The following is a 288,358-nucleotide window of genomic DNA, read 5'->3' on the forward strand; positions in this document are numbered from 1 at the left end:
GTCGTATCCAAGTCTTTAGTTAAAGCTATTTAGTTAAACCTATACATTTCTAAAAAAACAGAATTTATTCTTTAGGGTTGTTTTAGATTCATAGCAAAATGGAGCAGAAGGTACACAGAGTTCCCATATACCCTCTGCCCAGACACATACACGACCTTCCCTACTATCGACATCCTACACCACATGGGTATATTTGTTACAATCAATGAACCTCCGCTGACACATCGTTATCATCTGAAGTCCATAGTCATTGGGGTTCACTCTTAATGTTGTACATTCTATGGATTTTGATAAATGTATAATGACATATAACCACCAATATAGTATCATGCAGAGTAATTTCATTGCCCTAAAAATTGACTGTGCTCTGCCTATTGATCCCTCCCTGCCTCCTAACCTCTGGCAACCACTGATCTTTTTACTGTCCCCATTGTTCTGCCTTTCCAGAATGCCATACGACCGGCATCATACAGTGTGTAGGCGTTTCGAATTGGCTTCTTTCACTTAGTTTGTGCTTTTAAAGCTCTTCCGTGTGTTTCCATGGCTTGACACCTCATTTCATTTTTAGCACCAAGTAATATTTCATTGTCTGGATGAACCACAGTTTATTTATCCCTTCACCTCTGGAAAAACATCTTGGCTGCTTCCAAGTTTTGAAAGTTATGAAAAAAGCTGTTATAAACATCTATATGCAGGTTTTTTGTGGACATCTGTTTTCAACTTCTTTGGGTAAATACCAAGGAGTACAGCTGCTGGGTTGTGTGTTAAGAGCATGTTGAGTTCTATAAGAAACCCTCAGCTATCTTCCAAAGTACCTCTACCATCTTGCATTCCCACCAGCAGCGAGCGAGGGTTCCTGTTGCCCTACGCCCTCGCCAGGACTTGGTGTTGTCAGTGTTCCACATTTTGGCCATTGTAACAGGTGTGTGTTGGTATCCCGTTGTTCTAACTTGCAATTCTCTGATGTCTCATGAGGCTGAACATCTTGTCATATGCCTATTTGTCACCGGTGTATATTCTGTGAAGTGTCTGTTCAGATCTTTTGCCCATGTTTAAATCAAGTTGTACTTTTCTTTTTACAACAATCGTTTAAACATTTATTTTCTTTCATTGCCCAACTTTGAACCCGTGTATGCTACTTTCTTCATATAAACCTTCGCTATAGGCTTTTTCTCCCTTGTAGCCTCCTATGCTGCACATGCGCCCAGTTCTCCGCAGCCTTACAATAATTGTTAACCTTGTTCTCTGCTCCTTTTCCCCAGTATGAGATAATGGGAACCAGGGAGAGAGGCTACATACGGAGGCTACTCCATGTGTTTGTTTTACTGGCATATGGACACCACGTGACACAGTGAATGGAGCCCACGTGTCCAAAACAGCACACAATCTCAAAAGTGTCCAGCCTCCTGGGCGCCTGTTTTTTTGGGAGGTTTTTTGAGCACTGCTTCAATCTCATTACTAGATATGGGTCTATTCAGGTTGTTAATTTCTTCCTGTTTCAGTCTTGGAAGTTTATAGGTTTCTAGGAATGCACCCATTTCTTCTAGGTTGCTTAATGTATTGACATATAACTATTAATAATAATTCCTGATGATTGTTTCTATTTCCTTGGTGTTAGTCATGATCTCTCCCCTTTCATTCGTAATTTTATTAATTTGGGTCCTCTCTGTTTTCTTTTGGATTAGTTTGGCCAGTGGTTTATTGATCTTATTGATTCTTTCAAAAAACCAGCTTCTAGTTTCTTCGATGCATTCTACTGTGTTTCTCGTTTCTAACTCATTGATCTCTGCTCTAATCTTGATTGTTTCCCTTCTTGTGTGTGGGGTTGGCTTAATGTGTTGTTGATTTTCCAGTTCTTTAAGGTATAAAGAGAGCTGGTGTATTTGGGATTTTTCAATTTTTTTGAGTGAGGCTTGGATGGCTGTGTATTTCCCCCTTAGGACTACCTTTGCCATATCCCATAGGTTTTGGACCAATGTGTCCTCATTCTCATTGGTTTCCATGAATTATATAAGTTCTTCTTTGATTTCCTGGTTGATCCAAACATTCTTGAGCAGGATAGTCTTTGGCTTCCAAGTGTTTGAATTCCTTCCAAACATTTTCTTGTGGTTGAGGTCCCAGTTTCAAAGCATTGTGGTCTGAGAATATGCAGGGAATAATCTCAATCTTTTGGTATCAGTTGAGCCCTGATTTGTGACCCAGGGTGTGGTCTATCCTGGAGAAAGTTCCATGTGTGCTTGAGAAGAATGAGTATTCTGTTGTTTTAGGGTGGAATGTTCTATATATATCTATGAGGTCCATCTGGTCCAATGTGTCATTCAAAGCTCTTGTTTCTTTATTGATTTTCTGCTTGGATTATCTATCTATTACTGAGAGAGGTATGTTAAGATCCACTACAATTAATATATTCATATAGGTGTGACTCTTTATTTTGATTAACAGTTGGTTTATGTAGTTGGTTGCTCCCATATTGGGGGCATAAATATTTACAACTGTTAGATCTTCTTGGTGGATAGACCCTTTAAGAATGATGTAGTGTCGGGGCGCCTGGGTGGCTCAGTGGGTTAAAGCCTCTGCCTTCGGCTCAGGTCATGATCCCAGGGTTCTGGGATCGAGCCCCGCATCAGGCTCTCTGCTCTGCGGACAGCCTGCTTCCTCCTCTCTCTCTCTGCCTGCCTCTCTGCCTACTTGTGATCTCTGTCTGTCAAATAATAATAATAATAAAAAAAGAATGATGTAGTGTCCTTCTGTATCTCTGACTGTAGTCTTTAGCTTAAAATCTAATTTAACTGGGGCACCTGGGTGGCTCAGTGGGTTAAGCCTCTGCCTTCGGCTCAGGTCATGATCTCAGGGTCCTGGGATCAAGCCCTGCATCAGGCTTTCTGCTTGGCGGGGAGTCTGCTTCCCCCTCTCTCTCTGCTTGCCTCTCTGCCTACTTGTGATCTCTCTCTGTCTGTCAAATAAATAAATAAATAAATAAAATCTTTAAAAAAATCTAATTAATCTGATATGAGAATCACTACCCCAGCTTTCAATGGCCAAAATTAACAAGACAGGAAACAACAAGTGTCGGAGAGGATGTAGAGAAAGGAACCCTCTTACACTGTTGATGGGAATGTAAGTTGGTGCAACCACTTTGGAAAACAGTGTGGAGATTCCTTAAGAAATTCAAAATAGAGCTACAAATAGAGCTGCCCTGCAATTGCACTACTGGGTATTTACCCCAAAGATACAGATGTAGTGAAAAGAAGGGCCATCTGTACCCCAATGTTTATAGCAGCAATGGCCACAATCACCAAACTTTGGAAAAAGCCAAGGTGCCCTTCAACAGAACAAATGGATAAAGAAGATATGGTCCATATATACAATGGAATATTACCAGCCATCAGAAAGGATGAATACCCAATATTTGTGTCAACATGGATGGGACTGGAGGAGATTTTGCTCAGTGAAATAAGTCAAGCAGAGAGAGTCAATTATTATATGGTTTCACTTACTTGTGGAGCACAAGGAATAACATGGAGGACATTAGAAGAAGGAAAGGAAAAGTGAATTGGGGGAAATCGGAGGGGGAGACAAAGCATGAGAGATTGTGGACTCTGAGAAACAAACCAAGGGTTTTGGAGGGGATTGGGGTGGGGGGTTAGGTGAGTCTGGTGGTGGGTATTAAGGAGGGCACGTATTGCATGGAACACTGGGTGTGGTGTATAAACAATGAATCTTGGAACACTGAAAAATAAAAAAAAAATTTTTTTTAAAGGTTTCCAGCCTCCCCTTGAAGGTTTCTTCAACTTCAACTTCAATCAAGTTTCTGCCCTAACCCTCACATACCTTGATGCAAGCCCCTATAAACTGTCCCCAGGTTCAACAAAGACAAGGCAGATTTGGGGCTGATCCCTTCCTTCTCAGTGGGCTACCCTTCTGATAATAAAGCTTTCTCTGCTTCAAACCCGGTGACTCAGAGATTGGCTTACAGCAAATCAAACACACTCATTTTATTTCAGAGTTTGGTAACAATTTGGTGAGCCAGCCAAGAGGCTTTGTGCTAGGGGCCGGCCATGAGGTGACTTGGGGGATTCCCTGAAGCTGCCTGACATCATATTGAGTCTCCAGGTGTTCTCCTGGCCAGCTCCCCCAGCAAGTCAGCTGCATTTAGCATTCTACAACTGAAGGGTAAGTTTCTGGGGTGCATAACCAGTGACTGTTCCTCTCACTTGATTTTGGTCCTTTTGGGGAATTTTCCTGCTAGGGCATCTGTAAGAGGGGCCCTCACAGTTTGCGAGATCAAAAAAGTTGTTCAATTACCTGTGTTCAATTATGTTTCCTCCTATAATGCCTTGATCATTGTCTTTGGGTGTTGTGCATTTGTCCTGCTTGTAACAAGTGAAAGGCTGATTTGGTTCCGGACACTTTGGGCTGCAGATTCCAAAACCAGTTTTAGTTATGAAGTTATGAAACAGAAAAAGATTACCTTCTTTTTCAACACTGCTTGGCCATAGTGTTTATTAGACTCTGCAGGAAAATGATGAATTAATGGATCCATAAATTATAATAGTATCTTGCAATTACATTTATTTTGTAAAAGGGAGATATTTGGAAATTGGACCTTTAATATCTTCTCCACGAATACTAATAACACAAAGGCTAGATTTTGTTTGTATCTTGTTTGTGTATTTATGTCCATATGTATTATAAATATGAGATATTTTCTCCACCTTGAATAGTATTGTTTTGTTTTTTTTTTAAAGATTTTATTTATTTATTTGACAGAGAGAGATCACAAGTAGACAGAGAGGCAGGCAGAGAGAGAGAGAGGGAAGCAGGCTCGCCGCTGAGCAGAGAGCCCGACGTGGGACTCGATCCCAGGACCCTGAGATCATGACCCGAGCCGAATGCAGCGGCTCAACCCACTGAGCCACCCAGGCGCCCCCACCTTGAATAGTATTGTTAAAATTAATTGGTAAAGGAGCTCTATTTAACTGGTTTAAAGGCAAGTACTTATAAAAATTGGGCATTCTAAAACTCTGTTAATAACTAACCCAAATCCTTTTTAATTTCACATGGTCTGAAAAAATATTTGATATTAAAGCAAATTCAAGGTTGTTGGTTTAATTAAACAGACATATATTTAGAGTTATCAGCATCACACATAAAACTTTTATTCTTACCAAAGGTCAAATGAGCGCATGCTATCTTGTTACAGAATTTGTCAACAAAAAAGATAACTTAAAAGTAATGTTATTCTTGGTTATCGAAATACTCATAGTTTGGGGACTTTGAAATGGTAAATATTTGTGGTGTGTAAAAAAGCATGATATGTAACTACGATCTTAATTACATTAAAATGCTTACTTTTGTAGATACACACATGGGACCTAGAAGTCAAACTGTAAACTGCTTGTGATTATGGATGACTTTGTTCTTTGCTTCTTGTGTTTTTCAATTTCCTTTTATGCACGTTAACTTTTAAAAAATAAATTTTTTAAAACCTAAAAAAAAAAAAAAAGTAATGTTAACTGTTCAGCGTAATGAGCGCATGCTATCTTGTTACAGAATTTGTCAACAAAAAAGATAACTTAAAAGTAATGTTAACTGTTCAGCGTCATAAGATTTTCATAACTGATCTCAACGTAATTGTTGAGGATAAATAGATGAACTTTAAAGTTTTGCTAAGTTAAGTGGTGAGTGAAGTTAAATCCATTAACGGGATATCTGGGTGGCTCAGTCAGTCAAGTGTATGCCTTTGGCTCAGGTCAAGACACCAATGTCCTGGGATCATGTCAGTTTCCCCACTCAATGGGGAGTTTGCTTCTCCCTCTGCCCTTCTCCCTGCTCATGCTTTCTTTTTTGCTCTGAAAGCTCTCTCTCACTCTCTCTCTCTCAAATAAATAAAATCCTTTTTAAAAAGTTAAATCCATTAAATGTCTATCTAGATCATTTCCAAATAGATAAAGCCCTGAAACATAATTAAACATAATTACTTATGTTTATAAGTATATAAATATATATATAATATATATAAATATATATATAATATATATAAATATATATATATTATATATGCTTATCTGCTTTTGGCTTCCTATTGCAAAGAAACTAAAGACACTTGGGTCTGTTAGTAAACACGTTTCATGCTTTTAGAAAGTTGTACTAAAAAGAATACATGTTTCTAGAAATTATGAAATATATTCACAAATTTGTCAGTCTAGAGAATTCTGGTATAATAGACACTTCGTAGTTGGTAACGACTTAGTTTTCACTGGAGATTGAGATTTCCAAGTGTTATAAATTCTAATAAATGTAGGTAAGACTGCTGGAAATGATAAGGAAATCAGCTATGTGTGTAGGGAAAGTAGGATACGTATTTTTGGTAAGAAAGCTTGGAGGAATGGAGAGGTATTTTCGTTTAGGAAAAAGAAAATAATTTTGTCCTAAAATGAGGCTGGTTATTTAAAGAAGGTAAGCTTAGGACAGTATCTAAATGTAAAAAGAAGGTTATGGAAGGCTTATGAGAAGGAAATCTTTGGAAAAGAATTTTATGCATGGGCAGGATGCATTTATTAGAATTTATGAGTTTTACTATCAAATTAGAATTGATGAGTTAAATTAGAATTATTAGAATTTATGAGTTTTAATATCCAAACACACTGATATAAAATTGAAGTTTCGTCTTCTGTCAAAATGACAGTTTTCTCAGATTACTGGTCCACTCTTCCTAAGTGTGTGAGTGCTGACAGCGCTGACTCCGTCTTTGGCCTCCATCCTGTTCGCGCTCCCGCCATGGCTGCCCCGGAGGGTTATGTGTTCCAGGCCCCATGGAGGTGAACGCATGCCTGACTGCAATGCCAGAAAGCTTGTTCTGACTTTCCCTGAAGTGCTGCACGTCAGGTAACTAGTCGAGATGCCCTGGCGCACAGAAGGCAGCACTTTCGAGAACTACCCTGTGACGTCACCACCATGCCCCTGGCTCTACAAAAGCTGCAGATAAGGTCAGGCTGGGCGGAGAAGAGGGGTGGAGAGTGGATGCCTACAGCCTGGACCGCCGGCTCCTGTCAGTAAGCGAGCTTGTGTAAGACTGTATCGGCGGTATGGAGTGACTTGCTTCATTTTTTGGTCTTTTTTTTTTTTTAAGATTTTATTTATTTGGCAGACAGAGTTCTCAAGTAGGCAGAGAGGCAGGCAGAGAGAGAGAGGGGGGGAAGCAGGCTCCCCGCCGAGCAGAGAGCCCGATAATGGGGCTCGATCCCAGGATCCTGGGATTTTGACCTGGTCCAAAGGCAGAGGCTTTAACCCATTGAGCCACCCAGTCACCCCCCCCCCCCCAGTGTTATTATCCCTATTTTATGGATGTGGAAACTGAGCCCTGTTTAATAATCCAGGTGCCTCTCATTTTTTGGTCACCTTCTCATCTGGAGGATACATTACTGACCCTCCCTCACCTTCTCGCAATAAGAATTGTAAACAAAGCTTTCCCTTTACCTTTAAAGGTATCTGCCTAGGAAAACAAAGTTTCTATGTTTTGTCTTTATCAGGTCTTTGATTACTTAAGAAAGTTCAATCTTATCAATATTAAAGGAGGTAGTTTTGCTGACAGCTATATAACCATCTGTATTTGCCTTCAGAATTTCTGGTTACCACCTTGACTAAATAGATAATTAAGTATTAAGTTGCATAATGACCTGTGATCCTATTTAGGCATGGGCTTTGTAATTTTTTTTAAGATTTTATTTATGCCCCGATGCGGGGCTCGATCCCAGGACCCTGAGATCATGACCTGAGCTGAAGGCAGAGGCTTTAAGCCACTGAGCCATCCAGGTGCCCCTGTAATTTTTTTTTTAAAGATTTTATTTATTTGACTGAGAGTTTGAGAGTACAAGAGTGGGGAGAGGCAGGCAGAGGAGAGGGAGAGGGAGGGTCCCCACTGAGCAGGGAACCTGACACAGGGCTTGATCCAGGACTCTGGGATCCTGACCTGAGCTGAAAGCGGCTGCTTAACTGACTGAGCCACCCAGGAGTGGCTCTTTATTAGGCTTCTTTAGTTGATATGTCAAATTACGTGGGAAGCATTGTCAGACAAGTGATGATAAACCTTAGATTATGAGTGAATGCTATAATTGTTCCAGAAATTATATACAGTTCCTAAGCTTTTGGTATGTCCTAGTAGAATGTCATCACTTGTAATCCTAATTATTAATATGTTGTGTGTCACAGAAATAACCAAATTCCCTTGTCATCTGCATTATAACGAGCTCTCATCAGATCTTTAATCATGGCCATTTTTGAGTCCTTTGTCATTTATAGTCATTGCCTTATTCTGATGCCCTTGCAAATGTGTTTCAGCTTCAAGGAGATTCATGGAAAGGACTTTTTAAAAAGAATTTATTTTATTTAAATTCAATTAATTAACATATAGTGTATTAATTAGTTTCAGAGGTGGAAAGGACTTTTGACAAATACAGCTTCCCTACATCTATAAGATCGTAAAACGAAACCAAGAATTTCTGGAACTAATAGGAAAACTGTATTCAAACAGAGCAAGAATTAGTAACATGGAACTAGGTAAATAGAGGAAGATGATTATAGTTTTTGTGACTCTTGTTTAAAACATCGCCGATTCTCTAAAGTTTGATCTTCCAGATTTAAGGAAACTGTCTCTCTCAAGATATCTATGACTTACAGAAATTTAGTAAATCTTTCTTTGTAAACAAACGCAAACATTCTTTTCTCCTTACCTGAACCCTCCAGAATTTGGAAACTCTTAGTGAGTATTCTGTGTTTCATGACAATTATAGTTGTTTACACAAATTCATAATTCATAATTCATATTATCAAGGCTGGAAGGTCATATTTGAGAGACACACGCATAGACTCAGATATGACCAGACAGCTTTTTAAAAATTTTTTTTATTTTTAAAGATTTTATTTATTTATTTGACAGAGAGAGATCACAAGTAGGCAGAGAGGCAGGCAGAGAGAGAGAGAGGGAAGCAGACTCCCTGCTGAGCAGAGAGCCCGATGCGGGACTCGATCCCAGGACCCTGAGATCATGACCTGAGCCGAAGGCAGCAGCTTAACCCACTGAGCCACCCAGGTGCCCATGACCAGACAGCTTTAAGGAACTAAGGTTGACTTGATGGAGTCAGTAGAGCCCCTTGGAAATGTCAGCCTGGTATCTTGCTGACAGAGTTCCGAGCAGCCTTACCAGACGAGCCAAGAATTCCAGGCAGGTGTAGGAACCTCAGAATATTTTGAGAATTTTGGGAAGAGAGGAATTCACCCGAAATGACAGGTATTACAGGCAAATCTGGTGGTAAGTATTTGGCTCAGCTTCTGGCCTCAAGAGGCTATTAAAAGTTTAATCTGAAATTCCTTCTGAAAGGTTCCAGCAAAGCAAGTTTTTAAAAACTTATATGGTCAACCACTATTCTTGGTGCACGCCTGTAAATAACCAGGCCAAGTTTGTAAAAAACTGGACCTATTTTGCAAACGAATTTGTCCTAATTTGGCCATGTTTGGCAGAAATAAGGGTGATTTTAGAGAGAAAAAACATATTTCAGGAACATACCTTTATGGATGTTGGATTCTATTTTTATTAATTGTCTTCAAATGTTCCTTTGCCTTTAAACCTGGGCTGGTCCTGAAGCCTTCTGGTTTCCTCAAATATCCAGCTATGACTCTCTAAACTAGGTTTCCCATTTGCTCCCATTCTCTTGACTTGGAATCACTGAGAACTAAAACTACCCTTCTCCTCGAACCCCTGCAAACTGAAGCTGGCTGACTTGAAGTAGACTTCAGAGAAATTGCTACAGTAGCTCATGGATAGTCCATCTTCATTGCTGTTGCTCTGTGGACCACTTGGAAAGATCCCCAGGGACATTTAAACTACTATCCAGGAAATAATCCATCAGATTGCTGATGCTCCCACTCCATCTGGGGATGCTCTGAACCTGATACCTAGAAATCTTCTCATTCGCAGCACTTGGGACTCAGACACTAGATTTATAATTTGCTGCAACCATTGACCTGTGTTTTACTTTTGTTTCCGTAGAAATGCTTCTTATTAATTACCTTATTATTACCTTACTTAATTACCTTCTTATTTATTACCTCATTGCTTGCACAACATAGGCCTAACTTTGAGAGCCCGTTACAGGATCGTTTCCTGAAATGAGACAACTATTTAACTGAATTGTCCTATTCTTAAGACTAAGACTGGTTCATGAGGTTTAGAGCAGGATTTTTAGCTAAGGTTCAGCATAGGGCAGTTAAACTCCAGCTAAGAGGGAATAATGATGATCTATGATGTCTTTCTAGGGGAAAAAAATGAGTCAAAAGGGGAGAATGTTAGTTTTTGACCACAGCACAAGGACTTTTGATTAAAATTTATTTCCTGGATGCCTGGGTGGCTCAGTCACTTGGGTGTCTGACTTTGGGTAAGGTCATGATACCAGGGTCCGGGGATTGGGTTCCATATCGGGCTCCCTGCTCAGTGCGGAATCTGCTTCTCCCTCTGCCTGCTGTCTCTCCTTCTCTGACAAATAAATAAAATCTTTTTTAAAAAAAGAATTCTTATACATGCCTCCCAATTATAATAAATTAAGTCACAAGGCTCCTTGATGCTGAAAACAAATTAATCATATTAAATGCTGGATTTTTTTTTCAGGATTCCCTAAGGGATTAAGTCAATGTTACAGGAACTACTAATATTTGGATATATGTAATAATGTGGTTTCTGAATATTTGGGTCATGCAAAATGTACAAATTAAGCCAAGTGTCAGAGAATATTTCCCACAAGGGACAAAGCTGTTTCCTTCCTCAAATCCAACGTTTGCCCTTCTTCGGCAGGAAGTAGCTGCGATCGGTTGTCACCCTCTTCCCTGTGATCAAATTATAAATGGGAGTGGGGATTTGAACCCAGACATATGCTTCTTCATTCATGTAAACTGTCACTAGGCAGGATTTCCCCCCATTATAACCTTACACACTGGTCATAGGCACATTCCTTCACAGCCTTGCAAGAATTATTAAACTTATAATTTGGTTTTTTCCCCCCCTAATACCAGCTGCAGGAACCAAAGAGGGAGGTCACTTGATAATGTGTGTTTTGCAGATACAAGGTCAACACATAATGTACTAGGACTCCTGGATGAAACCCAGTGTCCAAAACCATGCACCGTCTCAAAGGATTCCAGTCTTCCCTTGAAAGATTTCAAGGGCCAACCAGTTTCTGCCCTAACTCCCAGATACCTTCCTAGCTCCTATAAACTGTCCCTAAGTTCAACAAAGACAAGGCAGATTAAATTGAGGGTTGATCCCCAGTGTTCTCATTGGGTTACTCTTTTTTCCCCCCTAAGATTTATTTATTTTAGAGAGAGAGCACATGAGCAGGGGAGGGGCAGAGGAAGAGGGAGAAAAGCAGACTCTCCACTGAGCAGGGAGCCAGACCCAACCTGAGCCAAAACCAGGAGTCAGATGCTCAACCAACTGAGCCACCCTGGCGCCCCTGGGCTACTCTTCTGATTGTAAAGCTTTCTCTGTTTCCAACCTGATGACTCAGATATTGGCTTACTATGCATTAGACACATGAATTTGATTCTAGGGCTTGGTAACAACTTTACTGAGATGTAATTGATATATAACATTGTGTAAGTTTAAAGTATACATGTATGATTTGATAATGTTATGCATTGCAAAATGAGGTTGTTCTTATTGGGTTTTAGAACTTATTTGCAGATTGCAGATAACAATCCTTTATCAGATAAGTCTTTTGAAAATATTTTCTCCTAGTCTGTGGCTTGTCCACATTCTCTGGACATCCAGTAAGTTTTAAATGTCATATATTTTTTTAATTTTAAATTTAGAATATCCTTTTGTCTCTTTAAAAAGATTTTTTTAAATTTATTGGAGAGAGTGAGCAAGCATGAACAGGGGAGAGAGGCAGAGGGAGAGGGAGAAGCAGACTCCCCACTGAGTAGGGAGCCTGATGCGGGGCTCGAGCCCAGGACCCTGAGATCATGACACGAGCTGAAGGCAGATGCTTAACCCACTGAGCCACCCAGATGCCTCTTGGTTGTCTCTTACAACTTGTAGATATTGTTAAAATTTTTCATTCATTCATTTGTCAACCTTTTCTTCTGTTTAACAAATTAAACTATGTTAAACTAATTGTCTGCTAACTCTCTCACCTGGATCATCTGTGAGTCTACTTTTTGTTTCTTTCCCTACTTGATTTTGATTATGATCACATTTTCCTTCAGTGTGTCCGTTGGTTCTTTATTGAGTGCTGAGTCTGCAGGAGGGAAAGTGTGGGAAACTCCAGACCCCAGCATTCTAGAATAATGAAAATAATTATACTTCAAAGCACTTTCCCATGTATCTTTTGACTTTCCTCATTCTATCAGCCACCAACCAGGATAACTAATTGCAGGCTATAAGAAGTTGTCATCTCTGCCAAGAGATTTTATGAAGGCCCTGGCCAGAGACTTGGAGATGTGAGTCTCCCTCCAACGTCTGTGAGAGTGGTGTCTCCCACTACATTCTCAGGACACCCTCTGCTCCTTGGTGTAGGTGTGGTCAGTTATGTCTTCACAGTAAGCCCCTTCTTCCTGGACCGTGGCCACCTGCTAGGGGTTTTTTTTCTAGCCAACCTTATGGCTGCGTGTAGTTGTGACAAAGTCCTCATCAACTGAATATGAATAGAAGTGGGGGGCAGTTGGGTGGCTCACTCTGTTGGGCATCTGGGTCTTAGTTTTGGCTCTGGTCATGGTCTCAGGGTCGTGGGATCTGACTCTGTGATCAGCACAGAATCTGCTTGTCCTTCTCCTTTCCCTACTTGCATGTGTGCTCTCTCTTTCTCCATCCCTCTCTTCATCTCACTCCTAAATAAATAAATAAATAAATCTTAAAAAAAAAAAAAGGATGTGTGTAATTTCCACCCCACTGTCTTAAAAGAGGGTTAATTGCCCTGATTTCCTCTTTCCCTTCCCTTGACTAAAACAGAGGTGGGCTTCAGAGCCCAGAGCGTGTCGGTGAGGATGGTGCCCAAGAGTAGTGCTTCTCACATTCCAGTGAGCCTCAGAATTTCCCGGGGGCTTGGTCAGACTGCTGAGTTCCACCCCCAGAATTTTGAAATCTGGGCCCAAGAGCTTCCATTTAGAACAAGTTCCCAGACTGTGGTCATGCTGTTGGTCTATAGGGACCACACTCTGAAAACTGCTGTCCTGGGATAAAGCAGAGCAACAAGATGGAAAGAACCTGGGTACTTAGTGTCTGGATGAAGCAGGGCTGCCCCAGCAATGAGCACATCTTGCTTTTGGACTATTATGTAAGAGATCAATAAACCTCCTTTTTTTCTTAAACCACTGTATACAGTTCAAGCAACTTTGCCTTCACCCCATCAAGGACACAGGAAACTGCCAGGTAGGGAATGGTGATCTCTAGGCAAGTTTTTGATCAATGACAGCCCTAACATTCAATCTTCCTCTTTGACCTGCAGGTCCGGCTCTCTCTGAAGGAACCACCCCTTCCCCATAGGCCTGACTGTGTGGATGGCAGGCCACAGGGCCCTGAGCCCAGGGCAAAGCCGTCTGGACCAGAGGTGGAGACCTAACCTGAGAGGGGCCCACCTAGGCTGCACGTGTGGGCTGGATCAAGCAAACAAGCTCTGGAGGCCGGGTTTGTACACCCCACCCCGACCTCCCTGCCTTCTCTTCACCAACCTGTTTGTATTAAGACTTTCTTTCTTCAGTTCCCACACTCTGCCCGGAGTGGGTAAGCCTGTAGGTCGTAAGTATAAAGCAGGCTGTGTGACTTGATTGTAACGCAGCAATTTGATTCCAGGAACCAAGGTCATGTTTAATGTAGGAGTGTAATTGGCTCCCGTTATTTTTAAAAGAATTGGTGGGTTTATTGCGACTGGGAAGCACCCCCGCCCGGTACTTGTCCTCTCAAGAGAGAGGAACAGAAATGCACACATGTACACACACACCCATGGGGCAAGAGCATGATTCCGTGTCTCCCTGCAGGGCTGTGGCGGGAGAGTTCACATGGGCCAGGGCTGCTCCTGCTGCTCCAGGGGAAACCAGGCTGGGTGATGTTCTTCCTCCTCTGTCTGGATTAGAAGGACTCATCCTTGGCTGTTGGATAGCACCATTCCTCTTCTCCACTGTCTGTGTACATGTACCTACCTGAGGGGAGGTATCAGGTACTGGGTCTCAGGAGACCAGGAAGTGGCTTTAAAGCTCAATTTTGTTTTATCTGCACCTCGTGTTCCTGTGTTCTTGGCAAAAACACTGCTCATTTAAAGGAACAAAATCCCTTGGTGTTGTTTCCAACCACCCCCCCCTTCCAGAACTAGAAAATTTTACCTCAGTCAGGCCTATTACCGTGGATCTGCTCTCAGCTGGGCATTAATTTCCTTTCCCCTGGACATCTTTGAGCTCTTCTGTTCCACGAGGCTGCCCTAGGCTGCTTGGGCTCATGGCATCCCTCTCTCTTCTGCCTCCCTAAGCCAAAGAGTGTTTGCAGCTCACTTCCTAACTTGTCCCTTATTATACTGAAGTGTTTGAACCCAGGTATCTGCATCCTCACTTCCTGTGGATGATGGGAACCTTTATTGGCCGCATGTCATCTGGCCTCTACTGGGGCCCCAGGAAGTGCTTTTTTTGGCTGGTTGACTGACATCCATCTGATGCCTCATTAGGAGAGGGATTTAAACTTCAGCAAGGGGAAGTGTCTCCTCCCTAGGTAAAGGGACTAAATAATGTATAGGAAGCACAAATGGAGGAAACTTGGGTCATCTCTGAGTGGGCAGGCATGACTGGATCTCTTGGCCCCGACTTATCCACAAGAGTTTTCTTCTCTTGTGGGTTCTCACCTATTCCTGTCACCACTATCCCACTGGCCCAAATATGGGTGAATAACTCCTGTACACTGACAAAAACCGTAACTGAATCACATGCATCTAGATCATGTGGCTAATGGGCTGCAGCTCACCTGTCTTCAGTTCATGTTCTATCACAGTCTTCCTCGATCCAGCTCCCTGTCTCCCTCCAGATGGTGGTCCATGGCCTCAGGGGTAATGGGTACAAGGCACTTGTTCTTTTTTTTTTAAGATTTTATTTATTTATTTGACAGAGAGAGACAAAGAATACAAGCAGGGGGGGTGGCAGACAAAGGGAAAGAGAAGCAGGCTCCCCATTGAACAGAGAGCATGATGTGGGGCTCAGTCTCAGGGCCCTGAGCCAAAGGCAACTGCTTAACTGACTGAGCCACCCAGGCACCCCTGCTATGTTATGTTATGTTATGTTATTTATTTATTTTACAGAGAGATAAATCTCAAGTAGGCAGAGAGGAGGCAGGTAGGGGCGGGGGGGTGTGGGGAAGCAGGCTCCCTACTGAGCAGAGAGCCCAATGCAGGGCTCAATACCAGGACCCTGAGATCATGACCTGAGCCAAAGGCAGAGGCTTAACCCACTGAGCCAACCCAGGTGCCCCATGTTATTTTTTTTATAATATTCTGGATGCTTGAATTATGTATATTTAAAAAAAAGCCTTAAAAAGATAATGCAAATACACTTCATTACCCTAACCAGCTAATGCTTTCACTTAGTAACACTGCCCCCAAGCACATTAATAGCGTTTAATAACAAATAACTTATGCATTCTTACCTTAAAATGTTGATTTTTGGCTTGAGTAAAGAACAATGGAGCACATTACGGTGTTGTTCAAAAGTAACAGCCGGGAGAGACATCCCATGTTCATGGACTGGAAGGCTTAACACAGGGAAGATGTCAAGTGTCTTCCCATTGTTCTGTGGGTTTCATGCAGTTCCTATCAAAATCCCATCTAGGTTTTATGTAGATATAGATGAGATTATTTTAAAACGTATATAGAAAGTCCTTTAAATAGCTCAAAGAATCTTGAGAAAGAAGCATAAGGTGGGAGAAATCACTGTACCTGATATTAAGGGCTACTACATAGCTATAGTAATCAGATAGTGCTGTATTAGTAGAAGGATGGAGATCAGATCAATGGACCAGAATTAAGAAACCAGAAGTGTTTTTACATAAATTCACTCAACAGACTTTTCATGAAGGTGAGAAAACAATCCAACAGTTATGGTAGACTTTCCCATAAGTGCCACTGGGGCGATTTAGTATCCATAGGCCAAAAAATCAACCTTGAACTAAGTGTGACATGTTTTGCAAAAATTAACTCATATGGATCATGGACTTAAATATAAGCAGGAAAACTATAAAACTATTAGAAGAAAACAGAAGAAAATCCTGGGGACCTAGGGCTAGGCAAAGAGTTCTTAAACTTGACCCCATCTAGGAGGCTCGATACAAATGTAAGTGTGGGGACGGAGAGGCAGAACAGTTGGCTTGTTCTAGGCTTGGAGATTTTCTTGTTCTTCAGGGCAGTAAAGAAGCAGTGAAGCATTGGTTGCTTTCTATTTCGCACCGAGAATTGCATGATCATATTCCTTTACTGTCTTCCATCCCCACAACTCCAGGCTCTGTAGAGGTCCTGATCCCCAAGGGGGACACATTCACCAGGAAAGCTAGTAAGGGGCCCATTGAACCCTATGGCTGCTGTCTGGGCACTTTAGTATCCGGAAAGCAAGAGAAGGGTGATCAGCTTGTCAAGGGCAATTGCCTTATCAGCAGGAGGAGGTAGGTCTGCTTTTATATAACGGGGGCTGGAAGGAACATGAGTGTAACTCAGATGACCCACTTAGGTACCCCTTGGTACTTCTTACCCATCTGTGTCTTTGGATGGACAAAATAAGCAACTCCAACCTGAAAAAGATATGGTTACCATGGACTCGGACATCTCCAGGAATGAGGATTTTGGTCATGCCATTGGGTCAGCCATCGAGACAATAGAAGAGTAGGAGGAGGACAAGGGGATTTAGAATGGGTAGTGAAGGAAGGGGATGATGAGTATCAGTTGCAGCCCTGAGACCAACTGCAGCAGAGGCTGTAATCTGTCCGACTAACCTCCCTCTTCTACATTTGCCTTTGGACGATCGATGTGATTTCATGGTAACCACCCAAACTCGTTGTGCTTGCCTTGATCATTCCTCCAATGTTTTCAGTGCCTGAATTGTTGCACTGGTCAACACCTTCCAACTGCATACCATTGCTGTCACCACCAGGGGAAGTTTATCAGCAGGAAAGCCACCTTGAGCCAAGAGCTCTCTGTACACCATCTCCCCACCAGCTGGCTCTTGGTCAACCCCATCCCAAACCTCCATCTTAGAGTTTGCTCTCACAGTACACTTTCGCTGCCAACTACCCCAGGTTGCGGATCCTCTACAAAGTGGACATGGAGAAATAGGGTAAGAATTGCAAAACCTTTTCTGGGATACAGGATGGGACAGAGAAAGCCTTCCGATCATGATGCAGAGCTGACAAAATCTCTGGCAGACCAATGGGGAAGTTCTAGAACAAAGGTTGCAGGTTGGAGGAGTCCCTGGAGGGGGAGGGGCACAGACGGAGGGAAGCTCTCATACCCCCACCTCGCTCAGTCGTTGCACAGGGCTTCCCAGAGAAGAGGGCTTGAAGGTTGAGGTACAGCCCGAAGGATGAACAGCTGGAGGCTGTTGTGAACTGTGTTCCTTGAAGCTGCGCAGAGAATCCTTTTATGAAGGGGGATCCGAATGGGCACCAACCTCGTGCCTGTCACTGGCCATGTTTTTCCCATGGCAGAGAGAGGGCACAGGGTGCACTTCAAGCCCCTGCTTCTGCCATGTCTGCGAACAGCTGACTGGCTAGAGCAAACCACGTGGTCTAGCTCTGTTCACCTTAAGGTCGTGGCAGCAGGGCTATGCTACAGGGGAGTGAAGAATTAGGACCAATAATTAGATCCATACAGGATCAAGCCTGAAGACCGTAGAGCTCTGGCCATGCCCATTACTATTATTACTACCGGTCCAGGAAACCAGATACCACAGACAACCCTCAGGAAGGGCAATCACTTGACTGAAAACCGAAAGTCAGATTTGGTACCTGGAAGTCAAAATTGCAGCTTCCAGATGGGAAAGGCCAGAGCCCAGAGCCGCTCCCACAGCGCCTACCCAAAGCCCCTGCAGGGCAGCTCCCAGGCCAGCGGATCAATAGCAATTTGGGGTGCTGGGGGCGCCATCTAAGTGACTGAACGTGATGAGAACCGGCTGCTTCCCCGTCCTTGGGGAAGCACACGCACCATCCACTTAGTGCTGGAGCCTGGCCATTCTCTGGGCACTCCCATTCCTCTCCTGTCCCTCCTCCTCCTCCAGCCGGGGCTGCTCCTGCCTCTCCCACCAGCTCCTCCTGTTCTGAGCGCTCCTGGGAGGATGGAGGCTGCGGGGCCACCCCCGGCCAGGAAGTGCTTGCTGGAGGCCCTGGAGAAGCTTTTCCCTCGCTTCTGCTTCCTCTGCTCCCTGGTGACCTACGCACTGCTGGGTGCTGCCCTCTTCTCGGCCATCGAGGGTGGCCAGAAGCTGGGGCCAAATGACCCAGACTTTGAGGAGTTCTTGGTGGAGCTCTGTGGCATCCTGAAATGCAACAGAACAGGTAGGTGGTTCCTCTGGGCGGGGCGAGCCCTGTCTCTATGCGGGGAGGCAGCCCCCAGAGAGCAGAGGGCTGGGAGGGAGGGTCTGGGAGCCCTCAGCTTGTATCCTCCCCACCTCTGTGCGGGACCTTGGGCAAATGACTCGTCTCTGAGCCTCAGTTTTCTCCTCCATAAAACAGGGAAAACAAGAGCCTATTAGTGTTGCTATGAAGAATGTAGGGAAAGCACTGAGCACCCAGTACGTGCTCGGGAAGGACCCGCTCCCTTCCCTTTGCCTCAGTTCCCAGCCCCACCCAGACGGGGAGATTCCAAGGAGGATGGATTGCTGGAGATTTGATGCGGTTGGTTGGGGGCCATGGGTGACCAGATTTGGGGCTGGGGGTTCCTAGGCGGCTCCTCCGAATTGTGCCTGCCCAGCCCCAGGACTCAGTCTACAGGAACTAGGATTCAAGGGACAATCAAACTGGGCTTGGCCCCCCAGGAGGAGCCGCCTGGCCCTCTTCTCTCCCACTTTCTGTTCCCAGTGGCCTTTTCTACCGTTGGACTCAGGGGGAGGGAATTGGTAGCTTGGGTGCCCTGTTTCAATCCCGGTTGCTCCCCCAACTTGCTGTGTGATCTCAAGCAGAGCTGTTGCCGTCTCTGGGTCTCAGTGTGCTGGACGGTGGGGGTCCACAGTCTCGGGCCTGCCAATCATAGGGACCCTGTGGGAAGAGATTAAGAACATGAAGCCTCCTGAAAGGCACAAGGCACTTTTCTGTCCTTACCGCGTTTCGTTTGCCTTTAGTCACTTAGTCCTGCTCTGCCTTGTTCCCCAAAGTTTGCAAATATGTATTTCACAGACTAAAATAAAAATATAGAGAGTCCACAAGTAAAAGACAAAGGAAAAATAGCCTCTACAAGTGAGGGGAAGGATGCTTGCGGTGTGATGGGTAAGTCATCAGCTGGGCTGCTCACGGCTCCCCCCATGGACCTGACCTTGCTTCTCCAGCAGGCTTTCAGGAGGCAGAGTCTCTCCTCCACGGAGGGTCCTGCTCCTTCTCTCTGCATCTGTACCAGACAGACACATGCTGCTCAGTTGACCCAGGACATGTCCTCTGCCACCGCCACGGCCCCCGCCCCCACCAGGACACTGAGCCATTCCCAGCTCTGAGGGCAACAAGTTCAGAGCTTCCCAAACCTGATCATGCATCAGAATCATCCAGGGAGCTTGTCTGATATACACATTTCCAGGTTCTTCTCCAAACCCACTTAATCAGGATTTCCAGAGCTGGGCTGGGAATCTTACAAAGTTTCCCCGGTGATTCTGATGGACAGAATACCATGAGAACACAGCACTAGGCCAACCCCATTTTGTTTTTGTTTTTTAAATAATCTCGGTGCCCAATGTGGGGCTCGAACTCATGGCCCTGAGATGAAGAGAGTTGCGTGCTCTTCTGACTGAGCCAGCCAGACGCCCCTCCCACCCCGTTTTGTACTGATTTTTGTTGGAGATTTAAATGCCCAGTAAGTGCAGACCCAGTGCGGAACACGTTCCTGTGTTATCGCACTTGGTCCTCACGCAGCCCCAGGGGCCTGTATGAACTGACCCTTTTCACAGATTTGGAAACTGAGGGTCTGGGAGTTAAGCAGCTGGCCAAGGTCACAAACTACGAAGTGGAGCCAAGGATTCCACCCCGGCCGTTGAACTCCAGAGCCCACTTGTCACCACACATGCTCCCTCCCTGATGGGGAAGCAGGCTCGGAAAGAAGCATCCCGTCCACGGCTGTGGGAGCTACCCAGGGTCAGGGCCGGCTCTAGAATGTCCGGAGCCCCCAACTTGGTGCCCTTTCACATGAGTAGTGAGCTCCTGCCGCATGCCAGGGTCTCAGGATGGCTCTGAGGTCCCCAAGCCCACTGGCCACCCAGGCCAACAGAGCTATTTGGGAACCTCCCTGAGGAACCAGGGCCCCAGTCATGCTCGGCTGACCCAGGGTCAGATGTTGTGAAAGCCACAGCTTCCCAGAAATCCTCAGGCGCCTCGGTGCCCACAGATCCCAGTATGAGTACCAAATGCCATCAGGCTTAATGACCTCCGGGAGTAGGGATGGTTTGTATCCATATAAGAGCTTGCATTTCATAAGACCCACTTTGTTTTCAATTCTCCAAACCTTGTGAAAGAGACTGAGCAGAAGTAGAATGCCCCTTTGCAATGCGAAAGACATGGAGGCTCAGAAATTTCTGGAAGCCCCCTTCGGCCACACAGCAATCCTGTGGCTGAGATTGTGCCAGACCCCTGTGGGCCTCTCTCTGGGGGCTCCTCTCAGGGGACAAGGCCTTGTCATCTCCGCAGGAACCAAGTGCAGAGACAGCAAAAGCAGAACCGGGTTTTGGCATTAAGGGGCCACAAGGCAGAGCGGTCCTGTTCCCTGGGGAAGACCCCTGCACGTGGCGGGACCTGTCTTGAGCAAAACCCTCTCCCTCACTCTGATCCTCTCTTTCCCCAGTGGAGGAAGGCAGGAAACGGGACCTCGGGGTGCTGCTGCAGAAGGTGAAGCCCCACTGGTTTAACGGGTTTGCAGACTGGTCCTTCCTGAGCTCGCTCTTTTTCTGCTGCACAGTGATCAGCACTGTGGGTAAGTCCCAGGGCAAGGGCAGGCCTCAGGGGGAGATGCGGGGGAGCAAGAGAGAGCAGGGGGAGGCTGGGGCGCCTTGGCGGGGAGGTAGAATATTCAGTTCACTCGGTCAAGAAATGGTGCTGGAGGGCCGGCCCTGTCCTGGGTCCATCCACTTGGCCGAGGGGCCACTTGAATCTGCAGGACTGTGCTCCCTCCTAAAGTGGGGGCTCCTGCTGGGGGGAATTTGGAAGGACTGCCCTCCCTTCTGGTGGGTGCAGCCCCTTGCCCCTGGGGAGGCCCCAGGGGGCAAGGTGTGGGTTGCCTTCCAGCCCCCTTCTGCCCCTTGGCTGAATGTTCTTGTATGGGGCGCCTGGGTGGCTCAGTGGGTTAAAGCCTCTGCCTTCGGCTCAGGTCATGATCCCAGGGTCCTGGGATCGAGCCCCACATCGGGCTCTCTGCTCTGTGGGGAGCCTGCTTCCTCCTCTCTCTCTCTGCCTGCCCCTCTGCCTACTTGTGATCTCTGTCTGTCAAATAAATAAATAAAATCTTTAAAAAAAAAAAAAAAAAACACTTCCTGCCAGCGGCACCTGCGGGCCCAGGCTCCCGGGCGACCGGAGGTGGTCAGCCTGCGATGCATTCGGGGTATCGTGGGGCGCAGCGTGAGGGCAGGTGCCCCAGGCTCGGGGGTGGTCCAAGAGGCGAGACTTTAATGGTAAGAACATTTTAAAGGCTCCCAGGAGGAGATGACGGCCAGGCTGAGTCAGGGAGAGCAGGAGGCGCCGGTGTGGGGGAAGGTGGGCCCGAAGAGGCCACTCCAGGCCCGGTGTGGACAGAGGCCCAGTGACAGAAGGAATGGCAGGCATTGTAAGGAGGTTAATTAGGGGTGACGAGAGGTGGGAGGGAGAGGAGGGCCCTGTCCACGGGAAGGCCCTGCAAACTGGGCTAAGGAGTTTGGGTTGATCCTGAGGGCAGTGGGGAATGTCCTTTAAACAGGGGAAGAACAGGGTAGCGCAGCGTTCCAGAGAGATCGCCCCAGCTGTAGCCTGGGGTGGGGGTGGGGGTGGGGGTGGGGGACAAGAGAGGGTAAGACTGGGAGCAGGGAGAGCCGTAGGGGGGCTTCTGTGGCACCCGTGTGAGCGAGGAGGGCGTCCTCATCCAGGACAGTGGTCATGAGGACAGAGAAGAGGGGTGGCTTGGAGGAAGTCTTTGCGGGAAAGTCTGCAGTGGTCGGTTACCTGGGGGATGAGGAAAACATCCCAGTCTCTAGCTCTGCTGGGTGGGACGGACAGGCTGCGGGGAGGGTGGTGAAGACCCTGGGGCCAGGGATGGAGGCAACGATTCGGGGCCAGTCAAGGTCAAGTCTCCAGGGGAGCTTCCAAGGGGAGACATGCAGCCCTGCTGGAAATGTGGGTCTGAGGCTCAGGGGTCTGGGCAAGGTTGGGGACCCGGGTTTCAGAGTCACCAGCATATAGACAACAACTGACTCCCAGGGAACAGAGGGGAGCACCAAAGGAGGGGCGTGGTGTGGGGAGGGGAGCTGGTGCCCCAGAGCAGGACTGGGAGCACCGACAGTGAGGTGAGGGAGGAGGGAGGGCTGCGGTGGTGATGGGGACCAACAGTTACCCTCGGGGTACTAAGCTGCCTCCTTTAAAGCTCAGAGAGGTCTTGTGAATCAGATGGGGGAGCCTGAGCCCAGAGTGGTGCTGTTAGGGCCCAAGAACACACAGTGAGTAGAGCTGGTGCCCACGAATAGGTCTTGAGACTCCAAGTCCAGTGCTCTTTCCCCAGACTAGCCTGCCAGTCTCGCAGGTCGGTGGGGGTGCTGCCCAGCCCTGCCCAGGGAGCCCCAGGAAGAGCCTTCCTGTGCCTGGGGGCGCAGGGGCAGCTCCGATTCCCAGAGACCTTGTGTCTGGCTGGAGTTGATGCCAGGGCCTGGAAGGAAAGGTGCTTGGAGAGAAGGAGCCCGCCTCACCCCATTCCCTGCACCTCCTTTACGTGCGTCTTCAGCCCCAAAGCAAAGATTCCTTATGTGCAAGTCATTGACCCAGGGCAGTCCTTCCAGAGCCCAGGGTAGAGGGGAGGCTGTGGGGCAGCGCTGCCCCCTACAGTGACGTGTGCTCATTTAAAGGGGGCCCCAGGGGTGCCTGGATGGCTCAGTCATTAAGCATCTGCCTTTGGCTCAGGTCATGATTCCAGGGACCTGGGATCGAGCGCCGCACATTGGGCTCCCTGCTCAGCGGGAAGCCTGCTTCTCCCTCTCCCACTCCCCCTGCTTGTGTTCCCTCTCTCGCTGTGTCTCTCTCTGTCAAATAAATAAATAAATAAAATCTTTTAAAAAGAGGCGGACCCCAGATCCTCTTCTCAGGGGCCACACGAAGTGTGGTCTTCTGGGGGACAGAGCAGAGGACAGATGGGGAGGGGCATGGCAGGAGCAGTGGCCTCCTGAGTGAGGAACCGGGGGCTGCCCTTACACTTGGGTGCTGTGTCCCTGGGCCCCCCTCTGAGGATGCTTAAGGGCCCCTGGCTTCCCTCGTGGCGCTGCAGCAGGCTGGGCCAGGTCGGAGGGGCCGCACCTGGGCTGGCAGGAGTCTCCCCAACTGGGGATGGGGTCCCAGGAGGGCAGGCGGTGAGGCTGTCCTCAGCCAAGGCTCAGGAGCTCCCGGGTCAGCATCCGCACTGGGAGTGTGGCCCACAGCTCCACCCTGGCCCCTCTAGGCCAATGACAAGGCCCTGCGCCACCCCACCCCCCCAGCTTCATTCAAGAGAGTCCCAGGCCCTGAGAGGGATGGGCCTACAAGGGTCACAGAGCCCGGGCCTGGCTGCAGGCTCGCCCTGCAGCTCCTTCCCACGTGGGGAGTGGAGCACCCTGGACAGCCGTGGACCCTGGAGACTGGCCATCTGGGGTCTTCTGTGTGACCGTCAGGGAGCAATGTGGCCCTTCTGAGCCTTGTTCCCTCGTCGGCAACACCTCCCAGGCCTGCCTTGCAGGTCACGGTGAGGATAAATGTAGGTGACCCCAGGATCCGCTCAGCTGCTGCTCACGGAAAATCCAACCCAACGGGCTTCGACCGCAAGGAGAACGCGATCCCACCGGAATAAGAAGTCCGTGGGGGCAGCTGCGGGGCCGGTCCACGTGCGGCTCGGCCGTGGCCTTGAGCCTCGGGTCCTCTCCCATCCTGCTTAACGGCTTAGCAGGTCACCAGAGTCCACTCCGGTCGGGCGACACTGCATCTCCGACCGAGAAGGCGCTGGCCATCACCACCAGCAAAGAAACCCCCTTCCTAGAGACCCCCCACAGCTGAGTCAGTCCTGGCAAGGGGATCAGATGACCAGAAGGACCTAGACCAATTGGATCTGTCTCTAAATCGGGGGGGGGGGGGGCGGAGCAGCGGTACCCCAGGAAAGATGAAGGAATAGTTGCTGGAGTGAACACCCTGTGTCTGCGGAGACAACTTCACGGATGGACGCGAGTCTGTGCTCAAGCGCGCCCCCAAGGTGGCTCCTTTCAGAGCCGGGCTCTTCTCCTTCCTGGCGGCTGCAGGCAGGGAGGGACCCGCAGAAAGAACACGGCTAACTACCGCCCTACCAGGCAATTACCAGGCCTGGGTGTGGTGTGCCCAGCCTTTATATGCACGATCTTATCTAAGCCTCATGACTCGACCGGCCTACGGGGCAGGCGCTGTGCCATTTAGCGGCGAGCTGAGGCTCTGGAGAGGGAGCCCACAGCCCGCAAGGCAAGGGCGGGGAGCAGCTGGCCTTTCCAGAGAGACCCACAGCTCAGTGGAGCAGCAGTCGCGGGGAGCAGCAGCCTCAAGGAAGATGGTGGAGATGAGCAAAGGGGTTCAGTTTGTTCTCCTTTCCCTGCAGAACTTCAGGGGATTAACCCAATGCAGGCTTTCTGGGCAGGGCACCGTGGACATCTCGAGCTAGATGATTCTTTGTGGTGGGGCTGTCCTAGGCATTGTAGGAAGACTAGCAGCATCCGTGGTCGCTACCCACCTGAGGCCCCTACCTCTTCTCCTGCTGTCTCCACATTGTCAAATGTCCCCTTGGAGGCAAAATTTTCCCCGATGAGAACTGATCGAATGCATTGGTCCCTGGACCCGTTAGCATGCATGCGCGTCACGTGGGAACCTGTTAGAAATGAGAATGAATTCTCAGGCCCCATCCTAGACCTGCTGAGCTGAGCTGGAAACTGTAGGTGTGGGGCCCGGAAGTCTGTATTTAATAAGTTCTCCAGGTGATGGTGATGCACGTCAATGTTTGCAAAGCACTGATGCGATTGGACGGTTCTCAGCCCTGGCTGCCCATTGCCATCACCTGGCTCTCTCTTATGAGGTCCCAAGCCTGGACCCCATGGCAATCAAGTCAGAGTCTCTAGGGACAAACCCAGGCCTCAGTATTTTTCAGAGCCCTCCAGGTGATTCTAATGGGAGCCCAGGCTGTGAACCACTGATCTAATGGAAATGCATTATCTTGGTTTAAGTCCCAAGAAAGCGATGCTACTATCAAATCAATTAGGACATCATGCCGTCCGGTAATTACAAATGGAAGAGGATGTCGGGGAGGTTCTCCGCTGCCTGTGATCAATAACAGTGTTTGAAGTGCTTCCTGCCCTCTATCTCTGGGCCACCCTTAATGCACCTGGCCTTGATGGGGAAAAAGGGACACCTGGCAGGTGTGAGGTTGGTCAGTCCCCAGTCATTTCCGACTGGGTTAGTCCCCTTGGATTAGAAAATAAAGTGTGTGGGGGCTTTTAGGGGGCTCATTCCATTAAGCTTCGGACTCCTGACCTCAGAGTCAGGAGTTCAAGCCCCACATTGGACTCCATGCTGGGCGTGGAGCCTACTTTAAAAAAAAGAAAGTAAGGAAAGTGCATAGGTTATTATATGCTCACAGCCTAAGTGGAGTGGGCTGACCGTACTGGAATATATGAATACATTATAGGAAATGATGGGATTTTCCGTTATGCATCTCAGCATTCAGTAATGGGTACAGTTAATACAATTTCCTTCACAGGGGCTGCATACTCTCTGAGATTTGCTTCCTTGAAGCATTTTCTGAAAAATGGTGTATCTCCCAGACTCAAGGTGTTCTACCTCGAGGCGGCCACCTCTAGTTTAAACCCGCTAAATTCACCCTTGCCGAGGAGAACACTGTGGGGGCAGGTGGACAGGGAAGGCTTCAGCTGAGGGGTGCACGCCCTTGTCGGCTTTGAGCTGTGCCGCCGCAGACAGGTCCCCTGACTCCCTGTTCCTTGTCCACTAAATGCGGTAACAATGATGGTTGTCAGCATTAGGGATTTTGCCATGCAGAGAATTTCCACTCTAAAAGGCACTTTATTCTAGCAATGGAATGTTCTTTTGTTTAAAATAGATCTGATGCTGGGACCCTATCCTAGAAGCCGAGAGGTTTCTACTGTGGAGTGTCTCCTGACTCTCCTGGGGGTGCACAAGAACCCGAGGGGCTTATCCACCATCTAGAAAACAGGGCGGCCCCCCTTTCTGGGCCCTCAGACCCACCCATGGTGGCTGCATGGGGCGCATGAAAAGCTTTGGCCCAAGAAGCTTCGTTGACACCCGGGGCCTGGGCTCTACCAGGACTCCATGGCCAGGTCTGAGCTCCTTCCCCTCCACGAGAGGCTCCAGGTGCCCTCGTTCCTCATCTCCCCTGCTCCAGAGAATCTTTCCATACCCTTCCTCACGGCTGGAGTGACCGGCTGCCCAGTTTGCCTGGGACTGCCACAGTTTTAGCACAGAGGGTCGGGTGTTCTGGGAAACCCCTCAGTCCTAGGCAAACTGGGCAGATGGTCACCCCCGCCATGGCTCACTCTGTTCCTCTTCTCCGCCTTCCCCTTTAAGACCCAGCCCCGCCTTCATTGCCTCAGTGCTTCTGGGCTTTTACTGAAGCCTGGACAGGGCTCGGAGACCACTTGTGCAACCTCTTCTCCTAGAGGCGAGGGTGGGAGCTGCCGGAGACCCTCAGGGAAAAGGGAAGGGAAGCAGAGGCATTTGGAACCCTTGGCATTGTCTCAGCAAGTCCTGCCCTCTGGAACAAACCTGGGTTTCTGATGGGAGGGTTAGCCAATGCGGCCCCCGTTCCTGTCCCCTGGTGTTGGGTCCTCACCACATCCTACGGAGGGTGGAGAGCTAAGCTCAAGGCCTTGCTTCCTTCTCATCCATGAGCCTTAAAGGGGAGGAACTCTGCCTGTTTCCCACTGTACCCCCAAGCCCACCCACAAGTGCCAGGCATGAAATAGGTGCTCAATAAAGGCGAGTCCAGGAGGGGCGCCTTGTCCTAATCGCTCACGGGACAGTGTGCTCTTTTATGTCCTGTGGTTGATCTCCACCTGCCACATGCTCACCAGTGTGGCTACGTGATTCACATCTGCCTCTCTCCCTACACCAGAAGCTCGGCGAGGTGGGATTCCGTATCTGCTTTGCTCACCACGGTGTCCCCAGCGCAAGCAGTAAGCACTAAATGTGCACATACGCTATGAAGGCACATTCAGATGGAACTGCCCCTGCCACCAAATGCCACCAAATTGCCTCGTGGAATCAGCCAAGGGGGGTGTGGAGTGCTCTGGGGTGGATGCCAACCGATGAGACCGTTTGAGGTCCGCAGCGCTCTCCCGGGCCCCTGGTGTTGGGGGGACCCGAATGCTTGCCTGCTGCTGGAAGGAAGAGCCTGAGGCCAGAGCCGGGGCCCTGGAGGAGGCTGGAGTTTAGCCTGCCAGCGAAGCAAGTGCTTTCGAGTCAATTTGCATAACTGGCCTAGGTTTTTCTGTATTAATCATCCTTTATGACATCAAAAATTAAATGCAGGCATTTAATACAAAAGCATTTCCCTCACTTTGTTGAAGTCACTGAGCTCGCTCCCTCCAGAAGCTCCGGCTGCCTGGGCTATGGGGTTTGAGGTCTCTCTGTTCTGGCCCCGCTGTAGATGTGGGGGTCGGGGCTGGGGTGATGGGAGGGGGGCCCCCTGCAGATGGGGGGGCGGCGCCTGAAGAGCGCGGAAGCCTCAGCCCACCCCTCCCTTTGCTTGGTTGACTGGTTTGTGAGAACGGCAAGCTTCCACCCCCTTGGGTGCTTCAGTGCTGGTGCGACAAGTCTGAGGGCTTGACGGCCAACTCTACTCTTCGTCCCTGAACGCTCTTGGCTGGGTTGCTCCATTTCTCCAAGCCTCCGTTTCCCCACCTGTGAATGGTGAAAACAACGTCGGCCTCTGAAGGTGGGGCGCTGCCAGCCCACAGTCAGCGCGACCGGCAGGACTGATCAGCCTGAGCGTGGGGACGCCGGCATCTCTCAGCTTCGCCCGATGGGTCAGGCCCTGATCTCACGTCATCCTTCCAGGGGGTCCATATACAAAGCGGGGGTTGCCTCCCTGTGTTACGGGCAAGAAACTTGACCATGTGAGCCCAAGTCAAGTAAGGTTCTAATAAATGGCAGAGCTGGGATTCGAACGCAGGTTCTTAAGAGTCTCGATGCTGACCCTTACCACTTCACTAGCGTTTGTGAACATGTTGGTCTAATCTACTACACCTCAGTGGCTCCGAGAGCAGCAACTTGTATCTCAAACCTTCCATCCTCCCACTGTCCCTCATGCTATGTACACTGCTGTACACTGTTGGCGTATACTAAAGGCCCATTATGGAGGAACAAACAAAGGAGGGGTCCAGACATCCCGGGGAGGACAAGGGTAGCTTCTTAAAAACAGGTGCTTTTGTGGAGGATGAAGGAGGAGATGGGTCTGATGGCAGAGCCGTCCCCCGCCTCCCCCCTGCATGCGTCCTGCCATGCCGATGTTTAGAAAAGGCTGCGGCAAGATAAAAAGCGATCAGCTCCTCCTAGACATGCTTGTCCCCTGCCAAGGACGTCTTGGGTCCAAGATCTGGACATGCCCTGCTCCTTCTCCTAAAGAGAAGCTGAGTGTCACCTGTCACTGCCCCCAGCAAAGCCAGCCCAAGGCCAGATGGCCAACGAATGCATTAAGATGAGTATTTTCACACACATTGTGTAAACCATCGTACCAAGGGAGAGAAATGGCAGAAGGTCTCTTGAAAGCTTTTTCAGGGGACGGGGAAGAACAGACAACCATTCCTGGGCTCTGTGCTCTCTTTCAGGTTACGGCCACATCTACCCTGTCACCAGGCTCGGCAAATACCTGTGCATGCTCTACGCACTCTTTGGCATCCCCCTGATGTTCCTAGTCCTCACGGACATGGGTGACATCTTGGCCACCCTCCTGTCTACATCTTACAATCGGTTCCAAAAACTCCCATTCTTCCCGCCTCCCCTTCGCCAGTGGTGCTCCCGCCTGCTCTGCAGAAGGCCGGCCACCAAGCCCGTGGCCGAAGCTGTCCCCAGGATCGTCATAGACGGCCAAGAGCTTCCGGGTCCCAAACCCGGCCCGTGTCCCTCCACCCCAAGCAGCAACACAGATCTGTTCGAGAGACTTCTTGCACGAGAGACACGGAACACGCTGCCCCTGCCCCCGCGGGCCGTGGAGAGGAGTAACTCGTGTCCCGAGCTGGTGTCTGGGCGACTTTCCTACTCGGTCATCAGCAACCTGGACCAGGTGGGACGGCAGGTGGAGAAGCTGGACGTGCCCCTCCCGGTCATCGCCCTCCTCGTGTTCGCCTACATTTCCTGTGCAGCCGCCATCCTCCCCATCTGGGAGAAGCAGCTGGACTTCGAGAACGCCTTCTATTTCTGCTTCGTCACACTGACCACCATTGGGTTCGGGGACACCGTTTTAGAACACCCCCATTTCTTCTTGTTCTTCTCCATCTACATCATCATTGGGATGGAGATCGTGTGCATCGCTTTCAAGTTGGTGCAGAACAGGCTGGTTCACATCTACAAAAATTTCATGCTGTTCTTTGCAAAAGGGGTATTTTACCAGACTGTAAAAAAGTGAATCTCCGCCATCTCTGGTGTGACAGACGCCAGCAGAGCTAGCCTCTTCACATTGTCTGTTGGGGGCCAGGGCAGTTAGAACTGGTGTCCCTGCAGCCTGTCCCCTGAGACCCTGGGGCTTAGAGACAAATCCTGCACGAGGGCTGATTGTGGTCCTGACGCCCAGCAGAAGCGTGGCCGATGCCCTTCATATCAAAACGTTAAGCAAAAACTATCACCGTCCTGCAAAGCCCAGTGAATGGGAGCCCCGTCTTCATTTTTCAAAGGCCCCACCTGATGTGGATGAAAATACCTTACGAATGTCATAGCTTCTCTTGAGTCACCAGAAAAAAACTACCTTTGCTCTTGCAGTTCACACTTTCAGCTCAGTTAAAATCTGCCCGAGCTCCTCCCTGTTCACCCTCGATGAAACGGCGAGTCTGACCGTCCTCTTCTCTTGAACGGCTTCCTGGATGTGCGCAAGGTCAGCCCAGTCCCAGCAAGATACACTGAGGCCAGGGTGGGATGGTCGCCTGCGTCCCCATGGGCCTGGGATACTCTGACTGCCAGATTCTGTATAGACCAGCGTTCTCACTCAGGCGGAGGGCTGGTGCTTCCTGAGTGAGGAGGTGCGCGCAGATGTGGATGCCTCCGGGGATGATTGGTGCAGGAGGGGCTGGCTCTCAGCAGGGATACGCCCCTGAGCTGTTCCTGATTGAGTTGGCACGTGAATGAGCTGGGCTGTGTAGCAGATGCTGTGGGTGCCCCAATCTTACGCCCTGGGACTCGCCCGAGGAGTGTTCCTAGTCCCTAACGCATGGGCATATGCGGGGCAGGCTAGAAGTGTCAGGGACGAGCCCTCCTGGGTGTACCCAGGGGCCAACAACTGACAGGAGCAGGTGGATGGATGGTGCCCAACAGCCTGCCCCTCCCATGGGCTGACTCTGGGTCGGACCCAACACCGTCTCCCCAAGTTCCCCAGTGGAATGGAGCCTCCGTTGCTCATCTGTACCCCCTGTCTTGGCCTCCTTCATCTTGGTTTCATTTTTCCATTCCTCTTGAGGTCACTGCCAGTGACCCACTGGCACACGCATCCTCGTCCCAGAGTGACTCCTGGGAAGCCCTGCGGGGGAAAGGCTGTAACAAGTCAGTGGGCAGACAGGCTTGGGGCAGGACAAGTCTTCCTAGTTCCTTGACTGGCTCCGTGTCCTAAGACATGAGAGATGTCTTATTTGAGAGAATCAGTGTTTCTGGAAAAATTCTTTGAGAGGATCTTGGAAATCCAGTGATTCACAGAATAAGTCCATGGGTAAGTGGTGAAACTCGCTCCGGGGTATAGCACGAAAATCACAAAAACCAGTAAGTGCTGGGAGGTGCCAGTTAGAAAGAAAGGAAGCACCTACCTTTTGAACATTTTCTGGTCTGCCTTGGCTTCAGGTCAGTGCCAAGGGCCAGCTCTCAGACTGGCCTCGGGTCTTCCTTTCTGGATCTTTCCTCCTCCTTCCCACAACTATGAGGTTCCTGCCCTTTCCGCCCTTTAAGACCTGTCCCAGGAAAGGGAACTGACAAAGGGTAAGCAAGAACCACTGAGAGACAGAAAGCCCCGAAGATGGGATTTCAGGCAGCAGCTCACCAGGATTAGGATTTTTATGGGGTTTCTTAGCCTCCCTGAAACCACAGAGGTCCGGGGGCAGCAGAGCCCCCTTGAACTCAGGGGTCAATCCAGACGGGCCTCTCAGATGGGAGCACATGATCGGACCGGAGGGCTCTTCAAGGTTCACTCAGTTCTACAAACATTTATGGAGTGATTGCTGCTTTCCACTCGCAAGGAGGATTCCAAAGATGACGCCCTCAGAAGCATGGAGGTAATTACAGGTGGTTTCGAATCTCGGCCCCTCCCTTCTGGAGGCAAAGGCACGTCCTGTTCTAATGCAAACCTGCGGTCTGTCAGGGACACATTTTTACGTAGATTAAACGTCTCGATCATTTGCTTAGTGGACTTGCTAGTGGGTGGCCTTCGGCAGTTCTGGGGAAACGGCCCCGCATGCCTTCCTGCTCCTCATTTCTTGCCACACGTACCCCACATTCCAGCCACCCTGGGCTGGTCGTTTCTGCATCCCTGTGCGGGACCGTGAATTCATTCCCCCGAGGCTTCGCTGGGCGCTTCTCAGTCTTGTCTGGACACTGATACCCAAGGGGTTTCAAAGAACTCACAGGTCTCCCTCCCGTCTCTAAGAGAGTCTGTCATTGGTCTGGGGGCACCTGCTGGACATTGGGGTATGGGGGCGATCTGAGTGTGTGGTCAGAGTTGAGAACCATGGCACGAGCTGTCCTCTTGGCCTGAATGCTTTTATCTCATCCAGGATAGATGAAGACTCATCTTCGAGGTTTGGGGCAGGTGGCAGCTCGTCAGGGTAGTGACCCCTGACTTCTGGGAGTGGTCACTGTGGTCTGCCCCGTGGCCCCCTCTGCACTCACTCCTTAGTTCCAGTACTGTAGCTGGGCCCTCTCCAAACTCGGGTTGGCCCCGCTCAACGATTTTGTCTTTTCCCATCGTCATTGTTCTTTAGTTTTTATTATTTTATTTTATTTATCTTATTTTATCTTATCTCTTTACTTGGCTCTACAGTCAGCCTGGAGCTCTATGAGGGGCTCCATCTCCTGACTCTGAGATCAAGACTTGAGCTGAGATCGAGTCAGACACTTAACTGACTGAGCCCTCCGCATGCCCCCACCATCACTGTCCTTGCTTCCCTGTAATCCTCCTCCCTGCTCAGCAGTGTCTGCCGCATACACAGAGGGGGACGGAGGGCGGGGCCAGGTACGCACACGCCGCGGAGGTCAGCCACCACTTACTGCACTCCTGCCATATCCGGGTCTTTGAGCGGAGTCCTCATGCCCGCGGTCTCATCTAACGCTCCCTGTAGCGCTGAGAGAATGGTGCCCAATTTACAGGTGAGGAAGCCGAGGCCAAGTAGCTAGCTCAGGGACGTGGCAAAGCTGACTCTAAGTGCATCAGATAGCTGCATCCCCTGGGAACTTGTTGGAAATGCAGATTCTCAGGCTCCATCCAAGACCTACTAGATCAAAATGCTGGACAGTGAGCTCAGTGATGTTTTAAGAAGCCCTCCAGAGGATTCTGATATTTGGTTTAGAATGTTGGATTCTCATGCTTGAAAACCACTGCTCTAACTGCTATTCATAGCCTCCCTGAGACTGACCAGTTGGCGGTCGGGGCGGGGGTGGGGTGGGGTGGAACGGTCACCTGGGGGAAGGCATGAGGTCTCCTGGATGGGGAAAGGACCCTGCAGAGGTAGACCCTCCAGTGGGGAGGGCCTCCTGCAGACTGGAATGGACCCTGTCCCCAGAAGAGCTAACACTCTGTCCTCTCCAAACTCTTGGTGATCAGGGGAACCCGTGATCAAGTCCCCAGCAGCACTGGGCTCTCTAGGAAGGGCTGCAGGGTCTCAGCTTGGCTAGAGTCAGCCTGGGGATTTAGGGGACTGGGAAGTGGCCCAGAGGCTCCTGGACTGGGACAGAAGGGAGCATTTCGGTGATCACCTACTGCATCCCCCACCTGGGGCAGAAACTCCTGGTGCCCACGCACAGCTTGTCTCTGACCTCCCGTCACCTGGACCAAAGCCTTTGGGAGGCGCTGCCCTGTGGAGGTTGCCCTGTCCAGCTGTGCGACAGCCCATGTACCAGCACATGGTACTGTTAGATTCTACCCACCCCCTCTTTTTTTTTTTTAACAGAAGAAGAAACTGAACTTCTTTTTTTAAAAAAATATTTTATTTATCTATTTGACAGAGATCACCAGTAGGCAGAGAGACAGGCAGAGAGGGGGAAGCAGGCTCCCCGCTAAGCAGAGAGCCCGATCATGACCTGAGCGGAAGGCAGAGGCTTTAACCCACGGAGCCACCCAGGTGCCCCCAAGAAACTGAAGTTCTGTTCTAGGACATTAAGCAGTTCTCTCAAGATGACTCTTAAGACATGGGATGAAGGACGAAGGAGCCGCCCTGGGAGGCCCAGTTCCCGCAGAGCCTGAGGACTGGGAAAGCGAGTGGTGCCCAGGGAAGGGTAACAGGTCCTGGCCCGTGCTGCCAGGTGGGGTGAGGACCCGGAGCTTCATAGGGTGGGGAAACTGGAGGAACCGGCTCCCACCAGGACACTAGGACCCTGTTCGGCGGCTGGACCACGCTCCCCAGAGAGGCCAGCAGGTGACGCCACCAGACCGCTTGGGCCCGTGCTCCGAGGCCAGCAGGTGGCGTGTCCGCCATGGCCTCCCTGCAAGTGGCTGCCTCAGACTTCTGTCCTCGCCAAGGTCCCCAAAGAGGAGGCTCCTCGCCTTCCCCCCCCCGCGGACATGGGGGAAGCAGCACGTTTGTGAGCCCTTGTCCTCGGAGCAGCGGTCTATGGGGCGCTTTGGACTCCTGTCCTGGCATGACCCCCAGAGAGGGGGCACCAAGGACCCGGGTCCCTGTACCCTGCTCCGCAAACCACACGTCCTGCCAAACTCATGTCAGGGCCGGAAATGCTGGCACTTGAGTCCTGGCCATAGTCCTGTCAATAATACCCCCTTCACCCTGCATCCTTCTTCCCGGATCCACCAGACCCTCTCCCGAGGGCAGGGTCTCCCAGCAGCCGGCGGGAAACCTGCCAGAAAGATGCCTGGAAGCTTCTGCGATGTCCAGCCGCCCTGGCCCACCCGAAGTCCACTGGGTTGGGGCTCTGTGAGTGGTGCCCAGGGATAGCTGTGCTGTTGATTGGGGTGTATTTTCTGTTTCTAACCACACTGAGATTATTCTGCCCAGCGTGGGGTTGGGAAGTACTGCCCTAAGGGACAGGGGCCAGGGCCAAGCCTGCCTGACAGCAAGAGGCTTGGGAGGGCCTCGGGATGGGCCACTGGGTGCAGAGGGTCTGGGAGTCAGGAGACCTGACCGAGTGCTTGTTCTGGCTGCTACTCTGCTCTGCTGAGTGACCCCAACAACTGGACGCCTGCTTTTGGGCCTCTTGGAGGGGATGATTGGTCAGGAGAGCCCCTGCGGTCCTGCTTCCAGGGTGTGAGTGTCGGGCCAGGTGACCAAAAAAGCAGGTGTCGCTTTGATGGGTGGAAGTGGGAGGGACCAGGTGTCCTAGGGCCCTGGCTGGGGGTTGCTGGGTGCATTGCTCTGGCCTGGGCCTCAGCTTCTGAGGGTACTGCCAGATGGGAAGAAAGGAAGGAACCCAACATTTAATGAGCAGCTACTATGTGCCAGGCTCTCCAACCATGTTACAAATCTAAACCTTTTCAGCTCTGTGTGGTTCATCACGGTGGTATGCCACAGGCCTTAGTGCGAGGCTGCCTAGGAGTAGGTTCGTGGCAAACATATGTTGTGTGGATAAATCCCTGTGGGTCGTCTACAGAGAAGATATAAGATGGGGTTTGGATCAGAGCCTTTGCCCCTGAATGCTTGTGCCGAACCACTGGGGTAGTCCCAGTTCAGAACTACTGGAAACTTCTGCTACTGCCCCTTCCCCAGTTTGGGTGGGCAACACCAAGCCCCAGAAGGCAGTGCTTGAAACTAAGGGTCAGAGACTTCCACAGACTCCGATCAAGGTCAGTGTGTGAAGGACAGAGGTGACCTGCCTGGAAGCTAAGGAAACAGGAGCTCAGGGACCTTCCATGGCTCAGAGCAGCTCTGACAATGTGGTCGCATAGGGGCGTGTTTTTGTATTTGTCAGCATTGTAATTTGTTATTTGTTCTCGTTCTGAGCAAATATTCATGTTCTCACCTGGTTTGGGTTGGGTGATTTTGGATTCTTTTCAGGAGGACCCTTAAGTGGAATAAACATCCATAACATCTCATTCCCTCTCACCCCAGCCGAGAAGGAAACGATGTCCAAAGGAACAGTCTCTTAAGCCAGGCTCCTGCTGGCTTTTCCAATGTCCTCTCCAGTCAGAGGTCCAGCCACATTTCCGGGGGACATCACGTCTCTTCCTGTTGCCTCAGACTGGGCACACAGTAAAGTGACCTTAAAATAACCTACCAAGATCCGTGCTCTGGTTTCTGCCAGGTGGTAGGCCTGCTTGCTACCCAGAGACTCAGAAAGAAGGTGACAAATGGAAAGGGTGAAGAGGAAGGCAATCATAGCCAGTCCGGGATTGGAGAGCCAGTCCAGAATCTTCCTCCAGAGCACCCCTCGGTGTCACACTGACCAGGAAGGAATAGTGTGGCCCAGTGGCTAGACCTTTGCCTGCGGTGACAGGCTGCTTGGCCAGCCTTGAATCTAGGTTGCTTTACCCATTGAATTGACCTAAAAATAATACCTACATTAAAGGGTTGTGAGGCTAAACAAGATCATCCATGGGAAGTATGGTAGCCCAGCTTTGCAAGCTCTTAAAAAAAATTCTATTTCCGTTACTACGACAAGGAGGCAGAAAATGGCACAGTTGCTTTCCCTCCAGCACGCCCCCCTGCCTGCACGGTGGGAAGGGTGTGTTCAGCCTCCGTTTGCAGGACACTCTCAGATGAGAGTCTGCAGTGGTTCTGGGGAGGTCTGGATCTTGGGAGCTCAGGCAGGATGTGCATCCCCATCCAGGTGGGGTGCATCTCGTAGCTAACACCCCAGCATGCAAGGGGTGGGAGACATCCTTTCCCAGCTCCCCTGTTCGCACGCCGTGGTCTCCGTGCTCAGCTGTGCCCTTCGTCCCCAGCCTGTACTTGTCACTTTCTCTGAGTTTCCATTGCACACCGCCCTCGACTCTCTCTCATGGCCTTGGCTCCAGAGCTCACACCTGAGACCTTTCATTTCTCCTGGGCTCCACTCCCTCCCTTGTGGTCTCTAGCGGCTGCAAAAACCATCTCCGGTCCTTCACCCCGGAGCTCGGGGTTCACGTCTGCTTCCCCTGCAGCTTCGCTCCGGGATGGAGCCCAAGCCTGCCCTCGGGCCGCGCTCTTCCCTAACCAGGGACAGGCAGCCCCCGCCTTTCGGGTGCTGGAGACAGAAGCCGGGGAGGCTGCCCTGACTGGGTCTTCCTCTCTTCCACGGTGACTCGAGAGGCGTGTGTGCATCCCCCATTTTGCGTGCACCTCCCTGATGCAGCCGGTCGCAGGCAAGGCCCTTCACGAGTGTGTGACTCTGGGTGCCTGTTCATTCGCCTACACGGGACCGCTCTGCGCCAGGCGCTAGAGGCGTAGACTCTCCCACCGACAGGTGCACAGCGGGTGAAGACAGTCTAATGGGCCCAGGCCATTCCCCTCCTCCCGACAGAGAACCCATAAGACAGCTGGGTGAGAGAGGGGCCGGGCTGAGCTGGATGGGTGAGGGGCGTCCTCGGGCTCCTCACCCAGCTCCCAGGAAGAGCCAGCACAGGGCGGGGCTGGCAGGGGGCTCCTCGGGGATCTGGAGGCCCAGGCGTGCCCTTGCTGTTCCCATGGTGACGGACGCGTGTCTGTTGGGCAGAGAACTTCAGAGTGGCTCGGAAGCTGGACCACAAAGGGCACCGCCATCGCCGACACAAATTATGGCTGCTTTTCATCTCTTTGGCCCTTTTATGCTCTGCTTTTGTTCTTGCCATTTAGATCAGAGAATCAAACCCTTTCAAAGGCTACAAATTCAAAAACATAGGCAATTAGGGGGCCTCTCTGCTGTGGCAACACACGCCCCTCCCCTCATAGTCTCTTTAAAAAGCGATCCGCGTGCAGTGACACAGAGATGACCAAGCGGAGGCGGTCAGCATCTCCCGGAGTCACTATCCAGCCAGTGCTGACTGAGCGCCTACTATGTGCCAGGATCCAGGTCGGCCCCGGAGAGTCCGTGTGGTACAAGACCAACCCGATTGCTGCTCTGTGCCTCAGCTTCCCCAGTGTAAAACAAGGGGCTGCCTGGGTCCAGGGGTTTTCATGCAGAAAGAAGGAGATCCCGGCCACCGCTTGTGACCGAGTAGCTCTGCTGTGCTCTGTTTTATGTGCTCTACTCCCCAATAGCATTTTGTTGGAAGAAAGAAGTTCATAACTTAAAAAAAAAAAAAAAAGTGGGGGCAGGGGCCGGTGGGCCAGGAATGAAAACCGCTAACCAAGAATTCCCTAAGGCTGTTTCCAGATGGAATGTTCTGTGTTGCTGACTGCTTAGGAGAAGGCGGCTTCCCCAGGCGGGTCGGACACACAGAGACGGACAGAGAAGCGAGGTTGCATTCAGGATGTTCCTCTGCCTGGATGACCGACATCCTGCCTTCGTTTTACACACAGTCGGGAACATCACTGAGTGTTGGAAAGAGAGCAGACCTGGGACTTCGGACACCAGTCCTTGTCAGACTTGGGATGCCAGCCTGGCCTCAAGGCCCTGTCCTCACCCCTTCCTCATGGGACTTCACGCAGGCCAGCAGCCTTGAGGAACACGCCCTCCTCGGAGCTCCCCCTGCCAACCCTGGCCTCGATGCCCCTGCCCCGTGGTACTTCGGGGTCTGCCGTCTCTGCCTGGCTGGACAGCGCAGCTTCAGAACACGATGTGTGTTGAAGAACTCGCTAGATGAGATGCCGGGATCCCACTGGTGCTGCTGCTGCTTTGGGCCCTGCCTCTCACCCTGTGCCCTTCCTCGTTTTCTCCTGAAATGCGGGAGAGCCCAGTGGGCAGCGTGCGGAGCAGGCCCTCTGCCGCCCCCTCTCCCTCCCCAACAGGCGGCTGAAGGACACCAGCCCTCATTACAAAGGCGACCCGAGTTTTTCCCAAAAGCCATTTACACTCTCTGGACAGGAAGTGGGAAATAGGTTGGGGACAGAGTGTTTTACTGACCGTCTCTTGTCTGGAGGAGCTGCAGGAAATCTCTATTAATGCAGCAAAACCAAACAAGCTCTTTTAGGGCCATGCGCCACCTGGGCCCATCGGGGGTTCAAGCGGATATTTTTGCCTCAAGCCTGAGTCCCCTTGCATTTATTTCTTTAGCCTGTGTGGTACCCTAAATGCATGCAACAAACAGAGAGATTCTGGATTAGAGAACAGCTCCTATTCAAAATACCCTGAACTTGGCGAAGTTAGCCCACTACATGGGGACTGTTGAAGTTTTGTCCTCTTGCCTTATTATCCTGGGGTCCACCAGAGATCAGAGGATTCCGGGGAGCGGAGACCATGCCCTGCTTTGCACTGTACAGCCCCAGGCGCACGGGGGCCCTGCAGCAGAGTCAGCCCCTTGGCCACCAGCCGCGAAGGATTAGTGACCTCTTGGCTTCAACACCTTGGGGGACCCCTTCTTCTGGGAATATGTGGGGTTTAGGGTCACCAACACTCCAGGCCTGCCACCCCACCCCTCCCTCATCCTCTGGGGAGATGGGAGCTGCGGGGAGCAGAGGGAAGATGCCCAAGCAGCTGGTCGGTGGGCAGTCTGCTTCACCGTCTCTTGCGGCTGTGTGATGAGTCCGGAAGTGGGAACAGCTGGCCACACATTTGGAGGAAATGGCACGTTCAGGTGTGTATCTCAACACAGAGAGTTTTACCCTTTGTCAAGGTCCTTTCCTTGAGCCTTTCCTTTCTGTAACTCCCTGACTGCGGGGGGGCGGGGGGAGGGGCGATTGTCATTCTCCTTGAGAACCCGGGGGGGGGGGGGGGGGGGGGGGGGGGGGGCTCTGCAGATGATGGGCTCCGGGCAGGGCTCTGGACGAGGGGGAGGGCTGCTGCCCTTCTGGGGGCCTGGGCATCCTTCTCCCCGGCCTTCGGGTGGCTCAGTTCAAATCCTGCAAAGCCACCTGGGGACAGATAGCCAAGGAGTGGGGCGAGAGGGTCAGGGAATGAAACTCTCCAGGAGCAGCGAGCAAGCGTAGAGGAATTCTTGGCTATTTTTGATGAAGGCAGACCAGGGTGATCGGACATGCAGGGTGAGGGGTATGGAGGGCGGTCAGATGTGGAAGGTGATCAGATATCGATATCAAGGACGGGGGTGGTTCTTGCTAAACTGATTTAGAAGATTCTCGCTCCAGCTGAGCTAGGCTGGCTGAAGACAGGCCCGAGAGCCAGGCCTGGTTGGAAAGAAGGCTCCCGGGAGCGCGTCTAAGGTTTGGTTGGGGAGAGCCTTGCCCCAGACATTGAAGCGGATGGGCCGCTCTGAGGGCCGCCATTTTTGACAACCTCATCCCCACATCTTTCGTTTCTGCAAAGGTTTTCTTCCTTGGGTCCCTCCTAAAGAATCTTTGAGCACAACACTGGCAACTGCTCCATTGGAGCAGAGCTCAACGGAAGGCAGAAAATAAAAACACAGATTTCTCCTGGAGAAAACAAGAAGACTTTGGATTTTTTTTTAAAAAGATTATTATTTATTTATTTGACAGAGAGAGCGAGATCACAAGTAGGCAGAGAAGCAGGCAGAGAGAGAGAGAGAAAGAGAGAGAGAGGGGAAAGCAGGCTCTCTGGCGAGCAGAGAGCCCGATGCGGGGCTTGATCCCAGGACCCTGAGATCATGACCTGAGCCAAAGGCAGAGGCCTTAACCCACTGAGCCACCCAGGTGCCCCAAGACTTTGGATTTTTAAAAGGAACAAAAGTGATTTTCTAGGGAGGCAGAGGTGTTTGGGGCCAGGAACTGAGACTGTGAGGCCGAGGGCTGGCCCAGTTTGGAACTGGAGGCTGGAGGGGTGTGGTGGGCTCTAGAGTTCTTCCAGAACCTTCACACTCTGCTGACCGACCAAGGCGCTGTGACGTGGACAGCTGGCCGGGACACGCCCCATGTGGGAACCTCCCCTACCGCTGTGAGGCTTCCAGCACTTTCTGGACATTGTGCCACTTGAGGCAGAGTGAGGGAATGATCACTTGCTTTTAGGGGAGGAGACTTAGAGGCTCAGGGCATGAGGGGAGGTGACCAGAGTCTTAGAGGGGACGAATGAAAGAGAGGATGGCAGCCAGTGTCTCTGTAAACCCTCCCAACATCTGCGCTCTGCAAAGATCAGCTATGGAAGGTTGAAATGGACTTTACTCATGTTGTGAAATTTCCTGCTCCTGGACTCCATATGCCACCTCATATGCTCGCTCCTAGGGGTTTTCCGGAAGGCGATAATTGCACAGATATGGAAAACTGTGATCCTAGGGACTGTTCCCTGGGGCATCACTTATCACTGACCGACAGTGCCAATGTCCATCAAAAGAAAGCAATTAGGTGAAGCCTCGTGCATTTATACACTAGACTCCCTCAAACCACTAAAAGTGAAACTTTTTGCGATCAGTTTTTTGCAGTCAATATGGTACTTTTGTAGGAAGGCGAAAGCACCATAAAAATCTTTCAAAAAATTATCGGAATGGTTTGTCGCAAAAGGACATCATTCCCAAAATTAGAGTCACTGGGCAATAATGGTACACAGTTCAGTGTGCAAAGCCTTGTGCAAAGCCTAGGCTCTGTGGGGAGACCTGACCTTTAGTGACAGCCAGCCTTGCCCTCCGGGGGTTTGCAGAGGGAGATGCGGCAGGCTCTGACAGATGGCTGCTTGTGTCTGGCCATCAAGCTGCCGAGGAGAGGCAGCAAAGCCTGCTGGGGAAGGCTTGGGTTCAAGTTCTCTGGCGATGGGAGAGCCAGGTGCCAACAAAGGGCACGCGGCATCCTACATCCTGGGATGCAGGGGTGCAGGCAGCGATGAGAAGTCAGCAGCAGTGAGGCTACTTTGAGAAAGGCCTCTTATTTCTCCTCCCTCCTTCTTTTCTTTTCATTTGCACGAAGACCTTAAAAAATCCTTTAAAATTAGCAGTATGTGTTCATGCAGCTATTTTGAAAAGCATTTGGCATTGCCTGGGAAGGGCGAAGCTGTGCCTGTCCCACAATCTAGCAGTTTCTTCCACGTGCAGACCCTGGGGACACACATGCTGACGTGCACCAGGGGGAGGGACACGCATCTCCTCCACAGCCTGGCTGATGAAAGCCCCAGATCGGGGAGGCCCCAGCGCCTGCTCACAGAATGAACATGGAAAATGCGATACAGTCATACCAGGGACTACTAGATAGCAATGAACATGAACGAACAGTAGTTATACAAGGTACAGCTGAATCTCACCAGCGACATTGTACAAAAGGAACCAGAAGGAGAACAAAGAAGGTGTCATCAATTAAGTCTGGAGAGTGCTTATTTTTAGGGGAGGGGAGGTGATTGTATTGGAGGGGAGGCACCTGCGGGCTCTGGGACTTCTACATCTTGACCTGGATGGGGGTCACATGGGGCTCACCGAACGACTCCTCTTTGAACGACAAATACATGTGCTATGCCTTCTTCTGTGCATACAGCTCATGATAAAAAATATGAGAAAGAAGCCACAGAAGCTTGTGATAAATAACACTTAAAAATATAGACAGGCATACAATTAGAAGTAGAAAATAAAGATCTTTAGCCTCCTACACACCGCCCCCCTCCCAATCTCACTCCCTGGAACTGAGGACTATGGGCGCCCCCGGGGGGTGACCAACACCCACCCAGAACCCCGCTGAGTGCATTTTACGCCAGCACAGGCACGTAGAGCCTCTGTAATAAATGTGCTTGCTTCCCTAAATTGGATTGTAACAGGCATGCTGTTCGGTGAGCTCTGATTGCACAGGGGAATAACATCTCTTGGATGTTTTTCTATGGCAAACACTGCACTACCTAATTTTCGTAAGTGGTCACTGGTTGTAAGAGGGACCACCCCTTATTTCATAGACCCCAATAGTGCCCATGCTCAGGAGGCTTCCAGATTCTTCCTACTGACCAAAGGTTCTGAAGTCATGCGAGAGACTTGACATGCAAACGTCTTAACTAATTTTCCAAAAGCTTTTTTTTTTTTGGTAATATTTTATTTATTTGAGCGAGAGAGAGAGAGCACGAGTTGGAGGAGGATCATGAGCCGAAGGCAGATGCTCAATGGACAGAATCACCGAGGTGCCCCTCCAAAAGCTTTCTTATCCTTAAGTCTTTTCTCCCATTTGGTGGGGGGGGTTGATGAATGTCGGGGCTGGTAGGAGACATCCTCTCCATACTGCCATTTAAATTCATTTAAAAATGAATTTAAAGGGATTCATTTTCTGCTCCCCTCAGAGGAAATTAAGGTTGCAAAATCTGGAACAAAACAAGACCAAGACCCAGAAAGTCTCTCTGGTAGCAGTGGGTCAGGCTGCCTGTGCAGAAACGGTGAACCAGAACCTTCCCCAAAGGCTCCTGGAAAAGAGAAAGCTCTCTGCATGCGTGTGTGTGTGTGTTTGTGTTTGTGTACGTGCGTGTTTCCCTGCGGCACCCAGCACTGGTTTTGTGGGGAGACAACATCTTCTACGACAAGACCACAGTCAATATAAACACAATTGGATGTAATGACTGGGTCTGTCTCCCCCCACAGAGATGGTGACAGTGATTTCTCAGATGCCTTTTAGTTACAGACAAGTTTCCGAACAAAATAATTAGGTTTGGGTCTTTGCAGCCTGCCCTATTGGACTATTGATTAGCCACGAAAATCTCCTGCGCTGCGGATGTCTGGGCGTGCGGTCGGCATAGCAAGTGAACAAAGACAGCTCTGAGCAGGGGGGTGTGGGGAATTGGGGGTGGTTGGCAGGGGTGAGCCTTCCCAGAGCTGCATCCCATCTGCGGTTCCTCCGAGAGTCCTCTCCTACTGAGAACCACCTGTGGGCCCCCACCTGCTGGTACCCCCCCGTGTCAGAGCCCTCCTGCCCCCAAAACATAAGGGTCCAGGAAGCAGAGTTCCAGTCCCCACTGCCTGGCCTCGCTCCCGTGTGACATCGGGCCAGGCTGTGTCCGTCTCTGGGTGCTTCCCTGTGTGGAAAGGGCAGCCTCCAAGGCCCCTTCCAGCCCTGATGTCCCAGCACGGCCGGGAGAAATAGAAAGCCAGCCACGAACTTGGGCCATGCAAGTAATTTCAAACTTTCTAGCAGCCACGTTAAAAGAAGAAGCAACAGGTGAAATTAGTTTGAATAATATAACTTATTTAACCCGGCGTACCTAAAATCGTATTGTTTGGGCATGTAAACAACACCAAAGTCATTAGCAAAACACTTTACATTTTTTGTACTGAATCATCGTATGCAATTCAGTGTGTACTGAAATAGTATATAAATGCTCACAACTCATCTCGAGTCTGGCTGGATTTCAAGGCCACATGGGGTAAGTGACTCCTGGATTGGACGGTGCAGGTCTACCTGGTGCATGGCAGACGGGGAAACGGAGGCCCCACCGCCTGGGGCAGAATTGGCTGTGGCCCCAGGGCTCCTCACCGTGTGTCCTGTGGTCCTACTCTGCCGGTAGCTCCATGCAAGCTTCCTCGGGGAGACAAAGGAGGGCGAGAACACTTCCTTTGCTGTCAAGGAGTGAAAGGTCCAACTGGAAAAGGAAAAAAAAAAAAAAAAGAGAATGAGCCCAGATGATCCTGTCGGGGGGGGGCACACTGCACTCTGGCAATGCTTTATAAAGTGGGGGTTTGGGGGGCAGAAACCCAGCAAGGGTGGCCGCAGTTTCCCCAGGCTTGATGTGCAGAGAGGACTCCAGCTGGGCTCTGGGGGGCTGAGGAAAATGTGAATAACATCTGTGACGGGGGCTTAGAGGGCCTGTCTGATGAGCAGAGGGTGGGAGCTGGGTGTGGGTAGGGTGGGGGAATTGTAGATGACCCTAAAAGCTAAGCAGAAGGGTTTAGATGTGAGTATCAGGGAGTCATGTAAGGCTCTTGAGCTGGGGCAGGGGTCCTTGGAAGCTGTGGTTCATGGAGATCCATGGAGAATTGGATCTGATTGAAGGCAGCACCTGCTGCCAGGGAGGCCAGTCAGGAAGCTGCTGGAGCAGGAGTTGGTGACGGGGATTGGGGGTTAAGAGTAAAGAGGGGCCATTCCATGGAATTGGAGGAAGCCTCTACCGCAGCCACGCTTTGATGGCGAAAATGCGCCCCGGGGGGTTAACATCTGGGCATTTCCCTTCTTGCTGGTCTCCCTTGCCCAAAGGCAGGAAGGTCCTCCGAGGTGGTGGGATCTTCCAAGCAAAGATTCCAAGTCAAGAAGGAACAGAGGGTTGGGGGATCAAGGGGCCGGGATGGCTGCAGGGGAGGGGGCATGAATGATTCAGTTACCTGAGACTTTAACAAGCAGAGACAGCCATCCCTCACGGCATCAGAAATGGAATGGGCTTTTTGATGAGTTGTGGAATGGTGGGAAGAAAGTTTTTCACGCCAAACCAGGTAGGAGGAGAGGAGGCTTGGGTAAGTAAAAGGGGGTGCACACTGCAGGTGGAGGGAGTCACCTTTGCAAAGGCAGGGGCTGGACGGGCCAGCACATCACCCGGTGGGAGGGGAGACACCTGTTAGGGCTCGGGCAGGTTCAGTTAGTTCCCCGAAGCTGACGCTCCCTGCTTAGGTGGTGAGGCACCGTGAGCCAACCACAGCATTTACCGGATGCCGTTTTCTGTGCCACTGGGAGTTGGGGGAAGGGAAGACGTGCTTGGTGGGCAAGACACCAGAGGCCATGGAGGAGGATGCCACAGTCAGACAGTAATCACAGCTGCCATAAAATTGTGATTATAATAAGTGCCAGGAATAACAGGTTTAGGGCCCTATCAAAATAGCCCAGGGACCTAGGCATAAGGGTCGGTGAGGACTTCCCTGAGAAGAAATACTTTTCCATCTACTTACTTTTTTCTTTCTTTCAGAAGTTTAGTATCAAGCAAAAGGAGACTTTGCTTAACGCTACAGAACATCTCCAGGCTTGAGCTACAAGAGAATACCAGGCTATTCCCACTTGAAATTGGCTTTCCTTTTTATGCTTGTTGTTGGGAAGCTGAAGAAAAATTAGCATATGGCTGAAAGATAAAATAACTACATTTCTATGGAAACCTTTAAAATGAAAGGTGAGGCTTAGGTTAAAAGTCCATCCATTCCATACAAATGGCTATCAGACACATGAAAAAATGCTCATCATCACTAGCCATCAGGGAGATTCAAATTAAAACCACATTGAGATACCACCTGACACCAGTTAGAATGGCCAAAATTAGCAAGACAGGAAACAACGTGTGTTGGAGAGGATGTGGAGAAAGGGGAACCCTCTTACACTGTTGGTGGGAATGCAAGTTAGTGCAGCCACTTTGGAGAACAGTGTGGAGATTCCTGAAGAAATTAAAAATAGAGCTTCCCTATGACCCTGCAATTGCACTGCTGGGTATTTACCCTAAAGATACAGATGTAGTGAAAAGAAGGGCCATCTGTACCCCAATGTTTATTGCAGCAATGGCCACGGTCGCCAAACTGTGGAAAGAACCAAGATGCCCTCAACGGACGAATGGATAAGGAAGATGTGGTCCATATACACGATGGAGTATTATGCCTCCATCAGAAAGGATGAATACCCAACTTTTGTAGCAACATGGACGGGACTGGAAGAGATTATGCTGAGCGAAATAAGTCAAGCAGAGAGAGTCAAGTATCATATGGTCTCACTTATTTGTGGAGCATAACAAAGAACATGGAGGACATGGGGAGATGGAGAAGAGAAGGGAGTTGAGGGAAACTGGAAGGGGAGTGAACCATGAGAGACTATGGACTCTGAAAAACAACCTGAAGGTTTTGAAGGGGTGGGGGGGTGGGAGGTTGGGGAACCAGGTGGAGGGTAACAGGGAGGGCATGTATTGCATGGAGCACTGGGTGTGGTGCAAAAACAATGAGTACTGTTACACTGAAAATAAATAAATAAATTTAAAAAAATAAAGGGGGATAGGGAAAAAAAAAAAAAAAAGTCCATCCATTCACTTTTAAATGTCTTGACCTGAAACCTAAAGGCTAAGGGGGAATTCAGTAGATAAATGGGAAGAGGGGAGAACCTTCTAGGCAGCCGAAATGGTCTGAGGGAAGCTCTGGGGTGAGAAGGAACACAGGGTTCACAGACAGATGGGAGACTAGGAATGAGAAAGAGGAAGAGGAAGAGCCTCTCAGGCAGAAGGAGCAGACAGTGCAAAGGCCCTGAGGCAGAGAACCCGCCTTGAGAGAAGCCCTTTGTGGCTAGAAAGGGAAGGCAGCATGGCCCAGGCTGGTGAGGGCCTTTCAGGCTGCAATGCTGGGACACTCAGGACAATCTGAAGCCATGTGAGAGCCCAAGTAATCATCAGGAAATCCGATTTTCCATCAGAGACAAGGGCGACATGGCAAATGGTTGAGTCTGGACAGGGTCCCACTGAGCTTCGCTGAAGACATTGACATTATCCCAAGTGGAAGGCCACTGAAGGGTTTCAGATCAGGGAGTGGCATGACCACACTGGTGTTTCCGAGCTCTCTCCCGCTGGTGGTGAGGAGGGCGGACTGTGGGAGGCCTGGGTGGCCGTTGGAGTAGCCACTGGGGTGACTGCAATGGTCCGAGTGAGGGGGGAATATGACGGCATAAGGCTGATGAGACACTCTCTTCACAGCTGGCTGGCTCCTTGCAGACTTCAATTACAGTGAATGTCCTCAGACAGGTTGGCGATTCTATCAAAGCAGCCAAACCTGGAGACCTGCGTTTTTACAGATAATGCCGCATGAAGCCAGCTAATCCAGTGATTGAATTATTAAGTTAGAGCATCTATGACTTAATTTTATCGGCAGTCAGCAAGGCATCCTTCAAGTAAATTGACATCGGCTTTGCCCTTCCCTCCTAAACCACAACAGATTTGGTTCAATTTTAAACAGAAAATGTTCTTTTGCAGTACGCAGAAGACCTCAGAAACGAATGGAAATGAGATGCATTTGTTCCCAGTCATAGCCTCATTATTTATATGTAGGCTCAGCGACTGATAGAACTGGCTTCAAAGAAAAAACCCCCCAACCAACCAACCTAACAAACAACGCTTTAACTGAATCTGTCCTTTAACAGGACAGATCCTGGCTGAGACCTTCCTTGAGCACTGGAAAAGAATGAAATCGGCTGTGGTTCAGGATAAATAAATATCCAGCCAACGTGGTTGTTGGTATCACTTTGATCTTACATGCCTGCTGGTTCTTTTGGTCTAGGGGCTCCATTAAATCCCTCAGTTAGGATCGTGGACTTGTCTTTTTTCTTCCTGGCTGGCTTTGCTCCATCTGTTTTGAAGCTCTGTTACGGCGTACATTCGCATTATGACGACGATGTCTTCCTGCCGCACGATCACTTTTATCACGACGAGCGCCTTCTTTGTATCACCGTTTAACATTTGGTTTGGGAATCCTCGCGATCCGACATTAACATGGTTACTCTCGGCTTATGCGCCTGCGGTTTCCATGGTATGTTTTTCCCACCCGTTGACTTTCAGCCCGTCTGTGTCTTTATATTTGATGAGTGTCTCTTACGGGCCGCGTAGAGTTCAGACTATTTTTTTTTTAATCCATTGTGACAATTTCTGTCTTTTAATTGCAGTGTCCATCACCACTGAATGTGATTTGGGGTATAGCTGGATTTCCTCTATCATTTTATTGATTCCTCTTTGTTTGGCTCATCTGTTCCTCCTTCCCACCTTTTAAAATTATTTGAATACTTCATAGAATTCCATTTAATTTTAACTTTCCTGTTTAGCTAGTCTCCTTTGTCTTATTTATTTATTTTTTTTTTACAGTGGTGGCCCTACAGATTGCAATATACATCCTTGAGTTTTTACAGTCCATTTACAGGTACTAATCTACTGCTGTACGTAAAACAGAGACGTCTGCACAATGCATAGCCTCATAACCACCCTCCGCCTTTTTGTTCTCGTTGTTATAAGTAATACATGCACATGTCACGTAGCCATCAAAAGGGTGTTTAACTTCTGTTTGACAGTGTTATATTTTTATTTATTTAAAAAAAAAAGATTTTATTTATTTATTTGACAGAGAGAGACACAGCGAGAGAGGGAACACAAGCAGGGGGAATGGGAGAGGGAGAAGCAGACTTCACCTCTAAGCAGGGAGCTGGAGGCAGGGCTTGATCCTAGGACCCTGGGATCAGGACCCAAGCCGAAGGCAGCCGCTTAAAAACTGAGCCACCCAGGTGCCCGGACAGTGTTATATTTTTAAAGAGTTAAAGGTTTGTAAAGGGAAAAGGTTAGAGAGAGAGAGAGAAACAGAAAACATCTGAGTTTTCCGCAGCTAGCCAGATATTTTATTACCTTTTCCGAAGCTCTTCATTCTTTCCTGAGGATCTGGGTTTCCATCGGCTGTCACTTCCCCTCAATTGGGCTAGAGACACAGCACAGCCCTGCCCGTCCCTGGGAGACGCGGTCCATGTGTGGCCCACGTGCTCAATACCGCCACCTCTGCACGGAAAGCCTCTGTCTCTTCCAGGCAACCCCGGCTGACAGCCCCTTGGAAAGGAACCTCGTGGGCAGAGAACTGATCGTCTGTCTCAGTTCTGTGCACACTATGGTCGTGGGTCCTTGCAAGGCCCATTTCTTGGTTTATGTCTACACCTTTCCCGTTTCCCACCTCATCCCAGATCCCCACGCCTGGGCCCCTCCCCGCAAAAGGCACTCACTCCTGCGTGCTCAGTACACAGCCTTGGACGGGAAGCCCCAACATAGGCAGGGGTGCTCTGTGCGCTTTTTATTTATTTTTTTAAAAGATTTTTTATTTACTTATTTGACAGAGAGAGATCACAAGTAGGCAGAGAGGCAAGCAGAGAGAGTGAGAGGGAAGCAGGTTCCCTGCTGAGCAGAGAGCCCTATGCGGGACTCGATCCCAGGACCCTGAGATCATGACCTGAGCCGAAGGCAGCGGCTTAAACCACTGAGCCACCCAGGCGCCCCAGCTCTGTACGCTTTTAATGAACCAACATGCAATCATGCCCTAGAACTTGCTCTTCTCCGCCCCGCCCCGCCCTCCTTTCCTACCCCACACTGAAATCTGTGCGCAGACACGCGGGTAATCCGATATGCAGCCATTAAGGGCTCCAGGGGGCTCCTCCTCATTTCCCTTCTTTATTCGTGGGGGATGGAAACCGGACTGGCCTCCAACTCTCACCGCTGGGGAGGACACTGCAATGTCTCTGCCTGCTCTGGTCCCCTTCGGGATTTCCCCAGACCCAGGCAGGGGAAGAGACTACTGCCTCATTCCTCCAAGCTGTCCTGATTGCTCTCCAGAAAGGCTGCCCCAGTCTCCCCACCTCACCCCCAAGGTAAGGAACCCCATTTCCTACATCTTCAACAAGTGGCATTAACCCACTCCCTAACTGTCGCCAGGCCGATGGGTGTTGCGCGGTTTCTCACGGTCTTTGATTGGCGTGTCTCTCGTCACTGGTGTGCCCCAGTGGCTCCCCAAGAGCTTGGTAGCCATCCGGGCTTCCCTTCGTGGGACCTGCCTGCTCCACCCTCTGCCTGGCTCTCCAAGAGGGCGCGCAGGCTCCTTTCTCTCCCCTGTGTTGACTCGTGCTACGGTCCGAACCATTGTCTCTTCAGGATGCCTTTGTTCATTTGTGCTCCGAGCACTGTTTGCATTTCACAGTTCAATGCCCAGCCACTAAGTCTGTTTTCCCGAATTCCACGTTCTCTCATGGACAAGGACCCGAGGATTTTCCCCACGGACCGCCTACGCCTTCCAGGTACTCAGCACCCTCACTTTTCCAATGCCAGAGAACACTTTTTAAAATTTTGATTTCATTGTAATTCCAATATAGTGAACAGTGTCACATTTAGTTTCAGACGAACACTATAGTGACTCAACACTTCCATGCATCACCTGGTGCGTCTCACAAGTGCCCTCCTTCATCCCCGGCACCTGTGTCCCCCCTCCCCCTCCACCCATCCCCCCTGGACACCAGCAGCAAGTTCTCTATAGTGAAGAGTCTGTTTCTTGGTTTGCCTCCCTCCCTCCTTTGCTCTTTGGTTTTGTTTCTTAAATTCCACATTTGAGTGAAATCGTAGGGTATCTGTCTTTCTCTGACTGACATTTTTTTTTGCTCTGCCTTACACTCTCTAGCTCCATTCATGTCAGTGCAAAATGACGAGATCTCACTCTTCTTTACAGCTGAATAATACTCCGTTATAGACACACACAGCATCTTCCTTATCTCTTCATCTATCTACGGACACTTAGGCTGGTCCCACGGTTTCGCCATGGTAAAGAACACTGCTACGAACATAGGGGTGCATGTATCCCTTTGAATTAATTTTTTTTTTATTTGGTGGATAAATACCCAGTAGAGTGATTCCTGGATCGTAGGGTAGTTCTATTTTTAGCTTTTTGAGGAACTTTCCTGTCGTTTTGGACAGGGGCTGCGCCGGTGTACGTTCCCACCCACAGGGCAAGAGGGTCCTTTTTCTCCACACCGTCGCCCATATTCTCTTTCTTGCGTTGTTGATTTTAGCTGTTCTGACAGGCGTGAGGTGATATCTCGTTGTAGTTTTGATTCGTGTTTCCCTGATAATGAGCGATGCTGAGCATCTTTTCGTGTGTCTGTTTCCAGTGCCAGACAATATTTTATGAGCATGAACATCTGTTGTGCGCCTGGCAATAAGCAAGCATCATCTCCCTGAATCCCCATGACAACTCTGGGCGGGGACCTCTTATCGTGCTTGAGTGGCAGATGTGAAACAAGGCACAAAGGAGTTTAGTAAATGCCCAAAGTCATACAATTTGTAAGAGTGACTCAGTCAGGACCCAGCTTATCCATAGCTGAGATGCATTCTGGTTTATTTCAGACAATGCCTATTTCAAATGGTTGCTTCGTTCTAAGCAGCTCCCTATCATTCATGCCTTATCATTCCTAAATATTGAAATTTACTGAGAAAAATCAACCCTGGTGGTACCTTTGTACCTTCCCAGTCCCTAGTGTTTGGAAAGGGTGGGAGCAAGTGGAGGTAAAGGGGGCTCGGTGGCTGAGCTCACCAGTCCGAGTTCCCAGGGAGAACAAATGTATTCCTAGGAGGCTTTCTCAAGGAATGGACTTCAGTGGCGGGGTGGGGGGGGGGGGGAGAAAAATGGAACTTTCCCCTTCAAGCAAAGGGGGTTTCTCTCTGGTTCCCATTGCTCTGCATCGGAAGGGAACTCTCCCTGCCCAGTGCATGTACTTTTTACAGCTATTTAATGAGCACTGCCTGTGTTCGGCGACCCTGGTGATGAGCAAAAAGAGTGTCCCTTGTCCTGATACCTGGGGACACAGAGGTAATTGATCACACTTATGGGAATATTATTCTTCATGGATAGACAAGTTTTGGAGGAAGTAATAGTTCCATGAGGGTTTGAAAGAGAAAGCCCGCATCCTGGAGGTGAGGTCCACAAAAGGATGGCTTCTCCTAAGAAGTGTTGTTAGGGATGATAAAGAATGAGAAGGAGATAACTAGGAGAAGGAGGGGAAGAACTTCTCAGGCAGAGGGAACAGTGCAAAGGCCCTGAGGCTGAGAAGCATTGAGAGGAACCAGAGTGGCTGAAGGGGAAGGCAGGGGCTAAGTGGGTTAAGAGAAGTTTGTAGAGACCAAAGACCCAGACCAGAGTGGGCTTCCCAGGCTGAATCTTCAACCTGTAATGCCAGAACACTGGGGGTGTGTGTGTGTATATATATATAGGCTTCCCAAGCCATGGGAGACCCTCGATTTACACATGTCCTCTATTTTAAAATTGATGTGGCTGAGATGGACCCGGGTAGAGACATGAGGTTGTCCTTTTATCGCCTCCCCTTTCAATAATCTCTGGTCCCACACCAGCCAGAGAAGAGGCTCGCCTCTCATCCAACCTGATTCTTGCCACCTTACTGTGTTCTGTCGTCCTGAGGCTTAAAAACACCCAGAGGAAATGTTAGTGTCTGTTTAGTCAAGGCTCCAGAAAATCCTCTCCCCCCCATCTCATTCAGTCATGTCCTTCTAATACAATTTTTCTAATTATGTATAATAATTATTTATCAAAATTCATGTGTGTACGATGCCTTTATCATTTATATGTTACTAATGATTGTTAGAATAACATGATCATAAAGAGAATTTTAAAACTGACAACCATAAAAAAAACTTTTAAAAGCTAATGCCTATTCATAATTTGTTGCATAATCATATAATAAATAAGATGGTGAATTAAGGGGTGCCTGCGTGGCTCAGTGGGTTAAGCCTCTGTGCCTTCAGCTCAGGTCATGGTCTCAGGGTCCTGGGATCAAGTCCCACATCGGGCTCTCTGCCCGGCGGGGAGCCTGCTTCCTCCTCTCTCTCTGCCTGCCTCTCTGCCTACTTGTGATCTCTGTCAAATAAATAAATAAAATCTTAAAAAAAAAGATGGTGAAGTAAGAAGTTAAGTGATAAAAAACATTACAGTGGGATCAAATTCCGTTGGAAGTGGAGTGAAAATATACTTTGCAGGCGTAAAGAACATAATGTAAATTTTTTGACTTAAAGAGGAACTGCATTGTGTTTTTTTAGTATAATATGGTGGTTTTGTATTCTTGTACTATTTATATTTCATTGGGTACATTTAAATAAAAGCTATGATGGTTTATATATTAAGGTCAACATATACAATATACCCCAAACCATTTAAATTTATTTAAAAAAACACTTTAGGTGCCAACTCAAAAATGTGTGGCATATACATATTTTTAAGGGATTCTTTGGTGGGTATCAACAAAAGAGTTTGAAGACACCGTTGTCAGGCATGGTGTTCCAGGGGTGGTGGCCGAGATTAGAGGGAGGGAGCACGAGAGTGGCATTTTCTCTGGTGCCAGATTCTGCTAGCTGGCTGGGCTGGAGTCGGTGTGGCTTCCTGTGTTCACCTGTATGGAGCTCCTACCAGCATGGGGAGGCCCCCCCAAAAAGGTGATTTTGCCTGCTTGGACTATTACTATCTCCCCAGCGTCAACCATTATGCCTGGCACATAATAAGCACTCAATAAACCCTTACTGGATAAATGAATGGCGGACACACCCAGCTCTCCCTTTGTTCTTCGCACTCTGTTAAGGGATTCTATCTTCATCTTCGCTACAACCCCGCAGTCATCACAATTAGTATCCCTGTGTCAGGGATGGGGAAACCAAGGCACAGAGGGGCTACATAATTTGCCAAAGGTCACCTATCAAGGAAGTCACAGAATGGGACCCAGGCATCCTTACCAGAACCCTTCACCATGACACGTCTCTGCCCAAGGGCACATAGGGCAGAGTCTGTGTCTTTGGGTTCTGAAATTCCAGGCACTTGGGGGCCCTCCACGAGTGTGATACGGTCCACAGCCATCTACACGGCTCCCTGCCATCCGCTGTCTCCTCCTAAGTGGTTTTCCTTCTCTCCCTGTTTAATATTTCAGTCGACACATCCTGGGACCTCCCGGAGTCCCCATGTTACTGACCTACTTACGTATCTAGCCATCTTCGTCATACATCAGGGGCAGCATGGGGGTGTACGGGAGGAAGGAGTGAGAGAGGGGAGCACCAAGCACCCCCTCCCCCACTGCTGTAAGCAGCCTCCAGCTGACAGTAGATCAACATTAATAGGACAAGGCTGGGCTCCAGGGTTAGGAGACCACAGCAGGGTAACCTTTATTTTAAGTGGCTTTCCAAGACAATAGCGCCGGTTCCTTCCACCCTCTAGAAGGGTCTCCAAAGCTGCAGCGGTGTCAGGACACCTGTTTCTGTTCTGCTTGTAAAATGGAGGTACTTGGAAATCAAAGGTGGGTCCTTACCCCTTGGGAGTGAGGATTACGGCTCCTGTGATCCCACAGGCACCGACGAGACCCCCCCCCCAAGCCTCCTCCCCCCACTCGGTCTAGCACAAAGTGTAGAGGACTACAGCATACAGGGTCGGGCCAGCTGCCTCCCCAGTCCTTTTATTAAGATGCCAGGTACCTACCTGGTCTCTAATGTCCTCTGTCCAGGGTGACAATGTTCTGGCTGGTCCCAGAGGCCCAGGACCTTGCTCCTAAGTTCTGAGTCCTAGGCTCTGGGGCTGGAGTCTTCCTGTCCCCCCTCCCACTGGGGGGTGACTGTGGGAGGTGTCCCCTTTCCTCCTGTTTCCCCATCCTAACCTAAGGGGACCCAAGGACCTGCCGGTCAAAGGTTCCAAATGGCACCCTGCTTCATGGTCCAGGGGGGAGAGGAGAGGAATGGTGGGGTGCTGAGTGACTTCCCTGGAAAGAGATGTGTTCCTGTCTCCCAGCACCCTGTGACGCCTTTCCCTGGCACTCTCATCCAGCAGCCTTCATGTCCTCAAGGCCAATCTCAGGGGCAGTGAGGCTCCAAGAGCAGCTGCAGCCCCTTCCTGGGGTTGAAAGCTGTAATCTTGGCTCTGACCTTAACCTCAGGACCCTTGACCTCTCGCTCTGGGGTCCCTGACTTCTTCCCTTGGCGCCCCAGCCGTGTCACCCAGGCGACCTGGGATGGTCCGGACGCAGAGCCCCGGAGGCCGGCGCAGGTCTGGGCGGGGGGCTGAGGCGGGTTCTGGAAGGTGGCGCCCTCCCGCCCCCAGCGGCCGTGACGTCAGGGCCGGACCGGGTAAAGTGAGCCGCGGCGGCTGCGGCGGGGCGCTGGGGCGGAGACGCAACCCGGAGCCGCGCGGACGGACGGAGCCCACGGCACAGGGCGGGCAGCCGCAGGCGACCCCGAGGTAACGGGGGAGGCGGGGCGGCGCGGGGACAGCGGGGTCCGGCGGCGAGCGGGGACGAACGCCAGCGCCGCGCGTGGGTCTCCGGGGCGAGCCGGGGCGCTGGACGCACGGGGCGCGGGGTCCCGCGGCGCCTCGGGAGCGCTCAATGGGAGGAGGGGGACCTCGGGGGCGGCGGACAGCGGGGCGGCAGCCCGCGGGCCCCAGGTTCGGGCCCCGACGGCGCCCGCCGGCGTCCCTGAGCGGGAGGGCAGGTGCCCGGAGGACGCCGCCGCCGCAGGTGAGCCGAGAGTGGGACGTCGGGGACCCGCCCGCGCCGCCGGCTCCGGGGCTGCTCGTCCTGCCCGGACGAGGTCGGAGAGCTGCGGGTGCGGGGAGCCCCCCGGCCGGCCGCGGCCCCTCACCGCGCGCCGCGCCCGCAGCCCAGCCACCGAGCCATGGCCCTGAGCGAGCCGGCGCTGCTCCGCTGGCTGCTGGAGAGCCGTCACTCGCGGAAGCTCATCCTGTTCATCGTGTTCCTGGCGCTGCTGCTGGACAACATGCTGCTCACCGTCGTGGGTACGTACAGACCGGGCGGCCCCCCGCCCCGGGGACCCCTTCCCTGGGTGTCTCCCCGCCCCCCGCCCATCTGAGCACGCTCCGGAAAGTTGGAGAACACATTTTGCAAAAACCTCTCCTTGCTCCCCTTCCCACGTCTGCCGCCCTGGGCTAGTTGCAGCGGCGTTTTGTGGCTTCGTTTTTCTGGTCTCTTTTTCTTTTCTTTTCTTTCTTTCTTTCTTTCTTTCTTTTTTTTTTTTTTTTTTTTTGTGGCTTCGTTTTTCTGGTGGTCAGGTCAGAGAATATGGCATCTGTTAAGACCCAGAACTTGTGTTTCCTCCTGATAATCCTGCTTCCCCCTGCCTACTTAGACCGCGATGAAAAAGATTCCTACTAAGAACCAGCCAGTCCCCGGGGTTCAAAATAATGTTACAATAATTATTGTGCGGGCCAGCAAGGTGGGTTAACAATTCGACCTCACATTTAAAGGAACAAGTCAACATCCCTCCCTGCAAAGAAGGAAGCGACACGTAAATATATCTTATCAGTGGGTGGCTGGAGATGGGGACGTTTCAGGATCTTTCCGAAAGCAATTTGAACAGTGTTGGTTTTAGTCTTTTCCCTATGGTGGATTTTTGAAAAACAGTTAAAATCTAGGTCTCTTAGTGCCATTAATAGCAGAGTGGTGTGTTTTCCCTTAATGTCCAAATTTTTAATGAATATATATATATGCATATATATATATATATATATATATATATATTTTAAATTCAGATTCTCAGGGGTGGGTTATTCCCCTCCTCTTCGTTGCCGGTTCTCATCTCCAGGATTACCAGAGTAGTGGGGCTCATGGGAGTTCAGGAACAAGGACATCGCCTCTCCTTTGTGTGGCATGATCTGTTGTCCCACACATGCCCACGGCTGCTTTTACATCAGTTTTTCTTTGCCTTTATAGAAGTCTCAGGAATTTTTACGTTTTCCAGGTTGTAGGAGAAATTGTGGACTCCCACTCAAGTCGTAGATGGAGCAGGCCTGTTGCAGAATTCAAATTATTACTTCCTGTGGCTTTATCTTCCCCTAAGTCACATAATGAAATTTCAATTTCTATTTCCTGGATTCATTGACTGAAGGGTCTTTCTGAGTCTCTCTTGGAGGAGCTCTCGTTGACCGAAGGTCAGCCCTGAGCCGACTTCAGACCCCGTTTTGCTTTCTTAACTTATTCCTGGGAGGGAACCCCATCAAGGAGCAGCCCCAGATTGGCCCAGAACCCCGGGCAGGTCTCTTCTGCACAGGAGCTGGTCCTGAGAGCAGACGGAGCTCTCACAGCCTCCTGGGGCTTTGTTTTCTCCCCGGAGCTCAGTGATGTGCGGTCTTTCCAGGGCCAGCATGGGGGTCCCCTCCCAGGGGCAGACCTCTCTGGGCCTCGTGTGACATTTGATGCGCCCGTAGCCTTGCAGCCCTTTGACCCGGGGAAGGGGGCTTCCTCGCAGCCGCAGCCTCCCCGTTGTGTTTTTGTCCACAGTCCCTATCATCCCGAGCTACCTGTACAGCATTAATCATGAGAAAAATACCTCCGAGGTCCAGACCGCCAAGCCCGTGCTCACGGCCTCCACCTCAGGCAGCTTTGAGAGCATCTTCTCTTACTACGACAATGCCACCATGGTCACGGGGAACAGCACCCGAGAGCTTCACGGGGGGCTGCTACGGCCGGCCGCCACGCAGCACACGGTGACGAACACCTCCACGGCGCCTTCAGACTGTCCCAGCGAGGACAAGGACCTCCTGAACGAAAATGTGCAAGTGGGCCTGCTCTTTGCCTCTAAAGCCACCGTCCAGCTCCTCACCAATCCCTTCATAGGAATGCTGACCAACAGGTAGGCTCCGTTATTTTGGCCAAGGAGGGTTTTTTTGCTTTGAATTTTTAAAAAAGATTTTATTTATTTGTGAGCTCACGCGCGCCCATGTGGGGAGGAGCAGAGGGGAACCCGGGAGAAAGAATCCAAAGCCGACTCAGCACTGAGTGCAGAGCCCCACACGGGGCTCGATCCCATGACCCCGAGCACGAAGCAAGAGCACGAGGCTTAACTGACCGGGCCACCCAGGCACCCCTGGCCAAGGGGTTTACATTTCTATCATTCCCAGGTTATTTCTCCCTGGGGTTCTGTTTCCTGTTCACTCATCAGAAGGTAGAAAACCAGTGGTGGTGGGTGAGCTGGGGAGAGACCCCATCTCCTCTTTTCTTTGCTTAATCACGTTTTCACATTCGTTGCCCCCTCTGTTGGTCAGAAAGTAAGAAACTGTTGAAAGAGAAGAAAGGGACCCTCCCCAAGTGGGAGAACTCAGATTCTGTCTAAATGCCGGATTTCGTTAGTGCATTTGCCAGACTCGCCCCGGGGCAGCAGGAACTCTGCAGACGCCGTGGCATCGTCCTTGGATTCTGTGTGTCACTCGGCTTTGTCTGGTCTTCTCCCTCGGGTCATCCACTTCCCTGTAGAGAGCCAGGGTGGTTTGCTTTCCAGCTGAGGTGGTGAAGGCTCAAGATGGGGCGTGGGATGTGGGGACTGTGGAGAAAGACCAGTATTCCTGCTAAGTAGATGGAATCTTCTAGAATGCTGAGGCCATGGGAAGGGTAAACAGCTCCCCAGCCCATTACTGAGCTGGGTCCACATGCACAAAGAGAAAAGCGAGGCTGTTTTCTGGATAAGTCAAACCAGCCAATAATGCCCAAAATAATGCCCCAAGCTTGCTTTAGGTTAATCTGGATGTTCTGGATTTTTTTTTTTTTTTTTTGAACCATCTCCTAATTTTGAATAATTGTTCCCATTTTCACTGTCAGTGGCCACCTGGCTGGTATTCTACAGCCGAGGTGGCCCAGCTCTGCCTGGTGCATTGGGGCCTCAATGCTAAGGATGGGGAGCTTGCTGAGAAAAGGGAGAGGCGGCCCTGCGGGGGTCGGCTGCGAAGAGGGGGAGCTGGCATGGTGCGAGTGGGGGCGGGTGGGTTGCTATATGCTCACCGTGGCCCTCAAGGCAGAAAAATGGTGGAGAGGGGAGCGCCTGGAGTCCTCCTTGTGAGCCAGGCCCAGACACAGGAGCACAGACCAAGATTATAGCTGGAAAGGAGACCGTGGGAAGGGCGGGGGTGGGGGGGTGGGGGGAGGGCTCTGAATAAGGAAGGCAGGGCAGGGGGGATGGGCCAGGGCAAGGCTGGAAGAGACCCCAAGGGCCAGGCCGAGAGAGGAGGGAGGTTTTATTTGGGGTAAGGGGACACTTGGGAGCCACTAGAGGTTCCAAAGCCAAGTTGAAGAGTCCGGGAGCCAAGCACAGTTTGCAGTAGGTCAGCCTGGCACCCCGTGGAGGCTGGGAGCGGGCACATCTTCACCTTGACCCAGGCTCTGGTCTGCAGCAGGGGAAACAGGCCCGGCTCTGACTCGCAGGACCTTTTGTTCCAATATTATTGAGCATCTCGAGACTGTAACCACGGCATTAAAGCAAGCACAGGGCCCTTGTGAGAGTGGGGCCGGCTCTGAGGCAGAGAAGAGGAGGTCTGTTGAGTGGGGGGGGGGGGCGTGGGGTGGTGGCAGAGGCTCAGAGAGGCGGATCTGGCTCCCCCCCACCCCCCGCAGGCAGCCCTGGGACGCGCACACAGGTTATGGTCACGTACGTACCCGTGGCCACTTGGCTGGAAGCCCATTTTAAGCTTTTCCAGCCTGATTCTCTGGACAAGGTAGCGGCGCGTCTGAATAAATGTTAACAATCCCAGGCCCCATCCATTCCCACCCCCCGCCCCCCTAGTCTGTGTCAAACAGCGTTATGAAGCTGCCGGGTTAACCCAGGCTGAGCATGGGACCCTTGCAGGGACGGGCTGACCGGGAGCCCCCCTCGAAGCAAGTTATCAAGGCGCCATTTGCAGGTGTCCTTCTCCTTCAGGAGCAAAACCAAACAGCCATTGCAGGGTTTTTTTCTCCACCTCCAAGAGTGCTTCTTAAAATGCATCTGGTATAATTACAGAACACGTCTCCGGGTTTTGTGTTCCAAGAAAGCAAACAGCTCAAAGGCTATATGAGCAAAATTGAAGACATTACTGTAATAATGCCTTGCCAATCACTTGGGCACCCGTCGTCCTAGCTGAGGAGTGTAACACAGCGTTCAGAGACTGGCATGAGCGTTCAGTCATCCACATGCAAATGGCAAATGAAAAGCTTTTAAAAAAAATCCCATTCTTGTTTTTAATGCTTTGCTTACACCCTGGGGAAGAAGCTTGTTTAAAGCCGGTGAGACCTTTTCCCCTATTAAATACTCCAAAGGCTTTGAGACTGTAGCCACTCAAGTCTCCTGTTTGGGGCTCAAAAAAAAAAAAAAAAAAAAAAAAGCCTTCCAAGGGAAACCTAATTTTGTTTTGTGACCTGTGAAATTCGGTCTATTCTTATGATGAGTAATCCACTTTGCAATTTAGAGCAAAACTGTAATCCCTAAGGGCTCCCCCAGCTACCCAGCAAACTGAAAAGTTTCTCTAGTGCTGCCCTATGATATGGAAACGCAAAGGAGTTGTAATATTGATGTAGCCCGAACTCTGTTGTTGCTTCAAAATGACCCTGGTTTTTGTACATTTTTCAATATTTCCCAAGCTCGGTAGATACGAATTTGGGGGACTTGTGGCATTTCTGGGCGCCCCACAGCTCTGCTCAGAGACGGGTCCATTCTGCTTGCTTTAGAGGACTTGCCCTGGTGAGCGCCTGCGGAGGATATAGTCTTTTGATGTGATTTGTGCCAATTGCACTCTCAATTATGAATAAGTTGTGTGACTCCCACTTTCAGGGTTGTGAACAAGTGTGTTTAATACAGCGTTTTACAGTTGGTTATTATGTTTCTGATTAGGGAAAGAGTGGTTAAAATCCCGGAGCCTCAGAGCTGGAGGGGACTCCATCAAGGGCTTTGGGGCCCGTCCTACCATTTTGTAGGGAAAGGAGTTCACCGCTCGGGAAGAGAAGGCATCCGCCCCGGGCAGCACAGGGTACAGCCAGTGACCAGACTCTCTGTCTGGGTGTCTTCTTCCCTTCCTGTTCTTTCCACCTGCTTGGTGATTTACAGTTTTTACAGTTCACTTCTCAGAATCAACAGTGCCCGTCAAAATCTGTCTTCCCTGCATCTGTTTGGGCTCTCTCTGATTGTACTGGGCTGAGCCAGTGAACGTGAAATCCCAAACAGTGAGTTCTTGATTGATACTTTCTTTTTTTTTTTTTTTTTAAAGATTTTATTTATTTATTTGACAAAGAAAGATCACAAGTAGATATAGAGGCAGGCAGAGAGAGAGAGAGGGAAGCAGGCTCCCTGCTGAGCAGAGAGCCCGATGCGGGACTCGATCCCAGGACCCCGCGATCATGACCTGAGCCGAAGGCAGCGGCTTAACCCACTGAGCCACCCAGGCGCCCCTGATTGATACTTTCTTTTTAGAGGTTTATTTATTAGAGAACATGGGCGCATGAGCTGGGGGAGGGGTAGAGGGAGAGAGAATGTCAAGCAGATTCCCGGCCCAGCACAGAGCCGGACCTGGGACTCGATGTCAGGATCCTGAGATCATGGCCTAGGCTGAAAGCAAGAGTCCAGACACTTAAACAGCAGAGCCACCCAGGTGCCCCATGATGGCTGTTTTTAATCATCGAGTGGGGAGTTTAGAAAAAAGCCAGTGTGGGTTTTTTTTTGGACATGGACCCTCCCTCGCCTCCCCAGGCCTGGAAGAAATCTTTTTTTGGCCCCTGGTGGGATCTGGCATTGCTTGCCAGCATCTCTGCAGTGCTTCTGACAGTGGGGAAACGAAAGGTCTCCTACATCCCCCAAAGACTAGGGAAGCTCCCGCGAGGCTGGTTGGAACCTCTCCTTTCTGGAGCCCTTTGCTGCAGCTGGGACCCACGCCTCACAGGCGTCACGGCCGGATCCTCCTATTCACGGTCAAGATGCCGCTGTCTGAGTGGCTCTAGGGGCCGGTGACACGGGAGGCGGGCTGCCTGTCTGCTGTTGTAAGTAATGGCTAAGAGCCCTCCTTCCAAACCCTGAAAGTAACAAATGACACTTCCTGAGAAACGTTGAATTGCCCATTGGGTTGCTAATATGCAAGTTTTATTCCTGTTTGATTTCACCCTCAGGTGTTATATTTTTACTGGAAAATGGGTGCCCAGAGAGGGAACGGAGGAGCTTTGATTTTTGGCAAGAGTGGTGCTCGCACATCCCCCAGCACACTTTCCAAAGCCGGCGGGATCCATGCGCCTTGGTTGACTTGCTTTTTATCTTTGAGGCTCGTGTGACTTCTGATTCCCTTTATTCATCTCAGAACAGCAGCTGTGCGTCAAGGGGAGGGGTGGAAGGAATTCAGCCCGCAGCATCTGTTGTTCTCTAGCCCCATGAGTGAAGCTGAGGCATACACAGACCTAAGGGGAAAGTTCCAGGCAGACACACACCGTAACAGCACCTTTACGTCTCTCCCCACCAATCGGGCTAAGAACGGGGCGCCATGGTCTCCACTTCCTTCTGCAGTAGCTGCCTCTGGAGAACCAAGAGCTATTCCAGACGCACCGCATGGCTGGGGAAAGCGTTAACTCGGGGTGCTGGGGCGCAGCGCCCCCAGCTTCCTCCCTCGGTCCTCCTCCGCTCCCTGGTCTGCTTTTTATCAAGCCAGCATCAGTGGCTTAATTTATTTCCATAGTTACCTCTTGTCTTTGAAAGCCGGTTATTTGTCCTCACAAATCTTAGCCCACATCTGAATGACAAGAAGGGAGCCGCAGGGCACGGAGTGGCCACAGAAGGCTCGGCGGGTAATTCTTTTCTCCTTCGCTTCAGCCGCTGGTCTGCAGTCGGCTTTGCGGGAATAAGCAGTGACCTTTTCAGTTCCTCCGCGGACAGGGAAAACAGCTCTTCTGGAAAGGGATCTCCCATCCTAGATGTTGTTAGGATGGGGTGATCGAGTCTTCGCTTCTGAAATGGAGAGGAGCTGGCTGTGACATCGGGGGTTTCCCACGGGAGTCGAGCCCCGACTTGAGCTGCGTGGCAGGGAACAGGGGTGACCCCCACAAAAGTCAGAAGTCCCCGCTCGCATCTCTCCCCCCCCGCGCATCTCATAGCTAAGCAAGACAGACCTAAGGACTAAACCTAAGAATTTTTTTTTTGCCTATGAAATGATGGACGTCAGCCGTCTAGTGCGTTTCAGCAAATGTAAGGCGTCCCTCTCTCTCCTGAAGTTGACTGTGCCACCTTTCAGAAGATCATTGAAAAGGGAGATGCCACCTCTTGTCTCATCTGACGTCGTTTGTACCCTTCTGGGTCCCCTACTCTGTGTCAGCCAGAGGGAGCCTGAGTTTTAACAGCGCTGAGAATCGGGCTTGCATTGGTCTCTATGGCAAAGATAAGCTAGTTGTATTAAAGAAAAAGGTATCGATTTTCCGTGATGTTTTAGGGACTGTGGAGTTTCTCCACGGGTGCGTAGGTATATATAACGACATAACTTTTATTGGTTTGCACTTTTTTTTTTTCTGGGGATTCAATATATGACTCTTACTCTTATTTCGATTGGATTAATGGCTCCCTGATGCCCTATAGAGGATGGCCGCGGGCTGGGATGACGCATAAGGGGAGAGTAGTGGGATACTTCGCCAAAGGTTTGCTCTATCAGATGTAGCTCTGCTGAGTGCCGAGATGAGAGGCTGACTCAGATCTTCATGACTAATGTCACTTGAGTCTCTGTTTAGGAGACATTGTGGGGAAGGAGAAAGGGCATTGGTGATCTGCCCATCACTCAGTGACCCTGGGGCCCTGGACAACTTTCCTTCGGAGATGGGTGTTGGTGGGGGGTCTGGGCAGAAGAATTGGAGGGTGGAGGGCTCCAGGATGTGCCCATTGTGTCCTGCTGCCTTGGGGCTGAGCCCCGGGGCAGAGATGCTGCCTAGGACTTTCCACTGGGTAGCACAATCAGAGATCCGATGGGCACTGAAGGTATAGGGGTATGAGTGTCTGGTAATGGGAAGGAAACGTGTAAGCCCGGAGGTATCCGGAGTGGTTGGCTTGCTCTGTCACCATGGTGAGCCACTCTTATCTTTGAACCTCTGCTCTCTCATCCAGCATGAGGGTTTGGACTGGCCAGCCTTTGGGTTTCTTTCCAGTTTGGCCATTTGGTTATTCCCTATGTGCTTATTAAAATGCCAAAGGGATTAAAAAAAAACAAACAAACAAGAACAAGAAAACCGTAGCTGCAGTGGTTTTAAGGCAAACAAAGTACCTGGGTTTGGGATCAAGAATCCTATATAAGCACATTTTCCTGTGGGCACGGAGCTCCCTGCTGTTAAACTGTAGACCAGCCGTTTCACCCATGCGGTGTGATCCCACACTCCTGTAACGGACATCCCCATGTAAGCATGTGCCAGCAGGACCGGACACACCCCAGGCACTCAACATAGGTCTGTTATCCTGAGTTTGGGGCAAGTTACTTAGTTAGATTCCCTGGCCCTCAATGTAGTCATCTGAAAAAGGAGGGTCCTGCCAGCGACCTCACGGAGCTTCAGTGAGAATCACAAGGGACCCCCTCACTAGCTTCCTACTTATGGCCTTGGGAATACCAGAGCCCCCTGGTAAGAAGCTACTAGAGATGTGTCCTGCCGGGTGGCCCTGGCCAGTTATCAGGGCGGCAGACTGAGCATCATGGCCCTGGTATTTCCACCAGCTTTGACAAATACATTGTTTTCCAAGGAGTGTGTTGAAAGGGGGCGAGAAGCCCGTGTTTATTCTAGGGCAGCTACGAGCATTGCCATATTCCATTCTTCCCCCAAGATGTAGAGGAGTTGCTGGGAAAAATGAACTGCCTGTGAGTTCTCTTCTCTGAGCCTCCTGGAAGTTTCTTTATTCAGTATCCAGCAGAGTTGTGTAGGGCTTGGGATTGTAAATGGGGTTCCTTTGCCTAAGTGAGTAAAGAGCACAGAGCAGCCAGCTCTAGGCCAGCTGAGCTTAGAGACCCTTCCATTTGATGCCCCTCTGAGCTGCTATTTCCAGCTGGCATCCTTGCTGTTTGCCTGGTTGGCTCTGAGCCCCACCTGGTGAATTACAAGCTCATCTCGGGTCACAGGGAGGGAAGTTTTGCATGGGACAGTAGGAGGAGGGCTGTCTGGGAATCTGGCATGATTTTGAGATGCTATTTGTATTTTTACTAGTTTCTGGAGCACATGAAGCAGTTAAAAAAAAAAGGGTTTTTTTTGGGGGGGAGCGGGGAGTATGACCAGGAACTTTTGGAAAGATTCTATTTAAAGCCACATACGTCCTTTGGCTTTCTGGGGAGGTGGTGAAGTTTGCAGGGAAAAGCCCTAGACTGGGCAGGATGGTCCCGAGTGAAATGAGCCCCAGAACATTTGACAAGTCACTTTTTCTTGCCTCTGTTTCCTCATCTGTGAGATGGTGAGGGGGTCACCTGCCCTTATCAAATCCTTGAGCTGGTGGGCATAAGTGCTGGGAGAATTGAGTTTAAGTTTAAATGAAGGTATCGTCACCTTGATTTTTTAGTCAAGCCTGGAAGAGAAGAGCCCTTCCAGGCTGAGTGGCTGTGGACTCAAGACTCCTTGGTCCTCCCTTGGTTCCTGTCCAGGAGCGTCTGGGGGTGGGAAGGTCTGGGGGTGAGAGGACACAAAGCCTGGAGATGTTCTGGGCTGTTTTGCCTCGAGGACAGCTGCTCAGCCAGCTGTCCTCGAGGAGTTGAACCCCCTCCCAGGGCAGCAGGGGCCAAGAAGCTGCCTTCACTCTACTGTCTCTTCCATACGGCAGGAACCAAGCGGTTGCTTGATTGCAGGCACAGAGAGGAAAGAAGGAAGAGAGTGAGAGAGGAAACACTCTCTGAAGCCTCTTCTGTGTCCCCTGGTAGCAGTTGCTCATCCACATCTCATTCTGTCCTCCCTCCTGCGCTGGCAGGTGGGCGGTGGCCAGCTCGGCTCCCATGGGTGGGCTGGTGTGATACCCACAGACCAGGCAGGGTCTTCCCACCGCCCCTGTCCACCCCGGGGGCGGAGCCCTGTATGGACTGTGGTCTTTGTGAGCAATCAGGATGTTGAATTTTTGCACAGGAAACAAGGCCTATTTTTCTAGGCTGGTCCCATTGAGGTCAATGTGGAGATGGACTCGAATATTTTCTTGCATCCCAGCGCCTCTGAGATGTCGTCCCATTGTCTCCGCCGCCAGTTGAATCACCTGATGAGCTTTTACTGGACTCATTCGGTTGCCACTGTCTCTTTGGAGAATCTCTAGCAAAGATAATAATTAATTAAAGAATTAAAAAAAAAAAGATGGGAGCCAGGGTTATATATTTTAGACATGCTCTGTGTTACTTGCCAATACTGTTGTTAACATTTATTGCAGAAAAATTTCTGTTCAGAGTGGCAATCGTGAAATGTATTCACGTTCGAGATAGTCAAACACGGAAAGGTCACATAGGAAGCACCAACTATATGAATTTTCAGAAAAGTTGACCAAACACTTATCCGCCTGATCCCAAAGGGTAGGCAGGAGAGACTCCGTATAAAGCCTTAGAAAAATACAGAAGGTCGCCAAACGTTCCCCATGCTTCTCTTTTGCAGAATTGGCTACCCAATTCCAATGTTTGCGGGATTCTGCATCATGTTTGTGTCAACAATTAGTAAGTGTCTGCTGTTCGCCTTCTGTGCGCGGGTCATGGGATGGGCTCTGAGGACCCCACACTGGGAATCGAGGCTGCAGCCCTGGGGTTAGGGTGTTGTGTCTTGGCCACAGTTGCAGGAGGGGGTCAGTCGAGCTGTTCAAGGCACAAAAGCGCCATCAGGTTAAGGGCTGGCTTCCCATGCCCGGGCGAGCTGGGGATGGGAGGTCCGGGTCTCAGCTTGGCACTGACGCGCGGCCGGGCCGCTCCCTCTGCAGTGTTCGCCTTCTCCAGCAGCTACGCCTTCCTGCTCATCGCCAGGTCGCTACAGGGCATCGGTTCCTCTTGCTCATCTGTAGCTGGTAGGTGTACAAAAGCCCCAGTAAGTTAGGGCCCCGGGGCGGGGGTGGGGGCATCAGCCTTGCCCCCCGATGGCCAGCCCCTTGCAGAATTAGCTGGAATAAGGTAGGGAATCCTGAGATTAGTGATGGTGCCTGGGAAGGGGTGCTTAGGGAGGATACTGGTTTTTCCTTGGCTTCTGCTTGGTCTTCCATTTCTGTGAATCTGGCCCATTTGGGAGATCACAGGTCTGGGTGGGAGAGGGAGGGTGGTGAGTCACAGATGATTTCTTTTGGTGCTCCCTGGAGAGCTTGGCTGCTGACCGTTTCTTCTCCTGTTTAGGGATGGGCATGCTGGCCAGTGTGTACACGGATGACGAAGAGCGAGGCAACGCCATGGGCATCGCCCTGGGAGGCCTGGCCATGGGGGTGCTAGGTGGGCAAGGGCACCTGGAGGCCGTCCACGGGGAGGGTCCCGTCTGCCGTTGCGGGAGGGCCCCAGTGCTCCCTGAGTCCACTTGGAGTCTGTTCGCTTGTTATTCCCTACTTTCACGGAGCCTGTGAAGACCGGTGGGACCTTCCTGACCTGCCTCCACCTCCCAGCCTGCTGGGTGACCTTGGGGAAAAAAAAAAAAATCCCAGACGTTCACTGGTCCAGATGTAAAATAAAGGCTGAAACAGGACAGTCTGCAAAACTCCTTTCTCTTGGGCGCTCTCTGACTTACCGTCCTACCCGAGGACCTTTCCAAACCTTGCTGCCTTCCAAGTCTGTCTCCCCCCCGTCCTGGCTGGCTGAGAGGAGACTTGGGTCCTCTGCCTTCTCTGTCGCATTCCCGGGCTTCACTTGGGAGCCCAAAGTTCTGCCCGTGCTGGTTGATAAGGACCAAGGTTCTCGCTGACCCATTTTCCTGTGCTCCTTAAGCAGCACAGTTGTGTGGCCTGGGTCTGGTTTCTCTCTGGTCTTCACTTTTGGGGTGACCCTGATATGCTCTTGCCCATGTCTTGGGTATAGAACCGCTTAGAGGAAGTTGCCAGGGCAACTTGACCTGAATAGAAGGTAGAGTGGCCAGCCCAAATAGTTTTTGGAACAAAAAACTCAAGAAACAAATGGATGGATGGTTCTGGTGGAGTTGGGGGGGGGGGGGGGCGGGGATCAGTCCCGGGGCCTGGCCCCAGCCTCTGGTTCTCTTCCTTGCAGTGGGCCCCCCCTTTGGGAGTGTGCTGTACGAGTTTGTGGGGAAGACCGCTCCGTTCCTGGTGCTGGCTGCCCTGGTGCTCTTGGATGGAGGTGAGTCCATGTGGGCACCTTGGCCATGACCTTGGCGGCCATGACCTGTGTCAGCAGGTGACCCATTTTGGTAGGTGCTTGTGCTCACACCTCTTTATTTTCTCCCCCTCCCCTCCCTCTCGTAGCTATTCAGCTCTTTGTCCTCCAGCCGTCCCGGGTCCAGCCAGAGGTAAGCCCCTGGGGAAGGAGGGTGCGGCGGTGGCCACATGCACTTTTCTGACCGCTGTTTTCTGCTGACAGAGCCAGAAGGGGACGCCGCTAACCACTCTGCTGAAGGACCCGTATATCCTCATTGCTGCAGGTGAAACTCCCCTCAGTCTCCCCGATTCTTCTCCGCCCAAGCGTGGGGGGTGGATGGCGAGATTCGGTGTCTGCTTTGCTGCCGGGAACGCTGGGCCATAGAGAGTCATGCGCGGCCCAGGGGCTCTACATGCGTCACAAGGAATGACTTTCTTCCACCATTAACCTCCAGCCTTCAGCCAAGTTCCTCTCCTGGTGTTCATTTGGGGCAAAGAGGTCTGGGTCATGGAGATGCCCTGACCCAGAGCTTTGTTTGTGTCAGTGGCTGTCACTGTTTGGCCTTGAACTTCGGGAAGGAGTTCATGGCCTCCCTGCAGGCATCGTGGGCGGGCGGTCTGACTGACCAGCCATGCGTGAGGAAGGGTGGACGGCAGAGCCCTGGAGGACAGCTCCCTTCCCGTGGAGAGGTCACGCTGTGCAGCCCTGGGGAGGCTGCCGGGAAACCCCCTTTGTCTACAGAAGGTCCCAGCTTTGGGGTCTTGGCCTAGATGGGCTCAGAGGAAGCCCCGGTTCTATGGTTTGTGGGAGGACAATGGGCCTCATTTATCCAAGAAGCAGCCCTGCCAAAACCCTCTCCGTGAGGCGGGCCTGGGACTGCCTGGCAGGGGGCTGGCCTTATGCTGCCTGGGCCTGCACACTGGTCGGCGGCGGCCGTTGGGGTCGGCCAGGAGAGGGCAGCCCCGAAGTGTAGCATCAGATGCGGTTAGCGTGAGATTGGTCTAAGCAGTGGTCACGGGCGCGGCTGGTGCTGTGGGAGTCTGGCTGAGCTGGACGGTGCCCTACCTGCGAGCGTTCCGGTTCAGCCTCGTCATGCCCCAGGCGGCCTTCATTGAGGCCTTCTGCTGGATTTCACTGGGGGACACCTGTGTCACCGGTCTAGAGCCTCCATCAGGCCGGCTGGCGCCAGTGCTGCGAACCCGGTGTGACTTCCTTATGCAGGGGACCCCTCTGTCCCTAGCACGATGCGGGGACCGTTCCAGTGCCCAGACACCCACAGAGCCCGGGCTGTCTCGGGTGGAGTGAGGAGGTGTGTGTTGAGAGCGGACTCCCCGCAGCCCAGCGCCCACTGCCTGGGGTTTTCTTTGACCCTCTCCGTCTCACCCTGGCTCAGCGAGGAAAGATCCACCCCGCATGGACTATCGGGTGACTGCATCTCCGGGCAGCCTCACTGAGGGAGCTGGGGGCCAGGCGCTGTCTTACTTGTTCTGGTGGGATTTTAACTTATGAAGGTGACTGAGTGATGGCCCAGAGAGATCAGTGCTAGTGAGAGGAAAATTTTATTACCATGCCAGTCAGGGCCCCCAGGGGAAGCAGCAGGTTGCCTAGGCTAGAGGTTGGCATGGGAAGGGCAGGGCAGGGCTGGGAGAACCCTGGGGATGGGCAGGCTTTGGGCCTGGGGGGCTGTCCCCGGGGGGCCTGGCGCCTGGTCCTGGGAAGTTTGGGGCTGGGGTGTCAGTTTGCTGTGTGAGAGGTGGACAAGGAAGGGTTCAGAGTATGGGCCCTGGCTCACAGGAGAGACATAACGACGCTATCAGCTTGACCCTACTTTACAGACAGCAAATTGACCAACTGCGAATCTGGGAAGACAGCAGGGGGGTGAGGGGAGCCAGTCATATCCGCATCCTTTCTGTGTTCCATCTCTAACGTCAAGATGCATATAAAAAACCCCCTTTCTTCGTTACGTGAGCTCCTTAATCACCGTTGCACAATGTTCTTTGACTCAGGATTCTGGCAAATTGCAGGTTCCTGGGGACGTGGCCCAGGAAGCTCCTAACACCGCGGGGGAGGCTTCTTCCCTGATGGCACTCCCTTTACCAAGGGTTCTGGTTAACAGGGTGGGGGTGGATAGTTGCAGAAATACCCTATAGGGATAGTTGATTAAAAAAAAAATTCCCTCAACAGCCCATCTGTACTGAACGCACAGGGTTTGGGGACATCCCAAGCACCTTTAGAGATGTCTGTGCTCATTGCCCAGTAAAACAGGCTCAGGAGCCTCCATCTGCTGTGGGTCTGGTGTGGTCTGGGCATGGCCCACACTGGTGGGCGGCCTCAGGCAAGTTACTTGGCTAATGAATTGGAACACCTTCATCAGTAGGTTGGGAGGGGTAGTCAGATGACCTCTGAGACTCCTTCCAATTCCTTTATGACTCTGGGATTCTAGTTTGAAAACAATGTTTCTTAGTACTTTGTTTACATTTAATATTTAATTTTAGTTATTAGTATTTCATTTTAATAGATTTAACTTAATATTTAATTATTATTTTGTAACGGTGATGATAGTAATAATAAACCCAACCTCCTCACTCTCCCCTTGAACTGTTATTTATCTGTTCCTCACAAAAGTAGAAGTTCTGGGGCACCTGGGTGGCTCAGTGGGCTAAGCCTCTGCCTTCAGCTCAGGTCATGATCCCAGGGTCCTGGGATCAAGCCCTGCATCGGGCTCTCTGTTCAGCAGGGAGCTTGCTTCCCTCTCTCTCTGCCTGCCTCTCTGCCTACTTGTGATCTCTGTCTGTCAAATTAATAAATAAAATCTTAAAAAAAAAGAAGTAGAAGTTCTGAGCCTCCCAGTGGATTGTTCTTTTGTGGGCATATGGGTTTTTTTTTTTATTTTTTTAAAGATTTATTTATTTATTTATTTGACAGATCTCAAGTGGGCAGAGAGGTAGGCAGCGGGGGAGAGAAGCAGGCTCCCTGTGGAGCAAAGAGCCCAATGCAGGGCTTGATCCCAGGACTCTGGGATCATGACCTGAGCTGAAGGCAGAGGCTTTAACCCACTGAGCCACCCAGGTGCCCCAGCATGTGGGGTTTAACTGTGTTTGGAATCAGAGATGCTTAAGACCCAAAACAGAAGCACATTAACCCTCTTCCTCCCTTGCAGGGTCCATCTGCTTTGCAAACATGGGGATTGCCATGCTGGAGCCAGCCCTGCCCATCTGGATGATGGAGACCATGTGTTCCCGCAAGTGGCAGCTGGGTAAGGACTGGAGTGGGAGCTTCTGATTCTAGAACTTTCGTCCACAGGGCGAGTCCTATCTTTGTAGCCCTATCAAGCTGCAGGTACCAGGATGATAAAATGGTGCTTTCTGTTTGACACTTAATGGAGTCTGTGCTTAGGGTAGCAATGCCCTTTGGGGTCTGTTTCAGCTCCAGTTTTTTTTTTTTTGTTTGTTTGTTTTATGTTTTGTTTTGTTTTTAAATCATCCCTGATGGATACAGAATTAGCATAGAGGCATCAGACCTGGGCAGAAACAAGAGCACAAAAATACATTCAGCATCTCCCATGTTTCTGAAATAGACTAGTTAAGTTAAAAGTATGTGAACAGCAATAAAATTTATGTGAAAGAGGCTAACAAGCAGGATTTAAGAGGATTAGTTTTAACACTTTTTTTTTTTAAGATTTTATTTATTTATTTGACAGACAGATCACAAGTAGGCAGAGAGGCAGGCAGAGAGAGGGGGAAGCAGGCTTCCTGCTGAGCAGAGAGCCTGACACAGGGCTCCATCCCAGGACCCTGGGATGATGACCTGAGCCAAAGGCAGAGGCTTTAACCCACTGAGCCACCCAGGTTCCCCTAGTTTTAACACTTCTAATTTAGAAAGTAGTACATACTTTATTATTAAAAAAACAAAATATATAGATCAAGGAAGTTGATCTTAAAATCTCATGTTCATCTTTCCTCCCAGCACAATCCTCTGTGATATTCATCGTTAATAGTTTTGTGTCTTTTTCCAAATGGTTCTGCATTTATCACCATGTGTGAGATGCTTAAAAGCCCAACCCAAGTGGGATCTTGCCAATTGTATCACTGTGTGACCTCTTGTTTGTTCATGTTTTCATGTCAGAATGGGTAGATTTAATTTTCGGAATTAATTACATTTAAACTTTTATCAGTTACACATGTACTTAATGTTTAAGTAAAATAACATTATTAGAATTATAGTGAGAAAGCCAGCAGTCTTTGCTCCATGCCTCCCCATCTCCAACCCACTTTCTCAGATTTGATCACCTTCAGTGCTTTTAGATTTTTCTTCTGCTAATTTATGTCTCTAAATAATATGTGTAACTCCTGTTTTTTTTAAGTTCTCCAATATCTGACATTGTCTACCAGCTCCCTAATGTGGTAGATGGAGATTCAATGCCATTATTATTCCACCTGAAAATATCAAACAACTAACTCACCTGTTTTTCTCAACTTCTGCTTTCTTAAAAGTTATATTTGTTGTTTAGATTGGCATTTAGTATTGCCATTGTTGTGACTATGTAAATATTCAAAGAAGAGCTATATAGAGTTTTGTGGTTATTTCTTTTTACATACTTTATGTTCATAAAGACTGCATTGAAAACTAAGAAAATGGAAAGACTTTTGTTTTTCCTGGAGTTAGTTATTGCCATGTCTTTCCATTTTCTTAGTTTTAAATGTAGCCTTTATGAACATATTCCCAAACTGTCTGGCGGAGGTGAAAGGCTCTCTAAATATGGCCAAGTATATCAGCAAGCCCAGCCTATCTGTGTTTTTGCTTGTTTATGGACATTTGTTGCACATTACTCTGTCTTGCTCCAATCTGGACTTATTCACTAGGTCATCCTAGGACTTTCCTCTTCCAGTATTTGAGCATCCTTACCTCTCTTCTGTTTCCTGTATCCTTCTCCTCTATATTCCTTTCTCTCGGTTTACTCTATCATTATGATGGAACACATCCTCTAGCTGCTTTCTGAGAGATGGTGAATAGCAGGTAAAGTTTTCAGAGATCCTGCATATCAACAAACATCTTTATTCTCATATTTGGTTGACTTAGTCTATTTGAGTGTATGATCCTTGGTTGGAAATTTCTTTTCTCCAATTTTGAGGCCAATGACCTATTGTGCCCTAGTGTCCAGGATTGCTATTGAGGAGGCTAGTGCCCGTCTCATTCCCTATCCTCTGTAAGTGCTGGGAGGATGTCTTCCTCTCTAGGTTATGAGTGTCCATGATGGTTTTTGCAGTGGGATCTTTTTCATCTGTACTGGGCACTTGCTTGGTTAGCCTGTTCACCAGAGAAGCTGCTCCTTTTAGTTCTGGGAAACCATTTTGTATTATTTCTTTAATTAATCCTCTCCCCTACTCCATTTTCTCTCTTTTACTATTAGTTTTGTTGATTCAATGTTGGACCCTCTGTGTTTTATCCTTTTAATTTTTCTTGCCTTTTCTTATTTCCAGTGATTTTTTTTTTAAGATTTTATTTGTTCATTAGAGAGAGAGAGCTTGCACACAAGAGGCAGAGGGAGAAGCAGACCCCCTGCTGAGCAGAGAGCCCGATGTGTGGAGCTCAGTTCCAGAACTTGGAGATCATGACCCAGCCAAAGGCAGAAGCTTAACCACTGAGGCACACATGTGCTCCTATGCTCATTTCTTAATCTTCACTTTCTAAACTGTCTATTGAATTTTTATAATTGGTATCTTCATATCTTAAATTTGAAGAGCCCTTTCATATTCACTCTGAGTGGTTTTGTGCGTATGGAAGGGCCATTGAAATAACAACCTCTTACCATTTAGTAGGAAGACTTCCACTCACTTCCCACGGCAGCATCTCAGGCTATCCCTGGTCTCTCCATGCTGCCTGGGGTCCCTGGGCTAGTTGAGTTTGGTTTCCCTAAAGAAGCGGTCTCCTGCCAGGGTGAGCAATTGAGAGCTGGGGAGTCCAAGTGCTCTTAAACCAGCCTTTCAAGCGTCTTTCCTGTTGACAGCCTCAGCCTTACATTCACAGTACCTGGAGCCTTCAATTTTCTGAATGTTTGGGTTCTGAGGCACAACAGCTGTTGCTTCTTGTTGGCTGCCCCATGTGAAAGTGGAAGGTTCCAGTGTTTTTTGCTGTGTCCCTCACTGGTCTCTCTCTGCTTCTTTCTCCTTCTCATTGCATTTTCTCCTTTTTCGTCTGTTTTTGGGCATCGCGGGGTAGGGTGTGGAGTTTTCTTTTGTTCCTTTATTACAATTTAAACAGAATTTGGGATGGGAATGGAGGAAAAACCTATAGATACAATCTGCCCTGTTTCGTCAGAAGCCTATCATTCATCTTAACGATTGGATATTGTTCTATTTTAAGGTTATACCATAAATTTTCCGCCAGTTGCTATCATTGGCCCTTTGGGTTAGTTTTGGTTTTTGCCATTTAGAAACCATACTGTAGCAAAATATTCTTACATGCATTCCTGTTCATGATTGGAAGTGGAACTGTGTGCAAATTCCTGAAAGTGCAATGAATGGGCTTTCGGTAATCAGTAACACGGCGCTAACACGAGAACTGTCATTCTTTCCTAGTTGCATATGAGAGAAGGTGGGCGGGTGCCTCATTTTGATTTATTTTTTACCAATTCTTTCAGTGCAATTGAGCATCCTTTCATGTGTTTATTAGGCCTGCCTGTTTCCTTTATTGTGGATTTCTTATTAAGATACGTTGCCCATTTTTTCTGTGGAGTTGGGTCCTCACTGATTTTAAATATTCTTTGTATGTTTATTAATCCTTTATCAGATGTTTCACAGATACTGCCTTTGTTTCGTTGCATGTCTTTTGAGTTTAGAAATGTGTTTTACCGCCCACTCAGGATATCTGAGATGCCGCTGGTCAGAGTTAGCGGTCTGCCCCGTCATGTCCTTGTCATTTCAAGGGAAGCTCCGAGGAGACCCTCCCCATGTGAAGATTATTTTTGTCATCCATATTTCCCCTAATTTATGATTTGTTTTTCACATTAAAATCTTGGATTTACATGGACTTAATCTAGGCGCATGGTGTGTGAGAAGGACCTGGGGTTACTCTTTGCTGTGTGACTAGCCAGTTATCCTAAGAGCCTACCCAATTTTTCCCACCTTTCTCGTCCTTGGAACGACTGTGTGTCCTTGGGTCTGTCTCTGCGTTCTCTCTTCTGTTCCATTTGTCGGCAGGAATTCCTGTGTCTGTGCTTTCCTGTTTGATTCCTGGAGCTTTAGGACATTGTTGGGTATCTGGGCAGCTCGTCCCTGCGCACACACCTTTATTCTTTAAGAACTTATTGATTATCCTTCCTGGGATTTATTTTCTGTTTATTGTTCTCTCGGCTTCTAAATGACCATCTTTGGGTGGAGACTCTCAGTTCCAAGTGAAGCTGCCATTTTTAGTGCCCCCAACCTTCCTGCAGGCAACTTTCTAGTCCCTCCGGGTGGCGTCTTCCAGCCTGTCACTACCCCAGTCCTTCTGGATGTGCCCCTGAACCGCTGTGTTCTTTCATCAAATACTCCTTCCTTAAAAAGTCCCAAATGGTTTGGGCGGGGCAGGATGGCGTGGGCTGCTGACGGGTGTGGGGTCAATCTTTGGGGTGATAAAAGTAGGTTGGAAATAAATAGCGTTGATGGTTGCACAACCCTCGACTCTTCTAAAAACCACTGACCGTTGGCTTGCAAAGGGGGAGTTTCAGGCATGTAAACGATGTCACAAAACAAAATCACAACCCAGCCCCAAACAGCAAGAGACATTCAGCGACAGAGGAAGGATTCTTGGAGCAAAACTAAGGCTAGTTCGGAGACCGAAATTTAGCTCCGAACCTCCTGGCGTGGGAGTCACCAGAGGAAACCCAGAGACTCCAAGCTCCCAGGGAAGGCGCAGCACTTAGCAGAGGGAAGGGCTTTTTCTAACCGGGAGTTACTGGAAAGCAGTTTTCTAAAAGATGAGGAGACGCTCTTCCTGTCTTGTTGCCGATGCTGGCTGTCCACACCCTGGGCGCCTTTTCTTCCCGTGGTGGTTTGGGCTTCCAGCTGTTTCCAGGAGGCGCCCCTCGTCCTGGGGGCACGCGGTGTGCACACTGTGGGGTCCACGGAGCTCCTGTGTTCGCTCTGCCGGCGCTCCTGGGCTGAGGCCCTTTGCCGGTGTTTCCGACGTCCCCACCTCGCTGACTTCTTTTCCTGACCGAGGCGTCTTGGCCATGAACAAGGCTCCTCGGCTGCTTCCTCTCTGGACACAGGCTTCTTTATGAAGTCCTTAAAGCCCGTCAGAGGCCCTGGGCCTTCCGGGTCAGATAACAGGCCAGAGGCATCCCGGATTTTATCAGGAGATCCTCTCCTAGGGCTTATCTCGGAGGCCAGATGTTGGCGGACACCACACCTTCCCACTGTGCCTCACTCCCCTCCTGCCTCAGACAGAGATTTGTGTTTCTTCGAGAGAATCTTGTGTTTCTTCAAGGAATCCCGTAGCTCTCCTGGTGGGAGCGGAGCGCACCGCCTGCAGCTTGTGGCCCAGCTCTCCTAGAGCCCCTCAGGCCCTGGGAGCCTTGGGGTGAGGAGGGCCCCGTGGGGGATGCCGGGTGAGGACTGAGGGCCGTGGTGAGAACCGGCTGGTGGGAGGGGGCACGGCCGTCCGCGGGGGGCCCGGGCAGCCTCCCCTCCCTGTGCAAGGCCATGTGTGAGCTCTCCCCAGTCCAGTGTGAAAAGGGAAGCCCTTCTGTCCCTCTGCTTCCCTCAGCATTTCTGGGAAAAGACCGGAAGGTTTGAAGTCAAGGCAAATCAGCCTTACCAGCTACCTGGGTGATGCATGATTACTTTTGTTGAACACTGTGATTTTGGCCATAATTTTTAGAGATGGTAGATGGCGGCCGCCAATATTCTAGAAGGCTCCCTTGTGAGCCCGTCCCCCAGACCCCATTGCTGCCTGGGGTCGGCCCTGAGTTTGGGTTGGAGGGAGAGAATGCTTTCATGGCATCTCTCTTTCCCTTGGGTCTGGGGTCAGATGACCTTTCCCTGACGCCGGGAGGCTTAGGGACCCCTTTCCTGGCGAGGCCTCCAAACTCCGAAAGGGAACGTAAGCTCTGGGCAGTGCGGCCCAGAGAAGAGTGGAGCCAGGCTCTTTCTTCTGGTTCTTTAAGGAGGTGTCCTGGTTCAGTGCAGGATGGAGGCTAGGATACCGGCTGCTGGGCAGGGGAGCCCCTCCACTCCCAGCCGGCCGTGACCTTCAGGCACGTCCAGGGCCAGCCTGGCTGGGTACCCAAGACAAGAGGGTTGCCCGTATGCTGTCACTCCGGGATGTGAGGACTGCAGCCTCCTGAGCCTCCCTAGGGAGGCCAAACCGGGACCATTGCCCGGGTCTGGTTCTGGACCAGGCCCTTGCGGACCTCAGGAATGGGTGATCCGGAGCTCGGATGAAGCCCACGGATGCATCCCCACCATCCTTCTGGGGCTACGTGTCCAGCATTAGCTCCTTGGGGGCTTTGTGGCGGGGAGAGCCTCGCCCTCTTATGCCCGGTGAGCCTGTGGTCAAAGCCAGGCTTTCCACAAAAGCCCAGGGGTGGGCGGACGGTCCCTGTGGGTACACTTTCTCGTAGGTGCAGGGGCGACTATGGAGGTACAGACACCCCTGTGAGGAGAGCAGGGGCCCAGCAGAAGGAGAGGCCCCCACGTTGGCCCCCACACCGTGTGCAAGCCGGCCGATCCACACATCTCTCCTTGGGCTGGGAAGATGCAAAGACTTCTTGTCGCATTTGCACGGCATATGGGTTTGGGGAGGGTCAATGTTGGCCCATTCGTGACAGATCCAAAAAGATCTCCCTGGGCAGAATGAAGGTCTGAAAGGGACAAGGAGGACTCTTTCTGGTGAGAAGGTAGAGTCCTGCCCTGGGGTGGAAAACACCGCCTGGGGGGTGGCGGGAGCCTGGTGGGGGTGCGGGTCAGTGTGCATGGGTCCCACGAGGGCTGCCTGAGTGGCGGCTCCCCGGGGCCAGAGCAGGCATGACTGTCTCCGGAGCCCAATGACCCAGAGGCCGGACGGTGGAGCCAGCCCTGTGAATCGTTCAGGCCTTCCTCAGTTGTGCACCCAGCAAGGAGCTGGGCGGGGTCAGTCCTGGGCACCATGTTTCAAGGTAGAGGAGTCACTTGAACTTGTACACGAGGGAGGCAGCTGGTCCTCAGTCACTGGCCACGACCCAGAGCCCTGGTGCTGGGTTCGTCAGGGAAGCCAAACCGTGTCGGTGGCCGGGCTGGGGGAGGAGGTGGAAGGTTCCAGAATGCACAGCAGGACCAGCGGGTGGAAGTGATGGGAAGCTCCGGGCTTGGGGTTAAGACACCAGCCCCCGGCAGGAGTGGTCCTTGAACAGTTGTCTGGAAGAGCAGTGGGCTCCCAGCCCGGGTCTCTGAGCAAAGCCAGGTGGTCTCTTGGGACATCCGGCAGGCTGCTGCGGGAGGCACACTGAGGTTTCTAGGTTTCGTTGAGTCCCGAGAACGGGTTGTCGGTTGTGTGCTGTGCTGGGGCCCTGGCAACGCCAAGGAGGCCGAAGCCGCGGAAGACCAGCTCTCGGGGCTTGGAGCCTGACGTCCGAAGCTGAAAGTCAGGAAAAGAGGGTTCTAGCTCCAGACCACACCGCCGCCTCTCGCCCCCGGGGTGCTGCACAAAAGAGGGCTCTGCCTGCAAGGGACAGTGGCCTCCTTCAATACCTTTGGTTCTGTGAAGTCCGTGTCCTCACACCGGCTTTTTCCCCTAAGTGCTCAGCCGTGTTCCGAGCACCGCCCGGGTGCCTCCCGGAGCTGCGGGGTGGGAACAGGTGACGCGGTCCCTTGCCCGCTAGGACGTCGCTGCAGTCTGGGGCCGGCCAGGCCACCAGGGTGAAACGCCAGTAAGGCGCCCACAGGGAAGGACAGGGCAGGGGGCTCAGACGGGGAGGGCGGGCTGCTCTCTGAACCTCAAAGCCTTCCCGTGAGCTGCTTGCTGTAGGAACGGTCGCTGTTTCCCGGGCTCTGAGAGGATACGGTGACCCGTCGGAGCCTGCACTAGCCTGTGAAAGGGACATCTTGTTTCTTGCCTGACTTCGGTGCTTTTTGCTGGAGAGCCATGACACTGCCGTTTGCTACCTGAGCGGATCTGCCGTCGGTGGAAAATAAGGGGCGCCCACGTGTGGGTCCCACGGTGAGCTTAGCACCCCACCGGCAAGTCAGGAAGCTGTCGCTGATCTGAGGCTTCCTCTGCGCGCTGGCGACCCCGCCTTGAGGCTTGGCTCCTAGAGTCGGGATTCACCAGGAAGCAGGGCTCCTGGCCGGGTTCCCTGCGATCCGCTTGCCCTGGCTCCAGTTCACTAAGTTCAGCCCACAGGTGTTCAGCCCTGGGGGTGGGGGGGAATTGTTCAGCCGCCTCGTGTCAGCCTGCGAGGGCTTTATGTTTTACACATTTAGTCACAACATATACGAATCCCAAGAGGCTTCATCTAAGAACCTCGAGTTGAGGCTTTTCTAGAAAAATCAGATATTCCAATCTGGGACCTTGGTCCTCCTGTCTGGAGGAAGAGCAGCTGCCTTCTCCGAGGGGCTCTAGGCCCTTCCCCCCATGTCTTGTTTCTCGGACACCGAGGCCCAGTGTCGCGGCTGTTTCTCACGGCATCTGTGCTGTTACGTGCACTTTGCTTCTCCCGTCATTTACGCCCTCCCCAGACCCCACAGACACTTGTCCTGAGATCAAGGCCTTCATGATTTCTTTCTCCAGACTATACAACGTTGTGTTCAAGGTTGGGCTTAGTTAACGAGCTGCTTTGGGGAGCTTCTGGGTTCCCAGGCACCGTGTCCGTACCTGCGGCGGTCCCTGACGTTGCCCCGTCCTGGTTCAGACGTCATCTGATTCCTTCCTTTGGCGACCAGAGCCACATTGTGGCCGCTGGCTTCGCTGTAGCCCTGAGCCGCGCCCGGGCTCTCAGTCGTGTTTGCGGAATCTGATGACGCCCAGCCGTCATTTCACCACCTGTATGACAAGTGTGACGGAAATGGTTTCCTGGAACACGGCAGTGAGATTGCTTTTTATTCTCATCTCCCAGATCACCAAGGCCAGGATGATTTGGTTTTGGATTTTGCTCCTGAACCTAATACAGTTTGAAGTCCTGCCTGTGCGGGCAGGCTCAGCCTCTCGGGGGGAGTTTGACGGCCTTCGTGCTCGCAGAGCTGCAGGGAGAGGCTGCTGTATGCTCGAAGGGGGCCAGATCCCACCTGTCTGTCTGCGTGCTGCTGAGCTGCTGAGACAAGAAAGGCCTCGGCCACATGCGTTTCGAGAGCAGTGCTCAGCTGCTGACCATCTAGTGTTGGGCGTGCGTGTCTAGCTTGTCACAGATGTAGGATTGGGGACAGAGCAGCGCTCACCATTTGTGGGCAAGGCTTAGAATCAAACCTGGTATAAATGAGTCCAAGAAGAACACCAAAGTATGACTAGTTTGAAAAGCCATCTTTCGAGAAGAGATGGTCGATTGTCGTGATGACAGATGGGGACCACATAGAGCTGATCTGGACCAATCCCTGCGGCCAGGCAGGTGGGACTCGAGGAGGGCTTTCTGTTCAAAGCACAGACGACGTTCAAGGCGATCACTGCCACCCGCAGCTGGAAATTGGCGCAGGGCTGGCCCCAGGGATGCCAGGTCTCTGGGAGAGCGTGGAACCTTGGACATGTCAATGTCTGTCATGTGACTTGGTCCCAAAAAAGAACCATGTGGACATTTGTTTTTTCAGACATGGAAAGATCTTCATAATGCTGGCCAAGAGAAGCAGGACACAGAACAATAACATAAACCCATGTTTTGTTTTGTTTTGTTTTCTTTGCCGTCCCGTGCACACGCATTTCCCTGAGTGTGTGCGAACTTCTGCGTACAAACTGACCGGAGGAGATCCCCATGCGCATTCTCTGAGTGATGGGGTTTGGGATGACTTTAACTTTTTTCTTGGTCCTTAACATTCCCCTGTTTTTTTTCAATGCCTGTGTCTTCCTTCCATGGTAAAGTCACAAAGGGGTGAGGCCAGGGGCACGCGTGGGGTCACAGTGGCCCTGCTCCCGCGGCGGGAGCCGCCCGTGTTAGGCCGCACGCAGCCACCAGCAGGCACAGATGGGGGGAAGATGGAGCTGTTGATAGAGGAGCGGATTTCATTTCTGGGGCGTCTCAGCAGCTTTGTGAGGACGGATCGGGCCCGCGGGGTCCAGTCTGGATCTGTCCGCCACCGGATATTAGCTGCTTGCGTGCAGGTCCTGGGGCTTCTCTCCTCGGTTCTAATCACCATCGTGGTGTCTGACAATTATTACTTTTTCTAACACTTGACTGATGATCAATACTGATAAGGTGTCCTTTTCATAAATTTACAGGCATCGCTTTCTTGCCAGCTAGCATCTCTTATCTCATTGGAACCAATATTTTTGGGATGCTCGCGCACAAAATGGGGAGGTAAGATGATATGCGAACAGCGCCCACTCTCTTAGAAAAATGTAGCTCTTTGAGGCAAATTCTGCATGTTTCTGCCTTACTTAACACAGGCAACTGCTTTGATTTCTATTGAAAATTTGACCTGAGGAAAAATTTGAAGTGGTCATTTATTAAAGGTGCTTTTTTTTTGTTTTTGTGTTTTGGTAGGTGGCTTTGTGCTCTTCTAGGAATGATAATTGTTGGCATCAGCATTTTATGTGTGAGTAAAAGATGATATTTGACAAAGGGTAATGCTCTGTAAATAAAACTATTGCTTTGGGCTAGACTCCCTAGGAAACCTTTTATAACCGTTTAAAGTTTGTTGATATTTGGTTTTATGACCTCTTCCATTTTCCTCTGATTTTTTTTTAAATCATTTTAAACATTTTGGACAAGATTCTCCAAGGAATAGATTTTTAATTTGAGGTCAGTCAGCTGGAGGTCACGTAGCATAGTGTGTATGTCAGTGCCCAACTCCCCCCAACATCTGAAACGTTGTGATGTTTATAATGTATATTATAAACATATTTATAAAATTTTCAAAAAATATATTTATAAATTTATATTTAAAAATTTATTTATAAATTCACTTACATTTATAAATTTATTTATAAATTAATTCACTTAAATTTATAAATTTATAAATTCACTTACAAATTTTTTATAATTATATATTTTTATATACAGTTATATATTTTTATATACAAAATATAAAATTATATACAATCGTATATGATTATATAAAATTATACATTTATTTATAAAGTTTATAATAAATATAAATGTATATATGTATAAATATATATGTATGCATAAATATTTATACATATATATGTAGACATGTAGACATGTATAAATATATATTTATACATATATAAATAATGTATATAAAACACTTTCAGACTACTAGCTGAAACAATAGCAAGATTGTTTCCTAAAATAAAACACCTTCTACCAATGGCCAGTATCCACCGCAAGTGAGGCCTCCTGGTCCTCGTCAGAAGTAGAGTGTGGTCCAGGCTGATCTCAACTCCGGCAGTCAGCGAGTTTTCCTTGGTGGTCGCAAAACCCATTTCAGCTTCAGCTTCTAAAGGCTAGGAGGTCCCGGTTCTCCCCAAACTCCACCTTCTTCCTTCTTCTCACTTCCTTCAGAAGGAAACAAGCACACTAGGCCTGAAAAAGCATGTCCTGAAGATTTTCCCGGAAGATTTATAGTTGGATATTGTGATTCTAGTGTAATGTTATTTCCTCTTACAGATTCCTTTTGCAAAAAACATTTACGGACTCATAGCTCCTAACTTTGGAGTTGGCTTTGCAATTGGTAAGTCACATAACCTTATGCCTAAATTTGAAACTTTGTTTTCCCCATGACTAAGAAAGGTTTCGTCTGATTTGGGCAGAGTGTATTTCTTCAACCTAAAATTTCCAGAAGCCTGAGAGGAGGCTGTGGGCAGCCTGTCGATTATCTGCAGATAGACCTGCTTCTGCCCGCTAGTCATTTATTTCCAGAAAACCAGTATGTTGAAAAGCCTGATATTTACAGAGGCAAACGGATGCTCCGTGGCTGGCCTCGGGCAAACAAGAAAAATCCCTCAGTCAGAGCACGTTTGTTAGGGCTCAGATCTGTGCACGGTACTGCTCCCATGAACCCGGTGTGGGCAGAAACCGCACCTGTATTTTTTAATAAGGTTTAGTACAGAAAAGAGGAGCAGAGGGACTTCTTGCCTTCAAAGGGACAAGTCTTTGTAATGTGAGGGACAGTCACCTGTTAGGAAAAACCTCCTGAACATTTTTTTAAAAAAGATTTTATTTATTTACTTGATAGACAGAGATCACAAGTAGGCAGAGAGGCAGGCAGAGAGAGAGGAAGGGAAGCAGGCTCCCTGCCGAGCAGAGAGCCCGATGTGGGGCTCCATCCCAGGACCCTGGGATCATGACCTGAGCCCAAGGCAGATGCTTGACCCACTGAGCCACCCAGGCACCTGGAACATTTTTGATAAATAGTATACATTTGTTTCTCCTTTGTAATATACACATGGGGCCTAATAAGAGTAAATGTTAAACCTATCAAGAATTGAATCTTCGGTGCAGTGGGAAGAGAGAAGGGAAGCTCTGCAGACTCCCCAGCCTGGGTCAGGTTTGTCCTCGTGCAGCCCTCATGGCATCAGTGACAACCGTAATGCCTGTTTCAGCTCTCTGTGGCCCGTCCAACTGTCCCGTTTTGTTCACCCCATGGCCTCAGCACCCTCCACATGTTAGGGCATTAATAAATACTCAATAAAAGAAACTTCGCTCCTCTTCTTGCCGCTAGTACTGGGTGGAGGGGAGGGAGCGGGCGTTGGAGCACACGGCGGCAGGTGTCCACAGATAGTCTCATTTGAGCGGATCGTTATCTGCACCATTTTACAGGTGGGAAAGCCAGTGTTTGGAGAGATAAGGCCCTGCTCACCCTGCCAGGAACATGAGCCCAGGCCCGAGCACGCATGCTCTTTCTTTATGCTGCTTGCCTCCAACTGTTGAACGAATAAGGGATTCTAATACTGGCCTTGGTGTTGGTTTTTGAGCCCAAATTAGCAGATCTCTTTCAGTCTCTTCTGTGAGCAGGGCAGGGTAATCCTTTAGACAGCTTCATGTCCTGATTCCTTCCCATCTTTCCCGATACTTTCCAACCTCTTCTTATGGTCTGTGTGTGAGGCCTGTATGTGTGACCCCTGGGTGAGGGCAAGGGGCCTGTGGACCAGGAGAGAGTTAATCTGGAAAGTACCAGCTGGGAGCAAGTAAGGGGATCCACAGGGCCAGTAGCTGGCAGCCAGCGCCCCTCTGGATGTGAAGCCTGGTCTGGGAGTCACCAGAGGCCTGGAGCTCTCCCTTGGAAAATGTCCCTTCAGACCGTGGAGGACAGGTGAGGTAAGGTGGAGAACAGGCAGAGGTGGCCTGGGTTCCGGTCCCAGCCTTGGCGACTGGCTGTCTGTCTTCAGTGACGGGTATGCCTCGGGCAGCTTGCCTTGAGACTCACGGGTGGTAATGACCACTGGGGAAGAACTGGTGAGGTTGTGAGGTTAGGACACTGTCCCTGATATTCCCCGCGTTTTTGGGTTATGTCCGTTTTCCCATAGACCATGTTCCCTGACTGTCCACAGGAATGGTGGATTCATCAATGATGCCCATCATGGGCTACCTGGTCGACCTGCGGCACGTGTCTGTCTACGGGAGTGTGTACGCCATTGCTGATGTGGCATTCTGCATGGGATATGCCATAGGTAAGGACTCTGGCTTTTCAAAACGACGTTTTAGCTTAATGCACGATCGTGATTGAAAATTATTTAAACTTTGGTGTCTTCCTATCTGCGAGACATCTGGAGAGAGGTTGATCTAATTCTCTCTTTCCTGAAAGGTCCTTCTGCTGGTGGGGCTATCGCAAAGGCAATCGGATTTCCATGGCTCATGACCATTATTGGAATAATTGATATTCTTTTTGCTCCTCTCTGCTTTTTCCTTCGAAGTCCGCCTGCCAAGGAAGAAAAAATGGTAAGAAAATTTTAGGATGCAGTCAAGTGTTTCTTGATCATTTTAGCATGGTCTTCTGGACAGTTTCTTCATGGCTTAGTTATGAAATATATTTCTGCTCCATTTGGACAGAACTCTCAAACAGAAATGGTCAGGGTTCCTTTTGAGTGTATACCGGAGGGACCATATTTCTTTTACTATATCAAAAGTTTTGTTTATGATTTTCATACATATGTTAGCAGTCTGTGCAGTCTTTTGTCAACCAGACATGGGGTAGGGTAGTTCAGTGTAATTTTCTTCAGTTCTTGAAAATCTTGAACATTCTTTCTTTCTTTTTTTTTTTTTTTTGCCTCCTGTGCCAAGTCCTAAGATTAGCCATTTTTGGTGCTGTCTGCTTTTCTCCTAAGCCTTACAGCTTTCAGTAATAGTGTTTCAGTCCTTACTGCAAAAGAGTCTGGAGATGGCTTTGGTGTAGATAACAGCATTTTGGAAAACTATCATATATGTACCTCTGGGCACACAGAAGCATGGGTAACTTTTAAATTCACAATTTCACAACCACCGTCATATCCAGATGAAAGATACGGAATTGAGTGTAAGGTGTTCCTCTTCTGAACAGACTCACGTACTGATTCTAAACTTGAATTTTGAAATGCAATAGTCATGTTAACCTGACAGTCCTCAGACCGGGTGACGGAGTTTTTAAAACCTCACGTGGTGACAGATTCTCATCCCGCTGGAAGAAGAGTGGTGTAGATTAAGAATGAATGAGATAACCGAGGCGGGGAGAGATGGTATTTGTGATTATGAGGGTGGGGCTCTCTGAGGGGTGCATCTGAAGTTCTTTCTGACAGTTGAGCTGAAATGGGTCTTGATGGTTTGGCATTTCTCACACGGCCCTTTTATGAATTTCCCCAAAGAGTGGGTTTAAAAACAGACACAGATTCTAAAGTTAGGCTATGGGCACCTTTATTTGTTTGGAGCATTTTTTGTATTCATTAATCCCTTCAATGTATTTAAGAAATATGTTCAGCATTGGGCACTGGTCTTACGCCCTTTATTATACAGGATGTGAGGAGGTAATTTTGAATCGCTCACGACCCGTTTGACGGAAAGAAAAGGGATGGAAGGTGTGGAAATATTCCGATAGACACCAACCTTTGTTTCCTTCCTCTTGCTCAGACCCCCTTAGTTCTGAACAACCCGTAGTGCCTTGTTGATCTTCCGACCTGTCTTCTGGCCTGACCCACGCACTGTGCCAACCAGGGTCAGAAAATTCTCAGTGCAACAACTAAAAACTGTCATTCTGTTGCCATTGTATCGATTTGATGAAGGCTGAAGGAAGGTTATTCCTAACCCTTTTTGACCCAAACCAGACAAATCACCTACAAATGCTCCTGTCACCCAAGAGACTGTTTAAGATTCTTGGAAGATGGTGAAGGGCTGGCATGGCCTCGGAGCCAAACTGTCCCATGGGGAAATGATAGCATCTGCCTCATTGCCTTGCCGTGAGGATTCGGAGGAGAATGCCACAGAGTGCTTAGCCCTGTGCTTAGCACCCAGCAAATGCTCAATAAATGTGTTATTTCCAGTGCCTCCCCATACTTCTTTCTTGCTTTTACCAAGTGCTCCGATTTACTGTCCGCTCAGAGGCCCCCTGCTGTCCTCCCTTTGTCCCCTCTGTGAGGTGAGCACTTCCGTTTACTACTGAGACCCCAGGACTGCTGAATGGGTTTCCCTAGCCAAGCAGCGGACGTTAGTGGCTGTTGGGTTATCTGTGTGTCGGCAGCAGCGTGATGGCTTATCTGGGGCATCAGAGGAAATGAGCAAGGGCTGAGGATGAATGGGGGATCAGCCCGCCCACCAGCTACTGCTGTGGGTCCCCATGAGGCCCTGCAGGAAGCAGGTAGACGCCTGGTGCTTTTTCTCTTCCCTCATGTAAATCTGTGCTTTAGTTTGCTTAAAAATGCCGAGGGAACACACACACACACCACACACACACACACACACACACACACACACACACACACACAGGAATATTATGCAGCTATCAAAAATGAAATCTTGCCATTTGCAATGACATGGATGGAACTAGAGGGCATTATGCTAAGCAAAATAATTCAATCAGAGAAAGACAATTATCATATGATCTCGCTGATACGTGGAATTTGAGAAACAACCAGAAGATCATAGGGGAAGGGAGGGAAAATAAAACAAGAGGAAACCAGAGAGGGAGACAAAGCATAAGAGACTCTTAATCATAGGAAACAAACTGAGTATTGCCAGAGGGGAGGGAGGTAGATGGATGGGGTAACTGGGTAATGAACTTTGGTGAAGGAATGGGCTGTCATTAGAACTGGGTATTATATAAGACCAATGAATCACAAACACCTGTACCTCTGAAACCAGTAATACCTTATATGTTAATAAAGAAAAAAAAGAAAAAAAAATGCCGAGGGAAGTGGAAGAGACAATCTTGAGAGGCAAAGCAGCAAACATTGCAGGCTTCCAGAAAGCCACTTTCCCAGTAAAATGTCAAAGTCCTTGATACATGCCTAGCAAGAGGAATCATTAAAAACTTGGGAAGACATGCATCTCGCTGCCTGTAACTGCTGCCCTTAGTGAAAGGTATCACACTGGGTTCCATTTGCCTAGTGGAATGGTAGCCTTTGAGGGTGGCTGACAGCGGCTGCCGGCTCACGGAGCCAGCAGAGCAGGAAGAAACCTAATGATCGGGGGAGTGAGGCTGGGACAGCAGTGTGCCACCGAGGGGACGGAACTGATTACCGTCCACTTGAGAAAATCCAATCCTGACCAGTGCTGGCATTCAGGATGAACAGTTAACAAATGCAGGGGACGGGAGAGCCGGAAAATGGCCTAGAAGCGGGAGCAAATAATTCTTCCATTAGGCAGTGTTCTGACGATGAGGCGTTTGGACTTAAGCTGTTTTATATTGGAAGATCGAATGCCGTTTTCATGGGTGCCCAGTCACAGAATCATGAATTAGTTTGTGAGCATTTGAGTGGTTTCTTCTGTTTGGTGTACTCGATTTCCTTCTCTGTTTGTTTCCCCCTCCCCTCCCCTCCCTTCCCCTCCCCCCCCTCCTTCCTCTTTCTTTCATCATCAGTACGGTGGGGGAAAAAAAAACAAACCTGTTTGCAGCTCAGGTCCCTCTGCAAGTGTAAGAAAATACCCGCTCTGCCATGTGAGGTCAACTGTGTTTTAGGTACATGACAATGACATGCAGCCCATGACTCTCAGAATATCCGGTTGAGAATAGCTGTGTGCTGATACGGATATTTTTTCAGACTGAAAAATTATTTTTGAAGATAGGGCACGTTTCTTGCGTCTTACTCTTGAAGTTTCTGGTTGTGGCCCAGACTGGAAAGTAGGTGTTTGAGATCACAGCTGGCTTTTCCTGGGTGACTCTCGGCTCTCTCATGGTTGTTCTAGGGTCCTTCCAGGGGATTCTGTTTCCTGAATGCAGGGGCCAGGCAAAGACCTGCTTGTATTAATCTATTTATAGAAATATATCCCTTTACAGGACATTTACATAGTGGATATGCAAAACCATCACTAATTTTTTTTTCCTAGATATGGTAAATAAAACTTCCTAGCATTCAGGCCTGATACCGCTCAAAATCGCCCAGCCTGGAGGGCGCACCCTCCAGTGCTCTTCCTGTCTCAGTGCCCAAGCTGGGTATTTAATTTATATACTTCATTTGATCCAACAAAGCTTTTACCACTTTGGAGAGCCTCATTCTGCTCTGTGTCTGATAGGAAACCAGGCATCTGGCAGAGGTTCAAATCTCAGTAACTGGGCTGTGCTCTGAATTTAGACACCCTTTTCCTCCCTCTCGTCTTCAGTGGAGAGTCAGACACGCCTTGTTTCCCAGCAGAGCACTGGCTTAAATTACGTGGTGGCTCCCTGAGCCTGGCTCTTTGTGGCCCCTACATACTTGACTTTCCCACTGGATCCTGTTCGCTTCTCTCTGTCCCTGGAACTTTGGGAATATTCCATTATGCCATCGGGCTTCTTTGATCACATATAACTTGTTATAAAAGCAGAACTGTCACACTGTCTTTTGAAAGAGGTTCAGATGCCAGTAAGTTAGGTTCTAAAAGAAATGAAATGGTATTTCAAGAAAAAAAAACTCATTTATCTGGAATAGGCTTTGTGTGCAAATAAGATTTGTTCTGCGTTGATAACTTCTGACCACTGAAGTCTGTTCCATGCCCCCGTCATCAGTATAACTGAACTTCTTTCCTTGCAACACTGCTGTTTGCGTCTATACTAGGTGCCCAGTGTTAGGTTTCTGGGGTCCTTAAGAAGTCTACATATATGCAGAGTCAGGTCTAATGGAGGGGAGTTGAGCCGAGAGAGAAGGCAGTTATGAGTAGGGTAGAGCGATGGTCATCCCTCCCTAGGCTCTTGGGCCTGTGGATCAGGGATTGATCCATGAATGCCTCTGCCTGGCATTCAGGGCCCTGCGGTCTCACTCTGGTTGGGCTTTCTAATTAATGTCCGTGTACCTCATCATCGGAACTCTGTGGCGGCCAGGCTGGCTTACTTAGTGTCTCTGTTTTTATTTTTATATTTATTGTTTTTTGAGAGCACAAGAGTGAGCAAGTGTGCTAATTTGGGCAGTAGTTGGTGTGGGAGGGGGAGGTCAGTGGGAGAGGGAGAGAGAGAATGCCAAGCAGATTCCATGCTGAGTGTGGAGCCCAATACGGAGATCATGACCTGAGCCAAAATCAAGAGTCAGCTGCTTAGCCGACTGGGCCACCCAGGCGCCCGTGTCCCTCTTTTACATAGTGGCTCGTCAAGTAGATAATTCAGGCTGTGCCCACAGCTCCTCTGCTTGCCCATCCTCCCCACCCTTCAGGGTCAGCTCACGTCCCATCTCCTCTGAACAGCTGTCCCTGAGCACGTCACCCACAGCCCGCGTTGCACCTGTGAGTGTGGTGGGACCGGTCCTCTCCTCAAGGGGAGTCCAGGAGCTGCTGCGAGGGAGAGGACGGACCTCGGGGGCACGGCAGCAGGTGCCGGCCGTATGCCCCGCTGCAGCTCCAGATGACACCGTGTCACCGGGGTGGGGCTTCTCAGAGCATGTTGACACCACTGCCATGAAGGGTTAGGGACCTGAATTTCAGGTTTAACTCCCCCTCCCCCCAAGTGATTCCTGTGTTTTTTTTTTTTTTTTTAGAAGATTTTATTTATTTATTTGACAGACAGAGATCACAAGTAGGCAGAGAGGCAGGCAGAGAGAGAGGAGGAAGCAGGCTCCCTGCCGAGCAGAGAGCCCAATTCGGGACTCGATCCCAGGACCCTGAGATCATGACCTGAGCCGAAGGCAGAGGCTTAGCCCACTGAGCACCCAGGTGCTCCCCATACATATTTCTTTGAGGATCACTATCCTGAGGATGTAAGACGTTGAGCTCTTTGGGGGTTAAATCTTTCTTGTAACAGGGATACGTCCATACGGGGAGAATGGTCCTGATGGACAATGTCTGCTGCCCCAGTGACTGAGGTCTAGAAATGGAGCTCTTTATTAAATACATGTATTAAGTCAGTTGGCACAAAACGTTAGGAAAAAAAAAACCATTTGCAGCAGACACTTTGAGCTGACAGCCTTAGAGGGTCAAGGAAGTCATTATCTTAACATGTCACCCAGGCAGATAATTTTAGAATTTTTCAGGAAATGATAAGTGGGTTGGCCCTGAGTGGAGTCACAGAAGTGATCAAATGTGTGGGGCAAGGCCTGGGGGGCGTAGCCGACAAACACCAGGTAGGCTGCAGTAGGCCAACGAGAGAGAAAATTTAACAGATAAATGCTTCCATGTAGATTTTCACGCTGTACACAAAGGCACTGGAATAGTGTATGTGGAGGAAGACGCTGTAAGGCAGAGCTGGGGAGACCCCGTCGGTTGTACCCAGCGTCCTGCCATGCGGTGCTGTCGCGCCCTCCCCCAGCAGCAAGACTCTGACACAAGGCTGTCTGGCGCACATCTGCCCCGTTCCAGCTGTGCGTCCCTTTACATGCAGTAAAGGGCATGCGCCTTAATCACCGTGCGTACACAGAGGGCCGTCGGCCCCCAAAGAGTGCTGGTGGAGCGGAGGTCTTGCAGCAGGATCGCGTGGCACGGGCCCGGCAGGATAAGGGGAGCTGTTTTCTCAGACAGCAGGCTTGGCCTGCCCGTGTTCAAGAGGAAAATGATTACCAGGACTTACTGAGGAGGTTTTTCAATTGAGGATCAATGGACTGTTTATTTTTCAGTAACAGTGAGAAGGCACAAGATTTTCTGTTCATGAGAGTGCTTTTTTGTGTGTGTTGTTTTAAATCCTACATTTGAGCAAGAGGAAGACACCCAGCATTTGGGGAGAGGTGCTCTGGAAATGCCGTTTTAAGATATGGGCCCCGTGACGTTCAGTGTAGGGAAACCTAAGGGGCTGCGGCAGTGGTCTTAAAATACCGCAAGGGGAGTCTGTGAAGATGGCTGGAGTCAGAACCGGATCCACGTCGAGAAACAAGGGACGCAGGTTACCTCAGGCACATGTCCAGCAGGAGTTCACCTCATTAACGATAGCACGCGCCCTTCCTGCGTTGCCCCAGTGAAATCCGTGCACGGCAGCTGGACTGGGTGACCTCCAAGATCCCCCCCCAGTCCCAATTCCAAGATTCTAAATAGAACTCTTCCTGAGCGTGACCTGCCATAGCCCTTGCCTCAGCTCACAGGTTGTCCTGACTGGACCTCACGGCCCTGGCGGAAACCACGTCCGCAGTCTCTCTTGCCTGGAACCCTCCTGGAGTGTGGAACCCCAGGCTTCAGGGCCGGGCGCCGGGCAGTGGCACTGAAGGGCCGGTTGCCAGGGCGTGGTGCTGGATGCAGCCTTCCAGCTAGTCATCCTTAAAGATGGCAGGTTAAAACCGTCTTATCTTTGTGAAATAAGGTTAATGTACCCGCACTGTGCTCTCTTTCAGGCTATTCTCATGGATCACAACTGCCCCATTAAGACAAAAATGTACACCCAGAATAATACCCAGTCGTATCCGATAGGTGACGATGAAGAATCTGAAAGTGACTGAGATCCTCAAAAGTCATCAAATTTAATTGTACAAAACCGTGTTTCCAGTGAAATGACTCCTCCGGAACTGTCTTAGTCATACCATTCATCCCTGGTGAAAGCAAAACAACCAAAGGTTATTCATTCTTCTCCGTGGTTGTGATTGATTGCCAACAGCCTTATAAAGAAAAAGCAGCTTTTCTAGGGGTTTGTAAAAATAGTGTTGAAAACTTTATTTTATGTATTTGATTTTATTAAATATTATACAATATATTTTCACGAAATATAGTGTAAATCTATAAATATTTGAATCCAAATCAAATATAATTTTTAAAAAAACTTACATTCATGAACACTTGGGCAAAAAAATCTTATATTTTTCATGAATATTGGTAATGAGTGTTTAAAATTAAAGCACACATTATCTCCGAGACACTTCCAACACTGAGAAACTAGAAGGAAGTCTGAAAAACAGAGTCAAATAAGAGAGCATATGATGTCGTGACAGAGTGTGGTTACCTTGTAATTACTATCCATATATTTGTGAGCTAAAAGCTAGTTTTCTCAAATGCAGAGGACGGGAACTTGAGTCTGTCTCTTTTGGACTTACCCATAAATTGTAGCTGGCATTAGTTTTCTATGCAATCATCTACCTGGAAACAGATGGTTGTAAATTATAAATTCACACGTCATGTGGCCGGCAGCAGACACTAAAGGCAATAGGGAAAAATAGTAAATGTTGTGAAAGCAGAGAAAAGCACCCAGAAGTATAGTTATGAACAACTAGCTTTCCCTTTCCAATATACATTTGGTTGTCTTAAGATGAAAGAAAATTGAGGATAGATACACCTTATACTGTCAAGGTTGTTTAAGCGTGGTAAGATACATTAACATCTAGTTCAACTTTTAGAAATTTGAAAGCCTAATAGCTGCTGTGATGTGAAAAAAATCTGACTATATCTTTAACCTGTTAGAGGTTATCCAAGTGTCTTCTAGGAATCTATTAAGTTTTGAATCGCAACTATTATTTTTTAGACTTCTGAAGGTGGTTCACATCAATGTGAAAACCAATTTTAAATGAAGATGGAGGAAGAATGAAATTATCTTGAATCAGGTTAGGAAAACAGGTAAAAATAATAGGTCAGGACACATTCCCTTCAGAGACAGAAAAACCCTAGAAACATCTAGAAATGTCTGTGTATCCTTCTATCATCTAGTGCTGTGTAAAATGTGGTTTTCCTAAGCTTGACAACATTGACGTGCCTTTTCAGTTCATCAGCAAATACTGTGTTAGCACTGTCAGTTGTCATGTTTTGTACGAGATGTGACTGGAGTGTGCGGAGTGTAGAATGTCTCAGATAATACTTGTTACTTCTGTAGCTCTGCAATCAACAAAAATTACCTAATGTCTGTATTTCGTTAAGCTAAAGTTGTGTTTCTGTTAACTTGGACAAGGAGCAAGGAAATTTAGAACAAGGACTGGACCTCGTCGTTCTCTAAGAGAGCAGCTGCTATTTCCCATTTGCTTTATGAAGCTTCTTGGAGTGACCGGAAATCTGGTGTTCAGGGGCAGTGTGGTGGAAGCAGACAAGTTGCCTACTCACACATTTGCACTGGGCAACTTGCACGAGTCTGTGACTTTGAAAGATGACTCTAGAAGCACTCTCATCTGGCTAACGTAACCAGCAGGATTGTTTTCTACTCCCACAGGGGAGAGACTTTTCTTAGAAGGTTTGCGGCTCTCCCTGACCACAGTACTGTACAATTTACTCCAATTTCATTCTTGCCTTTGAGGCTTCAGTCTCTTCGAGAATGACTGGCAGAGGTGTGGCCACTGTTGATCTCTAGAACAAGCATAAAAAGACATGTGAGGTTTTTCGGAACTGTTTTGGGGAGCAAAAGTATCAATTTTATCTGAGAGGGGGAAAATTACAAGGTCTTTTATAGGACTAAAATTCTGGGGTTAGCAGGACTGTGAAGTGAGGCTTTTTTTTTTTTTTTTCCTTTTAACGTATGTATCATCTTAACCGTGAATATACAGCTTCCTGAATGTTTGAGCAAAGATGGGTTTTTATGTTTGTACCTGGCAAAGTAGATACAAAAACACTGAAGTAGCAAAGATAAATATTCAGTTTTTTCTTTTGACTGCTAAGTGTATGTGCATACATGTTTTAGCTAGTTTCCTTAATAAATCTTCTGAACACTACTGTGCCTGTTTGTATTCCTTTATAAACCAGACATGATCACTGGAATAAATGCATAAGGTATTGACTGTGAATATCTAATTAAAAACTATTCTCTGCTTGCAGGCATCAGGTAAAGTTCAGGTTAGTCTGAACCATACTTTTTGGCTTTGCAAAATTGTCTTTGAATTGAAATCTGTAACTAGTCCCATGGTGTCAATGTGGAAAAGCCCAGTAAGTTGCCCCTGCATTTCTAAAGTCACGTTGTTTTCCTGATTGTCGTGAACAAATAACCATATCTGGTGGGAGTAACTAAGCTCTTCTGCACGTGAGCCCAAAGGGCACAGGGTCCTGAAATCCAGACAACTCAGGGTATGTGCGTGGGTCTCTTTCAGGCGTGAGACTCACAGGTGTGAGAGCTGCAGTTTTACTCAGATCTTAGAGGGGTTCTAAACCCTTCTCTTTAAGAAAAGCTATTATCTCAATTTAGAAAGAAAGACAATACATTTTTAAAGTGATTTTAAATTTATTCACTTTTAGGGAAATTAAGATCTCATCTTTATAATCAGGAGCCAAGTATTTTCAACCTGCCTTTCTAAAAATCCAGATAAATTTAGAGCTTGACAGAACCCTCCAATCTTCAGCTTGTTTCCTTCTCTCAAAATCATAAAATGGCCAACAGTGTTTCAACTATTCTGATCCTCAAGTATAGGGCTCGATATTAGGAAATGTAGCATATTAATTCTGACTCAGTGCTAAAATATTGTTCAGCATGATTGTTTAACCTAGTTCTTCACCTAAATATCAGAAATACAGAAAACAGTCTAATTCTTAATAAGTAGCAGGGCTGATCCATACATCCGAGATTTCACAGTTTAGAAAAACAATAGCGAAACCAGAATTTAATGCTTTTAGGCAAATTTCAAAATAGCAACTTTGTTTAGTGAACGTGGACTTGGTGAAGAGCTGGTATGCACCGCCCAGCTCTACCAGGCGGTCACTCCAGAGAAGGCAGCAATCACCTCTTTCAGACGGCAGCAAATGAAGATATTTTTGTTTTCTGTGGTAGTTCTTTTTATTATTTTTTAGCTATTGATAACATAGCATGGCAGCAAGATTACATCAGGAATGTAATAGAATACAACTGTTTCCACGGAGGCCTTAACCTCACTATCCCCTAGGCTATGTGGAGTGATCCCCCCTCCCCTGCACTGAAGCACGACTGTGAGGCCTCTACCGCCTGTCCCAGTAGATATAAAAATATTGCACTACGTTAAAGGTAGATCTTACAAATGTCATTAGCAGCATTACTGAGCTTTTCATAATTGTGGTTCTACAGAGTTAAATACTTTGAAAACAGGAGATTTTTATGAAACCAAAATTTTGCGTTATTTCTGCAGCTCTTTCAAATGCATCGGTTTCAGCAGCATGCTTGGATGTCACTATAACTTCCGTGGTGTCATCCATCCACACGCCAGCCACTTACACACACTGGCCTTCCAGGTCATCACCGGTAAGTTATTTTTTGTTAAGGTAAAAGTTGGTGATTACATTGGGCAGATTGTTTCAAGCACGTTACAGAACTTTTTTTTTAGCTTTCAGAGCTGTTGGTGTATACAGACTTCTGTAGCAGTGTTCTTTCAAAATGCAAGCATGCTTAACAACAAAAAAAGGGGATACACAGATCTATTTTTGTTATCAACTTGGCCATAAAGGTACTTTCTAATATTTCACTTAGTAACAGTAGAATAACTTTTCTACCTTCAAAAATGCTTTTGTCCCCCATTGAGTCATACCTTTTGTTTGAATCGCTTTTTACTCTTCAGAGAGCTTCTACAGTTCTGTTCTCCTCACAATAATCCTGTGAGGTAGTTACTGTTTATTCCTACTTTGGAGCTGGGGAGACTGAGGTGTGGGACCTCCTGTGGTTATAAAGTTCACTACTGGCCAGTGGAAGAGCTTGGCTTTAAACTCTTGTCTGGAGCCTCCCTGAGCCAGAACCCTATCACACCTTACGCTAACTCTGCCTCTTCCCACCAGCTAGTGAAACTGTCCCACCTAGCTTTAAATTCATGTTAATCTTTACTGTATGTCCATTATCACAGGAGATACCTACAAGAGGAAAATAGACATATAAAAGGCCAAAACTTTGATGATACACCAACAGAGGTCATGCTCACAGGGTTTCCTTCAGTCATATATCACTGGGGTCCACACAAAGGACCAAGTATCAAAATAGATCTTTCTTATCAGAGAACTGATCCCAATTCCTATGTATCTATACTGTTAATTTTTCTTTTTTCTTAAACAAAAGACTGAACTATAAATGGGTTCAGATGACCACCCTTCCTTCAACCTGCAGCATGTAGGAAAAGCAATAAATCTATCTTGCATGATTCCTCTCCTTTGCAGCAACCTCCTGCATGAAAATGTTCCTAAAACAAAACAGCCAAACCCAGTTATCAACACTGGGTCATTTTAAGAACTGGCCTCTTGAAACTTTATCCTTGACATGCTTTATTTCCTATGGGAGAACTGAAGAGGAAAAAAAAAAATCAAATGTTCAGAACTTCCATTTGAAAGGAGAAAGCATCAACATTTCAAAAGATTATATTTCAAAATCCTACTGGTTACTGGTTTTTTAGTAATCTTCTCTACAAAATTCTTGACCAAATGCATTCTCTATTCCCTATTACATTTGGTTTTTCAATGCAACATCTCCAAATTAATAACTATATTCTCACTAAAACCACACAAAAACTAGAAAAGAATTCACAGGATAGAAAGCAAGCAATATGTATAAATTATTATTATTTTTTTTTTTACTAAATCAGTGTAACTGACTAAAGCCGCAGCATCTGCTTTTACGTTACATTTGGCAAAAACAAAAAAAAATCCCTGAAACCCTAAATTAACAAAAATTTCAAGCAAATAGAGATGACAAACTTCCTAACACAAAGATTCAAAAACCTGTTCCCTCAGTGATTGCTGTTGTCAATTTGGGCATGCAGCAAACTTGTTGTAACCGTGATGGAAATGAAAATATTTCAAGGATCTGGACAGTATCCTATTTAACACTTTCAAAAACTAAGATGAAGGAAAATAACACAATGAGATATCACACGTACATAAACATGGAAAGTTAGCTTACACAATTACATAATTAGAAAAAGTTAAAAATAAATTAGTAAAAATAAATTCCCAGTATAAACCCAAAAAAGCATAGCTATAAATGCAATCTGAAAACAACCAATTTAGTGAGCTGGTCATGTTTGTGCTGGAAAACAACCTTTTTTCACTCTTGTTTTTACATAAGCAAATGGCTGTGGAGAAGCAGGCCGAAGTGCATCAGAAGAGGGCTTACACACGGGTTATCTGTGTGACTCGAGATGTAACTTTTTCCGAATCACTTGAAAAGTTCAAACAGGCTATTAAACAGACTCAGATGGGCCAAATAAGTCCTCTGATATGCTGCTGAATGGCTGGGAGTCTATTAGTTGGGTGATTTCATTATCAAGGTCTTCTTCCGTATCATCTGTGTACTTGCTTATTTTTTTGGAGTGCTGGTCTAAAGACAGACTTTCTAAAGATTCAAGATCTTCAATGCCCGCTCTGTAGTGGATCATGAGAAGTGTAAGAGCTTGTAGTCTTTCACCTGATTTAGACAAAGCAGCAGAAAGAAGGGATTTTTTCCTTGATTCAGTTGCTTCTTTTTCTTCTCTAACAAGGGAATTATTATGTTCCAGCTCCTGGTCAATTTCGTTCTGCAGTTTATCCAGCATGAACTCTAATTTCTGGATCCTCTCTTCTGTGGGCAAGCCCCTGTAAAGATCACGGCCGATTTCTTTAACTGCAATGAAAACGCTGTCGTCCAGACCACCCTCCTTCCTCACCAACTTTATTCCTGTGTTGTTTCCTCGTTTAGAGGGACTGTTCGGACCACAGACCTCTGTGTCACTGCCTTCATTGTCTGATGTGTTGGGTGTGTGTTTTGGTGAAGGTTCCACTAGATCAGTTCCTGGTTCAGAGAGGCGAGTTTTAGAGACTTGGCGCAAATTTAACAAACGAGAGCTCGTATTGATAATGTGTCTTGTCAAACCTGTTGTCTTATTGACTGACTTGCTAGCTTCAGCATCAACGCGAGGAGGCAGGCCTAAGAAGGTTTCTTGTCCTTCCAGCCTGAGGTTTTTTAGAGTCCGGTCTATCCGCCTGTCAGTTGCTCCACAAAGAGGTGTCTCCGCTAGACACTTTTCCTGACATTTTTTATGGCAAACATAAGCACAGAACATACACTGGGAAGCAGCTTTAGTCCACACTTTTTTCTTACAGTAATCACACCAAGTTGGGTTCTGGAACTGAGTATCCTGGAAACTATGCTTATTTTCTGTTAAACCCATCTGTCCAACCAGCTGCTCCTCTTTAGGTAGGGCAGAAACCTCTTCGACCAAATGGAGTTCTTTTTCTTTCTCCGAGTTAGTAACTATCGGGTGGTCTGGTTCTCCTTCTTTCAAGTATTTGAAATGAATGGTAATGTCACCAAAGCAAAATTTGTCATTGAATCCCTTCTGCATACTCAGATTGCGCAGCGCAGTTCTCGTGACCATTGCCTTAGGTGAGGGGGCTTCCAGTCTGAACTTGGAGAAGTATTCCATGTTTGATGTAGCCAGGCACCCCAAAGCCACCTCTTCAAGTTTTAAGCTGACGTGCCCCAAACAGATAAGACCCCCTAACTTGAAAGGATCTCTGCACCACAGTGCAATGTTTAAGTATCTGTGGCAGGCTTCTATGTCAAAGAAACAGGTTGCTCTGGTTCTTGTCCATTTTCCTAGCTTGTTACGGTAAGGAATTTCTGATGATTCCCACGTCTGAGGGTCATCTGAACTGTCCTTAGGAGGGCAGGAGCTTTCTGAAGTAAAATCTCTCGTCACTTCCTGCTTTGCTGAAAATGGCTTCGATGCGGCTCCATCTTCTGGATCCATACTTTTCACTTGCTTTTCAGCAGGTTTATCTGCAGGAGGAGGAGGCAGCACCTTTTCTGGCTTTTCAGGGAGGACCTCTGGTTCTGTCTGATTTGGGGTGTCAGCAGAAGGCAAAGGAACTTTCACTTGTGGTCGTGGTGGCACGGGTGGTTTGAAAGTGGATCCTTGGGTGGGTTTTGACACTTGTGTTGGGTCTGTTATCTCAGAAGCTTTTAGGGCCAAGGGTTTATTTCCCTCTTTACATGGGGGTTTTGGTGGTGGTGGGTGACTTCCTACAATTAATTTACGGTTTAAGACTGGTGATATTGTTCCAAGGGGTTTAACGGAAAGTGTTGTTGGAGTACGTTTGGGGCTGTGACTTACTGATGGAGCCTCATCTTTGAGCTCATTCTGTGCTCTGACATCACTTGCCAGGTCTTCAAATTCAGAATCCAAATCTCTATTTTCAGCATCTACTGCCAGCCCAGTGGTTTCCTCTTCATAGTTTGGTTGGCATGAGCTTGACAGAAAGTTTTCTTCTAACTGCCCAAAATTATCTTGCAGCGCTGCACCTTGACTGCTCTGGCCGACAGGCCTCTCGTAATACACCAGCACCCGGTCCCCCGCCTGCTTGATCAGCTTCAGCACTTGCAGCGTAGATGTGATTTTCACACCTGGTGTAAGATTTTAAAAGAGAAAACATGTAAATTACTGCAGTGAAAATCACTTGAGTTTGCTGGATGTAATTGCCATTAGTTCATGATTATGGAAAAGCAAACAGAAATGTGGTGAATGATCAAGTTCAGAGACCGGATACTTGAAGAAAACTTAGCAAAATATTGTATTATGAATAGCGGACTCTTTTACATTTTTTTTTATTAGCCCTACCCATCAAACTAATCTTTTTATCAGGACCAGAAGGAACAAGGAAAGCATAAATTGCTTTAAACAAGTTGGTTATTATCTGCATTGGTAATATCAGCTTAAATTTTCATTTTATTATGTTCTAATAGGTGGCTACATTAACACAGTTTGAAATTCAAAAGGTACAGAAAAATGTAGAGTGAAAAATCTCCCTTCCACCTCTATTTCCCAACCACTCTGTCCCTTCCCTGAGGCAATCAAAGCTAGCAGCTTCACGGTGGAGTCTTCTAGAGATACTCTAGGTGTTATCTTTAAAGGCTCTAAAGATGTTTAGATGTTTGTTTCCTGCCCCCCACCGCACCCCCGCCCTTCCCCCAGTGGTACTTACCCAAGCTAGCCCTTTCTGTAGGACTTAGAAAAGGGTGAGAAGGGGTCTATGTTTTCCAAAGGTCTTAGGGCCACCCTAAATAAATCAGAGTAACATCAGCCCCATCTAAAAAGCTGACTTCAGAGTTCCTCAACCTATATCCCCTCCTACCTCAGTTGCCCAGGCACGATCATGCTGTAGACCCAATTATCACTGGGAATTTTCCACATCAAAGGTCTTTCACTTGCAATTAATCTCTGCTCACAAGCTCTTATTTTGCAACTCCTCGTTACAATGCTGTCTGTTACTGAATCTGTTCTGAGGTGCTGTCCAGGCCCAATCATTCCTCCTTTGCTGTCCTGGTCCAACTGGTCTCCTGACACCACCTGCTTTTCTCCCCAACCTTAGTCTCAAGATTTCACTGATGTTCTCATCAAGATTTGGGATTCTTTTGCCCTGGTCCTTTCCTCTTCTGCCTACCTGGCTTTCTGACCCCTGCTTGCCAGCCCCACCTTCCTTGGGCCCACCACCGGCAGCCAGTGCTGACTGACGCTGGCCATCTTCAGTGGGCATTCAGTGCTGCAGCAGCATTCTTCTGAACTGCTTCTGGTCTCTGAACAACTACCTCTCTAAAACCTCAGCTTCAAACCCTGAATCCCACCCTCCCTACCGTCTTTTATTCTGCAGGGGATCTCTCCTTATTTACTGGAGATCAACAAGCAGCTGCCTTTTCCCCCAGCCAGTCATTTTTAGTATGAATCTATCTCTGCGGACGAAGTAGCCCTTAACTTGTACTTTTGATCCTATTTCCCATCTCCCTCAGGGCTTTGCTCCATCAGCTATCCTGGCTCATATCTTTATTCCCTTCCTTCTTCTCCTTTAAAACCTTTTTCTTGGTTTTCACATCACTGTACTAATTTGGTTCTGACCACCTCTGCATTCTTTTTCTCCATCCATATCTGCCCCTTGTACCAAACGTCCCCATGGTTTTATATGTCCTAGTTCTCTAGATCACAACCACCTCAGTGGTTGCAACTGTCAACTTTCTCTTTGGTTGGTCTCCCCTCTTCTTCATCCTTTTCCTACATCCCTGATTACTTCCGGAGATCAGCACCTAGATGCTTGCTTGACGTAACAAATTCAGCTTAGTTAAAACCCCTTCTCTGATCTTTTCATTCTCCTGTCCTCGGTATGTGAATCAACTTGCCACCCTCCCAATTAACCCAATCCGGACCCCAGAGACAGCTGACCCCCAGATCCCAGGAGCTCTTAGTTCTGTCAGAGTTCTAGTCCTTTTCCTCCCCGGTTCAGATCCACCTGATCACTGGCTTCGGTTACAAGAATCCACAGCTCCTTGCTGTGACCCCTCAGACTGTCCCTGTTTTCATACTGCTCCCCAATTTCCCCAAAGCTTTGGCTCGAAAACCTTTAGTGTACAAACTCATCACACTGGAATCCAGAGGTTTCTAATGTGGCTCTCTCCATGATTCATCCAGCCTGCTCTTTCTCTCTAACCACACTAAGTTCCACAAAATTGTAGTCTGACATATGTACAATGAAAAGTCAGTCCCTCTATTGAGCTGTAGGAAAACTTCAACTTAATCTAAACTTGTTCTTTGTGACTTAACACCTGGCCTCATCTCTTCCCCAACCACCAGGAGCTTTGTGGAGACAACCACTGCCCCTCTCAGGGCTAGTTGGCCAAATCTGGGTTCCTTTTCTTTCGCAATTTTAAATATTTAGTAATGGGATTGGTGGTCATTGAAATAAGATTGGCATAACGCTTATTATATTTGAAGCTCAATGATGGAGTTCTTTTTGAGAATAGATACTTATTTTGGAGAATATTTACTACATGTGTAACTAAAAACAAAAAACAAAAAAACCCCTTTCATAAAAGGTCATAAAAAAGAAAATATATCTTGTAGGTAAAACCAGAACAAAGGGATATGTGGATACAAAAAATTTATACTGGATTCTAGTTCTCAGCCAAGGGGGAGTAACTGCTATGTTTATGTTAAACAACTATGTAGCAGTGGGGGCTGTTTTATGGCTCTGCCGTCCTCAGTGCGTATGAAGAGCAGCAGCATCTGGGGGCCCCTGTACAGGTCTGCTGAAGCAGAACCCTTACGTTACCTGGATGACTGGAATACAGTCAGAAGGTTTGAGAATCACTGTTTATGACCTACCAAAGGAATTTCCATGTGAAATATGGACTTAGTTGAGTTTCCATGTGTGCAACTAAATGATTGTCATTATTTTACTGTCATGATGGTTTTGAATCAAAGGTTTAACATGTAACAAAGGAAAACTCCCTGCTTTAGGAACTGATCTACCTTCTTTTTTATCTTAGCTGTGAAAGAATATACCATATTGTTTTTGGAAGCTCGGCTGTGACCAACTGTATGTTTAAGAAATCTCTTGACAAGCCTAGAATGGGGGCTGGGAGGGCAGGGCAGGTACTACAAAGGTCTGAAAGGTTTGGACTTTTTCCCCATTGGTGTGTACAGGGAGTCCTACTGCTTATTCATAAACACCCAAGCAAATAAACTGCCTATCAACAGAATTTATGTAATCTATCCAACTGATAAGAAGGCATGCAGGTGACACATTCTTCCAGAGCAATAGTGATACGGGCTGTACTCTGATAACTGCATGTTACTAAATGGCTGGTCAATCAGCGACAATACAGAGCCATCAATACGGGGCCACAGGACAGTTCAAGTGTGCCCTCTTGGACAAGGAATATTAGTCTCCCTCCTGTTCACTATCTAGTCCTAAGTGATGGGGGTCATAGTACTAATATGGTCAATTTTAGGCCCAGAGTAGTTAGGTGGTTATACAGAAGGAACTGTTGACCATATTCATACTCGTTAAACACTAGAGGAATAGAAGGTGGGATGGAAAGGAAAATTAGAGAAGTTTACAGAAGAGTGGTATAAAGATGAAGTATTTTACAGATTTCTACCTAAGGACTAAAAATGGCATATGTGTTTTAAATTAAGGCTTCCTTCAGATTTTTATTTTTAATAAAGTTATTCTCTTTCCATTATAAAAATAACATGTGCTCATAGAAAGAATGAAGACAGGGAAAATTCCCACATTTGCTCACTGATTTCTCTATACGTGTGAAGTGTGTTGCACAATTACCTCCAATAGCAATCAGTCGGTCTCCCCGCTGAAGATCGGCAAGTGCAGCAGGTGAGTTTGGGGCCACCGTCTCAATTATGACATGCCCAGCATACCCGTCAGTTGACTGGACAAGACGAAGTGTAAGTCCGACACTCTGTAAATTCCCCTTTATTAATTCAACCTTTGATAAAGAGAAAAAAAATGAAAACAGTCAATGGGTTCATGGTAGGGGAGTGAGAAAAGAGCCTACTGGGAACACTGTAGCTGATGCTGACTTTTGTGCCATGGTGACTATTTTTACAGACAAATAAAAGAGGAGGAGATTTTCACTGTAACAATGTAAGTTAATATATGCTCAGACTACAAATTGGGGGTTCAAAAACATTAAATACTTTCTTATCTTCAGTGTATCTTATTTAAGATCCATTCTCACTGTAGAATATTTGGAAACAGAGAGGCAAAATGAAAAGAAAACACTCCTAATCATATCCAGAACTGCTGTATATTATACCTCCTAATATATGTATTTTAACACAAAATTAAGATCTCATTGTGAATATAATTCTGAGTCTTGCTTTTTTGAAATATAATGGGAAATACCTTCTTTTTTATGATGTATTGTTAAATTATCTTTTGGGGGGCAAAGTAAAAGAGTTTACATTTGTTTTATTAACAGGTATCTTATTGAGCTATCCTTCTCTAACTCATCAAGATCATTTTGTTTTCTAAACAAATATCACCTAATTTATCAAAATATGTGTCCCAGATTCACATCGTCTATGAATTAAAAAGACAACACAACATGTTATGTCCTCATTTAAATTACTGATTTTAAAAAAACGGATTGAATGCTACATCCTTCTTGATGACAAGAATTCAATCTGTGTTTATTAAGTTAAACAAATTACAAATCAGTCTAATTGTATTATCATTCAGCCCATGTTTCTTAGTTTTGGTCTTTAAGAGATCTCATGAGGGACTCCTTCAAATAACTTGCTAATATCCTAATATATCACTGTCTGTATTGTTTTAATAAATAAACCCTACTTTTAAAAGCCAGAAATTTTTATTCTCCTACCTAATGGTATTGGTCAGCAGAAGAGACCTAACTAGAAATTATTTTTTAATATGGATGTTACTAGATTTTGTAAAGTTGCTTTTAGATTAAGGAAAATCTTAATCACATTATGCTCAAGAAATGGGAAATGTAGTCAAGGTTTTGATTATCTAAAGGTTTACAAACAAAAAAAACCTTCTAAAAAACACAAGTATTTAAACCTCTAAAAAACCTCCATCCAGTCTTGCTTTATGATATAGTAAATAATCACCATATAATGTTAATAGTGGGTTTCACTTTAAAAAAGCCCTTAAGAATACATTCTTTCAAATCCACAAACATAAATATATTCTTAATATACAGAATGCTAAAGCTAAAACTTACAATGTAACATTTTCTAATATGAGAAAGTTAATAGTACCAGATGGGCAAAAAAGGAAATTGAATGAATCTGAGAACTGTAAATTTTAAAAACTAACACTTGGAATGTATTTTTTGTAATTTACTCCTTGTTCTTAACATGGAATAGAAGTTGGGTGGATAGGGTTGAGAACGGAATTGAGGCTTGTACAGGTTTTATGTAAATGACTTACTTTATTTTCTATATACCAATCATACTATTCCCTTTGCTTTTCTTATTTCAAATGATTCTTGAAGTAAACACTCCAGATGGAAAAGGTTAAGGTTTTCAGGAGGAACAGTAAGCGTAGATAATACATTACTGCCTGCCCCCCTTTTTTACTACTGATTAATACTAAATGCTATTGATTTCATAACTTACATAAGGAACCAAACTTAAGACACCATTTCTTTTGCCTCTTGTTAAAATTGTTTTGTTTCCTTCTAAACTCACAGTGCTGACGTATCTAATTTTGGGATTATAGGTACAGCCTTCTCTGAAACAGAAACTTAAAAATTTAAGTTCAGACAGCAAAAGTTTTAAGATTATAAAAATACTTCATAATTAAAAACCTGAGAAAACACTTAAAAATGAGTATCACACGGAGTGCCTGGGTGGCTTCGTTGGTTAAGTGACTGTCTTCCGCTCAGGTCATGATCCCAGGGTCGTAGGATCGAGCCCCATGTCAGGCTCCTTGCTAAGCAGGAGCCTGCTTCTCCCTCTCCTCCCTGCTTGTGCTCTCTCTTGTTACCTCTGTCATTATCTCTTTCTCTCAAATAAATAAATCTTAAAAAAAAAAATGAGTATCCATTGGGGATGGTATGTGCTATGGAGAGTGCTGTGAAGTGTGTAAACCTGGCGATTCACAGACCTGTACCCCTGGGGATAAAAATACATTATATGTTTATAAAAAAATAAGAAATAAATTAAAAATTTTAAAAAATGAGTATCACACAAACATTTTTAATGTCAAATTTATGGTAAAGTTTATAAGACTATCCAAATGATACCATGACTTCTGGAACAAAACTGGTATCTCCATTGGGATGAACTATTTTTAAACAAGAATAGCCAAAAATAAAAAATTCCCCTCCATACACAGGTATCTGTATTTTAAAATTATATATATGACTACTGGATATACCATGCAACTCTAAAACATATGCCAAAATACAATTCTTTAAATGATGAGGTGAAAATAAAAATCCTAAATATTTTTATATATCTGCATGTGGCATGTACCCCCCCAAAATAAGGGACACCCCATTACCTGAGAGGTTTTGGTTTTGAAATTTTTATTATGGAAAATTTAAAATATATACAAAAACAGAGAAGAGGTAAAATGAACCTTGTGGTAGGTTATAAAATATGGTCACAAATGACTATCCTCATCATACGCATGGCCCTCTGCAATGATTCCTTTACGCAACCTGCCATTAGGGGGTTAGCTTGTTTCTCCACCCTTCTCTCAGCAACCCATATAACCAGAAAAAAATAAGGAAAGACAAGATGTTCTGAACATTATCATCCCTGATATATGTGACATTTAAAAGAACGTGAGGGGCGCCTGGGTGGCTCAGTGGGTTAAAGCCTCTGCCTTCAGCTCAGGTTATGATTCCAGGGTCCTGGGATGGAGCCCCGCATCAGGCTCTCTGCTCGGCAGGGAGCCCGCTTCCCTTCCCTCTCTCTCTGCCTACTTGTGATCTCTGTCAAATAAATAAAATATTAAAAAAAAAAAAAAAAGAGAACGTGATGCCTAGTAATGACAAATACACATTCAAGTGCACACGGTAAGTTCACCAGGATGTGCTAGGTCATGAAGTAAGTGTCAATAAATTTAAAAGATGAAATTCAAGATATGTTTTCTGAATGGAATTAAATTAGAAATGAACTAATAATAACTAGGAAAATCCCAAATATTTAGAAAGTAAAACAGTATGTTTCTATATAATTCATGGCCAAAGAAGGAATCAAGAAAAATTTAAAAACATTCTGAATGGAATGATGAAAACACAAATTATTAATATCTGTAGGATGTAACTAAAGCTGTGCTTACTACTTTCAGTGCTTATGCTAGTGGCAAAAATCCAAAATTGGTGATCTTAGGTCCTACATCAAATCAGAAATCTCAAAACAGAAGGAAAGAATAAAGAGCAGAAATTAATGAAATATAAAAACAGAGAAATGAATCATGAGAGCTGATTAATGAAGTAATAAAAGTGATAAACCTCTAGGCCAGACTCATGAAGAGACAAAAGACACATTACCAAATCAAATAAGAGGGACTATCACTACAAAATCTACAGACAGTAAGAGAATAAGGCCATTTTTGGACTATTTTATGCCAAACCACTTGACAATTTAGATGCACTGGAAAAATTCCCTCAAAAGATACCCCCAGAAGACAGAAATTTTAGATACTGCCATATCTACTATTTATATCAAATTCATAATTCCCCCATTCCTCTTCCCCCTAAGCCCCAGACTCTAGGTCTAGACTGCTTCTTTGATGAATTCTCAAGGAAGAAAACAATCACGATCTTATCGGAATCTTCCCAAATTATGTGTTAGGGCCAATGCTATCCCCTAATTCCCAAACCCAGACAAACACAAAAAAACAAGAAAGCAGAACTACAGACTAATATTTCTAATGTTCAAACACAGAAGCAAAATTTCCTAAAAATTTTTTTAGGGGGGGCGCCAGAGTGGCTCAGTGAGTTAAGCCTCTGCCTTCAGCTCAGGTCATGATCTCAGGGTCCTGGGATCAAGCCCCGCATCGGGCTCTCTGCTTGGTGGGGAGCCTGCTTCCTGCCCCACCATCTCTGCCTGCCTCTCTGCCTGCTTGTGATCTCTCTGTCAAATAAATAAATAAAATATTAAAAAAAATTTTTTTTAGGGAATTTAACCTAACAATGTATAAAAAGGACAATAATCAAAACAAGTGGAGCTGATATTCAGGAATTTAAGTTTGATTTAAGCAGCTGAGAATCAATCAACATAATATTAAGAAAATACAAAAACAAAAAAAGAAAAAAAAAAACCCAAATCCATTCATGATAAAAGTCCCAAACAAACTAAAAATACAAGGGGACTCTTAAACCTGATAATGGGTATCTACAAAAATCTACAGGTAACATAATAGTCAATGTTTTCTACCTAAGATCAGAAACAAAGAAGGATTTCTGCTTTTACCATTTCAATTCAGTATTATACCGAAGGGTACAATCACAGTAATAACACAAGAAAAGGGGAAGGCATAGAGATTGAAAAGAGAGGAGAAAAATGGTCTTTATATACTAATAACATGATCTTATAACCAGAAATGAGTAATCCTATGAAAGCTACAAAACAACTATTAATAAGTGAAATCAGGTCACAGACTACAAATTCATTTACAATAACATAAAAAAATTTGGGGTTAAATTTATGAAAGATGTGCAGGATCCGTATGCTGAAAACTATAAAGCACTGCAAAGGAAAATTAAATTAGACCAAAATATATGGAAAATAATACCATATTCACAGACTGAAAAACTCATTACTGTTAAGATGCCAGTTCTTCCCAATATATCTACAGATTTGAACAGAAATCTCTGCAGGCCTTTGAAGAGGCAAAGTCAAAGAAAGGTGAAGGACCTGGAATACCCAAACCCATCCTTAAATAGGACAAGGATATACTCTCTGATTTCAAGGCTTACTATATATAGCACACACAACATAGATAAATCTTAAAGACATATGGAGTGAAAGGAGTTAAACACAAAAGACCACATGCTCTATGATTCAATTTGTATGAAGTTCTAGGAAAGGCAAAATTATAGTGACAGAAAACAGATTAGTACTTGTCAAGGACTGGGAGTTGGAGACTGCAGACTGAGGGCATACAGTACCACAAATAAAATTTTTGAGGTGATGGAAATATTCTATATCTTGATTGGGGTAAAGGTTACATGATTGCATACAATTACCAAAATTCACCAACTATATACTTAGTGAATTCATTGCATTTAAATGATGCCTTAATAAAGCTATTAAAAATAAAGCAAAAACAAAACTGCCTATATACCATTTTTGTCTTAAGATAGTTAAATATATAGATTACTGATAATTTATTCAGATAGCCCTTAGTTCTCCAATTTACTTAATTTAATAAAAATTTGGGATGAATTTAGATGGTCCTTAAGTCAATCAGGAAGGAGAGCAACATTTAGATAGTTTTTCCATTTAACTTATGTCAATCAAATGCATCCTCACTCTTATGTACAGATAACTGGAAATACTACATTGTAGATACAGGATTAAACCAAATATAAGAAGAATAAAAAAGAAACAAAACCACTTGAAAATGTATTAAAAGAATATGAATAAACTTTAAATTATTACCAAATACTTGCATGTGGTTAAAAAAATCAAATACATAAAATAGCTTATACTAAAAAGCAACAGTCCTCTTCTTCCAAGCCCCCCACTCCTACACCACAGCAACTACCTAGCTGCTTAGGGATTACTTTCTTCCTCTAGGGAAAACATTATTATCTCTTAATGTATCAAATTTTAGACAATCTGCAGACTTCCTACTGTAACAGACAAAGATGTAGCCCCATCTTTCTTTCCCCAAATATAGCAGAACTCATCACTATTTTTAGTTCCCCTACATAAACTCTTTATAATTTTAATTAATACACTTATAGTTCTATTTCTTTTTCATCTTTCTTGATATTAGGACTTCTCTCTTTCCCTTCACCTCACCTCTTTACCTTCTAAATTCTACTGTCAAAGTTGGTAACTATTAGCTTTGTAACTCTAATTATCAAGTTTGATTCTAAAAGCTAAAGATCAGCAGTGTTTACAACTATCTCAACTATATAAATATTATTTATTGTAAAGCTGAACATTATTGAAGTTTCTGTCTTGTAGAACCTTTAGCTTTTCTTGGGAGTTTTTTTCTTTCCCTCACCAACAACATAGCTTTCACTTTAAATACTTTTCTTTTTTTTTAAAGATTTTATTTATTTGACAGAGAGAGATCATAAGTAGGCAGAGAGGCAGGCAGAGAGAGTGAGAGGGAAGCAGGCTCCCTGCTGAGCAGAGAGCCCGATGTGGGACTCGATCCCAGGACCCTGAGATCATGACCTGAGCCGAAGGCAGCGGCTTAAACCACTGAGCCACCCAGGTGCCCTAGCTTTCACTTTAAATGTAGAATTTATGTAAGTACGGCTTCTGTAGTTAGCTCTTAAATTCCTTTATCCCATTTGTTTACATATTATTTAGCACCCAGTTGAAGGGTTTTCTTTACCCACCCTGTGCCTCCTGCCGAAAAGAAGCCAGTTAATAAATGCATAAGAAATTATAAGATTACAGAAATCACCTTCTGGGAATACCATTCCCCACAAAGGTGGAGAGACTGTTTTAGATTAAAAAACAAACAAAACAGGACACAGAAACTAAAGAGATGTCATAACCAAATGTTATGTATGAATCTTGATCTGATACCAGTTTAGAAAGGAAAAAAAAGGCTACAAAGTATTTATGGGACACTGGGGACATTTTAATTTGGACTATTAAGTAAAATTAGGGAACTATTAATTTTCTTATGTGTGACTGTTTATTATGGTTATGTAAAATGCCGTTTTTAGAAGATTCATACTAAAATATTTAGGGATGAAGTATCTATATGTTGATGTCTATAATAACCCTTGACTATGACTTGAGCAAAATGTTAACCTCTCTGAATGTCATTGGTAAAATGAGATAGCTCTGAAAAGGTTCAGTTATTACTGTTACTAGCAAAACAGCACTACTAATCAAAAATGGTAACACAAAAGGAAATTCAAAAACCAGTCTGCTGTGAATGAACTCAATACATAGCTAAGAAAACAAGGCAAGCTGTTATGACACAAATATCAATCAGGACATTAAAATATTTAAATTATCTTATATCAGGCAAACATTAATTTAGTTTTGTAGGATCAAGACTGAGGGGCTAAGTTTATGATTGATTTTAAAAAACTGTCTTATTGAAAAAGACTCTTTGGTGACTGGTGTCAACAGTTGGTAAAAGAACAGCCAGTTCAAATCAATTAGAAGTTCAATGGGCTCAAGCAGGGTCTTTATTTCCAAAGAGGAAGAAATTAAACTAATGGTGGTAAATATTTACCTTTTCACAAAATTCTAAGTTTTCATCTCATAAAGTTTCCTCTCTACAGGAGACTAAAGACCTATCAGCAGAAAGTAAAAGGAAGAGGCCAAAAAGAACAAAAAGAATAGTAGGGCAAGAAAAGTTGTACTTCTTACAGACAAAAAAAGTACTGTGAAGAAAAAATGAACATGGACCAATATTATATTGTCCTTTGGGTGCTGAGCATGAAATCTTTTTTTGGGGGGGGAGGGGCAGAGGGAGAGAGAGAATCTTTTTTTTTTTTTTTTCCATTTTATTTATTTTTTCAGCGTAACAGTATTCATTCTTTTTGCACAACACCCAGTGCTCCATGCAAAACGTGCCCTCCCCATTACCCACCACCTGTTCCCCCAACCTCCCACCCTTGACCCTTCAAAACCCTCAGGTTGCCCCAACCTCCCACCCCTGACCCTTCAAAACCCTCAGGTTGTTTTTCAGAGTCCATAGTCTCTTATGGTTTGCCTCCCCTCCCCAATTGCCCCACACCCACCATGGAGCCTAATGTGGGGCTTGATCTCACAACACTGAGATCATACCTGAGCCAAAACCAAGAGATGGACACTTAACTGACTGAGTCACCCAGGTGCCCCTGGTCATGAAAAATTTATTAAATAAAGAGAAGGGGGGGATGAAAATGAAGGCAAAATGTCTGTGGTAACAAATACAGGTATACACTAAGGTGGAAGGCCTGGGGTTAATTTCAATAATCATCATGTAGTAATTTTTCCTTTCTTATAAGAAGCCAACTGGATATTTTTAGGTTCTATCAAACTCTTGGTGAGCCCCTACTGTAAAAGATAAGCTACAATTAAGGAAAAGTTAACCTCTAATAAAATTTTCAATAAAAATCTCTGTATACATGCAAGTTTGCTCTCTAGGTTTCTTCAAGGAAAACCTTCTTGTTCCAAGTAAAGAAATGATAGTAAATAATAAATGGGGTGGTGATAAATGGTATCACAAAATCTTCTACCTTTGGAGCAGTCATCTGGTTAACTTCCTGGAATTTGTCTGGAAGTCTCAAGCCAAATCCTCCAAATCCAAATCTGTGGTGATACAAACTATACGAACTCTAGGATCCCGAGACTGTTCAGACTACAAGGATCCTACCTTCGTTAGACGGTTGGAAGCATTGTGGTCAATATCTAAATGTTCGTTATCACTGTTTTAGAGATTATCTAAATGATATTCCAAAAGAAAAGCACAATGGGCCACAAGACATCTATGGATATGGCATTATGGGAATTCAGGGGGAAGTGAAAACTGCCTCTGGAGGAAGGGTCTGGGGCAGGCTTCATGTAAAGAAATGGCATTTAAGTTCTTTTTTTTTTTTTTTTCCATTTTATTTATTTTTTCAGTGTAACAGTATTCATTCTTTTTGCACAACACCCAGTGCTACATGCAAAACGTGCCCTCCCCATTACCCACCACCTGTTCCCCCAACCTCCCACCCCTGACCCTTCAAAACCCTCAGGTTGTTTTTCAGAGTCCATAGTCTCTTATGGTTCGCCTCCCCTCCCCAATGTCCATAGCCCGCTCCCCCTCTCCCAATCCCACCTCCCCCCAGCAACCCCCAGTTTGTTTTGTGAGATTAAGAGTCATTTATGGTTTGTCTCCCTCCCAATCCCATCTTGTTTCATTTATTCTTCTCTGAAAGGATGAGAAGAATTTTTTTTTAAAGGTGATTTAAAAAAAAAGATTTTATTTATTTATTTGACAGACAGAGATCACAAGTAGGCAGAGAGGCAGGCAGAGAGAGAGAGGGAGAAGCAGGCTTCCCGCTGAGCAGAGAGCTTGATGCGGGGCTTGATCCCAGGACCCTGGGATCATGACCTGAGCTGAAGGCAGCGGCTTTAACCCATTGAGACACCCAGGAGCCCCGGATGAGGAGAATTTGACAGCCAATGTAGGGAGTTGGGCCAGGGAATGTGGGAAATGCTGGAGAGGCTATCGTTCTAGGTCATAGTAACATTGTTAGAGCAAAGAGATGGAGACAAGAGTTCAGAGCACATCAGAAAATTAAAACCATCATGATGGTATCAGTTGAGATTTAATGGGAGAAAAAATTCTTACCTTGATTATAACAACACATTTTACTAGGAAAAAGCAGCAGCATTTCACAGAACATATCACAGAATCCTATGTATTCTAATACTAATAGAGAAAAAGTCCTACAATATATCATCTTGCAATAAATGTATATAGATTTACAAACATCTACTAAAATCTATTTGCCACAAATATGTTCCTTAAACCTAAATTTTGTGGCATGGCTGATATTTTATAAGACAAAGAAGAAATTCGTAGGTTAGTACATATTAAACACTTACAATGTGCCATGTTCTCCCCTGCTCTGGGTCTCTGCAGTATGGTTATGGTGGGAACAGCTAGACTTCTATAACACGGTTCCACTACTCTGCCTCCTTACATGGTCCAGGGCACACACCTGACCCAAGCTGGACCAATCAGAGTTCCTCCTGGATGGTGGGAATTCATCAGATTCAGAGATTCCTTGAATGGGGTACACATAAGTGCAGCTAGCTGTAGGCATCGGTGTATCTTCCTATGAATTGGGAAACAAAGCCAGTCTGCAGAGTGGAGAATAAGGCACATAAACAGCCAGGAGCAGGGAACAAAGAGAGCCTGACAATGGTTTAGTTTCTGGTTCCAGTTTGTTTCTAAGGCCTAGCTACACTCCTACTAAAGGTTAAGCAGAGTCTAACCCACAAAACCATGAACAGTGGCCCTCACATCTGCCTGTGGCATCTGAACAACACCAAAAAAGTACCTCTTTTTTGCTTTAGCTAGTTTTGGTAGATACCTGTTTCAAATAAGCTCTAAATAAATATAGCATTAGAGATAGTCACAGAAAATATCTCATTAAACTCAAAGTGCTGTATTTATGCAACAGTAAAGTTACAAATACAGCATAAAAGTAGGATATAGTGTTTTCTGTGTGGCCCAGTCTGTGTTAACTGGCCTGAGTTTTGCTAAAACCAAAAAGTAGATTTTAATGGAGTAGAAATATTATTTCTAGTATTTTCTGAATTACATACCAAAAAAGTTCATCAATTGTCAAGAACTGCTGACATATACTAACTAAACAGCAATTACATGCTCTGAATCACAAGTCAATACATACAAGATTGCAGACAGCCTGCATTTAACTTCGCCAATAATGTCAGACACAGGTTAAAAAATTCTAGCTATTTTGTGGAGAGCAATTTAGTAAAAACACCAAGATAGCCTTTAAGAGCTCTCATACTCTGACATCCTTTTAGCCTTTCTTGGACCCAGCTGGGATGCTGTATTTTCACCTGGAGGGAAAACAACATATTGATTTTTTAATCCCTTCCTAACATGCACATAATTTTATACAATGGATAAGAAAAGGATATATTTTAATAACACATCAATATAGCTCTTTTACAAACTGTTCTATCCTATACAAGCTTTTAACATGGAGGGAGATTGAAAAAAAACCCCAAACAACCCAGAAGTCCAAGAAAAAGAATCAGTAAGTGAAAAACCCCAAATTACTACGAGCAGGTATACTTTTGAGTATTCCTTCATCAAGTACATTTCTGAAAAAGACTTCCTGATAACTATTTCCCAGCTTTTTTAGTAGAGTAGCTGGGCAGGGATGGGAGAAAATGCACACAATGTGCATACATATGGACACAACACCAGTATATACCGGAACTTTTACCAGCAGGCTTTTAAATGCAAATAACTATTCCCAGTCTTCCCGGTCCATGAGATAATAAACCAATACCTTTCTACCAGCATTCTCGCTACATTACAATTTCAAAAGACACTCATGATCTTCAGACATATCAGTGTATTCTATAACTCCTCTTCTCAAAATGAAGTGGTGGTAACATTTTTAGAAAATCAGTGTTGATTTAAGAAACACACATTTACCAAAACCTAAAGCAAAGCTACCAAGGAAGAAAAGTAATGGGAAGAAATGCAACAATTGATTCACTCACTCATTCAAATGCTTAGGCACTTGGCCTTGAGGTGTAGCTGTGAACACAGATGAGCTCCCCTGGCCTCATGGAAGCAGACAGAACAGGTAGGTAGAACAAATAACTACAATACTACATATGCAATTTAATGGGCGTCACCTAACTAACATTTAGAAATCAAGGAAGGCATTCCTAAAAAACAAATTTAATTTGACACTTGAAAGAGTAGTAGTTTATCAGGCCAGGTCAGGAGTGGAGGCAATGTGTCCAACAATGAGAGCAGTAGCTTTGAAAGGAGGAGATGAAAGCTAGGCATATTTGAAGAAATGAAGGAAGTTTAGTATTACAGCTCTTTGACAAGTTCAGTCCATGTGAAGAGGGAGGGAATCCTGGTTCAGCCAACTAAAAGACCTTTCAAAAGAAAGAAGAATAATATCAATTCCACCACCAATTTTATGCCTAAGATACTCAAAAGTTAATAAACGGTTACTATGGTATATAAGAAGCATCTGGATTAATTAATTAATACTATAATGTGGCTGCAAACTTGAATGTGAAAAATATTTAATCCATACTGTCCATTCAAGCCCCTTAAAAAAATGCCCAATTTCACAAATACTAGCACAAAGGAGAAGGGTTTTTTCCCTTTAAAAAAAAAAAAATCCCAAAAGTCAAATGTTTCAAAATGTTTCAAATTGCTTCAAAGCTTGATTATTTGCTGTAAAACATATCATTCACAAAAATGTTTCATAAAGATACATATGTTTGTAAACCACAAAGTGCTTCCCCTTTTATAGGTCACTGATGTAGATTATCCAAATTTCCAAAGCTCAAGTACCCTAAATCTAAAACCCAAGGCATAAAACACAAACCGAAGGAATTTGAATATAGAATTCTCCCATGGATACATTTTATTTACTTAACCAAAATGTGAATGCTGAGAAAGAGGCAGTTCATAAATTGCTAAATGAAGACAGAGGCTCTAAAAATAAAATCATATAGTTGTTGCTCTTCTCAGAGCAATATGCTGTTGAGATGAGCAACTTGTGACTTAGAGTGATTACTTGGACAGACTCCCTAGTGAGTAGTTAAGAAAGAGAATGCCTACATGTAATGGTCAAAATGGTGAGAAGTGCAGAAACACATCTGACTTGAGTGACACAAGTGTTAGATTGAAGTTTCTGGGCGAGCTCTGCCTAGCAGTGGGGCTTGCTTGGCTGCAGGGCCAGGATCCAAGGGGAATCCTGCACACTATCTCTTTCCCTCCTATCTGGGCAGATTGAAACTTGATTCTCCTTTCTCCCTTCCTTCCCATCCCTGTGCAGTGGGTTAGGGTCCTGAGCCAGCCACCAAAGACCGAGGACAACAAGACTACACAGGGAAGACAAACTACAGTTAATTTGGCTCTTTCCAGGTGGGCAGAGGGCGGATTACATCAGGGTAGTGATGGTCTGGAACAATGTAAGGGCTTCCTATAGGAGCTTTCTTTTTTGAGAAGCATGTTGGTTGGAGACAGCTAAGTGACAGACTCTGGCTCTACAAGAGGTGGCCTTTGAAGAAGGAGCCATCTACATAGTTCTGTCCCCAGGATTAAACACTTTGGAAGGGCATATCCTACTCACTGCAGTATTCAACTATTACTGTATTGATCTGCAGTGGTTTTGTTGCCTACATTTTTTAAAAACTGAAAGCATCTACTCTTTCAACCGTATGATGAATTTCTGCAGACTGGCTAAGAGCCCAGATAGCAACTGACATGGCACCCTCCATGTCTCTGTCAATGTGTATATCCTCTTGTCTTCCTCCAGGACTCTCTTTGTACCGCACAAAGTCTCTAGCTTCATCTACTTCCTCACACATGACAGAGATTTGACCTGCTTTCCCCTCCTTTAAAAAATCTGCCACCACCTAGGGTTCAGCCTGGCTTCTTAAATCCTATTACCCCAGAAAAGTGCAATATTCTTCTTGAAGGGCCCTCTGGTTGGGTGCACATCCTAAGCAGGGATAGAATTAGAATAACAAGGACAGAGATTCTAAAAACAATTAGCTTATTGAAGTTTTCAAAGATACATGCCTGAAAGTAGAACTATTAGTTTATGCCCAATGAATACCCTGGATCTTCTGGGATCATGCAAATTTTAAAAGTTGTCTTCAGAAACTATTCTATTAATGCAGCAAACATTTCTGTCAGAAAGCCACCAGTATTTACAAAATTTGGACACTATGTTCATGAGAATATAATACAGATCCTTTGGTCAAAGTAGCTCAAACTCTAATGCAAAAAATTTCAGAAGGTGACTAAAAATCTCCATGGGGGGGCATTATATAGACTTCCTCTACTTGGCTTGTTTTGGGGCTTGGCAATTGAATTCTGAATATCCGAGATCTAGGCAATTATGATTACGGTACTGAAGATTCACCCCTGAACTCTGAATTTTGATTGAGAGTTCAGGATCTCTAAAACTAGAACAACTTTTATATTAAGTTACTGAGCCATGTGCAAGGGAAAAAACACACTCAGCACAAAATGTGGCAGAGGTGTAACATTCTGGTCATTTTCCTGAATACCAGATGTCAGATCAATTTGTTTATGGTTACAGGGCACAAATTACTGGCAGGCGAGGAACCAAGAGCTTACCGTCCATCTCAATTAGAAGCAGCAGCAATATGCCGTTGAAGATCTTATGCCAGATTTCATATTTTACCACCCACCACTTTGAAAAATCACAAACATAAGTGACAATCCCACCACAAGGAGAAGCAGATGCTAATGGGGTCACAGCCATTCTCTTTCCTCCTCCCCCACTCTTCCTTCTCCCCTTCTCCCCGCTCAACACGTAAACACACTTGAGTGTAAAGTAACACAATTCTGAAGTCAGAGCTAGAGTACTATTACTCAACAGCGGCTCATAAAGCACATTTTGATAAATTATAATCCTGAGAAATTAATAAAACAACTTCTAGATTCTAGAATGAAGATGGGCACATGTGAAAAGAAAGAAAATATTAAGTCTCTGCAGGGTCACTCTGTACCAATCCAACCTACTTTTAAGCACAGGCAGGTCTGACAACACAGACGATGCAAACTGAAATACAACTACTGAGTAACTGTGCGCACTGCCAAGCAACCAGCTACGTTCTCAGGTCCACCTTCTCTCGGGTCCACCGCCGTCTAACAGGAAAGAGGAGGTACCGTATTCATGAGCAGTCTTTTCTGAAACTGTCTTGTATGAGTAAGGAAGATTCACAATTTATACCTAATCACACTGTCTTTTTCACAGAAGGTATAACTCTGGAAATAAATATGGCAAATATCTCGTTTTTATTTCTTGACATAAAAATTACTATCAACTCCCACAGAACTTTTCAAAGATGGATCACTAAGTTTACTTCATAAAGGTTTAAATTAGAACAGTTCTTAAACTCATAAGCCAGATGAGTGAAAAAGAATCTGCCGGGTACAGAAGCGCTACTGCAGAAGTTCTCATACCCCCTGTCCCAAATGATGACAAAAATTATTTTTTAAATTAGTTCTTAAAGAGATATGTTTGAATAGTACAGTGAATAAATCCTAAATTCTCTCACTTGGATTTTTACATGTAAACAGTTTCTTTGTCAGCAGGGTGCCTCCATTTTCAGTAAGCTCTGAATGGAGAGTTAACAAAACAAACCAACATTGGAATCAGGCCCTCCTCAGCAGTGGGGCAGATTCAAAATTCCTTTTTGAAGAAAAACCGCAATGTCTGGGATGGCTTGTATTCAGCACTGGGTTTGAATCTGGGCTCTAATCTTTACTAGTTCGGTGATCTCAGACAACTGATTTAGCCACCGTGGGTCTTATGTGTATAAAGGGGATACTCATGTCTACCACACTGGTTGTCAAAATTAAAGAAACTACAAGAATAAGTGACTGGCACAATCCAGGCACTTCCGCTGCCTCTCCTCAGCAGGGACAGGAAGACTCCTTTTGGGAGTGAAAATACAGTGGGGCCCCTCAATCTTCAAAACAGAAAGCCAGCTTGGACGCTTCTCTGATAACCTGGTCTCTAAAGCAATTAGATGGTAAATTAGAACTGCATCCTTTGGTCATCTCATCTAAGAGACAACAAAGATACAGAAATATGCTGAAAACGTAAAGTCCATTATACAAAACTGAACTAAGAGATCTAAAGAATAAAAATTAAAATGATCCTCTGCCTAGGTTCAAAGGCTGTTAGCAAAGTAATCATACCAAAATAACTACCTTGCAATCCATTTAAGTTTCTTCTCTCTCTTTTAAAATCTGATTGAAGTCTCCATTAATGCTCTGATATGAAACTAATTTAAATTTTATACAACTACTCCAGTGAAACAAAAAGCTCTGAAAAGTCTGCAAAGCCTGAGGTTATTATGGAAACAACAGAATGGAACATTGTTGTCCATTTAAATTCCTTTGTCAAATAGCTCTGATTCTCAATCACCAAGTCTAGCCTTGGCTTCCTATCACTGTACTATCACTGTACTTTGGAAGGCGGATTTACATCTCAACTAAGACTCTTTAAAGAATGTATTTACTGTTTGGCTTTTTATAGAAAATGTATGCCAAATAATGAATCTTAAAGACTCATTAAAGAGTCTTAGAGACAGATTATTATTTTTAATCTTGAAATCACTTCAAACTTATGGAAAAGATGCAAAAATTGTACAAAGGATTTCCATTTTATCCTGAATCCAGCCTTCCCAATTGCTAACATTTTGCCACATTTGGGTCTCTCTCTGCATATTTTTTCTGAACCATCTGAAAATAAGTTGCAGACATAATGCCTCCTTTACCTCTAAATATTTGGCCATTTTCAACAAGGCCATTTTCTTATAACCACAATACAAGTATCAAAGTCAGAAAATTAACACTGATGCAATCTCCAGACCTTTTTCTAGCTGGAATGCAACTGTGAAATATGTACCAAGAGCTTTTTATTTTGGCACAGTCTCAGACCAAAGAATCATTTGGATCAAGGTTCAACTAAGTGTAACCTGTGGACTGTTATTTAAAGAAGTTTTACTGGAAAACAGCCACACTCATTTGTTAATGTATTGTCTCTAGCTGCTTTAGAGTTAAAATAGCAGAGTTCAGTAGTTGTGAATACGACTATCTGACTTACAAAGCCTGAAGTATTTACTGTTTGGCTTTTTATAGAAAAAATATGCCAAACCATGACTTAAAAATGGATGTGCATGAATATATTCACACTGACATTACAGATTTCTTTACAATATCAAAAAATAGTAAAGGCCACCTCGGTGGCACAGTTAGTTAAGCAACTGCCTTCGACTCAGGTCAGATCCTGGATCCAGGCATTGGTGCTCCATGCTCGGTGGGGAGACTGCTTCTCCCTGACCTTTACCCTCTCAAGCTCTCTGTCTCAAATAAAGAAATAACATCTTTTTTTTTTTTTTAAAGGGAAAGTCTACAGGTTCGTTAATAAGTAATTGGTTAAATAAATTATGGCACATAGTGGAGTACCAAGCAGAAATAAAAATAACACATGTATATGGAAATAAAAATAGGCCCCCAGTATATCATTAAGTAGGAAAAAAGGTAGGTCATAAAAATCATGATCTCTTTTTTCAGGAACCATAAATATAACCTGTGAAGAGTATATATATGCTTGTGTTTATAAAGTTTTCTAAAAAGTTAACAGTGGTCTCCCTGGGTAGGAGGATTATTGTTGGCTTTCACAGTTTTCTTTATAGCTTTCTGAATTTTTTTAATATGGGCAAAAAATACAGCTTATACCAATTTCCAAACATATCACTTTTATCTTATAGAAACTGCTGATTTTATTGTTTAATGTGTTTATTCATGAGTATAACACAAGGAAATTAAAATTCTGCTTCATGATACCTATGTTGCTTCTTTATGCTCAATGGCTTCCCGCTTAGACTTCTAACAAAATTCTCAGTGTTGACCAATTTACGAAAGATAATTCACACATCATTTAGAAAGTGAGCCATTGGTCCATACTCTGAGTCTCTTGATAACGTTTAAAGAAATATAATGAGTTACCCAGAAGTAGTCTTATTTACAATGATTAATAAAACATTCTTATCTTTTCTAGTATAGAGCACACTGTTTATATATAAGCAGCTTTCAATATAACCACTTATTTGTATAGTACGATTCAATATCAATGTAAATTAACATGCTTACAAATGAGAAACACAGCTGTCCTAAACCCACTTTGAACAGGTCATGTTCAATATTTATGTGGAGAAATACACAGCACCTTATGGAAATACTAAGTAAGACTGACTGATTAACAGGACACAGGAGTTAAGCGTGGTCGTTGCTGCCTTTTGCCCTTGCCCATTTGACGATACGAAAAAAACCTTCAACCTAGTTTACTTTTAATCTATTTATCTGAAAGTAATTTCAATTAGTAAATGACAGAACTTCACATTTACAGTAAAATGAAAAAGTCAGTGCTAGAGATCTCAGGTTAGTCCCATATACTACTACTTTCTAAATGTTCTAAAACTACACTATTAATGACAGATAGCTAGGCTTTTTTCTATGCTATGACATGAACACTGTTTATTTCTATGAAAATTTTTTTTAAGATTTTTATTTATTCATTTTACAGACAGATATCACAAATAGGCAGAGAGGCAGGCAGAGAGAGAGGAGGAAGCAGGCTTCCGGCCGAGCAGAGAGCCCGATGCGGGGCTCAATCCCAGGAACTGGGACCATGACCTGTACTGAAGGCAGAGGCTTTAATCCACTTAACCACCCAGGTGCCCCCTCTATGAAATTCTTAATTTATCTTAAACCTTCCTGAAATTTAAATGCTTGTCCGTGTTTTATCCTCCCTTGAGATGGCCGGTAGCTGGCTGGTCTCCACCTTCTTAAAAGAGCCCTTATTAAACTTCATTTTTTTTTAAATTTTTAAACCTGATGATGTTCTTAAAAGTCACCATTTGGCTCATAAGTCTTACAAAACAAATGATACTAAAGGGAAGTTATTTCCCTGTCCTTCTCACCTTGTCATAGGAAAGGTTTAAAAGGATATATAAAATGTCAGCGCTAAAAACAAAGGAGCAAAGGAGGTGGGATTCAGGTCAAGGTTGATGATAATAGTTCCCTATTATAGTTATTATGGGCCAGATACTGTGCCAAGTGTTTCAGAGACACTGAGCCCTTGTACTGTTACTATTATGTCTATTTGAGAGACTAGGAAGTAACTTGTTCTGCAGGCACAGAACTAGAGTCAGAGGGGCCACATCTGAACCCACCACCAGTAGGATGGTACAGTAATTAAGACCACCAGCTCTGGAGTCACACTGCCTGGGAGTGCAGACTGGGGGATCTGGGCAAGTTACTTTCTGTGCCTCTGTTTCCTCCCATATAAAATGGAGATGATAAGCGTGCCTATTTCCATGAGGCTGCTAAGAGAATTAAATGGCTGCTGCATACAGAGTCTTACAATCATGATTCGTACAAGAGAGTGCTCAGATCTTGTTACTGCTCCTAATGACTAGGGGACTGAACACCTGTGGGCAGGGAGGTGTATGCTACTGCAGGATCTCTGGTAACACCCAACACTTTTCTAATTGTTTATTCCCTACTTCTGCAACCAGCCTCTGAGGGTACGACGTGAGAAATGAGCTAACTGGCTAAGTGGGTTTCTGTGGGAGGTATTACTCTGCTTCACAAATAGGATGCTTTAGTTCATGACAAAGTATGGACTGAGTGAATGAATGAGTATTAATCGGACCACAGTAAACTGGAGGGTCATGAGGAACAAAATTCAAAAAGAGTGTTTAAGTTTTATCTTAACTTATTTTCAAAAGCTCTTCTAAAAATTTTTAGATTCTTACTATTTTGTGAAACCATTCTGATTCTCTTTGAAAAAGAGATCTAAAAACAGAGCATATAACCCCAACTAAAGTGTTCAACTTACTAGATGTCAAGACTTAAATGACAGCATCAGAAGCATAAAAACAAAGAACAGCAGATCAAAGCAGCACACGAACAAAAATTCCATGTCTAGACTGACCTTTGATAACCACTGTAACTCAAACCCAGCATGTCCAGAATGAGATCTTTCTCATCTTCCTGGCACCTCATGGCTTCAGCCCTTCTGGCTTCCTGTCTCCCTCTCCCCAAACCCCGCATTTCTAGTGCAATCCAAGCCACACAGATTCTATTTTCCACTTTCACTGCCACATTCTGGTTCACTCTTCATTGCCCTCCTCTCTACTGTTTTATTTCCTTCCCTTGTCAAATCATGCTTGACTTTATCCATTTGCTGCCAGATTTAGTGAGGTTATTAATTATTAAATACTGTATGCCAGATACTGAACTAGACATTTTATTATTATTATTATTTTTTAAAGATTTATTTATTTATTTGACAGAGAGAGATCACGAGTAAGCAGAGAGGCAGGCAGAGAGAGAGGAGGAAACAGGCTCCCCACTGAGCAGAGAGCCTGATGTGGGGCTCGATTCCAGGACCCTGAGATCATGACCTGAGCTGAAGGCAGAGGCTTAACCCACTGAGCCACCCAGGCGCCCCAACATTTTATTATTATTTTTTAAAGATTTTATTTGTTAGAGAGAAAGTGAGAACGTGTAAACAGGGGGAGCGGCACGCAGAGGGAGGAGGAGAAGCAGGTTCCCCGCTGAGCAAGGAGCCAGATGTGAGACTCATCCCAGCACCCTGGGATCATGACCTGAGCTAAAGGCAGCACTTAACCGAATGAGCCACCCAGGTGTCCCTTGAATGACACATTTCAATATAGAGATTTCATTTATCCCTCCTACATCCACATGAAGCACTACCAGTCCCATTTTATAGAGGAATAAAGTGCTTGTGGAGATGGGTTTGAGGATGTTGACTAAGAACATGCTGCCAGTAAGTGACATAGCGTGACCTAGCTACGACTCAAATTCAGAACCAAGTTGCCTTAAAGCAAGATTCTGATGAGATCACTTTGATTCTAAAAGCTTCCATAACTCCTACTATCTTGCAGAGTAACAGCTAAACTTCTTAGTCTGGCATTTAAAGCACTTCTGTAATACGGTCCAACCTTTTTATTGCTGTTTTGCATAATCTTCCTACACTACCATATTCTTTAGTCAATCTGGATAACACGTATCCTAAACATACTCAACCATTTTCATTCTTTATTTGGTTTTAATGTCCTTCACCTTGAAATGCCCTCCCTACCATCTCAAAACACCACATATACCTGGGAAGCTTGGCTCAAATGTCACCTCTGATTCTTTCTTGGTTTTCCTAGAAGAATGCTATCTCCCCTCCATAGTATTTGGTTCTCAAACTCTCTGAGAACATTCACATGCTCACTATAATACTTATGCTCCCATACCGTTGATCCTACTGTTGATCTTACTTTTTCACTGCTTCACTGCTTATACCTCATATTCAGCTTTTTTTTTCTTTTATTTGACAGAGAGAGGAGGGTGGGGGACAAACAGGGGGACTGACAGAAGGAGAGGGAGAAGCAGGTTTCCCATTGAGCAAGGAGCCCGATGCAGGGCTCCATGCAGGGCTCGATCCCAGGACCCTAAGATCACGACCTGAGCTGAAGGCAGACGCTTAACCGCCTGAGCCACCCAGGCATCCCTTGGGCTTCTTTTTCATATTCACAGAGTGCCTTACGTGAATTGGAGTTGATGTTTCTATATTTTAACTTAAGTTCCTACTCTTTTCACAGTATTTCACAATCATATTAAACACACTAAGAAACTATGAAACAAAGAACTGCATCCCTCATTTTTAAGCTAGATGAATTTTAAGAGTGGAAATGCTGCATAGGATTTACAACTAAAGCTTAAAAGGCATTTAGTTTACTTAAGAAGCCAAATTACAGAACATTATATATGATTAAAATTCCACTGAGTCCCTACTGTATTCACAAATGTTATCAAATTGAATTAAACCAGAGTTTTCATAAAAACTGGCATTTTCAAAAAAGCTTTATTTGCCCTAATCTTTTTTTTCCTTTTGATAAGATTAAGACTGTAAATGGCAAATGGTTAAATAGGAACACCAAAATGCTATCTGCAAGACATCTGGCCTTAAGCAAACACACCAAAATGCCAGCTCAGAAGCATCTAATGTATTTATAAATTTGTCTGTCTCAGATGTTCTTACTTGTAATCACAGTTCTTTAGCGAACTCTTTTCTGACTCTTTGTATGTATAGTCAACAAACTGTAGACAGATCTGGATAACTATCATTCAGCAAGACTTCTAAAACTCTCCAAACCAAAAGGGAAGTAAGACAAGTAAAATTTTGGATCACAGTCATTTTATTTAGGCTACATTGAACTATATACATAGAGTGAGAAGTTCTTTTAATGTTTTTAATAATGCCATTATACCATTATGTACCATATTTGTAAACTAAAACCCTCAGTGTAAACCAGGCTTTTGGGACTCCCTGGTGGCTCAGTCGGTTAAGCACCTGCCTTCAGCTCGGGTCATGATCCTGGAGTCCTGGGACTGGGTCCTGGATCGGGCTCCATGTTCACTGGGAAGCCTGCTTCTCCCTCCACCTGCTGCTCCCCCCAATTGTGTTTTCTCTCTCTCTGACAAATAAATAAATAGAATCTTAAAAAAATATATTAAACTAGGCTTTTAACAGAAGGCATATGAGTAGTAAATCTCATTTTGTGAATAAGTCATGCTGAAACCTAGAAGTCTAGAAGAAAAAAGGCTGAGGGTAAATGGAGGCTCACAGCTAGTCAGTCATTTTCAGTATTCCCAAAAACATGCACTGAATTTCCACTAAATGCCAACTGCTATATGCAAAAACAATCATAGTGTCTGTGATAAAGAAAGACATTGGTGAAGGTAACACCTATCAAATTATCATAGAAATATAAGTATGAATTCCCAACTATGAGAAATATTCCCGGGACGCCTAGGTGGCTCAGCTGGTTAAACGTCTGCCTTCGGCTCAGGTCGTGATCCCAGAGTACCAGGATCGAATCCACATCAGGCTCCCTGCTTGGCGGGGAGCCTGCTTCTCCCTTTCCCTCTGCCCCTCCCCCTGCTCGTGCGCTCACACCACTCTCTTTCTCTCTCTCTCACTCTCTTTAATAAATAAATAAAAATCTTTTAAAAAGATATTCCCAATGTATCTTATGCTCACTAGGCAAAGTTTTCTAGGAGAATGATGACTGGTTGAAATATCAGCCAGGGTTTGATAAAGAAACAGAAAACACCTTAGTATTTGAAACAGGGGTACTTCAAAACAGGGGAATGGCTACTCAATGATAAAACTGAAAACCAAACAGGAGACAGTGCAGCGACTCAGATACTAGCAAAAGTCACTACCAAACTTAGGCTGGAAGAACAGAGGGAGGGATTGGTCTTAGAACCAGCCAGGTGCTAGAGCACCCAGCATAAGCAGGAAACACAGTGGGTCTGTCCTAGGAGAAGCATAGAGCCCTGGAGGATTATAACAGCTGCCAAACATGTTTGTTATCCAAGGCCAAGGGGAACAGGAAGAATACCCCGGCTTCCCCAGTCCACTTCTACTTCCCATCAGAACTTTCATGGGTTAAACACAGCTGAGAGTCAACTGATACTAAAGCCCTGGAAAAACTGCCAGTGGAGGTCAGCCCCGTCATACCTGGTGCAGGGCTCAGGCCCAATAATGTATCTAAGGGTGAACAAGCTAAGGGTTGCCACAGAGATCTGAAGAATGGGGAAAGGTACAGGTATGCATGTAGAAAAAGGGGCTGGGGGAAGGGTGCACATGTTCAAAAGCTGTGTAGTACACAGAGTATGGCAAGTCTGAAAGAGTGAAAGATGGTCAGTATAGCTAAAGCCGAATGGGAGGGTAGAAGAGAAGACTGGAGAAACAGAGGCCAGGCCAGGGAGTGCTTTGTGGGGTACATCAAAGAATTTGTCTCATTCTTGGAGCTACATGAAACCATTGAGAAATTTAAGAAGGCAACTGAAAGATCAGATTTCTGGGACATTCCAGGGTGTCTACTGGTGCGGTACACATAGCATTATTTGTCTCCCTATAAAGTCTACCAGCAAGTAGGCAGTGTGCAAAATTATCAAAGACCTTTTAAGTAAATTTCTTTTAGCATTTATATCATCTGATCATCAACCATCAGGGACATGATTTATTTTTATTGCCCTAAAGATCTGTTTCCTTGTTTAGTATATTTGTTGATCATCCTACTGTTTATTTTTTGTGTCTTTATGCTTCCATTAATCATTCACCTACCTTTGTATTTTTAGCTGAAGATCACTAACTTTTCCCCCATTCACTTATCTATATATCGCTATCTCACTGCCATATTAACTTTACCTTTTTCTCCCATTATCTAGCTCTCATAAATTACTTGTATTAAAGAAACCAGGATTGCACAAATAATTAATTCTGTGAGAATTTCATGGTTTTTTAAATAAGTGTACTCATTTTGTGACACCACTCTCATGTTAAGCTGAAATTTCTTGTTTGGAGGCACAAAGACATATTTATTTCTTTAAGGACCCTAGATCTCATATATTTCAAGCATAGTTTTGAATTCTTATCCAACTGTCCTACGAGTTTTTTCTCCATTTTGTTCCTCTTAACTTGGGAGCATGTTAGAAAAGTTTTGTGTCATGTGTAAATCTGCATATTATATTGTACATCCTTCTTTTTGGTCTGTACTGTCCAGTAGAGTAGCTACTAGCTACATGTGGCTACTGAGCACTTGAAACGTGATTAGGATGAATTGTGATGTGTTATAATTGTAAAATACACACCAGATTTCAAAGACTTTAAAAGGAAAAAAAAAAATCCCAAACTCCTCACTTTTTATGTAGATCACATGTTGAAATAACAATGTTTTGGGTATACTGATCAAGTAAAACATTACTAAAATTAAGTTCACTTATTTATTTTTACTTTTTAAAATGTGGCCTCAAGAAAATTTAAAAATCACATAATGGTGTATATTTTATTTCCATTGGATAGTGTGGTTTCAGCTCATTTGTGAAAACTGATCAAAGTCCTAGACTCAATCACTCCAGATATTATACCTGGTCATCTTTATCTTTAAGGCAGCTCTATCTGTAACAAAGGATACAGATATCTGCTAAAGAAATAATTTAGGAACCTTTCGTATGGTTCTTCATCAAAATCTTTCTGAAAGTTGAAACACATTTACTGTTTCCATTTCTTCTATATGGCTGTTTAGCACCATAATATTAGATTAGACAGGGAATGAGTTCCCTATTAAATGTACTTTCTTTCAACTGATTATGGGCCCTCTACCAAGTGTTTCCTGGATTCAGCTGCCTCAACCTTTACTTTAAAAGTATAGGGAGACTCACTGTGCTCTATAGTAAGGCAGATTGCCTCTGAATCAGGCTCAATCTTGGGCAATTGAGCATGGCTCATCTTATTATAAAGGTCATCCTTCCACTCAGATCCCATCTCCTGAGTTTCAGAGGTCTCCTTGCTTCTGCTCTACACTGATTCCACTACTACCACTCTCAAGTGTCTTCTAATTACTAGAACAGTCCAATCTTTGTTGGAGTAGTGGGATTTAATGGAACAGGTTAGATCCTATAGGCAAAAGGCTTTGCCTTTTGTATTTGGGCCAAGTATTTTACAGACTCACGTTACATATTTGGTTCCCATGTCTCTCTCACACCTACAGTTCTTTGAAAATAGGGACCATTTCCTCAGATGCCTCTTTAATTGTAAGGGTATGTTTAAGAAGAAAACTGAGGAAGCCTGATATAAATTATTTATCTTTCAGAATCAGATCCTTTAAAAAAAAACTGAGGTTTTTGACTGGGAAGTAGCAATGAAGAGAAGAAAAAGTACCACTCAGGTCAAAACAGATAAAATCTAGAATCTAGGAGGTGAATTCTTCTGACTTCACAATCTGTGGTATGGCCGACACTCTCTAAAGCCTTTCTTATAGCAGCTGCCAACCGCATGTTGCCAGTGGACACTATATAACCCTCTGACAGGAATATACTCATTCCGATTAAGAGTTCGAAATTATCGGGGTACCTGGGTGGCTCAGTGGGTTAAAGCCTCTGCCTTTGGCTCAGGTCATGATCCCAGGGTCCTGGGATCGAGCCCCGCATCGGGCTCTCTGCTCGGCAGAGAGCCTGCTTCCCATCCTCTCTCTCTGCCTGCCTCTCTGTCTGCTTGTGATCTCTGTCTGTCAAATAAATAAATAAAATCTTTAAAAAAAAAAGAGTTCAAAATTATCATTTATGGATTCTCCCCAAATGTCAGCTAAACACTCTTCAGGGATTCATTACTTCTTATCTTTCAGGAAGATCTGAAATATCATGACATCTCCTAATGTCTTTAACCATAGTTCCCTTGGGAACCTGCACATGGGGTTCCATAAGACATGAAGTGCTTCCATTTTTACTGAACACACGACTGTTCCAATATCTCCCTTCTGCCCATCTACTGTACATTCAGGGACCCAGAAGATTCCTTTCTATTTATTTGTCCATTTCAAAACAGGAAGAAATCAATATTCTTTTCAATTACTCACTTACATCCCAATATATAAGAAAAATTCCCTTAAAAATAAGTCCTCAGACAGATTTGAATATTTTCTGATAGAAGACTGTGGGCTGGGCACCTAAACTGCATTCATAACCTTCACCTGTGCCTTCTACTCTGCAAAGCCTAAAAAACTAAAGTGATTCTCCATAGTTCCTTGCTGTTGGGGACACTGAGTGACTCAGTTCTAGCCAATGGATACAGGTGGATCCCTGGGAGCATCCAGGAAAGCATTTAAAAAAGACAAAACCTGGCTGACATGTGCATTTGGCATGCTTTAGACCTCACCCCTGTTTTTTATTTTTTTCTTTAAAGATTTCATTTATTTGAGAGAGAGAGAGAGAGAGAGAGAGAGAGAATTAACAGAGGGAGAGGGAGAAGCAGACTCTCTGCTGAGCAGGGAGCCTGATGTAGGGCTTGATCCCAGGATCCTGAGATCATGACCTGAGCTGAAGGCAGACTCTTAACTGACAGAGCCACCCATGTGCTCCGACCTCACTTTTTTTCTTGAAAGGTGGTTACCTCGGGTTAGGTAACCATTAGACATTTTGCAGTTATGAGGATAAAAATCCCACACTAGAGGCGATGGAGGAGGAAGCCAGTTAAGAGCCAAGGCTCTGTGCTTAGAGTATCACTGATACTAACTCACACTCATCACACTGATACTAACTCACACTCATCCTAACTCACAGCTTCTCATACAAGACAAGTCTTTTTCTTGCTTAAACCACTATTCTCTTGGTTTTTCTAATACTTGCAGCTAATGCATTAAGACTGCTCCATCTCCACCTCCCAACACTTGTGCAAACATTACAAACTTAAAGCTTTTCTTTTCTTTTTAACAAAGATTTTATTTATTTATTTGAGGAAGAGAGAAAGTGAGAGACAGAGCACAAGCAGAGGGAGGAGGAGAAGGAATGCAGATTCCCTGTTGAGCAGGCAGCCCAACATGGGACTGGATCCCAGGACACCTGAGCCAAAGGCAGATGCTTAACCCATTGAGCCACCCAGGTGTCCCCTAAAGCTTTTTCTTCTATTGTTGTTATTAATGATCTTCCACTATCAGCAAGATAAGATACATTATAACGTTTTAAAGACTCAAAGACACATTTAAAATATGGAAAGACTTAAGTTTCTTTCATTCTACATATTCGCTGAAACTAGTGGCTCTCTTCATTGAATGAATTTCAACATTTAAAAAATTAATTTAAGTCTGAAAACTGTATTTATACAAAGATAGCTTCTAAACTCATCAAATATCTTCACACACTTATTTTTTAATGATGTTCTTTTTTTCTACCCCAATTTGCAATATATTGCAAATGATCAAATCCTAGTCTGTAATCTTTTATGTAGTCCTAAAGAACACAATGAATTCTTCTCCCTAGAGTTATTAAATTCAGTTATATGTAATTTAATGCCTGGAGACACTTAACTGCTGCTGACATTTCTGACACCAGATGTAATTAGTGACCTAGAATTCGTCTCCAAAACTGCCAATGACATATGCGAAGACCTAAAATTGTGACTCAAGATTAAAGTCTTACTAACCTTTTCTGTAAAAGATTAAAGCTGTCTAATCTCATATTTTTGCAAATATAACAAGGGAAACAGAAAATGCCATTAGCAATGGCAAGTTATGACCATTTCATACCTGGATAAAACAAAAATGCTTTTTCATGTATTCATGTAATTCAGAACAAACTGATTACTTTATTCCTCTGAGGAATTGCTTCAAATTGTTTGAGATGTGACTTAAAAGAAAACTGAGGCACGAATGACCACCAAAGAAATGGGAGACTTTTCCTAAAAACCATTATTTTAACCATGTCATTCCTGTGCTCAAAATCTTTAATAGTTCTTTACTACTTCCATAAACTCAGACTCTGTGGCCTGTCCTCCCTTTCCAGCTTTACTCCTTCCTATTATCCCACCCTGGTCAAAATTACTCTATTTATTCCAAAAGAATTTCATACTACTCAATTTTTTGGTAAGGATATTCACAACAGTTATTACACAAAGAAATTATGTTAATTTAGAAACAATTTAAGCTCAAAAGAACATCCAAATACCACATTACCATTAAAAAAGCTAAAAAAAAAAAAGATGAATCACAGACATGTAACCTTAAGGAAATAATACATTATATGTTAATAATTAAAAAAAATTAAAAAATAAAAAGATCCTCAACCAGAATTACAGGTAACCTCAGGTATTTAGAATACAACTAATTCTGACATATATACCTAAACCTAGATATTACAGAAAGAGCTCTAGTACCTTCTTTAAAATATGGGGATTGAAGAAATCCCACTGAAGTACACATCCTATTTGTATATATGCTAGAAATGTGTTTCTACCTTTGGATAATTCGGAGTTCAGAAAAATAAAACATGTGGTTTGATTAAAAAAAAAAAAAAAAGTCATGTTCTCCAAGAGCATAGAGACATGCTTACAGACCCATTTTAAAAACTGAGAACTGTGACTACTGTTTAAGATGCTACAAAGAATAACAGGTTACTTTAGAAATACCAAAAGCACATCATTACTACTATAAAGCAGCTAGGTAGCATAGTTCAGAAGTACATATTCACCATAAGGAAGACAAAACAGAGAAATAGTATTGGCTACAAATAATAATCACAGAACTGGCTATATTGTCACCAAGAATTATTATTATTATTGCCACCAAGAATTAAATGTAATGGAAACAACGAAATATCTAAGTTCTTAAATACATCTTTAAAGAATACAACTATAATTTATTCCTGCAAAAAAACTACTAATGTGCTAAATGGATCTTACTTTTCAAAAGACTAAAAAGTAACTCCAGCAAGGTTGGGGGTTCCAAGAAGCACTCTTGGAATTTTATTACCACCAAACCCATAATATTTCAGTATGTACTTAATAAATGAAATAAATTATCTAAAAAAAGGGGATATGGTTCCTTTAGGACATAGCCTGCCCCCAACACCTCTGCTTCAGCCATAAAATTCTGAAACTCTGTTTCCATTGTGAAACATCATGGGCTTAGTATAGATATTCTGTAGATAATTTTGATAAACGCTCTAAATCTTTAATAGATTACTAGATTTATGCAAAACACAAGAAGCACATAATAATTACTATTAAAACTTTTATTCAGAATATTCAGAAACTACCAACTCATTCTGGAAACAAATTAACTAGCGACAATTTTTATTCATTTAACGGCTCAAAAGAATCCAACCAAGTCCAATTAAAACATGTTGAGAGCAAAGCACTATTTTTGTTTAAATCTAGCATTAAAAAAAATTTTTTTTTTATTTGACAGAGAGAGATCACAAGTAGGCAGAGAGGCAGGCAGAGAGAGTGAGAGGGAAGCAGGCTCCCCACTGAGCAGAGAGCCCCATGTGGGACTCGATCCCAGGACCCCGAGACCATGACCTGAGCCGAAAGCAGCGGCCCAAACCACTGAGCCACCCAGGCGCCCCTAAATCTAGCATTTAAAATATTTTAAAAGTCTTTATAGTTTTTTCAGTCTTGCAATTTAGGTGACTGTTTCCTTCCTTCTTATCAAAAAAGAAACTATTACATTAAAAAGAAAAAAATACACTAAAAAAAAGGAAAAAAAAAGAAACCAGAACTCTAAGTCCTTCATACACCAAAAGTATAGCCCAAATCCATTCTTTTTTCTATCTCCTCAGCTAACCACCTAGTACAGTAACCAACAATTCCCCTAAATGCCTCCTAACCAACCTCCCTCTAGGTTTACTCTTGTCTTCCTACAATCCTTTGTCTATACAAGCAGAACATTTACTGCAAAATGTACACAAGATCATGTGTTAAAACTTTCCCACCACAAATAAAGAAATTCAAACCCCTTACAAGATTAAGCATGACTCTAACTCTCACATCATGCTCTAGCCGTACTGGCCTTCTTTTTCGTTCCTCAAACTCACCTGCCCTCACACAGCTGCAGCGCCCTTTGCTGGAAATGCCTTCTACAGCCTCATTTCCCCAAACTCTCCATGTGGCTTGCTCCTCTTCACAATTTAGGCCTCGTCTTCAGTGAAGGGTCATCAGACTTAGCATACAAAAATTCGGCGACTACGTAAACAAACGAAGCTGCCCACTATTTATCTGTGACCCTAATGGGGCACGCTGCTCCAGCGTCATCTCTTTGGAAGTTTTCCTTATTACCACCAGCTCGGGAGAATCCGCTCCATCATAACCCTATTTTTCAACGGTATCTGTCAATCTCTGGAAGCTACCTCCCTCACCTCTTTGGTTTACCCATTTATTGTCATTTTCTATATCCATTCTGTAACATGTAGTTCAGTTCTCTCTTCTTCTAACCCTCAGGCCAAACCTCTACCCCATGCTAACACCATAAAGTCAGGGTCTTTTCTTATTCTGGACTGTTTCCTGAATCTAACACAGCACCTAGTGTAAGGCAAGCACGCATAAAACATCTACTGAATGAAAGAAGGCTCTAAATTTTCTTGCTCTCTAAGGTGTTTAGAATTCTTTCTAATTCCACCCCTGTGAAATAACTTTAAAGTTCTAGAAGGAAAATTAAGAAAAGGTTTCTAATGCAAGCAAGTGATCTGAACACCACAGTTTTATGAGATTCATTTTATCACTATTGTGCTGCATTAAGACAAATAAGAGCTGTTCACAATTGTTTGTACATGAACAAAAATAACTATAAATATAGAAACATTATTAAAGGTATGTTTATAGAACACAAAACTTTAGAAAGATGTAAAACTATGCAAATCTACTGTACCGTCTTAATAGAACTCCTTTGTTTTTCTTCCCAAACACCACTGCTCAACTCGAGTGTACAATGAATATTTGCTTCTCTGTCATAGGATCCAAAAATGAGTAACCTGCAGTATAAAAATAAAACAAGGAGACGATTACACCGGTTATACACAGTAAAATTATTCTGATTATAATACCAAGAAATAATAAACTACTCCATTACTCTTTATAATTTTGGAAACAGAAAAAAAATTATGTCAAACACTTAGTACACCCTCTAGTGGAAAAATGAAGTAAAGCCAAAATTAGGTGAAATTCCAGGACAAACCTGTTTCTTCCCAGCGAAATCAAGCAGAAAGTAGTATGTATTCATGAGGTAAACAAACTGACCAGACATCTATACATAGTAGCAAAAGTTATGAGACGGTTGAATTTAAAAAATTAGTTGCAGAGTGATACACATAGTACCATACCACCCCTATAAAAACTACACACACGGGGCACCTGGGTGGCTCAGTGGGTTAAAGCCTTTGCCTTCAGCACAGGTCACGATCCCAGGGTCCTGGGATCAAGCCCCACATCAGGCTTTCTGCTCAGCGGGGAGCCTGCTTCTCCCTCTCTCTCTGCCTGCCTCTCTGCCTACTGTGATCTCTGTCTGTCAAATAAATGGATAAAATCTTAAAAAAAAAAAACAAAACTACACACACTTAAGATAGTACAATATAGTTACTTATGAACATACCCACACACTTCTCCAACTAATAGTGTGCTGTTAGGCAAATTAACTTCTCAAAACCCATCCCTTTCTCTGAAAAATCCAGGGCAAAAATAATACCACTTAGAGCTGTTGTGAGGACAAAAGAAGGCAAATGCATACAAGGCATTTAGTACAGCACCTAGCAGACACTAAGTGTTCTACAAGTGTTTGCTATTTCTATTATCTTGAAAACAACTGTCAAGGAATACCTGCATCACCTAATTTTACTGTTTAATATTCAGAACTAAAAAGGAAATCTCAGGCCCAATCTTGAGATAATGTAAGCAGTTTTATTATTGAAGGAAAAAAATATGTCTAGCTTCCGTATTACCTGTCTTCTAAATCAGAACATAAGTCTACCAATGGATTTCAGGAGTAAGTTTGAGAATAATTTTAGCGTTAATCAACATTTTGACTACTACTCTGTTATTTTATGTCCACACAAAGATCATGGTAGAAGTGAGATTAAAAAAAAAAAGAGGGGTGCCTGGTGGCTCAGTGGGTTAAGGCCTCTGCCTTTGGCTCAAGTCATGATCCCAGAGTCCTGGGATTGAGCCCTGCATCGGGCTCTCTGCTCGGCGGTGAGTCTGCTTCCTCCTCTCTCTCGGCCTACTTGTGATCTCTGTCTGTCAAATAAATAAATAAAATCTTAAAAAAAAAAAAGGTAAATAAAACATATTAGAGTAATATGAGAAAACCGTGTCCTAAGGTTGGAGACTGCTAGCAAATCATGCCCATACTTCACAAACTGGCTTCATCAACTAAAAACCTGAATAAACTCATGGCAAAACGAAGACAAAAACAACTCTAAATTTAGATAGTTTTTAATCTTAAAAGTAAATTTAAACTTAGTGCTTAACAGACTACTGCCAAAAAGTTAAGAAGATTCATAATTATAAAATGCTGTTTGGAAAAACGAGAATTTTCATTCATCAAAGCTCTGCTGCCACCATCTGTTCAAAAGAGTAAACTACCTACAAGCCTTTACTACCATGCACAGAAGGGTAATTCCCAAAATACATTAATCTTCAGGATTTAGGAATGAGAAAGCATATTTATCAGAATCCTTCCCTGAAACCGTAACACTTCTGTCATACTTTTATAACACCGTTTTAATGTTTTTTTTTTTTTAAAAGAATAACACAAAACTTAACAATGATTAACTCAAAATGAGTCACAGATCTAAATATAAGAGAACCTTTGTGATCTTGACTTAGGCAATGGTTCAAGACAGGAAAGCAAACGTACAAGTACCAAAGGGGGAAAAAAATAAATGGGACTACAAGAAAATTAAAATTTTTGTGCTTCAAAGGACATCATCGAGTAAGTGAAAAGACAATTCACAGAATGGGAAAAAATATATGCGAGTTAGGTATCTCATAAGCATCTATTATAACTCAATTTAAAATTGGACATTTCTCCATAGAAGATACGCAAATAGCCAATAAGCACATGAAAATAGGCTCAACATCATTAATCATCAGGGAAATGAAAATCAAAACCACAATGAGATGCCGCTTCACACTCAGTAGATGGCTAATCAAACAAGGAGACAAGTACTGGAGAGGATGTAGAGAAACAAATACTTGTACTTTGCTAGAGGGAAGTAAAATGGTGCAGCCACTTTGAAAAAATAGTTTGGCAGTTCCTTAAAAAAGTTAATATATGATGCAGCACATCCATTCCTGGTATATAACCAAGAGAAACGGAAGTGTACATTCATGCAAAACTTAACATCCATGTTCACAGCAGCATTATTCTTAATAGCCAAAATGTGAAAAACCCGTAAGTCCATCATCTGATGAAGAGGTAAATAAAATGAGGCATACACACACGATGGGATACTATTGAGCAATAAGAAGAAATGAATTAATGATACATTCTACAATATGAATGAACCTCAAAATCATACTAAGTGAAAGACACCAGTCACAAAAGACCACATACTGTATGAATCCACATTTATATGAAAGGTTTGGAGTAAGCAAATTTATACAGACAGAAAGTAGATTAATGGTTCTCATGGCTGGGGAAGAAAACTGGGGGAATAGGGATTGACTGCTAATGGGTATGGGGTTTCTTTGGAGGGACAAAAATGTTCTAAAATTAGATTGTGATGATGGTTGTACAACCCTGTGAATGTACTAAAACAAAATGAATTGTACACTTTACATAGATGAATTGTATGGTATGTGAATTTACCTCAGTAAAGCTGATTAAAAAATAATGCATGATACCATGACAATCAACAGTAATGATTATTAGGGTACACTAAAACTTTTAAACACTTTAACGTTTGTTACAAAAAGATATGATAATTAATACTTGGTTTATCATAACTATGAATCAATATATTGTGACAAGATTCATATTTCAGTAAAACATAACTGTGATTTTTATCTGGCATTAAAAGGGTACCCTGAAACAAAATAAATTCCAAATGAAAATCATTTAAAATATTGAAACACTACATATATATTTAACATTTAATAGTTATTCTAAACAGTGAAATTTTAAAGTTGTCCTCATAAACCTGACCCCAGACACATAAAGCTTTAATTTTGCATTGCTAACAACTAGTTGGTCCAGCTGTTAAAAGCATTTCCCAAAACACCTCAAGATTGGATCTTAGGGTTCATGTTGCTTAAGATAACTTTATTTCTCCTTTTTAATAACGAAGGTATTTTGCTTGATTGTCCAGAATTTGGTTTTACCATTGAAATAGATGTTGCTTTTATTAATTCCGATTTTAGTTCAATTTATGACTCTATGTCAGAGTATCCCCACAACATTCCCATCTTCTCTTTACATTTCTTCCATTAAAGCACTTATTACAAAGAATTGTAGCCTATAGTGAACATTCAAATACTAGAAAAAGTCAGCAAACATTATTAGTACTCCAACAAAGTAACTTTAGTTTCTCTCAGAAAAGTTAACAACGCAACACAGGAGCATGTGTCATACTGCCAATTTAAGGATTTATTTTGCTTAGAAAATTTATTTCTTGATAAAAAAAAGCGTCATTTACTAGGGTTTGTATAACGTGTACTATATATGTAAATTTATTAATATTTATTTTGTTTGCAAGAATGACTCCCAATTAGCAGACAGGGCAAAAGCTATACCCAAGGGGCGCCTGGGTGGCTCAGTGGGTTAAGCTCTGCCTTTGGCTCAGGTCATGATCTCAGGGTCCTGGGATCGAGCCCCGCATCGGGCTTTCTGCTCAGTGGGGAGCCTGTTTCCCCCTCTCTGTCTGCCTCTCAGCCTACTTGTGATCTCTGTAAATAAATAAATAAAATTAAAACAAACAAACAAACAAAAAAACCTATACCCAAGACTGACTGCTCAAGCCATGACTGCTCCCCTCTATAAACTTCATGTCTGGTCCTCAGGACATACTTCCTCTGTCAGTGTTTCCTGTGCTTCCTTTTGATGTGTAATCAGTGGATTCCTTCACCCAATAATGGCTATGTTGAATGTTAAACTTTAATTCTCACAGAAGAATTATAACATTTCCCCCCACTTTCTTGACTTCTTGACTGGTAACTCTTGAGATTTAGAAAAACATGTAGATTTCTGAAGAAATGCCAGGAAGAATTTCCTACCGGAAACACAAGTACCAGCTAGTTAGGTGCATTTAGAAAGCATTTGCTTTAGGTTAGGCAGAACCTTTAAAAGAAGAATCAATTTTCATCTTACATCCCTATGCCACTTACAATTCAATCCTGAGTTAAACAAAGGCTTTACATTCAGATTATATAAACACCAGAAATACACAGTTACAATCACTGGCTAATACATATTTTGAGTCAAATGAACACTCAATATATGCTGAATAAGCAAGAAACAGTACTGAATTTTTTTACTATACTACTCTGAAAGGGGGAAGAGTACATACTGCTGAACAAAATGACAAAGGAAATTGCCTTTAGATCCCTGTCTCCTGAAAGAGATATTATTAGTTCTATGAAAGTTCTTTCCAAGTTCAAAAGGTTAACTTTTTTAAAGGCAAAAGTATATTGGAACCTCATGTTAAACATAAACACAAACACCACCTATCAAGAAAGAGACAGAATTTATATGACTCAAGACCAAACCACTGAAAAAAGGAAATTAATTCTCATTGTGCCCTTCTATAAGAATCTCAATTTACACCAGAAAGGAAAAATAAAAATTCTTCTTCTTTTTTTTAATGATTAATTTGAAGGGAGTCTTGCACCTGTAGGGAGTCAAATATCAACTCACTGGCTGTGAGAAGAATCAAACGTAACTGACCTCTTCCTATACATGCTTAGGGCCTATACTACCCTCTCCCTTCCCTCGAAACCATCCTAACTCAGAACTCAACTCTCTTGTCTATGATAGAGACCAAACCTAATGACCAGTCCTTGTCTTTTTCCTGCTTTGCTTCTTTTCTTCTTCTTTTAAAAGATTTATTTTGAGAGAGAGAGAGAAAAAGAGAGAGAGAAAGCACACATGCAAGTGGGAGGGTGGGCAGAGGGAGAGAGAGAGAATCCAAAGCAGACTCCACACTGAGCGCAGAGCCCAACTTGGGGCTTGATCTCATGACCCCAAGACCATGACCTCAGCTGAAAACAAGAGCCAGAAGCTCAACTGACTAAGCCACCCTGCACCTCTCTTCTGATTTGCTTCTGAAACCCCAAGTTTACAGAACACTTGTACAGGGAACTCTAGCCATATCCTACTACTAAAGATACATAAAATCACATTTATCACCCTCTGAAAAATACCTCTATTTCTCCCACTAGTCCTGAAAGGCAGTAGCTGTGTCTTGGTTTTTGTAACTTCCAATACCTAGAAAAATAATCAATACTTGATGACCAAATCAAAGTCAATTTTACCATAATTTTATTCAACTCAAATCTTTAACGGTTTGTCATTTGCCTCCCCCACCTATACCCATCCACATATTCAGCCACTCAGGAAACCCTGTCCTAGTTATTCTGTTTGTCCATTTCTTTCTATCCCTACTGATCCATATCAGTTTTTTTAAGATTTTATTTTATTTATGTGACAGAGAGAGACACAGTGAGAGAGGGAACACAAGCAGGGGGAGTGGGAAAGGGAGAAGCAGGCTCCCCACTGAACAGGGAGCCTGATGCAGGGCTTGATCCAAGGACCCTGGGATCATGACCTGAGCCAAAGGCAGATGCTTAACAACTGAGCCACCCGGTTGCCCCCTGATCTATCTTTTAAGCGCTTACCTCTTCACCTTTACCCTGTAACACCTCTTAATTAGGCTCTGGGGCTTTAACCTTTCTCTCTGTCCAATCTACCTTATAAATAGCAAACTTCTTAAAATAAGTGGTTCTTAATGTCACCTTCAGATACCTTTGGTAACTTCCCCTCTGATTAAAGGATAACTACCTTGGACGTCTTCTGCTAGCAAATTTGGCCCTGATTTTTCACATACACATCTAAATTTCACTCAGACAGGTCCCTGAAAATACAAATTTTCACTTTTGCCCTACTGGCTTTTTTCCCAATCACCTACATGATTTTATGTTTTTGTTTTAAACTTTTATTTAAATTCTAGTTATTTAACGTATAGTATAATACTGGTTTCAGGAGAATTTAGTGATTCACCCAGTGCTCATCGTTAACAAGTACTCTCTTTAATGCCCATCACCCATGTACATCCCTCACCTTCCTCCCTCCAACAACCCTCAGTTGTTCTCTATAGTTATGAGTTATGGGTTGCTTCCCTCTTTTTCCCCTTTCAAATGTTCATCTGTTTTGTTTCTTAAATTTCACATGAGGGAAATCACATGGTATTTGTCTTTCTCTGACATATTTTGCTTAGCAGAATATACTCTAGCTCCATCTATGTCAATGTAAATGGCAAGATTTCAGTTCTTTTTGATGGCTAAGTAATACTGCTATATATTTAACACATTTTCCTTTTCCATTCATTAGGTGATGGATATTTGGCCTCTCTCCATAGTCAATAACTGTTGTTGTCTGTGTTGTTAATTTTAGCCATTCTGACAGGTGTGAGGTTGTAGCTCATTGTGGTTTTGATTTGTATTTCTCTGATGATGGGTGATGCTGAGCACCTTTTCATGTGTCTGTTAGCTATCTGGATGTTTTCTTTTAAAAAATGTCTATTCATGTCTTCTGCCCATTTCCTAATTGGACTATTTTTGTTTCTTGGGTTTTGAGTTTGATATATTCTTTTTTTTTTTTGAGTTTGATATATTCTTTATAGATTTTGGATATTATCCCTTATCAGGTCATTTGTAAATATCTTCTCCCATTTCACAGGCTGCCTTTTAGTTGACTGTTTCCTTTGATGTGCAGAAGCTTTTTATCTTGGTGAAGTCCCAATAGTTCATTTTTTTTTTTTAAAGATTTTATTTATTTATTTGACAGAGAGAGATCACAAGTAGGTAGAGAGGCAGGCAGAGAGAGTGAGAGGGAAGCAGGCTCCCTGCCGAGCAGAGAGCCCAATGCGGTACTTGATCCCAGGACTCTGAGATCATGACCTGAGCCGAAGGCAGCGGCTTAAACCACTGAGCCACCCAGGCGCCCCTCCAATAGTTCATTTTTGCTTTTGTTTCTCTTGCCTCCAGAGATGTGTCTTGTAAGAATATGTTACGGGCAAGGTTGAAAGGTTCTTGCCTGTGTTCTCCTCAAGGATTCTGATGGATTCCTGTCTCACATTTAGGTCTTTTACCACTTTGAATTTAATTTTGTGTATGGAATAAGAAAATGGTCTAGTTTCGTTCTTCTGCATGTTGCTGTCCAGTTTTCCCGACATCATTTGTTGAAGAGACTGTCTTTTTTCCATTGGCTATTCTTTCCTGCTTTGTGAAGATTAGTTGACCATATAGTTGTGGGTTCATTTCTGGGTTTTCTGTTCTGTTCCACTGATCTATGCATCTGGTTTTTGCCAGTACCAAAATGCTTGATGACTATAGCCTTGTTATATAGCTAGCTTGAAGTCTAGAATTGTGATGCCTCCAGTCTGCTTTTCTTTTTCAGGACTGCTTTGGCTATTCAGGGTCTTTTGTGGTTCCAAACAAATTTTAGGATTGTTTGTTCTAGCTCTGTGAAAATGCTGGTGGTATTTTGATATGGGTCGCATTAAATGTGTAGACTGCTTTGGGTAGTGTAGCCATTTTAACCGTTTGTTCTTCCAATCCATCAGCATGTTTTCCCATTTTTTTGTGTCTTCTTCAATTTCTTTCAGAAGTGTTTTATAGTTTTCAGAGTACACATCTTTTACCTCTTTGGTTAGGTTTTTGCCTAGGTTTCTCATTGTTTTTGGTTGCAATTGTAAATGGGATCGATTCTTTGATTTCTTTTTCTGCTGCTTCATTACTGGTGTATAAAAATGCAACAGAAGGCGAACCATAAGAGACTATGGACTCTGAAAAACAACCTGAGGGTTTTGAAGGGTCAGGGGTGGGAGGTTGGGGGAACAGGTGGTGGGTGATGGGGAGGGCACGTTTTGCATGGAGCACTGGGTGTTGTGCAAAAAGAATGAATACTGTTACGCTGAAAAAAAAAATAAAAATGCAACAGATTTGCATATATTGATTTTATATCCTGTGACTCTGATGAATTCATGTATTAGTTATAGCATTTTTTTTTTTTTGGTGTAATCTTTTGGATTTTCTACATAGAGCATCATGTCATCTGCGAATTGTTAAAGTCTGACTCTTCCTTGCAGATTTGGATGCCTTTTCTTTTGTTATTGTTGTTGTCTGACTGCTGATGCTAAAGACTTCTAGTGCTATGTTAAATAATAATGGAATCACATACACTATCTTATTGGCTTTTTTTTTCTAAAATCTACCTTCCTTCTGCCTATCTTGAGATATACCTCATATCCAGGAGGTTTTCCACAGCAGCTTCAACTCCAAAGTATTTTTTCCTTGCCCTAAATTTCTACAATATTTATTCTCTCAGTCTCATTTCAAACCAGACAGCCTTGTATAGCTGGCTTTTTTATACACATCTGGTTTTGTCTGTCAGCCCCAACTACATTCTAGGTTTTAGAGTACAGGCACTGGACTTCCCACTTCGCTGCATTCACCACACTCTTTACACAAAGTGACGGCAGTGACAGAACAACTGGGAGCAGTGGTGGCAGTAACAGCTACCGGGGGGCAGCTCTAAGAGCATCCACGTTTATTATCTCACTGAATTTTTACAATTACTGTATGTGATAGGTACTATTATTACCCTAATTTACAGATTTTAAAATTGAGGCACAGAGAGGTTGGGTAATTTACCCAAGATCACACGGCTAGTGAATGAAGGTCTGGGTTACATAAATTGAGATGAATGAATTCAAGAATATTTGACAGAAAAAGAGGGGGGAAAAGGCAGTTATCTTTTGGTTACTATCATCAATCCTATCTACAAATAAAAAACCCTAGAAGTACTGCTTGACAGTTATGGCACAATGGTATAAAGAGAGGGAAAATTAAAAGATATAACATTCTTCTGAATTCTATGTTCTGGCCACAATTCATTTTATAGTTCACTTTACTCTTGTTATAGGTATCATATATAAGTAAATAGCATACTAACATCACATTTAAAAATTTTTGGAATTTGGCATTTTAAAACACAGCTTTGGTTCTATGTCAGCTAATTACTATTTAATTTTCTTAAATTCATTTACAATTCAGAAATCAGAGGAATTAAACAGTTGTTTTGCTATATAAAATGGCAGTGGATATATGCAATTGCAAAATAAACAATACTTTTTTCCAACACAGTAACCTTAGGGAAGAGGAGATAGGGGACGAAAAGAGAAACCAAGGACAGATGAATTCCAAATTTGCAATCTTCTGAAAAATCTGCTTCTAGTCAAAAGTAACCTAATTATAGGGAGGGTTATTTAACTATAGCCTGGAGAAATGTATAGAAACTAAGAAAATAACCACCCCCCCCCCCACGAGGAACTGCAGCAGCTAATAAATACAGGTGTTAGTCTCAAGATCTCTATAGGGATTCAGATCATCTGTAGGGTTATATCAAATTCAGAGTTACAGACCTTTATTGTTATAGATGTATATAGCTTTAAAACCTGAAGGGATAATATTCAACAACAATTCCAAGTAATTCCTCCCATTTTTCAACATCATTCATACAAATTTAAATGTCTCATATTTGAGCTAATTTCCGTGAAGGAAAGATTTTGGCCTTCATCTAAACGATACTTCATTATTAGCTCACAAGATCTTTCCCAAGTAACATTTAAAAAATAATGACCTGCCCTCAAATAGGTAAAAAATTCCCAAAATTTATATATTTCTAACATAAAATGAAAAATTTTAGGACTAGATTTTTCCTTGATAATATATTTTTTAAAGGATATAAAGATAACAGAATGTGGGATTTTGGAGTCAGAAAAACCTAGGTTCAAATTCTAGATACGGCAGGTTGGGCAAGTAATAGATAGCAGTTCATCATCTATAAAATAGATATAATAATACTAATTTTGTAAAGATATTCTGAGAGCTGGAAATAATTAATGTAAAGTGCCTACTACTTATTATATATTGCAGATAATAAATGCTATTAATAACAATGTAAGTATTTGCAGAATCATGCTCCCAAAAATCTTCAAGTTTTGCTAGATGTTTGCCCTTTTTAAAAAAGATAAAATATCAAACACTAAAGTAAATACAGATAATATTACAATACCCATTTATCAACTACTCAGGGAGAAAAAAAGGTTAAGATTTAGCCTTCTTTATTTCAGGAAAAAAAAAATTTTTTTTAAAGTTACCACTAGAGAAAAAAGTTACCAAGTGAATGCAATCAAACATTACTATAACCTAAATGAAGGATTCACAAACCAATGCAAGGTAGAAATTGTAACTTCTAAACCAGCTTGTCCTGTAAATGAATTTCAAAATCCATAATGTTAACAGGCTTCTCCACATTTTGGTATATAATATGGACATTTGGTATATATATAGACATATAATATGGACATAGGTATATAATATGGACATATTAAAGGATTAATTCCTTCTTCAAACTGTAACCTTGAAGCTGTCTCCCTGAATACAGACATATCTCCTTTTATTGTGCTTCACTTTATTATGTTTCAGAGATATTGAAGATACTTTTTACAAATTGAAGGTCTGTGTCGAGTGTAAATTCTAAAAATATTTGATTTACAAAACAGGAAGAACAGAAAGAAGGGACAGAGGAGCAAAAAACCAAATTGAACCAAACAAATAAGACAAAAAATAAATGGCAAAATGACAGACCTAAATATAACTTAATCATCACATTAAATGTAAATGAACTAAACACTCCTATGAAAAGGCAGAGATTGTTAGACTACACATAAAAACAGTTTATGGGGCGCCTGGGTGGCTCAGTGGGTTAAAGCCTCTGCCTTCGGCTCAGGTCGTGATCCCAAGGTCCCAGGATTGAGCCCTGCATCGGGCTCTCTGCTTAGCAGGAAACATGCTTCCTCCTCTCTCTCTCTCTGCCTGCCTCTCTGCCTACTTGTGATCTCTGTCAAATAAATAAATAAAATCTTAAAAAAAAGAAGAACCGTTTATATCTAAACATAAAAACACAAAAAGACTGAAAGTAAAAACTTGTAGAAAAAAAATAGAAACCATACAAATAATAAACAATAAACAAAAAATAAACAATAAACATAAGAAAACTATAGCAGCTTTACCAATTTAAACAAAATAAATATTAACACAAGAAATATTATGAAACAAAAAAGGACCCTTTGTAAAGGCAAAAGGATCAGTATATCAAGAACAATTATGCACCTAATAACAAAACTACAAAAAAGAGATAAATTCATAGTAATGCTTGAAGATTCAAATACACTGTCATTCAGTAATAGACAGAACCAGACTAAAAGAATCAGTAAAGATGAAGAAGATCTGAATGACTTGTAAAGGCAGTCCTTGCTTTGAGTTACAACATATGAGAACTCTGTCCCTGCTTTGCATTGTTCAGATATGCAGGGTTTTGGTTAACATAGTTCCATGTGGAGTAAGGACTGTCTATATATGTTTTTGTATAGTTTTGGAAGTATGTTAATGCCCCACATATTAAAGTAAGAATCAATAAGGATGGAAAGGCAGGGGTAGGAGGGTGGCACACTGAAACCAAACAGAAAAAAATAAACCCAGCTATATTTCAAATGAATAACATAACACACTAAAGGGGAGAATTACTCTCATTCATGACTATAGTACTTGACCATATATCCTTAATCTTGGGTAGAGTTAGCGAGAACTGAGAATAAATCCTGAATTTTTTTCATAAGTATCTTTTCTCTACTTATACAGACAAAGCAATTCTGGAACTATTTGAGAGGTATTATGGGATTAAGCAAATGAGTAAACTGGTGATGTTACTGGGAGTCAGGGTTCAAGGGACAAAAATATGAAAGGAGCAAGAAACAACCCTATGAGAATGAACTGTAATTGGAAATATTGGGTCAATTCATGATTTCTAAAATATGTATGTGTTATATATATCATATACCTGTAAGTGTCTACACATGTATGTATTTGCTACCTGTCCACTAACAGGGCCTATGATTATATATGAGTAGAAATAAATACAGCCAACACCCAGACCTTGATTTTTGGTAATATTTTCTATTAAAGGGAACTAAGGCTTTTTGGAAAAAAATAGCTGATTCTAAGACTGTGACAGAGAAGATACAAAATGATACTAGAACAGCTGTTATACCACAAAGTGGTAAAGCCCTTTAAAAAAAATTTAAAAAAGAGAAAAAAGACAAGTTTATGTCAGATGCAGCATTAAGGAGCCAGTTTGAAGAAGCTCTTAGAGGCCAAATTTAGGAAAACTTAGGCATCAAAATAGTTAAGGAGAGTAAAGGAAAAAAAAAAAAAAAAAAGGAATCCATGCATCCACGCTGGTAACAGGTAATTGGGAAATAAGGGAAGACTCCTGGTAATAGAATAGAACGTCAGCTTCTGTGGTTTTATGTCTTCGTGTTAACATCTGAAAAATTTTTAAATGATGTATTTTTGGAACCCAGTAAAACAAAATACTTAAAAGAAATTACTGACAAAACACAGACTTTAGAACAGTTCGACTCAGTGAAGAACTGACCTTAATTAGAATCTCCTATCTCTAATTAGGACAGGCTATCCTAAATATACTGCTTTGGAGTAGAATTCTCAAACAATAAAATTTCATAGGCTTTGCCTTTATCAACTACAATCTTAGTTTGTTTAATATGTAACTGGTTGATAAAATAAACCAAAGAAAAGAAAACGTATCTATTACATCAATGTTTTTAACATAAAGATGTATATGACAAATTCCATCTAGAATTTAGTGCCAGAATTTCTTTTCCCCTGAAGAATATGTACAGTATAACAGAAAATAAGAGCTAAGTAACCCATCAAGTTTCCTTTGCTGCCAGAAAATTGGTCTTTTCTTCTCTATATGGTTATTTTTTATGTAATTTATCTTCTATTTAACTGTACATGGGCATATATTTTCTCTGCAAAATACCTCAAATCTTCTAAGATTTATAATTTATAATTTATAAGATAAATTATAAATCTAAAAATAATCTTAAAATGTGATTATAGCACAGATGTGAAATAATTTTAGTCTTCTAATAGCAGTGCTATGAATACAGCAACTGAGTTCATCTATGGTTAAAAAAATCAGTTTTAGTTCATGCAAAAAAATCCAGAATGACTGTTTTTAAAAAATTTAACAAACTGTTAAAACCAATTTTTACAAGGAAATTTCTGTTATTGCTGCCAAGATTGTAACTGGGAAATTCAAAACTATATTTCAGATAATCAGAAAATAACTTTCCTTTACACTGTGAGACCCTTCTAAAGTAATAAAATTCAAATTCCAGGGGGCACCTAAGTGGGTCCGTCAGTTAAGTGTCTACTTTCAGCTCGGGTCATGATCTCAGGGTCCTGGGATCAAGTCCTGCGTCAGGATTCCCGCTCAGCAGGGAGTTTGCTTCTCCCTCTCCCTCTGCCAACTTGTGCTTTCTCTCAAATAAACAAAATCTTGAAAAAAAATTCCAGTTCTCACAACCAAATACGCAAAGAAAAATATACTTTTGTTTAAAGATTTGTTTTCTTCTTCATAAATACTATGATTATATTAAGGCATAATAATAGAGACCCCAGTAGTCTGGGCTCCTGGGTGGCCCAGTCAGATGAGCATGTCATTCTTGATTTTGGCTCAGGTCATGACCTCAGGGTTGTGGGATCAAGCCCTGCGTTGCTCTCCTCGCTCAGCAGAGTCTACCTGTCCCTCTCCCTCTATTCCTATTCCCCCTGTAGCTTGTGCAATCTTTCTCAAAGTAATAAATAAATAAAAATCTTTAAAAAAAGAGGCGACCCTATCGAAGGCTTGATATGCAGCAGGCACTGAGGGGTTAGGTACCTATCTCTGATCACAATCACCAACAAGGCAGCAAGCATCCTTGCTTATTCTAGAGATGCACTTGTCTAAGGACATACAGCAATAAGAGCACATGGCTAGGATATGAACACAGCACTTTCCAACTCAAATGCCAGTATTATTTCCACTTCATTATTTCCATAACTTCAGTATTTTCTTGGATACTTCTGATTCGTTTCCTCATTGGCAAAATGCATTTTAAAGTCTTAGAACAGGTAAATTTGATAAAAATCTTCAGGCAGACTCTAAATATGAAACTATACTAAAATAAAGTTAAAAAAAAAAGTCATCAAACACAGTCATTAATTCAAACTAAAAAGCTTAAGAAAGAAAAAGAAATCCTCACAGAGAACTATGGTTGTCTGGGGATAATGAGTTTGATGTTCTGTTTTATGGATTTGGGAAAAAATTACTAAAGTTCCATTATTTTTACCAGATTTAAGGTCAGGTTCTACATGACTAAGAAATAAGCATTTCTAAGAATGTTAACCTAAAACTATTAACAATGCTAAATGATACATATGCTGTTATAATAACTTGAACATGTAGGTCTTTTTTCACCTACAGAAATGTGAATATGTATGTCTAAATGCTAAAAACCCAGGGAACTTTTCTCATGACAGCATGCTAATTCAAAATAAATTTATCCACATATATATGGTCCACAGAAATTTTTTAGCTTTAAATGTTTATGTTCTTGGGGCGCCTAGGTGGCTCAGTGGGTTGAACGTCAGGTCACGATCTCATGGGTCATGGAATCAAACCCCAAGACTGAGCTCCGTACTCTGCTGGGAGTCCGCTTGAAGATTCTCTCCCTCTGTCCCTCCCCTAAGCACATGCTCTCCCTTCTCTAAAATAAATAAATAAATCTATATTTTATTTATTTTTAAAAAGATTTTATTTATTTGACAGAGAGAGAGAGATCACAAGTAGGCAGAGCAGCCGGTGGAGAGAGGGGGAGGCAGGCTCCCTGTTGAACAGAGCCCAATGCGGGGCTTGATCTCAGGACCCGAGATCATGACCTGAGCCAAAGGCAGAGGCTTAACCCACTGAGCCACCCAGGTGCCCCGTAAGTAAATCTTTAAAAAATTGTTTATGTTCTCTTAAAAATTTGATCATTCAATAATTTTATTCTATTTCCCTCAAACCTTTTTGTATCACTAAATGAAGTAGTCATGGTAACAAATATCTCAAGAGTCTTAAACCTTTAAGTTTCCAAAACTGAAATGATAAGCATTTTTTTTTGTCCTCCCTCCAAAAAGAGGGCACTTATTTTTTCGTCTACTTTCCTTACAGTGTCACTTTCTTTCTGCTTTAGAGTTTACAATATATCACACAAGATGAGAGTACATTCAGGAGCAGGAAAAATTACTTAAATATAAATGCTTAGATTATAATAACATGTCCTTTTTAGTTTAAATCCTATAAATTTGGACTCTATCTGACCTGAGAGTTCTACTTTTTATATTAAGAAAAAAGTTTAGAAGAAAAACAATGTAAATAAGACTTTTTTTTTTAAAGGTGTGGTAAGTCAATCCGTTCTTTTATTTAATTTTTAGAAGACTTTATTGATTTATTTGACAGAGAAAGAGAACACAGGGGGAGTAGCAGGCAGAGGGATAGGGAGAAGCAGACTCCCACAGAGCAGGGAGCCCAGTGTGGGGCTTGATTCCAGGACCCTGGGATCATGACCTGAGCTGAAGGCAGATGCCCAACTGACTGAGCCACCCAGGCACTTCCGCAAGTAAGATTTTAATGAGAAGAACATGAAAAGAATGTTTAGAATTCAATTCGAAGACAAAAAGGCAGAGATGAGTACAAAACAGTAATTTATTCTTTCCTTCATAAGCAATTGTAAGTATTTCTTAAACTGTGTGAAAATAACAAAGGATGTTACTAGGTAACTTTACATGGTTGGGTTTATAAGGATAGTGACTTGAAAACTTAGAGTGTCTGCTTCCTCCCAAGATTAAGCTGTCACCTGGGGGAAGGTGATGGCAATATAACCCAAGTTTCCAAGAGGAACTTAAGAACAGACTACTGTCCCTGCTTTCCCCTTCAACTTTGAGAAATGTGAGAGACTTAAGAACTACTGCCCATGCTTTCTGTATCAAATCCCTAGAAATAGTGGTCTTTACTTTTTAATCTTTTGACCAGTGATACAGTAACAAAAATCAAACAAGATAAAAGTTTATAGTGAAAAGTTTGACTCTCACCTTCACCCCCAGTCCATCATCAATCCAGTTCCCTCTCCTATACCCCGTAAGAATTTTTACTGGTTTCCCGTGTGTTCTTTCAGAGATTCATTACACAGTTCTTCCTTAAAACAAAGTAAGATACAAACACACTGTAATGCTTTTCTTTGTACCAGTTATCTAAATCCAACACCATCTAAATAATGCCTGACTGCACTTGCTCAGTGCCTTCCTGAGCTCTTTGGCTCAAGGCTGATAGCAAAGCTTTAAGCAAGCAGTATCTCAGATAAAGCAAAAGAATGGTGAACAAAGGTGACAACAATAGCTATAGTTAAAAAGCCACAACCAACAGACATATAATCAATCTATAACCTCACCAGCAACAGTAAGACAAAAGAACTAGTTTTTTAAAATTCCTAGCACACTCTTAAATGAATAAATAAAATCTAAAAAAAAAAAAAAAAAAAAAAGGGTGGAGGGGGGCACCTGGGTGGTTCTAATGGTTAAGTGTCTGCCTTCAGCTCAGGTCACGATCTCTGGGTCCTGGGATCGAGCCCCATGTCAGGCTCCCACCTTAGCAAGGAGTCTGCTTCTCCTCCCTCTGCCTCTCCCCCTGCTTGTGCTCTCTCTCTCTCTCTCTCAAATGAATAAAATCTTTAAAAATTAAATAAATAGAAATAAATAAAAATTCCTAGCACATTACTTCTTTATTACACATCATCTACATCATAGTAAACAAATGTATGCTGAATAAATGAATAATAAATCTCCTTCAAGTCTATCTTTTAAGGTTTGGGAAAGGGTAGATGACTAGGTAGATACAGGAGAGTTAAGAAATTTTGTCCAGTGCTCACTTCGGCAGCACATATACTAAAATTGGAACGATACAGAGAAGATTAGCATGGCCCCTGCGCAAGGATGACACGCAAATTCGTGAAGCGTTCCATATTTTAAAAAAAAAAAAAAAAGAAATTTTGTCCAAAATTGCCCTTCTAATGTTTAAAAGTTGCTATGACTATTTTGGAAAAGATAATCCAATGGTATGACTGTGAATCTACAAGAAATGTGAATCTATAAGAAAATTAACTGAAAGAAAAAAAAGAAACATCTGGCCAAAATTTTCTTAGACACAGCTCACTTGAAAAATGTCCTTCCTAATGTTAATATGACAAACCAAATTATAATTAGATACTTAATACTTGTGCTTACATACCATATTAGTTTTAGCCAATTTAAATTTAGACTCGTGTAAAGCTGTGTTTTTAATATATATGTCATTTTACTGTACACTACAGTCCCCTTTTACAAAATCTACAGCATATTTAATCTTTCTTTGCTAAAAGAATTCCTTTTCAGTCTTTCTGACATGATAATGTACAATACTGAATCACTATAAGACAAAACAAAAAAACCGTAGCATACTATTAGTATGCTTAAAATTAACCTATTAGCAAGGACACAAATATATTAGGTACAACATATAACTGTGTACTCAGGCACTTGTTTTTATTTTGGGCTGGAAATAAAAATAGAAGTGATAAGAACCAAATAAGTGGTAGAAGCAAGAGTCATAGAAATGTAGCACAAGGACAGTATACTTGAAATGATCAGGAGACGCATTAAAGAGGCAGCTACTGAAGTGGATCAAGGAAGTCTGGTTTCAAGGAGCAGAAAATGGGGTAGGGCCTTCAGCCTGGAAAACAGTGGGGAGTCAACACAAGAAGCTTAGTATGGTAAAATATCTAAGGCAGGGAATAGTGAACTCTGGTCCATTGCCCACATCCAGCCCCTGCTTGTTTTTGCATAGCCTATAAACTACCAAAGATTTTTACATTTTTAAATGATTGAAAAAGATTAAAAGAACATTTTATGACACACGAAAATTATGAAACTCATATGTACAGTTTCATGGGTACACAGCCATACCATGTACTATGACTGCTTTTATACTACATGGCCGAGCAACAGAGACTGTGTGAATCATAAAGCCTAAAATATTTACTATCTCTGGCCCTTAAGAGAGAAAGTTTGCCAACATCTTCCTTTCGGAAAGCTCATGTGGCTGAGGCACTATGAGTGAGGGGCTGAGCGGACAAAGAAGTCAGAGAGGCAAGAGTTGCATGCAGGCCACAGCAAGGATTTGGGTCTCTATTCTAGTAACAGGGAAGCCATTAAAGTAAACAGGAAAGTGACAAGAAGGTTTGCATTTTAAAAAGTTAGTTCTCGTGATTATATTGGTAACCAGTATTAGAAAAGTAAGGAGGCTAGTGCAGTAAGTAGTTTAAGCAAGATAATGAACACAGTTTAGACTACAGGGCAGGCAAAGTAAAATAAGGAGGTTGGGTAAGATTATTTCTGAGATCCCTTTCAGCTCTAAAATTTTAAGAATCACAGAGGTTTCTAAATATTTCTAATTGGTATTTCCAATTATCACATACAAGTCTCAAAAACATTATACTATAAACAGCTCTCCAATGGTTAGTAAATTAGAAATATGCCAAAAAAACATAAAGCATCTAACAAGCTTGGAAATTACTGAGGAACAAATGATCCTCTCCATTAGAATGCTTTCTAAAATATGGCTTATATTTTATACTTGTCCTGGAAAGGACAAGTTTTATGAAATTTATGATTAAAGATTTACAGATCATATGTAATAAATTAACAAAACAGGGGAACAAACACAAACATGCTTAAATATATTTTCACTGCACTTTCCCCCCATAATGTAGCAATGAGGAAAAAAAGAACATACCTGCTACATTCTAACAATGTAACTTTAAGGCGGCCTTCAGTAAGTGCCCATTGTTGTATATGGATTTGCTCTTCTTCATCTTCTTCAAATCCTTGTGAAGTTTGGAATGGAAAAAATGGCTTAAACCTGAGAAAAGTAAAGATAAGTCTAAATTTTTGGACAATGAACACCACAGTTTAACGAATAGTAGTAACAAAACCTATCTGTAGGAAAGAAACATAAAACAAAAACCTAATACTGCATGAGCTTTAAAAATCCAAAGCCTATCATACATACTCCCCTACAACTGGCAGCAGATGGTTTCTCTTCTATGGCACCCAGCCCTCCTGTGTTTTTTTTGGTTTTTGTTTTTGTTTGTTCGTTTTTTGTTTTTGTTTTTTGGCATCCCCTCATTGACAAGGCAGGACACTTATAAAAAACACAAAGAAAATCCAAAGACCACCATTAGGCCCTGAAACTTGGGTGGGATAGGACAGTGATTCTTTCTGGACTAGAAGGCAAGAGTGTTTCTACAGTGTAAGATCAAAATTCATAATACCCTGTTCCTGGAAACAATATAATTCACAGTAATTTGTACATGATAATGATTAATAACAACAACTAATGGTGGCAAAGTTTTTCATCAGAATTGTCTACTATTTGCCAGGCAGTGTGCTAAGAGCTTTCCAAGCTTTCTCTCATGTAATGCTCACAAACCTGGGAGGATGACAGAATTAGCTTCCCTTTCCAGATGAGAATAGTGAGCTCCCTAAGTTAAAGGATTTGTTCAATGTTACACAGTGGGTGGCAAAACCAGAATTCAAGCTAGTCTGACTCCATCAAAGCCCAAACACTTCAGTTACCTATGAATAATTCAGGCCTGTATGTGCTGCTTCTTTAATACTCTGCGTTTCATGGAGACGCTTGGGTTGAGTTATGAACTATAGGCTTTGAAAACTTTAATTTGAAACATAATCCATACTCCTTCATTAAAGCAAAGGACAAGGAAAATGAAGAGAAAATTGGGCTCAGGGGTGAGGAGCCTGTAATTTTCAATTTTCCTTACACACGGTCACCAGACATGGCAGCTTCAATGGCTTCTCACCAACCACACACAGTTAGAGACTGTCAAAGTTTTTGGTTTCACATCCAAGGTCCACCACGATTAATCTTTCTAATGGCATTTTTCCTTACGAAACCTTCCTGGGGCGCCTGGGTGGCTCAGTGGGTTAAGCCTCTGCCTTAGGCTCTGTCACGGTCTCAGGGTCCTGGGATCAAGCCCCACATGAGGCTCTCTCTCAACAGGGAGCCTGCTTCCCCCGCCCCTCTCTCTGCCTGCCTCTCTGCCTACTTGTGATCTCTCTCTCAATAAATACATAAAATCTTAAAAAGAAAAAAAAAAAAAAGAAACCTTCCTATCTAGAAAGTGTAGTCACCTCGTGTACTCTGAAGATATTATGCACATTCCTGCTTTCAGGCCTTTTGAACTAACTGAATGTTTTCCCTACTTCTCAAAGCCTAGCCAAATCCTAAACGGTTTCTGTAATCGGCTTTAGGTCAGAGCACACACTGCTTTACTCTTCTTTATTTTGTAGTCATTTAAATTGCTGTGCATTTATGCCTTGAAATCTCAAATATGACTTACACTGTTTGTAACCCTCAGGCACACAATCAGGACTCAAGTATGTGTTGAGCTGATTTATAAAAATCCAACACTAAAAATGAAACATTTAGAATATATTACTAACTTATTATAGTTTATACTGAAAGATATTGATAGCGGGGAGAAATACTGTTTTACAGTTTCCTAATCAACAGGATCAAAGGAAAAACTTTAGGGAAAGTTAAGTAGGTATATAAACAAATGCTCAGGCTTTTATCCCGCCTCTGAATTAGGGGGAAGGCACAAAGTCCCTCTCAATTCCTGAATTTGCATTTGAAGTAATTTGATTCAAACTGGCACCAAATTTTTAAAAGGAAAAAATTAGGAACTAAATCCATTATTACTAAATTATTGTAATTGAGTGCTTGTAACACACACGTCTTATGGCTCCTACATAACACATCAATGTCACTCATAAAACATTACAAAGATCACTATACCATATACAACCAACTTTGAATATAACAATCCAGCTAAATCACAGTTGCTCCATGAATCAACTTTTCTTGTTATATATAAACTTAAAATTCAATAAAAACATTTCCCACAGGTGTGTGACTTCAAGGTTCTTTGGAATTAAGTCTAACTTGATTTATTAATGCCGCTAGCAGCGTTTGCTGAAAGTGTTTATGCACAAAAGTACACTAAAATCACAAAACTGAATTCCATTTAATAATAACACACTGGGGCACCTGGGTGGTTCAGTGGGTTAAAGCCTCTGCCTTCAGCTCAGGTCATGATCTCAGGGTCCTGGGATCGAGCCCCGCATCGGGCTCTCTGCTTGTCAGGGAGCCTGCTTCCTCCTCCTCTCTCTCTGCCTGCCTCGATGCCTACTTGTGATCTTTGTCTGTCAAATAAACAAATAAAATCTTAAAAATAATGATAATAATAATAACAACACACTAAGATAAAGCTATTTGTTCACCAAGCTACTAAATAAAATCCACATATGCACATTCTCTAAGGACACTTGCTTTTCAAAACTTTTAAGTCCAAGGCTTTAAGTATCCCCAACCCCATAGAGAAATCTAAACAATAAAGCAGGCTACCCCTTCCTTTTACCTCCCTATCCTACCACATTATCCTTCCTTAGAATTCATAAACCTTTTCTCCTGTTAACCTATCAACTTAAAAATGTCACTGTTTTCTCATTCAAGTTCCCTGAACAAGCTACTTGTACTTCCTCCTGCAGAAGCCTTAGAAATCCAACCCAGAAAGATCAACTTTTGAAATGAGAGAGCTCCACAGACCCCCTCTTCAATAAAACTGGTGGAAATTATTAAAATAAAAACAAAACCAGAAAGAAAACACATAAAGCTTCTGAAATGTCCCTAAGGGTAAACAGCAAAGGAAGGAACTTCTATTCAAGAAACTCTACAAAAATTTGGTAAGAATTTGGTGCCTACACCAAGATCGCTCCCTCCAACGAGCTCAGCAAGGAAGAGATTCACTGTAAACTGCTGCAGCCAAGACAGGCGGTCTCACCCCCAGCTGCCAGTCGAAGGGAGTCACAGTGCCTTCCTAAGACTTCCCAAGCACAACAGTGTTTCTCATTCAGCCTTCTGCTACCTAGTACTGAATTCCAGGCAGGTATAGTCAAGGGATGGGAGCTCCCTTCCTTGACCCTGCCCCCATCTGTGGAAGGGAGGTTTCACCTTGGGCACAGTGCCCTCTTCATTTTTGCTCTGGCTCATGACGCAATGGGTCTATGTCAAGACAGGCAAGCCTAAAGTTCCTCAGGCTGCTGCCATCCCCTCCCCTACCCCACACGTGTTTCTAGAGTGGGGGTGTCACAGAGAAGCTTGCCACTGTTCCCACCCCCATCTCCAGAGCCCTGGCTCAAAATATTTGCTAAGGGGGCTGGAAACGGAAATGCACACTGTAAAAAATAAAAAAGCTCCTGATCTCTTCCGGAAGGAACTAAGAAGCTCAAACCTAAGTGTGCTCTTAAGAACAATGGAGGCTGTGATGTCAGGCAACTGGAAGGAGATTCATGGATTTAATGAAGATATAGCCTATAATAAAAGCTGCCTAGTTTACAGGAAATGAGACAGCTGGGCAATGTCTCCAGGGGTCAGAACAAGTATCAAATACAGACCTCAGAAATTATTCCTTCAAAGAAGCCATAATTTGACTGGATTAGATGGTAGAACAATACATGCCCTAGGGTACTGGTGAAAACAATAGGCACAATGGGGGTAGAGCGTAGACTTCACTAAAATAACCCAGGCAAGCACTAAAAACAAATAAGTAATAAAGCCTGAGGGGGAACCAGCACTCAAAGTTGCTACAGTACTATCTAAAATATTTAATTTCCAACAAAAATTGTGAGAAATGCCAAGAATCAGGAAAGCAGATTTCTTTCTGACCCATAAAGCAGAAAACAGGCAAAACAAACTGCCAGTGAAAATGACCAGGTGTTGGATTTAACAGAAAAAGATTCAAAACAGCCATCACAAACATGTTCACAAAAAAATTTTAAATACCATGATTAAAAAGGTAAAGGGAGGTGTTATGCCAATGTCATATCAAATAGAGAATATCAATAAAAAATATCGGAATTATGGGCTCAGTGGATTGGGCCGCTGCCTTCAGCTCGGGTCATGGTCTCGGGGTCCTGGGATCGAGCCCCGCGTCGGACTCTCTGCTCTGCGGGGAGCCTGCTTCCTCCTCTCTCTCTGCCTGTCTCTCTGCCTACTTGTGATCTCTCTCTCTGTCAAATAAATAAATAAAATCTTAAAAAAAATATATAGGAATTATGTATATTAAAAAAAAGAAAGTGGGAATTCCAGAGTTGAAAACTAACAACTGAAATAAATTCACCAAAAGGGCTCTCAACCATAAATATAAGCTGGCAGAAGAAAAGACCTAGTGAATTTGAAGATAGAGCAACAGAGGTTATGCAAGCCAAACAACAAAGAGAAAAAAGTGTAAAGAAAATGAACTAACCCTTAGAGAAATGTGGGAGATCATTAAGTACACCAACACACACATAATGGGAATGCCAAAGGGAGGGAAGGAGAGGAGGAGACGGAGGGGAGCAGAACAAATAGTAAAAGAAATAATAGAGGCTGCCAGTAAGCCCTAAAGCCACAAATTATATGATTCCATTCATATGAAAATCCAGAATAGAGACAGAAAGTACATTAGTACTCTCGGTTGGGGTGATAGGAAGGTTAGGAAGAGAAGAGCTGAAGGATAGGGGGTTTTATTTTTGAGGTGATAAAACTCTTCTAAGAGGGACTGTGGTGATGGTTGTACATATCTGTGAATATACTAAAAATCACTGAATTGAAAGCTTTCAACAGGTGAATTTTATGGAATATGAATTATACCTGAATAAAACTGTAAAGAAAAATCCCAACCCAGTTTACCCAGAAAGAATTTCTTTTTGTAGCTTTGGTATGTAAATGTTTGGTTAGAATTATCTGATTAAATAAGAAAAAAAGCATAAAATAACTTATAGCCTCTTTTAAGGCTTACAAAAAACAAAGATTTATTAAACAGTTACCAGATCACGTATTGACTAAAAGCCACTTATTTGCTCACTTAATCCTTACAACCACCCCCAAACTGGGCATTCTAAGGTCTAACTAGGTCTTAGAGGTCTCACAAATACTATCCACTGAAGCCAAAACTGGAACTTATATTAGTCTGCTAGGACTGCTGAAACAGAGTATCACAAACTGTGTGGCTTAAAAAATAGAAATTTATTTTCTCATAGTTCTGGAGGCTGAAAGTCCAAGGTACCAGGTTAAGGTACCAGGAGGTTTGGTTTCTGGTAAGGTCTCCTCCGCTTGCAGACAGGCACCTTCTTGCTGCGTCCTCTCATGGCTTTTACTCTCTGTACATACACTCCGGATGTTTCTTCCTCTTCTTATGGTCCTACTGAATTAAGGCTTCAACCTTATGACCTCACTTAACCTTAATTACCTCATGAAAGGCCCTACCTCAAACACCATTACACTGAGGATTAGGGCTTCAACACAGGAATTTTGGGGGACACAATTCAGTCCACAACAGAACTCAAATGTAACTCCTGAGCCTGGTCTATAGTTCCTGAGATTGGTTTGATTGCCACCCAGTTTTCTGCAGGAATAATGCACTAAACCTGGCCTGAAAGTACCCAGCAAGGACACTCATAGTCTCACATATATTACTGTTCTTGATCCATAAAGCAACATGGTGAAGCACAGCTGCAAATTGTTTCTTGATTTCACACAGATAAGGAAACAAGTTCAGAAGAAAAGAGACTGCTGGAGACTGCATCCTTTATTACAAAGTTGCATGAAAATAAATGCCAGCAAAACGAGGGCATAAAGCAAGAAAGAAGAAAATGATCCAGAAAACAGTGGACCCAAGTCCAGAAAGCAAGGATATCCTACACTCTGAACACAGGTATGTGCCAAGCCAAGAGAGAAGTTGGTCTGGAACAGGTGAAGAAGGCTCCAAGAAGATCTCTAGGAAATAAGGGGAATGGACAAGAGAGGCAGAAGGAATGAGAGGGGAGGTTAATTTTTCATTTAAATCTTGAAAATTTGGTTAAGGCAATTAGGTAAAAAATAAAGAATTCAAACTTAGTTTTAGGGAAATACTGCTTTGAATGGCACAAAGACTTTTAAATTAGAATATAGAGAAAGAAACATAAACATGCATATTAGGTAGCTCTGCAATAAAGATAAATTATATAGATATAGTAACAATGTAAACACACAGACTAGTCAAGGAAGACAACTCTGAACAGAACATAAATGTCATCAGTTATATATAAATAAGCATGTAGTACAATTTATGTATTGAAAACAATGATATAATTAGCTTAGGAGGGGTGCCTGGGTGGCTCAGTCGGTTAAATGTCTGCCTTCTAGGTCCTGGGATTGAGCCCCGCATCGGGCTCCCCACTCAACAAGGAGCCTGTTTCTCCCTCTGCCTGAAGCTTCCCCTACCTGTGCTCTCTCTTGTCAAATAAATAAATAAATAAAATTCATTTAAAAAAAAAACACAAACAACTAGATTAGGAGAAGGTAGAGGAAAGGTAAGAGAGGGTTTCACCTAGCTAAATCCTTACCTACCTCAGAAAGAAGTTAATCGATAGACAATGTCTGAAATTGTTAAATTAAGAACCGCAATACAATATTGTTGAGCAATATACCATAATTAATTAGAGAAGCTAACTTTACCAAGTCCTTACTGTATAAAGAGCATTACATTTATTAATTATTACAACAAGTCTATGAGATGAATACCGTAATTCCCATTTTGTAGGTGAGGAAATGGAGATGCAGAAGTTAAGCAGCTTGCTCAAGGTTATACAGTTAGTAAGCAGTGTAGCCAAAGTAAGAATCTAAGCAGTCAGGCTCCCAAATCTGTGTTCTTAATCAATGCCTCTTAAAAGCTGTTAAAAACAGAAACAGTGGGGCGCCTGGGTGGCTCAGTGAGTTAAAGCCTCTACCTTAGGCTCAGGTCATGATCCCATCTAGCCCCTGCAATCGCATCGGGCTCTCTGCTCACTGGGAAGCCTGCTTCCCTTCCTCTCTCTCTGCCTGCCTCTCTGCCTAATTATGATCTCTGTCTGTCAAATAAATGTATAAAATCTTAAAAAAAAAAAAACAACAACCCAGAAACAGTTACAAATGGTTGCTTCTGAAGAGTATGACTTAGGTGAGGAAAGTAGAGGGTTTAGGGAAGTGACTGCTGACTTTCATTTTAAGTCCTTTTTTATTCGATTTTTAAATTATGTACATTAATTAAAATGAAAAAACAATACCAAGTGCTGAAGAAGATGTGAAACTGCTAGTGTAGACTATCAGAACTACTCCGAAAACTCTGTAGTAATATTTACTAAACCCGAAGAGATACATAACCTGTGACCGAGCAAACCTACTCCTAGATACAGCCAATAGAAAAGCCCACAAATGTATAACAATAATCATAACAGCACTATCCAATGGTTCCTCAAACACAGAAGGGATAAACTAAGGTACAATCACACAGTGGAATACTCCACAGCAAATACAACGAACTACCACCGTACACAATGACATGGATCAATTTCACAAATGTACTGCTGTACTACGTAAAGAATCTAGAAAAACAATGAGTGCATACAGTAGGGCTCAATTTATATAAAGTTCAAAAACAGATAAATAAAATCAACTCTAAAGCAATGGTGGTAGATGTAAAGATAGTAGCTACTCTTAGGCACAGCAGGGAGGGTAGTGACTGGTAATATTCTATTTGATTGTTCTGAATGCTCTTCTGTTCACTGTGTATCTTCTGTTCACTTTGTAAAAATGCACTGAACTGAATTTTATAATTAGTGCACATTTTAAGGGGTGAGTTGTATTTCTGTAGAAGTTTAAAAGAAATACCATGTTTAAGTTAAAAATGTACATTACTTTGGTAACATTTTAAAAATATACAGTATTTAAATTTTACACCTACAAGAGAAGCCAAGACTCCTTCTGTGGATCTGAATCTTTTTTAATGTCTAAAATACTTTTTTTCTCTAAGATGTTTTTTCAAGAATGCTCTAGAAGCACCCTGAACGCCAGCTGGTGACATCTCCATCACATGGCAGCAGTAAAACTGTTTGCAAACACTGTGATCTTTAGAGAAAGAGGGTTTACTACAAACCCAATATAAAAATAGTCTGAGGTCTAAATCTACTCTTGACTTCAGCATGGGCTTGTGTGTCTTTGCCAAAATAATAAATCTGCTCGTTTTCAACTCAATAAAAGGAAAAATTTACTAACAATTAGAGCAAGTAAAAAAAAAAAAAGGCACAGCTATTTCACTGCACTGCATACTTTCTAGAAATACTCAGACAGAAGCTGGACAAGACCTTGTCAAGGAGGGAGGGTGTTATGAAAACAACACAAAAGTCAGAATCACAGAATCCCAACTCTTATAGATTTGTTTCAAAATAATCAGGGGAGGGGAGTGTGGGGACACAGAGATGGTCAAAAGTGGCCATAAATTAACGACTGCTACGGATTACGGGGGTTTACTGAACTATTCTCTTAACTTCTGAGTAAGTTTGAAATTTTCCATAATGGAAGAATTAAAAGGGCTTTTCTCTGCACATTAAAACAACTTCAGTTCTCTCCTCCTGTCTCCCTTTTTCTTCTATACTTTTTTTTTAGCAATGTCATTTGCTCTCACTGTTTCTCCAAGTTCTACATATTGATGCCTAAAAGTAAATTAGACACCTTTTCTTCAAACTTGCTCCCTTCTATTTTCTCACTGGCACTGTGGATTTCACAGACACTGGGGAACCTGCAGTTACACTCTACTCTTTCCCTTCTCACAACTAATCAGTTCCACCTCTATTCCCCTCTATGGTATTGCTAAGATGTCTCTTCCACTGTTGGTTTGTGTTGCCCCCTGGAGTGGCTCAGATTTTCACTGGTTCCTTAGAAGATTGTGATTCCCCAAGTTAGGTTTCTTCTTCTTAAAAAGAATATTTTAAAAATCCCAAACAAAAGCCTGCTGTTTTTTTTGTTTGTTTGTTTGTTTAAATAAAAAACTACCTCATAGGACTGTTACAAGACTTAGAGAATTCACACATGTGAAACACCTAGTGGAGTTCCTTGTCGTGTAACAGACACACAAATTTAGGTTTTCTTCCAAGTCTTATCAAACTGGCTTCCCCTTTGCCTCACTGGATACTAAAGATAACCAGAAAATGTCCTAATTCTAGTTCCTTTGCTATTTCTCCCACCAACACTATACTTCTATCCCATCCCCCTGTGTCCAAAGATAAACAAACTATCCTTTAGCTGGTCAGCTCCAATGTCATCTCATCCCTTTCCACAAATGTGCTTACTTGAGAATAGAGAGACCAAAGTCAGGCATTCAGACAAGAGTCTTATTTCATGCTCAGGTGTACAAACAACACTACATCCTGCCTGAGGAAGAGAGCAGAACAAGCAGCTCTTAAGAGGCAATTGGGAGTTCTGTGTGGTTTTTGCCTTTCAGTCCAACAGTCTTGGCTCTCTCACATTAGGAACGAAATAATCTAAATGTGCTCCAATTCTCCTAAACCAAATACCTAAACTAGATAAAGCAGGGGTGATCATTTTCAAAATGTTTCATTTATTATTCTTCATAGTATTCCTTTAAATAATGAATTCCTCTGCTGCATTTAAGTATCATTACAAAACAATTCAATTACAAAACAATTACAATACAAAAATCAATTCACTACAACTTTTCTGGCACACATTATTATACAAAGTATGGCACACCAACACAAAACTACACACAAGCCAGAGAGAAAACAAAATATGAGTGGTTCAAAATACTCTTAATTTTCTGTATCAGTAAACCATGAAACTAAATTGCAAATTTTCAATTTTACTTAAACAATTTGATTGATACTACATTACACATTCATGCATGCTTACCAAAGCTAGTACTGCCATATTGTTTCTCCTGAGAGACTGTTTGCCTACTAACCACTGTGACCCCATAACTAGTCCCCCCACGGTAAGCTTCTTCTACCATTCAAATTCTACTTCAAAGTCACCTCCTCTCTGTAAATTGTCCCCGCCACCTGGTATCACTATTCTAAAAGCCCTATGCGCTAATCACCCTGTTCACCTATTTCTCTCTAGCTCTCCCTCACACCAACCCTTTGTCTCAATTAAATTGTGAGCTGCGGGAAGAAAAGAAACATACATGACAGCTATTGGAGAATAGTGGGTAAGAGCAGACTCTCCAGCTTGAACAGTTTGGCTTGGAATCCTGTTCTGCCATGTCTTAGCAACATAGCCATGGCATACTCTGATTTTAAGCCTCAGTTTCCTCATAGGAAAAACTACAATCAGCTGACAGAGCTGTTATAAAAATTACGTTAAAGAATAAAAAGCAATCAGCATCCTTACTCCTCAGCTTCTTTTTGACAAGGCAGTTTAAGGCACTGTTGAGCACACAGGTCTTAGAGTCAGTGCTGGGTTTTGAATTTTGGTTCTTACATCTGCTAGCTTTAAGACCTTGGGTAAGCTACTTCAACTTTGAGAGCCTCAGTTTCTTTATCTGTAAAAGTAAGATAATTATTACCTATATTATAAGGTTACTATAAGGATTAGATGAGAAGATTCACATAAAGCACTAGGCACAGGGAGGTGCTCCAGAAATATTTCCTACCAAACTTTCTATTTATCTATTTTAAGGTTGGTCTCCTAGAGACATACCACAGAGCAAACTCCTTCCCTTCCAAAAACAACCATTTCAGGAGTCAGCATTCACCAAGTATGATGTTCAAGGTCATAGCTGTTGGCCTTCCTTGGACATTAGATTCCATATGGCCATGATTTCGGTCATCACACCAGTTGATTTTTTAAAAATTGTGTTCTTTCTGAGAATATCAATTGCAAGTGCAGGGAAACTAGTAACAGCCAACATGCCTCCCTACCTCAGGTGTTACTCTTCTGCCTCTCCATCATTAAGCTTTATAACTGAAGCATATATTAAAGCTGAATATAGTAAAAGACACTGACTTATGGAAACCTATGGAGAATTGTTCTATTTATGGAATTCCTAGGTGTGTACCATGCTGACAGAGTCTATACTTGGGAAAGTGATTTTAATTCCTGTACTTGTAAGGAGCAAAAAGTACCCATGAATAATTATGAAACTAATAAGAATAAGGACAACAAACACAGTTTTAAAAATTTCTTCCCAATCATTCACCTATCCTCTACTTAATACGAAATATTCACTTTTATCCAAACTCCTAATTCTGCACAGAAGAATCAAGATCGAAAGTGCTTCACAATTTTCTGATGTGGTTTTAGATATACACTGTATACACTGAATAAAAGAGTGGTAACAGAGGCCGCAGGTCCCTCATAATAGAACTCACCTTTGAGTTCAATGGTAACTGATATCCTATGCATGGGAGAGAGACAGTATCAAATGAGATGAGCTACTCAGCAACCAAAGTAATCCTCTTGAACATGTTTGATTAATCTCCTGTCTTTTTATGTTCATCACAACTCACACATGAGGGTCCCTTACCATAGCCTATGCTCAATAAAATTGAAATTCTCAGCTTTCACAAAGCAGGGGGAGAAAAGGCAGAACCATTAGAACCGTCCTCAAATCGAAACTCCTACTCCCCTCTACCAGCTCCCCCAACACACACCTTTGAATAAAAGAATACAAAAATTACTACCTTATTGATTTCTAGCATGTCTGTGAATGATATAATACTTTCATACACATCCTTCATTCTCATGACTCATAACAATGTTTAACACTGTAAGTCTTATTTACATATGAAGAAACTAAGGATGAGGAAGTTCAAGTGGCTTTCATAATCATAACTGCAACAGATCCACTCAAACCTGTGCTCCTTATAACACCAAGATGTAAATACTATAAATCAACTGAAAATAATGTATGTATGTAATGTTCATTAAAGCTGACTCAGAGAGTGATGCAACAGGGATATCTCCTTCCCATATGGTAAAAATAAATAATATCAGAGCAGCAGTTTTTAAGTATTTTGCTCACAGGACCCCTACACATTTTTAAAAATTAAGGAATATAAAGACCGACTGTTTATATGGTTTATACATACATTTACCACAGCAGAAATTAAAAATAACACTTTAAGGGGCGCCTGGGTGGCTCAGTTGGTTAAGCATCTTTCTTTCCAGGCTCAGGTCATAATCCTCTTCCTGGAATCAAGCCACATCCCACCCACAGCTTCCTGCTCAGCAGGGAGTTTGCTTGTCTTTCTCCCTCTGGCACCAAGGTGCCCCCCCAAATAACATTATTTTAAACACAAGAATACACAAGCTCACATTCCATTTGCTGTCAGGGTGATAACATCATCACACATTATGTAACTCCTGGAAAACCCCACTGTACACTTGTGAAAGAATAAGGCTAAAAAAGGCAAATAGAACTTTTTTTGAATTATTATGAGAATGGTTTTGACATAGTAGACCCCTTCCTCAAGGGTCTTGGAGATCCAAAGTGGTCCCCAAGCCACACTCTGAAAACCACTTAAGTTAGAAGGTTAAAAGCTATCATGGCAATTCTTAAACTCTAAGTTCTAACCCTCTATCTTACTTTAAGTACATTGTTTCTCAGTACTAGATTTAAAAAAAAATCTCGAAGAAACGGCTGTTTCATTTATTCCCTCTTAGCACTAATTCTCTTTACAGTATATAGTGCCCTGGACAAAGTTTACTTATGAAGTAAACTGAGTCTCTTCTTAAGTCTTAGTGGATGTGTAAAGAGAAAACATCTTAAAGTAAAATTATCACTTCCCTACTACGGTAAAGACATAACCAATGACGTACATAATACAGATGTCTGATCTTAAGCCAGTTAGATGTATCAAATAGACAAAACTCCATTAGAGACATGAAGGAACAGCAAAAGATCTAAACAAGAGAAATCAGGAGAAAAGTTAATTCTTTAAGGTTATATAAATGTCCAGCTTTTCCTAATTTTTTCTCTATCCAAATAAAAGTAGCACAGCATATTCTGAAACATAAATGGTTTTAATATTATCTGTATCTCTGGTTTTCTTACCTAAATTTGGAACTTAACTAAATTTTTTAGTTAAGGGATCAAGTAACATTTACTTATTACTGTAGTTGCACATTCTGCATGAGACCTCTACCCAAGTAAGATAAGTGAATAATGCCACCTCATAATTACATAATTCCTTTTTCTAAGAATTTTTTTTTTAAATTTTATTTATTTATTGGACAGAGAGAGATCACAAGTAGGCAGAGAGGCAGGCAGAGAGAGTGAGAGGGAAGCAGGCTCCCTGCCGAGCGGAGAGCCTGATGCCGGACTCGATCCCAGGACCCTGAGATCATGACCTGAGCCGAAGGCAGCGGCTTAAACCACTGAGCCACCCAGGCGCCCTCTAAGAATTTTTAAAACTTTTTATTTCATTCAGTCTTAAAAATAACAAGTTGCATGACTTGCCTAAAAATACACTAAATCAACAAATCAATAGTAATTCCAGAAGTAAAAGAGAAATTCCCGGCCATCTAATCCTGTCGGTGCACGACAAAGAGGCTGAGTTACTTTCCAGAGAAACCTTAACTGCACAAAGTATCCCCAAGGCTCCAACAATTATTACCAGAAAGTCTGGCCTAATAAATGCTTGTTGACTGGCATGATTTTCGAAATAACAAGTCTAAATCCTAAGTCTAAAGCACTAAAAAAATCCAAACATTTTGAATAATTTACCCAAATATTTCAAATAAACAATTACTAAAAAAAATGGCCTATAATTTAGATAAATTGTATTCATGGGCTTTATTACAGACTAAGACTGTCAGGAATTTTCTCCTTAAATCTGATTAATTTCAACATGCCTGAACTACATACAATCTGTACTATCTACCACTCCAGAATTAGTAAATATCAGGACATGTGGTTTGCTACAAACGTTTAAATTCTTTCCATGTCAAACTTCAGTCCTATTTAAAACCCAAAATTACATACTGAGAACTAATGACCTTTCCAAATATTAAAATAACATCACCCGTCCTAAATCTTACAGATTATACTTATGATAAGAACAAAATGAGGTTTTCAGTACATTATAAAAATGATTATCATACATTGAAATTAATTATGACAGAATGGCTCCCTTACTTCAGCCACAGCAAGTTTCACAGAACTAAAAGCTTTGAATTATTTACTTGCTTGACCAAATAACTAACACAGCAAGACTGTGTAGTCAGCAACCACGATCATCCTTAGTAAGGAGCAGGAGTATAATTGAGTATATATGAAAGACTATTGTGTGAAAAAGACAGTAAGCACACAACACAAACACCAGGTACACTATTTAGTAGATGTTGATATCTGCATGAAATGGGCTGTATTTAAGAACAGAACACAGTTATTTTTTAAAGTACAGATTTCTGTAGCCAGCTACTAAATAGAAATATGTCCTCATTATTATTATTTAAGATTTTACAGCAAAAAACAATAGTTACTTATAATTGCAGATTATACAGGTACAATATGGGAGTTGATCCTACCATTTCTAAACATACTGAGGTCACAAATATCTATTTAAATATCTGTATGCATACAGATACTTAATACAAAGGAAAAAACCCAAACAAAACATTTTTACTGGGCTAATCACAGTATTCTTGTTTGTCTCTTTGTTTGCTAAGTAGGCTTCAGGCTGAGTGCAGAGCCCAATGAGGGGCTTGGACTCACAACCCTGAGATCAAGAGCTGGGATCAAGAGTAGATGCTTAACCAGCTGAGTCACCCAATTGACAACCCCCTAGTCTTCTTGTTTTTAAGTACATCCCAATAAGGACTAATTACACTGGGCAGAGGGACATTTTCTAGCTCTTTTCTCAAAGCTATGCAAACCAAAGCACAGACATCTCAGTACTCCACCCACCATATCACCACATCCATTTTCCCAACAATACATGAAGAATTCATGGGCATAAATACCCAATGTTTTGATTAGAGAAGAAAAAAATAACTGTACTAACATTCTCCTGGTTTCATAAAATTGATAATTATGTACTAGATTAGTGAAAATTAGTTTTACTGTTACTCTATATCAGTCCAAGGAAAAGACCATCTATAGTTTACACTGACCTTTCCTAAGAGTGTGAAATTAAAAGCCACAGCTTCTGGAGTGTCAGAGAAGACTGCAAACACATTCGTGTTTTGTTTTTGTGGAAAAGAGAGGAGAGCTGGTGCCCCGAAGGTGTCCAACAGACCTTAACTCAGCACTGTGAATTGCTGGACACTTACCATCAGCATAATCTGTGTGTGTGTGTGTGTGTGTGTGTGTGTGTGTGTGTGTGTAAAGGGAGGACGCGCTCCTCTTCAATATTGATTTTACAATCAGAATTAGGTTACATATCAGCAGCCTGTGTTTATAATAACGACCTTCTACCCTTAAAAAAAAAGGTTAAATATGTTACATGTTTCTGTTTATGAAATTCAAAGAATACAGAGCTCTTTAGAATGAATTCAAAATTCCAGTACTTCAGGGGGAGTCAAGATGGCGTGGAAGTAGGAGGAGGCACCATTTCAACCTGTACCCTAAAGTGAGCTGATTACCTACCAAAGAACTCCGACCACCCATGAAATCAGCCTGAGATCAGAATTATACACGTCTGGATCTCTACAGGAGCAGAAGACACCAGTGGCAGGTAAAGCAGACTGGGAACGTCCGAAGATAAACAAAAGGGGGAGGGAGCCACCAGAGGTGACCTATCGGAAAGTAACACCCCAACACGAGAGTGCTCTGCGTCTGGGGACCAGCATTAACTTGGAGTCTGGTTGAAAGCACTCAAAAAACAAAGAGCAAAGGATCGCCGGGGGGGGGGGGGGGGGGGGGGGGGGTAAATAGTGGGAACCTGGGCGGTTAGGGTCAGGGACCTAAGTCCCTGGACCCAGGACAGCCTCCCCTGGCGCGGAGCCAGAGAGAGTGCGGCGGAGAAATCAGGTCTCCGTCCCTGAGCGGCCACTGCACCTGAACGCCAGCGTGCCCGAGAACGAGTGGGGTCTGGCTCCCGTGAGGGGCTGGGAGCCTGGCCAGACGGCAATCCTGAAACGCGCGTGTCCCACACCCTCCCTTGGGAAAGGTGCTCATAGGCGCTAGCCTGGAGCTCTGGCAGCCAGAAAAACCAGACATTCCCAGCCCGGGACAGCGGGAAAATCTCAGTGCGCGATCTCTGCTCGGAACCTCTCTGGTGGTCTGGAGCTGCCTAGACAGCCACCGCTGCCCTGGTTTTGGGTACAACGAGGAGCTCCTGCATCCCCAGGGACAGTGACTCAGAACCGACTCTGCCAGCAGCTTTTGCAAAACAGTCTGAGGCTTCTCTCTGAGAGGGAGGTTGGGGTGCTGTTTGCTCTCCTCTAAACCTCCAAAAACCATCAAAAGCTGTCAAGGCGAGAGAAAGCAGATGAAAGAACATAAAAACCCCCAGAGAACAAAAGGCTGAAAAAAAACAGTTTCCTGAAAAAAAAAAGAGCTCACCCCCTTGAGGGGAGCGGGAGGACCTAACTCAGGGAACATCATTGTCTGAAAACCCACGTGGCAGGCCCCTCCCCCAGAAAACCAACCAGGAAGGAAGAAAAAAAAAAAAAAAAGACTACAAGAGAACAATCACCACTACTTCATAAATACAACTTTTATTTTTAACTCTTTACCAATATTCTGGTTCTTTTTAAAATTTTTAACCTATTTTTTATACTTTTTATAATTTTTAAACCTATTTACCATCACACTGAGATGTCCAGTACATCAAATTCTTTAATAACCTTCTAACCTGAACTTTTTGATACATATGCCCGTGTTTTTCTTTTGTTTTTCTATTTTTTTAATTCTTTTTAATTTTAACTTAGTTTAGTCTAGTTTATTCTTTTTTAATTTTTATTTTCTACTATACATATAGAGTTAAACTTCAAGGTAATCCCCTTTCCCCAATCAATGCTACCCCTATAAGCAAACCAGTTTCTAATCCCCCTGTAACTTAGGAAAGTTGAGTCCCTTAACAAAAACATCAAGATACCTTCAGGAAGAATCAAAATAACCTTCCTCACCCACACTGAGAATCTATAACCATTCTCCCAATTTTTCCTTCTGTCAGTGTTTCTGTGAATTTGTGTTTGTCCTAATAATATATAAACCTTATACTTGGGGTTCTTTCTGATGAGGTTCTTCCCTTTTTTTTGCTTATATATACATATTTTTTTCTCTTGTCATATACTTTTATCACTCTTTTTGTCTGTCTGTTTTTGTATGTATACTCCACAAATCTTACCTTGTGGCCCATTTGGGCTGAGCCTTCTCTTTTATCTTCCCTTTTTTTCCTATCTCTCTCTCTCTTTTTTTTTTCCTTTTTTTTTTCCTTTTTTTCCCTCTTTTCTTTCCCCTTTTTTTTTCTTTCTTCTTCTCTATTTCTTTTTCTTTTCTTTTTTCTCTCATTTGGGTGGGGAATCCTGATTGCACAGAAGCGTTCCAGGGTGAACATTGACTGCACCACAATCGATAAGTCCAGCTGCATCTGTTTAGTCATCTCTTACCAAAATGACTAGGAGGAGGAATACCCAACAGAAGAAAAATACAGAGGATGGGCCTTCTGCAACAGAGCTAATGGCTATCGACATAGACAATATGTCAGAAAAGGAACTCAGACTAACAATTATCCAGGCAATAGCTAGGTTGGAGAAAGCCATGGATGACCAAACAGAATTGATTAGGGCAGAACTGAAAGCCACCAGGGATGATGTTCACAATGTTAGGGCAGAACTGAAAGCCACCAGGGATGATGTTCAAAATGCTCTCAATGCGTTCCAATCCAATCTAAATTCTCTAAAAGCTAGGGTAACTGAGACAGAAGATAGAATTAGTGATCTGGAGGACAAACAGATAGAGAGAAAGGATCAGGAGGAAGCCTGGAACAAACAGCTCAGAAGCCACGAAAACAGAATCAGGGAAATAAACGATGCCATGAAACGTTCCAACGTCAGAATTATTGGAATCCCTGAAGGGGAAGAAAAAGAAAGAAGTCTAGAAGATATAGTGGAAGAAGTTGTCTATGAAAATTTTCCCAATCTCACGAATGGAAACAACGTTCATGTACTAGAGGCAGAAAGATTTCCTCCCAAGATTTTAGATTCTCGAAAGTCCTCACGGCACCTTATCGTTAAAATGGGGAATTATGTTTCAAGAGAGACCCTCTTAAAAGCAGCTAGGACAAAGAAGCTCCTTACATACAGAGGAAAGCCCATTAGAATAACGTCAGACCTTTCCACAGAGACCTGGAAAGCCAGGAAGGGCTGGCAAAATATATTCAGAGTACTAAATGAGAAGAACATGCAACCAAGAATACTCTATCCAGCAAGACTGACATTTAAAATGGAAGGAGAGATAAAGAGTTTCCAAGACCGGCAAGGCTTAAAAGACTATGCAACCACCAAACCGACACTGCAGGAAATATTAAGGGGGGTCCTATAAAAGAGAAAAAATCCTAAGAATATCATTGAACAGAAATATAGAAACAATCTATAGACAGAAAGACTTCAAAGGCAACACGATGTCAATAAAAACCTATCTCTCAATAATCACTCTCAATGTGAATGGCCTAAATGCGCCCATAAAACGACACAGGGTTGCAGATTGGATAAAACGACAGGACCCATCCATATGTTGTCTACAAGAGACCCATTTTGAACCTAAGGATACACCCAGACTGAAAGTGAAGGGATGGAGAAGCATCTTTCATGCCAATGGGCCTCAAAAGAAGGCCGGAGTAGCGATTCTCATATCAGATAAATTAGATTTTAAACTAAAGACTGTAGTCAGAGATACAGAAGGACACTACATAATTCTTAAAGGGACTATCCGACAAGACGATGTAACAATTGTGAATATCTATGCCCCCAATATGGGAGCACCCAATTACATAAGAAAACTATTAATCAAGATAAAGAGTCATATTGATATGAATACAATAATAGTAGGAGATCTTAATACGCCTCTCTCAGAAATAGACAGATCATCGAGGCAGAAAATTAATAAAGAAATAAGAGCATTGAATGAAACATTGGACCAGATGGACCTCATCGACGTATATAGAACATTCCACCCTAAAACAACAGAATACTCATTCTTCTCAAGTGCACATGGAACCTTCTCCAGAATAGACCACATACTGGGTCACAAAGCAGGACTCAACCGATACCAAAAGACTGACATTATTCCCTGCATATTCTCCGATCACAATGCTTTGAAACTGGAGCTCAATCACAAGGAAAAGTTCAGAAGGAACTCAAACACCTGGAAGCTAAAGACCACCTTGCTTAAGAATGCTTGGATCAACCAGGAGATCAAAGACGAACTTAAACAATTCATGGAAACCAATGAGAATGAAGACACCTCGGTCCAAAACCTATGGGATACAGCAAAGGCGGTTCTAAGGGGGAAATACATAGCCATCCAAGCCTCCCTCAAAAACATTGAAAAATCCAGAATACACCAGCTGTCTCTACACCTTGAAGAACTGGAGAATCAACAACAAATCAAACCAACTCCACATGCAAGAAGGGAAATAATCAAGATTAGAGCAGAGATCAATGAGGTAGAAACGAGAGATACAGTAGAACGTATCAATGAAACTAGAAGCTGGTTTTTTGAAAGAATCAATAAGATCGATAAACCATTGGCCACACTAATCCAAAAGAAAAGAGAGAAAGCCCAAATTAATAAAATTATGAATGAAAAGGGAGAGATCACAACTAACACCAAGGAAATAGAAACAATCATCAGAAATTATTACCAACAGTTATATGCCAATAAGCTAAGCAACCTAGATGAAATGGATGCATTCCTGGAAAGCTACAAACTCCCAAAATTGAACCAGGAAGAAATTGACAACCTGAATAGACCGATATCTAGCAATGAGATTGAAGCAGTGATCAAAAACCTCCCAAAAAACAAGAGCCCAGGACCTGACGGATTCCCTGGGGAATTCTACCAAACTTTCAAAGAAGAAATAACACCAATTCTCCTGAAGCTGTTCCAAAAAATTGAAGCAGAAGGAAAACTTCCAGACTCTTTTTATGAAGCCAGCATTACCCTGATCCCCAAACCAGGCAAAGACCCTACCAAAAAAGAGAATTTCAGACCAATATCACTGATGAATATGGATGCAAAGATTCTCAACAAGATCCTAGCAAACAGGATCCAGCAGCACATTAAAAAGATTATCCACCATGACCAGGTGGGATTCATCCCTGGGTTGCAAGGTTGGTTCAACATTCGCAAATCAATCAGTGTGATAGAACACATCAATAAGAGAAGAGAGAAGAACCACATGGTCCTCTCAATTGATGCAGAAAAAGCATTTGACAAAATCCAGCATCCGTTCCTGATGAAAACGCTTCAAAGTATAGGGATAGAGGGAACATTCCTGAACTTCATAAAATCTATCTATGAAAGACCCACAGCAAATATCATCCTCAATGGGAAAAAGCTTGCAGCGTTCCCGTTGAGATCAGGAACACGACAAGGATGCCCACTCTCACCACTCTTGTTCAACATAGTATTAGAAGTTCTAGCAACGGCAATCAGACAACAAAGAGAAATAAAAGGTATCCAAATTGGTAAGGAAGAAGTCAAACTCTCTCTCTTCGCAGATGACATGATTCTTTATATGGAAAACCCCAAAGACTCCACCCCCAAACTACTAGAACTCATACAGCAATTCAGTAACGTGGCAGGATACAAAGTCAATGTACAGAAATCAGTGGCTTTTTTATACACCAACAATGAAAATACAGAAAGGGAAATTAGAGAATCGATTCCATTTACTATAGCACCAAGAACCATAAGATACCTGGGCATAAACCTAACCAAAGAAGTAAAGGACCTATACTCGAGGAACTACAGAACACTCATGAAAGAAACTGAAGAAGACACAAAAAGATGGAAGACTGTTCCATGCTCTTGGATTGGAAGAATAAACATTGTTAAAATGTCTATACTGCCTAGAGCAATCTATACTTTTAATGCCATTCCGATCGAAATTCCACCGATATTTTTCAAAGAGCTGGAGCAAATAATCCTAAAATTTGTATGGAGCCAGAAGAGACCCCGAATTGCTAAGGAAATGTTGAAAAACAAAAACAAAACTGGCGGCATCACGTTACCCGATTTCAAGCTTTACTACAAAGCTGTGATCACCAAGACAGCGTGGTACTGGCATAAAAACAGACACATAGACCAGTGGAACAGAGTGGAGAGCCCAGATATGGACCCTCAACTCTATGGTCAAATAATCTTCGACAAAACAGGAAAAAATATTCAATGGAAAAAAGACAGTCTCTTCAATAAATGGTGCTGGGAAAACTGGACAGCGATATGTAGAAGAATGAAACTCGACCATTCTCTTACACCGTACACAAAGATAAACTCGAAATGGATAAAAGACCTCAACGTGAGACAGGAATCTATCAGAATCCTAGAGGAGAACGTAGGCAGTAACCTCTTCGATATCAGCCACAGCAACTTTTCTGAAGTTATGTCTCCAAAGGCCAAGGAAACAAAAGCAAAAATGAACTTTTGGGACTTCCTCAAGATCAAAAGCTTCTGCACAGCAAAGGAAACAGTCAACAAAACAAAGAGGCAACCCACGGAATGGGAGAAGATATTTGCAAAGGATAGTACAGACAAAAGGTTGATATCCAGGATCTATAAAGAACTTCTCAAACTCAACACACACAAAACAGATAATCATATCAAAAAATGGGCAGAAGATATGAACAGACACTTCTCCAACGAAGACATACAAATGGCTATCAGACACATGAAAAAATGTTCATCATCACTAGCCATCAGGGAGATTCAAATTAAAACCACATTGAGATACCACCTGACACCAGTTAGAATGGCCAAAATTAGCAAGACAGGAAACAACGCGTGTTGGAGAGGATGTGGAGAAAGAGGAACCCTCTTACACTGTTGGTGGGAATGCAAGTTAGTGCAGCCACTTTGGAGAACAGTGTGGAGATTCCTGAAGAAATTAAAAATAGAGCTTCCCTATGACCCTGCAATTGCACTGCTGGGTATTTACCCCAAAGATACAGATGTAGTGAAAAGAAGGGCCATCTGTACCCCAATGTTTATTGCAGCAATGGCTACGGTCGCCAAACTGTGGAAAGAACCAAGATGCCCTTCAACGGATGAATGGATAAGGAAGATGTGGTCCATATACACAATGGGGTATTATGCCTCCATCAGAAAGGACGAATACCCAACTTTTGTAGCAACATGGACGGGACTGAAAGAAATTATGCTGAGCGAAATAAGTCAAGCAGAGAGAGTCAAGTATCATATGGTCTCACTTATTTGTGGAGCATAACAAATAACATGGAGGACATGGGGAGATGGAGAGGAGAGGGAGTTGAGGGAAACTGGAAGGGGAGATGAACCATGAGAGACTATGGACTCTGAAAAACAACTAGAGGGTTATGAAGGGGCGGTGGGGGAGTGGGGGGGTTGGGAGGTTGAGGGACCAGGTGGTGGGTAATGAGGAGGGCACGTACTGCATGGAGCACTGGGTGTGATGCCAAAACAATGAACACTGTTATGCTGTAAATAAACAAATAAAAATAAAAAAAAAAAAAGAAAAAAGAAAAAAAAATTCCAGTACTTCAGTTACATAGCTGAGTTCACTTTGTGAAAATTTATCAAGCATATGCTTAGGGTTTGGACAGTTTCTATCTGCACAGACAGACAGACACAGACACACATACACACACAAACGCACACATATATATGTCAATAAAATTTTACAACAAAAAAAGTTCTGGCATTTAAAGGGGGAACGTGCTTTCTCATATAGAATAGTCAAAGATGGTATTTCAGCAGGGACATGAAAAATGATGGTGTGAGCTCTTTGGCTATCTGTGGGGAAAATATTCCTAAAGAAAAACCAGGAAAGCCCTTGTGATGGGTGCATGCGTGGAGGGTGAGAACAGCCAGGAGGCCGGAACAGACTAAATGAAAGGAAGAGTTATAGAAGATAAGGTCAAAGCTAGAGACACGACCAGGAGTTAAATAAAATGGCGAATGGGATGGGCCTATACAAACTGCTAGGAGGGATATCCATGTTATACTCTTACAAACCAATCTGCAGGGTCACATTTATTATAATACTCCCTCACTGTATTGTTAAGGAAAGAGGGAGAGAAGAAGGAGAGGAAAAGAGAGGAACCTCCTCAGCATGCAAGAGGCCTGAATATGTACCTGAGCAGAGTTAGGTGTATATATCAAACTTAACACTGGGTATATTGGGGGATGGAATTAAAAGAGAGAGGAGTACATTTTCAATTTTTTTATGTTCCTAAACACTATTTGAGCATTTGCAAAAAATACGGCAAACAAAAAACAAAAAACAACCTGAAGAAACAGCAGAAGAAAAACTGAATATCTATAAAGATAAAGGTAGAAGATGTTTATGGTATCATTATTTATATTAGTTAGAAAAATGAAAAAAATCAGTAAGGAACTGGTTCACTTATAGTACTTCTGATCAATGTATTTCTAAAAACCTGTTAAAACAAATGAAGTCAGTATATTTGGAAAAGCAGAGATACAGTAAGTTTTTAAAAAAGGACAAGATGCTAAGAAAGGGATGATCCTGTTTTTATTAATTAATAAAAATTTAGCTTATATGTAAGAAAAAGTATGGAAAAATAGTCCCTGAATTTAACCATTTTAAGATAGTAGGTAGAATTCTCACTCTGGTATTTCATATTTTCTATCTGAATTTTTACAACGAGCTTATCATTCCTTTAAAAGGGGAAACAAGTGTCACCTAGCAAATGTCTGACACATCTTGAGTAATATGTCTGACAGACATAGGACAAGCAATAAATATGTACATTCAATTAGTTACTAAAGGGAAGATACTTTTATTCAGCAGAATCATATATGTGACATTTAATATCACCAATTAGATAGATATTATTTCCATTTCCATTTTACAGATATGGAAACTGAGACTAGGGAAGATAAAGCCTCTTGTTCAAGGGCTCTTGCTTGGGAGAGTGCTAAAGTCAGGTACCTATTACCCCCAAAGCTCTATCAACTGGAATATACAATTTAAGTACTTCCCTATAGCCTCAACCCAAAAGGATAAAATAATTTCAATAATAGTGACAGTCTCTACTTAGCACCTATAGTTCTACTCATCTGAAGATAATTAACACATATTCCTCCATTTTCACTGGCACAAGTACAGTAAGTACGTGGTTTTGTCTTAGCAATCTGACAAGAAACATTTTCAAACTAAACTTCTATAAAACTTGTACTAATAACTAGGTAGTTGCTTTATGACTTTCCAGTGAGGTATGATGTTCTTTGATGCCATGCCAAGTGTTGGTAGGTCCTATGACTCTAGAAATGGAACAAAGGGATTTAATGGCACTGGTTTCCTGGTGACACTGTTCTGAGAAAAGAGAGAATCTGATAGGAAGAAATGTCAGGTCAATATTTAACTTCTAAACATGGTATTAAGTGGCAGAAACTCTATCTTTGAATGTCTAGTATTCTTACTGAACAAACAAGTGATTCAAAAAGCCTCAGCCTGCTATAGGGAATCTTACTAAGAGGAGAAAAAAAGAGAGAGAGAGAGTGACTGGTTACACTTCCTTGGATAGAGAATTTTTAGGAATGCCTGAACCATATGAGTCCTGTATACCTTCTAAGAAGGCCAACAAAATTATTAAAGTGTTTAACATTTAACCATGTTAGTTTTAGTTATACTTATGGCAACAAAGTTGTATCCTTCTGTCTGTGCTTATTACTCAACTTGGAATCTAAGCACCCTAAGTACACTATAAATTTCATGAAATCACATGAAAATTTGTTTATGCATTTTTCTGCAGAGAGCCACATTTCCCATTAGCTTTCCAAACTCCAAAAAGATAAAACGTTCAAAAAAGTACCTTTCAACATATACGTACCTCTGCTCCTTTCTTGTAGGCATTTAAGCATAGTTTTTGTCTTGTTTTTTAGGGTTTTTTTGTTTAAACGTTTAGAACTTTTTTTTTTTTTTTTTTACAAAAGGCCAGACAGTATTTTAGAATCCATGGGTGCCTATGATGTGTCTCATATTCTTCTTCTTCTTTGATTAACTTTAAATGTAAAGTTTAAAAATGTAAAAATCATGCTTAATTCAAAGGACTAACACCAGCTTGTTTTAAAGTAACAGTTGTTTACTTCTACAGAAATAACACAGACTCTTTTTTTGAGAAAGTCACTAACCTCCTCTGAGTCTCAAGTTCCACATCTGTAGATACTAAACTCTCCCACACAGTAGTTTCAAGTATTGTGGCAGCAAGTGTACAGAACTGCCCACACAGTCCCCGGCATATAGTTAGCAAACTGATTTTATTATTCTGGACTGTGCCTCATATGAGAGATCATTAGTGATATTTATAACTCAATATTAAGTATTTGATCAGTGGGTATGCCCCTCCCATATAATCTACTTTATAATGATCGGCTTTGGTTATTTCCAGAAACTAACTGGGGTTTTCCTGGACAGCCAGCAGACATGCACATTACTTATTAGAAACTAATAGTCTCCTCATAATTACTCTTCTTCCTTCAATGTGTCAATCGTTTCAAGGGCAGAGATTTATCAGTATGTTATTTTCCATCTAAAGTGTTATAAATGTCCAAATCACAAAAAAGCTTAAGAAAACCCCACTTGAAAAAAGTAAAACCAGGATTATTGGGAGAATATTTAGGTGTACCAAGGACATAAGGTCACAAAATATACGACACATTCATACTGAGCTCTCCTCTTTCTATTCCTCACAAAACGGAAGGTCTAAATATATCCAAGATGCCATTATAAAGAGGTTCAACTGTTCTCTGTTTTCTCCGGAAAGACTAACCAGCTTAAGAGCATGAACTACATTATAACCATTTTAATCCTTCACCACACCTACCATAACACTAGGTATGCTAGTCTTTTGGGAACAGTTACTGAAAATAAGTATTTCAAAAACAATTTTATTTATCTAAGACAATGATCTTTCAATTCTGTTTCTATAGATACTCATCTGAGAAGCAGGAAAACCAAAGCACAACAGATTTAAAAACTAGCTACTACCACATCATTACTCCAGAACAGCTACAGTGATACAATAATGTCCCTATCTGTACTCTTCCAAACTATCAAAGGTTATATTTCCTACTGATGTTAGTAAGTAAAACTGTAATTCCTACAATCACTAAGGATTTTGGAAGCTATTGTAAAATATTTTCCAACCTAAGACACCCTTTAAGAGTTGTCCACATCAAGTGTATGGAAGAGTTAAGTGAATAGGGCGCCTGGGTGGCTCAGTGGGTTAGGCCGCTGCCTTCGGCTCAGGTCATGATCTCGGGGTCCTGGGATCGAGTCCCGCATCGGGCTCTCTGCTCAGCGGGGAGCCTGCTTCCCTCTCTCTCTCTCTGCCTGCTTCTCTATCTACTTGTGATCTCTCTCTGTCAAATAAATAAAATATTTAAAAAAAAAAAAGAGTTAAGTGAATAAATATACTACAGGACACTTACAAATGATTTTGTCAGCTTTCAGCAGATTCACTTTGAAAGGTTTTGAGACATGATTACTCAAACCATCTATACAGGATGGCTGGGTGGCGCAGTCGGTTAAGCGCCTGACTCTCGGTTTCAGCTCAGAGGATGATCTCAGGGTCCTGAGATCAAGCCCTGTGTGGGGCTCACACCCAGAGCAGAGTCTGGTTGAGATTCTCTCTCCCTCTCCCTCTGCCCCTCCCACATATGTGCTTGCACTCTCTCTCTCTCTCTAAAACAAATAAATCTTAAAAAAAAAAAACTTTATTTCAAATAATCAGTAAAATGAGAAAACTATAATTAACAGTATGAGTAAATGTTTTTCTTCCTCATCTCAGAAGACAAAGAAAAAATAATTCAATTACAAACCACATCATACAGTATGAGGCTTTCCAGACCAAGCCTAATTCAGTTCTCTGAAATTATTGGTATACTTAGAGAAGACATAGGTAAATAAAAACACGCTAAGAAGCTCTACCTAACCAAATACAGTCCAGTCCTTGTCTTTGGTGGGACAGTGGTCCTCCTTGGTCTCTAATCAGCAGGAATATTAAAAAAATTTCCACAAGTAAAAGAACAGTTATGAGGGGCGCCTGGGTGGCTCAATGGGTTAAAGCCTCTGCCTTCGGCTCGGGTCATGATCCCAGGGTCCTGGGATCGAGCCCCACATCTGGCTCTCTGCTCAGCAGGGAGCCTGCTTCCCTTCCTCTCTCTCTCTCTCTCTACCTGCCCCTCTGCCTGTTTGTGTTCTCTGTCAAATAAACAAAACCTTTAAAAAAAAAAAATCTTAAAAAAAAGAACAGTTATGACAAAAATAGCCATATTCAGAAGATATTCCATGAATCTGAAGAGTGACGTTTTCCCTCAAATATTTGTTCCACACGCATTCATCAAATTCAAATATCAACAAATTGATGTCTCCTTATTTGTAGATCAGAGAAGTATTTGTATATAGTTAATAATCCACCTGACATCAAAGCAAAAATCCACCACACTCAACTGAGAAACAGCCACTGTGTACTTAATACCAATGTACTGCAGAGAATGGAAAATGTTTCGAGGGATTCTTAAAAAAACTTTAGGTAGAATGACTTTTTAAAAAAATTCAACATTATATCAAAGTCCTTTATAAAATAAAGTTGCTCAATGAAAGTCCCTTGAAAGATAGTAATGTTTAAAGAAGGGTAATATTTATTGCCCTTTACTATCCAGTACTTCCCATTTTCACTGATTAGCAACAGTATTACTCCCTATTTAGGAAAGATCTCAAATTCATATGATGCCAGGCCAGACAACTACCATTAGCAAGTAGGTGGGGACTATAAACCAGCATCAGAACTTCCTACAGCTGCTACCAGACCTATTTCTCCAACCTGTTATTGCTATAAGGAATGCAGGCCTGGTGCAACAAGATCATCCAACGTTTCCTAAGAGAAGCCAGAAATCCAAACCATGCAAAATCTTCCCTTTTAAAGTATTGGCAATTATGAAACAAACAAACAAAAATACCATGAGGCCGAATAAAAAGTATCTGCAAACAGAATTTGGCCTTTCAGTATGCAACCAGGGGTAAAACAACAGTCTAGGAAGACTGGAACAGTAAAGTCTAGGAAGAGAAGCATCAGTAAGAATCTCAAGTAGGTGACTCCCAAATTCTAAACTTCACCAGACTATTACTCAGATTTCATGATGAAGACGGATTCTCCATGTAATCACAAATATTAGTAGTAATCTTTCTTTCCTAAGACTAATTTTTGGGTTAATTAAAAAAAACAAACTTGGTAACCCCCCCCCCCCAAATACTAGTACTTTAATTTACTATTTTAAAGTATACATTTTAGGGAAAAAATTCAAAACAACATTTGAGGGAGATGAACTTAGAATTATATTAGTAAGACTAAATTATAAAATATGGGAAATGTATAATATAACTCTTAAAAACATTATAATGGTTTACAAACTATATTAGTTGGATAAAATGAAGTGTTAATCATCACAATCCTTAGAAAGCAACCACTTGAACTCCTTGAATCTCTAGATTGAGACATCAGGAACTGGTATTCCTCATAGGCCACCTTCACTTTAGCAACATGAAATGGAAAAATAAATAAAGGGTGGGGAGAAGTAACAACAATGATAACCGGCAAGGTATTTCTGTTATATAATTATTAAAGTGCCAAAGGATCCTAAGACTCAATAGAATTTTCTTTACTGCTTTAGCTCTAAGTAGATTAGATGGCTAAAAAGGATAACCTAGCAGACCTTCTATTTGGAAACAAAATCTGCTGGATTAAAAAAGAAATACTATGTGGGGCAGCACCCAAAGATTTAACCTTTAAAGGATCCGCTCTCAAAATTTCCAATGTAAGAAAAAAAAATCTTTAGTTACACTCTTCTCAGAGTTCTCAGTTGATTTGTAAAGTTACCTCCATATTATGTTATATTGATAGTGTACTTTAAAAAAACAAAAAACAAAACGTTAAGAACAAGGTGACAGAGTTGAATGGAAAAGGTAGCTCTGGCTTTATCAGGGCTGGAATTCACTACATAACAGCTGTGTGACTTTAAGCAAGTTATTTAACTACTCTGAGCACTACTCCCTCGTCTATATAAAAGGGTAAACAACAGTTACTTTAATTCTCATTATGAGAATTGTGATACATCTTAAATGTATTTTAATTCATTCTCTTAACTGAAACCTGAATCTGCTCCACAACATCAGTAGCTTAAAATACTTCTGGCAAAAGAGCTACATAGATAAGAGAACTCAACACTTCCTGGAGCAGCCCATTTCATCTTCACACTCCTATTAATTTCCTTTACTTACCTAAAATCAGCTGCCTAGTTACTTCAACCTTCCATTAATCAATCACATTCTAGTTAAATCATATTAAGTACTGCTAATTCAGTTCTCATTAAACTTTAAGCTCCACAATGGTTGAGGCTGTTCAGTATTGAAGCCCCAACACCTATACAACGATAAGCACATAGCAGGTGTACATAAACATTTGCAGATTAAGTGGTAAGTTCTGGTAGTATTTACTGATTTACCACCGAAATGCCTTCTAATATAAACAGCACAAACGTGCACATTTAACTGAATTCCAAGGCTACATTTAAAAAAAAAAAACAAAACAAAACAGGAGCGCCTGGGTGGCTCAGTGGGTTAAAGCCTCTGCCTTCCGCTCAGGTCATGATCCCAGGGTCCTGGGTCTGAGCCACACATAGGCTCTCTGCTCTGCGGGGAGCCTGCTTCCTCCTCGCTCTCTGGCTGCTCCTCTGCCTACTTGTGACCTCTGTCTGTCAAATAAATAAATAAAATCTTAAAAAAACAAAACAAAAACCAACCCTCAAAATGATACCCAACCTAACTGCCAACTAATTGTTCTTTGCAGAATAATCAATTCTGCAAATAACCTCCCAAATAAGAGCATAGTCATATTTTATTACCTGAAAGTTACCCAGAAAACAGAATACCAAAATCTGTAATTTTTTCTCATTACTCTCTTAGCAACACATTACTATAAATAAACATCTTACTGGTTAGATACCAGAACTCATTTATAATTTAGTCACTTACATTCCAAAGCTTGAAGCATAGGTTTTGCAAAGTATGTTGTTCTTCACAGAATGGGAAACCAAACACGGTAAACAACCAGTTCACCACCCTCTGCAAATCTATGGAACTATATCCATTATAAAGTAAATTTCTCCTGCCACTCAACAGTTTTAAGCTTTCACTCTATTATGCTATTAGCCTAAACAAAACATAATTAGGAAGGCATATCTGCCACATACACAAGTCAATAATCCATCACAAACCCAAACATAAAATATCTCTGGATTACCTGGGTCACTGTTGCTTGATACTTTGGTAGAAAATTAGTGACCCGGAAATTTGCAACTAGAGGACACTAGGTAAGGCAAACACCAGACTGACACAGTTTTATAAGGAAAGACAAATCCAAGAGTCAAGCATTTTAATGAACAGAAAATTAGAGGGCAGAAAGTGACATGAGAAATTCAGCTGATTTTGAAGAAACAGCCATGTATGACCCTTTCCACTCCAACAATTCAGACTAAAGTAGATGAAGCCCCATCCCTACAAAACTTCCTTTCCCCTTCATTTCTTCTATGATATTAAAAACAAACAAACAAACCACCCAAAACAAAAAACCCTTGACCATTAATCAAAACAGTATACTAAGCGAAAATGAAGCCACCACATACAGGAGAGCTTTAAAAAGTTGAAATCACTACCGATCATTAAAATGCCACCTGCAGGCTGATCTCAGGTACTGTGTGAGAAACTTGCAGCCAGAGCTGACACACGAAGGGCAGCATCTAGGTCTGTGCTACAGAACCTACCCCAAAGGGGAAGGTGACATTAACACAAAACCTACAGAGAACTACCACATGTATAGGCTCCCAACTGGCTTTCAATTCGCCGTGGGAAGTATTCCTTTACAACACATACGGCATCTCTGCCCTGAAAGTTGCCAAAGCGCCAACTGCAAAAGTGGCCTGCAGTTGCAAAATACAACAGCCTCGGGCTACCCACACTTCTTTCTCATGCCTGTACTTTGGGTCCAGCAACAATTTCTCAACGTGGTCAAGGTGATGCTGCAAAACCGCCCTCAATGCCGCAACCACATACAAGACCGGTTTCTCACCAGTCCCAAAGCCGACTAGGGAGGCCGGCCGCCCTGCCATTTTCAACGTGCTGCTCCTACCCACGCGGACAGCACCCTGAGTGCCCACGAACACGCGAGAAAGCTTCTGGCTCATACTGATGCCCTCTGGCAGCGAAGAATGTGTGCGCTACTCGCCTCCCTCCCCGGGTAGTGTCCCGCCAGGGCTAGAGAGATCCGTGGAAAAGCAAAGGCTGGGGAGGGGCCTCTGCCCTTCCACGCAGGCGGCAGCACCCCGCCCAGGCCCGGATCCCCGGCGACTAGGTCCCCGCGCCTGCGGCGTGTCATTCCCTCACTTCCCTCCCTCTCACCTGATCTTGTAACTCGGGAGAGTGTGCTTGCGCTTGATGATCTTCTTGAGCTGGTTGACGATGATGGAGGTGAGCTGGGGCATAGGCCGCCCTTCAAACTGGGAGCGCACCTCAAAGTCGATCAGCGGGTCCTCCACGAAGGAGAAGAACCAGTGGGTGAAGGGCACGCGCGTGAGGACGAAACGCAGCCTCCCCACGACTCGGGACAGCTTGACGAACAGGTAGGCGGACTTGCCGAAGACCAGGTCCACGTCGATGGCCAGGTGGAAACCCCCGTTGTACTCCACCTCCGCCTCGAAGGCCAGCTCCTCGGGGGAGGTGGCGGGCAGGGTCTCCCCCTCGGGGCCGTCCGACTCCCCGCTGGCCGAGGGCACCACCGGCCGCAGGAGGCGGATGGTCTTGATAAAGGGCACGGTCTCGCCCAGGAACACGTCCCGCAGGCTCAGCCCCTCCAGCAGGCGCCCGGCCGTCTTGGTCTGCAGCAGCTCCTCGAACTCCACCTTGATCTTCTTGGTGACCCAGCGGCGAGCCAGTGCGGTGTCCCGCAGCTCCCGGAACAGGAACAGGATGGTGGCGTTGAGGAAGTAGCAGGTCTCCCGCGTCGGCGGGGCGGGGGTCTCGAGGGCCGGGGCCGGGGTCGCGCCGCCCTCGGGGGGCCCGCCGCAGGGCTCCTCAGCCCCGCCGCCGCCATAAAGGTACTCCCTCAGGGCCAGGCCCGGCACCGGCTTGATGTAGCGGAAGCCGTCGCCCGCGCGGGCAGCCTCGTCCGGCGGCGGCTCGGGCTGTTTGCGGTACAGCAGCAAGAACTGGGTGAGGAGCGTGAGGAAGGAGCCCAGCACGGCCGACGCCAGAATCATGAGCAGCAGCCCCATCCCGGCACCGCCTCCGCCCGGGCCGCCCGGGCCCCTGCTCCCGCGCCCACAGCGCCGCTCTCTTCACGTCGCCGCCCCCGCTGCCTCCATCTTGAGGACATCGGGCGGCGGGGTTGGGGCAGGCGGCTCCCTGGGCCTCGTTCCGCGGCTCCGGCAGGCGCGGTGCGACGCCCGAGCCCGCAGCGGCCCGCAACTCCTCAGACACTCCGGGACGCGGCTGCTGTGGCGGCGGCAGCCGCGACGGCGGCGGCAGGGCGGAGGGGGCGGAACGGCACTCCCTCCGCCTGTGCTCATTGGACGAACGACGCGTGACGTCAGGGGCGTGCTCGCTCCCGGCGGTGTCGCCTGGCACTCCGCGCCCGGGCGCGCGTACGCGGGTCCCTCTTCACCTCCCCGGCGCCCTTCCAGCCCCGCCCCCCACGCCAACATTCCATTCCCCCGCGGTCCACGTGGCTGTCACTTCTGGAGTCGCCGACGGGATCCCGGGAGATAACCGGGACCGCTGCTGGAGGATAAGGAGGCCGGGTGTAGGTGGTGTGGCGCGTTCTTGATCCCGTCCTCCCGTTACCTTCTGATGCGCCTGCTCCCGCCCCGCTTTTGGCCGCGGTCCCTGCCTGTTACCTCTGCTGCAGTGTGGTTCTTCCACTCGCACCCCTGAGAGATGGGCTGGCAGCGGCTTTCCCTGCAGGGCAGCGCCGCAGAGGAGCTGAGCCGGGCGTTCGGAGACACCCCAAGCCGGGGACAGGACTGAGCTGCCTCAGAGACCGCCGTCGCCGACCGTCAATCCGGCCAGCAGACGCTCTGCGTCTGCGAAGGGTGGGCCTGGGAAGGAGGGACGGAGAAGAACAGCGTAAGATGCAAACTAATTTTACCGGCAAGGTGGATACTCGAGATTTAAATGAGAAGGTAGTAAAAGAGCCGGGAGGAGCAGGGATGATGAGTGAGATGATTTGCCAGATGATTAGAAGATGAATAGTGGCTCACCGTCCAGCTCTTGCAGTGTGTGCTAAGTCCATCTTAGAAAGCTTAGTCCCCACCCATTTTACAGATGCAAACACTGGCACAGAGAGGCAAAGAAGTTGTCTAGGGTCACACAGTGGAGGCTGGTTTGTCTAAAACTAACTCCCAAGCCCTTCGCCACTAATCTGTACCATGACAATGAGATTGCTAGAGTTGGAAGGGATTTTACTGGTTCCCTGGTGCACAGAAAGTGTGAGTTGGGAAGGAGGGTCAGGAAGAACTTGGGATTTTGTACAGGGTAGCACCTGAACCAAAGCCACAGAGTTAATGAATCCAGGTTGCCCAGAACAGTGTTGACTCTCATGTCCTCTGGCTACTTGGTTGTTACATCATAAATGCTTATGTGGCTCTTGCCACTTGGACACCACAACAGTTCTAACTCTAGTCCTACAGAGGTCCGACAGATATTCCCTACTTAAAAGTCAGGAGGACTTTCGGTGGCCCTAAGGGCCAGGGCACTGCCTCTCTCTCTGGCCCTGGAAGATCTTCAAGCTAGCGATCGTCTCAAATCTGGGTGATTCTAGAGCAAAGACAGTTGCATCCCATTTTAACCCAGCTGGAGCAGGTACAGAACTTTGGAACCAGGCCTTATTCCTGTCCAGGTGTGAGACCAGAATGGTTCCTTTACTGGGAGAATGTCAGACAGGTGCTTGCTGAGGACCTGGACTTAAACCCCATATTCCAAATACTATGGAAGTCCAAAACCCTGTTAGGATTTCTGGGAACTCCGATACTGTCTTTACTTGCAGTTGCCTTTGACTCCTGGCTTCTGCTTCAGGACTGCCGTCTCAGTTCTATATGGTTTCAACCCACATGGGAATTGTAGACTTTATCTCAGTTTTGACCCAAAAACTTTATTCATAACTCCTGTGCCACGGTGAGAGAAGTCACTGAAGCCAGAGGTGGGGTGATGCAAAGGAGTAGTTCTTTTACATTACTGGGACCCAAAATCCTCAAGCTGTATACTGACCCATCTTGCATCTTAAAGTACTCCTTAGCCACAGAAAGTTGGTGATCTTCCTGGGAATAAGTAAGTTCACGGTGTGGCACTCTATCTCACAGGCTCCTCCCTCCTCTCCTCTCTTCCTCTCCCCTTCTCACTTCTCAGATTGCCTCTGAAAATCCTGAATCTTCTCAATCCATTATACAGAGTCCCTCCCTTCCCCAGCAAAACTTGTCACTCCAAATCCATGAAGGAGCTCAGCATACCTTTTGGGAAGATAAAAAATTGTTTCCCTGGTGTTAAAAATGGCTAACACTTACTAAACACCTCTAATGATTTTTATTAATTACAGTATTATCATAAATAAAAATATTTTTAGAGAATAGTCTATGTACCAGGCACAGTGTTAAACATCTTATGTGCCTTATTCCTTTTAAAAATCAAAATGTTTGGGGGACCTGGGTGGTTCAGTTGGTTAAGTGTCCCTGCTCTTGATTTCTGCTCAGGTCATGATCTCTGCGTTGTGAGATCGTAGGACTCTGCGCTGGATGTGGAGCCTGCTTAAGATTCTCTCTCTCCTTCTCCCTCTGCCCCTCCCCCGCTGTGTGTGTGTTCTTGTGTTCTCTCTCTCTCTCTCTCAACAACAACAACAACAACATCAAAATGCCCATAAGTGTTGGCCTTATCCAGGTCTGGGGTAATGAGTCTTGCCCCTGACTGGCTGACCCCATTACAACCTACTTGGCCAACCCACTCCATGTTGCGCCCTGCAAAGGTTCACCAGCTTGGGACCTTTGTTTCTTTAGCCTTTTATTTTGCTAGGCCATTTAGCCAATCCAGGGTTTCTTAACCTCTGCAATATCGCTGTTTGGAGCGAGAAGGTCCTCTACTATGGGGGCTGTCCTGTGCCTTGCAGGAGGTGATGTTGTGTTAATAGAAGCTTATTATTTGTAATGGAATTCCCTAGAAGAACATAAATTCAGCAACCTTTAAAAAAAATCAATCCTAGTTCATAGAAATGCAAAAGTCTAAGAACCTTTGGCCCCAGCTCTGAAAATCTATGATTCTGAGTAGGTTTTTGAAGGAAGAAGTTGCATTTAGCCTGCCTGCTGACCTTTTAATGAGTTTTAAATGACATCATTGAAATTAAGCTGCCCCAACAGACTTCATGGGAAGTATCCATTTCATGGGTAAAGGCGGTTGACTCCTGCAAGACGGGATGCTTCTAAGACTAGCATCCTTACCAACTAGAGAGAGGCATGGACCACTTTTGCTGTTCAAGTCTGAATCCTTTATACTGACCATCAAACAGGATGAGAAAGCTAAAGCAGGTGAATATGGAGAGTTTGTGAGTAGCATAAAATATGAATTTGATAAAAATGTTGTAAAATGACTCAAATATCACAAAAGGGGGGGAGCAGAGAGAAATTTAGAATGATTGTCTAACAAATGATACATCACACCATTCTGTGAACTGTCACAGAATTCAGTGACTGTGCTTCAGCACCCAGTGTGTGCCTGGCTTGGGGTTTGGAATGAATTGGACAGAGTCCCAGAGTCCCAGAGTCCCAACTCTCAGGGCTGCCAGGGCCCGGTGGAAGCAGACACACACCTACATAACTGATGTGAAGAGATGGTACCCAGTGCACTGTCAGAACAGAGCCTTACCAGTTCGGGGATAGGGAAAGTAAATCACAAGGAACAGAAACTGCCCCAAGCTCATGCGACTGAAGTTGGATTCATGTTAACAATACTGGGAAGCCCCAGGAACTCAGCTGCAAAGGTGCTCAGCTCTTGCGGGGCTGTCTCAGAAACCTAAGACAGAGAGGGCTGTTTCTTTAGCTCGTTTTCTCTGGCCCCACCTACCAGTACCTTGTTGCTACACCTCTCTGCAAGTCTGTGCCATTTTCCTTCACAAGGCTCTTGGTCCCAACTGCCCCATAGCCTCAGCATATAGACAGCTTAGGAAAACACCAGCTCTGCACCCAAATCTAGAGGGTCCTATGTTCCTGGTGCCTAATGTGTCCTGCTGTTTCAATATCAAGCACTGGGAGAGAAACCAGAAAGGACTCTACCAATCCAATCATTTATGCCCAAGGAGCTTGCCTCTTCTGGTTGGTGGTGTGTGGAGCGACTTAGCCAAGGAAGGGGAGAGGATTGAGAATAAGAATACATGGACAATTCTAGTCTAATAGGGGATGAAGAGTTAATTCTGGCTGAGGAATTTTTGTTGGCCTTTAATGACTAGAAGGGCATTCTAATCAGAAGGAGGCCAAAGCTCAGAAGTTGGAAATCCAGCAGTTTAGAGAAATTGGGACCAGGATGGCTGGAGAGTGGTGTAAACCATTCTAGTGCAGGGAGGTGGGGTTGTGGAATTGAGATGGTAAAGTAGACTTGAGCTGAATTAGAGAGGGGTTGAATGTTAAGGCAAGTTTAGATTCCATTTTTCAGTCTTTGTAAAGTCTCCAAAGATTTTTATGCCAAGACAATGGCATTATCCTTTTTCCTTCCATTATCTCTACCTGCAGAGCCTCAGCCAATTCAACTGTCTACTTCCTCCCCTCTGCATCTATAAATTCATGATCTTCATTCTCATTTGGGCCCTCAAGGCAACCGAGCATTTTTCTCCATCACCGTAGCCAGTATCTACTCGGCACCAATGCTCATTTTTAGTTGGTTCAGAATTCAGGTAAGGTAGAGAAGTGTTATTGATCTCTAAAAATCTCTGCATTATTTTGGACCCCAAGTGATTCAGTAGGATTCAACTTAATTCTCCTGGTGCTTCCATTCTGTTTTTGTTTGTTTGGGTTTGATTTTTATGTCTTTATGTCTCCTCCTCCACAAGTTGGAGTGACTCCACAACTCTCTGCTTGACCCTCTTCTTTTCTTACTCCACATCCTTCACATGAATGATGACAAGTTCTGGAGACTTCAGCTCACACCTCTCCAACCACCCTTCTCTCCTGCTTGTTCTCAAGACATCTTCATCTCAACTTGATCAAAACTGAAGGTCTCCCCTCTGGCAGACACTGCCGGTTGTCTGCCTGTTGTCTATTCTCCCCTTCTTTCTCAATAAGAGAACTCCCATTTTATCACAATGACAATGCACCTAAATAAAAGACTCTTATTCCCCAGTCTCCCTTATGCTTGGATGTGTCCACAAGACTGGTTTCTGATCTGTATGAAGTATGGGGGTGAAGTCCTTCTGGAAGTCTCTCAAAGGGAATTGGCTCAGCTGTAAGCGATGCCATTTTTCTCTCCTCTCTTGTTCCATCTTCTGGCGGTCTGAAATAAAGTCAAGATTTGTGGAGCTCCAGCAGTTCTTCTGGACCTTGAGATAAGTTTGATGATGGAAGCCATATGCTAAAAGATGGCAAAGCAGACAGATGCCTGGGTCCTTGATGACTTCTTGGAACTACCAGAGCAGCCTTGGATTTTCTATAGCATTCAGTCAAATGGAATCCAAATGGCTTCACCTTACAACCAGCCTTCTCAAGCTGGCTCTTCCAGCTTCCCTACCATCCACCCACCTGTCCAAACTTTGCTCGCCTTCCTTATTCTCCCATGTCCTTTATACTTCTTAGTCTATCTCAGACGTGTCCCCCTGTCTCCCAATCACTAGAGCCCATTTCCTGCCCTCTTCCTCTCACTTGCCATGACTTGACTTCTTCAGTTATGTCCTACCCAGTCACTCTGCCCATCATGCCTCCTATAACTTGTCGCTATAGTGATCTTTTCCAGAAAAAATCTGATCCTATCCCTTCACTGCTAAGATTTCTCCAATGGCTCCCCACAGCCATATTAATAGTAACGTCCCTCCTACATCAAGCACGCTGTAACTGGGAAGCATTGTGCTAAGCGCTTTAGAAGCATTGACATTCACTCAATTGCCTTTTGGGGTAGGTGGTACCATATCCAGTTTATGGGTGAGAAAACAGACATTTAATGCAGACGAGGTACCAAGGATCACTAAGTAAATGGAAGAGCAGAGATCTGGACAAGCCGTTTAACCCCCAGCCTTTCATTTTAGGGCAGCATCCCTTTAGGATACCATCCACACTCATTAGCAAGGCCAACAAATGGCTTTTGTGATCTGGCCTTGGCTTACACTTCAGCTTCTTTTTTCACTACTCCAGAAGTAGAATCTGAAGATATTCCTGACAAATTTGATTCCATTTAAAGCCAGGAAAGTGAAATTATAATAAACTTTGTTAGGGGTACAAAATATTTAGATGATGTGAACTTTAATGTGCCTACTTTTCAAACTTTTGATGTATTTCAGCTAGTTTAATGTTCTGGAATACACTAGCCGTTAAAAATACATAAAAATGGAGGCAACTGGTCGGTTAAGCAACTGACTCTTGATTTCTGCTCAGGCCTTGATCTCAGGGTTGTGAGTTCAAACCCTGCATTGGGGGGGGGGGTGTCCATGCTGGGTGTAGAACCTATTTAAAAAAAAAAAACCATAATAATGTATATGTAGGGATTCACATTTTTTCTTTTGTCTTCGGCTCCACTATGATCAGCTTCCTTCAGGTTATGATCCCAGGGTCCTGGGATCGAGTTCCGCATCAGGCTTCCTGCTCAGTAGGGAGTCTGGTTCTCCCTCTCTCTCTATCCCTTCCCCCTCCCTGCTCGTGCTTGCTTTCTCTTTCTCTCTCTCAATGAATAATAAATAAAATGTGAATGAATGTTTTTCCTTCTGACCTTAACACCCTTTGGGCTGCCTGCCCATTGCCTGAATAAGTCTTTCTTGGGCTCTTTTTAGACTGAACTGGAGTATCACCACCACCAGGAAGCTTTCCCAGACTGTCCACACCCCCTCCCTCCTGACTTCCTCTAAATCTGGTTAGAAGCTTCTCCATTGCCTTCAGTGCACTTGGAGCGCAGCATGGAAATAGCTTTTCTTTACTATGTTCTGAGGTACTTGTTTAGAATCAAAGTCTGCTTGGGAGCTTTATGAGAGCAAAGACCATTGTGGGTTTTTTTGTCTCTGTATCCCCAGCCCCCAGAGCACCTAGGAGGATCAGGCTCAGAGGACGGAGGGAGGGTGGGAGGACTGGAGGGAGAAAAGAATGGATGAGTGAATGCAATCCTTTTAAAGACATAACCAGTAACAGGACTGCAATGCGGATTGTATGGAAGGAGAGTAAGACTTATGAGGAACTTTTGCCTGAATCAAGGCAAGAGTTGATCAGGGACTAGACTGAGGCCATGATAGTAGGTTGGACTTAAGAGACATTTTAGGTGAAGAGTCAACGGAATTTGGTTGGCAATTAAGTGACTGGGGAAGTACTCAAAAGCAACTGAAGTTTCACTGTTGGGTGAGTAGAAAGATGTGGGTTCTGGGAATGGACGGGTAATGGCAGGAGGAACAAACTGGAAGCGTGTCACTACTCCAAGGCATTGGCCCAGAGAATAGAGAGATTGCCTATTAGCAGATTCTTATTGGATAGATGAGGCTTAATCAGCATTTGTACCCCTCCTAATTTGTTCTCTACAGCCTTTCCACTTCTCTCTATCACCTGATGCTTCTCTGGTCTGGGCCCCTGTTCTCTCTCACCTGAGTTCCTACCATTGCCTCCTAACTGGTCTACCTACTTTCAGGTTTCCTCCCTTTCCTTCATTCACCACTCTGCAGCCAAGCCAAATTGAATTACTCCCTGCTTAACGTCTTTCAACAGCTCTCCACAGCCTTCTGGGTGAAGTGTTACTTCCCGAGTGCAATCCCTCAGGCCTGTCTCCATCTAGCCCTTGACTCAAGTTTCCATGCCACCCTTAACACTCTCCCTGCTCATGGCTGTGCACCAGGCTAATTGCACTTGTTGTGATTCTTCCTTGTGCCTTGCTCTCTCTCTTATCTCTGGGCCTTTGCACATGCTACTTCTTCCACCTGAAGCTCTCTCTCTCTTCTCTTTGCAGGCCACCACTATATTTCAAGTCTAGACTTAAACATTCCTCTCTAGGGGTGCCTGGGTGGCTCAGTGGGTTAGAGCCTCTGCCTTCAGCTCAGGTCATGATCTCAGGGTCCTGGGATTGTCCTGGGATTGAGCCCCGCATCGGACTCTCCACTCAGCAGGGAGCCTGCTTCCCTTCCTCTCTCTCTGGCTGCCTCTCTGCCTACCTGTGATCTCTGTCTGTCAAATAAATAAATAAAATTTAAAAAAAACTAAAAAAAAAAAATTCCTCTCTAGAACTTCCTCTGGCCCTAGCTTACTTAGGCTTGACCCCCAGCTGTATGCTCCTAAAATACCCTGTTCTTGCCTTATTCCCATGCTTGTGGCAGAAACTGCTAGCTGCCTCTCCAAAATCCATTCATTCCTCCATTCATTCCAAAGAAGAATTTGAGGGGCACCTGGGTGGCCCACTCAGAAGGGCATGCAACTCTTGATCCTGGGGTCATGAGTTTGAGCCCCACGTTGGGTGTGGAGATCATGTAAATAATAAATAATAAAAGAAAAAAACAAGAATTTGAGAGCAGCAAATGGTTCAGCTTAAAAAAAAAATCGGGATTTCTCAAACTACCTTGCAAAAAAGAGCTATTGGCTGTGCTCCTCTGGCAAAATGGAAAGGTGACCGTGGGAGAAAATAACAGGTGGTAGCAGCAAGAGGCTTAGTGACGGTAAGTCCTTAAGGAGAGCCGGATTCACTGTTTGGAGATCACTGTGACTGCTGGACCCCCAGGGCACACTCACATCTTCTCTGTTTACATTCATTCCTTAGGTGACTTAATCAGCCTCAGGGCTTTAAATATTATCCATATGCCTCTGCTTCCAGACGGATTGATTTAGTCTGGACCTCTCCACGGAACTCCTTTAGGAAACCCATATATCCAAAAGCCTAGCAGACATCTCCACCTGGGTGTGGGCGTGGAATGAATCACTGTGTGTAAAACGGAGCTGATGTTCACCCTACTCTAGTTCCTTGGGGAGGCCTCACCATCTTAGTTAATGGCACCTCTGTTCTTCCAGTTGCTCAGGCCAAAAGCCTTATGTTGTCCTCGACACCTTTCCTTCGTAGCCATGTGTGCTCCGTTAACAAAATCTTTTGGTTCTACCTCCAAATATATTTGGAATTTAACCACTGCCTTAGGAAAAAAAAAAAAAAAGATTTATTATTTTAGGGAGAGAGAGCGTTGTGAGCAGGGGAAAGGACAGAGGGAGAGAGCGAGAAGCAGACTCCCCGCTTAGTGCAGAGCCCCATGCAGAGGTCCATCTCATGACCCTGAGATCGTGACCTGAGCCAAAATCAAGAGCCGATGCTGAACCGACTGAGCCACCCAAGTGCCCAGGAATTCTACCACTTGTTAACACATCTGCCATCCTGGTTCCAGCATCACTTGGGGCCTGGATTATTGGATCTCCTCACTAGCCTGTCTGCTTCTGCCCTTACCACCCCGATGTCTGTGCAAACACTGAAACCAAAGCAGCTGTAGAAAAGCACAAATCCAATCGTGCCACTCACCTGCTCGAAAGTACTCGTGGTTCCTGAGGTGGCAAAATGAGGGTCCCCCCAAAGATGTCCCTGTCCTAATCCCCAGAATTTATAAGTATGTTGTGTTAGATGGCAAAGAGGAATCAATGTTGCAACTGAAATTAACATTGCTGATCAGCTGACCTTAAAATAGGGAGATTATTCTGGATTATCCAGTGCCCAGTGTAATCACAAGAGTTTTTCAAAAGGGAAGATAGAGGCAGAAGGGAAATCGAAGTGATGTAATGTGAGAAAGACTCAACCACCATTACTGGCTTGGAAGGTGGTAGAAGGGGGCTAGGAGCAAGGAATGTGGACAGCTGCCAGAAGCTGCAAAAGACAAAAAATAAAATAAAATAAAATAAAATAAAATAAAATAAATTCTCCCTTAGAGTTTCCAGAAGGAAATACAGCCCTGCTAACACGTTAATTTCAGTCTCATGAGATCTGCTGGAAGTCGGGCTTTTCACCTCCAGAACTCTAAGGTAATAAATTAGTGTTGTTTCAACCCATAAATTCATGGTCATTTGTTACAGAAGCCATAAGAAACTAATACAGCTCTGTCTCTCATGCAAAGGAAAAGCCAAAGTCCAAGGCTGCAGATGACCTGGTCCTTGTTACCTCTCAACCCTCATCTCCTGCTTTGTACCTTACTCACTCCTCAGACACACTTCCCTCTTGCTCCAGGCACACAGCTTTGTGGCACAAATGAATGATTTTGAAATCCTTCATTTTCCAGAAGAAAGAGAGGAGAGGCAGCTTGCCCACAGTGCCCCAGCAGGGACTTGAACCCAGAATGCCTGCCCAGCTACCAGCAGGGAGCTATTTCTGTTGTGTTTACCTTTGACTTCGGCTTCCTCCCCCCAGAAAGTCTTGTGGTTTTTATCTCCCCTGGCCACCTACCAAAGTGTTTAAACTCCCAACGAGGGAAGCTTTATGTTGGCCATATTGTTCCTTGCCAGAAGAGTGGCTCATTTTTTTGCTGTGTGAAATTCAGCGACAGAAACATTTTCCCTTTAAAAGGCAGAGGAAGAAATATCCAGGACCTCAGATTCTACTGATCAATACAGGCCAATTTCTTAGGAGGAAAAGACAAGCTTGGCTCCTTTCAGCCAACTGGGTTTACTGCGTGGAGTCCTGCTTATGCCCCAGGGATGCAGAGAGTGAGTTTCATGGAACACTGGACAAAGTGCTAAGGGTTGTTGGCGATTTCAATCTGAGTGCAAAAACGGCCTTCTTCTTTTGCCAAGCTGGCATTTATATTTCCAAAGGAGAAAGTGTGATGGGCTAGCTCACAGCCACCTAGAGAAGGGCCTCCACTGGCCGGCCGTGCTGAGTCACCTCAGAGCTGATCAGTGTCCTAGTGTCCAGCCAATACCTGCTGCTGTCTGTTCTGGGACTCATCTCTGGTCTGGTCAGCTCTGGCCACAAGGACAGAGACAGCTTCCCCTATAAAGCTTGTGGGTACGACCCAGCCAGAAAGAACAGGCTCTTCTGTTGTTTGGGGCTCTGTTTTTGTCTGTCCAGTACTTCTTTCTTCTCGGAACCCCCACTTTTAGGTGGTTCTCCTGGAGTTCTCAATTCCTGACCCCTGATCGCAAGGATAGACACGTGACCCATGTCTGGGCCTTTCTAACAGTGACTGTTCTAGAAAGGGTGAACATGGAGTTAAGCAGGGCGCATTAGAACCCAACCCGAGGAAGAATATATAGACTATAGGAAGGAGACTCTTCTTTTTGGCTGGGATGGCTAACCTTGGGAGAACATGAATCTGGAGTTGCCCAGTAGAGAATACTTGTTTGTGCGGGAAGCTAAGCGTAACCAGGCAAAGATGAGAAGTGAATAGAGAGTTGGTTTCTGAGGTGAGGAATCCCAGTTCAAGTGCTGAGGAAGCTTCAAGTTTGTGGTGGTCAGGGCTAGAGTACAAATGGCCTGAATGTTTAAAAATTAGAAATCGGTGGGACGCAGTTGGTTGAGCGTCTGCCTTCAGATTAGGTCATGATCCCAGCGTCCTGGGATGGAGCCCCGCATCGGGTCCTTGCTCTGTGGGGGTCTGCTTCTCCCCCTGCTTGCTTGTGTTGTCTCTCTTCCTGTCAAACCAATAAAATCTTTTTAAAATATTAAAAACAAAAAATATATAAAAATTAGAAATCGAGTTTTTATCTGTTGTCTACACGGACAAATCTAGCCTCATAATGGCAATTTTTTTAAAATTGGAAAACTATAGTTTTTATATGACTAAAAACTGGCAAAATATGAAGATAATTGAATTTAATTATTATTGTGCATGTGCTACTTATGGCCCATGATAACTGGATAAAAGATAAAATAAAGACCCATTTTAGGAATTACCAGATATTCCCTAAAAATCACTAGTTAGGTAATTATATAAAAATAAACACATAGTTTATGTGCCCTTGACAATAACGATCTAAAGGATTAAAAAGAACATATAATTATCCTCAAAAAGTATCAAATTGAATATATTGCCATCAAAATTGTAAATGAAGATAAATATAACAGTAAGAATTGAATATTTTAAAAGAAAACTTATTTTGTAAAGCACAAAAATAGTAACATTAAAAGGCAAAGCAGAAATTATAATCATGAACAAAGAATTTTAAATAAAATTGTTTAAATCAAGTTGCAGTTTTTGACATTTGTCCAAAAATGGAATAAAATCTTAATATTTTTACAAAAATAAAACCATTCCCAATTCTAACATTCTCTTAACTTTGTTGCTGGTATAAATAATCAGTATCACATGTCTCTCATGTTATGCCTAGACTTACAAATATATTTCAGAGTAATATAAATTGTTTAATGTTATAGTATGTTCTCAGCTGCCCGTGTGCACTTTTATTGTGATTTTGTTAATTCATGAGTTCTTTAGGAACTGCAGTTAAGACACAAGTAAAAGGAAAATAAAAAGAGGGGTGCTAGGATGGCTCAGTCACTTCAGTGGCTGACTCTTCATTTCTGCTCCGGTCATGATCTCAAGGTAGCATTTTGCGTGAAGTCCGCTTGTGCCTCCTTCTCTCCCCTCTGCTGCATTCCTCTCTCTCTCCCCTCCCCTCTCTAACATAAATAAATAAAATCTCAAAAAAAAAAAAAAAGAAAGAAAGAGAGAAAAAAGATACCATTACAAGGAATGACACTGTGCTTTACAAAAAAATCTACTCAATTCAGGCCCAGAGGAAGAAATTGACAAGTCAGTTAATTTCCCTTGTCTGTGACTAAGGGCTCCTACCACTTCAGTCCTCTCCTCATGCTGAAGCAGTATCCACTGCTGATGTTTGCAGCAGGAACTTAAAGGCCTTTGGACCCAGTAGCCTTTGTTTTGAGGACAAAGGCAATAAATGTAAAAAGATTTTTCCCTGGGACCTGACCAGTATTGGCCCCAAGAGTGGATATTTAGAATTAGGGGTAGTGATATGCTTGTGTTGAGCCCCAAATCCCAAGGGACAGAGTCACACACACGCTCTTTAATGTGTGTGTGTGTGTGTGTGTGTGTGTGTGTGTGTGTGAAATAACGTGGGCCCCTCTAGGGCATGGGCCTCTCTTCTCCTGCCCAGGTCTAAGAATGGTATGGAAAGGAATTCCTTGGATGGTTGACTGATAGATCATTTGGGGTACGTACATTGTAAGGAAGACTTCTGCTTATCCCCTAAGAATCCCTGGGATGAATGGAGTCTTAGAAGGCAATCTGGAGCCAAGAACAGGTACGGTACCTCTTGCCTGTTCTGGACCTGGCTTCCCACCACATCTGAGAAGAATGGGGTTCTTCAGTTAGGTATACTCAATCTGACTCTGCGCTCCATGTGCTCTTGCTAAGCAGCCATACCTCTCACTTGTGGAGGAACAAAATACTCAGAAATTAAATGTTTGGGGGCACTTGGATGGCTCAGTTGGTTGAGTGTCCGACTCTTGGTCTCAGCTCAGGTCATGATCTCAGCTCAGGGTCGTGTGATGGAGCTCTGTGTCTGGCCCCGGGCTCAGCAGGGAGCCTGCTTGGGATTCTCTCTCTTTCCCTCTGCTCCTCCCCCTGATATAAATAAATAAATCTTTTAAAAAGGAAATCAAATGTTTTAATGCTTTATTTCCTGATTGATAGCTGAGTTTCAGCAAGTGCTTTAACAAGTAACTGTAGGGAACGAGGGCAGGCTGACCCAGAATGTGACACCTGGACATACTAATTATTTTATTTTGTTTTTTTAAAGGCTTTATTTATTTGAGAGAGAGAGACCACACATGAGCTGGGGCGTGGGAGAGAGGAGGGAGAAGCAGAAGGAGAAACAGTCTCCCTGCTCACGTGAGTCTCAGTCCCAGGACCTGACTGAAGGCAGACACTTAATGACTGAGCCACCCAGGCGCCCCATATCCTGATTATTTTAAATAAAAGTTACTTAAGAGGCAGCCTGGGTAAGAAGGACACTCAGACCCATCTCTGTCCCACTGAAAACAGGAAATAAATTTCCTGTGTGAAAGTTCCCCTCCCCGTACCAGGAGGTAAAGAGCCATTCTGATCACCAGAGATAGGGAATTTAGAGCTGAGAAGGCTATTTAAACAAACCTTGTCACTTTTTACTAATTTACTACCCCAGCCCAAATTCCGTGTAAAATTCCTTACGAATCGAAGCTCCGGAGGTTAAGTTTTCTTTGTCCTGTCAATTCCTCCTCCCAGATATATTGTCTCTTTGTCTACAACCTATAAAGAGTGCCTGTCTTGGTCATTTCTCTGGGGCTCAATTTCACTATTGGGCCTCTGTGCATTTGCAATAAGACCGCTTTTTTTTTTTTTTTTCCCTCTCCTGTTAATGTTTCATGTAAATTTAATTCTTGGTTCAGCTGGAAGAGCAGGAAAGGTAGAGGAAGAATTTTTCCTTGCCTACATAACTTAATAAGCACATCAAAATAAAACAGAACTAATGAGTGGATAAGATACTGATCTACAAAAAATGACAACACTATTTTATTTTCAAGTCGGGAAAAAATTGCCAAGATGTATTGCTCATAAGTGCCTACTAAGAGTCTTTTAAAATAAAGGTACTCTTAATGGGCACCCTGCTGTAGGATAAGCCTTTAAATAAAAACAGAGATAAGTACAGAATCCCCATTTTACAGAGAGGAAATGAGGCACAGAGATACCAAGCATGTTGCACAAGGTCCACAGCTATTAAGCGGCAAGGGCGGTATTCCAAGCCAGGTTCATCTGTGTCCGGATTCTGACCTGGTGACCACCATGGCATACCGGTTTTCTACTCCCTTTCACCTCACATCCAGAAGAACCAAATAATAACATCAGCAAAGAAAAATTTGGGAGGGCCCCTGACTAAGCATCTTTCTTTGTCTTACTTTTCAGGATCACCCCCCAACGACAAGTCTTATTATGACTATGCAACAGCTAAGCATGGGTTAAAGTGTTGGGTTATAAGATGTGAAGCAACACTTGCTGATTTATGCTTTCCTATTGGGTAACACCTTACCATGAACCCTGGATTACCTCTTCCCTCCAACTCCAGAATGTTGACTTGTCTTATCTCACTTTTGAAAAACCAACAAAATTTACAAGGTCACTACAAGTTGAAAAAGTGCCAACAGGGCCGTGATCTGCAAGATGAAGAAACACATTGTAGTGCTATGAAGATATTTATAATATGTTTGCGTTTTGCCAATATCGTTATGATTAATGAGATTTGGGCTTGACTGAGCTATTTTTCACATACCATAAAATTCACCTGTTGAAAGTGTGTGCTGATTGGTTTTTAATGCATTCAGAGTTGTGTTACCATCACAATAATATAATTTTAGGACATTGTAATACCCTAAAGTGAAACCCCATACCCATTTGCAATTATTCCCCATTTCCTCCCACCCCTGCCCTAGGCAACCACTAATCCCTTTCTATCTTTACATGTTTGCTTAATCTGAGTATTTCATGTGAAATAAATCATATGTGGTTTGTTTTTTGTTACTGGCTTCTTGCACTTAGCCTGATGCTTTCAAGATTCATTTGTTATAGCTCAGCACTTCATTCTTTTTTATGGTCAAATAATATCCCATTGCATGGATATACAGTTGGTGTTACGCATTTGTCAGCTGTTAGACGTTTCGATCATTTCTACTTTTTGGTGTGATGAATAGTGCTGCTACGAACGTTTGTGTACAAGTTTTTGTATGAACATATATTTCCATTTTTCTTAGATATATGTTTATGAGTTCGATAGCTGGGTCATTCGGTAGCTCTGTGTTTAACCTTTTGAGGAACTGCTAGGCTCTTTGTAAAGCAGTCGTGTCATTTTATGTTCCCAACAGCAGTGTGTGAGTGTTCCAATTTCTCTACCTGTTCACCATTATTTGTTGTCCTGATTTCAGTCATCTTAGTGGCTGTGAAATAGTATCTCATTATGGTTTTCATGTGCATTTCCTTAATGTCTAATAATGATCTTCTTTGGAGAAATGTCAGTACAAATTTTTTGCCTATTTTAAATCAGATTACTTATCTTTATTAAGTCGTAGGAATTCTGGATGCCAGTCTTTTCCCAGATACATGATTTGCAAAATATTTTCTCTCATGCTGTGAGTTTTCTTTTCACTAGCTTGATGGTGTCCTTTGAACCATAAAAGTTTCTAATTCTGGTGAAATTGAATTTGTCCATTTTTTTCTCTGCTGCTTATGCTTTTGGTGTCATATCTAAAGAATCATTACCTAACCCCATGTCATGAAGATTTACTCTTATGTTTTCTTCTAGAAATTTTATAGTTTTAGCTGTTACATTTATGTCTATAATCCATCTTGAATTAATTTTTGTGTAAGGAAAACCTTTGTTCTTTGCATATTGATACCAGTTGTCCATTTTTTGAAGAGACTGTTCTTTCCCCCATGGAACTGTCTTGTATTCTTTTTTAAAAAATCAATTGACCATAATGTGGGACTTTATTTCCTGACGTTAAATTCTACTCTATTGATCTATATCTCTGTCCGTAGGCAAGTCCCACCCTGTCTTGATTACTGTAGTTTTGCTGATTTTGAAATCAGGACATGTGAGTCCTCCTAATGATCTCTTTCAAGATCATTTTGGCTCTTCTGGGTCCCTTGCATTTTCATACGAATTTTAGGAGCAGCTTGTCAATTTCTGTCATGCAGTAAAATAAGTATTTTTCTTTTTCCTTGTTACTTTTCCTTTTCCTTGTTACTTTTAATATTCATTCGGAGTAATTCTTCTGTTTCATTGTTTCCTTAGCTTCCTAAGTACTTAATACTAATCGAACACTTACCTCTTTGCCAGTTATCTCCACTGCCTCTCAGTACGTTCGTTCACATCATCTTCTTGAAAGTATCCTTACCAGGGCTTTCTGATGGGCTCTGATCAGAACTAGTCACGCTCTACATCCATAGTGTCAGCCAGGGTCCTCTCTCAACCAGTCTCTTGGATTGCCTTCACCTCTCTCCTACTCTGGATCTCCTTTTTCCCATCTTTCATGTCTTCCTCTTTACTCCCTCATTTTGATGAAGCACATTTCTAGGACCTCCCGAAGAATCTGTGTGGGAGATAAAAATTTGAGAACTTTCATATATGAAAATGTCTCTATTTGATCCTCATACTTGATTAATGTTTTAACGGGGTAGAGAAATAATTTTCCTTCAGAATTTGGAAGATATTTCTCCATTCTCTTATGGTGTTGTTTTTAGGAAATCGTAGGTTATTTTTATTGTTTATTTGCATGTGACCTGCTTTCCCCCCCGGGAGCCTATAGGATCTTCTCTTTGCTCCTAAAATTCTGAAATGTTATACTAATGTGATCAAAAAGAGTCTATTTTCATCCTTTGTGCTCAGTACTCCTAGGCTTTCAACCGAAAGCATGTCCTTCAGATGATGGCTTCCTTCGCTTAAGTTTCCTGGTTTTCTCTTCCTAGAACTCCTGTTATTCAGAGATTGGAGCTTCTTGTGTGTTCAACTAATTTTCTCCCCCTCTCCCTGTAACTTTTTAAATTCTTTTTGCTTTTCTCCTCTCAATTTTATCTTCTCAAGAGTGCTTCTCAATTTTATCTTCCAAACTTTCTGCTAAGGTTCTAATTTCTGACTCAATGCTTTTAATTTCTCAGAGATTTTTCCTTCTGTCCTTTGAATACTTCTCCTCCCCCATTTTAATAGACTCCAGTTCTCATATCATGATTGCAATATCTTCTTACTCTCTGAGTTAGTCATTTTTTTTAAAGATTTTATTTATTTATTTGACACAGAGAGAGAGATCGAGAGATCACAAGTAGGCAGAGAGGCAGGAAGATAGAGAGGGGAAAGCAGGCTCCCTGCTGAGCAGACAGCCAGATGCAGGGCTCGATCCCAGGACCCTGGGATCATGACCTAAGCCGAAGGCAGAGGCTTAACCCACTAAGCCATCTAGGTGCCCCGAGTTAGAGTCATTTTTGAAGTTGTCATCTCTCTTCATAGTTCCCCTCAAGTTTGTTTGTTTGTTTGTTTACTATTTATTTTAGGCCCTACTTATATATTTTTTAAAGATTTTATTTATTTATTTGACAGACAGAGATCACAAGTAGGCAAAGGCAGATGGGGAGGGGGGCGGAAGCAGGCTCCCTGCTGAGCAGAGAACCTGATGAGGGGCTTGATCCCAGGACCCTGGGATCATGACCTGAGCCGAAGGCATAGGCTTTAACCCACTAAGCCACCCAGGCGCCCATCGGCCCTACTTTTATATTAAAGCCTTTTTGCTGCAACCAGGTAATCCTTGGCTGTCTGCACACATTTAAGAGAGGTGGGCAAAAAAGGTGATGGGGGGGGGAGGAGTCAAGATGGCGGAGAAGTAGCAGCCTGAGACGACATCAGGTAGCAGGAGATCATCTCGATAGCTTATCTAAACATTGCAAACACCTAAAAATCCAATGGGAGATCGAAGAGAAGAAGAACAGCAACTCTAGAAACAGAAAATCAACCACTTTCTGAAAGATAGGACTGGCGGAGAAGTGAATCTAAAACGACGGGAAGATAGACCGCGGGGGGGAGGGGCCGGCTCCCGGCAAGCGGCGGAGGAACGGAGCACAAAATCAGGACCTTTAAAAGTCTGTTCCACTGAGGGACATTGCTCCAGAGGCTAAACCAGGGTGAAGCCCACGCGGGGTCAGCGTGGCCCCAGTCCCGCAGGGTCACAGAAGGATCGGGAGTGTCGGAGTGTCGCAGAGCTCGCAGGTATTAGAATGGAGAAGCCAGCTGCAGAGACAGAGCTGAGGACTGAACTCTCAGCTCGGGGTTACCTTGAACTGGTCGCGGGCTGGGTGAGCTCGGAGCGTGGCTAGAGGCTGGGGATACGGGAGTGATTGGGTGCTGTCCTCTGGGGGCGCACTGAGGAGTGGGGCCCCAGGCTCTCGGCTCCTCCGAGCCGGAGACTAGGAGGCCGCCATTTTCATTCCCGTCCTCCAGAACTCTACGGAAAGCGTTCAGGGAACAGAAGCTCCCAAAAGCGAACCCGAGCTGATTACTTAGTCCGGCCGCCGGTAAGGGCGGTGCAATCCCGCCTCCGGCAAAGACACTTGAGAGTCACTACAACAGGCCCCTCCCCCAGAAGATCAACAAAATATCCAGCCAGGACGAAGTTCATCTATCAAGGAAAGTAGGTTCAATTCCTAAGACAGCAGCGCAATTCCAGAGGAGGAGAAAGCAAAGCACGGAACTCATGGCTTTCTTCCCATGATTCTTTAGTCTTGCAGCTACTTCAATTTTTTTTCTTTTTTCATTTTTTTTCTTTTTTCTTCTTCTGCTAAATTTTTTTAAAACTTTTACCCTTTTCTTTTTTAACGTTTTTTGACTAGTTTATCTAAATATATATATTTTTTCTTCCTTTTTTATATTTTTTCTTTATTTGTTTTATTTTTAAATTTTTTTTATTTTTTTTTCTGAACCTCTTTTTATCCCCTTTCTCCCCCCTACAATTTGGGGTCTGTTCTCATTTGGTTACAGCGCATTTTTCTGGGGTCTTTGCCACCCTTTTAGTATTTTATTTGCTCCTTCATATCCTCTTATCTGGACAAAATGACAAGGCGGAAAAAATCACCACAAACAAAAGAACAAGAGACAGTACCGAAGGCTAGGGACCTAATCAACACAGACATTGGTACTATGTCAGATCAAGAGTTCAGAATGACGATTCTGAACATTCTAGCCGGGCTCGAAAAAGGCATGGAAGATATTAGAGAAACCCTCTCTGGAGATATTAAAGCCCTTTCTGGAGAAATTAAAGAACTAAAATCTAACCAAGTGGAAATCAAAAAAGCTATTAATGAGGTGCAATCAAAAATGGAGGCTCTCACTGCTAGGATAAATGAGGCAGAAGAAAGAATTAGTGATATAGAAGACCAAATGACAGAGAATAAGGAAGCCGAGCAAAAGAGGGACAAACAGCTACTGGACCATGAGGGGAGAATTCGAGAGATAAGTGACACCATAAGACGAAACAACATTAGAATAATTGGGATTCCAGAAGAAGAAGAAAGAGAGAGGGGAGCAGAAGGTCTATTGGAGAGAATCATTGGAGAGAATTTCCCTAATATGGCAAAGGGAACAAGCATCAAAATCCAGGAGATGCAGAGAACCCCCCTCAAAGTCAACAAGAATAGGTCCACACCCCGTCACCTAATAGTAAAATTGACAAGTCTTAGTGACAAAGAGAAAATCCTGAAAGCAGAGGACATGAACAGACATTTCTGCAAAGAAGACATCCAGATGGCCAACAGACACATGAAAAAGTGCTCCACGTCACTCGGCATCAGGGAAATACAAATCAAAACTACAATGAGATATCACCTCACACCAGTCAGAATGGCTAAAATGAACAAGTCAGGAAATGACAGATGCTGGCGAGGATGCGGAGAAAGGGGAACCCTCCTCCACTGTTGGTGGGAATGCAAGCTGGTGCAACCACTCTGGAAAACAGCATGGAGGTTCCTCAAAATGTTGAAAATAGAACTACCCTATGACCCAGCAATTGCACTACTGGGTATTTACCCTAAAGATACAAACATAGTGATCCGAAGGGGCACGTGTACCCGAATGTTTATAGCAGCAATGTCTACAATAGCCAAACTATGGAAAGAACCTAGATGTCCATCAACAGATGAATGGATAAAGAAGATGTGGTATATATACACAATGGAATACTATGCAGCCATCAAAAGAAATGAAATCTTGCCATTTGCGACGACATGGATGGAACTAGAGGGTATCATGCTTAGTGAAATAAGTCAATCGGTGAAAGACAACTATCATATGATCTCCCTGATATGAGGACATGGAGAAGCAACATGGGGGGTTAGGGGGATAGGAGAAGAATAAATGAAACAAGATGGGATTGGGAGGGAGACAAACCATAAATGACTCTTAATCTCACAAAACAAACTGGGGGTTGCTGGGGGGAGGTGGGATTGGGAGAGGGGGAGGGGGCTATGGACATTGGGGAGGGTATGTGCTATGGAGAGTGCTGTGAAGTGTGTAAACCTGGCGATTCACAGACCTGTACCCCTGGGGATAAAAATACATTATATGTTTATTAAAAAAAAAATTTGGAAGGGGAGGCGAACCATAAGAGACTATGTACTCTGAAAAACAACCTGAGGGTTTTGAAGGGTCAGGGGTGGGAGGTTGGGGGAACAGGTGGTGGGTAATAGAGAGGGCACGTTTTGCATGGAGCACTGGGTGTTGTGCAAAAACAATGAATACTGTTACGCTGAAAAAATAAAGTGGAAAAAAAAAAAGCTGATGGGATTGTTGGGTGTGTTGGGAGCCTTGTAGATTTTGAGATTTGCATAGGCTGATCTGAGTCAGTCATTCTCAGGGTAATTGCTTATGTTGTCTCTTTTTCTTTTTCTTTTCATTTCTTTTCTTGAGAGAGAGAGAGAGTGAGAGTGACCACACACTTAAGCATGGCTGGGGGACAGGGACAGAGGAAGAGGGAGAGAGAGAGAATCCTAAGCAGGTTCTATGCCCAGTGCAGAACCCAGCATGGAGCTCAGTCTCATGACCTTGATTGAGTTCATGCCCAGAGCTGAAACCAAGAATCAGACATCCAACCAACGGAGCCACCCAGATTCCTCAGAGAATGCTCTTTGGTTCTCCTCCCTTGAAGGTAAAGACCAGAATGTCAGGGTTCTGGTCACTGAATGCGTGCAGAAATCAGGAGGAATCTTGTAAATTGGTGTGCACACATTTATTAGTGATCCATGTTTTTACTACAGCATTCCTGCCCTCTGCTGTGTTCTACTCCTTCAAGGGTTACAGCCCCAGTCTTCTGCCGGTGGCTGGGGGTTGGGTGGGCGGCAGTCAGAGGTATTGTGGAGTGGTAGAACAAACTGTTTCTTAAACAGCTTTCAAGCAGTCCTCCTCATTTTTTAAAAAAGATTTTATTTATTTATTTGACAGAGATCACAAGTAGGCAGAGAGGCAGGCGGGGGTGGGGGAAGCAGGGTCCCCGCTGAGCAGAGAGCCCGATGTGGGGCTCAATCCCAGGACTCTGAGATCATGACTGAGCCAAAGGCAGAGATTTAACTCACTGAGCCACCCAAGTGTCCCGGTCCTCCTTATTTTAATCTCCCTACCTTCACCCTCATTTCTGGTTATTGATGCCACCACTTGCTGAGTTTCTTGAATTTTCTTCCTATATTCTATTCTGTTGTGTTGGCTCTTAGCTTTCCCCACTGCCAGCTTAGCACTTGGCTTCTCTCTGTCTGTTATCTGTCTGTTTTCCAGAATTTTTATGTTGTCTCCCAGCCTACTGTCCCTGTCCTTGTGGGTTTGGTCTAAACAAAAAAATTAAAAATACAAAATAAATCCCTTAAAGCAGTTTTCAATGAGGTTTGAAGAGGAAGTGAATTAGATGCTTGGGGTCAATCCATTCTCTTAACCTGGGAATCTGATAACCATTTATTTTTCAAATACCAAGTGAAAACTGGATAAGGGTAGTGGAGGCTTGTCTTCTCTTCATACTCCTTTTTCTCCTTGGATTTCATTACTCTGGCCTCCCAACTTACGTCTTAAATCTTAATTCTTGGTTTTCCTTGCTGCCTCCTCTTCCTCTCTCTGTGTCCTTTCCATGATAGGGACCTCCAGATTTGGGGCCTCGGTACTCATCTCTGGCCTTTCATCCTTCAGGTCCTCCAAAGTCCTCATCTCTAAATGGTCTTGCAAGACCCTGCTTTCCAAGCTGTTCCTTGACCCCATCACTATGTCTCATTTCCCTGATTGTCTCCTTCATAGCCCTCATCATTTTCTGAAATGGTTTATCACGTATTTATTCTCTATCTTTCAGCAGAACGCAGACTTCATCCATGAGGGCAGGAATTGCTTCTGTCTTGTTGACTGCTGCAGCAAACAGTAACTACCAGATACACAATGGGTTCTCAGTAATATTATCTGAATCACTGAGTGAAAGATCTGGGCTCTCCCTACATTTCTTCACCTTCTTCTTACATGTCTTCCCTCTCTGTTCCTATACTTCTCATGTCTAACCATGAACAGTACACTGAATACTAAGACTTTATACCTCAGGGCCTTTGCATAAGCAGTTCTGTCATAATGGAGTGCACCTGCCTTCTTGCAAGACTCGCCCTTTATTCTTGAAGATGCTCTATCCCCTCCCCAGGCATTCAGTACATACTTCTGTCCTTGACTGTCACTCTACAGGGTCCTTTAATTATCTGGCCCACCTGTCACTCCAACTAGACTGTGCTTCTAGAAGGCGGGGACTCTATCTTAGCTGTTTTTATTATTCCAACACAGGAATTCAAAGTGTGTTGAATGAAAGGTTTACATACATCTCGTATATGTGAACTCCTGTGGGTAGAAGGGCACACTCCAGCTTACAACCATTGGCCCTGAAAGGCAGACCTGTGTGCATGCTTTTCTCATACAAACTAAACAGGAGCTTTGACCATTATTGGATTCATTGACAAGTAATGGTTTATTAAGAGCCTTGTCAGGATTATACATACGTATTTAAAAGAAGTCCATTTGAGGACCTGAATACATTAATCAAATAAACCAATGGTGGTCAAAACTCCTCTTTTCCTGGCACTCTGTAGGAATTGACCTAGACGCCCATTCAACCCCCAAGGAAATTCTGTTCTCATTTGTACTGAAGCTACTTTCCTCAAACCACACTTGGACTCATTACACACTCTAATACCTTTGGATCAATTAGTGGAAGACGCTCACATCTTTCAGATGTTTTTACCCTCGCTGTCTCATTTCCCCATCTCAGACCAAAATATCCCTGGCCTGGAGACAATTCATGAGCTGGCTGAGAACATCAGTCCTGGCCAGTTTAGACCACGTGCATTTTTATAGTCTATAGTTCCCATCAGAGTGAGGATAATTAAGACTCTAGACGGATGCGTATATGGTCCTTCCCACAGAAGTGCTTAGCTGGGCAGATCTTTCTTCTTCCACGTTCCTCAGCGACCTCAAATATTTATGGAAGTGGAGATCGGGGGTGGAGCCCTTTCTTAAAGAAGAGAGGCCAGATGGAGTGCGACCAAGAACGCTTTCCCACCACCACACTTCACTCTCTATTCATGTGTCCTAATGAACAAAACCAACACGTATTTCCCAAGTAATGTGAAGGTTAGGGATCTTCTACTCTGAAACTGTTCCACAGGTCTCTACTTCGCAAAGCACCCTTCAAAGGATTTCCTATTTCTTTCAACCACAAGGCCACTCCCAAAGGCCGCGCATAGCCCCCTTTATTTCAGAGCTCAGCGGTCATAGTAGAGCTTGAACAAACTGCACCCCGGTTGTGAAATCGAGAATTCTCATGCCCTCCACTTCAGTCATGAACTTTTTAATGACAGCGTTCCTGACTGCTCTTCCTCCTGTCAAAACCACAAAGTGTCGGAAGCGACTTTAGAGCCACAATCTGTTAGAAGCAACAAAAATGAACAAAAAGTTTCACTTAGGAGAAGGCTACTTGAAGAGAGGCGGGAAGGGCCCGAGTCGCACTCACTCCTACTCTCCTCTGCAGCCGGCCAGTCCTTCTCCTCCTCCTCCTCCCAAGTGGGCAGAGAGAGGCCAGCAGCCTTGCTCTGATGGAGTTTCCTTCACCTGGAAATATAAAGAGAGCCACCACTTCCAAAGAGTTTTTTTTTTTTTTTTTGTCAAATAACTTCAGGAAATGAGTCTGATTTCCCTCCCGCAGACCTGGAAACCTCTAATATGCTCACGTGCACTGTGATTCTCAGTGGAGAACGTGGGGTGCAGACTTCCCTAGTGCCATTGGATCATGGAACGCTTTCTTTCCAGACCCTCTCTTTTCTGGGTTAGTGTTCTGTGGAACACACTTTGGGAAACGCTGCCTGACCGCCTTTACACGAGTCTGATTCTGGGTTTGTACATGAATTCATACTCCTTTATCCCTACACGGGAACCCTCTTCTCAAAGAAAAATCACTTTTCAAGAAGGAGGGATGTTTGTGCTCAGACCATCTGTGGTTCAATTCATGCTGTTTGGCCAAAGCTAAGCCATATCCTTCAATGTAGCTTTATAGTAATAAAGGTGATATTTTCTCTCTCTTTTTAAAAAGGTTTTATTTATTTATTTGACAGAGAGAGACACAGTGAGAGAGGGAACACAAGCAGGGGGAGTGAGAGAAGCAGAAACAGGCCTCCCGCTGAGCAGAGAGCCTGATATGGGGCTTGATCCCAGGATCCTGGGATCAGGTCATGATCTGAAGGCAGGTGCTTAACGACTGAGCCACCCAGGGTGCCCCAGAGGTGATATTTTCATTTCCATCTGTTGAAGCCTGTGTCTCTCCATGTGTTCAAAACTCAGGCAGAATTTCATTTATTGGGTTCATTAAAACCTCATCAAGACTCATTAAACTGGAGTCCCTCCAGACACATTTTGAAAACCACTGCTGTAGGTTAATGGGGGGACCGCCACAGAGCAGAAAGCAAAAGAAAAGCAAGACCAAATCAGGAGCTGACCGAGGTGAGGGATCCCTGACTGAGCCCAGGAAAGACATGCTGGGGCCCTGATCCAGGGCAGTGATGATTAGAAGAGGGAGGAAGCCACAGAAGATGTAGAAAGGAGGCAGGACTTGATGGCTCATGGCCCTGGGCAGAGGGGAGCTGAGGATGATATCTTTTTTTTTTTTTTAATATTTTATTTATTTATTTGACAGAGAGAGAGGTCACAAGTAGACAGAGAGGCAGGCAGAGAGAGAGGGAGAAACAGGCTCCCCACTAAGCAGAGAGCCCGATGTGGGGCTCGATCCCAGGACCCTGAGATCATGACCTGAGCCGAAGGCAGAGGCTTAAACCACTGAGCCACCCAGGCGCCCCTGAGGATGACATCTTGATGGCCACCTCGAGTTACCATGGGGATGGAGCTGAATGAAGAGGAATAATGGGGGGAAGGTTGGTTGTGATTTTTAGCTAAGCTGAGTGTCCTCAACTCAGAAGGGGAGAGGAGGAATAAGGAGGACAGAAACTCTGAGTCTAGGATGACCCTTTGGAAAGGAAATCCTTTCCTGGGATTGGGGCGGAAAGTTGGGAAGACAAAACATGTGCCAAGAGAAGCCTCCTCTTTGCAGTTCCCAGCCAGACCAATAGCTGAGGAAGTGGTATTAGTGACTTTGCAAGCAAGAAGAGATTCTAGGGGTGCCTGGGTGTCTCAGCCGGTTAAGTGTCTGCCTTCAGCTCAGGTCATGATCCCAGGGCCCTGGGATCGAGCCCCGGGTCAGGCTCCCTACTCAGTGGGGAGTCTGTTTCTCCTTCTCCCTCTCTCCCTGCTCATACTCAGTCTCTCTCTCTCCCTCTCTCTCTCTCAAATGGATGAATAAAATCTTTGGGGGATAAAAAAGGAGATTCTAATTCAGGAGGTACTTTCTGACCTTACGTTTACACCTGCCCATCTGGTGTCTACCTGTGTCCTATTTCTGGAAGTTATTCTGAGCAGATCTGTAGAGGCTCATGCCCCTTGGTCCTGACCGGCAGGAACATCTGGGAATATGTTGTCCCACTGACTCGGCAGGTTATGTCCGCTGGAAACCCCGGCTAAGCGCGAGCAGACGTCATTTCATTTCTGTACCCTTTCTCTCACGGAGGAGCTACAAAGATCAAATGAGACGACAAATGGGAAGCAGCAAACACACTGCTTGGCACAGTCTAGGTGATGCCCGTGTTAGCTCGTCCTTGTCCTTCTGATCTCCACAGTCCTCAAATGTACCAGACTGCCCAAAGTGTCACTTTAATGGGGAAAAACATCGACATGGTCCCAGACCAACTTGAGTATGAGTTCTGGGGATAACAAGTCTGCCCCCAGAACACCGCAGTGAAGATTCAGTGTGATTCCGAACGAAGAGCCAAGTACAGAGCCTGGTACATAACAGGTGCTCGATTCACGACAGTAACCTTGTAATTATATTATCATTAATACAGGTCCAAAAAGAGGCTAAAGAAGACAGTCATTTCAGACGTGATGGACTAAGGCTTAATTCCATCCCCAGATATTCAAAACCAAAAAGACATGAAACACTTTTCACACAGACAAAAAGGGAACTTGCTTTTCTTTCGCGTCTGTATCCTTGAGGCTCTACGAAAGGTCTGTGTTGTGGGCTGTGCATCCGCTGGGCACCCACACTTTGCCTGGCTCATCAGGAATATCCAGTAAACAACGTGGCCTGGAGTTCAGCACGCTCCAAGGCAGAGTGAGATGAATGGTGACTCCCCCAAAGATATGTTGGAGTCATAACCCCCCGTGCCAAAAACATGACCGCATTTAGAAAAAGGGTCTTTGCAGATGCAATTAAGTTAAGGATCTTGGGATGAGGTCATCCTGGATTAAACCAGTGTGCCCCAAATCCAATGACAATCGTCCCTAGGGGAGAAGATGCAGGGAGAAGGGAGGATGGTCACAGAAAGGCAGGAGCAGATGTTGAAGGGACGAAGCCACAAGGCACAGAATGTCAGGAGCCCCCAGAAGCCGAAGGAAGCGAAGATTCTCCCTTAGAGGCTTGGAGGGAGTGTGGCTCTGCGGACACCTTTCCAGACTTCTGGCTCCCAGGCTTGTGAGAGAATCAGTTTCTGTTGTTCGAAGCCACCTAGTTTGTGGTGATGTGTGACGGCAGCCACAGGAAACGGACACATGGAGGACAGAACTACACTTGGGCTAACTTTGGAAACAGGAAAGGTAGAGAGAGGGCACTTGTGAGGAGGACACCGGGGCTATGGTGGGTTCCGAGGACAGGAAGTTCAGGCTGGCCTCATGAGGGTCGAGGACCAGAATGCAGAAAGGTAGGAGTAGAGTGACTTTCTTGCTTGTGGTACTTGACCTCTCCACTCCTGTCATCTTCTCTTTCAGCCTGCAGGCTGGCTCTCTCTGGTTCTCCGGGCACGTGGCCAAAACAGGCACTGTCAACCTGACCTGTCCTCAGAGCACATTTGAAGCACCGAATGAACCAAGGGGTGACTCCGTGGCTTGATTCTAAATTCCGGGGGACAAAATCTGTCAGCCCGGGTCCAAATCAACTCTTGTCCAGGGGTGAGATCCTGTGTTTCAGGGGCCCTCATTTGAGGGTAAGGGGGCTGCTGGCCGATACCCTGGGAGGATTTTATTTAAATGCCAAAGACAGTGTGAAGGGCAGACAACATCCATCTATCCACCAACTTGATAGGTCAGAGAGATTCTGACCTTCTTTCCAGATCTTCCTTTCTGCACTTAGACAATGTTCTGAGCCGTCCAACCTTCTGTTTCCTCAAACCCCTCTCTCTGGAGTAACCATATCATATTATTGGGGGCGGGGAGCAGGGGAAAAGCTGTCCATTAGGTTCTCTTCCTGCTCGAAACATGAGGTTAATCTTCTGGAACAAAAGCGTTATTGATTTTTATCTATTGTAGTCTTCTCCTGAAACAACAAATGTGTGCAACTATTAGTAAAAATTTTGGCTTGTTTTGGACTCAACTCTCAATTTTTAAAAATTCCTGTTTATTATTTTTCTCATGTTGTCTTGGAAAGGCTCCTTTGGGCCAAGTGTCACAGGAGAGGTTTGGAGGTTGAAGGACTTTGCTCACAACGCTTTTGGTCCCCACAGCAAAGCTTCAGACCAAACGGAAGTCCAAGCCACGTAGGAATGTGGAATCTGGAGAAATGGGGTCTGGGGAGACTCCCATTCCTTGAACTTCATTCACAACCTGGAGGGAATTAGTCAAGTGCATCCTAGGGGAGCCAGAGCTAGGATGACAGAGGGCAATGAGCTAGACATGCTTTTCATGGGAGAGATATGGGAGAGACAGACAGGGATCAAAGGAAATGAAGCAGGTGAGTGCATCATTGCAGACTATCCCAAGGTCATGGAGGAGAAGGACCTGGCACCTGACGGTGAATAACTCAGGCAGTTAGCCCAAGGGGTCAGGGAAGGCTTCTCCAGGGGAGGCACATTTCCAGAGATCTGAAGGGTGAGTGGGTGGTTAACCACGGGAAGCTGATGGGGGTGGGGAGGTGGGCGATCTTCCAGGTGAGGAGAACCCTGCGTGCAGATATTCATTACGCCATCCAGCTAGAAACCCATAAAATGTAAATGAGAGATCTGTGTACACACGCAGACCCACGGACTCATGTGGATAGCCACAGGCAGTGATGCTATAGTTCTCTGCCATTTGCGGGGGCCAGAGGCTGCATGAGGTTTCCCACCAGGTCTCCGACCCTGTGCAGGTCTCCCAAGAGTGTGGTCAGAGACTCCCGCCTCCCCGGCCTCCGGGGGTCTCGGCGTCCGCATCATCTAGAGTGTATCAGGGATCTCACAGGGTAAAGGAGCCCAGACAGACAAGAGACAGGAGAGTCTGTAAGAAAGAAAATGCTGAAAGCAGGAACCATTTCGTTTTCTTTCATCTTGTCTCTAGAGGAAAAGAGGGAGCTGGGGGCGTGGGGAGACACCTACCTGGGATTCTCCCATTGGGCACCTGCCAGTCCTCCAGAACCGGCCTGCTGGAGGAGTGAGTTCTCGCTCCTGGAGCAGGAGTCATGTTGGGAAAAGCAGAGGACATGAGTAGGGAGCCTGTGGCTTCTCCCCGGGATACTCACTTGACCATTCGCCATGGGCCACTCCTTCCTGCGAGTCCCGGGAGCCTGAGTGCTTCTCTCTCTCACGGCCGGCTTTGGAGTGCCTGACTCCCCCTCGCTCTCTGTCTGTCTGTCCCCTGGACGCTGTGCTTCTCGAGGGACAGTGTCTCTCCCAGTGTTTGCTGTGTGCCTAGCACCCAGCATTCACATGCTAAGCATTCAATCAATATTTATTAAAGGAATGAAAACATGGCCCTTATTAATTTTCGACTACACTTTAGTCCTCAAACATTTTAAAGCTGAACCATGTTGCTTAGAAATAGATCGGGGGAGGGGGTGCCCAGTTGGCTCAGTCAGTTAAGGATCCAGCTCTTGGTTTTGGCTCAGGTCGTGATCTCAGTGTTGTGGGATCCTGTTCAGCACAGTCTGCTTGGGATTCTCTCTGTTTCTTTCTTTCTTTCTTTCTTTTAAAGATTTTATTTTTTATTTGAGACAGAGAGAGAGAAAGAGAGAGAGCACAAGCAGAAGAAGCGGCAGGCAGAGGGAGAAGCAGGCTCCTCGCCGAGGAAGGAGTCCGATGCGGGACTTGATCTCAGGACTCCGGGATCATGACCTGAGCCGAAGGCAGACGCCTGAACAACTGAGCCACCCACGCGCCCCAGATTCTCTCCCTTTCTTTCTCCCTTTCCCTCTCCCTCTGCCTCTGCTCCTCTCCCTCAGCTCTCCCTTTCCCATCCCCCCCCATTCGTGCACAGGAGGGAAATAAATAAATAAATACCTTTAAAAAATGAAATAGATGAGTGGGACTCGATGAGGGGTATTTTTCGCACGCCCTGGACTTGGTAGGTGCTCAGCAACTCAAGGGTGACTTAGCAGCTCAGTGGTTATAAACGTCTCCATGCTAATGCTCTGGCAACTCGCAGGGAGCATAGCTTATTTCTTACTGGCACTGATTTTGTGACAAAGCAGCCCTTGGGGGTAGCGTTCACACACCCTTGAACGATTTACTGCAGGGAGGCCCAGATGTCCTGTGGCCGTTCTCTCTGTACACAGGAGTGTACACGTCTGCCCTTCCATGAAAGATAGGACATAGGTTTTCAGGTCCCATTCCTAGCACCTGTAGGTCAGGACACCTGGTTTCTCCACATGTGCGTGTGCGTGCCTGCGTGCATGTGTGCGTGTGTATGTGGGGGGTGTGTGTGCGTGTTCAGAAACAAAGGTTGTATGTCGTTTGGCAAAGGCAGTTGGGTTCCTGTATCTCCTCCTTGCATACTAAGTGCTGTCAGTTATGGCAGACAAGGGTGGCAGAGGGTGGCAGCTTGCCAGGATGGTCTGTGACATTTGGATAAACAAACATCAATATTTATCAGAGCGGCTTCTGTGTGCTTCCTCAGCTGCGGGAACGGGGAGCCCTCCCCGCGCCGGTATATAGTTTTCTCCTTGTGAGATAAATGTTCGGAGCCATTAAGGGGGAAAAATATTTGTACTCCGCTCCCCAGTTATGTAGGCTAATTTACTGCACGAGGAGGCCTTGTAGTTCATTAATAATATACAAATACAAACCAAGGGAAGAAATTGCCTTCCTAATTGACTTTGGAGATGCTAATCTAAGACTCTCCGGCTTTAAATATGACCCAGCAATGGTGCTTGTACCCCACACCTTGGAGAAGGCGGAAAGCCACCCAACACAATGTCAGGCATCATTGCGTCTGGACGTTATCTACAAGACAGTCACCTCTAGGGGTTCTCTTGAGGCATCTGGAGGTGCCAGACACGAAGGACAGAGCAAACAGCTGCTGGGGATAGACTCAGCCGTCCTAGACTCAGTAGCCCAGATGTGCTGCCAGTGAAGGCTGGCCAGGCAGTGCAGAAGGTGCTGGGCTGGGCCAGGCCGGCCAGGGTGTGGCTGGGTCGCATGCTCCCGCCCAGATTGCTGTGTTGAACAGCGAAAGTGGCATTAGGCTCAGCTGACTGGTCCAGCGGGGAGCCAAGCTCATCAGTCTTAAGAAACCAAATCTCTGGGGTGCCTGGGTGACTCAGTTAGTTCACTGTCTGAGTGCAGTTCAGGTCATGATCACGGGTCCTGGGAGGGAGACCTGCATTGGGCTCCATGCTCAGTGGGGAGTCTGCTTCTCCCTCTCTCTCTGCTGCTCCTCCTCACTCATGCACCTGCTCTCTCTATCTCTAGTAAATAAATTAAGAAAAAAATCCCAAATCTCCCCCATTGACATCCCATGTGTCTCTTGGCCTCTCTGGCCATGCCTCCAGAGAAAACACGGAACTTCTGTCAGTTTATCTGCAATGAACTGGGAGGCAGTCGAGTTGAGCGGTGAGGTTTCCCAGACCAGTCTTGATGGTCACGTGGATCCGGGTTTGAATGCTACCCATTCTCTCTCCCACTGCAACCACCAATCACCCCCCCTTACAAGTCTGGAGCTGGAAGTTCAAGTTCATAAAAGTGACCTAGGCATTAGCGACCTTGTCATCCCCTTTGAGTCTGCAGGAGCCACCAGGTGACGATCTTGGCCCTCCTTGAAGAAACCACTTACCCGTGGCACAAAGAGCCACACAGTTTCCTGTGGATTCCATAGGGTAGACAGAAAAGAGCTTTTAAATTGCATGCCCCGCCATGTACAGCCTTACTCCTGCTTTGCTTTTCTATCTCCCCAAGGTGCTCCTGGATTGCTTTGCCTCTGGACTTTGCCTTTCTGACCTTGCCCTTTGGAGTCCTCTCATTCATCTCATTCTTGCCTTTCTGGATTGAAAGAATAGAAGAAAGAAGATCAGATCTGGGATGTGAAATTCGAGATTGATTTTTCTGTTCTGTAAAATGGGCATAATAATAATTCATATCTCATTAGGTAAGGAGGAGAATTAAATGAGATTTAGTAAACGTGGACCTTAATGTTTTCCCAACAAGACCCATGAAGTCAGCTTAACGGGTTGTCATCAAAATTTTCAAAAATGGAATAGAAAATATCCGAGGGCATTGCTTGTAGGAGGGGCAAGTTTTATTTTGTGAATGTTTTCTTTCGGTTTTGTGTGTGGATGTGCATGTGTGTGACCACTGGTAGATGTAAAATGGGTATTTTACTGTAAAAAAGTACGGGTAAAAAGCGCAGGAAATATGCGTCATTAACATTTACCTTCAGTCTTGAGGAGAGGAGCTCTGAGACTTAGGCAGCCACGAAACCCCAATGTTGAAAAGATTGGAGACAGAGATCCAGCCCCATTCTCCTGTTCCCACCAGGAGGCTACGAAGGCATACCAAAGGCCCATTCTGCCAGCCCAGGGACTTAATTCTATTCACAAATATTTTTGTTAGGGACGTCTGGGTGGCTCAGTCATTGGGCGTCTGCCTTCAGCTCAGGATCCCAGGGTCCTGGGATCGAGCCCCTCGTCGGGTTTTCTGCTCCGTGGGAAGCCTGCTTCTCCCTCTCCCACTCCCCTTGGTTGTGTTCCCTCTCTTGCTATCTCTCTGTCAAATAAATAAATAAAATCTTAAAAAAAAAAAACCCAAACCTCAAATATTTTTGTTAGGCTTACACGGAATTTATTTTAAAAAATTTGAATTTGTTACTATCATTTAAAAATCGGGAGATAGGACAGAAAAATCTAGATTCTCAGCGTCTCTGAAAACTTGGGGAGATTTGGCCACATCCGGTATCTTTCCTGTAGTCTCTGTCCTGCCTGTGTCCTTACTTGTCTCCTACCTGGGCCCTGGAAGCACACAAGCCTTGTTCCCTGACCCGGAGGCTCGATGTTTGTTTTAAAGAATCGCAAAGCTGGCACGTATCCAGGAGCTCCTTAGCTTCAAACCCTCATTTGCGGAGGGAGGAAAGAAGCCAGTGAAGGAGGAGGTGACTTACCCAAGGTCATATAGATTACCAGTGATACAGCTGGGAACAGTACCCCCGTCTCCTGGGTCCGTCCTCCCGTGGAGCCCTTGGGAGCAGGCAACAGCCACCCTCAGAAGAACAGAGGCTTTCTTAAGAGATGCGTCTGGTTCACAAAGGTCAGCGGGCCTCACTTTTTCCCTCTGTCTTGGCCGCAGCAAGTGTTTACCTGGCAAAAGTGAAATGAGAGCCAGAGTGGTTCCTGCTTGTCTAACAAGGTATTTACATGCCTCTGAGGGAGGAAGACAGCCAGGCAAAGGCGTTCACCGTGAGCAGGAGCTTGGAGAAGGTAAGAATCTCCAGTACTATCTGGCTCTGTGCCTTACCTTGATTTAGTTGAAGGACGAAGAAAACCAGTTTGGGGTGCGTATCTTGTCAAGGACGGTCACAGACAATGCCTGCGTCAGCGTATGACGTCCGTATGTTTCCAGATCACCCGAGAGGGACGGTGCAGGGTGGCTCTCATGGGCCATTCTCAGAGCGGGACGCCACCCCGGCTGCGCCCAGGGCCAGGAACTTGACGGCTGTTTTGGTTGTTTTTAATGTTTAATTTTTTTCTTTTTGCTTTGTATAAAAAGCCAAATGTACACAAAAAGTACAAAGAATAATATAACAAACCTCCATACACCTCACTCAGATTCAACATTTATCAAGATTTTTTTACATATGATTTTTAACTCTTATTTGGTGTATAAGGTATATACAGTAAATGCATCGATCTTTAGTGTGAAGTTTGATGAGTTTCTAAATGTGTTGTAAAATAATTTCATACGGAAAGTTGCAAAAGAAAAATACAAAGAACATCCACATTCTCTTCAAAGAGATTCCCCAAATGGCAACAAATTACCACATTTGCTTTATTATACAACACACACACACACACACACACACATTTTCCTGAACCATTTGTTGTTCGATGTGTTTTGCCAAATATTACGCCCATGTAATCATCACTCAAATCAAGTCACAGCATATTTTCAGTACTCCAGAAAGTTCTCTGGTGCTCTTTTCCACTTGTCATTTTTCATTTCTTTTTATTCATTTCATTTTCATCTCAATTCTCAATCTTATTTTTATCACCATAGACGAGTTTCGCCTGTTCTGGAAACCGATGCACATGGACTCACCCTCCACTTTGTTTTTGCTGAATTATTTTAAAGTAAACCCCAGATCTCATGTTATTTCATCTCTACATAATTTGAAAGTAATTCTGAAAACATTTTCTTACATAATCATAAAGCCAATGAGATTATGTAAAAAGTCTTCCTATCAAGCTGCTGCGATTATCGCCATTTTCCAGCTGAGTGCTCAGCCTCGAGAAGGCGGGAGGTCTGGCCCAAGGTCACCCAGCAAGTAGCTGGGTGGGGGTGGGAGGGGGGGGCACTCTTCCTCCAGAGCCCATCCTCATGGTCTGGGCTGTCGGTCCCAGTGGAGGTGCTTGCTGCCTTTGGGGAACAGGAAAGTTTGGCACCTCTGTGGACCCTTTCTTTTGCCTCCCCCCACCCAGCACATGGCTGTCCAGTAATGCACTCCCAGTGACCCTTTGTGCACACCTGCCTGCAAACACACTCACTCACACCAGCGTGTTTTACAAAGACTGCCTGCAGCTTCTGGCTTCCCCTCTTTGGAGACAGAGGAAAGGGACCACTCAGGCCTCCCGTGGCTACACAGACTGAGAGGCAGATGTGTTTGGAAGCCTCTGAGAGCTCCCCATTCACCAGGACCTAGACGTCACCAAGGTGCTACGTCGGGTTAAATGAAAGGACAGAAAAGAAAACACAGAAAAGACCCACACCTTTAATATTTTAGATCATATTTGCAAACAAGTACTCATAACACACAGTCTCACATGGGTCAAAAAACAACAACTAGAACTCACGGCAATCTGTTCTTCCAGGAGACAATGAGGCAGAAACAAATCAGAGTATTTCTGCGCACCGGCCCCGAAACCAAGCACAGAACTCCCCAGGAGCAGACATCTTATAACTTGCTGTAAGCCCAAATCAGCTGCTAGTAATCACGCTTCTATTTGGTCTCATAAACTGCAGGGTCTGCATAGCCACTAGATACGTCAAAGACTTAAATGTTCTCCTAGATCGAACTCTATACCCTTCCCAGAGGACATACTGGCAAAAACAACCTTATTGTTTGTTTCTAAAACAGAGCTGGATGAAGCTATTCAAAGGGATATGAATTTTCAGCAAAATGTATTTACTGGGGCGCCAGGTAGCTCAGCGGGTTAGAGCCTCTGCCTTCGGCTTAGGTCGTGGTCTCAGGGTCCTGGGATCAAGCCCAGCACAGGGCTCTCTGCTTAGCAGGATGCCTGCTTCCTCTTCTCTCTCTGCCTGCCTCTCTGCCTACTTGTGATCTCTGTCTGTCAAATAAATAAAAATCTTAAAAAAAAAAAGTACTTACTAATTACTTAGAAATAGAACCCCCACCTCCATATCATCATCTCTTCTGTTCTCCACATTACAGGCCAGTTGGACACGATGAGGTTTTCTGGCTGTTTCTTTTCTAGGCACAGAGATCAAAAGGAGGACTGAGGGTGTGGATGTGGGGGACGGAGGGAGATGGGTGAAGCTGCCTCATCCCTCCCTCACAAGAAGGTGCCTGGCTCCTTTGTAACTTGTTTTGCATACTAACTTCTGTACGAGATTGCCTTTGGAAAGCCACTGGCCTCGTGGACCTTCTCTGTATCTGGCACGTGACGTGCTAAGGCAGTCACCACGAGGATGTGTAATTACCCACACTGCCGGCGCCCTGCAGGACTGGGAAGGGGCCTCGGGTCCTGCAGTTGTAGACTCATGTCTGATGCTCGTACACCTGTCACCCGGTGCTGTTTTCTCTCTCCCCTTCACCAACGACTTCCTGCTGTCCCGAGGGAGTGAAAGTGCGATTTTAAATGGGAACTCGCAATACGTGGAGGCTTGAGAGGTCTTTAAAAGTTCTGTATCTCCTCCTTCCCCTTGTCGTCATCATTATTATAAAGATACATGCTGTTTGAAAAATTGGAAAAACACAGAAAGGTAGGAAGAAGACGAGAAAAGCTTTCATCAGCCATTGTCTAAAGGTAAGGTGTATTTTCATTTTCCAAATTTAAAAATGCATTTTAACATAGCTTAGCTCACACAGTATGTGCAACCGTGTACTCTGCTCTTTCCACAGACCTTTTCAAATGCAAAGCCTTTTTACTGACTGTGTAATATTCTGTTGTGGGATTGGACCGAGATTTCCACCCAAGTGGGAGTTTGTAGGAGCATTTTCTTTCCTGTGAAAATTGCTTTAAACTGTTCCAAACCTTTCACCGGAGAACTCACTCTCCTCTCTCTCTCTCTCTCAGACAGGAATCAGGGAGCCCTTTGTTTTGCCACAGGCCGTGCTCACCATGGTGGAGAAGCCAGCCACGAAGAAGGCCAGCTAAGAATGGACTTACTGTAAACTCTAGCACAAGACTATTCACGTGGAGTGTGGCGAGTGCAAGGCTGAGTTCTGTGACCGAGAGAAAAGTGTTCTTGAATTCTCCCCACCTATTGGTGCTGGAACACCTCTCCCTCTTGCTTCTCTGCCATAGATCACGTCCTGGGAGCAGGTTCAGCAAGTTTACTGCCCGCTCCTCTCATTAGTCCTATGCGTGCTTCAGGCTCTTGGAGCCTTTCCCAAACCACCTGCCCCCTCCCCCCAAGAAAAGGTCCCTGGCACTCCCTGAGCCACCAGGAGCCATGTTCTAATATACAGCACTCTGGAATGTCATGCCAAAAAAGGAATGATCAAAATAGTCGTTTGATGCCATCCCTGCACTGGGCTTTGTGCCAAAGCATTATACGTTTGAGATTTCATTTAATCCCCCTGGCCACCTTATGAGGCAGGAATTGTTCCGTCCACTTGGCAAATGAGAGTGAGCCTCAAACGGAGCTTGAAATATTTGCTTGAGAACTAGGAACCCACCTTCCTACCTTGGAGCCCCTGCCAGCCTCTCAGCCATTTCGGTGGCGTGACTTCTGGATGTGGTGTGGCCTCAAGGATCTCCTCCACACCCCTCCCCACGATTCTGGGCATGGCAAAGGCAGGCAGGACTTGGATCCGCCTGCATCTGGCTGGACCAGCAACGCCTCCTCCCAGGCCTCCTGGACACCAAAGTAGAGAAGCACGGTCGCCCCCCCTCCCCCCGAAGACCTCATGATCTCCCCAGAACTTGACGGCATGCAGAGAAATGGAGCAGGAAGAATTCTCTGGAGACAGGGCCTTTTATTTTATTTCATTTCACAAACACAATGAAAAAAAATCCTGCTAATAGGATTGCCGCGTCAGCAGGCCTAGGCAAGCTATTCCAAGGAAATGTAAAGCATCCTGGCACACCTTGAGATGGATGACAAGTCAGGAACAATGACAGGAAACCAGAAATTAATCAGAAGAGTTGCCTTTCATTAAAGGGAGGGGGCGGGGAGAGAGTTCAAGATCAGGGGCACAGCCCTGATGACCCACTCCCGTTGATTTTGTGCCGCTGTTCTTGGGCCCCCACAGCCCCTGGGAGCAAAGAAGCAGCTAAGGTGCTCCCCATGCTTCCTAAGTGCTCACAGCTCTGACTGTGAGGACCTCTCCTCCCCGACCGGAAGTGGTTGGCCTGTGAAGGGGGAACTTCCTCTGGGCCAGGTGTGATAAACCCTCTGTGGTCTGGGCCGTGCCCTGGAGGCCTCTCTGGGCCAAAAGAGGCCTGTCCTTTGTAATCCTGGCCTAGCACCAGCAGCTCTAACTTGGGGCTGATGGACCAGGATCAGCCTGTGAGCTGCTAGCTGCCATCTCCCGGGTTGGGCTGATCTTGTGTTGATGTTCCGTACATCGTCGTCTTCTCTATCACCCTGCCAGGCAGCGGGTTGCTGTTTGGGGCCAGGTGAGCTAGGAGACCAGAGTCAGCGGGCTGGGGCTGAGAAGCATGGCGGACCCTTCCCAGGGCTGCATCTGTGGGCCGGTTTTTCCCTCATGGCTCACCAGGCCCCAGAGTCCCTCCTTGGCAGCAGAATGTAGGAGGGTATTTTCCAGCCCCCTTGGGCTCACTGGTGGAAAGAGGCAGTGGAGGGGTGCTCAGGTCGGAAAGCGTGTTGGGACTGGAGAGAGACTGCCGTGGGGAAGCCACAGCTAGATTGTTGGTGGGGCCTTGCGAAATCAACCAGCCCATCTCTGTCTTGCTACTTAATAATACTGAAAGTCGGATGGTTTTGGTTTCCTTTAGGAAGAGTAAATGCCTCTTAACATGATGAAAGTAACTGAAGAGGCAAAGTGGCAATTCACACGACCGGGCGCCGGACCATAGTGGATGCCCACTGGGTGCATTACAATGGCTTGAGCGGGGGAAAAAGTGCCCACCCGAACGCACATTCCCTTCACTTTCTTCCTTTGGCATTTCTTTCTTATGGATTATATCTTGGAACTTTTTCAGGTCAAGGCTGATTTGGCATCAGTTCCCTCCCCCGCCCAACCCCTTGGACATCTGGGCTCCTGCTCAGTCTTGATTTTGAAGTTTCCTGCTACGGACATCTTTAGGAAAGACTTTCACAGTTAGGCTTTTGAATTTTTCTTCCCCAGTGATTCTACATGCTGGGAGGAAGGTACTAAAGCCTTAGTCATTGTGCGAGGCACGGGACATCATTTATTCCTTCTAGGGCTGAGTTTGGCGAGATTGTGGCTCGCCCTAGGTCACAATCCTAGTTGCAAACCGCCATGCCTCCCTTTAAGTTCCTGCTCGGTCACCCCACTGCCTGGCCTCTCAGCTCTATCAGTGACTCTGTTGGCAAATGACCACGAGCTTTGAACAAAACCCATTTTACAAATGGGTTTACAAAAATCTCTTTTGCACCCATTATCAATAGAGTTGCACAAAATGCTGAGGTTTTGTGGACCTTTTTATCATGACTTGTCAGCATCCTCTTTCTCGGCTTTGCTCCCTTTTTCCATGGAACCACACTTTCTTCTGTACAATGAACCAGGTCTAGGGTCAGGTCAGTAGATCCTGCCCCCACCCCCAGCCAAAAAACCAAAACAAAAAACCAAGCAATTAAACAAACAAAAAAGAAAGCTGGGCCAGTCATCATATCTCATTCCACTGGCTGCACTGATTGACTCAAGATGTACACGTGACCCATATTGGGCTAATCAGAGCTCTCGATGATTTTTACACTTTCAGCTGGAGGAGTAAACCTTTACCTCTTGGGGAGTAATTATATATGTTTGAACCCAGAGCTGAGGTTAGCGTTGTTCCAGGTTCTTAGAGAAAACAGATTTGAGGAATGAACCCAGAGGCCAAGGAGAGAAATTGAATCTTGAAGTGCTAGGAGGCCCTTGTTTTGATTCTTCCCGCTCTTCCTGCCAATATGATTCTTTTTCACCTAAGCCAGTTTGAGTTAACTTTCTAGGACACACATTCAAATCGCTCTCAGTGAGAGGCCAGCAGGAGCGCTTTTCGGGGCAGCAACTGGATGCAGGGCAGATATTGCACATCAGTTGTTGTTTTTAGAGGTGAAAGAAAGGAAATGCCCCTGTTGGGTGATATGTAAAAAAGTGTCCAAACGCTGTTTGATGCAAATGACAAAAAACTATAGCTTAAACTGGTTCAGTCAACAAAGTAGACATAATAGCTAATGTAATTTAGAAATCTAAAGAGAAGTCTGCCTTCAGGTGATGCTTGATCCAGGCTCTAATAATGTCTCAGAAGTCATTACTTTACCTCTCTAATCTGCCTTCCTTGGGGTCACAGAATGACCCTCAGAAGCGTCAGGCTTCAGCCTTCCCCTTAGAGCAGCAGCATGCCTCAGTTTCAGATCTTCAGAGAAAGGATAATTTTTTACCACAGATTTTGTACAAGTACTAGGATTTACTTTTCCTTGATCACAGCTGCATCAGATGTCCATCCTTGAAATCAGCAGTTGGTCTAGGAAGGGGGATATATTGTGGGGAGGGTAGAAAGCAATTCTGGCCAGATTTCAGAGCAGAGAATGGAGGAGGGCATACTCTCTCATCTGCTGGGGAGAGAAGCAGCAATAGATGTGATGGACAGAGCAGCACACATCCATTGTGACCTTATTGCTGAGGTCTCTGCGTATGCAGGCTTGGGCTGGGACTGGCTGAGATGCTGGTGGCGGCCTCGCTCATGTAGAGATGAGCTGAAGTGAAGGATTTAAAAACAACTACAGAGGAAACAGACATGAGCTGTAGCAGCTGTGCCCACTTTGCCAAGGGATGTCACATGTCCTGGTTGGCCGTCTGGGGACCCGGCAGATGATGTGTGACCCAGGCTTCCTTCTGACCCCCCAATACTCATGTGCTGGAGGATTCTGAATCTTGCCTTTCTGGCACTCTCGACTTGACTGCCCATTGAGGTCAAGACCATGTCCTCTTTCCAGCTCTCCCAGCCCTCTGCGTCTCATAACCCCTGGGCCAGGTACTAACCAGCTGTGTGCATAGACCTGTGTGGTCCTGGCAGAGAGCAGGCCCCTTGGGGATAAGAACGGGGAGGGAAGCCTATCTGTGAACCCCTCATGCTTGCAACTGAGGCTGCATCAGTTTCTGCTGAATCAAGAATTTTCAGGGCTTAAGCCAATTTTCCTGAGTCTTAAATTCTGGCCAGCTGAACTCAATCTCCTGACTGTGTGATGATTAGGAAGACACAGCTTCAAAATATGGTTCAGTTTTATCACTTCTGGAAAACGGACTTTTCCAAATGCTTGAACAGCTGACCCTTTTGAATTATGTATAATATGGAACAATTAGAGACAACTTTAATGTCCATCACTAGGGTACCTCTCCGATGGGATGCTTGGCAGCTCTTTTTAAAGCATGAGTTAGAATCACATGTCCTTTCCTGGTCAAGATGTCCAGGATCTACGTTCAAGCGACAAAACAAATTTCAGAGCAGTATGCAGTACAACACCCCCCCACCTCGAACCACCACCAAAATGCACAGAAACCAAACTGTGAACAGTGATTGCCTTTGAAAAATGGCATTGGGACAGGGTACTTTCATTTTTACTTCACTTCTCTGTTGTTGTTTTTGATGGTGAGCATGTAATTAAAAAAAAAAAAGATTAATATAAAAAAAGAAAAATAACTCTAAAAGAAAATAAAAATAAGCCATCATGGTGGGCACGGTGGATTGGATTGGTGCTCCACATTCATTCTGCCCTCCTGGTGTCCCTTCCAAATTACAGAAGCCAGAAATGGGAAAACTACATCTCCCAGAATCCCTTGCAGCTAGGATCCTGGGTGTGACTTCTACTTACCCAGCCCGAGAGATTTGGAAAGTGGACATGAAGTCGAGGCCACTCTGATGCTGCTGGCTCTGACAAGCACAGGTGAGGAGGGAAGGGGCTCTACGGGGGCAGTGTTAGTGGAAATCTCAATGTCTAATCGCTCGCTGACTTTGTGGGGACAGGGTGTGGGCACCACTTACGGGCCTGGGTTAGAGCGACTGTGGTACGCCTCTGCAGCGCAGAATGGAAGCTTTCCAGTTCGGGGTAGCTTCCTGGGGCTAGAAGAGTCAGCTGCTCCCCAGTGGCCTTATTTTGCTATGGGACTGGAAGTTGTACTTTTTTTCAGCCCTTTCTGTGATTCTATAAACTGGGATAAACCTATAAAAGGGATAGACCCCTTTCTGGGGCTAGAATGGATTTTTTTTGCTCAACAGATACACTTATATGGAAATTGGAAAAAGCAGCATAATATTTCTTTGGGTTCAAAGCCCTCTGATACCTTTAGGAAGCATAAGGGAATTGGTTGTTTCTTTTAAATAAAGCTCACTAAGGAGACTCAACTCTTTTTTTTTTTTTTTTAGATTTTATTTATTTATTTGACAGAGAGAGATCACAAGTAGACAGAGAGGCAGGCAGAGAGAGAGGGGAAAGCAGGCATCCTGCCGAGCAGAGAGCCCAATGCGGGACTCGATCCCAGGACCCCGAGATCATGACCTGAGCCGTAGGCAGCGGCTTAACCCACTGAGCCACCCAGGCGCCCAGGAGACTCAACTCTTAAAGGTACATTCTAATAGGTGTTGAAATCTGATGGCACAAACTGAGTAAGGAATTTGGTCTTTGAGTCTCTAAAATCACCCCTCTATATTTTCTCTCTTAGGTACACACAGTTTCTCTGTCGCTGGTCATCTCGTGGTTTCATTTAGAGTCACTTGTGAGACTAGTCTCCCTGGGAAAAGCCGTAGGCCAAAGCCAAATGGAAACACAACAAAAAAATAAGGAAATGAACAAGGGTGTGGTCTACTAGTCCGGCTGATATTAACCAGAGCTCCCTCTGACATAAAAATGAGTAGGCCTCCAAGTTTTTGTTTGAGAATATCTCTTTTTACAAAATCTTTTTGAGATGTAATTTTTCAAGTTTGATGTCTCTTGAAGTTACTCACCAATGCTTATCTCAAGAGACTTGTGTCCAGAGGAAAATGCAGAAGAAATGCTTTTCTCATGAAGCCACGCTGGCAGTCCAAGGCCGAGTCTCCAGAGCTTCGGTGACGTTGGAAATTGGAAGTGTTGTGACATGGCCATGCCGCCAGAGTCCTAGTTCTTCCTGGTACCTCCTTACCAGCTCTGCTTGGTCTTCTCCATCATCACCTTCATCCTGGTGGCCCAGCTGCTTGCAATTTACAAACTGCTTTGCAGGCATTCCCACTGGACATTGACCACAACCCTGAGAGGCTGGTTCAGCAGGTAGCATCAGCCTCACTTCAAAGATGAGGCAGCTGAAGGACAGAGAGTTTAAGGGACTTGCCCAAGGTGACACAGAAGCTTCAGGTCTTGAATCAGGGTTTCTAACTTAAAGCCCTGTGTAGCCACTGACATTTTATTTTTTCTGGTCTTACCACATTGCCAGTGACAAGCCGCATTTCTCCCTATGACTCTGGGGTTAGCATTCACATACCCCATGGGCATCTTGCAAGATGGCAAGGCTTTGGCCCAGGTTACATAACTTCTGGCTGCAAATCACGTGGTTCCCCCAAGTTAACACCACCCACCAACAGCCTCTGTCACTCCTCCTTCCTCTGGGTGAACATCCACTGGATTCTGGGCAGAGAGAGATGGGAAGCTTCAGGCAGACGATTCTCTGTGACCACTGGATGTCAGTACTGATCTGTGCCTGATAACAGAACCTCTTCCCAGGCCAGGCACAGCCATCAGCACCAGGATTTAAAATGCAACAGGAGGGGGCGTCTGGGTGGCTCAGTGGGTTAAGGCTCTGCCTTCGGCTTGGGTCATGATTCCAGGGTCTTGGGATCGAGCCCCACATCGGGCTCCCTGCTCAGCAAGGAGCCTGCTTCCTCCTCTCTCTCTCTGCCTGCCTCTCTGCCTACTTGTGATCTGTCAAATAAATAAATAAAATCTTTAAAAAAACATAAATAAAATGGAACAGGAGGAAGCGTGTTGATTAAAAGCCAAGGGTCCAGTGACTACGTATCTTAATTGAACGGTTGGCTCACAGGCTGCTCTTCTTGGAGTCTGCCTTTACATTGTTCTAGCTAGCTCTTCCGGACCTGAGCTAACAAGAGTGAGAGAACAACCAGCCTTCTGAGCAGGGCCCTAGAACGTCTCTGTTGGCTGATTCGTTCCCTCCCCAAGGACAGTACAACTCCCCATGTATTAAAAGTATTATAAAGCAAAGAGCTGAAGTGGTTGTCTCTGAGCTAGGGAAAACGGAGAGGGGGAGAGCCTCAAAGAACTATGATGCTTTAAAACTATTCAAGTGTGTAGCTTGAATAAAAACAGAACAAGAAAGTGTTAGAGAGTAGCCAGTAAATGAGGGGGACGGGGAAAGAAGGGAAGGTAGGACCAGCTTAGGGACAGGCCCCAGTGGTGCTGGGTGCTAGAGTCAGGGCGACTCTAGACTAGGTACTCTCCTTGCACAAACTCAGTCACATCCCTGTGGGCCCTACAGCAACCCCATGAGGTCCTCTAGATGAGGAATCGGGGGCTCACAGAGGCGAAGTAAGGTGTCCGAGGAGCCAGTGGTGGAACTGGGCTTCCAACACAGGCCGGACTGATTCGAGAACTCGTGGCTCTTAACCGTTCTGTCCTGGCTTCCTATAAGTCAGCCAGCAGCTCTGCGTGACTTGTCCACAATTGCACAATGTTTGGGGCTAGGGAGAGTGGACTGGGGCTTTTCACGCCAAAGTACTGGGGCTTTTTGGCTGTCTCCAATGTTTTTCCACGGTCCCTCTCAGGCTTGTCCAAATGTCTGTGTCAGACCCCAGGAAAGGGGAGGCCCAGGGGCCTTGCATCGTGGGGACCAGCCCAGATGCCCTTGGCAACCCTTTTGGAGGCGGAAGGTGGATTTGCCCGCCCACGGGAGCACAGCTCTGAACCCGCGGAGCAGAGAGCTCACGTTTCCTGGGACCCTCCCTGCCTTTCCTCGTGCAGCCTATACCCCCGACTTACTCTGCTCTCTCTACTCTGGCAGATGGTCCTGGTCTCCCCCACCCATCTTTCTCAGCCCCTAGGAGCTGTTTTTAGTTCAAGGCAGCCTTCCAGTCCCCTCAGTCTAGTACACATATCGTCAGGGCCTTTTTGTCATAGATGGAAACCTATCAACAGGTGGACGCTGTGGTTGGTGGTCAACACATTGTGAGGGGGCCTCCCCAGGGCACAGGGTGACCTGACTTAAAATAAAATTTGGGTGGACTTGTGGTGTTCTGGGGCCCAGACACCTTTGCTATAGGTCATCTGTAGAACAAGCATAACCCAGAGGGAGTATGTTTTTCTCCCATATTTCATTAGGCATAGGGTGAGGATTTCTACCCTTGCTGGAGATAGCTGGAGCCTTCAAGGGGCACCCCAAGACATGGGTCCATCACAGGGCCGTCGAGTCCTGGACTCGGAGGCAAGCAGTGACCAGGGCTCATTCATGGGTACAGTTAGGCACCTCTGTAAACCTTGGAATTATGAGGAAAAATGGAATATTGATTCCAAATGTATTTTTAATAGAATTTATTTTTTAAGAACAGTTTTAGGTTCACAGAAAATTGAGTGCAAAGTAGAGAGTTCCCTTTTTCCTCCCATCCCCAGATACACACAGCCTCCCCCACTAAAACCTCCCACACCAGAGTAGTACCTTTGTGACCTTCAGTGAGCTCACATTGACACATCATTGTCACCCAGAGTCCATAGTTTACTTTAGAGATCACTCGTGGTTCTGTGTTTTCTGTGGGTTTGCATAAATGTGTAATTCTGGGTATCCATGAGTACAGTAACCTACAGAGTAGTTTCACTGCCCTAAAAAGCCTCTGGGCTCTGCCATTCATTCCTGCCTCTTTCCTTTCCCCTGACAACCACTGATCTTTTTGCTGTCTTCAGTAAATAGCCACAGTTTTGTTGTTTCTGGAACATGATATAGTTGGAATCATACAGCATGTAGCTTTTTTTAAGATTGGCTTCCTTTACTTAGTAAAGCACACTTAAATTTCCTCCAGGCCTTTTCAGGGCTTGATAGCTCATTTCTTTTTAGGGCTAAATAATATTCCATTGTTTGGATGTACTATATAGTTTACTCATTTACCTACTGAAGTACCAACATCTTGATTGCTTCCAAGTTTTGGCAGTTGTGAATAAAGCTGCTAGAAGTGTACATGTGCAGGTTTTTGTGCAGACATAAGTTTTTAGCTTGTTTGGATAAACACCAAGGAGTGTGATTGCTGAATAAGAATAAATTTAGTTCTGCAAGAAACTTCCAAACCATCTTCCAAAGTGGCTGTACTATTTTGCATTCCCACCAGCAATGAATGAACGTTCCTGTTGCTCCGCATCCTTGCCAGAATTTGCTATTGTCGGTGTTTGGGATTTTGTCCATTTCAATAGGTGTGTAGTGGTATCTGACTATTGTTTTAACTGCATTTCCTTAATGACATATGATGTGGAGTATAGTTTCATAATCCTTTTTACTATCTTTCCATCTTCTTTGGTGAGTTCCATTTGGATCTTTTGCCAAATTAAAAATCAGCTTGTTTGTTTTCTTATTAAGTTCTGAGTTCTTTGTATATCTTAACTGTCCCTTATCAAATGTGTCTTTTGCAAAAATTTTATCCTCATCTGAGGCTTGTCTTCTCATTCTCTTGACATGGTCTTTTGCAGAGCCAAAGTTTTAAACTTGATGGAGTTCAACTTGCAAAAAAAAAAAATATATATATATATATATATATTATTTATATTATTATATAATATATATATATATATATATATATATATATATATATATATATTTGGTGGATCATGCCTTTGGTGTTTTATCTAAAAAGATGATGCCAACCCGAGGTCATCTATGTTTTCTCCTCTGTTATCTTCTGGGAGTTTTATACTTTTGCTATAAATAGATCTATGCTCCATTTAAGGTTAATTTTGTATAAGGTCTATGTCTAGATTCTTTTTTTCCGTGTGGATGTCCAGTTGTTCCAGCACCATTTGTTGAAAAGACTGTCTTTTCTCTATCATCTCCGTATCTCTTTGCTCCTTTGTCATAAAATTTACTTTTTTACTACTCCTATCTAGATTCTGGGAATAAATCAGAGAAGAAAACAGGGTTGGTCCCTGCCCTTTGGAGCTGATATCTATGCACATGACTTTTTTTTTTTTTTAAGATAGAGAGATACCATGTGTGTAAGCAGGGGAGGGGCAGAGAGAGAGAGAGAGAGAGAAACTTAAGCAGGCTCTACGCCCAACACAAAGCTGATACAGGGCTCCATCTCATGACCCTGAGATCATGACCTGAGCTGAAATCAAGAGTCAGAAGCTGTGCTACCCAGGTGCCCCAAGTGCATGTGACTTTCTTAAGCCATGCAGAAAGGTACCTGAACAGTGACCCTGGGTATGTATGCCTATCACCACTTTTGTGTTCCCAGGCTGGTGAGGTTGGTGTTCTATCCAAGAAACCAGAGACCTGGACTTTAGTTTTAGGGAATGATTTGCTGGGGTCCTCAGATGACACTTGAACCAAATCCCAATGGCTGCTGGGATTTTTCACGGGGACTCTGACTGTGTCTATATGGGAAGTTCTGTGTTCTCAGAAAGAAGGAACACCCAGGAGAGAGCCTCTTCAGGAATTCTTGCCCACTGTCCTGGGGAGTAGAAGAAGACACACTGACTTCTGTTCTCTCCATGTCAGGCGTTGAAGGCCATGTTGGACTGGTTCAATGGTGAAACTCAGAGGGACGGGAAGCACCTCTGCCTTCTCCAGTTAGTGATGGGGGAGGACCCCGGGGTCCTCACCTGTCAAATGGCCCAGTGGGGCTGGATGACCTTTCCAGTCCATCCACCTCTCATGTCCTATGTTTCTAAAGGAAGCTGAGTTGAGGGCATGGCCTGACTAGTTGCATTTGGCTGACCTCATTCACAACGAGTGAGGTGGGTAGAGGCTCAGCTCACCCTTGGCAGTGGGGAAGAGTGATTTAACCAAGTCCCAGTGGCCGATGGGAGAGGTCTTGGGGGAAGGGCAAGATTGCTTTTATCTTTAACCAAACAAAAACCCTTGCCCAAATCACAGCTTTGATTTTAGGGGGTGAGAAATCATCGTTGAGGTAAGTGACAAGATTTATAGAGAGGCTGCCCACCGTTATGAGTTCACCGTCATCTCAGAGGAAACGCTAGAACTTGGCAGAGAGGATTTTATGGGAAGGCAATTACGGTGGATATTGATGTGGTGGGGGAGTGTTCAAGTGTGCGGCATGGGTGGACTGGTAGGAGAGACCCAGGGATGAGCCCAGTGAATTGAGAAAGACACAAGAGGACGCGCAACTCTAGTTTGTGCATGTATGTGTGCCTGTTAAACCGGGTAATATCTTGCCGAGCAAAGACACTGTCCCCCCGCCCACACACTGGATGAGCTCAAGAGTGCCCTGACAAGTCTGTGGGCTCCCAGCGCACCCACTGGCCTCTCTGCACAGACTGCTCAGCCTAGAGCACCCTTGTCGCCCCCCTGCTCCCAGATCTTCCTGTGTGGGCCTCAGGCCTTCCCGACTTGACCAAAGCCTCCAGGCCATCTTTGTGGTTTTCTACTTCCCGTTTCACCCGGACACACCCACGCACGTGCATGTGCACACACACACACACACACACACACACTCATGTTGCCACGCTTTTGCTCATGTTTTTGCCCATCTACAGTCCTCTCACCCTCCTGTCACTCTAGGCACATTGTCTTCTTTCAGGGCGGGGGGGGGGCGAGGAGCATAGGGGGAGGGAGAGAGAATCCCAAGCGGACTCTCCGCTGAGCACAGAGCCCGATGCTGGGTCGATCTCTTGACGCTGAGATCGTGACCTGAGCTGAAATCAAGGGTCGGACACTTAACCGACTGAACCACCCAGGTGCCCCTCCCCTGTCTTTTTTTTTTTTTAACAGCTTTATTGAGATACAATTTGCACGCCACACAAGTCATCTATTTAAAATGTAAGATTCAATGGTTTTAGTATATTCGCAGATACGTGCAACCTTCTCACAGTTAATTTTAGAACATTTTCCTCCCCTCAAAAAGAAACCCCATATCCTTTAGTTCTCACCTCCCAGTTCCCTGAACCCCTGCTACCAGACCTAGGAAATCAGGAACGTGCGTTTTTTCTCCATCAGTTTCCCTGCTCTGGATGCTTCACAGGAGTGGAGTCCCTCATGCCATCTTTGTGTCTGGCTTCTTTCACTTCGCCTCATTTCAAGGTTTCAACTTAGCCTTAGCCTATTTCAAGGTTCATCCATGTCATAGTGTGTATCAGTATTTCATCCTTTTGATGGTCAAATAATAATCTGAGTCTCCCTGTCGTTCAAGGTTCAGCTAGGTCCCTACCTCCAGCAGGAAGTTGTCTGTAACTGACCTCTCCCTGGGATAGTCACGGTATTGCATGGGATCGTTCCAGTGTCCCCTTTGAAAGCCTTCCTTCCCCGTGGGACAGCAGCAGGCCAGTTCCCCAGGAAGCAGGCTCTGAGATGGAGATCTGCAAGCAAGAAGTTTACTGGGGGATGCTCTTGGGGTTAACCTCATGGGGGAGTGATGACTGCAGGAGGGGCAGAGGGAGAAGGGAGCTGCATGCGGTCACAGCCAAGGTCCTCATCCCCAGGAGCTCTAAACCAGGAGGCCCCTCTGGGCAGGCCAAAGGCTGGCCTTTATAACCCTAAGTCAACAGTCATTGGAAGCTGCTGCTCCAGGAAGAGGTCACGACCTTGGACGTTCCTCAGCGAAAGTCAAGTCTTGTAGAGGGACTCAGCTAAGCCCTGCAGCCAGCAGCTGGAAGAATGAGGGCACAGGGCATCCACGATGGAGCAGAGGCCCCTTGAGTGTGGCTCTGCTTGCTTCGCCCCTCCTCTGGCGCCTGAGTTTGGCTCTGAAGTCGGGCACCGTGGTCAAGACAGACACGGACTCAAATCTCAGCTCTGCCACCGACCATCTGAGGAAGCCCAGAAAATCCCCGGTTCCCTTTAAACTGCAGTTTCCTCCAGTTATGATAACAGTCCTCACCTTTAGAGTTATTGTGAGTCCAAGTGAGTTGGTGTTTGTAAGTATTTAAGTGTTGGTTCATACTAAGCTCTTCCAAAGGGAAGGCGTTGATATTATAAGGGTATGAGCAGGAGCTGCTCAAGGCCATCTGATAATCCACAGACTTAGAGAGGTGGAGGCAGATACAAACCAAGGGGCAACAAATGAGCCGGATGTCTGCATTGAGAGGTGAGTATTCTATGGTAGAAAATTATTTTTTTCAATCAGGGAATAGTTCAGACATCCAGAAAGGCACAGAGGTTTACTGAACATTCACATTCCCACCCCTGAACTGGATTTTCAAAACTGCAGATATATGTGAAGGCTTTTGTGTTCTCCTCCCCGGTATGCACCTGTCCCCAAGGTGAATCTTGAAGGGATGTTTATCATCCCATGGAACGTCTTGGTGCGGCTGCTGTATATGTGTAAATCTCCAGAAAGTATCTCCTCTCCAGATAATCTCATCTCATCTCGTCTTCTGTGTGTTTTAAAATTTTTATATAAATGACATCATAGCTTATCATCCTTCTGCTTTTTTTACTCAACACAATGCTTGACATCAGACATGAGATTTGCTCATGTTTGTACAGGCAGTTCTGGTTTGTTTATTTTCTTTGTGGTATAAAGTTGAAAATGCTACCTGGAAGGCATTAGAAGCAGCGGAGAGAGAAACTCTTTCCAGCTGACCCACTTGGCCCCATCTGTGTCTTCTGGAAAGGTAGCATAGCCCATAGCTTAAAGCTCCTGGAGCCAGATTCTGCCATTTGCTAGCTGGGAAGTGCCAGGTGAGCTGCTTAACCACTCTGTGCCCTGATTTGCTCATCTGTCACATGAGAACAATAATACCTACTCCATAGCCTTGCTTGTAAGCAGTGGCTGCAGGGGCTGGTGGACAGGACAGTGCTAATAGGGTTAGCTATGGGGCTGTTTCTAAGCAGACAGTATGGAACACGGCTCTATGAAGCAACGTCCCAGTCAGGAGGGCCTGATTCCTGCCATGTAGCAAGGGGTCGCCACATATCCTGGAATTTTCCACATTTGAAGCAGTTGCAAAGGTGACATTTGGAAAGCTAACTGTGCGATTGTTCTGTTCCACATTTTGCTGGTAGTTCCCGGCACAGCTGTGAAAAGAGAGCCCCTGAGTTTCCCATCTGCCTGCTGCCTTTGGACTATTCAGCTCCCTCAAGGTCATTCTTACTGGTCCTATCACATAGGTGAGTAAATGGGCTTAGAGCCTTGACCCACATCAGCAACCCCCCACCCCCCGCCAAATTCTCCTAGTCATTTTCAACCAGTTTTCTTCCCCGAGGACAGTGGCCTGAGCCTAGAGGCTGAGAAAGGAAGAGAAACAGCTTTTAGTGCTCTGCACCCTGGCGAAGGTATGACCTTGTGTCTTCAACAATCAGAGGGCAGAAAGTCATCCTAGAACTAGAGGTTGTGTGGTGGTGTTTTCTCCGTCTTCCCTTAAGTGCTTTAGGTGAACAGGCAAAATGTGTTTTCCAAACTCCCTAAAAAGCTGAGTCGTCAGCAGGATGGGTGTGAGGGCAATCTGTGGTCTGCGGGTGGGCGAGGAGCGTGGAAGCCGACGGTGGCCAGTCAACCGCTCGCGTTCATCCAGATAGATAAGTTTTGGCTTGCCTCTCCTTGAAATGGAGTTTTCGCAGAGGAGAATTTGTCAAGGTAAACAGATTTCCTCCTTTATGAGATGTCATAGGACTATTCTTGCATATAGTTATTTTTTTCAAAGTAATTTGTAATGGCATAGTGCAGTACCATAATCAATTTATGTTTCCATTATAAATCCAATTTTGAGGGGTGATGGTGTCTGTCATTTTATCTTCCTCAGGGTTTAAACTTTATATTTTTCTCTTAAAAAAAAAAAGGAAACAGTTTGTGTATATGGTTTAAGAAATTAAGGACCTGGGTTTTAGGGGATGGCTTAGCAGTAGGAATTTAGGCAAGAACAAAGAGAGCCCATAGGTTTCAGCTCCTATGTCAATTTTGATCAATTCGTACTGGATGTCAGGAGTGTTGTGTGGAGAAGGATTCCGAGACCACAATCAGCGCCAGCAGAAAAGAGCAGTGATTGGCTAATGTCTGTCACGGATCTCTGCAATGAAAGAGAAGAGAGCCCGGAGGGAACCCTGCAAACACCCACTTAAAAGGTAGAGTGAGCTTGGCACGATTTCTCTGAATAGGAACCCCTTACATCTTGATAGCACTTGATAGTTTCAACAGCATTTTTCATTTGCTTTGGTTTCGTTTAACCATTATATCAACTCTGTGAACTCCTGAGGGCAAATCTGCCTTCATACTGATTAATTTATCCATTAAATACTTATTGAGCCATTACCGTACTAGCCTATGGTAGGTCATCTGTAAGAATGACCACCACTACTTCCTCCCCTTTCTGTTCTGACATGTTGCCCCTCATCTGGAAGTAGAATCCACTTCTCTTCCTCTTGAATCTGGGAAGTTCTTAGTGACTTGCTTGGCTCAGAGGTTGCAGCTAAAATGATGTTCTGGGACTTCCAATGAGAGGTCTTAAGAGCTGTTCAGTTTCAGCCTGTATCTTCTTGAAACAGTTGCTTTTTTCAGCCGTGGCCTGCCACATAAGTAATGTGGCTACCCTGGGTGCCTGGGTGGCTCAGTTGGTTAAGCAGCTGACTCTTGGATTCAGCTCAGGCCATGATTTCTGGGTCGTGAGATTGAGCCCTGCGTGGAGTCTGCTTGAGATACACTTTCCCTCTCCCTCCCCTTCTGGCCTTCCCCTTGTTCTCTCTCTCCAAAAGAGATGAATAATAAAATCTTAAAAAAAAAAAAAAAAGAAATGTGGCTACCTTTCTAGAAAGATCACAGAGAGAGGCCATGACACTGGACAGAGGGTTCTGGCTGAGCCCAGCTTTCCTTCTAGCTGTCTTACAAAGGCACCACTTCTACAAGGAGCCATGTTGGACCCCTCTGGACCAGCCCAATTGCCAGCTGAATACTCCTGAGTCACCCCAGTTGAGGCTGTGAGCAACAGAAGAATCACCAAGCTGAGCCCTGCTTAAATTCCTGGCTCACAAAATCATGAAGTGAAATTGTCCCTAAGTGACTAAATTTTGGGGTATTTTGTTACATAGCAACAGGTAACCAGAACATTGGCACAGAGCTTCCAGGGATAAGGAAGGCCCATTTCAATCCACAGAGAATTCCAAGTCTCTGAGGAGAGGTGGACACATGGACAAATTAACTAGAATTCAGTGAAACCAAGCATGTACAAAATAAAGTCAGAGCCAAGAATACAGATGGGTAGCTCCATCTTAAAGGGGGTGGGAATGCTTCCAGAAGGGTGATGTCTTTTGGGGCTCTGGTTCCATTGCTCTTGGGACGCACAGTTTATAAGAGGTCATTTTTCTCTGGGAACATTCCCAATACAGAGGAAGGGTCCCCAATGGCCAAGTCTATATTAGGTGACTCTGCTTTCCTGGCCATAGCTGATAGATCCAGGGTAGACAAGTTCTCAAGGTGAGCCAATCAAGTTCCCTCTCACAGAAAACTGAACACTAGAATGGAGGGTCTTACAGGATGGACATCACTGGAACTGAATCGTGGTGATAGAAGTCCTCTAGGACAGGGTTTCTCAATCTTGACACCATAGACATTTGGGGATGATTACTTTTTTTTTGGCGGAGTGAGAGGAGCTGTCCTCTGCATTGTAGGGGAGCTCACAGCAGCCTTGGCTCCACCCAGCGGATGCCTCTAACACCCCATATCCCAGTCACGACAATCAAAAACATCTCCAGGCATTGCCAAATGTCCCCTGGGGGGCAAAATCACTCCCAATTGAGGACCGCTTCTTTAGAGTGACCGTTCTTAAATCATGAGCTTTCTTATCCTTGTCCATATTGAAATATGGTAGTTAAACTTTTTTTTTTTTTAATCTGCAAGGCATCTCAGAGCCTTCTAATCATTCAGTGTCTCTTTCCATATCCTACAACCCAAAGAATCTTAGCTCCTATAGTGCTGAAGGTTGGAATGGAGTTTGCTACACAGGCAAGTCTTGGGAAGGCATTTTAGATAAAGGTACTCTTCGTCTGGAGCCATGAAACAGCACTGTGGAAGCATTGGGTATGGCAAGAGCTGTCCATAGAAGATGGGTGGTGAGGCTGGAGAGGCCCAGGGGTCAACCCATGCTTTGCAGGCCCCACTCAAGCTTACAGATCAGAAGACTATGACTCTGGGAACCTCCCTAATTTACCTATGGTCAGTGCTTTCCATTGCACCAAAGGCCTCCCACCGTCTTCCGTTATCTCTAGATGGAAGGAAGGTTGTTCAGTGGCTCCTAAAGGCTAGATCTTGGGGCTTTAGAGGATTATGTTACACTGAGAATATTTCTCTTGTTGAGGAACCTAGATTTTAACTCTGTCTGTGTTTCACTAACAAACTAAAATTAAAAAAAAATTTTAAAACATCAAAATTTTTAAAACTTCGCTGAACCCCACATGTCTTCTCTGTGTGAGGTAAAAGTGGACTCCTTTAGGCTTGAGTCAGTTGGATCAAAATGTCTCATTGTCCACTTGGCAATGTGAGCATGTGTTTGGTGCGTGAATGGGGATCCTTTGGGTCACAGAGATCTGGAACAAATTCAGATGATCTCAGATTACAGGCACATTGTTCTCTGAATTCTCTCAAGCAGCCATGCTCCAAGAGCCTTCCTTTCTTCCTCAGAGACTCTTAGCTTCAAGTTCCACTGTCCTTGCTTGTAGTAAGAAATTCTCTGTTATTCTCAAGTTCAAATTCCCCAGGAGAGGGTCTGGTTGGTTGGGCTCCGCTCTAGTACAAAACTTTGGCTCCTGGCCAGCCATAAACCCTACCTCGGGGGGCTGTGTCCATGCCCAAGTGAACTAGGGGGCAAAGCCTGGCAGACCCCTGTGGAAAAATGGTCTCTGAAAAGGACCCCTCAGCTGTCCCTGGGTCAGGGGAAGTGTCCTTGTCAGGCACAGTTAGGAGTGCTGGAGTCAGGCCTGAGCTACGCTACTGCTCTCCCCTCACGAATTTCCAGTGGTGGCTCTGGACCCAGACTTCCCTTTTCTAACCAAGTGACCAAATCCAGTAGTCCCGGACCGGGGGCATCCAGGGGAGGCCATTTTTGAGAAGTTAGCTTCCAGGAATAAATTCCCTTGGGAAACGCTGCGGGTAAGTTTACATCTCAAGAACAGAACTCATTAGGAGCTTGGGGAGCTGTTAATTGCTCTGTCCAGCCAAGACACAGTGCTGCCACTTGATGAAAAATAATGAAGTCACTGCAAGTTCCAACTTCCTCCCCTGTCCGCCTGGGTTGCCTCCTGCTTCCTCTTCCGCCTCTCATCCCAGGCACTAGAGCACCCCCCCACCTGTCCCCGTTGACCTGCTGCCCAGAGGTCCTTGCTGTGATGTTTAGGAACCTGCCCCTGGGGCAATCGTATTCTCAGAAAAAAAAACATAGAGAACCTAGCAGAGAGTTGTTTCACTGAATTATAAATGTATTCATCTGCAAGCTGTGTTTACAAAGGTTTAAAGATTAAATCATGCAGAGCTGCTACTCGTCCTGTCTCAGGTTAGGACCCCTCAAGATATCAACCAATCTTGGAAGAGCCGTGACTCTCTGTTGCCATGGCAATGCCCACCTCCTGGAGAGGCCCCGTTGCGGGCTGGAGGACAGTGCAGCGGGGCAGAAAGACCTGGGAGGCCGCTGTGCTCGTCCCAGCTCTGATGCCAAGCAGCCACGTGAGCTTCTGAGGCAGGACCGTTGAGCTCCTGACGCCAGAAGTCTTTCCTAGTGGGAACACTTCATGGTCAATTATCTCAATGCAGAGGACTTTGGACCCTTTGAGGGGGATTTAGTATGTGAGACTGCTCGGTACTGGGGCATCCTTCCAGGGCGTGGGTTAAGCTGGGAGGCAGGGCCCCCAGATCCTTGTAGAAGGTGGAGTAGTAGGTTAGAGGCCTTCCTTCTGCTCTCACCAACCGGGGGCCAGCCCTGGATCTGTGCTCAAGCAGCTGGCTTTCTCCGCTGGGGCCTGGAACTTGGAGAGTGATCTGAAGACATGGGTAGAGGTTATTCAGGGTAGCAGTAGGGGGGTGGCGGGGGGGGGGGGGGATGTCCAGCGGTGCTAAGGTCAATCAAGCCTCTTCTGCGGAACGAATGTGACTGTGTTCTCACCGTTACCTTCCACGGTCTCTTCTCTGCCTCTTGTTCGATTTGGCGAACACCCCAATACCTTCCGATTTGGTGTTCTCTCCGTAGTTGGCCAGACTGGATTTTTATTGGGTGCCACCAGGAATCTTCGATCAGAGCCTTGGCGAACTCATGACTGTGTGGTTTTCTGTTTAGGATTTGAAACCATTTTAAGGCCTCACCGAATCCCAAAAGGTTTCTGAGATTTCAGAAAGGATGCTGGCATCGGCGGTCCCTCAACCCGAGGCTGCCCCCGAGCTATCACCTGCCCTGCCAGCTCTGCTCAGTCGGCAGTGGCTCCATGAGGCACTGTGTTGAGGAGGATTCTGAGGCTCAGACTCATCTGTGGGGTTTTTCTGTGGGGAGATGGGAGAGGGGGCAGCGCCTACCAAGTGGATGTTTTCCGTGCCTAAACTCAAAGGGGGCATTTCAGGGGCTTGGGGGGATATATATATATATATATTGTGGTGGTGTTGGGGGAGTGTCCCAGGTCCCCTCAAATCTCCTGCCTTGGTGGAAGGCAGCTGAATCTCCTTTGTTACCATCCTTTAGCAGGATAGCCTTTCTGACAAACCACAGCGCAAAACCAAAATAAGATCAGCATCCCTTATGAGACCCAGCACAGAGACACAGTGTGATCTGTCCCACTGATGGCAGCTGGAAAGCCCCCGGGTCAGCCTCTGGAGTCAGATTACCAAAGCTGGAAGGGCTCCCAGAGGCCAACCTCTCCAATACTCCCATTTCACAGACAGGAAAACTGAGACCCAGAAAGAAAAAGAATGACCTCTCCATGGCTCTGCTGTCAATTTAGTGGCAGTCTGCGGTTTCACACATTCGTTGGTTCTTGGCCAACATACGTCTCATTTCACTACCGTCTCATTGCCACTCAGCTCCCTCGCGATCAGTCACTGCACCCCTGGGATACCCCAACGGCTGTGTAACCAATTACCAAGAACTTAGTAGCTTACAACAACACAAATTTTTCCTAGAATTTCATGGGTCAGAAGTCCAACATAGGTCTCCCTGGGCCTAAGTCAAGGTGTCAGCAGGCTGCTTTCCCTTCTGGAAGGGAGAATAATTTCCTTGTCTTCTCTGGCTTCTAGAGGCTGCTCCCCTGCCTTGGCTCATGGCTCCCTTTGTTTATTCTCAAAGCCAGCAATGGCCAAAGAGTCCTCACATCACAGTGACACTCACTGTTCTGCCTCCTTCTACTTTTAAAGACCCTTGGGATACATTGGGCCCACCAGATAATCTAGGATAATTTCCCTATTATAAGGTTCGGCTGACTAACAACCTTAATTCTGTCTTTAACCTTAATTCCCCTTTGCCATGTAAGTGAGCATATTCATACTTTCCAGGGATGAGGACAGAAACATCTTTAGGGGGTCATTATCTCACCCTCCATACCCATATTCTAAGGTCAGGGTTTCTCATCCTAGAAAATCATTTCTTTGAACAGGTAACTTGCCTCCAGCATCACCAGCCCTCCCTTTAGACTCCATGCCAAACTCCCCAAAGGAGGGTCTAGTCTCATCACTTCCTGTCCACCATCTGTGGCTCTTTTAAAAAAAAAAAAAAAAAAAAACTGATGTATCGTTCACTTACCATAATATTCACTCTTTTAAAGTATACAATTTAGGGTCCCTGGGTGGCTCAGTTGTCTAAGCGTCTGACCCTTGATTTCGTTTCAGGTCGCGAACGGAGGTTGTGAGATCATGTTGGGCTCTGTGCTGGGTGTGGGGCCTGCTTAAGATTCTCTCCCTTTCTTTCCCCCTCTCCCCTCACCACTTGTACTCTCTCTAAAAAAACAAAGTGTACAATTTGGCCATTTTAGTGTATTCACTAGGTGTACGACCATCAACTTTATATAATTGCAGAACACTGAAATCACCCGAGAAAGGAAGGCCATGCCATCAGCAGGCATTTCCCATCCCCCGCCCCCTTCCTCAGCCTCTGTCAATCACAAAACTACTCTCTGTCCATGCGGGTTTACTGATTCTATCCTGGACATTTCGTGTAAGTGTAATCACAGGATATGCGGCCTTTCCTGTCTGGCTTCTTTCACTCAGCATCATGGTTTCAAGGTTCTTTCCTGCTTAAACACCTTGCAGCCTGGCCTCCGTGGACCTGCCCCAAGCTTCGCTTGCTGAGCTTTCCCAGGCTTCCACTAAGCAGCCCCCAAATTCCACAGCCTTTCTCGACCCTCAGTGAGTCATGGGCGGGGTCTTTCTCCTCGAGACATTTCATCCTTGGCTTCCATCACGATGCCCCTTCCCTGTTCTCCTTCTGCCTCTGTACTCTCTCTTCTTCTCCTCTGGCCCTAGTCTCTCCTTGTCTTCGGAAAGGATCTGTGCTCCAGCATTCAGTCCTAGGCTCTCTGCTGTTCCCTGTTTCCTAAGGGATGTAGCCCCCACAGGCGGGCTCTTGGATGGGCCCTCCCTACGACTGTAGACCACACTTTATACACAGCATAGCTCTTTGTCCGCTCACAAACGGGTCTAGGAATAGTAAAGTGTTGGAAGTCACAGCTATCTAATCTTTCTGTCTTGGAGAGCTGAGTCAGCCAAGCCTCTTTGGGTTGCACGAGACAGAAACTGAACTTAAGGAGAGTTGAACAAACAGGGACTTGAATGATTCACAGGTCTGGAGCAGCTCGAAGGACTGAAGGGAGCACAGGAAATTTGGAGGTTTGGGGACCGGATTCAGGAACACGTTGCTGTTAGGATTTCCCCTCTCTTGACTTCTCAGTTCTGCTGGCTTCTTCTTGGCTTATTCTCTCCAGCGTGTTAGCTTTCTTCACACATCACAGAAGATGGCACTTGGCAGCCTTCAATTTCTTCCCATTTGGGACTCCGAGACAAAGCTCTTCTCCAGTTGCAAATTAAGAATCCCAAGGAAGGACTCCGAGCGCCTGTTTTGGGTTGGACACTCACCATTGGCACAATCGTGGAGCCGTGTGCTAGGATCAAGCAGACCTGCCTGTTGTCTGCTCTTGTATGTTGTGGGGCAGAATGCAGTGAGGGTGGTCCCGCCAGATGCCCGTGATGGGAGAGGAGGAGGAGCGGTTCTTCAAAGCAGTGTGTGTGTGTGTGTGTGTGTGTGTGTGTGTGTGTGCTGGACAGTGAAAGCTGGGAGATGTCCCCTACATCAGCCACACCCACTGCTCCTATGACTCCTCCATGTGGATATCGCCTACAGTCCCCAACGGCCAGATGCCCGTCAATGTCTACCTAGTTGGTCCACGGGCACCCCTGTCTTTACCAATCTTTACCAATGGCACCACCCCCAGCTAGTCTCCCAAGCTTTTTCTAGTTCCTTGCCCTCATGAATGGTCGTTCCTATTCTATCTGGTTACTTGGCCAACTCCCATCAATCTCTTCACTGTCTTTGCCAGCCATTGTTCCCACCTCTAGTGCCCTTGGTCTAGGTCAGACCCTAAGCCACCCTCCCAGTCTCTCCATGGCTCTCCCTGCTTCAGGGCGGATTCAGTCACCATCCGTGGAGCCTCCACTCTATGTCTGAGATGTGCTGAGATTCAGGGATTTTTTTTTGTTGTTGTTGTTGTTAATCCTCATAACAATTCCATGAGAGGAATAGTGGTATCGCTAGGAAAATGAGGCTCAGGAAAGGAAGGGCTTGTGAGGGGAGTCAGGGGTGGTTGATGGAGGACTTGAACTTGGGTCTCTAATTCTAAGGATAGTGTCAATTCTGGTTCCCTTCCCCTGTCTTTCCAAGTAGTTGCCAAATGAACTTATGAAAGATGGAATCATGCGGACTTCTTTTGGCTCAACAGCTGTTGTGAAACCTTCCCAGTTTACAAATAAGAGCCTTTAACCCGCCATGGGCCTCATCCGTCGCTCACAAAGGGGAGTGCTGCTGAGCTCACTCTGAAATAGGGGCTTCCCTGAGAGCCTGTGGGGGCTCCTCTGTCCCACTGGAGGCCCGGGGGGTTGAGGGAGGGAAGAAAGCCTGTTTCCAAAAAGAGTTAAAGAAAAGAATAATAACAACACTTAATAACTTAATAACCAGGAAACATCTGATAAGCTGGGGGCAGGGCTTGGGCTGCATCACCCTGGCTACCCCGGGAGGGTGTGCAGGGCGCCCTCCTCTGGGCTGTTCTAGAGGCTCTTCGTCGACTTGGTCACATACTTGGCTTGTTTTCAGCCTCTCCCCACTTCTCTGAAATAAGCTCCAAGTGAGAACCTTGCCTGTTTTCCTCTGAACCAGGGCTCAGTATTTGTCGTGGATGGATAGGTGGGAGGCAGGATCTCATGGAGGGATGAGAAAAAGAGTTTGTAGCTCAAGTGCTAGAATGAGATATTTCCAACTGTTTTTACATATGGTTATTCCACTGTGCCCAGACAGCAAAGCAGCAACGACGGGGCCTCTAAACACTTTATGGTCCCCATGATAAATACTCTCCCTTCCCTCCTCCCACAGCTAACCCAGCTGTAGAACGGGGTTGACCTTGGATGAGATGGTGTTTTCAGCTGCAACTTCGCCACCACTGATCTGGACTTGATGAAGCCAGCATCGGGAAAAGGAAAACGTAAGAACGGGACAAAGAACCCCAAATACTGAGAATTTCACATCATCCATTCACCCCTTTGCTCCACACATCTAGTGTGTGGGCGCTTTTAAAAAAATAAACAAACAATTAATGCACTACCGTGGAGAGAGAGAGAGGGGGGAAAAGGAACAGGGTCCAACTTTGTCTAGGCAGGAGGGCGGACTGGCTGCCCAGGGCCCTGAACGGACATTCCCGTCAGTTTTAACTGGATGGTCTGTCCGTTCGTTCCCCCCAGAGTGGGCAGCCGATCAGGGCTCAGGCGGTTGGGGCTTTGTGAGTGGTTGTAAACTCTTCAGATCTGCCTTTGATTTTGTTTTGTTTTGTTTTTGTGATGGTTCCAGCCCTTGGCAGTGTCCCCAGAAAGAGCAGAAAACTTGGGTTCTCCTCCTCTTTGCTTGGCTGAGCTTGACTGGGCAAATGACCTCAGTTTTGAGGCCTCAGATCACTCATCTGTAAAACGAGGAGGTTGGACAAGAACAGAAGTTTCCAAACCTTCTATTATTATTATTATTACTGTCCTGGAATTGGTTCCTTAAACAAAAACGAACTGGGCTACCTCTCTCCCCACAACATATTAAAACAAAGTTGGAAAAAAAAAAAAGATGGGGTAGGGAGAAGCCGCATGGTCCCATACCTCACCACACCATACCTCCAGTCTGAGAGGGGGGCCTCTGTGGGACCCCCAGCTTCTGCAGCACACAGTGTGAAAAGTACTTCAGGTTCCCATCTGGCTCTAACTGGAATTACCCCTCATCTGAAGGAGCTTGATGCTTGTACTACCTAAGAATTGTGTATGGCTGCTAGTAGTGGGACCCTGAGAAATAAGGGCTTAAGGAGACTAGGAGGCTGTTTATTTATTCACTTATTTGGTAACAACGTCCACAGGGAGGCACTGCATGGCTAATGTGGCAGCTCTAGGCATCATCTGGGAGAAGAGGCCCAGGGTCCTACTCCCTTTCTGTTCTATCATTCTGAACTCAGGGCCGCCATTCTCAAATTCGGCTCCAAGTCAAAACATGGCTGCCGAAGCGCCAGGCATCACACTTGTACTATAAGCAAGAGAAAGGAGGAAGGGGAGAAGGACAGATAGGCACATGCCACGTCTGTCTGCTTCCTTTAAAAACCCTTCCTGGGATTTGAGGGGCTGTGTCCTTGGCAAGAACCATGTCACGTGTCTACCTCCAGCTTCAGGGGAAGCCAGAAAAAGTTATCATTATTTTTTAATGTCGAGGTATATTGGCACCCAGCATAAAGCCAGGGCTCTGCTAATAATGATGGCAGAGAGAATGGATACTGGGGAGGCCACAGGAAATACAGCCACCACAGCTCACATCTGCTGAGCGCTGACCAAGTACCAGGCATATGCTGAGAACTTCATACGCTTTATCTCTTTTTAATTCTTACAACTGCCCAGGGAGGTCAACGCTCATCATCCCCATTTTATAGCTGAAGATGCGGAGGCTCAGAAAATTAAGTGACTTGGCCAAGACCCCATAGCAAGAGATGATGAAGCCAGGATATTAACCGAGGCACTCAGATGCTCGAGTCCAAATCCTTCATCACCAGATTATACTGCTGTGGAGAAGACAGAGAATAAATCACACCCTAGGCCCTTCATGCTGGTTCAGCATCTTCAAAAAAGAAGCTGGGGCAGGGGTGGGGGCATGGGGGGGGGGCAGAACACTCTACACAGAGTGCTAGGGCCCCGCCTTTTCTGCTCCTTGCAGAATCCCTGTCGTCTTCCTCCTGGTAATGAAGGCAACCGTGACACACTGAATTCGTTATGATGCATTTACCGGAAGGTAAGTATTTTAGATACGGTTTGGAGAGAGTTCAGGGGAAACGTTTTCAGGGACTTGACCTGCAGGAATGATTTATGGAGCAGGGTTAAAAGAGCTAAATATACACGCGCTGGCACAATATGAGGAGTAAGAAGGGGAGGGAGGAAGGCAGCACCAAAGGAAAACACAGAGTCAGCCCCAGTGTTCCAGAAATCTAGGGGGAGGGCTGCGGCAACACGGGGCGAAAGGCTCATGACTCAGATCCAGCAGAAAACAAAAAGACGACAAGTCCTTGGGTCCCTCAACCAGATGCTTCTTCAGCATCTGGAGGTGGCGGTATCTTCTGCTTCCTGGGAGTCAAGGGGCGCCAACAGAAATGAAGCCGTTTGCTGCGAGATAATCACAGAGGCAGAACTCAGAAACGGTCTCCCAAGAGGAATGGGCAATGTCTTTTCATGGAGCTTTGAATTTACAGACCACCTTGGCAGTATTTTCCTCTTTTGATCATGGCAACCATATTATCCTCGCCTTGCAGACGAGAACCCTGAAGGAGAGGTGATCCGAGTGCCAAGTTCAGGTGACGTCACACACGTCCCGTCGGGGGCAGATCCAGGAATGGGGAGGATGGCAGGAGGGGCATCCTGACTCTGGACAGCTGCTGGTACATACTGGGTGTGCAGTAAATGCCCTCTCTCCGTATCTAACACAGCTTAGAACCAAGTCCGTGGATATATGACCTTGTCAGGATTTCTCTTCAGGGAAGTTCAACTTCTGTTTCTGTCCATTCCTCAGGAGACATTCTTACTGAAAAGAAAGTGGAATGTAGCCCTCTGAGAGTAAGGAGTAATGCAGACTAATGTCTTATGAGCCAGCACTGAATGAGAGAGCCGCTAACCTGGAATTTTCCTTAATAATGGACTCCTTTTTTGTTATGAGGGGGGCTTCCTGGGGGTGTTGGTAACATTCTATATCTGGATCCACTTGTGAATTTCACTGAGTTTTATTATTTGCATACATTTTTTTTAAAAAAGGTTTTATTTATTTGAGAGAGAGAGAGAGCACAAGCAGGGGGCAGGAGAGGGAGAAGCAGGCTCCCTACTGAGCAGGGAGCCGAACGCACAGCTCAATCCCAAGACCTTGGAATCATGACTTGAATTGAATACAGATGCTCAACTGACTGAACCCACTAGGCGCCCCTATTTGCATGCTTGCTAACATGTGAGCAGGGGGAGAGGCGGAGCGGGGAGGGACAGGCAGAAAAATCTCAAGCAGACTCCATGCTCGGTATGGGGCCCAACATGGGCTTCATCTCAAGATCCTGACATCACAACCTGAGCTGGAACTAAGAGCTGGATGCTTAACCCTAACTCACTGAGCCATCCAGGTGCCTCTCATTTGCATAATTTATTGAAGTACATTAAACATATAGAAAGGTTCTTTTGAAAAAAAAAGGGGGGGCATCCTCAATAATTTAAGGTCCTAAGTTGACATTCTGGTTAAGACTATAATGAGGCAGGGCCCACAAGGTATCTCTTAATTTCACTCTGTTTCCCTTTTAGAATGAGACTTTTGATGTTTAATTGGGCACGGGGCCAGCTGGAATAAAAGCGACAGCTTCCAGCTTCTTCTGTCACCGCGAATGGCCCTGGGACTAAGCCTGGCGGGTGGGATGTAAAGGAATGATAGCATGCAACTTTCAAGACGTTGCTTAAGGCAGGTGACATGCCCTTCTTTCCTTCTCTTCTCCTTCCTGCTGGCTCAGAAGTAGACAAGATGGCTGGAGCTTGGCAGCTATCTTAGTCTGGGAGGAGGACCCCATGCTGCAAGCAGTAGCGCTTTGGATGGCTACTCCTTGAACATCATGGAGCTCCCCAGCATCCCTGAGCTATTTTCCTCCCAGATCTCTTTTTACAAAGGTGAATGTACTTCTCCCTCACATAAGCAACTCTCGTGGTTTCTGTTATTTGTAGCCAGATTTCATCTCAATGGGTATGTATAGTGGGCACCAAATTCAGGTTACTCTGAGGAGGGGGAAGAGAGTGTGTGATGAGCTTTGACATGATTGTGTAAACCTTTGTTTCTTAAACTGCGTGGTGGGCATGGTTGTTAATTATGATATCTTATAACTTGGGGGTTATTGGGGAATTACAAATGAAATATTTTTTAGGTCAGTGGAAGAAATGGTGTCAAAGCAAGACCATGAGACGTGTAAAAAAAAGAATCAAGTGGTGGCAACTTTGGGCTTTATCCAGGTGCTGTGTCTGGATTAGCTTTGGCATTGGGGTCTGAGTACAGCCTCTGAATAAGTCTCGTGGACAGAATAACCAAGACTTGAGGGGGCAAAGGTGAGTTCAGCCTGCGGAGACCCAGTGTCTGGAAGCAAGAAGGGAATGAGAAGAAGAACACTGGGAACCACTTCCTCCCCAAGTTGCCAAGACCCCATCTGAATTAGGTCAACATGAAGCTCTCATTGCCAACAAGGTATGGAAGGGTCTCTTGCTCCCATCTACCTTCATTTTAAGGTAAGAAAAGAAATATTTCACAGAACACATTTTCTTTCTTGCTTTCTTTCAAGTAAGTTCTATGCCCAACATGGGGCTCAAGCTTCCAATCCCGAGAACAGAAGTCACAAGCTTTGCCAACTGAGCCAGCCAGGCGCCCCCACAGAACACATTTTCATTGCAACAAATCCAACCAGATGTGATTAAAGTAAAGCATGAACACACTCGCCTACTCAGATTGTAGCCTCCCCCTCAGAGCCAGCCATGTGGAACAATATCGTGGGCATATGGCTGTTGGCAAGGCCAAAATAAAGGCTGGAATGCCGGAAACCAGGCAGGTATCTCCAGCATGCAGGGGGCCTCTGCCTGGTACTGCTCACAGACATGATAGGTTGTGGGAGCTGGGGAAAGGGCTCTGCTCTTGAGAGGGTCAGCCGAGGAACTCCATGAACTCTTGTGCATGCTTGGGGTCAGGATGTTCCAGAAGAACATCCTACTTCTTTTTTTTTGTTTTGTTTTGTTTTAAATTTATTTATTTATTTTTATTTGTTTATTTACAGCATAACAGTGTTCATTGTTTTGGCATCACACCCAGTGCTCCATGCAGTACGTGCCCTCCCTATTACCCACCACCTGGTTCCTCAACCTCCCACCCCCCCCCACTCCCCCCTGCCACCCCTTCATAACCCTCTGGTTGTTTTTCAGAGTCCATAGTCTCTCATGGTTCATCTCCCCTTCCAGTTTCCCCCAACTCCCTCTCCTCTCCATCTCCCCATGTCCTCCATGTTATTTGTTATGCTCCACAAATAAGTGAGACCATATGATACTTGACTCTCTCTGCTTGACTTATTTCGCTCAGCCTAATTTCTTCCAGTCCCGTCCATGTTGCTACAAAAGTTGGGTATTCGTCCTTTCTGATGGAGGCATAATACTCCATTGTGTATATGGACCACATCTTCCTTATCCATTCATCCGTTGAAGGGCATCTTGGTTCTTTCCACAGTTTGGCGACCGTAGCCATTGCTGCAATAAACATTGGGGTACAGATGGCCCTTCTTTTCACTACATCTGTATCTTTGGGGTAAATACCCAGCAGTGCAATTGCAGGGTCATAGGGAAGCTCTATTTTTAATTTCTTCAGGAATCTCCACACTGTTCTCCAAAGTGGCTGCACTAACTTGCATTCCCACCAACAGTGTAAGAGGGTTCCCCTTTCTCCACATCCTCTCCAACACACGTTGTTTCCTGTCTTGCTAATTTTGGCCATTCTAACTGGTGTTAGGTGGTATCTCAATGTTCTTTTAATTTGAATCTCCCTGATGGCTAGTGATGATGAACATTTTTTCATGTGTCTGATAGCCATTTGTATGTCTTCGTTGGAGAAGTGTCTGTTCATATCTTCTGCCCATTTTTTGATATGATTATCTGTTTTGTGTGTGTTGAGTTTGAGAAGTTCTTTATAGATCCTGGATATCAACCTTTTGTCTGTACTGTCATTTGCAAATATCTTCTCCCATTCCGTGGGTTGCCTCTTTGTTTTGTTGACTGTTTCCTTTGCTGTGCAGAAGCTTTTGATCTTGAGGAAGTCCCAAAAGTTCATTTTTGCTTTTGTTTCCTTGGACTTTGGAGTCATATCTTGAAAGAAGTTGCTGTGGCTGATATCGAAGAGGTTACTGCCTACGTTCTCCTCTAGGGTTCTGATAGATTCCTGTCTCACGTTGAGGTCTTTTATCCATTTCGAGTTTATCTTTGTGTACGGTGTAAGAGAATGGTCGAGTTTCATTCTTCTACATATCGCTGTCCAGTTTTCCCAGCACCATTTATTGAAGAGACTGTCTTTTTTCCATTGAATATTTTTTCCTGTTTTGTCGAAGATTATTTGACCATAGAGTTGAGGGTCCATATCTGGGCTCTCCACTCTGTTCCACTGGTCTATGTGTCTGTTTTTATGCCAGTACCACGCTGTCTTGGTGATCACAGCTTTGTAGTAAAGCTTGAAATCGGGTAACGTGATGCCGCCAGTTTTGTTTTTGTTTTTCAACATTTCCTTAGCAATTCGGGGTCTCTTCTGACTCCATACAAATTTTAGGATTATTTGCTCCAGCTCTTTGAAAAATATCGGTGGAATTTTGATCGGAATGGCATTAAAAGTATAGATTGCTCTAGGCAGTATAGACATTTTAACAATGTTTATTCTTCCAATCCAAGAGCATGGAACAGTCTTCCATCTTTTTGTGTCTTCTTCAATTTCTTTCATGAGTGTTCTGTAGTTCCTCGAGTACAGGTCCTTTACTTCTTTGGTTAGGTTTATGCCCAGGTATCTTATGGTTCTTGGTGCTATAGTAAATGGAATCGATTCTCTAATTTCCCTTTCTGTATTTTCATTGTTAGTGTATAAGAAAGCCACTGATTTCTGTACATTGACTTTGTATCCTGCCACGTTACTGAATTGCTGTATGAGTTCTAGTAGTTTGGGGGTGGAGTCTTTGGGGTTTTCCATATAAAGAATCATGTCATCTGCGAAGAGAGAGAGTTTGACTTCTTCCTTACCAATTTGGATACCTTTTATTTCTCTGTGTTGTCCGATTGCTGTTGCTAGAACTTCTAATACTATGTTGAACAAGAGTGGTGAGAGTGGGCATCCTTATCGTGTTCTTGATCTCAACGGGAAGGCTGCAAGCTTCTTCCCATTGAGGATGATATTTGCTGTGGGTCTTTCATAGATAGATTTTATGAAGTTCAGGAATGTTCCCTCTATCCCTATACTTTGAAGCGTTTTCATCAGGAACGGATGCTGGATTTTGTCAAATGCTTTTTCTGCATCAATTGAGAGGACCATGTGGTTCTTCTCTCTTCTCTTATTGATGTGTTCTATCACACTGATTGATTTGCGAATGTTGAACCAACCTTGCAACCCAGGGATGAATCCCACCTGGTCATGGTGGATAATCTTTTTAATGTGCTGCTGGATCCTGTTTGCTAGGATCTTGTTGAGAATCTTTGCATTCATATTCATCAGTGATGTTGGTCTGAAATTCTCCTTTTTGGTAGGGTCTTTGCCTGGTTTTGGGATCAGGGTAATGCTGGCTTCATAAAAAGAGTCTGGAAGTTTTCCTTCTGCTTCAATTTTTTGGAACAGCTTCAGGAGAATTGGTGTTATTTCTTCTTTGAAAGTTTGGTAGAATTCCCCAGGGAATCCGTCAGGTCCTGGGCTCTTGTTTTTTGGGAGGTTTTTGATCACTGCTTCAATCTCATTACTAGATATCAGTCTATTCAGGTTGTCAATTTCTTCCTGGTTCAATTTTGGGAGTTTGTAGCTTTCCAGGAATGCATCCATTTCATCTAGGTTGCTTAGCTTATTGGCATATAACTGTTGGTAATAATTTCTACTGGTTGTTTCTATTTCCTTGGTGTTAGTTGTGATCTCTCCCTTTTCATTCATAATTTTATTAATTTGGGCTTTCTCTCTTTTCTTTTGGATTAGTGTGGCCAATGGTTTATCGATCTTATTGATTCTTTCAAAAAACCAGCTTCTAGTTTCATTGATATGTTCTACTGTATCTCTCGTTTCTACCTCATTGATCTCTGCTCTAATCTTGATTATTTCCCTTCTTGCATGTGGAGTTGGTTTGATTTGTTGTTGATTCTCCAGTTCTTTAAGGTGTAGAGACAGCTGGTGTATTCTGGATTTTTCAATGTTTTTGAGGGAGGCTTGGATGGCTATGTATTTCCCCCTTAGAACCGCCTTTGCTGTATCCCATAGGTTTTGGACCGAGGTGTCTTCATTCTCATTGGTTTCCATGAATTGTTTAAGTTCATCTTTGATCTCCTGGTTGATCCAAGCATTCTTAAGCAAGGTGGTCTTTAGCTTCCAGGTGTTTGAGTTCCTTCTGAACTTTTCCTGGTGATTGAGCTCCAGTTTTAAAGCATTGTGATTGGAGAATATGCAGGGAATAATGTCAGTCTTTTGGTATCGGTTGAGTCTTGCTTTGTGACCCAGTATGTGGTCTATTCTGGAGAAGGTTCCATGTGCACTTGAGAAGAATGAGTATTCTGTTGTTTTAGGGTGGAATGTTCTGTATATGTCTATGAGGTCCATCTGGTCCAATGTTTCATTCAATGCTCTTATTTCTTTATAATTTTCTGCTTCGATGATCTGTCTATTTCTGAGAGAGGTGTATTAAGATCTCCTACTATTATTGTATTCATATCAATATGACTCTTTATCTTGATTAATAGTTTTCTTGTGTAATTGGGTGCTCCCATATTGGGGGCATAGATATTCACAATTGTTAGATCGTCTTGGTGGATAGTCCCTTTAAGAATTATGTAGTGTCCTTCTGTATCGCTGACTACAGTCTTTAGTTTAAAATCTAATTTATCTGATATGAGAATCGCTACCCCGGCCTTCTTTTGAGGCCCATTGGCATGAAAGATGCTTCTCCATCCCTTCACTTTCAGTCTGGGTGTATCCTTAGGTTCAAAATGGGTCTCTTGTAGACAACATATGGATGGGTCCTGTCGTTTTATCCAATCTGCAACCCTGTGTTGTTTTATGGGCGCATTTAGGCCATTCACATTGAGAGTGATTATTGAGAGATAGGTTTTTATTGACATCGTGTTGCCTTTGAAGTCTTTCTGTCTATAGATTGTTTCTATATTTCTGTTCAATGATATTCTTAGGATTTTTTCTCTTTTATAGGACCCCCCCCCCCTTAATATTTCCTGCAGTGTCGGCTTGGTGGTTGCATAGTTTTTTAAGCCTTGCCAGTCTTGGAAACTCTTTATCTCTCCTTCCATTTTAAATGTCAGTCTTGCTGGATAGAGTATTCTTGGTTGCATGTTCTTCTCATTTAGTACTCTGAATATATTTTGCCAGCCCTTCCCGGCTTTCCAGGTCTCTGTGGAAAGGTCTGACGTTATTCTAATGGGCTTTCCTCTGTATGTAAGAAGCTTCTTTGTCCTAGCTGCTTTTAAGAGGGTCTCTCTTGAAACATAATTCCCCATTCTAACTATAAGGTGCCGTGAGGACTTTTGAGAATCTAAAATCTTGGGAGGAACTCTTTCTGCCTCTAGTACATGAACGTTGTTTCCATTCGTGAGATTGGGAAAATTTTCATAGACAACTTCTTCCACTATATCTTCTAGACTTCTTTCTTTTTCTTCCCCTTCAGGGATTCCAATAATTCTGACGTTGGAACGTTTCATGGCATCGTTTATTTCCCTGATTCTGTTTTCGTGGCTTCTGAGCTGTTTGTTCCAGGCTTCCTCCTGATCCTTTCTCTCTATCTGTTTATCCTCCAGATCACTAATTCTATCTTCTGTCTCAGTTACCCTAGAACATCCTACTTCTTGCCTTGACTGGTCCTCAGACTATGAGCCACACCTCACCAGGACAGGCCCCAGAGCCCAGCAAGCCACTCTCTCCCGCATTTGTGATTCTCTTTGAAAAAAGAAAAAAAAAAAGGCAGCAGCTCAAAGCATTCTTGAGGACCATGGTGATAGACATCACAGAAACACAGGGATCGCCAGGCATCCTTGTGGGATATCTGGATCCTGATGAATCATGTGTCAGGAAACAGGCACCCTAGACCTCTTGAGCATTCAAGTTTGCAGTGGCAAGAACAGCTTGTGTGACATGTACTTCTGTGCTGTGCCCAGTAACTGTACCACGATCATCCCTCAACTCTTTTGTTAGAGGATCTAGAAAGTTATGTTCATTCCCTTCCCTGCAGGAGGAACGGCAACCACACTGCTTGAGATAGAAATGAGAGAGCCTGACAAAGGTTTCCTCTTGACTCTACAATGATATCAAAAGGCATTTAGTTTTACTACTGAGTTATCTTTAATGAGAAGTTGGGAATGTTCTAGTAATTCACACTCCCCATGTTTGACTCAATACTGAATAGCAACACTGATAGGCACCAATATTGTTGTTAAATGGATTTTTGCATACAGTATCTAATTAAATCCAGATGTCAAATCCAGAAAAGATAATAGGTAAAATTATCCCCCAATTACAGATGAGCAAACTGAGGCTGAGGAGGCTTACATAATCATCAGAAGTCACATAGTTAATTAACGATGGAGAACATATCGGAACTCAGACAGGCTGACTCCAGTGCCAGACCCAATAGGCTTAATCAATAAGGTGTTCCGTTCTCTCTGGAATCCTAAGAAAGCCAAATTTAGTGTAGGTGTGGTGGAAGGGCCGTGCGGACGTTCATTAATGAAAGATCAGAAAGGCATCATTACAAGAATAATCAGAACCAAGAAGATCTTGGTCTTTTTGTGTCTTCTAAAGAATAGCTTGTCAGGGCGCCTGGATGGGTCAGCTGGTTGAGCATCTACTCTTGGTTTCAGCTCGGGTCATGATCTCAGGGTCATGGGACTGAGCCCCATGTCGGGATCCATGCTCAGTGCGGCATCTGCTTAAGATTCTCTCCCTTTTCCTTTCCCCCCCACCTCTGCCTCTCTCCTCACTCACGTGTGCATGCACTCTCTCTCTCTCTCAAATACATAAAATCTTTAAGAAAGCAAATGAAAAATCTCATCTTTCTGTGTCATCTAGCATGCTGTTTGCTAATAAAACAACCAAAAATCCAACAATAAAGTGATCTAACCAGTGATTTAGCTGACAAGGAACTTTCATTATCTCATAGAGCTAGAAGTCCAGAGATAGAGCAGCTCCAATGTTGGTTAACTTAGCAGTTTAATATCAAATGCGACGTTTCAAGGGCAAATGCAAGACCCAGGTTCTCGCCATATTTCTGCTCTGTCATCCTCAGTGTTCAGTAGCCCCACTTTGTCCATGGGGGGTAATTGCAAGACCCCCAGTTGATCCCTGAAACCACAGATGGTACCAAACATTATAAATACCATGTTTTTCCCTATAAGCGCATACTTACGATAAAGTTCACAGACTCGGCACAGTAAGAGAATAACATGACTAATAATAAAATAGAATTGTAACAATATACTCTAATAAAATAGGTAAATGTAGTCTGTCTCTCTCAAAGTATCTTACTATACGACTTAGCTTCTTCTTGTGATGCCGTGAGATGATAAAACACCTAGTGATGAGATGAAGTGGAGGGGCGTAGACACCGGGCCAGCGTTAGGCTACTATTGACCTGCTGACAATATGTAGGAAGGAAGATCATCTGCCTCCAGACCGCCGTTAACTGTGGGTAACTGAAGCCACAGAAAGCAAAAGTGCAGGTAAGGGGGACTACAGTACTGACCTTTGCAAGCTTGTCCCTCGTGGTCACAAGATGGCTGCCATCGATCTCACACAACAATGTCCAAAGGCCACCAGTTCAGGAGAAGACACCCTCACATCCCTTTTGAGGAATATGGAGCAGACTTCCTTCTACATCTCCTTTTATGCCATAGCCTTGCCATGTGTGCATCCTTAACTCAATCGCCAGCGGGGAGGATGGAATTACTGCTGTGATTGGTTTGGTGCTTAACAAAGCCTGCACATTAGAATCACCGGAGGAGTTAAAAAAAAAAAAAAAAAAGTCCTACATCCGGGTCCCAGTTCTAGAGACTCTGTTTGAACTGATCTCAGATCCATTCAGGGGTATCTTTAGATAATATCTCCCCTAGCACTCCACTGTGTGGCCAGGGTTGAAATCCCTTCATTTAGACCAGTCAGGATTTCTCCCTGGGGCACGGGCTAGAGTGGGGCCTGCCAGAAAACACATGGTCACCTGATGCTTGAAAGGAGCTGGGCTTCTAGTCAGCGAGAAAGAAGGTGGAGTGGTGGACCGGGGACAGGGATGGCTCCTGGGTAGGCGCCCAATATCTGCCCGCGCCCTGCCTGGAGGCTGGGATTCCGGCAGCCTTACGGCATGCTTAGATTTCTTCCTTTCCGGCCTTCAGATGCTTTCAGTGATACTCATGGGTTCTTCAAAGTGTGGTCTGTGGCCGCCAGGACAGCTGGCACGTTCCTGGGCTCCACTCCAGACTAGTGGTGCTAGAATCTCCGAAGCTGGGACCTGGGGCCTGGCATGGCCACTCCCACCCCAAGCGATCTGTATGCGCTCACGCTTGAGAACAATTGAATTAGGTGCAGCAGAAACAAAGTACGAGAGCTCCAAGCGTTCCCTTTCTCCAGGAAGAAGCAGCTTGGGTAGTAATTTTATTATCTTCTTGTGGGTCCCAGTGATTTGGGAAGATGGAAATGCTTGCCTGAGAGTTGGCTGGAGGGACCAAAAAGAATCAGCTCTGAAGCTGAACGTGGGGCTGGTGGCTGAGCCGTCCGGAGGCGTCCTCGGCCCCAGGCCTACCCACCTGCCGGGGAGGAAGCTGTGTGCGGGGACAGAGGCAGCCCGGCGTGGCCCCTGAGGAGGCTACACGGCTGCTGTCTGGGGTTGCTGTTGGCAGTTTTGTCCTGGCTCTGTGCACGTGTGTGCGTAGCGGGTGGGTCCATCGAGGTCCCATGAAAAGCTGGAAGTCATATTCATTGAGCCCTACTCCTTGATGAGTAGATCCTTATCCTTGAACAAGTCAAAGGGAAGCAGGTGGTTGAACACAATGGCTCTCCAGGGCCGGCCTCGCCCAGCTGTGGCCCTCAAGCTTCCAGGTCTCCTGCCTCCCCCTGGTCCCCACCGTGCGCGGGTGAGTCTCATCAGGCCATGTCCCCGTGTCCTGGGCTCCCCGTCACCCAGAACCGCCGCAGATCCTTCCCTATCTGCCCCCTCCTACCTCCTACCTCTCCAGCCAGCGGCCCCTCGGCCTGCTTCTTCCCCACACGGAACACTGGGGGGGTCTCCCCTCTGCTCTACTGCCCTGAATCCCCTGGGGTTCCCTGGATGCCTCCACATCATACGCCAACCAACTTTGCTTGGTAAGCTCTGATCTCATTCTCTAATTCATACAACGAGGAGCAGGTTCAGGAAGCCGGTGCTGAGCTCCCTCCTCCCTCCTGCCAACACAGAACTCCCACTGCTATGTTGGTGTCCCAGGGACAGCCTCGGAAGTCTTCCCCGGAAGTGCTGGCAGCCCCTTCTCGCCTGGGGAGGGGCATGAGTCTCTTCTGGTGCAGGAGAGCCCCTCGGGCAAGGCTTTGCTCTGTAATCCTGAGCCTTCCGAACCGGGGGAGCCCAGCAGGTGCGTATTGATGGAATGAATGACACCCTGTGTTGCAGAGTCTCTCCACCGACCTGGCAGCCCAAGCCCCGGGGAAATGAGTCTTGCCTCATCACTACTATCCTTTGACTCGAACAAGTACAAGAAGCTAATCTCTGCTGGGCCAAGCCCTCTAAGAAGCTGGAGAAGCTTCCAACAGAAGCTTGGTCTGCTGGGAAGGCTGAGGGCAGCCTCTTCCTTGGGGGCCTGGAAAGCAGCGTGGAGGAGAGAAGGCAGGAAGGCAGGCAGGAGGAAAGGGAGAGAACAGGTGGAGAGGACTTTCCAGAAACCAGGTGCTTCGTAATGCAGCATCTTCTCTTCCTTCCCCATGAAAGTTCCTCAGCGTGTGTCACTATGTTCCAGAGGCCACTGGAGTGTGATCAAGTGTGAACTTGCTCCGGATTTCATGGCAGGAAAAGAAGGGCAGTCTGTTTTTAAATACATAGCCGGTTGGGCTGCTGCAAATAGCTGTAAACGGAAACACGAGGCAAAATGTGCTTGCTAGAAACTTCTAGAAAAGGTGGACCCTTAGACGGAAACACTTTTTTAAAAATATTTTATTTATTTGACAGAGAGAAATCACAACTAGGCAGAGAGGCAGGCAGAGAGAGAGGAGGAAGCAGGCTCCCTGCGGAGCAGAGAGCCCGATGCGGAGCTCGATCCCAGGACCCTGGGACCATGATCTGAGCCGAAGGCAGAGGATTTAACCCACTGAGCCACCCAGGCACCCCTAGACGGAAACACTTTTAAAATTAGACAACTTACTCCTTCTTAGCTGAGTGACCTTGGGCAAATGACTTCACCCCACTGGACCTCAGTTTCCTCGTCAGCAAAACGGAAATAACAATGCACGTCCTGCGTCACTATTCAAGAGTAAAGGTATATGAAGTACTCAGCTAAGCACCCAGCGGATGGACTGTATTATTGTTGTCGGTGCTGCTGCTAGCGTACATTTTCGTCTCCTCCAAGAGCCAGCTGAGGGCTAAACCCGAAGAGGGCAGGAACTGTAGCTCTCCCTCATCTCTGCATCTCCAGGGCCCAGACACTGTTTGGCATGAAGCTGGCCCTTGGCAAAGGTCTGAGGGCTGAATTCAGAGACTTGTTATTCTTCTCTGTTCCGTGGCACTTTGCCCTTCTCCAAATCCTCTGAATATATTCTTCCCTGGGAGCCTTGCTGGATGCCCAGGGAGCAGGCAGGGCAGGTGAGATGGTCATTCCCATTTTACAGCCTCGCAAAATTGAGGCTCACAGAGATGACGCTTCCTGCCCCAGCCACACGGCAGAGCAGAGCTGAACTTAGCTGAGGTTAGGCTCTTCAGACTGTGGTTTTGTGGCCACTGTTGGTGGAAACCATCCACAGGGAGCAGAAGGTGTTGCAATGAGCTGAGATGGCAATCCCCAGGGAGACATCTTGTTCCTCCCATCCCGGGACTTCCTGCCCATCGGGCTTCAGAGAAGGCCTGAGCCCAGGTCGTTTGGTCACACTGATCTTGGCCCCTCTTCCCGCCCAGGCTCAGCCCTGCCCTCTGTCCGAGGTGGACCCCGGTTGGACCACTGTGGCCCAGAAGACAGGACCTGGCAAGCTCTGTGGGTCTGGGCACATCCCAGGCAGGGACTGTGCGGGGAGCTCAGAGGAGGGGGAAGCAAGGGGACTTGCCCAGCTGCAAAGACAGCCGAGGTCTGCATCCTGGCCTGGCTGAGAGCCTCTCTGACAAGTTTATGACCAGCTTTTATGACTTTCGAGCTTAGTCACTGCTTAAGTCAGCCTGCTCAGAAACAAACACTTCACAGAGCTGTGACCCAGATGGTTCGGCAGCGAAAAGCATGCCTCACCCCTGGTGGAACTGGCTTCTGGAGCCCAGTCTAGGGACGTGGGAGGCAAGGAGCCTGGGGTCATGGTGCACTTCAGTGACCCATACAGTTGTCCTTTATTTTCCTCGTGTCCATGCCTGAGTTTTCTGAGGGTAGGAAGCAGATGCCTGGCTGCCCCCAGAGACAGCCTGACCCGGGTCAAGGGCATTGGATCCTGTCCCCAGGCCTTCTTTGGGAACTGAGCCTGGAGGGGTGAAGGGGGCAGGGTTGGTCCAACCTCTGGCAGACAGACCAACACCAACCCCCTTCCTGGCTTCCAGCTCACACGCTGAAGATGGGAGCCCAACCCGGACCCAAAGCAAACCCCGGATTCCTGTTCCTGATGTTTCTCCTCTCCCGTCACCAACACAGCGCAGCCTCTATTAAACCCAGAAGCCTCTCCAGAAACTTTCTGGCCTCCAACCAGGTCTGCGGGCCTTCACCCACCTGCGACGGGTGCAGGCCCAGCTGGAAGGGAACACCCGGGCCCCAGCTTGCATGGCCGAGCTTGGGGAGGTGGGGGGTGGGGCATAAGGAACCCTCACCTGGGAGCCAGCCTTCGTGCTATAAGGACACAGGCCTCTGCTGGTGGCCCTCTCCCCAGCTCAGCGAGGGCCGCCTCCCTAGGCAGGAGAAGAGGTGAGAAGGGCCAAGTTAACTGGAAACTGGCTCGGACCCAGAGTTTGTAGCTCAGAGCTTTGGATGGGAGGAAAGAATTTGGAGGAGTGCACTGAACCTGAGTTGACTCACTTGTCCACTCTCTTGGCCACGTGGCTTTAGGGCACTTGGGTCATAACCTCTGCTCTCGTTCTCCGGGTGCTCATTTAATTCTTGTCCCCATGGATCAAGCCACTGTCGCCACCTGTCTGATTAGAACTGCAGAGCCTCCTGCCTGACGTCCTGCCTGGGGGGACAGCTCCATTCCAGCTCCCGTGATGAACAATTACTCTCATTTTTCTTCTTTTCCTCCCTGGGATTTTCATCTTCTTAAATATAATCTGTTTCCTCCACTTCTCTTTCTTTCTTTCCCACACATCCACTGGGGTTTTCGTCTAAAAATTGCTCTTGGGCGCCTGAGTGGCTCCGTCGATTAAGTGTCCGGCTCTTGGTTTTGGCTCAGGACGTGATCTCAGGGTCATGAGATCGAGTCCCATGTGGGGCTCTACACTGGGTGTGGAGCCTGCCTAAGATTCTCTCTCCCTCTCCCTCTGTTCCTTCACCTTCCTGTTCATGCGCTCTCTCTCTTAAAAAAGCAAAAACAACAACAACAAAAACAAAACCAAAAAAACTAATAATAAAAAAAGTAAAAGTAAAATAAAAAAATTAAAAGCGCTCTTGATCACTAGCTAATTATAATACTGTAATGCTGTTAAAGGAGGAAAAATTCACATACGTGAAATGCAGGGCAGCATCACGGATAAGTTTACAAAACAACTGGGATTAGCTTGTGCACTGGGCCATTCCAGGCTTCTCTGGCCAATGGGCAGTTACATTTCATCTGAACCTTTGTCGTCACAAGCGTGCGTCCCTGCAGGGTTCTACTGGAACAGCGCCGGTACCTACATTTTGGACTTTAGCCCAAGATTTAACCCTCAATTCTGCCACTTGTTGATTTTATGACACGGGCCAATGTATAAGGCTCAATGCTAGTGTCTTCATTCATAAAATGGTAGAGAATCGTGCTTATTTCATAGAAATGCCATATCAGCTAGCTACTGCTGTGTAACAATCAACCACTACATCTCAGTGACATGCGCAATAAAATATATACTTCTCATGTTTCCAAGGGCCAGCCAGACCAGTTGTTGTAACATGTATCCTCTCCTTTTTTATCCTGAGCCCTACATTGGTTAATTTTATGTGTCTGCCTGACCAAGCTCAGGTATTTGGTCAAACATTATTCTGGGTGTGTCTGTGAGTGTGGTTTTGGATGAGATTAACATCTGAATCTATGGACCAGGTAAAGCAGATTGCCCTCCCTCAAGTGGATGGGCCTCATCCAATCGGTTGAAGGTCCAAAGAGAACAAAATGCTCACCCTCCTGCAAGAAAGAGAAAATTCCTCCTGCATTTTCCTGACCCAAACCGAAATGTCGGCTCTTCTGGGGTCTCGAGCCTGCTGGCTTTTGACCTGGAATTTTCACCATCAGCTCTCCTGGTTCTCAGATCTTCAGGATTCTATCTCTCTCTCTCTCTCTCTCTCTCTCTCTCTCTCTCTCTCCATCTATCTGTATCTCCTGTTGGTCCTGTTTTTCCAGAGAACCCTGACTAACACAAACCCTAATTTCTCAACCCCCTTCTGCTCTTCTACTTTGGGCATATGCTGGTGCCCAGCAGGGGCCCCAAGGAGAAAAACCTCCCCCTTTAGGAAGCCATTGGGCCATTGATCTTTTACCTCTTATTTCTGCTGTGTCCTTCCTCTCTGGCTGCCTCCCCCTCATGTTGCTGAGTCCTGCTCCTGGGTGGGAGAGTGATCTGCAAAATATGTTAAACTGGCCCAGAGGGGTCATTCCCTGAAAGTGATACCTGAGCCCTAGGGAGACCTCCACGGGGGCCAGGCTTTGTGGGTGGCGGCTTGTGTCACTTTTCCCAAAGACCAGAGGCTGCACGTCAGGGCTGCTAATCCGCCTCCGAATGGCTCCTGGCTCAACGGACATGGAATTAAATCCAGAATTAAAATTCAGCACTTGCTTTGGCCTTGAAGGGCGGACTGAGCTGTTTTCCTCAGGGACAAAGCTGGCTCGAGAAGCATCGTTGTAGCCGTCTGGAGCAGAGGGGCCATGGGCTGAGGGACCGCTGCTGTGTGTTGAAAGAAGACAGGGTCCCAGCACCACAGCCTTTACAGACGCACCAGGGGAGAGTGGAGTGGAGCACAGGAGGCTAGCAGACCCTCAGACAGGAAAGAGCTTCCTGCCCACCTGTTCCTCTTCCCGCAGGCAGGGGTGCCCATATCCCTACCCCCAGTCAGAGCTGCCCCCGCCCCCTTAGCCTAGCTCGAGTGGCTGTCTGGTTTGCTCCTCATTTTCTAGTGATCCTCTTCCAGAGGCTGCCTGTGGCCACAGCAAGAGGAAGGTGGGAGCCAGAGGGCTCCAGGCTGGCGGGCTGCTCTGCTCCTCCTTATCCCTCTGGAAGTCCGCTTTTCACTCCACTCAGCTGTGCCCTCAGGCCAGCACCCAGCCATGTCCTTCCGTTCATTCCCTGGGAGCTCAGTGTATAATTCAAACCTGAGGGACGCATGTGGGGACCCCACTTATGGGAGGAGAGGGTATCGTGGAGTGGTTAATTCTGGAGGGACTGTCTGGATTCAAGTCCCAGCTCTACCCCTCAGTAGCGGGATGACCCCATGTCAGTTCACGCCTGTGTGCCTCACTTACTTCATCTGTAGAATGGGAAGGATAATGATCCCTACCTTCGGGGTTATTCTAATTAACGTGATTAACAGATTAAATGTGTTGAGACTACAAAGCACAGGATCAGGCTTATCCTAGGTACTCAGTCATGCTGATTAACCATTAATCATAGATAATTACGGGGGAGGGCGGGGAACTCCATGACCTTCTTCAGCTGTTAAATGTGACACTTGCGGGGCACCTGGGTGGCTCAGTGGGTTAAGCTGCTGCCTTCGGCTAGGGTCATGATCTCAGGGTCCTGGGATCGAGTCCCACGTCGGGCTCTCTGCTCAGCGGAGAGCCTGCTTCCCTTCCTCTCTCTCTGCCTGCCTCTCTTGTGATTTCTCTCTGTCAAATAAATAAATAAAATCTTTAAAAAAAAAATGTGACACTTGCAAAGTGTTTCCTGGTACTTGGTTCTAAGCAGGTTTTCAGAATTCTCATTCCTTCCTTTTCTTCTTGGTGAATGTCCTTTACTCTCACAGTTGCCTGGAGACTCAGCACTAATCAATAAAGCCATAGAGATGTAACCAGGAGTGGGGACACTTTGCTCTAAAATGTTGCCTGGTCTTGAGAGGCCTGGTGGCTGAGGCAGGTCCTCCTTGATCTCAGGGAGGGGCGTGGCGATGGCTGCCCAGAGGTCTGGCCTTCTAATGGCCTAGGTCCTGGAGGCCCTACAGAGTTAGCTTCTCTTCACGCCATGACCCCCACGACTGCAGGACTCAGGAAAGCCCCAGCCTCAGAAAGACCATCAGTCTGAGATGGGGCACCTGATTTTCAGCTCTCCTGTAGTTCAGAGCGGGCACCACCATATCCCTCTTGATTCAGAGATAACCTTTATTTCTCTTTTTCTTTGAGTGCCTGCAATAGTTGATTTTAAGTATCCAATAGACTGGGCCACAGGGTGCCCAGATATTTGGTCAAACATCATTCTGGGTGTTTCTGTGAGGATGTGTTTGGATGAGATTAATATATTTAAATCAGTAGCCTAAGTGAAGCAAGGACTGTTCTCCTTCGTTTGGGTGAGCCTTACCCAATCAGTTGAAGGCATGAATAGAACAAAAAGGTTGACCCTCCCCTGAGTAAGAGAGAATTCTTCCTGCCTGACTGCCATCAAACTGGGATAGCTGTATTTTCCTGTCTTCAGACTCAAACTGAAACACTGACTCTTCCTGGGTCTTGAGCCCATCAGCCTTTAGGCTGAAACTTACACCATGGGTTCTCTTGGGTCTCAGGCCTTCCAGCTTGGACTGGAACTCCACCTTTGGCTTCTGTGGTCTCCAGCTTGCCCACTCAACTTGCAAATCTTGGGACTTGTCAGCCTCCATCATCCCGTGAGCCAACTCCTTATAATAATGAACCTCTCTCTCCAGGTACTTCCTGTTGGTTCTGTTTCCGGAGAACCCTCATACAGTGCCCACTCCTGTCATGCTCCACAGCCCTGTCACCACCTCCCCCAGGTGGCCCAGGAGCCCCTTGCATAAGAGGCTCCTCCAGGATCCCAGCATTCCCGAAGGGGCATGCCTCTGGATGCCCCTGTGCCTGTGACCCCTCCTGACCCATAAATTGCCGCATGTGCAGGGTGCTCAGTTTGGCATGAGCGGGGGCACACTGCCAATCCCTTCCCCATCCTGGCTTCACTTACCAGGAGGGGACCAGAACATCAGAGGAATAAAACCCCGCGGAGAGCTTGACCTGCGTGTTGGTCAGAAGCTGTCACAAGAAGGAGCGATGTGACAATTAAGTAAATGCATGACCTCAATTCGGAGGCAGTGTTTGTCCAATTGAATCTTCAGCGAGTAAACTTTCCTCATATGAGTAAAAATGATACTTGGGATTAAGTTTTCACTGCACGGAATGCATTACTGGATTTCTGATTCTCGTCATTAAAAAGAGGACGTAACCTTCCCTAAGGTGGTCTGCGGGGACCGGGACAGCTGGTGTAGCCTCCGAGTGCCGGCTGACCACAGGGGATTAAGGCCGAACACAACTCATTTCACACGGACAATAAGCTGATTTGTTTTTGTTTTTAAATAAGCCTTATTAAACTGGCTGCCGCTGGTGTGGGATCTGCGGGAGCATCGCAGGGCAAGGCTTTGCCATTGCGGACTTGGTGGGGGGGCAAAGCCACTTTCAGACAAGGGCTCCTTCCTGCCTCAAATATGGGAATATCCGGGGGGTGGGGCGGGGATGCTGGAGGCCGCTCGGATCCCCGGGGAAAGTCCGGAAGGTGTACTCCCAGCGAGCAGCTGAGTGTGGGCAGCCTGGCATCCAGTGGCTGAGGGTAGGGGAACACTGGTCCTAGGTCATGTGGGCATGACTGAGGGGAGCCCGTGGTGGTCTCTGCAGCCATCAGCCTCCCTGTAACTCCTCACGGGTCCTTCCTCACAGTGCCTGACTCCCCATAGGGATAACCTCACCTCCCCTTTTCCCATCCTCTCCACTGGCCCCACCAAAGACCCTACCTTAGTTCTAGAACAGATCATAAATCTTCCAAATGTGTTCTGGGAATGTTTGCAAGTCCGCCGGACCCTTTCAGGAGATCCACAGGCCAAAACCATTTTCATACCAGAATATCATACATTATTTGCCTTTTCCCCTTTCATTCTCTCACCAGCGTGTCGTGGAGTTTTCCAGAAGCTCTAGGACATGTGATGACATCATCACCTGATGGCTGGAGGAATGTGTGCTGGTGTGTTCTAGTTTGCTAAATGTTTCTCAGTTTTCATTTTGAATGTGGACAATATTGATAGAAAAAATATAAATATAAGTTCTTTGGGGGTTCTGACTGCTTTAAAAATGTAAAGGGATAGGGGCGCCTGGGTGGCTCAGTGGGTTAAAGCCTCTGCCTTCGGCTCAGGTCATGATCCCAGGGTCCTGGGATCGAGCCCCACATCGGGCTCTCTGCTCCGCGGGGAGCCTGCTTCCTCCTCTCGCTCTGCCTGCCTAGTTGTGATTTCTCTCTGTCAAATAAATAAAATAAAAAAAAATGTAAAGAGATCTTGAAACCAAGAAGTTTGAGAACCTCCATTCTGGATGCTGCTTTTTCTCCTTCAAAGTGATGTATTCTATTTCTTTAGTATTTATGAATTTTTTAAATGGATGGATATGTAAGACCAGGCTACCATTTTTCCTAGGTTCCTCTCTTTTAAATGTGTAATTGACCAAATTTTTGAATGGTAGTTCCAGCACTTTCCCCATGAACTTGGTAACTTTTATTATGTGATTTAAGAAGGTTTTAAAATTGTGATAAAATGGACATCACAAAATTTAACATCTTAATGATTTTTAAGTGTACAGTTCAGTGACATTCACACTGCCTGGCAGCCCTTAATCCACTGTACGTCTCCAGAACGCCTTCCATTTTGCAAAACTGAAGCTCTCACCCATGAGATACTACCCCCCCTTCCCCCAACCCCGACCCCAGGAACAACCATTCTTTCTGTCTCTATGAATCTGACTCCCCTAGGGACCTCAGGTAAGTTGTTTCACACACTAGAACCTTCTTGATTCCTCCCACCAGCAAAACTACCTGCGTCCGGATTCCATACGGTGGCCCAAGGACTGAACTAAGAAGTTCCTGTCCTACAAAGACGTATCATCTGTTCACGTCATGCATGTTGAGAATGCCAGCCCTGGGAGCAGTGATGTGTTTAGACAGAGCAGAGACAGCAGACTGGGCTAGTTTCAAAATCTGGCTCTGTTGCTTTTAAAACCGTGTTGCCTTGATAGGGGAATTCCGTGCTCCAAGACCCAGTGTCCTCTCTGAAGCTAGGATAAAGATTCCCTCCTCCCGGGGTGGTTGTGAGGATTAGGAAAGCTCATGGAGGAAAAGGCAGGGAGTTCAGTGGGCCTGTGGCTGTGCAAAGGCCCAGTGGTGAGAGAGCACCTGGCACAGGGAGGGCCGGGGAGGTGGAAAGGGTAACTGCTCACTTCTCCAAGTGCGGAGTGGAAGATGAGCAGAGAGAGAGAGAGAGGTTGCCACACCATGAAGTCTCTTATGGCTACTTGGAAAGATTGGGCTGTGTTCTGAGGGCCTTGGGGAGCCACCGAAGGTTTTAGGCAGAAAGGGGACAATCAAAATTGCCTTTCGGATCAGTCACTGTCAGTGTGTGGAGAATACTTTGGAGGGGCACCGTGGGAGGCCAGGAGGACGCTGCCCCAGTTGCCCAGAAAGACGCTGAGAGGTCATGATACAGCAAAATGCTATAGAAATCCCCTTACAACATCTTTCTCCTGTCCTTGAAGTTTCTCTTCCTTGCTTCACATTTCCTCTTTTTTTCTAATCTACAGTCTCTAAGAATGTTTTCCCTAGCTTGAGCCATCCCATATCTGCTCTCCACACCCACACTCTCAGTGCAAGGCAAGTGTGGAGCTGGCTAGGAACTGCCCTCGCCCCTCAGGCATGCCCCCTGTGCCCACCTCCTCCCACCCCTCCCTATGTAAGAACTGAACAGTATTCCCTGGAAAGAAGCCACTGTCTTTCGAGAGCATCTTTGCTAAGAGAACATGAGCTGATATCTTCATTATGATGTTCTGGTCTCCTGGTTCCTGTCGTCCTGTGCCCCTCCCCCACTTTGGGCCATGGGACCATCATCACCCTGAGAAAGGACCATCACAACACCATGCCCAGAACAAGAGTTCAGGGTTTGAAAACCAGGGTTTGAGTATGGAGCAAAAGATCTGGAAGACTGTGCTCAATCCAAGCCAGTTCCCTTCCCCCAGGAAAGGATATCCAGTGTGCCCCGACAAGGACTGGGCAGCGGGGCTGAAGGGGACCAAGTGGCCTTACTTACATGGGCTCCTCCTAACCCACACTGACATCCTATGTCTGTTGTAAGCAGGGAGAGGGAGGGAAGGGGATACTGCAGAACCTTAAAATAAGCTTGGAGAGCTGAGAGCAGAACTAGCTGTGTGTGCAGGAGAAAGACTCAGGAAAGGGTGCAGATATGGGCCCTGAAAGGGGTTTGGATTCTATTCTTTTTAAAAAAAAAGATATTTTTTTTTTATTTTACAGAGAGAGAACACAAGAAAGGAGAGAAACAGGCCGAGAGAGAGAGGGAGAAGAGAGAGGGAGAGAGAGAATGCTAAGCAGGGAGCCTCGCTGTAGGGTTCCATCCCAAGACCCTGGGATCATGACCTGAGCCAAAGTCATTCACTTCACAAACTGAGCCACCCAGGTGCCCCTGGATTCTATTCTGTTTTGTTTTTTAAGATTTTATTTATTTGACAGAGATCACAAGTAGGCAGAGAGGCAGGCGGGGGGAGAGGGGGAGCACGCTCCCCGCTGAGCAGAGACCCCGATGTGGGGCTCGATGCTAGGACCCTGGGATCATGACCTGAGCTGAAGGCAGAGGCTTTATCCCACTGAACCACCCAGGAACCCCCCCGGATTCCATTCTAAGGGCACTGGCAAGCTAGCAGGGATGGAGCAGGGCTGTGCTCTAATCTGATTCATGTTTTTTAAAGAACACTGCTCAGGGTAGATGGTAGATTAACAGAGTGAACCTGTTCAGTGTGACAAAGGCTGAACATGTCACTACTCACCATGTCCCCTTTCTAATGAGGGTGGATCCCATTGTCTGAAAGGCCCCTCTCTTGTCCTACCGCTGCAAAACACAGGAGCAGAGACTGGGAAGAACTGAATTTTGATGTATTAGAAAGGGTGGTTTTATTATTATTTGGGGTCTGTTGTTTTTCTGAGAGCAGGCAGAAATGTGGGGAGAAAGAGATGGGTCGAGTAAAAATCAGAGGGTCAGAGCCCTCATTTCAAAAAGTGTTTGGGGTAAGTTTCAACAGTAGGCGTATTGAACTTTGAAACGGCATTTCTGTGTATCCTAAGATGTAAATCCTTCTGGTTCTTCCAAGATTTCGGTAGTCTGTACCCATATGAATAAGGATGTGTGAGGGGTGTGTGTGAGGGGTGTGTGTGAGGTGTGTGTGTGTGCGTTGTGTGTGCACGCGTGTTGTAGAAACAGCTCAGTCCCAATGTGACTAATGAGGCATGGGACAGAAGAGCATTCCTGAGATTACAAAATGATCCCAAATAAAATGATTTCAGGGTTGCTCAGAGTGAGGAATTGGAGGGGACCCTAAAACTGCCACCCACCCCCTCCAAGAACTCCCGGAAAGCCTGGCTGGGCCCTGACTTGGGAAAATCTGCAGAATGGGGATGGGAAACCCTATCACCGAGAATATGAGGAGCAAGTCATCCCTGGCTGGCATCTGACTTTAAGTACCATAGAGCTTACTAAGTGGTTTCAGATGTTTTACGTAAAAGTGAAACAAAATCGAAAAAAAGACTTTCCCTGAGAAATTATCACCCTTTGGTTTTGGGGTTGAAGATGATTCTGAAGGAGTGGGAATTGCAAGATCTTTTTGAGACGCTCTCTGGTAGTGTGCCTCTAACTGAATTTCCTCTGGCTCAGCAAGTCACCCCCAGACCCCAGGGGAGGGCACCTTACTCATCACAGCGTTGTTCCTAACAACAGCAAAACCAAACCAAACCAACCAACAAGACCAACTAAAGCCCACTTGGGAACAACGTAAATGTCCATCACCAGGAGACTGGTTAATAAAATCACAGTTAATCATTCATCCTTACGGGACAAACTGTTGTGTCCCCAAAACTCATCTGTTGAAAACGAACCTCTAATGTAAGGATATGACCGGGTAGGACTTTTGAGAGGTGACTGTATCAGGAAGGTGGGGCCTGTCCCACCAATGACACCATGACGTAATTAACACTAATATGGCGGCCCTCCATATTAGTATCATACTAACAGTGTTAGTGCTCATAAAAGAGACCACACAGAGCTTCACTGCCCCCTCTACCATGTGAGGTGATGGCGAGAAGACAGGCATCTCTGAACATGGAGAAGGGGTTCGCCAGATACTGAACCTGCCAGCATCTTGATCTTGGACTTCCCAGCCTCCAGAACTGTGAGAAATAAATTCCTATTGTTTATAAGCCACCAGTCTATGCTATTTTTGTGATCGCAGCTTGAATGGATTAAGACAATGGTACATCCGCACAATGGGCTGCAATGCAGCTGTTGAAAGAGAACGAGTCAGGGCCCTATTCCATGAGCTGGAACAATACCCCGGATGGAGTGCTAAATTTTTTTAAAAAGCAAGTTTAGAAATATGTTTCCTAATTTTGTCCGGGGAGAAAAAAGCCAGCCGATCAATAAAGACATTAAAAAAAAAAATCAATGATACACGTCTAAATAGTAACCTTCAGAAGAGAGGGATTGGAAGGAGAGAATTTAAGTATATCTTTACCTATAGTACTTTATATATTATATAATTTGGTTGTGTATTTACCCAATAAAGTAGGGGAAAAATCTTAGCAGCGGAGTTTGTGTCCTGGTGTTTTTCTGGGGGTCAAAGCAGGACATTCCCATCCCTGATTCTCCACCTCCATCCCAAGAAGTGCCTCCTGCACGGAAGTGTTGTATGTGGAGGGTGGATGGCCCGCAGGGGAGAGGGGTTAGCTCTAGCCGGTTCCTCTAAGCCCTTTATCCCACCCATCTTCATCCACAAACCCTCCTGAATAACCAAGACAGTGGAAAAAGGCCGGCGTTGAGGACGGAATTTCTAAGATGGAGGCTGAGCTTCCACATGTGAAGGGAGTAGGTGGAAAATTTGACAAAACCCAGGAGATGGCTGGCAGAGTCCCAGGGAAGCTTAAATTATCTCCAGGCTTGAATTTTTCCTGGTACAGACTTGAATCCTCTCTGTCCCCTTGCATGGGGAACCCAGCTGGCAAAGGAATGTTGAACAACATCGGCCCCTGCTGGCCACAGCCACTTCCGCTGGCTAAGTCCCCCGCTTCCGGTCTCTCTGTACCCCGCTCTCTCACCTTTTCTGGTCTCCCCACTTCCCTTCTCAGTGTCCACTTCCTGCCTATATTCTTCTTACCTGTGCCTGAGATTGCCACTCAATGCCCTGGGACTGGCCTGAGAGCTCAGGCAGCTCTTGGTCTCAGCTCCTATGGTGTTGGCCCCTTACATGGAGATCTGAGCCCAAGAGGGCCCCCTCAGGCCCCACAAAGCTGCATGGTTTGGAGTTGTATGGGCTGGGCTCCTTTTCTGGTTTAGTTTTCTCTTTCCCTCCAGTTTTTAGCTCTGGGTTGAGGAGAAGCTAGGAGACAGAGGAGGCTTTGAGAAGCTTCTCCACCAGGTCAGCTACGACTTGGGCTGTAAGCAAGAGGCTGAGGAGGGGGTCCACGCTGGGCAGACTGGGCGGGCAGGGCACAGCAGACACCCGAGTGTCTCAGACTTCCTCAACCCAGAAGGTTTAACAAGAGGTGACCAGCCACTGGCTCCTCCAACAAGGACTGCCACAAAGGTTTCCAAAGCATAATCCCTCAGGGCCCTGGCCCGAGCCCCGGCAGACTGGGGGCTTGGGTCATTTGCCATAAAACTTATTCAGTGAACAATGACTCCCTGCACTGCACATAAGTGGCCACTTTCCACTGGGTAGAATTTATTTTCCACTTGAGAAGTTAATGAAAACCAGTCATGGTGAAAAACCCAGCCAAAGAAAGAATTTAGGCTTTATCCTTTCTTCAGTAGGAGAATAACACCGGGCTCTGGATGGTTCTTTGTGGAGTCAAGACCTAGGGAGAAGAGGGGGCGGGGACACCTGGAGTCCCTCAGACTCCTGTCGGAACCTGAGCCTTGGAGTGGGACAGGCAGCTGAGTGGGGCTGGCAGTGGATGCGGGGCAGGAAACGGGCTCATTCTTGTGAGGGTGGGTCTGTGGAGAATGCCTGGGGAGAGGAGAATTCTGGAACATCTAAATATAGTGGGAAAGGCAGAGCTAGAGAGCCCGAGAGAGATAGGAACTCAGCTCAATAAATCATATGCTGCTTAGCTGTTTCTCTTTTAGCTCCCTGGACTGAAGTGGGTGCAGGGAAAATCTGGGCTGAATCTAACAGGCTTCAGGTCTCATGTTTTCTGTTCATGGCTTAATTCTTCTCCCTCAACCTACTGCCTTCACTGGGGTGTTGGGCCTCGTTGGATCCTCCTTACCAACAGAGCGCCCTACCTCCAGGAACCTACTCAGGGCACCCCGCCCATGCTCTTCTCCCGGGTCACCCAGGACGCTGACGGCATGACTCACGTCTCTTGGATCTTTTAGATGCTCTCTCCCCCTGCTTAGCTACCTTCAATGGCTCCCTATTGCTCCCCCAAATTCCACTTTTTAGTTTGCTATTCAAAACTCCTCATAATCTCAGCCCACCTCCCTTCACAGCTAAAGGCGCTACTGCCTTGAAAGTCTCTTGGATTCCAGAATAAACACACGACACACACCCGGTCACTGTATTCTTTCATACCTCGATGCTTTTTGTATGTGCTGTTTCAGGTCCAGGAACTTCCTTCCCTTTGGCTTTGCCTGCTGGAGAGTCTCTGTGTCCTTCGAGAAGCGAGAAGCGGCTTTGGTCCTGTTCCTCCTTCACTGCAACCTGCTCCGCTAGAAAAGTCATTCCCAAGCGTCTGCGACAGCATGGGCAGGCTCTGGTTAGAGCACTCTGGAGACTGAGTGGCGGTCACTCAGTCCTTGGCCTCAGTTCTTTCAGAGCCTCAGAATTGTCTGTAAAATGGGGCTAACAGGACTTCCTGGGTGGGGCGGGAGGAGGACCACTCACGAAGTGAGGCACGCAAAGCCCCAGGAAGCACTCAGTTAACGGGCGCTGGGAATTACAGTATCAGACATTACTGGACGTTTCGAGGATGGGTACCGTATCTTACTCATTTCTGTATCCCCGGCTCCTGAGACTGACAGCAGCTGGGGAGTTTTGCTGCGTCTGTTGAAGAGAAGGCTGGCTGCTCTGTGGTGTGGTATCTGCCGCTCTCTGTGTGGACATGGGGTCCAGCCAGGAGTGCATCTTTCTAAGGATGCTGGTGCTCATCCCCCACCGTGCATGGCTTCCCAGGTCTGTTCAGTAAACAGCAGCCCGGCAAAGAGAGGCAGGAAGGGGAAAGAGAAAATGGTGTGAGGCTGCCAGTTCTGTGGTGTAGGCACTGGCATTATGCCCATTGTACAGATGAGGAGACAGGCTCAAAGAAGGACAGACTTGCCCAAGCTTGTGACTGTCGGGGCCGGGAGCTGAGCACAGGTCCCTCTGAGCCCAGAACTTGGGCACACAGATGCCCGGTGCTGAGCAGGAGGCGGGCATCGCTGCACCAACGCGCACGTGCTCTGCTGATAGTGAGCACTTTCTCCTGTCAGCCCACTCACTTGGTGGGAGCCCCGGGGAGCTTCTCTCCAGTTTCAAGCTGGAGAACTGGAGGCTTGGACACAGCCGGCCCACTGTATCCCAGCTGGCTCTAACCACAGTGTCTCCCCTTGCTGGCCAGGCATGACCTCCCGCACCCTGGTAAGCTTGTCTTTAGGAATCTAACCCCCACCCCAGTGCCCCTTACCCCTGCAGAGTGCTCACCTGCTCCCACCTCTGCAGGCCGAGCCCAGGGAACCAAGCCTCATGCACAGACCAAGGGGTTTAGGAAACTCGAGGGTGAGTCAGACTGCAAGCCAGTGGCCATCCAGACTGTGGCTCCCACTGCGTGGTGGACCTCAGCCACCTGACTCCGGGTCTCTCCATCCTCACTAGGTCCGAAGGCTGGGCTTGGCTCCTTGACCAGGGGTCTGATCCTGAGCTGATTCTTCTTCAGGGGTCAAAACACCTGGGCCTTGGAGTCCCCCCAGGGGAGCCCCGTCCAGCAGTGAGGACAAAGCTGAACGCTGGCTAAGCAGGTACCTCCGTTTGCCCCCCAGATGCTGTTATCAGGGTGGCTGCCCCCGCATGTGTCCTTGGATGGGAGGGGGCTCCCCTGGGTGCTGGCAGCTGGATGGGAGCTTTACCTGTGACCTCCCCTTGGAGGTTTGGACAATGGACCAAGCTTACTGCCATCAAAACATTCAAAAATATGTCCTGTGTATGTGTGAGACGGGGGTGGGAGGTACTGGGGTAACAAGAGAGGGCTGGACTGTTCTAAAATGCCTGGGTATCTTGGCAGAGCTCAGCGTGCGTAGGAAGAACACAAAGCCCATTAGCCACTCCAGCCCGGCGGGGTGCTGCGTCTGGAGTCCCAGGGACAGGTGGTCGGGCTGAGGACCAGCTGGTGGGGGGGATTCCTGTTCCCACAGCCCTCAGCCTCCACAGCCCCCCGCAGAGCAACCTGGGGCTAGCTGGAAAGGTCCCTGTTAGGTGGAACCCCAGGGCACACCTCGAGGCCACCTCGTCCCATTCTGGAGGCAGGAACTGAAGCCCAGAGGCTCTCCCTTCTGCTTTAGCGTTGCCATTACACGTACGTTACAGCTCCGTGGTTGTCCCACAATCCCAGCGTGTTCTGTTCTGGTTTTTTCAGTATCTGTTCCCTTTGCTTTTCAGTTTTGGAGGTTTCGAGGGATGTGTCATCAGGCTCCGAGATATTGCCCTCCCTGCCCCCCCACACCACTGCATCATGTTTAATAGCCCAGCAAGGGACAGGGGGAGCGGGGCGGGCGGCCAGGGGGGTTTGCTCAGGTTTATTATTTGCAACAACCGCTGGCCGGGTTACTTCCTCTGCACGTCACGGATTCCTACCTGACCTTCCGGCTGGGTTAGCTTACCCGGCTGCCGTGGGAAGAGACCTCGAACTATGGGGCTTCCCCGCTGGAAGTGCGTCGTCTCGCGGCTCGGGAAGCTAGAAGTCCCAGAAGAAGCCGTTCGCAGGGTCGGTTCCTCCTGAGCTTCTTCCCTCCTTCCTTCTTGCTGTGAGGGACACTGTGTTGCAGGCCTCTCTCCTGCTCTGGGCCGGTTCGCTGACGTCTTCGGCTTTCCCTGGCTCAGAGACTTACCACCCTGGTCTTGGCTCCCGTGTCACACGGCATTTTCCTGCGACCTTCTGTCTTCAGATTTGCCACCTGTGTCAGGACATCAGCTCTATGGACGAGGGGCCCACTCTACTCCAGCACGACCAGGGACATCTGTAATAACCCTGCTTCTAAGTAGGGTCCCCTTCTAAGGGACCAGGGGCTAGGATTTCAACATGATTTTGGGAGAGGACAGTATTCAGTCCATCACAAAGGCTCAAGGGCTCGTCGGGTATCTCACCTCCTCCAGGAAGCCTTCTGCACACACGCAGGGTCAGGCAAGGCCGCTTCTCTGGACCTCCTGCAGCACATAGTGTGGGAGGAGCTCTGTGGCCTTGGGGATGTCTGGCCTCCAGGTGTTGATATTCTGTCTAAGGCTGGACAGGACTCCCGCTTGATAACATTTTCAGTTTTTGGAAACAAGCACAGCACAGCAGAAACCTTCTTATCTGATGTTATGACGACGGGGGGTGGGGGGGGGTGAGGAGGTAAATTTGAAAAGTGAAAAGGAACGCCAGCGGAAGGCTTGCTAGCAGCACGGGCCCAGGGTGCAGGGGGCAGCGGCTTTACGCAGGAATAGAAGGCAGAGGTTAGCCACTGCATGGGTGAAACAGAATTTGGCTAAGAGAGATTCTGCCATGTAAAAAGCAAACAGCAGCCCTTACACCCAAGATGAATGAAAACTGGATGCCAAGTTGTCTGACCTCCCGCTGAGAATGCAGTTTAAAAAAAAGTAGCCATCAACACCCTAGGCCATCTAAGACTCCTCTCTGTTTGGATGTCAAGGGAAGGAACCATGCAGAACCACTTGGGAGCTTCGGAAATGGAAAGGATTCTGGGCCATAGGAGGGGCCCCCACGGAAGCTGGATGCTGAGAAATAAAGCAATCTTGTGAGAATCAAACTGTAAAACAAACAAGATAGGTCAGAGCAGTGGAGTAAAGACCTTGTTTCACTGGATTCACAGTATCGACATATCGAAGAGAGAATGTGGTCATCAGAAGTGAGTGTGTGTGCGTGCATGTGTGTGTGAGCCCGTGTGACTGTGCATGATTCTGTGTGTGTGTACGTGAGTGGGTGAGTGAACATTGTGTGATGGTGCATGATCGTGTGTGTGTGTGTGTGTGTGTGTGTGTGTGTGTGTGTGTGCTGCTCCAGGCTCCCGGCCAACTTCCGTGGAGAACCTACAATCTCTCTGCTCATCTCTGGAAGAAAATCTAGCATCTTCTCACCCCCTCCAACATGTGCATCCCAGGGTCCAAGCCATAGCATGAGGCTGTCCAAGGCCTGCCCTCCCTGCCTTCTTATCTCCCCTCTTCTTTTCTGAAACACCGACACTCATCAGCAGCCCTGCCTTTCTTTACGATTATAATGAGAGCCCTCTGCTATTTGCCGATTGAATCAGTCTCTGTTGCCCTGAAGAACATGTTTTTATTTCAAAGGAGTTATTAATGCGGGCTCTCTGGGCTGTGCTCTGCTCCCGGTGGGTAGGGCTCCAGGCCCTGGCATGCACCCTCTGGCACTCAGGAGCAAACAGGATCCTCGGACTTCCAGACAGTCCCTGCCCCCCTCCTCTGCTCTGTCTTCAGCTGCTCAGATGTGCCGACCTGGCGCCCAGAAATGCTCTTCCTTCATCCTCCCCGTCTCCTACCTGCTCTGGAAAGAATACATATGCAAGTCAACGATAAACAGAAAAACCCAGTGACAGCCCAAGAGCTCCTAAATTTTCCAAATTGCTGGCTATACTTCCTCTAACTTTATACCCCTGCATGCCTAAGCAAGCCTGCCCCTCTGGGCCCAACCCCAGCAGCTGCAATCGTTCACTCATTCCAGATGCTTTGAGAATTGCTGGGGCACCGGAGACCCACCTCTTCCGATCTTTTCCCAGAGTGGGATGCAGCTAAGAAGCGGGGTCCCTGGGGATGGGGAACAGAGAAGGAGCCCAGGACTCTCTCAAAGCCAACCTTCTCCAAGGCTTCTTGGGCTTCCCACAGGGAAAACCAACCAGCCAGCCAACCAGTCAACCAAACAACCAATAAACAGGCCCAGTGAATTTGCCAGGACAGATAAAGAAGAACTCCCAGTCAGTAGGGTTGTGGCAAAGAGCTGGTATCTCTATCCCAAGCAGTTCTATGCCATATGTGGGAACTTGAAAGAAAGATCTAGAATTTTCCTTGGACACCCAGAAATGAGGTTTCTGTCCTTTGATTCCAGTTGAAAACAGTGGTTGGAATTTTGGTGTCAATTTGCCAGAGAAGGAGGACTGGGGAAGCGCTTTGGAGATGACACGGTTCCTAGCTAATTCCTGGGGCCCGGGGACTTGGAAAGGACTTCGTACCATGAAGGTTTCACAGTGACCCCCTTGTGCTCGTCAGAGGTGCAAAGAGGCCAGGGTTTTGCCTCCAGTCCTTTCATTCTTTAGAGCAGAATCTTCCAGTTTGGGTGGGAGAAGAAAGCCATTTAATAATTCATTTCTTAATGAAGAGTTAATCATTTTTTAAAGATTTCTGCCTCTTTCACCAGCTGACCCTATAATTAGACCAAGCATGATCATTTCCTGCTGGCTCTCCAAAGCAAGATCTATTAGTCAGGGTCTATCAGGGAACAGATGGCATGCTCAAAGTAGCATAATTTAACAAGTCCTTAAAAAAAAATAGAGAGAGAGAGAGAGAGAGAGGACTATTTACAAAAGGTATAAGGGACACCAAATGGGATAGTACAGGCAATGGGGCTGATATCTGACTGTGGGGGTCTTCACCCCTGGGTCTGAATGGGTGAGGGGAGAGGGCATTATGAGAATCTGGAAAGAGACGGTCAAGAGGAGAGGATCATTTTGAGAGGAGCTGGGCCCATCAGCTAGGGGTGTAGCCAGCCTGAGCGACCCCACGAGAAGGAAGCCAGAAGAATAAATATTCCAGCCTCGGTCTCCTCCATCCCAGGCTCTTCTCCCACACGTTTACCCTGTCCTCCCCTGCACTCACCCAACCAGGTCAGAAGCCAGAGGGAAAGGAGCCTGTTAACGGAGGCAGGCCATGTCACCGGGCAGAGAGCGAGCACAGAGGGTAATGATCGTATCTGGGGTGGGACAGGAGGAGATACGTGGCATTCATCCTGGAATCAGGTGGGTTTCCGTCGGTGGGCTACAGCGACACAAACACCTTGTCATTTTGCTCTCAACCCATCCACTCTTGTGTCCTTATCATTATTCGTTGTCTAGAAATTTTATCTCCCAAACCAGCCTGTAAACTTTGGAGATAGAGATTGTGTCTTACCTCCCATTCCTACCACCCCAGCTGGGGTCCCTCTCTTGCACACAAAGGAACTCACGTGTGTGTGCATGTGTGTGTGCACACGGGCACACCAGCGAGGACTGTCTAGATTTAACGACCTTGGCTGTCTAGATCTTGGCAGCTCTCTTGTTCATGACACCTGGGCCATGCAGGTGAGCAAGGGACGTTCTGGATACTGTGGGACCCAGGCTCACTTTCTCTTGGCACACATGTCCACAATCACAACAGAAGAGGGAAGAAGATGGAGTGGACTATATACTGGCTGAAGTTTCTGCCCAAAGGGTCACTCTGCACTAATTCCATTGGCCAGAGCAAGTATCATGGCCGTGCCTGACATTTACAGGCTGGGAAAGCAAAATTCTTACATTTTCAGAAAGCGAGAGCCAGAGATAGTTGGTGAGCAGTCCCCACGGTGGGCAAGGGTGGTCCCACCAGGGAGCCAGGGAGGAGCAATTCATGGTGGTTTTTTTTTTCTTTAGTTGAGAAGTAGATGTCAATAAAAATTAAATGGATAAACAAATCAGCTGCCTAGGAATTGCAGAATTCAAATGATTTTGAAATGGGCAGACTGGCTTATATTACAGTGTTCTATTTCTGGCCGCTTTTGGCAGAAGCTGTTTTGTTTGATATGAACCGTTCCTGAGATGTGGATTCTGCATTTTCCCCCATCAGGCTATGTCGTTATTTTCCAGATTCTCACGTCCTTGGCTATTCTTTAAGACGCTCACAAATCACTAAGGAGATGCTTATCGATCTTGATGGTTTCTTTGGCTCCACTCCCAGGAGAAGGCATCTGTTGCTACACTCCCTTCCCACTGCAGGTGACGTGTCCCCTAAGTGCTCTGTGCCATCCCCGGGACTCAGGTTCCGTACTTGCCCGATCCCGGGCCCCCAGGAAATGCCTGAACCTTCCAGCAAGCCACTTCACCTCAAAACTAGGAAAGGATGAATACAAATTTCCAGATCTGGGCAATCTCTCTGTTGAATGAACATGTTTTTATCATTTTAAACCGAGTCCTCAGCATTATTTTCAAACGTAGAGAAGCATATTTAATCATCTTCGGAAATTGTCCACACCTAAGAACGGTGAGCGTGGTGACCCTGAGTGGCTAAGGTCACCATCAGTGTCTCATCTAGTCACCTGTCCAAAGAGACTGCCTTGAAAACACATGAAGAGACTGTGACCAAAGGTGTAAAAGATGGTTACATTAGCAACAACAACAAAACAACCAAGAACCAAAAACCAACGCTGTACCATTTCTTTTCAGCTCCTTCCAATTCTTTTGCACACTATGATCCCTGAAAGCAAACACAAACAGTGCGTCCTCAAAGTAAATTGTTTAACAATTGTTAAATTGTTAAAGGAGTTTTTAATGGCTGGATTTAGGCAGATGGATGTTTTATTTCCAATGGCAAACCAGAGCTCCTGGAAGGAACATTAATTCACGAGCTCTCTAAGGGGCTTCTGAGCAGTGAGAAGGGTGAAATTGACCCGCATCACATGACATGCACGGGATGGAGGGATTGTAGCAGGAATCCCAGCTGCCAGCGAGAGCGACGACTGGCAGGGTCCTTACCTCTGTGCCCGAGGGAATCTGGCTCAGGTCAGCTCTGGGACCTTCCTGAGGATCTCTTTAGCCCTGCCTCTCATCTTCAGCTTTTTCAGCAATTCAAATTCTGCTATAGCCTGCCAGGGAGGGAGTGAAAATGATCAGAAATAGTAGCTCCCACTTTGATAATTCTTTCACCTGATTATACAAGTAGTACATGTTCCCTGCAGAGAATTTGAAAAATATGAAAGATAGAAAAAGAAAATACAGAAAACCATATTTCCCCTGCCAGTGAGAATCACCATCAATATTCTGATACCATTCTCTCTCTCTTTCTCTTTAGCTTTTAGTTTTCTCTTTATTGGTTTTTCTTTTAATTGAAGAGTAATTGACATACAACATTGCATTAGTTTCAGGTGTCCAACATAGTGTTTTGCTATTTATATACATTATGGAATAGTCACCAGAATAAGTCTAGTTACCATCTGTCACCGTACAAAATTGTTACCATATTATCGACACTATTCCCTATACCGTACGTTATATCCCCGTGTCTTACTTCTTAGTCCCCTTCATCTATTTTGTCCATCCCTCCAACCCTTTCCCCTCTTGCTACCGTCGGTTTGTTCTCTTCATCTAAGAGACAGTTTCGATTTGTTTTTTTATTTTTCTGTTTGTTTTTTAGAGTCCACATATATGTAAAATCATGTAATACTTGTCTTTCTCTGTCCAATTTATTTCACTTAGCATAATACCCACTAGGTCTCTCCATGTTGTCACAAACGGCAAGGTTTTATTCTTTGTTATGGTTGAGTAATATTCCATAGTGTATGTGTGTGTGTGTGTGTGTGTGTGTGTGTACATCCACTCGCTGATCAGTGGACACTTAGGTTGTTTCCACAGCCTGGCTACTGTAACGAATGCTGTGATGGACATGGGGAGCATATGTTTTTTCCAATTAGTGTTTTCTTTGTTGGTTTTTAAGTTAAATATTTCCATCCTTCCTTCATCCTTATTTTTTGAGCACATAATATCGTCCTGTTCTCAGCATTAGTAATATAGCTATAGAACAAATAAACAAATAGAACAAATAGATAAAAACGTATCTTTATCGTGAAGATAAAACAATAGCCGAGACAATTGTTAAAATTCAGTGAGTGGAAAACCAACAAGAAAATCTTCAAATACTTGGAAATCAAGTAGTATGCTTCTAAATAACCCATGGATCAAAGAGAAATCTCTAAGAAAATGTAAAAATCATAGAACTTAAGCGAAAATTAAAATATAACATCGAGATATGTAGGGTGCAGCTAATGCAGAACGGTGGGAATTTATAACCCTAAATTCCTATGGTAGAAAAGAGAAAATGTCTCAAATTAACAATCTAAGTTCTTACTTCAAGAAACTAGAGAAAGAAGACTAAACCTAAGCCCAAAGTAAGCGGAAAGAAGGAAATAAAAAAGGTAGGAGCAGAAATCATTGAAATCGCAAAGAGAGAAACAATAGAGATCCAATGAAAATTGGTTCTTTAAGAACATCAATAAAATTGAGAAACTTCCAGCAAGACTGACAAAGACAAAAAGACAACACAGATAATCATAAATGCAGCCACTTAAAAGAAATGGAGGAATCCTTTCAATACCCCAAACTATGAAAACTCAACCAAGATAGAAATAGAACTTTGAGTAGACATCTAACCATGAAGGAAATTGAGTTTGTAATTCAAAAAGCTTCGGGAAAAGACATCTTCAGTCTCAGATGATTTCACTGGAGAATTCTTCCAACATTTAAAGAAGTAACATCGATTTTATGTCATCATTTCCAGGAAGCAGAAGAGGACGGGACACTTCTCCACTCACTCTGTGAAGTTACTGCTCTCCTGGGGTACCCAAACCAGGCGAAGACAAGAAGACAAAGAGACTTTTGGTTTCCAATCTGATAACTAAGGAATTTAGAAGGGACCAAATCTTCCCAACAAATAAAAAGCTGAACAAACTGAAAAATCCACAACTTCCTCTTAGATTCACCCGAGAAGTGACATTGGAGAAACAGAGAGGAGGATACAGAGAATCCCAATTTGCCAGAACAGAAACCCTTTGACAGAAACCTCTGGGGAAATCAGTTGGGGGGGAGGGCAGGGAGGAACCCCAGAGCTGTAATTGACAAAGAGTTAGAGGCTCGGCAAGTCTGTGATTGAAATCCCCCAGCGGCCCAGTCATGGGGGGCCCCCACAATTTTGGAAGATTTATCTCCAGGAACTCCATTAAGTTCTCACAGTGAACATCTAAGAAAAATCCCCTTGTGCTTCCAGCAGGTGGGATAGAGAGAGGAACATTCTAAAGATAATTCTCCTCTTAACACTGATTGCCTTCAAGAGAAGCTATTTCCTTGAGACTAACCTATTAGGGTTGTATCAGAGCCTGATCAACCTGGGTGAGGAGGGATACTCGGCTCCAGGCTGCCTCAGTCTTTCACAGGAAGGAAGGGAAATACCAACTCCAGCCCCCTCAAGCTGTCCTTCTCCACCTAAGTTGAGGGCTGGGTGGGGATAGACGTATCCCTGAAGTTCACAGTCCAGGGGCACAGGTTCACCAAAGGACTGAGACCTAGGGGCACCTGGGCGGCACTGTCGGTTAAGCTTCCAACTCCTGGTTTCAGCTCAGGTCATGATCTCAGGGTGGTGAGATCGAGCCCCGGATCAGCACAGAGTCTGCCTAAGACTCTCTTTCTCAATGTCTCTCTCCTTCTGCCCCTCCGTCCCAGTGCTCGTTCTCTTCTCTCTTTCTCTCTCTCTCTCTCTCAAATAACTAAATAAACCTTAAAAAAATAAAAGGTTGAGGGGTGCCTGGGTGGCTCAGGGATTAAGCCTCTGCCTTCAGCTCAGGTCATGATCAAGCCCCGCATCGGGCTCTCTGCTCAGCAGGGAGCCTGCTTTTCCCCCTTTCTCTCTGCCTGCCTCTCTGCCTGCCTCTCTGCCTACTTGTGATCTCTCTCTGTCAAATAAATAAATACAATCTTTAAAAAAAAATAAAATAAAAGCTTGAGACCTAATCATAGGACAAAGGAATGTTCTCCACACCTCCCACTGCAACGCCAGCTTATTACTATATCTTTAAATGCCTATTTATAGCGGTTCCTCTTACCTCATACACCGTCTTTGGAAGGAATGTTTGAATTATCAGACAAGGAATTAAAAAAAACCTATAAGTAATACACTAAGGGCTTTAATAGATGTTCTTCCAACAACAGCCAAATACATTCTTCTTAAGCTCACAAAGAACATTCACTATGATAGACCTTATTCATAAAATACACTTTAACAAATTTAAAAGAAAAGAAATCATACAATGTCTGCTTTCAGACCACAATGGAATTAAGCTTGAAATCAATAACAGACCAGATCGCTGGAAAGTCCCCAAACACTGGGAGATTAAACAACACACTTGTAAATAACACATGGGTCAAGTGGGAAATCTCCAGAGAAATTTAAAAATATTTTGAACTAAATGAAAATGAAAATGCGACTTACACAAATCTGTGGGCTGCAGTGAAAGCACAGTGCTTAGAAGAGAATTTTTAATATCAAATACATATATTAGGAAAAAAGACATATCTAAAATCAATAATTTAAGCCTCCACATTAGGAAACTAGAAAGAGAAGAGCAAATTAACATAGGCGAAAACCTAGGTGTTCTTGGGTATGGAAATGACATTATAGATACAGCACTAAAGACACCATTCATGAAAAGAAGGAATTGATAACCTAGACTTCATTAAAATTAAAAACTTCTGCTCTGCAAATGACAATGTCAAGAGGATGAGAAGACAAACTACTGACTGGGAGAACATGCCTGCATAAGACACATTTGATAAGGGACTACTACCCAACATATACAAAGAACTCTAACACTCAACATAAGAAAACAAACAACCTGATTTTAAACACTGGCAAAAGATCTGGATGGACCTTACCAAAGAAGGTACATAGATGGCAAAAAAAGCTTATGAAACTATTCTCCACATTACATATTACCACACAAAAACAAATTAAAAAAAGACACCATGACGTACCTACTGGAACAACCCAAATCCAGAACACTGCCAACACGAAATGCTGGCAAGGATGAGAAGCAACAGGAACTCTCATTCACCACTGTGGGAATGCAAAATGGCGCCGGCTCTTTGGAAGACAAGAGAGTTTTTTCTTCCAAAACTAAACAGACCCTTTCCATACAAGCCAGCCATTGTGCTTCTTGGTATTCAGTTCCCAAATGAACTGAAAACTTACACCCACACAAAAACTTGCACACAGTTGTTTATAGCAGCTTTGTTCATAATTGGATTTAGGAGATGAAATGATAAATCTAAAAATATTCCATGGAAGTATATTATTTTGCCATATTGGCTTCAGGGTTTTTCTTACAGAGAAATAAAATATTACAGATGTAGCTAAACATGTACTTCCAAATCCCGTTCTCCTGTCTCTCTCATTCCCTTCCTCACCAGGGAACGTTATCCTGAAGTTGTTAATGTTTATATTCCTGCTAAATGTTTTAATAATGCTACTATTCAGTTATATGTTAAAAATATTTATACAGCATGATTTGTATTTTTACGTAATTATAAATGGTGTTACACAGCATCTCCAGCGTCTATCCCTTGGTGTCCTTCCTACATGCACACGCACACACACAGTTAACACCTGGGAGGGTACTGAGTATGTACTTTCAGAAAGTCGAACACAGGCTTTGAAAGTTTGACATCTTATGCTAGTTAACATTAAATCCTGCTAGAATGTACACCCCACGAGAGTTCATTATTGTGTGCCCGGCACCTAGACCAGCACTTGGCACATAATAAGTGCACAGTAAACACCAGGGACATGATGACAGATCCCTTTAGTCTCCTCAACCACTCCATGAGATGGGTATTGACCTTTCCATTGGAGCAGCATCTGGGAGACATTAAAGAATTCACCTCCAATCCCCGAGTTGGGAAGGGATGAACGGACAATTTAAAGTCACCCAATTGGCCCCTGAAGCTCCAACACTTGTAACCTCTCTACATGGGCAATTGAGTTCAGTCATGACTTCGAGGTTCCAGGAAATGGTCATCTCCTTTGGGCAGAGTAGTGACCCCACTCTGCACCCTCCACAGGAAGCTAGGGAAAGGGTGTGCTCCACTCTCAAGAAGAGGGCAAGCTGCAAAAGTTGCGGAACAAAAGATAGCCAGGTCTGTTTGCAGGCGTGAGGGACGAGAAAGTCAGCCTGCTGTATGTAAGTATGTCAGGAGGACATCAACCTTCCGGGATATAGGGTCTGAGGCCGAGCTGGTGGGGAAGGAAAGTGAGGGGGCCCTGATGAAAGCCTCATTGATCTCAGCAAACTGGTACATAGAAAGCATGCTTGGGGCGCGTGGGTGGCTCAGAAGGCTAAGCAACCAACTCTTAATTCGGGTTTGGGTCACGATCTCGGGTTGTGGGATGGAGCCCCGTGATGGGCTCCCTGCTCAGCTTGGAGTCTGCTGGAAATTCTCTCCCTCTCTCTGCCCTTCCCTTGCCTGTGCTCGCTCTAAATAAATAAATAAATAAAATCTTTAAAAGAATTTGAAAATCGGGAGCAAGCTCTTGGTACAAACTGGTTCTTCTGGAGGGGGGGACCGCCATGAAAGAACGAAGCATTTAATGGCTGCGTGAGTAGCTGCTCCATATTGCACACCCACACACCTACACACACACACAACTACACAGCGTCACACTCTCCCTCCCAT

At 45.1% G+C, this 288,358-nt stretch overlaps 3 protein-coding genes, 1 long non-coding RNA gene and 1 other non-coding gene across 5 annotated transcripts; 3 read left to right on the plus strand and 2 right to left on the minus strand.

Annotated features, from left to right (window-relative positions):
• Positions 1–18,342: 18,342 nt before the first annotated feature.
• Positions 18,343–30,074, plus strand: KCNK18 (potassium two pore domain channel subfamily K member 18). Its single transcript, XM_046026521.1, has 3 exons — positions 18,343–18,562; positions 21,045–21,173; positions 29,278–30,074. The coding sequence occupies exons 1-3, from the start codon at positions 18,343–18,345 to the stop codon at positions 30,072–30,074; spliced, it is 1,146 nt and encodes a 381-aa protein (XP_045882477.1).
• Positions 30,075–55,426: 25,352 nt separating this feature from the next.
• SLC18A2 (solute carrier family 18 member A2) lies at positions 55,427–92,835 on the plus strand. The gene is made up of 16 exons (XM_046026993.1): positions 55,427–55,511; positions 55,931–56,066; positions 57,568–57,919; positions 66,646–66,704; positions 66,962–67,045; positions 67,365–67,457; positions 68,220–68,309; positions 68,435–68,478; positions 68,550–68,610; positions 71,488–71,583; positions 81,708–81,786; positions 81,973–82,024; positions 83,062–83,125; positions 84,945–85,064; positions 85,199–85,332; positions 92,295–92,835. The coding sequence occupies exons 2-16, from the start codon at positions 55,946–55,948 to the stop codon at positions 92,397–92,399; spliced, it is 1,554 nt and encodes a 517-aa protein (XP_045882949.1). The 5' UTR covers positions 55,427–55,511; positions 55,931–55,945; the 3' UTR covers positions 92,400–92,835.
• On the minus strand, positions 92,397–96,750 carry LOC123955228. Its single transcript, XR_006821226.1, has 2 exons — positions 93,982–96,750; positions 92,397–93,087 (listed from the first exon to the last, which is right to left on the minus strand). It is a non-coding gene; the product is annotated as an uncharacterized LOC123955228 (long non-coding RNA).
• Positions 96,751–97,262: 512 nt separating this feature from the next.
• PDZD8 (PDZ domain containing 8) lies at positions 97,263–186,704 on the minus strand. Its single transcript, XM_046026995.1, has 5 exons — positions 185,696–186,704; positions 153,930–154,055; positions 134,808–134,910; positions 103,900–104,062; positions 97,263–100,192 (listed from the first exon to the last, which is right to left on the minus strand). The coding sequence occupies exons 1-5, from the start codon at positions 186,565–186,567 to the stop codon at positions 97,992–97,994; spliced, it is 3,465 nt and encodes a 1,154-aa protein (XP_045882951.1). The 5' UTR covers positions 186,568–186,704; the 3' UTR covers positions 97,263–97,991.
• LOC123955838 lies at positions 152,021–152,127 on the plus strand. The gene has a single exon (XR_006821383.1). It is a non-coding gene; the product is annotated as a U6 spliceosomal RNA (small nuclear RNA).
• Positions 186,705–288,358: the final 101,654 nt, after the last annotated feature.

This window comes from Meles meles, chromosome 13 (genome assembly GCF_922984935.1).
Source record: "Meles meles chromosome 13, mMelMel3.1 paternal haplotype, whole genome shotgun sequence".
NCBI classification, from domain to species: domain Eukaryota; kingdom Metazoa; phylum Chordata; class Mammalia; order Carnivora; family Mustelidae; genus Meles; species Meles meles.

What these genes read in the sequence shown, in the direction of transcription:
- KCNK18 (XM_046026521.1), top strand. Translation starts at nt 18,343, where the DNA reads ATGGAGGCTGCGGGGCCACCCCCGGCCAGGAAGTGCTTGCTGGAGGCC. An exon ending in CCTGAAATGCAACAGAACAG is followed by an intron (nt 18,563 to 21,044) that starts GTAGGTGGTTCC and finishes CTCTTTCCCCAG; the next exon opens with TGGAGGAAGGCAGGAAACGG. An exon ending in CACAGTGATCAGCACTGTGG is followed by an intron (nt 21,174 to 29,277) that starts GTAAGTCCCAGG and finishes GCTCTCTTTCAG; the next exon opens with GTTACGGCCACATCTACCCT.
- SLC18A2 (XM_046026993.1), top strand. Translation starts at nt 55,946, where the DNA reads ATGGCCCTGAGCGAGCCGGCGCTGCTCCGCTGGCTGCTGGAGAGCCGT. An exon ending in CTCTTGCTCATCTGTAGCTG is followed by an intron (nt 67,046 to 67,364) that starts GTAGGTGTACAA and finishes TCTCCTGTTTAG; the next exon opens with GGATGGGCATGCTGGCCAGT. An exon ending in CCTGGCCATGGGGGTGCTAG is followed by an intron (nt 67,458 to 68,219) that starts GTGGGCAAGGGC and finishes TCTTCCTTGCAG; the next exon opens with TGGGCCCCCCCTTTGGGAGT.
- PDZD8 (XM_046026995.1), bottom strand. Translation starts at nt 186,567, where the DNA reads ATGGGGCTGCTGCTCATGATTCTGGCGTCGGCCGTGCTGGGCTCCTTC. An exon ending in CTCCCGAGTTACAAGATCAG is followed by an intron (nt 154,056 to 185,695) that starts GTGAGAGGGAGG and finishes TACTTTTCTCAG; the next exon opens with GTTTAAGCCATTTTTTCCAT. An exon ending in CCGACTGATTGCTATTGGAG is followed by an intron (nt 100,193 to 103,899) that starts GTAATTGTGCAA and finishes ATCTTACACCAG; the next exon opens with GTGTGAAAATCACATCTACG.